Here is a 288,358-nt window from a genome sequence, read left to right as displayed (position 1 = left end):
TGTGTGTGCCATTAACTGGAGGTTGAAGAGATGAAGGTAAGACACATATCTAAAAATACATTCACATAAACATTTTGGGTAGGGCTGACGTCTTTTCCGGTTGGATGTATCTGGGCAGAGGGGGAGACAAAGAAAAACAGGTGAAAGAAACAGGCCATGAAATTCATTTGCAATCCTTATCATAACGCTGTCTCTATGGATGGATCATAAATTAAATCTGCTGCTTTAACAGCGCCCACACTCCTTAGACTCATCAAATTTGTGCCGTGCTTGCGCCGCGTTAGAATTTGAACACACCTAAATATCAAACCAATAATTATGATGACTCCCAGGATACAAAGGAGAAACTTCCCCACACTCATAATGACATTTTGAGCCCACTCTCCTAAACCTGAGAACCATTTGCGTGGGTTCAACCATGAGACCCAGCCGGTCAGTTCATTACTCACAGTCGTTAAGGTAAGGTTGTGCTTCCTCCTGAACTCCCACTTCAACTGCAAGATCTCATCCATCTGCTGATTAATGATCTCCGTGGGATCATCAGTGCTGTTTGTAATATATGTACAGCACTTCACACCATATTGAGTTGCCAGAGTAACACAGTACCCACCTGTCACGGCTGTGACATAATTAAGGACCATCCTGTGCTGGATCAGTTCCTTCTTGTAGGCTCCCTTCCCGTATACCTGAAGGTGTCATCATACATCTCAGTGATATTATCTTATCAAGTTCGCTAGCACATGGATATACTTATAATTTATAGTTCCTCTGGCAGTACGGGTGATGTCTAATGCGAGAAGGAACTGAATCCCGGTGGATTCGTGGATCAAATCAGAGGCTGCGTGCTCTGCCCTATCTATGAGGTGTCTCTTGATGATGTGTTCATAGTGAGTATGAGTATAAGGAGCCTGAGCACTGCGGTGAACATCTTTCATTTTATCATGGGTTATGGTCATGACCTCCGGTAGTACTCTCCCAATATAACACAATCCCTCTGAGCTCGGGGCAAGCCACTTGTACGCTTTCCTCCCACATATGAAATAGGCATCATCTGGGAGAACATAGGGGACAAAATATAACATCACCATATTAAAAATTTTCCAAGTAAAGAAACCAATCCCTAGTTCTCCCATCTGCTCGGTACAAGTATCGGGCTGGATGATATGAGCACAATACCCTGATGATACTCTTCCAACCCACATGGTCTTGCTTCCACGGGTATACCTATACCGAAAATACCTCCCACTGTTTGCTATTTGGCGTACACGTTCAGAGTCTATGGGTATCCTATCAGCTCTGTGTGAAAAGGTCATTGTCTGGTTATTCCACGTCACTTCACAATTTCCCGGTTTTCGGTAATTGGAAATATTAAAACACAATAAGGACCTGTCTACATGATACTGGTGGAGCTTCAAACTAGGGGTCCTAGAGATATTGAATTTCTTGTCCACCGGTCTCCCACCCCGCAGTTCGAGTACCTCATCTGTTGCTAAAGGGTATGGTACTAATCCTGACTTACTCTGACCTTGAGGTACTTGTGAGCACACCCAGCATTCCGTCTGGTTTAAGACCTTACCCACTATTGAGTGGTAATCACTCAACGGATGGCGGTCCATGTCGATATTAAGGTTGGACTGACATCTCTGGATGCACCCATCCTCTACTATATTCTCACAATTCCTACAAATACAATATTCATCAGACAATAACCCTTCACAGTGCCTCTGAGCTCCATGACTACCAGAGCGCTTACTGATGCCAGCCTTTACTCGAGTGATATGCTGCTCCTGAGATCCTACAAATTCGTACTCGCCATCAGAACCCATTCCAGATTCCTGCTCGACCTCTCTGGGACCCTCACCAAAACAAATTGTCCTGATCAAAAACAGAATTACTAGTAGAACCCGAAACGCAGTCTCTTGTGATAGATCCATTTTGTTAGGGGAAAGAAGGAGAATAAGAAGGAGAAAAGAAAGGAAAATGCAGGGGGAGGTGAAAAAAGAAAATGGTGCGACAACCGTCCTAGATCTTGTTGCTCTCCGTGCTCAGGTGTCCTTCAACAGTCCTGCCTCTCAACTTTCCCGGCACAAACACTCCAGTGATACGAGATTCTCTACACTCTGCTCTTTGTCACGAGTTCTCTACGGGTCAGCGACCTTCTTGCAGTGGGACGAGTGGACCCAAGTCTCTCTTTCGGCGACCTTTAATGCTGTCGTGCTGGTTAACAAGACTTGATATGGTCCTTCCCACCTGTCTATGAGGCAACCTGAGCGTTAGAAATTCGAATCATCACATAATCCCCAGGCTCAATGTCATGACAATTACTGTTCGGTAGGTCAGGAATCCCCAGCATTAGATTTCTTTGTTGATTTCTCAGCTGCTGGCTCATCCCAACCGAATATTTCACAGTCACTTCATTATTACATTTCAAATCATCTTGGGGGTCTATCATTACATGAGGTTGTTGACCAAAAATAATTTCAAAGGGTGATAAGTTAAGTGGAGACCTGGGAGTGGTTCTGATGCTGTACAACACCAGTGTCAAAGCTTCTGGCCACAACAATCCAGTTTCAGCCATTAATTTGCTCAGCTTGTTCTTAATAGTGCTGTTCACTCTCTCTACCTTTGCACTCGCCTGTGGACGGTACGGAGTATGCAGCTTGCTATTAATCTCCATCAGTTTGCACATGACCTGAAAGACTTCACCTGTAAAATGGGTACCCCTGTCACTTTCAATCATTCTAGGGATACCATATCTACACACAAATTCCTGCACAATTTTCTTTGCAGTGAACGTAGCAGTATTTGTGGCAGCAGGGAACGCTTCTACCCAATTGGAAAATACATCAATACAAACTAACACATATTTCAAAGTCCTACAGGGTGGTAACTGTATGAAGTCGATTTGTATTACCTGAAAAAGGTCCGTCTGTCGGAGGGATATGGGATGGCTCTGTTGGTATTGTCTTACCAATATTCTTCCTCAAGCAAGTAAAACATGTCTCTCTTACCTGCATGAGAAGAGAATCCTGGTGCACACCAGTAGGCTCTTTCCAGCTTGCACATACCCTCTTTGCCTAGATGAGTCAGACTGTGTGCCACCTCAGCTAAACTTGGAAGATATGCTCTGGGGGCTACTGGCTTACCGTGTCCACCTGTCCAAAGTCCTGAGGACTCCTGGCCATACCCCTTTGCCCTCCAGACTGCCTTTTCCTGTAGGGAACACAAATTTTGCATTTTAATTTACTATTGTGTGTTATCAGTTGTGTGTAGTAAGCCGTCTCTGGATGAGAGAAGAGAGGGGAAAAATAGTAAAATAAAAAAGAAAATGTCAGGTTTGGCATTCACCAACAGGCTGTCACACCATCATGCATATCAGTGTCTGTACACAGTCTCCCTTCACCAGTATTCTCATTCTCCACCCTTTGTGCCTGAACAGGCACACTGCATAAATACTGGTGTCCTTGTGCTGGTGAGATATACTGGATTTGGGCTGAACTCTGAAGGACCGAGTAGGCATGTGACGTTTGAACTGTAATCGGGTCCATGTATTGTACCCTCCTGTCGGTGAACGTAAGAGATGAGGAGGAAACTTTGAAGAAAAATCACATAGAGGTTAGTAACAGATAAGTTTGTAGAGGCAAAGAGGATTTTATAAAATTTGACAACTGGATTGGGCACTATGGGGAAGTGATTCTCTACTGTCTATACCCCTAAAAAAAATTCTACGTGTCATATCTCTACTGGGACTATCCCAGCCATCAATCCAGTGTCCTGTCCATCCTAAGTTCGTAAGGAACCCGGTATCTGTGAGATAATTTCCTCTACCTATGATGGACATGAATCTAGAACCGTGAAATGCAACATTAGTCTTCGTGGGTATCCAACATACTTTGTGCTTCCTGGGCGGGAGCACGCTATATGTATACCATCTCTAACAAAACTCCTGTTAAGTTAATCAGGGGCCATTTCTGCTAGAGAAAGAAGCAAAAGTTTAGAGGCCTCATCTTAACCCCAGCAAGTTTTGTCAAAAGGGTAAAGTTGCATTTATTCCGTTCTTCCCATTAACCGAATCTGTGTTTTCTATATGGCTCGTGATTCCTTACTTTATGTCCCTTGATCCCGTCTGTGTGTTTAATTATGTGGCTTGTTTTTCTCTGTCTAGAGGTCTATATTGACTGTGTTCTACTATACCTACAATCTCTGGCAAAATGCCCTTTTATTTCTACAAATTTATAATGCTGATTTATATACAGGAATGAAAAGCTATACCTTAAACACACTTTAAATACACTTTACCATGGAGCCGCTGTGGCCGCTATACTTAATACACACTCTACGTATTTTTTACGCTATTAGCGTACAGAGTCCCGTACCGTGTACGGAACTTTGCGTACAAACGCCGCGCTGATGGTACAAAGTACACACAGGGTGTACACACCCAGAGATACACCGCAAACCCTTAACAGCTATGCATGCGATAGTATTACACTCTAAACCTTAGCAGGGAAAGGAAAACACGACACCGGTTTGCTATTTAAAATGCTGGGTTCCGACACCACAGCGTATTATTACTGAAAGGGGGTTACAATATATATATAATATAATACAATACAATATAACAGAATAATGGCTACAGTCAATGGTACATACGTGATTGGATTCGCCACGCTACCCAGTCTGGTCCTCAGTCATCTGATAGATAACTTTGTGAGTCTTGTGTCTGACCAGGCCTGCAGCAGGCTCTCTTTATACAATTCTTCCAAAACCTAACACAATGGATACTGTAATCTCTTTGTCCATTGGACACAGGGATAGTCATTTACAGTACAGGAGAGGTCATAGGTCGGTTTGAATAGGTGGGCGATGTCTGTTCCAACTGCTCTTGCGCGTGGTCTCCTCTGGATTCCCGCCACATACATAATGTACAGTAAATACAGTTTATATCTATATTCTGCTCCTGCACATAACTATCTGCAGGAACATGCGATCTGCTGCAGACCAACATCGGAATGTTACCCTTAAAATACCCTACAGCTGGATACCAAACACCACCTTATAACCTTAGTCTGTCCCCTCCTATCCTGTAAAGGTGAATCCCTTTGTTCTGAAACCATTTAAACTGCTGTAACTTGCTGCTGTGGTGCAGGGAGGCTATGTGTAAAATGTGCACTATTTGGATTAAAATATGTAATGTGTTTTGATGGCTTTTCCATGCGTTCACAAACTCTACCGTAAATACTCATACCACGCGCTAATACGCAGGTCCGCGGGAGCGACCATACGCAAATTGCGAATATGCGCAAGCACGGCAGAGCAAGTACGCGCACGGAGGCCATCTGTGTGTAGTTTGTACGTAATGTGTGTACTGCAATATTTTTCGACTTTGACAAAATGTAACATATTCTTGTTCGTGATGTACCACCAGGGGTCTGGGGTTTTGGCTGAAGAGGCTTTGCTGCAAGAGCCTGTAGACTTATTGTCATCAGCTTCTCCTCCTGTTGTTTTCTGCGCCTAGCAATATTCTTTTGGTGTTCAATTGCGCACTCTCTAAGACAAGCTACTGTGACCCCTCTCCAATTAGGCAAAGATGTTTGTACCCTGTCCCTTACTGTCTTATTGAGTCCGTCCATTAGCACAGAGACAGCCACCTCCCTGTAATTCGCATCGTTCCCTGTATCTGATATCCCAATGTATCTCTCCATTATTTGCAGAGCCCGATGGAAATATTCAGATGCCATTTCATTTTCCCTCTGTTTTATGGAGAAAATTCTTCTCCACTTGACAGTAGTGGGGAAATACAACTTTAGTTGCCTGTTAATTCGTTCCACATTCTCCTGATTGTTTCCGTCAGTCATAGGACTATCCGACTCTAATCTACAATCAGTGATACATTTTTGGGTGTCAATATTAGGGGGTAGGCATGCTTTCAAAAATATCCGCCAATCTTTGTTAGCTGGTTCAAGAGCATTACCCAGATCTCTGATAAACTTTTGACATCTGGCTAAATGCTTCCGGGGATCCGGGAATTCTGAAATGATTGACCACAGCTCAGCTCTGGACCACGGCCAATACATTGCATTATTCCTGGTTAGGATTACTCCCTGACTATCGGTTCCCCCATTGGGAGTTACTATTTCCAAGACAGGATGTAATCCCACCATTCCGTTCCTAATCTGTTTGCTGTAAGGTGTTGTTGTCTCTGTGCAATGACCCATCTCACACTTAGCGGTAGCTATGACCTCACCAGTTCTTTCAGTGGGGAATACTGTTACTGCTCTAACTGGATGGATAGGCCCCACCTGAGTTTCCTGCAAGGCGACTGCCTGAATAAGAGCTGCGATTTTGCTGGGTCCTTCATCTTCCTGTGACCTATAACCTTGAAAAGACTTCAAAACAGGATACATCTTGCAAAAATTAGGGTTAATACATTTCTCTTGCATTATACTATCATTCATAGATATACCATTGACTGTAGCCATCTCTTCCCTCTCGACCTGTGTCGATAATGGTGTGTTTGTGTCCTCATTCCTGCTAGGTTTGGAACCTGCTTTGCGAGTTTGTTCCCTTTGCATCTCCCCCTCTTGTTGCCATAATTTTAAACAATCGTTATGTCTAATCCTTTGTTTTCTGGATTTAAGCAGACATATTTTACTGCCTACATTTGCAGTACCTCTGGTTCAAAGCTGCCCATCCTAGGGAATGATACCCTATCGTTGTCAGTCATACGTGCCCACTCATTGCATAAAACTTCCGTGTGTGAACCATATTTTTCACACATGATAAACCTTGCTGACCCTTTAGGTCTTTCTTCTTCAGCCTGAACCCTGCACAAACGTCTCTCACTTGAGCAACTGGCTCCCATATTTGTGGGTCTTTTTAATAACTAAAAAATATTCCCACAAACACCAAAATACTCAATGCAAGTAGACGGTGGAAGTATCTCTGAGCGCCTTCCACTCGCTCTTGCCCACGCTGGCCAGTACTACGATACACTGTTGATAGCGGATCGCAATGTACCCAACTTAGGGCTCCTTTCAGACCTTACAGCACCGTAATTTCTTTCGGTGGAGGTTCTGTTGGAATATTTTCCTGAGAGAGGCAGCGAAAAATTCCTTTTCGGTATCTTCCTACTGGAATTTTTGAAGGGTGAAAAACAGAGAAATTAGATAACTATTCTTCACCCTTTCCAGTGGAAGCCCACCAGGGAGAGTTCCTGACGTTATCAAAGAAAAACCCCTTTGTCTATACAATCACATCTGCGTATGCTTTTTCACAGCGCATATGACATAATGGTATCACGTTGTGCTGTGTAGAACAAACGGACATGCGATGCAATCGCACAGCCTATAGATACTAGTTATCTATATGCCCTAGGATTGCTGTAGACCACCTGACCTAGACCACTTCAGATCACCTAGTTGTATGGGACACCTAGACCACTTCAGATTACCTAGACCACCTAGTTCTAATCATGCAAGGTAGCAAACCCTACGCCACCGGGCCTCTACTAACCCAGTGTTACCACTCCAGAATATCACCTAGACCACCTAGTTCCCGGGTTCAGCTCCACTCACTCCGCTTTCACTCACTCAAATACACCTTGTTTTTCTGTACAGAAAATTTTTCACTCGTTCTGATCGGCAACTTTACCCCCAGAGGCAATACAGTTTAAACAAAAGTTTTATACTAATCTGATTTTGAAACCGGATAGTTATGTGCTATTGTAGCATGGCTACTGTCCCACCTTTTAACTGAACAAACTATTGTGTAATTTGCACTTATCGTCCGCACTCTTACGCACTTTACATAAACACGCGACCGTGCGTGTCTTTTATGCTGCGTGCGCAGTCCTGTACTTTGTCCAAGACACGTGTACAAAACCGTGCGTCCGCAATAAAACAAATCCCACAACTCTATAAATGTGAGCAATACTAACTATAATCGCTCACAAGCACAACCGCTTGTTCTGTGTAACCTTTTACGACAGGGCCAGACCTGCGTGTTGTGCTTTATATTTACTTCCTTAAACACTATTATTTCAGTTTTAACTATATAGCAACAAATTTATCCGATTTCACACAGATCTAAATGAATCTAGCAATATAAATCTTGCTGCAACAATGTGAGAGGGTATGCAAAGTATCGGTGCCCTTTGTGTACGCTTTTGGTGCCAAAAAAATTTCACAGATTTTTTAAATAGCTTTTTCCCTGTTTTACGGGTTGTATCAGCACCTCTGCAGACCAGACAGAGCAGACGCAATCTAACAGCACACAAATAGGGTTTTCAGTACATCCACCGACCAGCAAAAGGTTACGTAGGATAACTTTCCACCCTTTGCTGATAGATTGTCTGCTATGACCTGTTAGGCTGTGAGCATGAGAAAACCGGACGATGCCCCCAATTGTAAACGCTGGTTTACTTACAGGACTAAAAAGCATATACCTTAAACACACTAGAGATGAGCGGGTTCGGTTCCTCGGAATCCGAACCCGCCCGAACTTCATGTTTTTTTTCACGGGTCCGAGCGACTCGGATCTTCCCGCCTTGCTCGGTTAACCCGAGCGCGCCCGAACGTCATCATGACGCTGTCGGATTCTCGCGAGGCTCGGATTCTATCGCGAGACTCGGATTCTATATAAGGAGCCGCGCGTCGCCGCCATTTTCACACGTGCATTGAGATTGATAGGGAGAGGACGTGGCTGGCGTCCTCTCCATTTAGATTAGAAGAGAGAGAGTGAGATTGATTTGAGACAGAGACACTTGATTTACTGGAGCTTAGGAGTACTGTAGAGAGTGCAGAGTTTAGTAGTGACTGACCACAGTGACCACCAGACAGTGCAGTTTTATTTAATATAATCCGTTCTCTGCCTGAAAAAAACGATACACAGTGACTCAGTCACATACCATATCTGTGTGCACTGCTCAGCCCAGTGTGCTGCATCATCTATGTATATATCTGACTGTGCTCACACAGCTTATAATTGTGGGGGAGACTGGGGAGCAGTGCCAGTTATAGGTTATAGCAGGAGCCAGGAGTACATATTATTAAAATTAAACAGTGCACACTTTTGCTGCAGGAGTGCCACTGCCAGTGTGACTGACCAGTGACCTGACCACACTGACCACCAGTATAGTTAGTAGTATACTATATTGTGATTGCCTGAAAAAGTTAAACACTCGTCGTGTGACTTGTGTGGTGTTTTTTTTTTATTCTATAAAAAACTCATTCTGCTGACAGACAGTGTCCAGCAGGTCCGTCATTATATAATATATACCTGTCCGGCTGCAGTAGTGATATATATATATTTTTTATATCATTATTTATCATCCAGTCGCAGCAGACACAGTACGGTAGTTCACGGCTGTAGCTACCTCTGTGTCGGCACTCGGCAGTCCATCCATAATTGTATACCACCTACCCGTGGTTTTTTTTTCTTTCTTCTTTATACATACATACTACATCTCTTTATCAACCAGTCTATATTAGCAGCAGACACAGTACAGTAGTCCACGGCTGTAGCTACCTCTGTGTCGGCACTCGGCAGTCCATCCATAATTGTATACCACCTACCCGTGGTTTTTTTTTCTTTCTTCTTTATACATACATACTACATCTCTTTATCAACCAGTCTATATTAGCAGCAGACACAGTACAGTACGGTAGTCCACGGCTGTAGCTACCTCTGTGTCGGCACTCGGCAGTCCGTCCATAATTGTATACCACCTACCCGTGGTTTTTTTTTCTTTCTTCTTTATACATACATACTACATCTCTTTATCAACCAGTCTATATTAGCAGCAGACACAGTACAGTAGTCCACGGCTGTAGCTACCTCTGTGTCGGCACTCGGCAGTCCATCCATAATTGTATACCACCTACCCGTGGTTTTTTTTTCTTTCTTCTTTATACATACATACTACATCTCTTTATCAACCAGTCTATATTAGCAGCAGACACAGTACAGTACGGTAGTCCACGGCTGTAGCTACCTCTGTGTCGGCACTCGGCAGTCCGTCCATAATTGTATACCACCTACCCGTGGTTTTTTTTTCTTTCTTCTTTATACATACATACTACATCTCTTTATCAACCAGTCTATATTAGCAGCAGACACAGTACAGTAGTCCACGGCTGTAGCTACCTCTGTGTCGGCACTCGGCAGTCCATCCATAATTGTATACCACCTACCCGTGGATTTTTTTTTTCTTTCTTCTTTATACATACTACATCTCATTATCAACCAGTCTATATTAGCAGCAGACACAGTACGGTAGTCCACGGCTGTAGCTACCTCTGTGTCGGCACTCGGCAGTCCGTCCATAATTGTATACCACCTACCCGTGGTTTTTTTTTCTTTCTTCTTTATACATACTACATCTCATTATCAACCAGTCTATATTAGCAGCAGACACAGTACGGTAGTCCACGGCTGTAGCTACCTCTGTGTCGGCACTCGGCAGTCCATCCATAATTGTATACCACCTACCCGTGTTTTTTTTTTCTTTCTTCTTTATACATACTACATCTCATTATCATCCAGTCTATATTAGCAGCAGACACAGTACAGTACGGTAGTCCACGGCTGTAGCTACCTCTGTGTCGGCACTCGGCAGTCCATCCATAATTGTATACTAGTATCCATCCATCTCCATTGTTTACCTGAGGTGCCTTTTAGTTGTGCCTATTAAAATATGGAGAACAAAAATGTTGAGGTTCCAAAATTAGGGAAAGATCAAGATCCACTTCCACCTCGTGCTGAAGCTGCTGCCACTAGTCATGGCCGAGACGATGAAATGCCAGCAACGTCGTCTGCCAAGACCGATGCCCAATGTCATAGTACAGAGCATGTCAAATCCAAAACACCAAATATCAGTAAAAAAAGGACTCCAAAACCTAAAATAAAATTGTCGGAGGAGAAGCGTAAACTTGCCAATATGCCATTTACCACACGGAGTGGCAAGGAACGGCTGAGGCCCTGGCCTATGTTCATGGCTAGTGGTTCAGCTTCACATGAGGATGGAAGCACTCAGCCTCTCGCTAGAAAACTGAAAAGACTCAAGCTGGCAAAAGCACCGCAAAGAACTGTGCGTTCTTCGAAATCCCAAATCCACAAGGAGAGTCCAATTGTGTCGGTTGCGATGCCTGACCTTCCCAACACTGGACGTGAAGAGCATGCGCCTTCCACCATTTGCACGCCCCCTGCAAGTGCTGGAAGGAGCACCCGCAGTCCAGTTCCTGATAGTCAGATTGAAGATGTCAGTGTTGAAGTACACCAGGATGAGGAGGATATGGGTGTTGCTGGCGCTGGGGAGGAAATTGACCAGGAGGATTCTGATGGTGAGGTGGTTTGTTTAAGTCAGGCACCCGGGGAGACACCTGTTGTCCGTGGGAGGAATATGGCCGTTGACATGCCTGGTGAAAATACTAAAAAAATCAGCTCTTCGGTGTGGAAGTATTTCACCAGAAATGCGGACAACATTTGTCAAGCCGTGTGTTCCCTTTGTCAAGCTGTAATAAGTAGGGGTAAGGACGTTAACCACCTCGGAACATCCTCCCTTATACGTCACCTGCAGCGCATTCATAATAAGTCAGTGACAAGTTCAAAAACTTTGGGCGACAGCGGAAGCAGTCCACTGACCAGTAAATCCCTTCCTCTTGTAACCAAGCTCACGCAAACCACCCCACCAACTCCCTCAGTGTCAATTTCCTCCTTCCCCAGGAATGCCAATAGTCCTGCAGGCCATGTCACTGGCAATTCTGACGAGTCCTCTCCTGCCTGGGATTCCTCCGATGCATCCTTGCGTGTAACGCCTACTGCTGCTGGCGCTGCTGTTGTTGCTGCTGGGAGTCGATGGTCATCCCAGAGGGGAAGTCGGAAGACCACTTGTACTACTTCCAGTAAGCAATTGACTGTCCAACAGTCCTTTGCGAGGAAGATGAAATATCACAGCAGTCATCCTGCTGCAAAGCGGATAACTGAGGCCTTGGCATCCTGGGTGGTGAGAAACGTGGTTCCAGTATCCATCATTACTGCAGAGCCAACTAGAGACTTGTTGGAGGTACTGTGTCCCCGGTACCAAATACCATCTAGGTTCCATTTCTCTAGGCAGGCGATACCGAAAATGTACACAGACCTCAGAAAAAGAGTCACCAGTGTCCTAAAAAATGCAGCTGTACCCAATGTCCACTTAACCACGGACATGTGGACAAATGGAGCAGGGCAGGGTCAGGACTATATGACTGTGACAGCCCACTGGGTAGATGTATGGACTCCCGCCGCAAGAACAGCAGCGGCGGCACCAGTAGCAGCATCTCGCAAACGACAACTCTTTCCTAGGCAGGCTACGCTTTGTATCACCGGTTTCCAGAATACGCACACAGCTGAAAACCTCTTACGGCAACTGAGGAAGATCATCGCGGAATGGCTTACCCCAATTGGACTCTCCTGTGGATTTGTGGCATCGGACAACGCCAGCAATATTGTGTGTGCATTAAATATGGGCAAATTCCAGCACGTCCCATGTTTTGCACATACCTTGAATTTGGTGGTGCAGAATTTTTTAAAAAACGACAGGGGCGTGCAAGAGATGCTGTCGGTGGCCAGAAGAATTGCGGGACACTTTCGGCGTACAGGCACCACGTACAGAAGACTGGAGCACCACCAAAAACTACTGAACCTGCCCTGCCATCATCTGAAGCAAGAAGTGGTAACGAGGTGGAATTCAACCCTCTATATGCTTCAGAGGTTGGAGGAGCAGCAAAAGGCCATTCAAGCCTATACAATTGAGCACGATATAGGAGGTGGAATGCACCTGTCTCAAGTGCAGTGGAGAATGATTTCAACGTTGTGCAAGGTTCTGATGCCCTTTGAACTTGCCACACGTGAAGTCAGTTCAGACACTGCCAGCCTGAGTCAGGTCATTCCCCTCATCAGGCTTTTGCAGAAGAAGCTGGAGGCATTGAAGAAGGAGCTAAAAGGGAGCGATTCCGCTAGGCATGTGGGACTTGTGGATGGAGCCCTTAATTCGCTTAACAAGGATTCACGGGTGGTCAATCTGTTGAAATCAGAGCACTACATTTTGGCCACCGTGCTCGATCCTAGATTTAAAACCTACCTTGGATCTCTCTTTCCGGCAGACACAAGTCTGCTGGGGTGCAAAGACCTGCTGGTGACAAAATTGTCAAGTCAAGCGGAACGCGACCTGTCAACATCTCCTCCTTCACATTCTCCCGCAACTGGGGGTGCGAGGAAAAGGCTCAGAATTCCGAGCCCACCCGCTGGCGGTGATGCAGGGCAGTCTGGAGCGACTGCTGATGCTGACATCTGGTCCGGACTGAAGGACCTGACAACGATTACGGACATGTCGTCTACTGTCACTGCATATGATTCTCTCAACATTGAAAGAATGGTGGAGGATTATATGAGTGACCGCATCCAAGTAGGCACGTCACACAGTCCGTACTTATACTGGCAGGAAAAAGAGGCAATTTGGAGGCCCTTGCACAAACTGGCTTTATTCTACCTAAGTTGCCCTCCCACAAGTGTGTACTCCGAAAGAGTGTTTAGTGCCGCCGCTCACCTTGTCAGCAATCGGCGTACGAGGTTACATCCAGAAAATGTGGAGAAGATGATGTTCATTAAAATGAATTATAATCAATTCCTCCGCGGAGACATTGACCAGCAGCAATTGCCTCCACAAAGTACACAGGGAGCTGAGATGGTGGATTCCAGTGGGGACGAATTGATAATCTGTGAGGAGGGGGATGTACACGGTGATATATCGGAGGATGATGATGAGGTGGACATCTTGCCTCTGTAGAGCCAGTTTGTGCAAGGAGAGATTAATTGCTTCTTTTTTGGGGGGGGTCCAAACCAACCCGTCATATCAGTCACAGTCGTGTGGCAGACCCTGTCACTGAAATGATGGGTTGGTTAAAGTGTGCATGTCCTGTTTATACAACATAAGGGTGGGTGGGAGGGCCCAAGGACAATTCCATCTTGCACCTCTTTTTTCTTTTATTTTTCTTTGCGTCATGTGCTGTTTGGGGAGGGTTTTTTGGAAGGGCCATCCTGCGTGACACTGCAGTGCCACTCCTAGATGGGCCCGGTGTTTGTGTCGGCCACTAGGGTCGCTTATCTTACTCACACAGTCAGCTACCTCATTGCGCCTCTTTTTTTCTTTGCGTCATGTGCTGTTTGGGGAGGGTTTTTTGGAAGGGCCATCCTGCGTGACACTGCAGTGCCACTCCTAGATGGGCCCGGTGTTTGTGTCGGCCACTAGGGTCGCTTATCTTACTCACACAGTCAGCTACCTCATTGCGCCTCTTTTTTTCTTTGCGTCATGTGCTGTTTGGGGAGGGTTTTTTGGAAGGGCCATCCTGCGTGACACTGCAGTGCCACTCCTAGATGGGCCCGGTGTTTGTGTCGGCCACTAGGGTCGCTTATCTTACTCACACAGTCAGCTACCTCATTGCGCCTCTTTTTTTCTTTGCGTCATGTGCTGTTTGGGGAGGGTTTTTTGGAAGGGCCATCCTGCGTGACACTGCAGTGCCACTCCTAGATGGGCCCGGTGTTTGTGTCGGCCACTAGGGTCGCTTATCTTACTCACACAGTCAGCTACCTCATTGCGCCTCTTTTTTTCTTTGCGTCATGTGCTGTTTGGGGAGGGTTTTTTGGAAGGGACATCCTGCGTGACACTGCAGTGCCACTCCTAGATGGGCCCGGTGTTTGTGTCGGCCACTAGGGTCGCTTATCTTACTCACACAGCTACCTCATTGCGCCTCTTTTTTTCTTTGCGTCATGTGCTGTTTGGGGAGGGTTTTTTGGAAGGGACATCCTGCGTGACACTGCAGTGCCACTCCTAGATGGGCCCGGTGTTTGTGTCGGCCACTAGGGTCGCTTATCTTACTCACACAGCGACCTCGGTGCAAATTTTAGGACTAAAAATAATATTGTGAGGTGTGAGGTATTCAGAATAGACTGAAAATGAGTGTAAATTATGGTTTTTGAGGTTAATAATACTTTGGGATCAAAATGACCCCCAAATTCTATGATTTAAGCTGTTTTTTAGGGTTTTTTGAAAAAAACACCCGAATCCAAAACACACCCGAATCCGACAAAAAAAATTCGGTGAGGTTTTGCCAAAACGCGGTCGAACCCAAAACACGGCCGCGGAACCGAACCCAAAACCAAAACACAAAACCCGAAAAATTTCCGGCGCTCATCTCTAAAACACACTTGATACACTTTAATATTGAGCCGCTGCGGCTGCAGTAATTAACCTTTCACCTTTATATTATTCACAAACCTTACGTACACAAGGTCGCACAGTGTACGCACTCTGCGTATGTTCGCCGAAAGGGCGTAGTGACTACACAGTTTGTGTACACAGGCCTATACGCTGTTAGCACAATGCAGCAGCCTGAGTGGCTGTAAATACACTTTAAACCTTAGCAAGAAAATGGAACACGACACCAATTGTAATTCAAAACTAGGTTGGGGTCTAACCCACCAAACGGTTCTTTACTTGCAGGGGGTAACGATATAAACAATACAATACAATAGAATAATGGCTACAGTCAATGGTACATACTTGTTTTGTTTCGCCTGTGCTTCCCAGTCTGGTCCTCAGTCATCAGGGTAGATGACCTTCAGAGTCTGTGATAGTGACCTGGCATGCAGCTAGCTATTTATACAGTGGATCAAAACATAATACAATAGACACTGTGTGCTCTTCTTCCATTGGTTCGGGGGTGGAACATATCCTGTGCACCGGGGATCATTGGTCAGTTCAAGATGTGGGCGATGGCTAAGACTTGAGATGTGATTTCTGTTGTTTGCATCTGAGTTCCCGCCCCATGACCAGTTAAACCCATCACATTAATCTGGTATTATTAATAACTTAATGTTGTAATATATGATAATATTCTTATTCCCACCAGATTAATATTTACATGACTCTGAACAATATGATCCCACACATGATATGATTATCTATTTCCATCCTCAAGATACACATATATCCACATATATCCATATACACACACACATATATATATATATATATATATATACACACACATACATACACACACACATACTCCTGCTATTACAATTTGTTAGGAATCATATATATATCTATATATATATCTATATATATATATATATATATACAAATATATATATCTCCAAGAGTTTAGACTATGAATGTTATTACCTCAGATTTCTAAATGTCTGGTTTGTAATTTTGTTAGCTATTGCTAATTGAGTTTCTCCTCAGCCAAGCTAGGTTCCTGGATATTGTCTTTCTTGTTTACCCCGTCCTTAGATAAGACAATGGCAATCCAGTATTTTATTGTCTTCGACAGAAACTGGCCTACCCTAGAACAATAGGATTAAACAAAGGTGTTTGCCTTCTTCATAGAATTTCAAAGCTTTGTATAAATAAGGCCATTGTATTTGAGTCTCTGGGAGTATAATTTATGGGTGACCCATCTTCATGCTATTTAGAAGCGAAAGCAGACAGTGGGTGATATATGCAATATATGGATTAGATATATGATATGTCTTTGTGGCTTTTCCATGCGAGTACAAATTCCACTGTAATTACTCATACCATGCTCTAATACGCAGGACCACGGGAGCGACCATACGCAAATTGCAAATATGTGCACGCACGGCCAAATAAGTACGCACACGGAGGCCATCTATGTGGTGTTTGTACGTAATGTGTGTACTGTAATATTTTCTGACTTCGACAACCATATAAAGTAATATTATTCCAGAGTGACATATTATTTGTTGCTTTACTGGAAACTTACAAATGTGTGCTATAAGATTTATATAGAAATGTATCTACATCCAGGGCCATAAGGAGGGTGGTGCTGCCAGGGCTGCAACATTGGAAGTATGGGAGGCGTTCCACTTAGGGATACCTTGTAATACTGGAAGCACAGGAGGTGTCCCTCTGAGTTATACACTGTAACGCTGGTAACGCAGAGAATGTCCCACTGAGTGATACACTGTAACGCTGGTAGCACAGGGAATGTCCCACTGAAAGATACTCTGTAACGCTGGTAGCACAGGGAATGTCCCACTGAAAGATACTCTGCAACGCTGGAACACGAGACGTTCAGCTTGAGAACACGCTGAACGCTGCTAGCACTGGTGATCATTGGAAAAGACAATAATCAGGCGCCGGGGCTCTGTACGGCGTCTGCCTTTGAACTTCCCGCCCTCTTCCGATTGGCGGAAGGGGCTGATGATGTCACACGCTCACCACGCTCTCGTGGATGCCGGGCGCAATGGCGGCGCCTACACCCCGGGAACCCGCTGGAGGCAGCGCCAGCAAGACGCAACGACCCGGAGCCCACCGGGGGCGACGACCGCCGGGAGACCCAGCGCACCAGGAGCGGTAAGCGCGGCAGCCACAGCGCCGCAAGTGTGACAGTACCCCCTCCTCTAGGAGTGGCCCCTGGACACTTTCCTGGTTTCGTTGGATGTTTAGAATGAAAGATCCGGACTAATCGGGGAGCAGTGACTTCAGAAGCTTTGACCCAGCTCCTCTCCTCAGGACCATAACCTTTCCATTCTACCAGATACTGTAAATTCTTGTGGAGATAACGAGAGTCAAGAATAGTTTTGATTTCAAATTCTGTTCCAGCTTCAGTCTCTACCGAGTTTGGGCTAGGAGATTCCGATTGAAACAGATTTAAAATGAGGGGACGAAGGAGAGAAACATGGAAAGAATTTGGTACCCGAAAGTGGGAAGGCAATCCCAATTTGCAGACAACAGGGTTCAGGACTTGTAAAACGGGGTAAGGACCGATGAACCTCGGAGCAAACCTCATAGCGGGTACTCTTAAACGAAGATTGCGGGTAGAGAGCCATACCCTGTCACCAACTTTGTATTAAGGAGCTGCTCGCCGTTTTCTATCCGCAAAGAATTTGTAGCGGCCAGAGATTTTCTTGAGATTAGCATGAACCCTACTTCAGATTTGACTGAAGTGCCGGAGAGTGGAAGCTGCAGCAGGAACAGCTTTTCTGGGACTCGTGGATAGAATCCATAATTAATAAGGAATGGGGACTCACCAGTGGAAGAGTGGTACAGATCATTATGGGTAAACTCGGCCCAGGGTAACAGTTCCACCCAATCATCCTGTGAAGGAGAGAGATAAACGCGGAGAAAAGTCTCTAAATCTTGATTGACACGTTCAGTTTGCCCATTGGTTTGTGGATGGTAAGCAGATGAGAACTTGAGTTTTATTTGTAAGGCTGAGCAGAGAGCCCTCCAAAATCTTGCAGTGAACTGCACCCCTCGATCAGAGACTATCTCCCGAGGTAACCGGTGCAGGCGGAAATGTTCACGAATAAATAGTAAAGCCAACTTGGGAGCCGTTGGTAAACCGGTCAACGGAACAAAATGTGCCATTTTTGAAAAGCGGTCAATAATCACCCAGATGGTATTGTAACCCTTGGAGAGGGGTAATTCGGTAATAAAGTCCATAGAAATATGGGTCCAGTGTTTCTTAGGAATGGACAGTGGACGAAGCAACCCCGCAGGAGGCAGATGAAGAGTTTTGTGCTGAGCACATTGAGGACATGAATTGACATAATCTTGTATATTCTTCTTCATGGTGTCCCACCAATATGACCTTCGTAGAAATTCGCACATTTTTTGAACTCCAGGATGACTGGAAAACTTGGAGATATGAGCCCACTGCAGTAACTTTGGGCGAAATTCAACTGGTACAGACATTCTCCCAGGAGGAGGACCCAGAGAGGTGGGAGCTGCTGAAATAGAGACTGGACTGAGAATTAAACTCTTTTCAAAGGAATTCTCCTCATCCGAGGCCGTTAAAGAACGAGACAGAGCAACAGCCTTAGCGTTAAGAGTCCCGGCCCGGTACTTAATAATGAACGAGAACCGAGTGAAGAAGAGCGCCCATCTAGCTTGACGGAGATTCAAGCACTGGGCCGTCTTGATATACAACAAGTTCTTGTGATCGGTGTAAATAGTAATTAGGTGTTTAGCACCTTCCAATAAGTACCTCCATTCTTCTAGGGCAGATTTTATTGCTAAAAGTTCCTGATCTCCAATGGTGTAGTTTCGTTCAGCAGGAGAGAACTTACGAGAATGAAAACCACATGGATGTAACTTCCCATCAGAAGAGTACTGTGAAAGGACGGCACCGATACCTACTGAGGAAGCATCGACTTCCAAGAAGAATGGTTTTGAGAAATTCGGTTGTTGGAGTACCGGAGCAGACATAAAGGCTGATTTCAACCGGGCAAACGCTACTACAGCTTCGGAAGACCAGAGACTTGGGTCAGACCCCTTTTTGGTTAGGGCAGTAATCGGTGCAACGATGGTAGAAAATCCCTTAATGAATTTCCGGTAGTAATTTGCAAAGCCCAGGAATCTTTGTACCGCTTTCAAGGAGAGAGGCTGAGTCCAGTCCCGAATGGCAGTGAGTTTTTCCGGATCCATGCGAAGCTCCGTACCCGAGATGACATAGCCGAGGAACGGAATTGAAGGGACCTCAAAGATACATTTGGAAATCTTGCCGTAGAGACGATTCCTTCGTAAGCGAAGAAGTACTTCTTTGACCTGTACTCTGTGCTCTGCAAGATTCTTAGAAAATATCAGAATGTCATCCAAGTACACCACTACGCTTTGGTATAACATCTCGGAAGATTTCATTTACAAATCCCTGAAAAACGGCAGGGGCATTGCTGAGGCCAAACGGCATTACCAGATATTCGTAATGCCCGTCCCTGGTATTGAAGGCCGTCTTCCATTCGTCCCCCTGTCGGATACGTATCAGATTATAGGCTCCTCTTAAATAAAGCTTAGCGAAGACGTGGGCTCCACGAACCCTATCAAATAGCTCTGTGATTACCGGCAAAGGGTATTTGTTCTTAACAGTGATATCGTTTAAGCCACGATAATCAATACATGGTCTTAACCCCAAGTCCTTCTTCTTCACGAAAAAGAAACCTGCTCCAGCCGGGGAGGTAGAGGGGCGAATGAATCCTTTCAGTAGATTAGATTTGATATAGTCCGACATAGCTTGGGTCTCGGGTAATGACTAGAGATGAGCGGGTTCGGTTTCTCTGAATCCGAACCCGCCAGAACTTCATGTTTTTTTTCACGGGTCCGAGCGACTCGGATCTTCCCGCCTTGCTCGGTTAACCCGAGCGCGCCCGAACGTCATCATGACGCTGTCGGATTCTCGCGAGGCTCGGATTCTATCGCGAGACTCGGATTCTATATAAGGAGCCGCGCGTCGCCGCCATTTTCACACGTGCATTGAGATTGATAGGGAGAGGACGTGGCTGGCGTCCTCTCCGTTTAGACACTTGATTTACTAATTTTGGGGAGCATTAGGAGTACTCAGTAGTGTACAGTGCAGAGTTTTGCTGATAGTGACCAGTGACTGACCACCACTTTTATTTATAATCCGTTCTCTGCCTGAAAAAAGCGATACACAGCACACAGTGACTCAGTCACATACCATATCTGTGTGCACTGCTCAGGCTCAGGCCAGTGTGCTGCATCATCTATATATATTATATATCTGTCTGACTGCTCAGCTCACACAGCTTATAATTGTGGGGGAGACTGGGGAGCACTACTGCAGTGCCAGTTATAGGTTATAGCAGGAGCCAGGAGTACATAATATTATATTAAAATTAAACAGTGCACACTTTTGCTGCAGGAGTGCCACTGCCAGTGTGACTAGTGACCAGTGACCTGACCACCAGTATATAATATTAGTAGTATACTATCTCTTTATCAACCAGTCTATATTAGCAGCAGACACAGTACAGTGCGGTAGTTCACGGCTGTGGCTACCTCTGTGTCGGCACTCGGCAGCCCGTCCATAATTGTATATACCACCTAACCGTGGTTTTTTTTTCTTTCTTTATACATACATACTAGTTACGAGTATACTATCTCTTTATCAACCAGTCTATATATTAGCAGCAGACACAGTACAGTGCGGTAGTTCACGGCTGTGGCTACCTCTGTGTCGGCACTCGGCAGCCCGTCCATAATTGTATATACCACCTAACCGTGGTTTTTTTTTCTTTCTTTATACATACATACTAGTTACGAGTATACTATCTCTTTATCAACCAGTCTATATATTAGCAGCAGACACAGTACAGTGCGGTAGTTCACGGCTGTGGCTACCTCTGTGTCGGCACTCGGCAGCCCGTCCATAATTGTATATACCACCTAACCGTGGGTTTTTTTTCTTTCTTTATACATACATACTAGTTACGAGTATACTATCTCTTTATCAACCAGTCTATATATTAGCAGCAGACACAGTACAGTGCGGTAGTTCACGGCTGTGGCTACCTCTGTGTCGGCACTCGGCAGCCCGTCCATAATTGTATATACCACCTAACCGTGGTTTTTTTTTCTTTCTTTATACATACATACTAGTTACGAGTATACTATCTCTTTATCAACCAGTCTATATATTAGCAGCGGACACAGTACAGTGCGGTAGTTCACGGCTGTGGCTACCTCTGTGTCGGCACTCGGCAGCCCGTCCATAATTGTATATACCACCTAACCGTGGTTTTTTTTTCTTTCTTTATACATACATACTAGTTACGAGTATACTATCTCTTTATCAACCAGTCTATATATTAGCAGCAGACACAGTACAGTGCGGTAGTTCACGGCTGTGGCTACCTCTGTGTCGGCACTCGGCAGCCCGTCCATAATTGTATATACCACCTAACCGTGGTTTTTTTTTCTTTCTTTATACATACATATTAGTTACGAGTATACTATCTCTTTATCAACCAGTCTATATATTAGCAGCAGACACAGTACAGTGCGGTAGTTCACGGCTGTGGCTACCTCTGTGTCGGCACTCGGCAGCCCGTCCATAATTGTATACTAGTATCCAATCCATCCATCTCCATTGTTTACCTGAGGTGCCTTTTAGTTGTGCCTATTAAAATATGGAGAACAAAAATGTTGAGGTTCCAAAATTAGGGAAAGATCAAGATCCACTTCCACCTCGTGCTGAAGCTGCTGCCACTAGTCATGGCCGAGACGATGAAATGCCAGCAACGTCGTCTGCCAAGGCCGATGCCCAATGGCATAGTACAGAGCATGTCAAAACCAAAACACCAAATATCAGTAAAAAAAGGACTCCAAAACCTAAAATAAAATTGTCGGAGGAGAAGCGTAAACTTGCCAATATGCCATTTACCACACGGAGTGGCAAGGAACGGCTGAGGCCCTGGCCTATGTTCATGGCTAGTGGTTCAGCTTCACATGAGGATGGAAGCACTCAGCCTCTCGCTAGAAAACTGAAAAGACTCAAGCTGGCAAAAGCACCGCAAAGAACTGTGCGTTCTTTGAAATCCCAAATCCACAAGGAGAGTCCAATTGTGTCGGTTGCGATGCCTGACCTTCCCAACACTGGACGTGAAGAGCATGCGCCTTCCACGATTTGCACGCCCCCTGCAAGTGCTGGAAGGAGCACCCGCAGTCCAGTTCCTGATAGTCAGATTGAAGATGTCAGTGTTGAAGTACACCAGGATGAGGAGGATATGGGTGTTGCTGGCGCTGGGGAGGAAATTGACCAGGAGGATTCTGATGGTGAGGTGGTTTGTTTAAGTCAGGCACCCGGGGAGACACCTGTTGTCCGTGGGAGGAATATGGCCGTTGACATGCCAGGTGAAAATACCAAAAAAATCAGCTCTTCGGTGTGGAGGTATTTCACCAGAAATGCGGACAACAGGTGTCAAGCCGTGTGTTCCCTTTGTCAAGCTGTAATAAGTAGGGGTAAGGACGTTAACCACCTCGGAACATCCTCCCTTATACGTCACCTGCAGCGCATTCATAATAAGTCAGTGACAAGTTCAAAAACTTTGGGTGACAGCGGAAGCAGTCCACTGACCAGTAAATCCCTTCCTCTTGTAACCAAGCTCACGCAAACCACCCCACCAACTCCCTCAGTGTCAATTTCCTCCTTCCCCAGGAATGCCAATAGTCCTGCAGGCCATGTCACTGGCAATTCTGACGAGTCCTCTCCTGCCTGGGATTCCTCCGATGCATCCTTGCGTGTAACGCCTACTGCTGCTGGCGCTGCTGTTGTTGCCGCTGGGAGTCGATGGTCATCCCAGAGGGGAAGTCGTAAGCCCACTTGTACTACTTCCAGTAAGCAATTGACTGTTCAACAGTCCTTTGCGAGGAAGATGAAATATCACAGCAGTCATCCTACTGCAAAGCGGATAACTGAGGCCTTGGCATCCTGGGTGGTGAGAAACGTGGTTCCGGTATCCATCATTACTGCAGAGCCAACTAGAGACTTGTTGGAGGTACTGTGTCCCCGGTACCAAATACCATCTAGGTTCCATTTCTCTAGGCAGGCGATACCGAAAATGTACACAGACCTCAGAAAAAGAGTCACCAGTGTCCTAAAAAATGCAGCTGTACCCAATGTCCACTTAACCACGGACATGTGGACAAGTGGAGCAGGGCAGGGTCAGGACTATATGACTGTGACAGCCCACTGGGTAGATGTATGGACTCCCGCCGCAAGAACAGCAGCGGCGGCACCAGTAGCAGCATCTCGCAAACGCCAACTCTTTCCTAGGCAGGCTACGCTTTGTATCACCGCTTTCCAGAATACGCACACAGCTGAAAACCTCTTACGGCAACTGAGGAAGATCATCGCGGAATGGCTTACCCCAATTGGACTCTCCTGTGGATTTGTGGCATCAGACAACGCCAGCAATATTGTGTGTGCATTAAATCTGGGCCAATTCCAGCACGTCCCATGTTTTGCACATACCTTGAATTTGGTGGTGCAGAATTTTTTAAAAAACGACAGGGGCGTGCAAGAGATGCTGTCGGTGGCCAGAAGAATTGCGGGACACTTTCGGCGTACAGGCACCACGTACAGAAAACTGGAGCACCACCAAAAACTACTGAACCTGCCCTGCCATCATCTGAAGCAAGAAGTGGTAACGAGGTGGAATTCAACCCTCTATATGCTTCAGAGGTTGGAGGAGCAGCAAAAGGCCATTCAAGCCTATACAATTGAGCACGATATAGTAGGTGGAATGCACCTGTCTCAAGTGCAGTGGAGAATGATTTCAACGTTGTGCAAGGTTCTGATGCCCTTTGAACTTGCCACACGTGAAGTCAGTTCAGACACTGCCAGCCTGAGTCAGGTCATTCCCCTCATCAGGCTTTTGCAGAAGAAGCTGGAGGCATTGAAGGAGGAGCTAACACGGAGCGATTCCGCTAGGCATGTGGGACTTGTGGATGCAGCCCTTAATTCGCTTAACAAGGATTCACGGGTGGTCAATCTGTTGAAATCAGAGCACTACATTTTGGCCACCGTGCTCGATCCTAGATTTAAAGCCTACCTTGGATCTCTCTTTCCGGCAGACACAGGTCTGCTGGGGTTGAAAGACCTGCTGGTGACAAAATTGTCAAGTCAAGCGGAACGCGACCTGTCAACATCTCCTCCTTCACATTCTCCCGCAACTGGGGGTGCGAGGAAAAGGCTCAGAATTCCGAGCCCACCCGCTGGCGGTGATGCAGGGCAGTCTGGAGCGACTGCTGATGCTGACATCTGGTCCGGACTGAAGGACCTGACAACGATTACGGACATGTCGTCTACTGTCACTGCATATGATTCTCTCAACATTGATAGAATGGTGGAGGATTATATGAGTGACCGCATCCAAGTAGGCACGTCACACAGTCCGTACTTATACTGGCAGGAAAAAGAGGCAATTTGGAGGCCCTTGCACAAACTGGCTTTATTCTACCTAAGTTGCCCTCCCACAAGTGTGTACTCCGAAAGAGTGTTTAGTGCCGCCGCTCACCTTGTCAGCAATCGGCGTACGAGGTTACATCCAGAAAATGTGGAGAAGATGATGTTCATTAAAATGAATTATAATCAATTCCTCCGCGGAGACATTGACCAGCAGCAATTGCCTCCACAAAGTACACAGGGAGCTGAGATGGTGGATTCCAGTGGGGACGAATTGATAATCTGTGAGGAGGGGGATGTACACGGTGATATATCGGAGGGTGAAGATGAGGTGGACATCTTGCCTCTGTAGAGCCAGTTTGTGCAAGGAGAGATTAATTGCTTCTTTTTTGGGGGGGGTCCAAACCAACCCGTCATATCAGTCACAGTCGTGTGGCAGACCCTGTCACTGAAATGATGGGTTGGTTAAAGTGTGCATGTCCTGTTTTGTTTATACAACATAAGGGTGGGTGGGAGGGCCCAAGGACAATTCCATCTTGCACCTCTTTTTTCTTTTCTTTTTCTTTGCATCATGTGCTGATTGGGGAGGGTTTTTTGGAAGGGACATCCTGCGTGACACTGCAGTGCCACTCCTAGATGGGCCCGGTGTTTGTGTCGGCCACTAGGGTCGCTAATCTTACTCACACAGTCAGCTACCTCATTGCGCCTCTTTTTTTCTTTGCGTCATGTGCTGTTTGGGGAGGGTTTTTTGGAAGGGACATCCTGCGTGACACTGCAGTGCCACTCCTAGATGGGCCCGGTGTTTGTGTCGGCCACTAGGGTCGCTAATCTTACTCACACAGCTACCTCATTGCGCCTCTTTTTTTCTTTGCGTCATGTGCTGTTTGGGGAGGGTTTTTTGGAAGGGACATCCTGCGTGACACTGCAGTGCCACTCCTAGATGGGCCCGGTGTTTGTGTCGGCCACTAGGGTCGCTAATCTTACTCACACAGTCAGCTACCTCATTGCGCCTCTTTTTTTCTTTGCGTCATGTGCTGTTTGGGGAGGGTTTTTTGGAAGGGACATCCTGCGTGACACTGCAGTGCCACTCCTAGATGGGCCCGGTGTTTGGGTCGGCCACTAGGGTCGCTAATCTTACTCACACAGCTACCTCATTGCGCCTCTTTTTTTCTTTGCGTCATGTGCTGTTTGGGGAGGGTTTTTTGGAAGGGACATCCTGCGTGACACTGCAGTGCCACTCCTAGATGGGCCCGGTGTTTGTGTCGGCCACTAGGGTCGCTAATCTTACTCACACAGTCAGCTACCTCATTGCGCCTCTTTTTTTCTTTGCGTCATGTGCTGTTTGGGGAGGGTTTTTTGGAAGGGCCATCCTGCGTGACACTGCAGTGCCACTCCTAGATGGGCCCGGTGTTTGTGTCGGCCACTAGGGTCGCTAATCTTACTCACACAGCTACCTCATTGCGCCTCTTTTTTTCTTTGCGTCATGTGCTGTTTGGGGAGGGTTTTTTGGAAGGGCCATCCTGCGTGACACTGCAGTGCCACTCCTAGATGGGCCCGGTGTTTGGGTCGGCCACTAGGGTCGCTAATCTTACTCACACAGCTACCTCATTGCGCCTCTTTTTTCTTTGCGTCATGTGCTGTTTGGGGAGGGTTTTTTGGAAGGGACATCCTGCGTGACACTGCAGTGCCACTCCTAGATGGGCCCGGTGTTTGTGTCGGCCACTAGGGTCGCTTATCTTACTCACACAGCGACCTCGGTGCAAATTTTAGGACTAAAAATAATATTGTGAGGTGTGAGGTATTCAGAATAGACTGAAAATGAGTGGAAATTATGGTTTTTGAGGTTAATAATACTTTGGGATCAAAATGACCCCCAAATTCTATGATTTAAGCTGTTTTTTAGTGTTTTTGGAAAAAAAACACCCGAATCCAAAACACACCCGAATCCGACAAAAAAAATTCGGTGAGGTTTTGCCAAAACGCGGTCGAACCCAAAACACGGCCGCGGAACCGAACCCAAAACCAAAACACAAAACCCGAAAAATTTCAGGCGCTCATCTCTAGTAATGACAAGGGATATGTGCGTCCCCGGGGTGGCATTTTCCCTGGGATAAGCTCAATGGGACAGTCCCAGGGTCTATGGGGTGGTAACTGATCGGCCACCTGTTCCGAGAACACATCTGTGAACTCCCGATAGGCCTCCGGAATGAGCGCCTCATCCGACTTGGAAGATACACGGAGCGGGTAAACAGGAGTGAGACAACTAGAGTGACAAAACGAACTCCGGGACAATATTTGTGACGACTTCCAGTCGACGTGAGGGTTGTGAATTTTAAGCCAAGGTAGACCAAGAACAAGATCGTGAGGCATCTCCGGAATTACTAGAAACTCCAAATGTTCTTGATGCAGAGCTTCGACCTGCAGCTTGATTGGCTCTGTGCGACTTGTAATAAGACCATTAGATATTTTGGTACCATTGATGGTAGTCAACGTAATAGGTCGTTTGACAGACTGTAACTGTAAACCCAGACTCTGAACACAAGAAAGAGAAACAAAATTCCCTGCAGCCCCAGAGTCCAGCAGGGCCTTAACAAGTTTGGCTATAGACTCCGAAAACAGAGACACGGGGGTATATTTACTAAGGTCCCGATTTTGACCGAGATGCCATTTTTTCATCAAAGTGTCATCTCGGTAATTTACTAAGCAATAATCACGGCAGTGATGAGGGCATTCGTAATTTTTTGGAAGTCCAAGAAAAAAATTACGAATGAATACACCATCGGTCAAAACGCGGCTGTTTAAGTATGAATCTCGGTCATTTACTAAGAAGTGCAAAGCAAAAAAAAAACAAACACTGCCGTGAAAAATTACAACTCGTAAAAAAGTGCTAAAAAAAACAGACCTGCTTTTTTAATCCGTGATTGTATAGGCATGCAGGGATCCATGAGATCCGTGCATGTATATCAGTGGGAAGGGGTGGGAAAGTGGTTATTTTCTTAAAAAAAATTGCGTGGGGTCCCCCCTCCTAAGCATAACCAGCCTCGGGCTCTTTGAGCCGATCCTGGTTGCAGAAATATGGGGAAAAAATTGACAGGGGTTCCCCCATATTTAAGCAACCAGCTTTCTCCCATCCCTTACCAACCCTCCCCATCCCTCGCACCTACTCTGACAACTTTCTCCCATGCATCTGGCTAGGAAGTCATGGCCCTCATTCGTTCCTGTCCCCTCACCACCTCCCCACTTGACCCTATCCCCTCCCACCTCCTCCGCTACCTCTCTCCTTCTGCTTGTTCCCATCTTTCCCACCTTCTCAATCGATCCCTCTCATCAGGCACTGTCCCCTCTGCCTTCAAGCATGCACTCATCTCTCCTATTCTTAAAAAACCTACACTTGATCCAAACACTCTCTCCAACTACCGACCCATCTCTCTCCTCCCTTTTGCCTCCAAACTCCTTGAGCGTATTGTCTACAACCGCCTTACTTCCTTTCTTTCCTCACACTCACTGCTTGACCCATTCCAGTCTGGCTTCCGTCCTCTCCACTCCACTGAAACTGCCCTTACAAAAGTATGCAATGACCTCCATGCTGCTAAATCTAAGGGACACTACTCTATACTTATTCTACTTGATCTCTCTGCTGCTTTTGACACTGTGGACCATCCTCTCCTACTGCAAATTCTTCACTCCATTGGTCTGCGTGACACTGCCCTCTCTTGGCTGTCCTCCTACCTTTCTGACCGTTCTTTCTCTGTCTCCTCTCATGACTCCACCTCCCCCTCACTTCCACTAACTGTAGGGGTACCCCAAGGTTCTGTCCTTGGTCCTCTTCTCTTCTCTCTCTATACGTCCTCACTAGGTAAGCTCATTAGTTCTTTTGGTTTCCAATATCATCTCTATGCTGATGACACCCAAATCTATCTTTCCTCTCCAGACCTCTCCCCTGCTCTCCTCACTCGTATCTCCAACTGTCTCTCTGCTACCTCTTCCTGGATGTCCCAGCGCTTTCTTAAACTTAACATGTCTAAGACCGAGCTGATCATCCTCCCTCCCTCCCGCATAACCTCACCTCCTACAATCTCATTATCTATTGATGGCACTACTATCTCCTCTAGACCCCATGTGCGCTGTCTTGGAGTAATCCTTGACTCTTCCCTCTCCTTCAAACCACACGTTCAGCACCTCTCACAAACCTGCCATTTTCATCTAAAAAATATTTCCAGGATCAGACCCTTTCTGACCCAGGATGCTACTAAGACTCTTATCCACTCACTGGTCATCTCCAGACTGGACTACTGTAATCTGCTCCTGACTGGCATTCCTGACAAATACCTCTCTCCACTCCAATCTATCCTCAATGCTGCTGCCCGGCTCATCTTCCTCACGAAACGTACTACGTCCACCTCTCCTCTCTTACTAGACCTTCACTGGCTCCCCTTCCCTTTCAGAATCCATTTCAAGCTTCTCACACTCGCTTACAAAGCCCTCACCCACTCCTCTCCCATCTACATCTCTGACCTTATCTCCCTTTACATTCCCACTCGTCCTCTTCGCTCTGCTAATGCACGCCGACTCTCCTGCCTACGGATTACTTCCTCCCACTCCTACCTCCAAGATTTTTCACGTGCTGCACCACTTCTTTGGAATTCCCTACCTCTCCCCCTCAGACTCTCCACCTCTCTACAAAACTTCAAACAGGCTCTCAAGACCCACTTCTTCACCAAACCCAGCCAAATCTCATCCTAACCCTCTGTTCTACGCTCTCTATGTACCCATCTGTGTCACCCCTGTCTGTCTACCCCTCCCCTTTAGAATGTAAGCTCTCACTAGCAGGGCCCTCTTCCCTCATGTGCTTATCTTTTCTTACTTTAATAATCTTCAACTGCACCAAATCCATCAGTCTTCTGCCACCTGATACTTATTCCAGTGTCATCTGCTGATGTAACTATGTTTATTTACCCTGTACTTGTCCTATACTGTCATCAACTGTAAGTTGCTGTTTTCCTGTTTGATTATTTGTTTATGTACGGTGTAATTGGGCGCTGCGGAACCCTTGTGGCGCCATATAAATAAAGTATAATAATAAATAATAATAATAATAAACAATCCACTGTCGGAGAAGATTTAGATGTAACCCCTACCTTGACTCCTCTGGAACAAGCTAGGCCTGCCCGTTTACCGGACGGGACTTGCAGAACTTGATAAAGTGATCCGCGGCTCCACAGTAGAGGCAGAGTTTACCCTCATGACGGCGCTGTCATTCCTCCGGGGACAGCCGGCATCGGTTGATTTGCATGGGTTCGTCCGGACTCGGGGTAACTGTTTGCTTAGGCGAGAGAAGCCGGAATCTGGATCGATCCGACAGACTACGTTCGCCACCTCATTCCTGCATGCGAAGATCCACCTTGACACAGAGTGAGATCAACTCTTCTAAAAGATCCGGCACATCCCTAGTGACCAGCTCGTCCTTCAGACGGTCAGAGAGCCCGTTCCAGAAAGCGGCCCTGAGAGCATCATTATTCCAGCGTAGTTCTGAGGCAATGGTCTGGAAGTGAACCACATACTGTCCCACAGAACGGGAGCCTTGACGGACTCGGAGCAGGTCCGAGGAAGCAGCGGTCGTTCTGCCGGGCTCATCAAAAATCCTTCGGAATGACGCAATGAAATTAGTGTAACTGGAAACCAATGGGTCAGATCGTTCCCACAACGGAGACACCCAATCCAACGCTGAACCTTCAAGCAAGGAAATAATGTATGCCTCTTTGGACCGATCCGTGGGGAAATTGTGTGAGAGAAGTTCAAAATGCACCTCGCATTGGTTGAGAAAACCACGGCAATTCTTTGGATTCCCATTATAGCGAGAGGGAGTGGGAAGCTGAAGGCGTGACCTGGTTCCAGACGAGGATTGAACATTACTGGAGATGACTACTGGAGCGGGTACTGGAGCAGGAGCCGGAACTACTGAAGCCAGGGAGGCCTGAATTTGATCCAGCCGGCCGGATAATTCCTGGAGATACTGCATCACCTGGCTCTGTGCCGCCTCCTGACTCTGAACTCGGGAAGCCAAGTTTTGGATGGCACTTGACTCTGGGTTTCCGATCCCCCGGGTCCATGTGGCCTGAGTATACTATCACTGACCTGGGTTGGGAGTGTTGAGAACTCGGGGGTTCTTCCGATGATCGGGAAGAGGAACCACAGCTGGGCCGGAGCAGGGATGGCCTCATGCAGAACTTAGCCGTTGTAACCGACGTGTAATGCTAAAGAATTAGTTGTGGCCAAGGCTTGGGGGCGATGCTGAAGTACACAGAAGAATGAAAAACTTGTGAGCGATGTTGAAGAAATTAATGAAGATTTGAGAACGATGTTGAAGCACACAGAAGAATGAAGAACTTGTGAGCGATGCTGAAGAAATAAATGAAGACTTGAGAACGATGTTGAAGCACACAGAAGAATGAAGAACTTGTGAGCGATGTTGAAGAAATGAATGAGGATTTGAGAACGATGTTGAAGCACACAGAAGAATGAAGAACTTGTGAGCGATACTGAAGAAATAAATGAGGATTTGAGATTCAGTGTAACTTTGGAAGTATGGGAGGCGTTCCACTTAGGGATACCCTGTAATACTGGAAGCACAGGAGGTGTCCCTCTGAGAGATACACTGTAACGCTGGTAACGCAGAGAATGTCCCACTGAGTGATACACTGTAACACTGGTAGCACAGGGAATGTTCCACTGAGTGATACACTGTAACGCTGGTAGCACAGGGAATGTCCCACTGAAAGATACTCTGTAACGCTGGTAGCACAGGGAATGTCCCACTGAAAGATACTCTGCAACGCTGGAACACAGGAGACGTTCAGCTTGAGAACACGCGGAACGCTGCTAGCACTGGTGATCATTGGAAAAGACGATAATCAGGCACTGGGGCTCTGTACGGCGTCTGCCTTTGAACTTCCCGCCCTCTCCCGATTGGCGGAAGGGGCCGATGACGTCACCCGCTCACCACGCTCTCGTGGATGCTGGGCGCAATGGCGACGCCCACACCCAGGGAACCCGCCTGGAGGCAGCGCCAGCAAGACGCGACGACCCGGAGCCCACCGGGGGCGACGACCGCCGGGAGACCCAGCGCACCCGGAGCGGTAAGCGCGGCAGCCGCAGCGCCGCGAGTGTGACACTCCCCACACTACTTCACTTCACTATATCACTACTACACTACATCTCCACACTATGGGGCATATTTATCACAATCCACACCTGAGATGCAGATGTGATTCATTTGACCAAAATCACATTGCGATAATTGAATACATTGTAGGGATGTATTAATTATCGCAAACAGGGACGGAGCTTGCGAGAAAGCTCTGTCCCTGCGAATCCTGTTACCACAATTCTCATGGTATTTTTGGTAAAAATACCCTGAGACACAAGTGGTGAGAGGGGGAACGGACACAGGTGGGAAGGGAGGCAGAGATACACATAGAGAGAGAGGCAGAGGCACAAGTGTGAAAGGGGCAATGACACAAGTGGGGAATGAGGCATAGGTAGACACACAGGGAGTGAAGGTGGCAGAGACACAAGTGAAGAGGGAGGTGGAAGCACAAGTAGAGAGAAGGCAGAGACACATGTTGGAGAAGGGAGGAAGCACAGGTGGTGAAGGGGCAGACACAGACGGAGAAGCTGGGAGAAGCAGGTGGAGTGGGGGCATAGATATAGGTGGAGAGGGGTCAGAGACACAGGTGAGGAGGGCGTAGAGACGCAGGTGGGGAGGGGGAAGAGATGCAGGTGGGGTGGGGGAAGAGATGCAGGTGGGAAGGGGGCAGAGACACAGGTGGGGAGAGGACAGAGACACAGGTGGGGAGGGCGCAGATGGGGTGGGGAGAATTGCAGATGGGGTGGGGAGCAGAGACGCAGGTGGGGAGGGCGCAGAGACGCAGGTGGGGAGGGCGCAGAATTGCAGGTAGGGTGGGGAGCAGAGACGCAGATGGCAAGGGGGCAGAGACGCAGGAGCTGAGACAGGTGGGGAGAGGGTAGAGACGCAGGTGGGGAGGTGGTAAAGATACAGGTTGGGAGGCTGGGAGAAGCAGGTGTAGTGGGGGGCATAGATACAAGTGGAGAGGGGGCAGAGACACAGGTGAGGAGAGCGCAGGGACGCAGGTGGGGAGGGGCAGAGGCGTGGGGGCAGAGACGCAGGTGGGGAGGGGGCAGAGGCGTGGGTGAGGTGGGGGCAGAGGCGCAGGTGGGGAGGTCGTAAAGATACAGGTTGAGAGGCTGGGAGAAGCAAGTGGAGTGGGGGGCATAGATACAGCTGTAGAGTGCACAGTGACGCTGGTGGGGAGGGGGCAGAGACGCGGGTGGGGAGGCGGCAGAGACGCAGGAGAGGGGAGGGGGCAGAGAAGCAGAAGCTGACACACAGGTGGGGAGGGGACAGAGACGCAGGTGGGGAGGTGGTAAAGATACAGGTTGAGAGGCTGGGAGAAGCAGGTGGAGTGGGGGGCATAGATACAGGTGTAGAGGGCACAGAGACACGTGGGGAGGGGGCAGAGACGTGGGTTGGGGAGGGGTCAGGGGTGCTGGTGGGTCAGAGGCGTGGTTGTGGAGGGAGCTGAGACACAGGTGGGGAGGGAGCTGAGACGCAGGTGGAGAGGAGGCAGAGACGCAGGTGGGGGCAGAGACACGGGTGTGGAGGGATCGAAGACGCAGGTGGAGTGGGAGGCAGAGACGCAGGTGGGGAGGGGGCAGAGACGCAGGAGGGGAGGTGGTAGAGACGCTGGCGCTGAGATGTGGTTGGGGAGGGGGCAGAGACGCAGGTGTGGTAAGGGCAGAGAAGCAGGTGGGGAACGGGGCAGAGATGCAGGTGGGGAGGGGGCAGAGACTAAGATGGGGAGAGGGCAGAGATGCAGGTGTGGTGGGGGCAGAGACGCAGGAGGGGAAGGGGGCATACTGTAGGCTGATGCAGCCACATCTGATGTCCCAAGCCATTCAGGGAAAACTTAACCGGATGGTACATAATCCCCACCGCCCTTCTGCTTCTCTGTATGAGAGCATCGGTCGGGGAGAAGAGCACCAGAGGACAGGGGGAAGAAGAGAAATGGGGTCTGCTGGCGAATGGGAAAATCTGTGACTCCTGTGGTAACTGCTGCACACTGTCGATTATTAATGTCCCAGCCCCTCCCCGACGTCCCCACTGGCCACCAGCACTAAGCCTCTGCTGCCAGTACAGCTGCTTTGAAAGTAGCACTTCAAAAGTACTCTTGGCATGCGGGCTGAGCCTGAGCTTCGAATGGCTCCAGGAGGCGGAGCTTCGTACGAGTCCGGGAGGCGGGCTTCGGATCGGTCCTGGAGGTGGGGCTTCGGATCGGTCCGGGAGTCAGGGCTTCTGGCAGAACGGGTTGGAGCATCTTACAGGTAATTGGGGTTGTTCTTCAGTGGGGTCCAGGGGCGGTGCTTCTGCGCAGGAGGGGATTCTGTTGGCCGGCTGGGGTTATGACATGTTATTTCCAGTGACTACTGGGCGAATGAGCTGCGCTAATAGTGACAGGAAATTTGTTTTTTTGTCAACACTGGCTGCGCTACAGGGGAGCCTGTGGGCCTACTTTCAATGGGGGGCCTGGAGCTGCAGCTCCATCCAGGCTTGGACTGGCAAACAGGGGTACAGGGGAAACCACCGGTGGGCCCCGCTGCCTGGGGGGCCCACCTCCTGATCTAAGGATCAGGTTCCAGACTGTGCACTTAAATTATACATTATACATATGTTACCTTATACTGGACTATGGTGTATTTTCTACATTGCATTGCTGTTATTAATCTGTTATTAATCTGGTACACTATCATGCATGCAGCAGCTGAATTTACTGTATATATTTATGAAGGAGCCCACACCTTGCACTCTCTAATGGTTAGTCAAACCAATGAGGTGGCAGGCCACATCCCCTCTGCAGACTAGCCACACCCCTAACATGGGCCCCTACCACTGCATTCCCCCGGTGGGCCCTACATGCCCCAGTCCGACACTGGCTCCATCCGCCCCATTGTTAATCCGGCCCTGGCTTCACCAGACCCCTGGATGGCGCTACGCCATCATTATTCATAAACCCAGGGGAAGGGAGGGTGGGTTCATTACCTGCTGCTCAGATCACCTTACAGATGCTCCGGCACATAGTGTTCCACAGCTCCCATGGCACAAAGCGTCTCTTCCCACACAGTGCAGGAGCCGGAGGAGGGGTCGAGCTGCAGCCGAGGGCAGGTACGGCTGTTACCACCCCCAGGCTCTCCGACCCAGTGCTGCGCATTGTCTGCTCACCCCTTCTTATGGCCCTCATTTTGTCCCTCCTGGAATGGGTCATGTTGGGAGGTATGCATTGTTCCAAAGTCTACCGCGCATTTGCAGGTCTCCAGGAACATGGCACACGTGCTGCGTTCCCGGAGACATCTCTACAGCGCATGCGCAAATCACTGCAAACTAGCCGCAACAGCCATTTTCCGAGTGATATTTGGCCTCTGCGCCAGTACCGGGTTTATGGAGAGGTGAGTATAATCAAATGGGTGCTGGGTGCGCGGCGTGTGGGTCCCCCATGTTTTTTACAGTACACCTTCCACCCATTATAGATACGCCAGTGCATAAAGCTTAGCTTACCGCTGTTTGCTAAATAGTGAGCGGATCATCACCCCATTTTGCGACATAAATAACCGGTAAAGAGCTTATGACTCGTTCTTGAATGGAGCCCAAAATACTGTGAAATAACTTATCTACATCAGTATTTACAAAGATAAGCACAAAACAGAAACATTCTCACACACACTGTTTTATTTTTATTTTAGTGGAAGAGATTTTTATTAGATAATAAGAGAAATAAAAGTATAACATATATATATATATATATATATATATATATATATACACTGTATTTCCAGAAACAAAGACAGTCATATCAGGAAAAGGAACATCAGAAAGCGCAAATACACTGAAACATATAGCAATCATTGTAGATAACAAGGTGAGATAATCAATGAATCCACCGAAACACTTAGAAACCTGCATATCAATAGGAAGAGTAGAAAAGAAAACCAGCAAAACAAAAGGGGGAGAAGGAAAAGAGGAAAAGAAGAAGGAAAAGAGGGGGTGATGGTGAAGGAATAAGAGCGTTTTCTTTCTTACTAAAAGAATATTGTGAAGAATACATCTTGTGAATGAGCCCTTACAGTGTTCCTATCTCTTACATAAGTAAACGCTGCTTCACAAGTCATGACGGATTCCTTTGTTGCCTGGTACCTGTAGCTCACCCCTATAAATCATTCAGTGGCATGTTCCCATTTTTATTCCCTCAGCGGATCTCCTTGTTCCTTTTTCTAAGCTTACCTGACATTTAAATACCAAGCAGCTTAGTGTGGATTGTACATGTTTGGTCTATGTCTGAAAACCTGTGGCGCTCCACTAGAATCTGGCTGTGCTGGGATGCCACCTGCCTTAGGAGCTGAATAAGCCAAGGATACATGGCCCCAAGTAGCTTCCAAGTCATACAGTATTTGCCAACTCTCCCAGAATGTCTGAGTGACTCTGGAAGTTTGCGACTGGAACAATCGTCCAGATTGTACCCTTTCCGCAGTGAAGTGGACGGTACAGGGGCTGGGTGAGGTTGCTCTTGCTGAAGCACGTCTTTAAGCCCCCCAGTCATAATGACGTGAATCGCTTTACCACGTATCGCCCGAATGTCTCACATAGAACTCCCTTCAATAATGTCCTGAAGGGGAGGAACACTGGGGTAGATGTATTAACCTGGAGAAGGCATAAGGAAGTGATATGTGCAAGGTGATAAAGGCACCAACCAATCAGATCCTAACTGTTAATTTACATATTGGAGCTGATTGGCTGGTGCGTTTATCACCTTGCACATATCACTGGTTTATCACTTCCTTATACCTTCTCCAGGTTAATACATCTGCCCCAATGTTAGCAAGTATGTAATAAGCTCTGTGATAAAACACCGGTCATGATGTTTACATTATTCCCACTGTACACACTGCGGCGAAGGCAGTGTGGCTTACTGTGGCACCCACAAAGGTCGTGGCTTAGTGCACCATACAGGAAGACTGTAGTTTAGCAGGTGGCAGGGCCTAGTGAATAGTGTGTTATTACACTGCATACTGGAGAGTGGGAGTAAGTGAGAATATAAGCAAGAAAGTGGGTAGGGCGGTGACAGGTGTACTGGGGAGTGTGTGTTGCGGGGTTTGGCAAAGGCCTCGGGTATGGAGGCGGACCTGGGTCCTGGAGGATCAACCCCCGGCCAGCACAGTTAAAGTTGGCATCAGTGAAGATGCCAGAAATCCTGTGTGTTTGGGGTGGGTTTGTGGCTGCCATTACAAAAGATCGTGAAGCATGTAGAGGCCCACTGGCTGAACCAGACTTTGTTCAACTGGAGACCGCAGGACTGGTAAGCAGTGCCGTAACTAGGGCAGTGTGGCCAGTGCCGTCACACATAGCACATGATTCCTTGGGGAGGAAACGGCTGCCCCAGTAATTTCTATTTGCCGGGCATTCTCTGAGATGTATATTGCTAGCCGTGAGCCCGGCCACAGGAGGTAAGGCAGTGCAGCAGCACCGAGGGAAGAGCGGGTGGCAGTGACAGTCTCTCCTCACCACTACTGTGTGGCATTGCTTTATGTGGCATAATGTATAAAGGGCACTACTCTGTAGTGAAACGTGAATAAGGGGCACTACTGTGTGGCATGATGTGAATAAGGTTGCACTACTGTGTGGCCACGCCCCTTCCTGAGACCATGCCCCTTTTTGTGCGCATCTCCAGCAAGCTGTTCCTATTTCAAATATTAGGGGGGGTTGGGGGCGCAATGCTCTTTACTCAACAGGGCACTAAAATGTCTAGTTATGGCTTTGCTGGTTAAGTCCACCTATCATGTCTTTATATCCACCCTATGCCAAAAGGGTGTCGGGCACATGGCTAATGGGACAAGTGGGCACTAGACCCTGGCACCATAGGGCTGGGGCTACAATAGGATTGCACTAGGACGAATGTCAAGAAATGGCCCTGGACCCTATACTAGTTATGTAAAAGGCCCCAATGATCAGGCGGGAACTAGGCCTGAGGTGCTGTGGGCATTAGGCCCTATATTGGTTGTAAGAGGCCTTGTAGCATTGGCTCTTGTTAGATGGCACTAGGCCCAAGCACTGAGGGCACCAAGCCCTGTAGTATTATTGCACAAGACCACTGTGTGCAGATGGATGGGTGTGTTTGTAAAGCGTCACTAGGGTATTGCCCTGTCACCACATCATTGTGTCTCCAGAAGTTAGGCCCCCATTAGAGGCAGACTATTGGTAAATTACCTGCTTGTGTTACTGCATTGCTTTGTAAATGTATTGTTGGAGAATATATACTGAAGCCAATGGTCATGATGTTCACCTGATATGCGATCGCATCGCAAATGCAGGGTTGGGGGGGGGGGGGGGAATGCAGGGAGGAGGCGGTATGCTGCAAATCCACAGCTGCTGCGAGCAACTTTGCATTTGCAATCCTTAATGAATCAGCCCCAGAGATACAATTTTTGCTGCAGTAATAAAAATGGCAATTTGTAAACATGTAAATTCGTGAATATCACCCGCTACTATGTACGATATACGTGTCAAGAGCTGATTAAAGATTGACAATTGTAAATGTTCCTATTCTCCTGCCTTGCAGGTTCAACAGCTTAAACCAGCGAAGACGAATAACCTAAAAATAAAAATTTATTATCTCTCACAATGCACCTGATGGGTAAGATCTAGAGGCCTTTGTGGGAAATCAGAAGCGATAGCAAGATGCTGAGCAGAAAGTATATATTCCGTTCTCTTCCCACCACACTCACAGGGAACATTCAGCATACAGCAGCCATTACCCCTGGCACCTCTGCATAGGAAGCACGTGTAACAGGTATGTCACCACTGCAATACTTATTCAGGATGGTGAGAAGACGTCAAAATCTAAAAATATGTATTTTCTATTTTTAATTATTTCCCCCCCCCAGTTTCCATATGTTTCCAAGCTGTTTCACGCACTGGCACATTTGCTGTTAACTCTTACTGCTCCAGGCCAGTATCACAGACGCAGAGTGTTGCTCAGCCCCCAATGTAATAATTGTGAGGTAATCTATACTTATAATAAAGGTGTAACAGCCCCTACACATTTGACGATTTGACGCCAAGGTGCCAGACGGCCGAAACGGCCTACGGACGATACAGTGGCAGGGAAAGGGGGAGGGTGTGACTGGGGCCACCCGGTGTCACCCGGCCCCATAGCCCTGCATGCTAATATGGACGATATTGTCCACATTGGCTTGCAGGCATTAACGACTCGGCACCAACGATGAACGACCGTGGGGCCGCTAATCGTTGGTGCCTACACACTGAGCGATATGAACAATTTATTGTTAATTACTGAACGAGATTGTTCATATCGGCCGCACACATCAGCAAGTGTGTAGGGCCCATTAGGGTTGTGTCTGTACATAGAAATATTTTGGGAGAAATGTGCTCCTTGGGACTGTGTATGAACTATGGAGACAATTTTTTCCCCCTGAATTTTTGTTTGCCTGTTCGTTCCAGCATCACGCTAAAACTACTGGATGAACGTGGATGGCGTGTCTACTGTTGGATAGCTAAGTGACTAATGGGCCCATTGATCAAATAATATTTGCAGCTATGTTCCTGAAAATGGGGTTTTCCCTCCCCGTTGCCGCCATCTTCACACCGGCCCCCCCACTTGCTAGGGGGGTCGGTGTCTCACTCACCACTCTTCAGCTCTGTAAGGGGTTGGCGGCATGCTGCTGGGGCGAGCGGTCCCCTGTGGCGGAGACCGATCCAACCCCTCTGGAGCTCAGTGTCCAGTTAGTGGAGTCAGTGGCTCAGAGACCGCAGGGCGGACACTGCTCCCCCCTCAGTCCCTCGCTGCAGGGAGGCTGTTGCCAACAGCCTCCTGTAAAAAAAATAAACTCTAAAAACAACTTTTACTAGAAAAGCTCAGGAGAGCTCCCCTAGCTGTGACCGTCTCCCCCGGGCACATTTTCTAAACTGAGTCTGGTAGGAGGGGCATAGAGGGAGGTGCCAGCCCACACTCTCAAACTCTTAAAGTGCCAATGGCTCCTGGTGGACCCGTCTATACCCCTATGGTACTAATGTGGACCCCAGCATCCTCTTGGATATACGATAAATTAGTATTCCTGGAATGTATAAAGGAGGGATCGCAGCAGGTATCTCCGATCCCTCCATTTCCGCCCTCTGCCGCATCCCCCATAGGTTTCGATGCAGCCCGATGGATCAATATTGGGAGTGCAAAGCATTCCCCATATTGTTCCCCGCAGCTACTGCAATATTTTGATTGTGATAGCCCATTGCAGCCTATGGGCTACAGATCGCGGAATGAAGTTCTGGCTGGGAACTCAATGGCCTCAGTGCATCGCAATCCGGTATGACCGCGCGTGTGCAGAGCACATTGCAGGGACGGGTTCTTTTCGGAGCTCCTGTCCCTGTGGGTGCCGGGTGATACATTCACCCGATAGGATCACATATTGCAATATGATCCTGGGCGGTAAGATCCCGCCTAGATCGTATTCAATATGCAATCCATGATAAATGGGCCCCCTAGAAAGAAACTGAGGTATGTACTATCTTGATGTGACATAAGGGAGATGTGATGTGCAGCGGCCGTATTGCAGCTGTGCAGGCTTACACATTGCAGTCACATTCTTGATGGATATAACCGCAATGTGATTGACACATTGCGGGGTGGCGGTATTGGGGGGCGGGACAGTGCGAATGGGGGTGGGGCGGGACCGTTTTCGGGGCGGCTGAGTGACATCACAGGCAACCGTTCCCAAAAAAAGAAGCGACAGTACTCATGAGCGCTGCCAGGGGTCAACCCTAGATCCAATTAGATTGCAGACGCATCGGGAGGCGGCCTCACACATGCTGGGCGGCCTTGTGCTGTGCTGGGCGGCACTCAGCATGTGCAGAGATGAACGCAGATCTGGCTGCACATGCAGCGTTCATCTCTGAATAACCTCCTACATGTATATAAATTAGAGATGTGTGCTGGACTGTTTTTGCTGGATTTGGATTTGGCTCTGATTCGTCGTCCGGCTTTGGATTTGCCAACCTGCAGTGACTGCTTTTAGATTTTTTTATTTTCCAAATAAAAAAAAAGCTAAATTCACACAATTTGGGACTTTTTTGTCCCACATTAATTTTCAGTAATTTCCAGTATATTTTTTTTACCAACAATAGATATATATACAGTATATATAAATTCTGGTTTTGAACTTGCAGCTCAGTTCAAGCTGCGTGGATCACAGGGCTATATTATAGATGCATGTGAACAAAGCTAGGATAAAGTGCATGAAACAGTACAGCAGAGTGCAGCACAGCATACAGCAGTGTGCCATTATAAACAGTCACTATAGAGCACAGGCACAGCCACTTGTGGACACAGCACATTTAACACAGCAGAGTGCACTGTGCCCCCTATACGCAATCACTATAGAGCACAGGCACAGCCACTTGTGGACACAGCACATTTAACACAGCAGAGTGCACTGTGCCCCCTATACGCAATCACTACAGAGCACAGGCACAGCCACTTGTGGACACAGCACATCTAATGCAGAAGAGTATAGCACAGCATATGACACAGTGCACTGTGCAGGGCTGGTGCTAGGGTGTTCGGCGCCCCCCTGTAAACTATAAATTTGCGCCCTCCCATACTTTACAAAGGGACAGCGCGTGCCTTAGGCGCATGTCGAAAAAGGGGTGTGGTCTCACAAGAAAGGGGCGTGGCCACACAATAGTACCCCCCATTTCAAATTACGCCACACAGTAGCACAATCGTATTCACGTTATATTGCACATACTAATGCCACTTATACACATAATGTCCCAGGTGGTAGTGCCGCTCAGGGGCTTGCAGTCAGGTAAATGGCTCAGGAGGCACTGGCGAGTACCAGAGCCATATTTACACACAAAATACAGTATGAACCAGAGGGTTCATGCAGGAATTATACACAGATGCAGCAGTGTATACATCTGGGCTTAATACACAGGTGCAGTATTATATACATCTGGGTATTATACACAGGTGCAGCAGTATATATATGTGGGCATTATACACAGGTGCAGCAGTATATACATCTGGGCATTATACACAGGTGCAGCAGTATATACATGTGGACATTATACACAGGTGCAGCAGTATGTAAATGTGGGCATTATACACAGGTGCAGCAGTATATACATGTGAGCATTATACACAGGTGGAGAAGTATATACATGTGGGCATTATACACAGGTGCAGCAGTCTATACATGTAGGCATTATACACAGGTGCAGCAGTATATACTGCTGGAAATTTGGTGAATTTTGATCAGAGATGTGCGGCAGGGGAGGCAGACTTTTTACTCCAAAGTTTTGATTATAAAAATGGTTAGACTAATACAAAGATGATATTTCTAATATATTTTTTGTATTTTTCATATACTTTATATAGTCAAACCTCTGTCATATACGGTTCTGCCTCACCCCACTGCACGTCACTGGTGCCGCTTATACACACAATGCCCCCAGAAGTAGTGCCGCATATACACATAATGCTCTCAGTAGTAGTGCCGCTTATACACATAATGCCCCTCAGTAGTAGTACCACTTATACACATAACGCCCATAGTAGGAGTGCCGCTTATACACATAATGCCCCCAGCAGGCATGCTGCTTATACACATATTGCCCCCAGTAGTAGTGTGGCTTATACACAATGCCCCCCAGTAGTAATGCCACTTACACACATAATGCCCCCAGTAGTAGTGCCGCTTATACACTGCCCCCTAGTAGTAGTGCCACTTATACACATAATGCCCATAGTAGGAGTGCCGCTTATACACATAATGCCCCCAGTAGTAGTGCTGCTTATCCACATAATGCCCCCAGTAGTAACACCACATATACATATAATGCCCAAAGTAGTAGTGCCACTTATACACATAATGCCCACAGAAGTAGCATTGCTTATACACATAATGCCCACAGTAGTAGTAGTAGTAGTAGTAGTAGTAGCGCTTATACACATAATGACCTAGTTGTAGCACCCCTTATACACTTAATGCCCCCAGTAGAAGTGCTGCTTATACACATAATGCCCAAAGTAGTAGCGCCACATATACACATAATGCCCATAGTAGTATTGCCGCTTATGCACATAATGTCTACAGAAGTAGTGTTGCTTATACACATAGGGAGTCATTCCGAGTTGATCGCTCGCTGACGTTTTTCGCAGTGCAGCAAACAGGTTACTACTGCGCATGCGTATGCACTGCAATGCGCGCCGTACAGGTACAAAGCGAATCGTTGCTGGGTGATGGATTTAACGACGAATCCATTCGCACAGCCAATTGCAAGGAGATTGAGAGGAAGAGGGCGTTTATGGGTGTCAACTGACCATTTTCAGGGAGTGTTTGGAAAAATGCAGTCGTGTCCAGATGTTTGCAGGGCAGGTGTCTGACGTCAATTCCGGGACCAAAAAGACTGAAGTGATCGCAAGGGCTGAGTAAGTCCAGAGCTACTCAGAAACTGCAAAAAACTTTTTTGTCCTGCTCGGCTGCACACATGTTCGCATACTTGCAAAGCGAAAATACACTCCCCCGTGGGCGGCGACTATGCATCTGCACGGCTGCTATAAGTAGCTAGCGAGCGATCAACTCGGAATGACCCCCCATAATGCCCACAGTAATAGTGCTTGTTAGACACATAATGCCCACAGTAGTAGTGCCACTTATACACATAAATGCCCATAATAGTAATGCCACTTACACATAATGCCCTGAGTAGTAGCAGTGTTTATACATAATGCCCCAGTAGTGGCGCTGCTTATACATAATGCCCTAGTAGTGATGCTGCTTATACACATAATGCCTCCAGTAGGAGCGCTGTTTATACATAATGCCCCCAGTAGTGGTGCCGCTTATACATAATGCCCCCAGTAGTGATGACGCTTATACACATAATGGCCCCAGTAGCAGCGCTGCTTATACATAATGCCCCAGTAGTGGTGCACTTATACATAATGCCCCCAGTAGTGGCACCACTTATACACATAATGCCCTCAGTAATGGTTCCGCTAATACATAATGTCCCCAGTAGTGGCACTGCTTATACATAATGCCCCCAGTAATGGTGCTGCTTATACATAATGCCCCCAGTAGTGGTGCTGCTTATACATAATGCCCCCAGTAGTGGCACCACTTATACACATAATGCCCTGAGTAGTGGCACCTCTTATACATAAAGCCCACAGTAGTGCACTGCTTATACACATAAAGTGCAGTTTCTTTCGCCTAGGCAGAAAAAAAAAATGGATCTAATTGAATACCCCTATGGGCCTAATACAGACCTGATTGCTGCTGTGCGTCTTTGCACAGCAGCCGATCAGGTCTTAACTGTGCATGCACCAGCGCCGCAGTGCGCCGGCGCATGCCAGACAGTCGATGGCCATCTCAGCCCAGCGATCGCCTCTGTCTGATTGACATGCAGAGGCAGTCACTGGGCGGCCCGCCGTTTTGAGGGTGCGGTCCGGGCAATACAGGCAGCCGCTGCGGCCTGGACAGCGACGGGTAGCTCCCTGCCAGCGCGCAGGAGCTGCGCTGGTAGGGAGCTACTCGTCAGGTACAAAAGCATCGCCACTCTGTGATGATTTTGTACTTGTGCAGGAGGATGGGGGGTAGGGCCAAGACATGTGGGGCGGACTAGCCCTGTACTGGGCGCCCCCCCGCATATCTGAGTAACTGATCGTAGCCTTGCTAAATTTTGCCTGAATTAGGCCCTATGCCTCTTATAATTTGTCATCCACCTTGAGTTGTGCAATGTATTATTATATTAGTTAGCTCTCTTCTTGCCTCTGTATGCAATCTATTTCATGTCTATTTCATGTCTATGTAACTTGCATTGATGCATGTGCTTCAATGAAAGGATGTTAGAAAAAAACCTTAATATATTGCCTAAAATAATCTTTTTTTATTATGATTTTTTTTTTTTATATTTATGAAAAATAAATTGTGTTCACATACGTGGGGGAAAAAATAGTTTGCAAAGATATTTTGAGATCAATGTGTACAATATAAAATGTGCATCACAATATTAGATGGCACTACTGTCTTTGTAAAATTAGTTCTGAGCGAAGCCGCAGGTAAACGCTAGTTGTGTAATAATGCTGAGTTGTAGTATATTCTTCATTCAGGCATATACATTTATTATGCTTTAGTGTATGTTCGTGACGTATAAACATATCTTTTTGTACTAGACCTGAGCTGTGGTGTTATTTCCAGGGGTGCCAAGAAGGGGTGGGAGTGGTTACTACTCAGGCCCTAGACTGTTGGAGGGGCCCAGATCAGCTGCTAAGGGGAACAATTGTCCACCTTTGCAGCACATGGCACCTATTCCCAATGCAGCACATATTATTTTCAATTTTTTCCTCTGGGGAGACGTGATCACACCTCACATATTTGGCCACGTCCCACTCAGGCCATGTTACCCTCAGGCTCCTAGCCCCATGGCTGTCTCAGCGGCCCTGGTTGCCCCGTCTGTATTATAGACGCTTTAACAGCAAATGTGATTGTTGCAAATAAAATAAATGGTTAAAAACATTAGCGCACATGGGACGTAAGTGTCTGTGACGTTTCCCTGCTGTACACCAGGCACATACAGTATGCTACTGATGCCACATTGTACATATTTTAAAGACAGTTGCAACTGGCAATCGGTCATTATTGTGATTTTATTTTTTTTATGATCACAAATTGGGCCTACAGTGGGTGACACAAATGCTGTTATATGACACATTGCTATTGTCCTTGGCAACTACAAAATGCACTATTATTTTCTGCTAGTTACCAGTCCATCAAATTGACAGAAAAGCATAACAGTAATGTCAACGCCAATAATTGAATTGCTCTTTCAGGCACCATCGGGAGGCTGCCAACGTGCAAAACACTTGAAATCCCCCCATACAGGTGAGAAGCAGCAGTAGCCTTTAAAAAAAAAAAAAAATATATATATATATATATATATATGTATATATATATGTGTATATATATATATATATAGGATTCATTTTCAAGTACCATTTCTCAGCTGGATTAAGAATTGTGAGCCATGGCCACTTTTGTGGCAGTCCATACTTGTGGCTGGCTCGGACATCCCATACAGAATATGGAGCGTCTTTTATTTAAATAAACAGCTCTGGGCACTCTCTGCATAATAATGTAATAGTGATATATAAGGTGATGCCCAGTCACATCTATGTTTGTTTCTATGTACAGTACCGACCACCACTAAATTGGTATTCTGTATAGAAAACCTCTTTTTTTATGAACTATTTTAAGATCACCAAACATGAGAATTGTTCCTGCAATGACGCCTGCTCTGCTGCCTTCCTGTGACCAACAGATAAGAGCTAAGACTCCAATCCATCCCTCGGCTGGATGAGCCCAGCAACCTGCCTTAGCGCACCACTAGACACCCAGCATCCCTGATCCTAAGTCATAATTATCCACAGTAGCCAGCAAAGAGGAGCTGCAGCAGTTGTATACACAGGATGCAGTTACGTGGTCAGTCAGCATACTGGCGCCAGGATCCCGAAGACGGACACAATACCGGCTAACAGGGACTATTCCCAATGGAATGGAACCTGTGGTGAGTGCAGCTCGCCCACACACACACCCCGTCGGCATTCTGTTGCCGTGATCCCGGTGTCGGTATGCTGACTGCTGGGATCCCGTGTGCCAGCCACGTAACCCCAACCTGTATACACTACCCAGATGCTTTATCTGATCCTATTGATATAGTGTAAGAGCCTGGTGGTAGAAGTGATACTCTCTCACATCTGTGGGCACCATGTTGGTGCACAGTTGACCCTTGCAGTCCGTGAACGACTGTCGGTCAAGTGGTACCAGTGAACAGGTTGACTGACAGCAAAGTCCCATAATGTTGGTAACCCTATGTGGTGGTGGCGGAATAAACTGTTTGTGATGGAACATCTTTTTTGGCACTCAGCAGTTCTCAATAACATTGGTGAGTCCACCGAATATTACACATCAGAATTAGATGTCTGCACAACGCACATTGGGGCGCCTGCTCATCTCCTGCCTCTAGATTAGTGGCTATAACACTGGATACCAGAGAGGACGGGTCTGTCACCAGACTAGGATATAGGCCAGAGGTTCCCAAACGCGGTCCTGAAGGCACCCCAACGGTCCTGGTTTTAAATGTATCCATGCTTGGCCACAGGTGACTTAATTAGCACCTTATTCAATTTGATTTAATCATCTGTGCTGAGCCATGGACATACCTAAAACCTGGACTGCTGAGGTGCCTTGAGGACTGCGTTTGGGAACCTCTGATATAGGCTCAAAGCTAGACACCAGATGGCAGGACCTGCTCTACACTAGCATCCAGATAGGAGGGTTCACTCAACACTCAAGGACAGGTGAAGGGTCCCCAGCGTGGAATCGCCTACCTACAACATAAGGGTGGGCCCTGATGGGGAGACCCAGAGCACAAGGCCGAGGCAGCACATTCTTAGCTTCCGCAGGTGACAGCTATGGCCGACACTAGGCAACATGTTGTGCACATTGGCGTCATTGTACTCAGCATAACACAAGGCATCTTGATTCTTTCCAAGTTGCATCTTGTAAGGCATTGACATTATGGGCCTAATTCAGACCTGATCGTTCTGGTCTGCGATCAGATAGTCTCTGTCCATAGTGAAAACACGCCCCGTGCAAGTGTGTGAATGCATGCGTACACCGTGCAAAAACTTTGCCAGACATTCCATAATCTCCCGTCATGCGAAATCGCACAGCAGCGATCAGATCTGAATTAGTCCCTATATAATGTGCATACTAATTGCCATATTATTATGTAGCAGAAGTTTTGCCTGCCCCTTGTACAGCTCCTTTTCAAAATCTGATACTTATACAGGACTATGCCTTTGTGAATGAGTAAGTCTGATAGGGATGCATTTAGCATCCGAGCAGTCGGGATGCCGTTGGTCATGTGACCTACGCCGGAATCCCAACACCACTTGGAATCCTGGTACCAGAACGTCGACTGCTGACATCCCGAAGGTAAGTGACGGGGTCACTGTTAGGGTTAGGGCCCAGGAGGAAGGGGGAGTTTAGGGTTAGGCACCAGAGGGGGGTGGGGGGTCTTAGCCCTAGCTGCCACTCCCGGTGTCTTAGCCCTAGCCACCTCCCTTGGTCTCTAAGCCCTAGCCACCACCCTCGGTGTCTTAGCCCTAGCCACCACCCTCTGTGTCTTAGCCCTAGCCACCGCCCTCTGTGTCTTAGCCCTATCCACCGCCCTCTGTGTCTTAGCCCTAGCCACCGCCCTCTGTGTCTTAGCCCTAGCCACCGCCCTCTGTGTCTTAGCCCTAGCCACCGCCCTCTGTGTCTTAGCCCTAGCCACCGCCCTCTGTGTCTTAGCCCTAGCTACCGCCCTCTGTGTCTTAGCCCTAGCCACCGCCCTCTGTGTCTTAGCCCTAGCCACCGCCCTCTGTGTCTTAGCCCTAGCCACCGCCCTCTGTGTCTTAGCCCTAGCCACCGCCCTCTGTGTCTTAGCCCTAGCCACCACCCTCTGTGTCTTAGCCCTAGCCACCGCCCTCTGTGTCTTAGCCCTAGCCACCGCCCTCTGTGTCTTAGCCCTAGCCACCGCCCTCTGTGTCTTAGCCCTAGCCACCGCCCTCTGTGTCTTAGCCCTAGCCACCACCCACTGTGTCTTAGCCCTAGCCACCGCCCTCTGTGTTTTAGCACTAGCCACCACCTTCGGTGTCTTAGCCCTAGCCACCACCTTTGTTGTCTTAGCCCTAGCCACAACCTTCGGTGTCTTAGCCCTAGCCATCATCCTCTGTGTCTTAGCCCTAGCCACCACCCTCTGTGTCTTAGCCCTAGCCACCGCCCTCTGTGTCTTAGCCCTAGCCACCACCCACTGTGTCTTAGCCCTAGCCACCGCCCTCTGTGTCTTAGCCCTAGCCACCGCCCTCTGTGTCTTAGCCCTAGCCACCACCCACTGTGTCTTAGCCCTAGCCACCGCCCTCTGTGTCTTAGCCCTAGCCACCGCCCTCTGTGTCTTAGCCCTAGCCACCACCCACTGTGTCTTAGCCCTAGCCACCGCCCTCTGTGTTTTAGCACTAGCCACCACCTTCGGTGTCTTAGCCCTAGCCACAACCTTCGGTGTCTTAGCCCTAGCCACCACCCTCTGTGTCTTAGCCCTAGCCACCACCCCAGACGGGTTAGGGTAGGGAACAGAGGAGGGGTTAAGTAATTACACCGTCCACTGTTGGCATTCTGCATGGTGGCAGGAATACCATACCCAACTTGTCTTATATTATCCCACGTCTGTGTCTCCCACTTCCCGTATCTTTTACAGAAGAGGTTACATCAGACTACACACAGTACTACTCTTTCTACGAAGAATTCAGGTACAAATAGCAAAACATCCGTGGGGATGATGTAATCTTGCAATTAATGAAGCCAAAAAAACAAATCTTTTTGTCGCTAGGTCTCATTATCTTGAAATGGACGGGAATTCATCAGGGCTTCTCTTGCATGGTAAGTACCAGTGCAGCTGCAATATGTATGTATCACTGCAATCATTTTTAATAAATGGACCCCATAGTTTTAGAAGAAAAAAAGACTCTACTTACGCACTCGGAAAATGTATGTTGTCCTAAAAAAAATGGGGAAAAATAAACTTGGGAAATCACTTAGTCCTCATAATCTTCTGTATCTGCCAATTGCTGGTTTATATCAGAGGGAGATCGGTATGCGATCCCGGCGGACGGGATGCCGGGGGTCACAGTACCGATGCCAGCATCCCAATGGTCACGATCCCGTCCCTCTACCCCACTAACCCTCCCTTACCGCAGCCTAACCCTAACCTCCCCCCTTAGTGCCTAACCCTAAAGCCCCCCCCCCATAGTGCCTAACACTAGACTCCCCCCATAGGGCCTAACCCTAACCTCCCCCCATAGTGCCTAAACCTGAGCCCCGCATTCTGCAGCATAACTCTTGCCCCCCTTCCAGTGCATAAACCAAACCCCCCGCACCCTAACCCTAATCCTCCCCCCCAGGTGGTGCTGAAACCTAAACACCCCCCACCCACAGCCAAATCCTGACCCTTCCTGCTATACTTGCTTTCGGAATCCTGGCTGCCGGTATTCCGGCATCGGGATGCTGACCTGGTCGGGATTCTGGCGTCTGTGTTTTGACAGTTGTCGGTGTTCCGGCGTCGGTATTTCGTCAGAGAAATACTTTACTTTTTTTTTTTTTTTAACATCTGTTTATTGTTTTATAACACACAGCAATTAAAACAGGACAATGGGGGTCATTCCGAGTTGATCGTAGCCCCACCTCCTCCTTTAGGGATCAGGTTCCAGACTATGCATTTGAATGATACATTATACATATTATCTACAGTGTGTTACGGTTATTAATCTGGTACATTATCATGCATGCACTAGCAGTACTTACTATATATATTTATCGGGATCCGGTCTGAAGATCGACAGTGTCTAGGTCACATTTTTTTTCTTTTTTTGATCTTTTTCATACTTAACGATCCACGTGGACTACGATTGGAACGGTAATCTGTGCCGAGCGAAGCGTTAGCGGAGCGAGGCACCTTGCCCGAAGGCGAGCCATGCGAGGGGACACGGTGCACTAATTGGGGTTTCCAGTCACTCTACGAAGAAAACGACACCTAAAAAACCTGTCGACCTAGAAACCCTGTCGACCTTCAGACCCTGTCGACCTAGTGACTGTCGACCTGTAGTGGTCGACCTAAACATTGTCAACCTAGACACTGTCGATCTAATGATCCACACCCATATTTATCAAGGGGCCCAGACCATGCACTCTCTAATGGTTTGCCAAGCCTCTGTGGCAGCTGAAGCCTGACCACATGCTTAAGCGTGGGCCCTTAGCTCTGCATTCCCCAAGTGGGCCCTTCATGCCTCAGTCCAAATCTGGCTGTGATTATAAGCACTGATAGGTGGCAGGACTCCTCTACCAGTCCGGCCAACACAAGGTCAGCCCTGCCTCCCTAAGGTAAGGGGCAGCTCCCTCAGGCATTGGGGACCACCCTGCTCTCTGCACTGGGCCATTCACCCAACATTGGGGGTCATTCCGAGTTGTTCGCTCGTTATTTTTTTCTCGCAACTGAGCGATTAGTCGCTAATGCGCATGCGCAATGTCCGCAGTGCGACTGCGCCAAGTAAATTTGCTATGCAGTTAGGTATTTTACTCATGGCATTACGAGGTTTTTTCTTCGTTCTGGTGATCGGAGTGTGATTGACAGGAAGTGGGTGTTTCTGGACGGAAACTGGCCGTTTTATGGGTGTGTGCGAAAAAACGCTACCGTTTCTGGGAAAAACGCGGGAGTGGTTGGAGAAACGGAGGAGTGTCTGGGCGAACGCTGGGTGTGTTTGTGACGTCAAACCAGGAACGACAAGCACTGAACTGATCACACTGGCAGAGTAAGTATCGAGCTACTCAGAAACTGCACAGAGAAGTCTTTTTGCAATATTGCGAATCTTTCGTTCGCAATTTTGATAAGCTAAGATTCACTCCCAGGAGGCGGCGGCTTAGCGTGTGCAAAGCTGCTAAAAGCAGCTTGCGAGCGAACAACTCGGAATGACCCCCATTGCTCAAAATGGTCTGCTGGTCTGGGCAGCAGTAGGCCCTTTAGTCATCAGGGGCTCCGATGCAATTCAGTTGCTGCACAAATTGTAGTTCCGACTCTGGAAAGAGGTCCTGCCGTTATTTATAAAGAGAACATAGAAATGAGATATTGTAAAACCTTCCTACAAAATGTATGTATTTGCCACACGGAATACTTTACCTTTAAAAAAATAAAATAAACCAGTGCTGTTTGCACTAGTACAATAGGACAAACATATCACTTAGGGGAATATCCAATTAGTCCCGGTAGTTTACCGGAGCTAATTGTCCCTCGAGGGCTATCCTATTAGCCCCGATAAGCCGGCACGAGCGGAGGCTTATCGGGGGTTACCTGTTTCTGCACCGGGTGCCGGTTCCTGACAGCTCCCGATGCAATGCTCCACCTCCGGCTCCCCCTGGTCACATGACCGCTGCGGTGGAAGAGGGGGGTTGCAAGTCATGGCGCTGTCCCGGGCTCTCCGCCGGGGGTCACAGCATCAAGTCTCAGCTGGCTCCCGGGCCGCGGCGTCATCCCTGCAGTCCCAGCCTTCTGCTGTGGGCAAGGGACACTGTAGGTCGTAGCGGAAGGCAATATCAAATCAAATCATGCAAAAACGGGGCTGTTTCTACCGGAAACACACAGGTTTCACTGCACCTGTGTTTTTTTTCAGGAGATAATATATTTTTTTTACAGGTGATCTAATAGGATATCCTGTAAAAAAATATAGTTAAGAAAAAAGTGCAAAAAAAGTCTGTTTTTCGCACCCGATGTTGTTTCACCTCTAATTAGATACCCCCCTTATGCTGCATTCAGATCGCAAATGCCGGATCATACCCGGTAAGAGAAACGTGTACTTACCGGGTGGGATCCGGCATTTGCGCTCCGTTGCTGGCTTTCCAACCCGGCAATATACCGGGTCGGTTGCCATAGCAGCGGAGGGCGCAGCAGCAGCAGGGGCGGGGGTGGAGGCGGCGCCGGGAGATGAGCTCATCTCCTGCGCCGCCTCGGCCTATGCTGTGAATGGGAGCCGTGTCGCATCGGAACGGCTCCCATTCACACTGCGCCTGACCCGGTAATCAACCCGGTAATAACCCTTCTTTTTTACCGGGTTGAATTACCGGGTCAGGCGACCCGCTAATTCACCAAAGGACCTTTCACATCGCACACGGACCCGTTTCGACACGGCAATATGCCGTGTCGATACCGGGTTTTTAGTGCGATGTGAAAGGGGTATAAGTCCAGTGGTTCTCAAACTCGGTCCTCAGGAACCCAAACAGTTCAAGGTTTCCAGGTCATCTAGAGGGTGCACAGGTGTATTCATTACTCACCGACCCATTTTAAAAGATCCACAGGGGAGCTCATTATTTCACTAGCGATTCTGGGAGGAGACCTGGAAAACATGCACTGTGTGAGGTCCCGTGGACCGAGTTTGAAAACCTGTGACTTACAGTAATCCATTATATATTTTTAAAAATAATTTTCATGGCTGTTTCCCCTCACAGTCATATTTGTCTTGAAATATAACACAATGTCCATTTTTTTACCTGAATTCTTTGTGTCTTATTTTAGCTTGTTATCACTTTTATTATAAATGTCTGCTTCCAATCCAGAGTATCCGTTCCTCATGGCTGTCGGTGTCACCTAAAGCTTGTCTACAGTGACATCGCTTTTTTTCTAGAGGTTATTAGTGTTAGCCACTAGTGGGCCTATCACTAAAAAAAGGGAGCTTAGTGTGTGGCGCACTCTTTTGAAATGATTGTTCTATATATAAAACATAATAACTTTTATTTATATAATTAAAAATAGTCACCCTAAACAGGCATAGTGTTTAATCTGATAGCCTGAAAGTGCAAGAATTAATCAAAATAGAATTGCCTATAAGATAAGAACCACAAAAATGGTATCAGCATCCAGTAATTATTATGTTACTGGGCCAACAATGTATATTCATTAATTGTTATACTAGGCAAGAGAAATATAATCAATTAAACAAGCCTAAGTGAAATATTATTAAAATTAGTCAATATTATCTAACTACAGATGAGCACCCTTAAATAGTACTTTCTATAATATTATAGTCCAGATAATCTTCTAAAAGAAGTATTCATATATTTGTAGAGATCATACCTTACCAAGTGATTCCTGTGTTAATTCCAGGAAGTGAAAGGAAAGAAACCCAATAGATAAATTTAATATTTAGGGTTTTGTAACATTAATTCACCATTTGCACCAGTCTACTGTTCAAGACTGTTGTAACAGTGTCTATGTAATTTGATACAGTTTGCATCCACCATTCTGCAACAATGTGTGGCTGACAAGACAGTGCATATAGGAGACCAGATATTAAATGAACTGTCTCAAATATTCATGTCTGAAAAGCACCTATCTATGTCACAGAGGGAAAAAAATGCAAAAAAGAATATATAAACACACATATGAATCTATATAATGAATTTCTACCAATTTGTCAATACGGCCCACATGTATTTAGTGTCAGAATAGTGCATATAGGAGACCTGATATTAAATAGATTGTCTCAAATATTCTCATTCACGGAGCACCTATCTGTGAGAATATTGTAGCAGTTCTGTACTCTGACAAAGTTAAGACCTGACAAAAATGGAAATGATCCTTTCCTTTAGAACCAAAATACCATAATAATTCCTTCCTATGTATGGTAAGGATTGTATGGCTGATATTGATATTATGCAGAACTATAGGAATTACTCTCCTTGGAAATTAATCTCTTTGGCACAAGGAGTATCTGTGACAGAAAGTCAGCATTTGCAATAATTCTCTGGCTCATTTATATGAATTAAATGCCAGCACATCAAAATTAGCTCAATTGTTACTTGAGTAATAACTCCAGCTTTATATAGGCACATTGGCTGTAGAGTTGAATTTGAACCTGTTATACTCCATCCTTGCCAAACCACTGTAGTAATAAATCACATACATGACCATATAATACTTCCCGCAAGATTAAAAACTGAAGTTCATGCGGAGCTGTAAGAGTTAATCTCTTTAGAAATTAATGTCTTTGGTATAAGAGATATCTGTGACAATTAATCCACAGTATCAGTTATTCTCTGGCACTTAGAAACTAATGTCTTTGGTATAAGAAGTATCTATGATAATCAATCAACAGTTGCAATTATTTTCTGACTCACTTGTTTGAGTTAAAAGTCAATACGTCTAATCCAACCCAAATAGTTCTTGAGAAATAACTCCAGTTTTATATAGGCACATTGGCTATCGAGTTGAATTCAAACGTATAATGCTCTATCCTTATCAGACCACTGTAACAATAAATCAATCTATGACCATATAATGCTTTCGAAAAGATTTTGAGCTAAAGTGTAAGAGAGTCCCAGGTGTATGGAAACGGATTCCCTTTCTACTTTCGTCCCATGTGCCACTATGGGCAGTGAATGGGAACGATGAGAGCGGGGAAGGACCGTCCACCTGGGACTGGAAGGAAAGAGCAGTGCGGGCTGCTTCTGCTGTCCACGCCTAACACCCTCCTCCCCTGTTGCATAGGTGCATAGCAGGGGGGCCTCCAGGTGTTATACAGTGGATGAGAGAGCGCCCTGAATACCTGATTTATGCCATTAGATGTGCCTTTTAAGAGATGAATTCTTCTGGTGGTCTGGACAAGGAGAGATTCCAGGGGACGTCAGGTGATAGAATTCCTGTTCCTCTGTATGTAACTCGATCCAAGAGGGAGCCGATATTGGTATTCACAGGGAACGGGAGCCAGACGCCGGGTCGGGTGTAATCCCCTTACCATGCTCAAGTCCCATTAATTGGTGAGTGGTCCCCTCCGTGTGCTAATTGTGCCCCGATCCAAGCTGGAGTCAAATCTGTGTGTGCTGGCAGGGAGCTGCTGCAGACGCCAGACGCCGGGTCGGGTAGGATTCCCGTACCCCTGTTTTAGTTGCGCGTCTTCGTCCCGCTCGCAGGGAGCTGCTGTAGAAGTCGGACGCCGGGTCGGGTAGGATTCCCGTACCTCTGTTTTAGTTGCGCGTCCTCGTCCCGCTCGTAGACGGGTGATGAATGATGACGTACGTTTCGCAATCGGCTTGTTCACATCAGTGACGTGAGAGGGGCGAGCGTCTCATTTAAAGCCGGAATTGTGTATGTCATAATTGACTAGTAATTAGGAAAATTGATCAAACTAACAAATAAAAAGTCTTAAGACAAACAATGGATTTCCTATCACTTATACATAGTGAATTATGTGGAAAGGATGAAAAGATATTAAGTTTATATATCTTGAGAGCTGATTCGTTTTGTAAATATATTGTTAAATATTTAATTAGTAATATAGTATATAGTTTGCCAACAATTGGTTAGTATATAGTCCAAAGATAATAAAATATGAGAGAACCATCACTACGATGCTAGCACAGATAAGCGTACAGCTTGTTAGGTATTAATTATAATAATTAATAAGTCCCAATTGGTTTAATTATACCCTTTAGCCATAGAATAGAAATAAAATTTATACCTCTGTGTCTATTCAATAATGGAAAAAAATGTAATATGAAGAACAAACAATTCGCTTATTATAAAAGTAAAAATAAGCGTGGAAAAGGGTCATTTTAAAATTGGGTCAGGCTAATTAAATTTAGTGATCCCATATCCTCCGGAGTACAACATTTAAAAAAAGGGGGGTGATATGTTTCTTAATCATATATATCTATAGTAATTAGGTCAATACCAAATGTATGAAGATGTTGTAACGTTCTGGACAGGCCTAATACTAAGACCTCCCTCTGATAAACGGTGTAGTATGAATGTGTCTGAAAAAGTGACATACAAACATTACATATATAAATGTAATTTTGTGTAGTGTTTGTGCTGAGTGAATGGAAAAAATTGACCATACATTGCTATAGATAAGTGCACTTATTTGGAAAATTGTGATAGTATAACTATGATACGACCAAAAGAGTGGGGATATAAATAATATATCCCTGTTAGTGATGACATAGAAGTGCTGTCTGTGTGGTTAGTTGTCCATTAGAGACAGATAACCAAGTGAGGAGTGAAACATGTGATAATTAAGTTAATAATAAAGGGACAGGAGGGGTAAGGACTAATATATTCTTAATGTTTATCAATTAATTGGACTTAGTATTAGTTTCACTAAAGGTACTGACATTCAGCCACAGAATATATATTGTGGTCTAACTAGTTAATCAATGTGTCAGACTAGATGTTAATTGTACCAATTGGTATTTACACTCAGCTGAAGGATGTATCATTAAACAGCTATCTGATATAGCATCAATATATAATTTAAATAATAGACGTAACAAGTATGCTCTAAGACATACTTGAACTGATAAGTAGTTTGGGCAGAATTGCAGCATACATTAATATAGAGATCAGTTACTGCATGAGATATAAGCATAGCCCAATTACGTTGTTAATGAATTAAATCAGGTTAAAAATAAATAGGACTATATACAGTACTCATAATTGGATACACTTTAGATATATTTATTTAAAGTCTTAGCTATTCCCATGATGGGGACTGGAAGAAGACACGATATAATGAGACAGAGCAGAAGAGGAGATATTATTAGTAGCTATAATAGATACATATGATATAATAGACAGAAAAAGAGAGATGGAGGTGAGAGAGTGAGGAGGAAGGCTATAGGGGATTTTAACGGATTTAAAGGAACAAGGGCCAGAGAAATGTGTATCTGGTTAATAAGTTCCTAAGGACAGAGGAGACATGGAATTCAAGTTGGAAGGAAGACCCCATAATTGATGTTTTCGTTTAGGCCCTTAGGTGCCATTGTATTCAATTTAAAGATCCACTTGCTTTCCAATTTTTGCAATTCTCTGGGGATGTTTCCACCTCTGATGCCCATACGCAATCTCTCAAGACAAAAGAATCTCAATTCTTGAGGAGACTTGGAGTGTTTACGTTGAAAATGTTTTGCAACAGGGGTAATTCTCCTAAATCTCATTGAGTCTGCTTCCACGTTCCTAATATTGCCCATATGTTCCATTATACGTATTTTGACCATTCTGGTGGTCATACCTACGTACAACATCTTGCATGGGCATTTGATGCAGTAAATTACATTAGTTGTTTGACAATTAGAGAACTCCTTCATTTGTAACTCCTCTCCATCTCTGTCCTTGACTACGGGCCTTGTTTCCACATGTGCACATACTGCACATGATCCACATGGATATGTGCCTTTGATTTTATCCTCTCGTTTCGGAAGACGACAAAAATGACTTCTAACCAATTTGTCCCCAATATTAGGTGACTTTTTCCAGCTCATCGCTACTGTTGGACCAAGGTTACTTGCCAGATCTGAGTCGTTGAGCAGTAGGGGCCAATGTTTGTTGATGACCCCTCTAATTTCTTTCCATTCTTGGCAGAAGTCACCTACAAACCGTATTTCAGGTTTGATCGAAGAGTCTTTCAATTGTTTTGATCTTTTGCTCTCTTGGAAGATGATAGATTGCCTATCAGTATTAAGGAGGTGTCTGCTGGCTTTTTTAATACACCTCATGCTGTATCCTCGCTCTCTTAATCTTACAGTCAATTCCTTACTTTTGATTTTATATGTATCATTATCTGAGCAATTTCGTCTCAATCTAAGGAACTCCCCTCTAGGGATGTTCTGAACAGTAGCTGGTAAGTGTGAGCTGGTACTAAGTAATAGACTGTTGGTAGCGGTCTTTTTCCTATAGAGTTCAGTCGCCAGCATTTCATTTTTGTCCCTATAAATTCTAAGGTCCAGAAATGGAATAGAATCTCTACTAATTTCATATGTGAGTTTGAGATTCAAATCGTTGTTATTCAACCGCTGAATGAATTCTTTCAGTGTCTTGTCGTCACCCTCCCAGATAATGAAAATGTCGTCTATATAACGCATCCAAGTTATTATTTTACTGGTAAAAGGTTCATTAATCTCATTGAACACAACCTCCTTCTCCCACCAGCCCAGATACAGGTTGGCATAAGTGGGTGCGTATGCTGCACCCATGGCTGTTCCACGTATCTGGGTGAAAAAAGCGTCAGCAAATGTAAAAATGTTCTTATGAAGAACAAAGTGCAGTAATTGCAACAGGAAGGAATTAAAGTCACTAGATCCCTCCATTTGAAGAAAATATTCCACTGCAGCGAGACCTTTTACGTGGTCAATACTGCTATAGAGCGACTCCACGTCAAGACCAACCAAAAGATAGTTATCCTCTAATTTTACATCATGTAATTTTGCAATTACATCACCTGTGTCACGCGTGTAGGAGGGCAGAGCAGTTACATGTTTCCGCAAGTGAGTATCAATGAAGATACTGGCCTTCTCTGATACACCTCCTATGCCAGACACTATTGGTCTTCCTGGGGGGTTACTTAGGTCTTTGTGCACCTTAGGCAGGAGATAAAATGTCGGAGTCCTAGGATGGTCTACCCGTAGGAAATCGTATTCCTGTTGTGTGATCACTTGGTTTTTCATAGCTCTCTCAATGATTCGATTTAGAGTTATCCTACAGTTGTCAGTGGGATTAAATAGTGTCTTTATATAACATCGAGAATCACTGAGTTGCTTCATTGCTTCCCGGATGTACATTTCCTTCGGCCATATGACGATATTGCCCCCTTTGTCGGAGGGTTTTATGACCACATCCTCCCATTTAGTGATCTCATTAAGAGCTCTTCGCTCTCCTTTAGTAAGGTTATCCTTGTATCTAGATCTCCTTTTACGTATCCCATCCAGATCTCTGCTGACCATATCCATAAAGATCTTAACCTCTGGACATATCTGGTCTTGTGGGAAGAAGGTTGGTTTCATTAATATTTCTTAATTGGTTTTCTATGCCTGTGCAGTGTCTTTTGGACTTTATGTCCTCTCCATAAGAATACCTGCAGTGACATCGTACAGAAGCTCTGGCAGGTAAGTAACTATAGTAGACCGACACTATACAGAACAATAATTATTTAAAAGAAAAGCAAAACTAAAATATAAGTTGTCTTATGTACAAAAAATAAAATGGCTGCTTGTAACATTCACAAGTAGTTTTTTTTTAATCTATGTATTTTTATTTATTTATAAATCACCATGGCAGGCTATAAGAAGGAGCTTGGCCTTGGATATTTTTCCTTGGTTTGTTGTTGAGGCTGCTATTAATGATTTAGAATTCTGCACAATTTCCACAGTGTTATGTGGCTACCATGGCGACCACAGTTGAATGGCATGTGATGTAGTTGCAGACATACTTCGGAGTGCCCCTCGGAGCTCTAGCTGCATTGTAATGATTCCCCTACTTCTCCCCAATCAGCTTTCACATGACACACTGAAAGCTGTGAGTCTATGCACATTGCTAGCAACCATATTTGTCTGCCCTCCAGAGAGATTTTGAAAAGGAGACAAAAAATTGTAGAAGGCCATGCAAGACAAAGGAAAAAATATGAATGCTAAAAGGCTTTTTTTTGCTAAAGAAAGACAACCTTTCTGTGTGGGATTGCTGTTTATACTGCAGATATATGAGAAATGGCATAAGAATATAACAGTATGTATACCTACTGCCTAAATGATACACAAGCCAAAACCTTGAAGCCTTACATTTGTGATAACAGAGGATGCACCCTCCTTTGTAAGAGAACACATGCAACAATATATATACAGCTGTCTAGTTATCTGCCAACCTCTCTCTAATTGAATGATTAATTTCATTAGCTTCACTCCTGAGCAAGTGTAAAATTTAATTACCATGTAACACATTAGATTCCTATTCTTGATGTTTATCTACGCTGCCTGAGATATGCTTCAACGTTATTTGTAGTCATTTTTCATTTAAATTTGCCACAATGCGACCCTCAATGATCTATCCCAGAGGCGTCATAAGGAGAAGTGCGGTTGTGGCGGGGCGCACCCCGTGTCAGCCTCCCAGGTCATGACACCAAAATGCCGGCTCCTCCGCAGTGACTGGTGCCAGGCGCTGCAGTGTTGCATAATCCTGCGCCACTCGGCTCCTATCACTGAGAAGGAGCTGGCACGGCAGGCCGAGTCTCCGGGGACAGCCCAGCATCCCTTCCGGGTGATGTCAGCGGGGAACATCTATGAGGCCACGCCCTACCCATGAAGCCACAACCCCTTTTCGGAAGTGTGCACCTTCCTAAACTATTGCTCCCAAACTTTGGGGTAAATTTACTAAAGTGGGAGTTTTTTTTTAGAACTGGTGATGTTGCCCATAGCTACCACTCAGATTCTACTTAACATTTATCTAGCTGCGTCTAGAAGATAATAGATAGAATCAGATTGGTTGCTATGGGCAACATCACCAGTTTAAAAAAAAACTCCCATCTGAGTAAATTTTCACCATTGATTCCTAAAGGTTTTAGAAATGCACAGCCTTGACAAAAAGACAATTGGAAACCCACTAGTAGGGTCCTAGCACAACATGCCTATATGGTCAGACCTGGTGCATAGTCAGAATTTTGTGGGCCCCATAGCAACATTTTGAAGGGGCCCCCGTCCCAATGCTTCTAGAGAGAAACTTCTCTGCAGCCGTTGTTCATTTTATGCCCTATAATAGTGCCCTAGTTCATTTTCAGAACCATAGTAGAGCCTTATTTAATGTTATGTCCATAGTAGTGCCCTAGTTTCTTTTATGAATCATATTCTTGCTTAAGTTCACCCTATGTCACATTTCAGAGCTGCCAGTACACATTATGCCGCACAGTACCCCCAATTCACATTATGATATATAGTGCTCCCCGTTCATATTGTGCCTCATTAAAGTGCCCCGGTTCATATTATATAACAATAAAATGTCCTCCAGTTAATTTTATACCGCACTACAATGAGCAGGTCCAGGGACATATCTAGATATATTGCAGGCCACAAGTAAAAAGTTTGAAAGGACCCCTACGTACCACTCAATGGCGAAAAAAATAAGAATTTACTTACCGATAATTCTATTTCTCGTAGTCCGTAGTGCATGCATGTCAAACTCGTGGCCCTCCAGCTGTTGTGAAACTACAAGTCCCAGCATGCTTTGCCAGCATACCTTCCACTGATCAGCTGGTAAAGCATGCTGGGACTTGTAGTTTCACAACAACTGGTTGACCATGAGTTTGACATGCCTGCCGTAGTGGATGCTGGGGACTCCGTCAGGACCATGGGGAATAGCGGCTCCGCAGGAGACAGGGCACAAAAGTAAAAGCTTTAGGATCAGGTGGTGTGCACTGGCTCCTCCCCCCATGACCCTCCTCCAAGCCTCAGTTAGGATACTGTGCCCGGACGAGCGTACACAATAAGGAAGGATTTTGAATCCCGGGTAAGACTCATACCAGCCACACCAATCACACTGTACAACCTGTGATCTGAACCCAGTTAACAGCATGATAACAGCGGAGCCTCTGAAAAGATGGCTCACAACAATAATAACCCGATTTTTGTAACAATAACTATGTACAAGTATTGCAGACAATCCGCACTTGGGATGGGCGCCCAGCATCCACTACGGACTACGAGAAATAGAATTATCGGTAAGTAAATTCTTATTTTCTCTGACGTCCTAAGTGGATGCTGGGGACTCCGTCAGGACCATGGGGATTATACCAAAGCTCCCAAACGGGCGGGAGAGTGCGGATGACTCTGCAGCACCGAATGAGAGAACTCCAGGTCCTCCTCAGCCAGGGTGTGCCCCTGACCAAGTAGCAGCTCGGCAAAGTTGTAAAGCCGAGACCCCTCGGGCAGCCGCCCAAGATGAGCCCACCTTCCTTGTGGAATGGGCATTTATATATTTTGGCTGTGGCAGGCCTGCCACAGAATGTGCAAGCTGAATTGTACTACACATCCAACTAGCAATCGTCTGCTTAGAAGCAAGAGCACCCAGATTTTTTGGGTGCCTACAGGATAACAGCAAGTCAGTTTTCCTGACTCCAGCCGTCCTGGAAACCTATATTTTCAGGGCCCTGACAACATCTAGCAACTTGGAGTCCTCCAAGTCCCTAGTAGCCGCAGGTACCACAATAAGCTGGTGCAGGTGAAACGCTGACACCACCTTAGGGAGAAACTGGGGACGAGTCCGCAGCTCTGCCCTGTCCGAATGGACAATCAGATATGGGCTTTGTGAGACAAAGCCGCCAATTCTGACACTTGCCTGGCCGAGGCCAGGGCCAACAGCATGGTCACTTTTCATGTGAGATATTTCAAATCCACAGATTTGAGCGGTTTAAACCACTGTGATTTGAGGAATCCCAGAACTACGTTGAGATCCCACAGTGCCACTGGAGGCACAAAAGGGGGTTGTATATGCAGTACTCCCTTGACAAACTTCTGAACTTCAGGAACTGAAGCCAATTCTTTCTGGAAGAAAATTGACAGGGCCGAAATTTGAACCTTAATGGACCCCAATTTGAGGCCCATAGACACTCCTGTTTGCAGGAAATGCAGGAATCGACCGAGTTGAAATTTCTTCGTGGGGCCTTCCTGGCCTTACACCACGCAACATATTTTCGCCACATGTGGTGATAATGTTGTGCGGTCACCTCCTTCCTGGCTTTGACCAGGGTAGGAATGACCTCTTCCGGAATGCCTTTTTCCCTTAGGATCCGGCGTTCCACCGCCATGCCGTCAAACGCAGCCGCGGTAAGTCTTGGAACAGACATGGTACTTGCTGAAGCAAGTCCCTTCTTAGCGGCAGAGGCCATAAGTCCTCTGTGAGCATTTCTTGAAGTTCCGGGTACCAAGTCCTTCTTGGCCAATCCGGAGCCACGAGTATAGTTCTTACTCCTCTCCGTCTTATAATTCTCAGTACCTTGGGCATGAGAAGCAGAGGAGGGAACACATACACCGACTGGTACACCCACGGTGTTACCAGAACGTCCACAGCTATTGCCTGAGGGTCTCTTGACCTGGCGCAATACCTGTCCAGTTTTTTGTTCAGGCGGGACGCCATCTTTACGTGGGCGACTGCCGTGATGTTGTCCCACTGGATCAATACCGGCTGACCTTGAAGCAGAGGTCTTGCTAAGCTTAGAGCATTGTAAATTGCCCTTAGCTCCAGTATATTTATGTGGAGAGAAGTCTCCAGACTTGATCACACTCCCTGGAAATTTTTTCCCTGTGTGACTGTTCCCCAGCCTCTCAGGCTGGCATCCGTGGTCACCAGGACCCAGTCCTGAATGCCGAATCTGCGGCCCTTTAGTAGATGAGCACTCTGCAGCCACCGCAGAAGAAACACCCTTGTCCTTGGAGACAGGGTTATCCGCTGATGCATCTGAAGATGCGATCCGGACCATTTTTCCAGCAGATCCCACTGAAAAGTTCTTGCGTGAAATCTGCCGAATGGAATCGCTTCGTAAGAAGCCACCAATTTTCCCAGGACCCTTGTGCAATGATGCACTGACACTTTTCCTGGTTTTAGGAGGTTCCTGACTAGCTCGGATAACTCCCTGGCTTTCTTCTCCGGGAGAAACACCCTTTTCTGGACTGTGTCCAGAATCATCCCTAGGAACAGCAGACGTGTCGTCGGAAACAGCTGCGATCTTGGAATATTTAGAATCCACCCGTGCTGTCGTAGAACTACTTGAGATAGTGCTACTCCGACCTCCAACTGTTCTCTGGACCTTGCCCTTATCAGGAGATCGTCCATTTTCTTTGAAGAAGAATCATCATTTCGGCCATTACCTTGGTAAAGACCCGGGGTGCCGTGGACAATCCAAACGGCAGCGTCTGAAACTGATAGTGACAGTTCTGTACCACGAACCTGAGGTACCCTTGGTGAGAAGGGCAAATTTGGACATGGAGGTTCGGAGGGAGACGTTGGTAAAGCAGACTTCAGGAACCTGCGAGGGGGAGACGTCTCGAATTTCCAATCTGTACCCCTGGGATACTACATGTAGGATCCAGGGGTCCACTTGCGAGTGAGCCCACTGCGTGGCAGAAGCGGTGAAGGGCTTCTGTTCCTGGGAATGGGCTGCCTGCTGCAGTCTTCTTCCCTTTTCTCTATCCCTGGGCAGATATGACTGGCCTTTTGCCCGCTTGCCCTTATGGGGACGAAAGGACTGAGGCTGAAAAGACGGTGTCTTTTTCTGCTGAGATGTGACTTGGGGTAAAAAAGGTGGATTTTCCAGCTGTTGCCGTGGCCACCAGGTCCGATGGACCGACCCCAAATAACTCCTCCCCTTTATACGGCAATATTTCCATGTGCCGTTTGGAATCTGCATCACCTGACCACTGTCGTGTCCATAACCTCTTCTGGCAGATATGGACATCGCACTTACTCTTGATGCCAGAGTGCAAATATCCCTCTGTGCATCTCGCTTATATAGAAATGCATCCTTTAAATGCTCTATAGTCAATAAAATACTGTCCCTGTCAAGGGTATCAATATTTTCAGTCAGGGAATCCGACCAAGCCACCCCAGCGCTGCACATCCAGGCTGAGGCGATCGCTGGTCGCAGTATAACACCAGTATGTGTGTATATACTTTTTTGGATATTTTCCAGCCTCCTATCAGCTGGCTCCTTGAGGGCGGCCGTATCTGGAGACGGTAACGCCACTTGTTTTGATAAGCGTGTGAGCGCCTTATCCACCCTAAGGGGTGTTTCCCAACGCGCCCTAACTTCTGGCGGGAAAGGGTATACCGCCAATAATTTTCTATCGGGGGAAACCCACGCATCATCACACACTTCATTTAATTTATCTGATTCAGGAAAAACTACAGGTAGTTTTTTTTTTTCACACCCCACATAATACCCTTTTTTGTGGTACTTGTAGTATCAGAAATATGTAACACCTCCTTCATTGCCCTTAACATGTAACGTGTGGCCCTAAAGGAAAATACGTTTGTTTCTTCACCGTCGACACTGGAGTCAGTGTCCGTGTCTGTGTCGACCGACTGAGGTAAATGGGCGTTTTAAAGCCCCTGACGGTGTTTGAGACGCCTGGACAGGTACTAATTTGTTTGCCGGCCGTCTCATGTCGTCAACCGACCTTGCAGCGTGTTGACATTATCACGTAATTCCCTAAATAAGCCATCCATTCCGGTGTCGACTCCCTAGAGAGTGACATCACCATTACAGGCAATTGCTCCGCCTCCTCACCAACATCGTCCTCATACATGTCGACACACACGTACCGACACACAGCACACACACAGGGAATGCTCTGATAGAGGACAGGACCCCACAAGCCCTTTGGGGAGACAGAGGGAGAGTTTGCCAGCACACACCAAAACGCTATAATTATACAGGGACAACCTTTATATAAGTGTTTTCCCTTATAGCATCTTAATATATAATCATATCGCCAAATAAGTGCCCCCCCTCTCTGTTTTAACCCTGTTTCTGTAGTGCAGTGCAGGGGAGAGCCTGGGAGCCTTCCCACCAGCAGTTCTGTGAGGGAAAATGGCGCTGTGTGCTGAGGAGAATAGGCCCCGCCCCCTTTTCGGCGGGCTTCTTCTCCCGTTTTTCTGACAATCTGGCAGGGGTTAAATACATCCATATAGCCCCAGAGGCTATATGTGATGTATTTTTAGCCAGTATAGGTATGTACATTGCTGCCCAGGGCGCCCCCCCCAGCGCCCTGCACCCTCAGTGACCGTTGGTGTGAAGTGTGCTGAGAGCAATGGCGCACAGCTGCAGTGCTGTGCGCTACCTCATGAAGACTGAGAAGTCTTCAGCCGCCGATTTCTGGACCTCTTCTCTCTTCAGCATCTGCAAGGGGGTCGGCGGCGCGGCTCCGGTGACCCATCCAGGCTATACCTGTGATCGTCCCTCTGGAGCTAGTGTCCAGTAGCCTAAGAAGCCAATCCATCCTGCACGCAGGTGAGTTCACTTCTTCTCCCCTAAGTCCCTCGTTGCAGTGAGCCTGTTGCCAGCAGGACTCACTGAAAATAAAAAACCTAATAAAACTTTTACTCTAAGCAGCTCTTTAGGAGAGCCACCTAGATTGCACCCTTCTCGGCCGGGCACAAAAACCTAACTGAGGCTTGGAGGAGGGTCATGGGGGGAGGAGCCAGTGCACACCACCTGATCCTAAAGCTTTTACTTTTGTGCCCTGTCTCCTGCGGAGCCGCTATTCCCCATGGTCCTGACGGAGTCCCCAGCATCCACTTAGGACGTCAGAGAAAATGTATATAATACATGTAACTTTGACAGGGAAGGTGGGCCCTTCTCAGCTCTGGGCCCCATAGCGGCTGCACTGGCTGCACTTATGGTAGCTACGCCCTTGTGCCAGACAGGAGCGAAGATTTCAGACCTGACCGTAGCTCTGCCCTTGAGCCAGACTGGCCTATATATTAAACTATGTTGTGTGCCTTGTTGTGTGTATTGTTATTTATTGGGATTTCTCATACGTCATAGAGGATGCTGGGGACTCCAAAAGGACCATGGGGTATAGACGGATCCACAGGAGCTTGGGCACACTATAAAGACTTAAACTGGGTGTGAACTGGCTCCTCCCTCTATGCCCCTTCTCCAGACCTCAGTTAGACTTTGTGCCCAGGAGTGATGGATCACACACTAGGGGAGCTCTCCTGAGTTTCTCTGAAAGACTTTATTGTTAGGTTTTTTATTTTCAGGAAGACCTGCTGGCTACAGGCTCCCTGCATCGTGGGACTGAGGGGAGAGAAGTCAGACCTACTTCTGTGAGTTTCAAGGCTCTGCTTCTCGGCTACTGGACACCATTAGCTCCAGAGGGTTCGATCACTTGGTGCGCCTAGCTGCTTGTTCCCGGAGCCACGCCGTCAATCCCCTCACAGAAGCCAGAAGAAAGAAGCCGGGTGAGTATGTGAAGAACAGAAGACTTCAGTGACGGCAGAAGACTTCAGTAACGGAGGTAACAGATCGTGCTACACTCCATGCTCCCACACACCAACGCACTCTCAGGGTGCAGGGCGCTGGGGGGGAGCGCCCTGGGCAGCAGGTTACTGGGTTTTCCTTAGGGACTGACATAAAAGTGGATCGGTGCCTGGACACTGTAGATCCTAACCCCGTCAGCATATAGCACATTCCCCCCCCCCCGCAGCCAGCTTCCCCGGGGGCAGGGCGCGGGGGGGGGGGGGGGGGGGGCGCCCTGGCCAGCTTATTACTGTGGCCATTTTATCTTATAACTGGTGCTGCCGGGGCTCCGGGTCCCGGTCCCCCGGCAGCTCATCGTGGCGCATTGCGCGCCGTTTCCTTCCCGCCGCCGGCTCTCCCGGGTGCAGGGCGCTGGGGAGGGGAGCGCCCTGGGCAACTTATTTTACAGTAAAACGTCCGGCGGGGCCGAGGCGCTGTGCCCCGGACCCCGCCAGCATGTTCCCGCGCGCTACGCGCCAATTTCCTCCGACGCCGGCTCCAGGGGTGCAGGGCGCCGAGACGGAGGGGAGCGCCCTGGGCTGCAGACTAGTCCCCGGCGCCGCACACGATACCGCTGGGCATAAAGGGGGTCGTGCGCCGTACCTGTGCTCCCACACACCAACGGTTTACTTGGGTGCAGGGTGCAAGGGAGCACCCTGAGCGTGCATGTTTAAGGATAGATATATATATATATATATATATATATATATATGTATAATTATAGTGAATGTACACTATATAAAGACCCAGTATATGATAGTTTCACTTATGGGGTGAAAAAACGCTGGGAGGAGGTGGAGCTTAGTCCTCGGAACGAGTCAGCGCCATTTGCCTCACATTCCCCCCAGAACTTGCTGTATAGTAAGATGGGGGGGGGGGGGCACAGTGGTTATACTGCTATATGGTTGTCATATAGCATGATGTTGGATATGGGTTCCATAATCCTGGTTGTACGACATACATTCACTGTCCCTGTTAGTCTTCCCACTATTGGTTAGTCGATATATATGTCGACGGTGTGGGGGTTTAGCTGCGAGCGGTTGTGAAAAAATCTGGTGGCTGCGCCGACACACGGTGGTGCTTGATTCGGTGAATTAAGTGTTACCAAGTTGGTTTTTTGTGTGCTTAAAACAGTGAACACAGGAGGGAAGTCAGAATGTTTTGTGATGCCCTGTCGGCATCAACGGTATTTCCTGGGTGAAAGAATTAGCAGGCTGTTATTGCCTTGTACCTATATATATATATATGAATATATGTATTCGGGTGTTTGGGGGGGGGGAGTCTTATCAAAATTGTATTTGTATGATTCCCTCAGACCTCTCGGGGTTCCCAGTTATTATTATTATTATTAATTTTTGCCCGCTTACTATCCCTTGCTGTCGACATTTACTAAGTTTCTGTCGACCATAACGTTACAGGTAATTCCACATCGGGTATATGTCAGTACATGGTCATACACATTCCCAACACATTACTGTCTCTAGGGACCTGGCTGGTCGGGACAATCCACTTGCATATAGGTTACGTCTATATGTTTATATAGGTAGATATGGGTTTATATATGCATGTTTTGGATATATGTGTTATATCGTGTGTGGCAGGATGTTTATCAATGAATGCTGAAATAATGGTATTCTTATCCTGTCCTGACCGCTCTGTTGATTAAGCTCTAGATTGGCCGTGACGAGTTGGTTTCGATCCTCTCGAGGAGTCCGAATATTATTCTCTTCACAACACGGAGAGAAAATTATGACAGTCAACTCCTGGTCGACGCAGAGCCCGGTCGCAAAAGATCATACACAGGCAGCTAAGTGAAATTTTATTTGTATTATTTGTCCTTATTTGCACTGTATACTTTTGAGAAAGTGTGGTATTTGGGTAGGCATCCGACAGTATTACCCTACCCAGAGTTGGTAATCCTTGCCTATGTTTGTTCTAAATTATAACATTACAGCAGGCTGCCACGTGACAACAGGAGGTGTGACTGGTAAATTGCGGAGGATGTACCAGGGAAAGCTGGAGGGAGGTGTATAGCTGTGGGTGTGGCCTCTGTTCGGTAATTCTCGGCAGATTCCTCTGGTAAGCCTAATTTCGTGAATTAGCCTACTTCACGACGGTTGGTGATGCATTCTTTTATGCGGTGCAGTCATTGGTAACCGGTTCGATACCATTCTTGTTTTTCCTTTTCTGTGCAGACAGTGAAAGGCGAAAAGGTAAGTGTTCTGCAGCCTTGTTAGGTTCGCAGAAGTGGAGGTTGTTTTCCTTTTTTTTTCTACTAATTCAACCACTGGTCGCTGAGTCGATCTGGCGGGTTCCCACTCCGGTGACCACTTGTCTGATGAGTTTCAGTTGGTCCAGAATTAGACTAGGACCTGTGAGTTAGTCATAGAATATAAAGGAGGACATTCTGGGTTCCAGTTGTTTTTCCTTACTGTTTTTCTAATAGTTTTGCCGCTCCCCTCTGGGAGGGGAGGTAATACGCGACGCCATGCAATACGCAACGCCAGTCTCTGGCTGTCCCTGTATTAAGGTGCAAATCATTGGGTCTCTCTGACTGTTTTGTACACAGGGATTGGCTGTTGTTCCCAATGACGCAGATGTTGAAACTGGGGTCCAGAGTAGGTGCTGACCGGTTTTGGTTCAGTGTTTTTTCCTGTGGAAAGAGGTCTGAGGATCCAGAGTCGGATCGGTTTTGGGGTGACACCTCATCAATTTCTTCCGTAATAAAGCAGATGGCTGCGGCCTAAGAGGTTTTTTCCGGTGAGCAGATCTATTACCAGATGGGTTTTTAGGGGACCAGTTGGGAACATGGTCTGGAGTTTACCTGCGAATGCTCAGGAATATAATCCTAACCGCCAGGTCATCGCTCCTGTGGTGTCTGGCCGGTTCTCTTCTTCTAAAGGAATGAAGGTTCGGGATCCAGCTTTAGACCCTGGTAGCCGTGCATGCAGCTCCCCGATGCTGGGGAGCAGTCCTTTGCAAGGGACGAATTTTTAGAGCTAATAGTCAAGTTAAAAAGCTGGTCTGCTGTAAGCTTTCTGGAATTGAGAGCTATTTTTCGACAAACGTTTTCTTCTAGGGCTGCCCGTGTTAGTTCTGCCGGACGACTTGTTAGCAGCGGCGTAGGTAGGCCGCTAGGGCGGAACATGGGGCAAGCGGTATTGGCAGAAGTTGCACAGTTTGCGGTTGAAGGGGAGGTCTGGAAAACGCTATATTAGCAGCCTTCGTTCCGGAGGTAATGACAGGGAAACAGAGTTCCTCTGCCGACGTGATATCCAGCCGGTGAAGATTCGGTCATCATCGAGAAGCATTCCCAGACGTGTCGAGTCTTTGAGGAGTATTGCAATTGGATATGTTGGCGATTCGCTTCAACGAGAGGCCTCAAGGAGATTTTTCCAGGTCAAGGGACGCTCAAGATATAGTAGTGGACATCCTCATAACACCGTGGGTGTCTTTAGTCGGTCTATGTGGTTTCTCCGCTTTCACTTTTCTCGTGGTGGTGTGCGGAAGATGTTGGAAGGTTCCGGTGATCCTCTTGAATCCGGTCTAGAAATGAGGGTTGGCTATCCAGTTTCATGATTTACTCATAGAAGTTTACGGCCCTCTTCCTCTACGTGAGGTAATGTTACAACAAGATCAGGGAGTGTAGCATGACTTACCGCGGCTGTGTCTGACGGCGAGGCGGTTGAATGCCATGTCCTAAGCCGAACGAGTATTCATGGTGTAGTCGTTTCCTCAATTCTTCAGGCTACGAAAGAACTAACGACAAAGGGTTACCAACGTAGTTGGAGTACCTAGATGTCTCGGTGTCTTCCACAAAGACTTTTATGGAAGTTTTTCAGCTTTGTCTGGCTTATCCATACTTTACAAGCCGGTGTGGAGGCAAGCATAATAACTTTCTTCACAAAATTTCTCTTTCGGAAGGTGGTCATGCTATTGACTTTAACATCCGCAAGGCAGTGTCGAAAGTGGTGTTTTTTTGTCTCACAAAAGCCTGGTTTGATTTTTCAGGTGGATAGAGAGGAATTGGGTACGAGGTTGGTAGTTCTACCTAGAGTGGTTTCTGGATTTGACAGAAATCCATCTTTTTTGTTGCTGGTAATTTTTAGGTATTAGCCATTTCAAATTTCCTTGATCTAGCTGGGGATTTGAGTATGTGGGTCGCCAATTGGGCTCAGTGTGGAGTAACAGGAGCTCTGTTCTATGGCATGTTTCCCAGCGTGGTTTAGAAGACTGTGTTATGCAGTCTGTTACAGGCTGAATCTGTGATGCGGTTTGGCGTGTTTATTATACGGCTGGATTGCCGTCATCGAAGTAGGTGGAGGTCTATCCTTCTGGGAAGGTGGGCTTACTCTCGGGCGGATGCCCGGGGAGTCTCGGCAGGTCAATTTTGCCGAGAGGATTCTTGGTCGGGTTCAAACGCTTTTGCTTTGCTCTACAAGTTTGATTTCCTGATTGTTGGGGACCGTTTTGTTGGCTCATGCGGTGCTGCAGAGTCATCCGCACTCTCCCGCCCGGTTTGGAGCTTTGGTATAATCCCCATGGTCCTTTTGGAGTCCCCAGCATCCTCTAGGACGTATGAGAAAATAGGATTTTGGTACTTACCGGTAAATCCTTTTCTCTTAGTCCGTAGAGGATGCTGGGCGCCCGTCCCAGTGCGTACTGTGTCTGCAGTTATTGATTTGGATTACACCCTGGTGATGTGTTTTTCTCTGTCAGGCGTTTGATACCGTTGTTCATGCCATGGCATGCGGGGTGTTATTGTTGCTTATGTGGACACACGGTTGGTGTTACGTATTTTCTCAGCATGTGGCTGTGTTTTTGTGCATACCGTTGGCTGGTATTCTACTGAATGCCACGTTCTACGGTGGATTTGAGGTGTGAGCTGGTATGACACTCACTGTGTTATAACAATAAATTCTTTCCTCAAAATGTCCATCTCTCCTGGGCACAGTTTTTTAACTGAGGTCTGGAGGAGGGGCATAGAGGGAGGAGCCAGTTCACACCCAGTTTAAGTCTTTATAGTGTGCCCAAGCTCCTGCGGATCCGTCTATACCCCATGGTCCTTTTGGAGTCCCCAGCATCCTCTACGGACTAAGAGAAAAGGATTTACCGGTAAGTACCAAAATCCTATTTTATTGCTCTGCATGTGAAACTCCGCTGTAGTGGGCACACATGCCTATGTGGGTGTCTTTTTATCACCCCTCTGTGGCCCTTTCTTGTCTTTTGAAATGTTTGGAGGCGTGTCAGGGGAGACCCAGCAAATGGTTGTATATGAATCAGGAAGTGGATTGTATAATGAACCCAGCTGTACTAAGTGGCCATAGCGCCCCCTGAGGATCTTATATATAATCCTACTACAGTCTGTCCCTGACATGCTCAGTAGCTGCCGGGCCTCTCAAGTAACAACATCACCGCTGGGGGAACTCAGGGGTCAGACCAACCGCCAGTAAGTGTACTGTGGCTGTTATGTAGTAAATGTGGGTTTTTGGTTACTAATCTTATTAGCACCAATCTAGAGACAGTGTTAAGATGGAGACATTTTTCATTGTTAAACCTTATGGCCACCTAATGACACACATAGCCACAGAGCGGAAAGTAATCGCTCCTTACACCCAGTGCTTTACCACACCAAGGGGGACATTTACTAAGCAGTGATAAGAGCGGAGAAGTTGCCCCATCAACCAATCAGTAGCTCTGTATCATTTTATAGTATGCAAATTAAAGATGTTACTTCAGTGCTGATTGGTTGTCATGGGCAACTTCTCCACTGGCTCACTTCACTGCTCTTATCACTGCTTAGTAAATGTTCCCCCAAGAGAAATAACTGAATTTCAACATTGTTGTCACTTCTTCATCCTATGATCCGAGTTAGGATTGGCATGCCTTGAGATGGAAATTCACCCCTCCCCCTCTTCTGACGGTCAACTTTTCTCATGGTTGCAATATAGATGGGACAAACCATTAGAGGAGAACCCTGTACCAGCATGTGTACGTATTAAAGCGGGCAGGACAGGATGGGGGCAGAATCTGGATCCCAGGGGGGTAGATTACCTTCCAAGCAGATACCTGCAGATATTAAATACAAGTTTAAAAGTACAGTTAGGGTTATGTTTTATTACCCCCCCCCCCCTCCCCCTCTATTTGTGGTCTGTGCTGCAGCCCCCACTGAGCAACCGCCACTGATCAACAGTGATCAGACCACCAGGAGGGGAAAGGAGGGCTGTTGCACCAACAATGGGGTAAGTAAAGCGAGGAGGGGACGGGGCCTCGGGGTCCTCATTGTTAGTAATGTAATAATAGTAGTATACCATATATAACCCTAGGGTGTGCTACTTTTGAAGTTTTCCATATATAAATTTCAAAAACACAGCTGTGAGTTCTTTATGTGGTATACTAGAGACCTGAATCCTGTTTGTTTGTTTTTTTTAATTCAAGTATCAATTAAAACAAAACTGTAATGTAAGGATCATCGGGCAAAAAACTGTTTATAACCAGGATATGAAAAGGTGATAATACAATTAAAAAATGTTGCGCTTTACCCACTAGTCCGATGGGTCTAGGCTTGCCCCATCTTATCCACTGGAGGAAGAACAGAAATACACAGCAAAACAAACAATGTTTTCACACTATAGCTGCATACCATGATCAGAGCAGGAAGTCCCCAGGACCAGGGCCGTATTAAGCCTTGGGGGTGCCCGGGGCACTTAAGACAGGGGGGAGGAATAGATTGTGTATATTAAATTTAAACCAATGGTGTATATTCGTTTTAACTAATACTTTAATAATGCCTGGGTACTGTTTATAGCTCCACCTAATTGAAAGACAACTATTTTATAAACTTTTCTTGTAGTGGAACAAAGACAACTTAACCTTAAAATACACATAGAAAAATAAAATAATTTATCTTGTCACATGCAAGAATAGCAGCAGTCTCAGTACTACTTACACACTGGAACAGGACTCAGGAGGACTCTCTGTGTCTCTATCTCTAGACCCAAATGGTTTAGTTGCATAACAATTTACACAGGACTCAGACACCCAGGCGGGGAGGAGGAGAAGCTGGGATCCCTGTGTCACTTACAGCTCTCTCCACCCTCCAATCTCTCCTCTGGTTAGAAAGCTCCGTCTGTAGCTCATGAAACATGATACTCCTGTGTCTCTGCCTGCACTGCATACTGTCCTGCTTGCATTCTGGCTCCTGATTCTGCTGCTGCTTTAGAGGGAAAGCTAGTGATGTCAGTGTGCTCTGGCCGGGGGTGCCCCTGACAAAGGGGGGCCCGTGGTACAGTATGCCCTGCATCCCCCCCTTACTCTGGCTATGCCCAGGACACCTATTGTCTCCAGCCAATCACAAGTGGTTTCCTGCTGATTCTGCTATACAATTGGCTGGCAGTCAATCATATAGACTACTCTTCGCAGAAATTACAGAGAGGCTCAATCCCGCCGCAGGGTCCCAAAGAAGAAAAAAGGTTTTAAATCTTTATTTATCACATCAAAACTCCCTTAAAATTCTGTACCAATTATTAGTTTTACAATTTAGAATCCGTCATATGATTATTTCTACTCCAGGATACTATTATTGGGTTATTTGTCATTTTACAATAAGTCTTTTATAGGAGTTGTGAGATCTCCAGGGCACCATATATTGTTACATAAATAAAAACCACAATAATATCTACAAAACCCACTGTGTTTGAACATCGGTAAAAAACATCCGATGTTCAGTAGTTCTATACTCTTTATGCTACACTTTGTAATTGTTACAAATTAGATGCCTCTGAGTCAGCGCCAGAGATGCCGTCTTCTAATGATTGTCAGAGGTACTTTTTTTTTGTTACACTAGTTGCCTTATCCTTATTTATAACTAGCTGAATACTCGTGCTGCGCTACGGAATTTCAAGTATAATCACAAAGATGTTATTGCAAGAGAACCTGTAGTCTGTCTTATTTTCACAACGGGCTATACCTAAAGTTAACTGGTTAGTTTATCACAGAAGATCAGCAATTAGACTTAAACAGGACATGCTCCGCCTGCCGCTGCCAATCTGTCAAAAGGCTGGCACAGAGGATAATAATCCGCCTCCTTCTCTGCCCCGTCCCACCTCTGATGCTGCCCTACTCAGTGCTGTAAATGCTGGGACGACAGGCCAAGCTCCGCCCACTGTATATTAAATATGTCAGGTCTCCTTGCTTAGCTTCTTGCTGTCCTTATGGCTCCTCCTTTGAGGTAAAAAGGTAAAAGATTTTTGCACAACACTTAAGGTCACTGGGACATTTTATTTTTCACCCCCAATGCTGATCGGGGCTGAAGTTTGACTGAAACGGCATCGGGAGTGTCACTATTCATCTCAGTGACCCCAAAAACTATGGATTTTTACATGTCACCACTTTCCCACCCCCACCCCTAGGGGTGCTATGGGTGTCTTACCCCCACAGTATTTTTTTCCAGATTGTAAGTCATATGTGTACCAAGTTTGGTGTAAATTGCGCCAGGCATTCCAGAGTTATGCTGGAACATACATACATTCATTTTTACTTCCCACCCCCACCCCTAGGTGTCAGGATTATGTAACTTTGTCCCCGGAGGGGGCACTAGTGGGTCAGTGTAGGAGTGATAGAGGAAACGGGGAGACTGATGAAAAGTTCTGCGCATGGGCGCTTGATATTTATTATCACACAGGGATAACGGATGACAGGAACAATGAATAATAACTTAATCCGATAAATAAATTTTTCAAAAGTCACTGGTAACAAATGAGCAATGAAGATGAACTTGTAACTTGATATAAATGATAAGGCAATAATGAAATCAGATGCAGCAAACGAAACTCCGATATATAACAAATAGCAATCAAAGCACACAGTCTCTATAGAAGCACACGTCTTTAAGCCAAGCAAGGCCCTAGCAGGAGACAGTTCTAACACAGCAAGTTGTTAAGTGCTGAATGCAATGCACAAGGGCCCTCATTCCGAGTTGTTTGCTCGCTGCTAATTTTAGCAGAATTGCTAATAGTCTAAAATCCGGCAGTTCTGCGCATGCGTATGCATCTCAGGGCGCACGCGCTAAGCAAACTTACACAAAACTATGCTATTTTACTCACAGGCAAACAAAGCTTTTCAATCGCTCTGCTGATTGACAGAAAGTGGGAGTTTCTGGGCGGAAACTGGCCGTTTTCAGGGAGTGTGCTAAAAAACGCAGTGGTGCCAGGTAAAAACGCAGGAGTCACAAACAAACAGTAGCAGCGCTGATTTGAATTATTAACACATAAGGATTGAGTGATAAAACTTTCTATTTAATATAATGGCAATCTTTAGCCTGATTAAAACAAACATACACAGCTCATAAATAAAATGATTAAAATGGGTCTCAGCTTTAAATTGCCTCTAATAAGCAGTCCGTTCCTATTTGATGAACTGGATAAGCAGATGAACAACTTTAGAAAAGAGACTGACTGCGCAGTCTAAACATCCAACTTTACCAATGCCGCTAGAGGTGAAGTCCCTTGGTAATTTCTGTTGTTTATGAACGTCCAAGCGGGTTCCTCAATATTTTGCGGTGTCCTTTTCCTTAAGGCTATATGTTGTTGGATGTTGGAGAATTCTTTCCTTATTTTATCTGCAACGATAAACGTCCAGTTCTGGTCCGGATATAGGCAATGTAGAGTGGCAAATGATGACCCAAGAGGTTAGTTCCTGACGCGTTTCGCTGTAATTCTCCAACATCCAACAACATATAGCCTTAAGGAAAAGGACACCGCAAAATATTGAGGAACCCGCTTGGACGTTCATAAACAACAGAAATTACCAAGGGACTTCACCTCTAGCGGCATTGGTAAAGTTGGATGTTTAGACTGCGCAGTCAGTCTCTTTTCTAAAGTTGTTCATCTGCTTATCCAGTTCATCAAATAGGAACGGACTGCTTATTAGAGGCAATTTAAAGCTGAGACCCATTTTAATCATTTTATTTATGAGCTGTGTATGTTTGTTTTAATCAGGCTAAAGATTGCCATTATATTAAATAGAAAGTTTTATCACTCAATCCTTATGTGTTAATAATTCAAATCAGCGCTGCTACTGTTTGTTTGTGTTTTGCCGTAATTTTGGGTGTGACTACCCCATTATAATTAGCAGCAGCATTAGAGGTGCGGCAACCTTCAGCGCCCGATCTATTACCTATTGGTATATACAAAAACGCAGGAGTGTCTGGAGAAACGGAGGAGTGGCTGTTCGGACGCTGGGAGTGTTTGTGACGTCAAACCAGGAGCTAAACGGACTGAGGTGATCGCAATCTAGGAGTAGGTCTGGAGCTACTCAGAAACTGCAAGAAAATTGCTTTCGTTAGCAATTCTGCTAATATTAGCAGAATTGCTAATCTTACGTTAGCAATTCTGCTATGCTAAAATACACTCCCAGAGTGCGGTGGCTTTGTGTTTGCATTTCTGCTAAAAGTAGCTAGCGAGCGAACAACTCGGAATGAGGGCCAATGCTAGATGCTGGTAATCAGGTGCACAGGCTGAGTAATGGAAGAACACCTGAAGAAAGTCTCTTACTGCAAGTTGTTGTGGCAAACTGTGGCTGGAGTTCATAGCAAACTGAAGAATGACAACAAGGAAACCACTGGAAACAGGAACACAGGAACCAGGAGAACTTGTACACCGAATGTGACTCGTAGGAAAGCTGGAATGGATGCTGGTACTTGTAGTTCCACAGGAACACTGGAACAGGGAAACAACTTGGAAATGCCAGAAATAGGAGATCTCTGGAACCAGGATTGCAGACTGGAACTGGAAACGGAACTGGAATGGAACTGCTGGAACCTGTAGTTCCACAGGTCCAATACACTGGGGAATCTCTGCAGACAGAGGACTGAAGACAGGAGACGCCTGTTCAAAGGATGTGACGCATTGTCCAAGGCGATGAGACTGAGCCAGGAACTGGAGTTTATACCCCTTGGTCTGTGATGATTGGATGTTGCATCTCTGTGAGAACACACCCCGCTGGATTGGGTGTTCAGATCAGCTGTGAGTTAGCTGAAGCATTGCAGTGTGTACTCAAGGCTGCAGTAGACTGGAACTGAACTGAACTGCTGGAACCTGTAGTTCCACAGTAAGTGATGCGATGGAGAATGCAGATTCCTGACACTAGGGGTGTCATACCCCCACAGTATTGTTTTCCAGATTGTAAGTCATATGTGTACCAACTTTGGTGTAAATTTCTCCAGGCATTCCAAAGTTATGCTGGAACATACATACACACATACTTACACACATAGATTCATTTTTATATAAATATAGATAAAGTGACATGTTTTATATAATAATCAAATGCTGCTTTATTTAATATTGCAAATAATATTGAATTATATTTTCTATTTTTGCCTCTGAGGTTTTCAGTACCAAGAACAGCAGCCTAAAATGCTAGGCTATGCCATCTCCCCCTTCCAGTAATAGGTCAGGCTTGTTTTTAGGCTTCCCGGTAGTAGGCTGGGCTACAGTATGTTTTGTAATGAACAGTTGCTTATTTCCATTTCAGAGTTGGCAGTGCAGCTGTAAGGATACAGATAACCTAAGCCTGAACATCAGTGCAATCACATTTCTGCAGTGCAATGTACTCCATGGCTTCTGTCTGGGAGGTAGACCAGCACTCTGCTCCCAGGCTACCACATTTATCCCCGGGATCTTCACAAGATGGAGCTGAGGATGAAAAGGAGAGCAATCCAGCCAAAGTGCTACACAGGAAAAGTGACGGGCAGGTGGAAGTGTGTGATGAGTCCTTGCCATCTAGACAAACAAAAACTGGAGACAGGATGGGCTCTTCTGGAAAATTGTACGCAAAGACAGTTGGTGGCCACTCAAAAGACACCAACACATCCTTCATCCGACTTCCACCAGTTTCCCTAATTGACCAGTACAGGCGGCATTCAGACCCAGTGGCCAGGTATCAAGCATATAAGGATACCTGGCACGCCTTACAGGGAGCTCTTGAGCAGAGTGAAAAAGAGGTACGCCAAGAAATCCGAGAGAGGATGAGGTCTGCACCTCCACAACCTTTGCCCCGACCCCTCCCAACTGCAAATCCCTATGTGAGCCCTACAGAGAACAAGCGGTATGGCTTACGTTGGTCTATCAGACAAGACCTAGCCAATGGGAAGATACCAAGGGGGAGCCATTCTTAGAGATGTCTATCGAATCTGGTTGTTCCCTGCTTTGTACCCTTTCCCCCTCTATCTGTTATCTGTACCCCATACTTCGCTGTTTTAAAAACCTTAATAAAAATGTTAAATCACAAACCAAAATGGGGATTGTGAAAACCTGCCCCAGTCCTGGCGCTAAAATAATAAATAAAAATGAAGAAAACAGTGATTTTCACTTGGTGCGAGTTATTGAGACCAAGAAGCTACTTGGTCTAAGGACTAGAAGTATACAAGGACAACAATAAAATCACTGCATCAGTGAGTATTGGAATTAGAGGATATATTTGTGTTTTAAAAACAACTGTTTACAAACATGAATCGCACAATTGGCTTCAGTTTAAACAAAAAACATTTATTACAAAGAGCATAACATATAAAACTATATTCAGATAAATAATAATGGAGCTGTAATTTTTGCCATATTGCGAGTAGTTAAAAACACAACTATTGACTTGGATAAAATTATCCCAGGTAAAATCCCACTGGATAAATAGCAAGTATATATATATATATGTATATATGTGTGTGTGTGTACACACACAAACAATTAATGAATATATATATGGGTATACGGTTGATCCGGTATCAAGTAAATATGTCCTCAAGTGTATAAGGCAGAGATCGTAGTTTTAAGTCTGGATATAGATGAGTTTAATATGAATACAGTCAACCACATTTTTTCCAGGGCAGAATAGTAAATGTTATCGTTATATATACAGAGCCGGAAGGCAATCAAGTTGCCAGCTGCCAGGATCCCGACGGTCAGGATACCAATGCCGGAATCCCGACACCTGGTGAAATACCGGCGGTCGTAATCCCGATCACTGCCTGGAATCTCTACTTGGGTGGTGGTCCATCGAAGGGCGCCAGCAGGCGGGAATCACGGGGACATGCTGCACTCGCTGCCGGTACTTCGGCTGTTGTGATCCTGGCGTTGGTCTCATAACAGCTAGGATGTCATACTGAATCCACCGAGACCGTATTGTGGCTTTTCTTGTAACTCACCAATTACGGATGTAGTTTCTTGTATCCAGGGATCATAGCATAGCGAGGGTGAGACTGGACAATAGGCCTCATTCAGCACGGATTGCAAATGAACGCACACTGCTTGCGATCGCTGATATGCAAAGACCTCTAGCCAAACCCACAATCGCATCTGTGTATTCCACAACCCCATCGCAAATACAGTGCCCTCCCATTGCACGCATAGCTACAAACGCAAAATAGTGTACATTCACTCAAAATGACGAGAATAAACGCATCTCTTATACATAGGTTTCTTTTATATGGTGAAGTGTAATAGGCGTTCATCTTTTACTGTATTGTTAATGTAATGTAGGTTTTTACTTGTTTTTTTTGTGTTTTTTGTTATGTGTTTCTGGGATTTGTGGTTTATCAGAAATTAATTCCTTGTATATTTTTTGTATACTTGGCCAATAAAACTGATTCTGATTCCCATACTATCCGTTTAAACTGAAACGCTCATGGATTACACAGGTTCGGTGGCTGATTAGAACCAGGTGAAATGCAGGCTAGAAGTCAGCCAGCCACAGAACCTGTGTAATTTATGAGTGTCCCAGTTTAAAGGGATAGTATGGTAAGCCCATTTATACATCGATATCAGCAGTTTGTCCTAAGCAAGTCACTGCATGTGCTACTCACTAACTTCACACCTAGCGATTGCTACTAGATCTATATATATATATATATATATATATATATATATATATATATAGTCCCAAAGAGATAGAAACCAGCACCTCCAAATTACTGCATAATAAAGTCTTTATCAAGATATAAAAATCTTAAAACACCAGAGGCAAGAAACATTGAAATTAGCACAGGGGGTGTCAAAAAACTGCATAATATCATATCGCCATATCCAAAGTGGTAAATAATGCAAGCCTCCAGCGACAGACAGGTAGTAGGTCAACAGCTGTTTCGGTGCTCACAAAAGCACCTTCCTCATGGACAGTCAACCTGATGTAAAAGTGTGTCTCTTATACCTGCCAGAAATGAGTAAAACATGCTCACCTGATTGAGAATGAAGCACACCTGTGTCTGTCCAGCATCACCGCCGCGTCCGTCAGCGGAAGTGACGCCCGTCAACATCCGGCCGGATCCAGCAGCAGTGCGACACGCTGGAAAACCAGCAACACCGCCGCGTCCGCAACCGGAAGTGACGCTTGTCAACATCCGGCCGGGTCCAGCAGCAGTGTGACGCGGCCAGAGAGCCGATCATGTGACCTAAACACCACCACTCCTCTGAGCTGGCAATGCAGGCTCCATGACTCCGCCCCCATTTTCGGCCATGTCACAGCCCAGACAACATGATGTGTTACCATGACAACAAAAGCACGGTATATAATAACGGGCAATATTTGAATAAATAGTTAATGCCCCAAACAACTAAGTTGCAATTCTCTATATACTGGCAGATATAGTAGACACACCCAAACATAATAAACAAACAAGTGATAGTTAAATAGAACCGGAAAACCTGAATAGGACCAAAGTAATTCAATCAGGCTATGGAGAGTCTCTAATGAAACATTCACCCTACAGAAAGCAACCAAATCTCTGACTTTCATTGAGTCCGTTGGGTGCAACTGAATTAAGTCGGGCTATCCAATGGGCTTCACGCTGGAGTAGAATACGTCCACGGTCACCCCCTCGTCTAAGTGGGGGGGGGACAATCTTTTTTTTTTTTTATACATATGTTTATTTGGGTTTTTTCAGCTTTTCAAACATGTAACATCAGACAAACACAATGGACATACGAAAGGACATTGTAGACCATGGAAAATTTGATAATCATCTATGCGATAATGTTAGACATTGGTAAAGTAGGATCTTGTACTTCGGAGCAATAAGGATGGACATCAACATTATAAGGTTGTAAAGAACATATACTTGTACATTCCATATCCGAAGTGTCAAAGACTAATCATTCTAGGCGTATCCAAGGGAGGCAGGTTACAACTTTAACATTAGAAATTTGAACAGTTTCGCCTTAGACCTACCTAGATAAAAGACTAACTAGAGTATGCAAGGTCTCCTATGAAATGCTATGTCGTTCCAAAAAGACACAGTTACTTGTCCTTTCAAACCAATTTCTTATAATAGGTCTATCAAGGGGAGGACACAAGACACAATACAAAACAGTGAGAGTAAGGGAAGGTGGGAGAGGAGAGCGATAGATCAGGGAAAGGAGGGGTGAAGCAGTTGGAGGGTGTAGGAGGGAGCAGGGATGGATATCGGAGCCAGGCCGTACAACGCCTAGAGCGATCTGAAAATATAGTATAGTATAGTAGGGCAAAATTGGATAGCTATCGATCAAAGAGTGCGCTGATCAAATATCTTCAATATCTGGGAGCGTTCTTCCATTGTGCGGGTATTAATATATGGGTTCCATTTTTTCGTAAAGCATTTAGCCCTCAATTGGACATTGGGATATAAAGAGTATCTGTCATAATACATCATTTTATTTAGTAAGGAATGTACTTCTGCCATTGAGGGGGCTGATCTAGAGATCCAGGAGTTTAAGATCACTTTTTTAGCAATAGTTACCAATATTGTGAGAAAGGGGATAAGGTGTTTGTCCCAAACCGCTAGGGTCCATGAGTCAAAATTGGCAAACAACATTGGAATTGGGTCAAAGGGTATATTTATAGAAAAAGAGGAGTTTATAAAGTTCCTCAATTTGTGCCAAAATCTTTTTACATGACCGCAGTCCCAGAAGTTGTGGAACAAAGAGGCTGAGGAAGAGTGGCATTTAGGACAAGACCCATCTTCCTCTCGAACAAAGTGACTACGCTGTTGTTGAGATATATATGCCCTATATAGTGATTTCACGTGTATTTCTTGTAGGGATGCTGTATGTAGAATTTTCAATGTTTTGTGGTAGTATTTGAATAATAAAGATTCTGGTAAACACATAGACAGGTCTCTTCCCCACACCCGTGCCACCGACTCCCACACCGCCTGTTTAGCAGGGGATATCAATTTTTGATATATTAATCTCGTTTTATATTTGTCTTTCAAGAACAGAGTTGCCACTTGGGTGATAAGATCCGGGGTCCCCGACCGTAGCATGATAGGGGGAAGAGACCCGATGTAGTGTTGGAGTTGGAGATATGGAAAATAGTAGATATCTGTAACCCCATATGTTTCTTTCATGAAAGAGAAAGAGATAAATTTCCCACCTGGATCAAAAACTTGAGATGTGCTACGTAGTCCCTTCAATTTAAGTCTGTAAAAAAGTGTATCTTGTATCCCCGGTAGAAACAAAGGATTGCCCCACAGAGGTATCCATTTTGAGTTTTGAGGGGATTTTCCTAATTTTTTGTTGATAGCCCACCAAGCATTGTACGTGTCTCTGAATAGTATATTCGTATAAATCGCTGCGGGTAAGTTTGCTTTATTAGTGTGTAAGAGTGCCCCTGGGGCATACGGGAAAAACAAAGCACAATCTAGGTCATAAGAAGTGTATTTGCTTGTTTCAAGTAACCAGTCATATATATAGCGGAACATTAGGGCCCGGGAATATTGAAGAATGTCAGGGAAGCCCCAACCTCCCTCTGGTTTAGATAATTGAAGTTTTTGTCTAGAAATGCGTGGTTTTTTATGTCTACAAATAAAAGATTGGAAAATCGAATACAACTCTCCAATGTCATGTAAAGTGAGTCTAATAGGCAACATTTGCATAGAGTATGTGAGTTTTGGCAACAAGATTGTTTTTACTACTTCTAGTCTGCCGAGTAGTGATAAAGGAAGATTGCACCAATTCTCTAAAGTCTTAGCGAAATGTGTGATGGTTGGGGAGTAATTGAGTTTATAGAGGAGCGTTAAATCCTTTGGGATTAAGATGCCTAAATATTTGATGTGGGATTGCATGATTTTAATAGAGGATAAGGAAGTGTTATTAGCGAAAGAGGGGGAGGGGCCTTTAAGCATAAGAAGTTCAGATTTGTCTATATTAATTTTGTATCCCGAGAAAGAGCTGAATTTTTGAATAATTTTAAAGACCTGGGGGATAGAGGTTTCAGGGTCAGAAAGAAAAAGAAGCATGTCGTCTGCAAAAAGAGATAAACGTAAGTCCAGGGAGCCGATAGAAATACCGGAGAACAAAGGAGATTGTCTCAAGGCTATCGCCAGTGGCTCCAGCGCCAAAACAAATAATAGAGGGGATAGGGGGCATCCCTGTCTGGTGCCCCTCTTGATCGGAAAGTGAGATGATAAATTTCCATTACAGATCAGCTGGGAGGAAGAATCAGAGTATAAAGTTTGCAGAATTTTTATAAACTGATGTGGGAAACCAAAGCGATTTAGGGAGTCATAGAGATGGTCCCAGTGCACCATGTCAAAAGCCTTTTCGGCATCTAGCGATAATATGGCTTTTGATATCTTAGACCTGGGGCACTGGGAGTCGCTCACCACCGCCAGAACCCGTCGAATATTTGTTACCGGGTTTCGAGCACATACAAATCCTGTCTAGTCAGAGTGTATCACACTGGGTAAAATCACTTTAAGTCTGTTAGCTAGAATTTTGGTCAGTATCTTGTAGTCGATATTGAGAAGGGAAATTGGCCTGTAAGAGCCAGGGTTAGAGAGATCCCGCCCAGGTTTTGGGAGAAGTCTCAGAACTGCTGAGTTGAAGTACTTCGGAAGCGAGCCCGACTCCATGATAGTGTTGAAGACAGAGGCTAGAGTTGGGGCTATTAGTGGGCTAAGGAGTTTGTAATAATCAGGAGTGAGGCCATCTGGACCTGGAGCTTTACCTGAGGTCAGTCCCGCTATAGCTTCAACTACCTCAATCTCAGATATTGGTGTTATCAAGGAAGCCCCCTGGGACCCCTCAATTTGTGGGACGGGGAGCGCCTCCCAAAAGGAGGAAGCATCAGCCTGGAGAGGAGTTGGGGATGAGTACAGGGATGTGTAAAAGTTTTGCAGTACTTGTGTGGTCTGGTCATTGTTGGTTGACAATGATCCGTCTAACTTTTTCAGAGGGTATATAGAGGATGAGGGACGCTGACCCTTAAGGAGGTTTGACAGTGTCTTACTAGGTTTATTCCCAAACTTGTAGAACCGATAACCCGACTTAAAAGAGTAATTTGTTTCTAATTTAGTGAGGAGGGCATCAAATATAGTTTTTGCTGATGAGTATTTCAATTTTGTAGTCGGGGAGGGGAGTGATTTAAAGTTATTGAAGGCGTTTGTTAAGGCAAGTTGTGCAGAAACATAGTCCTTTAGCAGAGCTTTCCTCGATGAGGATGAAAGAGCAATCATAGTGCCTCTTACCACTGCTTTTGATGCCTGCCAAAACAAAGGCGGATTAGTGGATTGCATTTCAACATTATGTACCCCATATTCAATCCAACTATCCCTGACTTTTTGTCTAAAATCAGATGAAGTAGCAAGAGCAGGGGGGCAACGCCAAGAGATAAAGTTTCTCTGGAAGGGTTTCAGTTGTAGTTCCACCCATATCACCGCATGGTCTGAAAGGGATATAGGTTCAATTTCAGATCGGACTACTTTAGATAGTAGAAATTCTGACATTAAGATATAATCTATACGCGACATAGTGCCTCTCGCAGCTGACAGGCAGGTGAAGTCACGGTCAGTCGGATGCATAACCCTCCAAATATCCAGCAGTTGGAGTTTTTTGGCTAGGGAAGGTATACCAAATTTGGGTGGGTTGCCGCCATGCTCTTTCGGGAATTGTTTATCTAGAAATTTTGAGGAAATAACATTCCAGTCCCCACAAAGCATAATAGGGGAGTCCGCAAAAGGAGTCAGTTTAGTCATTATTAATTGAAAGAAATGTTTGTTGTATACATTAGGGGCATAGATATTACAGAGGGTATAAGGTTGGTCATTGTATTTGATGTGGCATATCACCCATCTGCCCTCCACATCCGCGGAGAGGGAAACAACTTCGGCAGAGTTGTTTCTTTTGGCTAGAATCACCACCCCTCTAGATTTTTTGGAATATGAAGCGGCTGCTAGTACCCTCCATCCCAACATATTTAGTCTCTGGACATCTGGGGGGAGAAGATGAGATTCTTGTAAAAACACAATATCTAGGTGCAACTTTTGCAGATATAACAGAACTTTTTTCCGTTTTTGTGGGGAGTTCATGCCTCCCACATTCCAGCTTCCCACTTTAAGGGATGACATTAGCCCAAAGATGGATAAGCAGATATAATGGCCATTGAGTGAGCATGGCCCCGACACCCATCAGGAGGGGGGGAAGAAGAAAGAACGAGGACAAGACAATAGGACAGACATAGAAAACCACATACAACAAAAAACAAGCATATTTCGCAAACTGACATTCCGGATAGGGAATCCCAATAAAGGCTAAGTGCATTATTAACAAGGAGAGCAACCGGTAACCACCCAATAGAGACAGGACATAGCAGCTTGATCGCCGCTGGATCCCACCCCCGGGAATAACTAAAGTCTAATATCTCTCTCAAGAGAGCGTTGAGTAGACAAAGGGATATAAATTTGGATGTAGGGGTATATAGTGTAGCATAGAAGCAAGGACAGGAAGGTATGTTAGAGGAATGATTAATGGAGGATAATAGATGGAAATCTGGAACAATCCCCATCTATTTGGCTTAATGGTAGAACTCCAGAAGAGCTGTATCTCTGGTGTTAGTATACAGGGGTTCAGAGAGAAATAATGAGGGAGAGGAGAACAGGGAAGAAAAGAAGAGTACGGAGATCCTCAACAGCTCGTGTGCTATTATATTGTATATATGGCAGCATGATAGAACATGTTAGAATATTGTGCGTAATAAGAAACCTACTATATTCTATATATGGCATCATGGGAGAACAAGTTAGAGAGTTATGCCCCTATATCTGTGGTAGCGTAATAAGAAACCTAAAAAGAAACACTTTTAAAATTAAGTAATCAGTAGCATGAGACAGTGGACCGCTCCACAGGGATACAGCAAAACATAGCTGCAGGGATTAATGAAAAAGGTGATTGTAGAGCAGGCCGCAGCCACGCGTTCTAGGACAAGAAAGCAATCTTTCGTTTCCTGGTGGGGTCAGTCACATCGAACTGGATCTTCAGATTGTAGTTGAAGATAGGCTTCAGCGTCGCGTACAGACAGAAAGTCTTTAAAGGAATCATCTTTGTAGATGCGCAGCCGCGCCGGGTATAACAGTGCAAATTTCTGATTGATCTGAATCAGTTTAGAGCATAAAAACTCTTTCCTGGCTTTAGTGAGTTCTGCAGAATAGTCCTGAAAAATTAGTAAGGAATGGCCTTCCCAGGATAAGTTGCGATGTTTGCGGGATGCATGCCATAAGATTTCTTTGTGTAAAAAGTTCAGTACTTTAAAAATCACAGCTCGGGGTCTACCGCCATCTTGTGGTCGATACGGGCCAAGGCGGTGAGCCCTCTCAATAACTATGTCTGAACATTCAGATTTAACTTGTAAGAGTGCCGGTAAAGTGTCCCGCACAAACAGCAGTAGATCGGACCCTTTCACTGTCTCCGGCAGGCCTATAATTCTTAGATTCTGCCTTCTGGCCCTGTTCTCCAGTTCATCTGTTTTATTATGAAGGTTGTAGCAAGCTTTCGTATTCAGACTAACTGCTTTTTTCAGATTGGCTATATCTGCAAAGCATTCCCCTAATCGATGCTCAGTTACTGAGAGTCTTTGAGAGAATTGAGCCAACTGCTTGTTAATGTCTGCTGTTTGCTCTTTCAGCAGGGGGCCGACAGTCTCTTTAATTGCTTGTACAATGTCAGGGTATGTGACTGCGGCCGCTGGGGCCTGTATTCCCGCCATTATGTGCGGGGGACTGACACTCTCTGAAGGATCTTGAGAGGGAGGGGGAGAGGGAGTCTTGCTCCAGGCAGCCTGTGGTGGAGAGCTTGGGGGAGCCAGGAGTGGATGCTGGGACTGCAAGGTAGGAGACGACTCACCTCCCGACCTGGCCGCCGCCGCCATTTTAGGTGCTGTGCGGTTCTGCTCCTTGTCCTTGCGGGCCTTGCTGCGCGACATCAGAGGTCGGAAATATCGTTCCATACACCGGGGGAGCCGTTCCGGGTGTGTGGGGGACCAGCGGACCGGCTGCGGGAGGCTCAAGAGCCGTTACGAGGGCTCTAATTAGCGGGTGGCAGCGGAGCTCTGAATTCAGCTGCTGCTCATGCGGCCGCCGGAACCGGACGGGGGGACACAATCTATTGGCATACAGTGGAAATCTTTAATAGTATGTGCACTCGTCACAAAATGTTTAGCCACAGGTGGTGTATTTAAATCCAGTGTAACATAGGCTTTTTTTATGGAAGAACGGTGCATTGAGATTCTCTCCTTCAATGTCCTTATCGTTTTCCCAACGTAGAACAGATCGCAAGGGCAGGATATGAGATATACAACATAGCGACTATTGCAGTCCAGATCATGCTTTATTTTGAATCTCTTGCCATTCTGGTGATCAAAAAAGGAATCTCCTAACGTCAGAAAGCTGCAGTTTGCACACCCATGGCATTTGAAAACACCCAGCTTGGGTTGTAACCAGCATTTGGATCTGATAGGACCAATGTTCGATGGTGCTATGATATCTTTAATGTTCTTGCTCCTCTTATAGCAAAAAAGTGGAACATTCTTGCACAATGTTCCTATGGTTGCATCAGCCTGAATGATGTGCCAATGTTTAAGTATGACATCACGAATATGTCTTGAGGCTATAGAGTAAGTAGAGGAGAAAATCATTCGTTCAGTTATAGCATCTCCTCTACTTACTCTATAGCCTCAAGACATATTCGTGATGTCATACTAGGATATCATAGGAGCAAGAACATTAAAGATATCATAGCACCATCGGACATTGGTCCTATCAGATCCAAATGCTGGTTACAACCCAAGCTGGGTGTTTTCAAATGCCATGGGTGTGCAAACTGCAGCTTTCTGACGTTAGGAGATTCTTTTTTTGATCACCAGAATGGCAAGAGATTCAAAATAAAGCATGATCTGGACTGCAATAGTCGCTATGTTGTATATCTCATATCCTGCCCTTGCCATCTGTTCTACGTTGGGAAAACGATAAGGACATTGAAGGAGAGAATCTCAATGCACCGTTCTTCCATAAAAAAAGCCTATGTTACACTGGATTTAAATACACCACCTGTGGCTAAACATTTTGTGACGAGTGCACATACTATTAAAGATTTCCACTGTATGCCAATAGATTGTGTCCCCCCACTTAGACGAGGGGGTGACCGTGGACGTATTCTACTCCAGCGTGAAGCCCATTGGATAGCCCGACTTAATTCAGTTGCACCCAACGGACTCAATGAAAGTCAGGGGTTTGGTTGCTTTCTGTAGGGTGAATGTTTCATTAGAGACTCTCCATAGCCTGATTGAATTACTTTGGTCCTATTCAGGTTTTCCGGTTCTATTTAACTATCACTTGTTTGTTTATTATTTTTGGGTGTGTCTACTATATCTGCCAGTATATAGAGAATTGCAACTTAGTTGTTTGGGGCATTAACTATTTATTCAAATATTGCCCGTTATTATATACCGTGCTTATGTTGTCATGGTAACACATCATGTTGTCTGGGCTGTGACATGGCCGAAAATGGGGGTGGAGTCATGGAGCCTGCATTGCCAGCTCAGAGGAGTGGCGGTGTTTAGGTCACATGATCGGCTCTCTGCCCGCGTCACACTGCTGCTGGACCCGGCCGGATGTTGACAAGCGTCACTTCCGGTTGCGGACGCGGCGGTGTTGCTGGTTTTCCAGAGTGTCGCACTGCTGCTGGATCCGGCCGGATGTTGACGGGCGTCACTTCCGGTGACGGACGCGGCGGTGATGCTGGACAGACACAGGTGTGCTTCATTCTCAATCAGGTGTGCATGTTTTACTCATTTCTGGCAGGTATAAGAGACACACTTTTACATCAGGTTGACTGTCCATGAGGAAGGTGCCTTTGTGAGCACCGAAACAGCTGTTGACCTACTACCTGTCTGTCGCTGGAGGCTTGCATTATTTACCACTTTGGATATGGTGATATGATATTATGCAGTTTTTTTGACACCCCATGTGCTTTATTCAATGTTTCTTGCCTCTGGTGTTTTAAGATTTTTATATCTTGATAAAGACTTTATTATGCAGTAATTTGGAGGAGCTGGTTTCTATCTCTTTGGGACTATTGCAACATATTATGTACCCAGCACTCCTAGTATGGACGATACTGTGTGCGGCAGGCTATACAACCAGTATATATATATATATATGTAAATAAATAAATGTGAAAGCCCTCACTCACTGACTGACTGATCACTAATTCTCTTACTTCCCGATATGTTAGGAAGCTGATATGTAACATAGGTATTGTTCAGGTGGGAAATTGGAAAACTACATAATCAGAATTTTAATAAACCTCCCTTAAGGGGATGAAAAGGGTGTTGACATAATGACATCATTATCGATGCGTGGCTTGCCTTGCGTGAACGATAACACCCAAACGGACAATTGGATCAAAATTTGGATTGCACCTCCAGTGTGTAAAATGTAATAAACTACAAAAATGGTCCTGTCACTTTTTACCGTATCTGCTACGGGTGCTCCTCGGGTAACGCCAAGAACCACGGATTAATATTTACTTACATTAAGACATCTCAAATTAACATCTCTATAGATTTACCAAATTTTAACACTCAGTTATATGTACCACCGTGAAAATCAGAAACTCCCGTGTGAAGAACGGGTAGAACAGCTGGTTACTGATAAAACCATTACTAACACGGAGAACTGTGTAGTCGGGAGGCAGTCAATTTGCCGGTTGTCGGGATCCCAATTGTCAGGAGACCGATGCCGGAATCACGACACCCGGTGAAATACCGACCGCTGGCCAAAATCCCCACTTGGGTGGTGGTCCACGCCACCACCCGAGGGGCATATAACATATAACCCTGTGGCGACCAAAGGTCACCCCCAGGCCCGAAGTGTGGCGAGTGCAGCGATCCCGACAGCCGGGATCTCATACTGATCCCGTTTAGGCAAAGAATTTGCAAAGCCAGCAAAGAAACATGGGGACAAAAATACTGCATCAGCAATCTCTTGTTGTCCCCATATTCCTGTTGCTTAGAATATTAATAACTAATAAGTTATGCACAACACTGTGCTCAAATGAACATACACATGACAACGAGTGTGGTATGCAAGGTCGACAGGGTCTCTAGGTCGACATGGTCTAGGTCGACAGGTCAAAATGTCGACATGAGTTTCTTATGGGTTTTTTGGTGTTGTTTTCTCCGTACAGTGACCGGGAACCCCAATTAGTGCACCGTGTCCCTTCGCTGCATTCGCTTAGCTCGCCATGCTTCGGGCAAGGTGCCTCGCTGCGCTCGGCACAGGTTACTATTCCCAATCGTAGTCCGCATGGATCATTGAGTGTGAAAAAGTTCAAAAAAAGGAAAAAAAGTGGAAAACTCACGTCGACCTAGAACATGTCGACCTAGAGACCCTGTCGACACAGTTACGGTCGACCTAGAGACCGGATCCCATGACAACATACATACCTAAAGAAAAGTGTTATTTTGTCAATTGTAAAAAGCTAATTTATGTAATTAGGCATGCAGCACACTGACAGCATTCCCTGCATCACTGTGAACACCAGCAGCTGCCTGTAATTTTGCAATTATTAGCGTGACCGTCAGAACTTCTGCTGCTGCCGTCAGTACTTCCACAGCCTGCGTAGCTCTCTAACTATCCAGCCTATGTTGTTGATGCGTTTGCAATTCCTGCAATATGTTTTGCATATATTGAAACTGCAACGGCCACTACACGCCCACTACACGCCCCGCATCGCAGAAATTGCGTACCTATCCCACTGACATGCCTCCTCCACTCCTTTTCATCGTTGCTAAATGCGATCGCTACTGTGTTCGCAGATACCTATATGCGATCACGGAAACCAGGCTTGGCGCGTGCGCACTCTCTTGTGTTTGGTTATGTATGCATGCACTGATAATCGCTAATTGTGCGATAATTAGCATTTGCAACTGATGCTGAATGAGGTCCTATATCTAATAACGGACATATTGAGCCACCGAGTCCTCTGGATGTGCAGCGTTGGCAAGCTGCCCCTGTGTTTGCGTCTAGCGGGTAGCTAGCAAACTACCAATGGTCATGTGCCAGTAATTCGTATCTGTCAGTGCTGGGCTGGTGGTATACACTTCAATTGCCGGGTCGTCTGAGCGAGAGCTGTACGTAGGATATATTGATTGGGATAAAGGCTGACTCCAGCGTAGTAAGTCTTGGAATGGTGCGGCGCTGTCTGCCTGCACCTGATAGTTGACACACCCTATAGACCTCAATGAGGCAAATAGAGGTGCATATTTCTGTGTATTTTCCACAGTTACTGCAACAGTCTTGATGTTGGTTCAGTAAAGGGGTTTGATAATTCCCTGTTGGTAAGTTCAATACTGGTAATAGCTAATCGTAACAAAATAAAAATTAAGTATCAACGCGTTCCATCTTTATCAATGATTCTGCCACCATTAGCTATTACTGGTATTCAAGTTACCACCAGAATCAGAGACTCCTTCAGCTGGGATTAGCACCTCTCCCACCAGTCCTGGGTGTTTTTAGTTAGCATGGAACTCTGGGGGTAATTCTGAGTTGATCGCAGCAGCAAGTTTGTTAGCAATTGGGCAAAACCATGTGCACTACAGGTGGGGCAGATATAACGTGCAGAGAGTTAGATTTGGGTGGGTTATATTGTTTATGTGCAGGGTAAATACTGGCTGCTTTATTTTTATGCTGCAATTTAGATTTCAGTTTGAATACACCCCACCCAAATCTAACTCTCTCTGCACATGTTATATCTGCCCCACCTGCAGTGCACATGGTTTTGCCCAATTGCTAACAAATTTGCTGCTGCAATCAACTCAGAATTAGGCCCTCTGGCATTTATAGACTGCATATAGGGAAAGGCACTATGATGGTAAGTCCTGAATAAATGTATACAATTTGTCAGTTTTAGGGATGAGTTTTGGGCACGAGGACCCCTGGGTTGGTGTGGCCTGGCCGCTTTGGGGCATCACATTGTAATATTCAATCTTGCACTTTTTTTTAGCACCTAATTATTTTTCTACCAATATAACACCTTTAACATTGTAATAATTTCTCTCATCTATGTCACACACTTAACACATAGCTTTTACATTTTACTTATTTAACACCTACACTTTAACTTCTCACTAGTGTGATGCCTTGGGGCTGTTGGTCTGTGCTGGCTTTGGGGTCCCGTGCCCTGGTCTTGAACCTTAGTGTTAGGGACCCACCAGATGAGGTCACCCGGTCGCAGTTGGTGGGCCTGTATTTTAAAACAATGCAAAACACCTCAATTTGGCTCTATGTTAGATATTATTATTATTATTATTATTATTAATAGTGCTTAGTACTACAGAGTGTGCATCTGCTTTTTCTGTGTGGATCTACAAGTCTCAGCATGATAGAACCCCTTACTGTGATTGAAATTAGAGTATGCAGTCCAAGCCCCCCACCCCCCATATATTCTGTATTGTGATGTGGGAACAACCTGATACTAAGATATCACAAGAGCTATTGTATAGAACAGTGTAGCACACATGGCATGGAGTGTCATCCAAGGTCGGATTTAGGGGTCATGCCTCTCCAAGGCACAATATTATTAGGTGATTGCTCCCCCCAGAATTCTAAAAAGAGGTGATACCTTGCTGAGACTTGTAGTGCCACACAGAAAAAAAGAAAATGTAGGCGCACACTCTAAGCACTAAGAACACTGGTAATCAGAACAATTATAATAAACTCTACAATTTAACAGTGTACTTGAGGTTCTTAGCACAATTTTCGGTTGAAAAATGTGGGGCCACTTATGAAATTCAGCTGACCTCATCAGGTGGGTCCCTACCATCCCTAATACTTACTTCTTATATATAAAATTCATTGATCTGTTTGTTTGTCTGGTTATGCATTTGGACACCCCTACACTGATAGTGATGAAACGAACGCGAGGTAGTCCAGTTGGATCCTGGCAGGTATTAGGGAAATTGGGGTCCCTAATGTTCAAGGTTCCTGGACAGCACATGCACCCACTCCAGAGACTCTCCCTAATGCATCATGGGGAATGTAGTCTTTGTTCTGTGTCCAAGTACCAGCCACTGGAAACCTCTGTGTATTGGGTCACTGGAAACCTCTGTGGTGCCACTAGCTCGTGGAGTCCGTAGGCATGTGCCCTACATTCATTATTCATCACTAGTTCATTATTTAATTTCCTGCTACTAAGCAGGGCCGTATCTGGGGGTTAACCAGGGTAGCACTTGCCAGGGGTGCTAGCTGAGGAAGGGGAGGAGGAAAGGCAATACCACCTGGCTCAGCATGCCAACCCTGTCTGCTACCCAGAAGACCCATTCTAAACCTTTATTATTCATCATATTAAGCTTTATTTGCTTTGTTCAGTAGTATCAAAATCAAAGTGAGGGAAAGGAGCTGCCAATGTCTAGTGCCAGGCCACAGCCTCTGTATCTTAGTGGGCAGGTCTGGTGACTATACTCAGCATATTGCAGGCAGGTCGGTCTCGGTCAGTGATGATGGAAGTGACATGGACACTGAAGATTTAGTAGTGAAGAGCCCGCAGCTTGCTACCTGGGACCATGTCACCGCTAGAACTGGACAGTGGACACCAGGAAATCCATCCTTTTACCACAGTGAGGATGAGCTTCCTTACCCACCTTATTGCACTGGTATTGTTATTACAGAGAAAGCTCATATCATTCAGGGGGAGTATAAAATGGCATAATATCATGTTTTCCTAGGTGGAGGGGGCATGACCAAACCATGAAGGGATGTGACTAATGTTTTAGAAGATCCCATCTCCCTTCAAAGCAATACTGTAAATAGGAATGCTTGATGTGGCATTGCCTATGGTGATTGGAGCTGATGCGACTCCGTAAGATAATGCCCCTTCTTCATTGATTGTGCTTCAGGTCATGCCCCCCTCTCTACACTCTAACTCAGGTCATGCCCCATGTTTGCCTCAGATCTTGACCCTCAGTCCCCCCCTCCCTCTTCTTCCACTAATCTACTGCACCTTTCCTGTCCCCCCATCATGCCCATCCTTCCTGCCCAATACCCCTATCCTCCTGCCACTGTGTGTTACTGCAGTTTCATCCTCCTCAGTTTCCCCTAAGGACCACTAAATCCATTGTCCCACCACCCCCTAATGTATCTTACCCCTACTTCTACATTTTAATTGTCTAAGGGCAGAATCTTCCATAATACTTGCTATACAGCGCAAATGTCCTAGTGATAAGCAGAAATGATTATCTGGATGATTTGGATGTGGGCTGTCATGTCCTTAATTATGCCAGGGGTGCCTGGAACCCTAACTATGGGTCTTCTACTAGGTATGTGCTGGAGGTGCTTAATAGGAGTGAACTTCATAAAAATAAGATTTTACACTTACCGGTAAATCTATTTCTCGTAGTCCGTAGAGGATGCTGGGACTCCGTAAGGACCATGGGGAATAGACGGGCTCCGCAGGAGGCATGGGCACTTTAAGAAAGACTTTGGACTCTGGGTGTGCACTGGCTCCTCCTTCTATGCCCCTCCTCCAGACCCCAGTTAGAGAAACTGTGCCCAGAGGAGATGGACAGTACGAGGAAAGGATTTTTGGGAATCCCAGGGCAAGATTCATACCAGCCACACCAATCACACCGTATAACTTGTGATAACTAACCAGTTAATAATATGAACAAACAACATAGTCTCGGTCTAAACCGATGAAACTATAACATAACCCTTATGTAAGCAAAAACTATATACAAGTCTTGCAGAAAAAGTCCGCACTTGGGATGGGCGCCCAGCATCCTCTACGGACTACGAGAAATAGATTTACCGGTAAGTGTAAAATCTTATTTTCTCTAACGTCCTAGAGGATGCTGGGACTCCGTAATGACCATGGGGATTATACCAAAGCTCCCAAACGGGCGGGAGAGTGCGGATGACTGCAGCACCGATTGAGCAAACAGGAGGTCCTCCTCAGCCAGGGTATCAAATTTATAGAACTTTGCAAAGGTGTTTGACCCCGACCAAGTAGCTGCTCGGCACAACTGTAATGCCGAGACCCCTCGGGCAGCCGCCCAAGACGAGCCCACCTTCCTAATGGAATGGGCCTTAACCGATTTAGGCAATGGCAATCCTGCCGTAGAATGCGCCTGCTGAATCGTGTTACAGATCCAGCGAGCAATAGTCTGCTTTGAAGCAGGCGCGCCAACTTTGTTGGCTGCATACAGAACAAACAGCGGTTCAGTTTTCCTAAACCCCGCTGTTCTGGCCACATAAATCTTCAAAGCCCTGATCACATCAAGGGACTCGGAATCTTCCAAGTCCCGTGTAGCCACAGGCACGACAATAGGTTGATTCATACGAAAAGAAGAGACCACTTTAGGCAGAAATTGAGGACGAGTCCTCAATTCTGCCCTATCCACGTGGAAAACCAGATAGGGGCTTTTATGTGACAAAGCCGCTAATTCCGAAACACGCCTCGCAGAAGCCAAAGCCAACAACATGACCACTTTCCAAGTGAGATATTTCAACTCCACTGTTGTGAGTGGTTCAAACCAAGGTGACTTGAGGAAACTTAATACCACATTAAGATCCCACGGCACCAACGGAGGTACAAAAGGAGGCTGAATATGCAGCACCCCCTTCACGAATGTCTGTACTTCAGGAAGAGAAGCCAATTCCTTTTGAAAGAATATGGATAAGGCCGAAATTTGGACCTTTATGGACCCTAATTTTAGGCCCAAAGTCACTCCTGTTTGCAGGAAGTGAAGCAGACGACCCAAATGGAACTCCTCCGTAGGAGCAGTCCTGGCCTCACACCAAGAAACATATTTTCGCCATATACGGTGATAATGTTTCAATGTCACGTCCTTCCTAGCCTTGATCAGGGTAGGAATGACCTCCTCCGGAATACCTTTTTTCGCTAGGATCCGGCGTTCAACCGCCATGCCGTCAAACGCAGCCGCGGTAAGTCTTGGTACAGACAGGGCCCCTGCTGCAGCAGGTCCTGTCTTAGAGGAAGAGGCCACGGATCTTCTGTGAGCAACTCTTGCAGATCCGGATACCAAGTCCTTGGCCAATCTGGAACAATGAGGATTGTTCTTACTCTTCTTAGTCTTATTATTATCAACACCTTGGGTATGAGAGGTAGAGGAGGGAACACATAGACCGATCTGAACATCCACGGTGTCACTAGAGCATCCACCGCTACCGCCTGAGGGTCTCTTGACCTGGCGCAATACCGCTTTAGCTTTTTGTTGAGACGGGACGCCATCATGTCTATCTGAGGCAATCCCCACCGACCCACGATCTGTGCGAAGACTTCTTGATGAAGTCCCCACTCTCCCAGATGCAGGTCGTGCCTGCTGAGGAAGTCCGCTTCCCAGTTGTCCACCCCCGGGATGAATACAGCTGATAGGGCACATACATGGCCTTCCGCCCAGCGAAGAATCCTGGTCGCTTCTGCCATGGCCGCTCTGCTCCTTGTGCCGCCTTGGCGGTTTACATGAGCCACTGCTGTGACATTGTCTGACTGAATCAGAACCGGTTTGTCCCGAAGCAATGCCTCCGCCTGACGTAGGGCGTTGTATATGGCCCTCAACTCCAGGACGTTGATGTGGAGACAAGTCTCTAGATTCGACCAGAGACCTTGGAAATTTCTTCCCAGTGTGACTGCTCCCCAACCTCGGAGGCTTGCGTCCGTAGTCACCAGGATCCAGTCCTGAATTCCGAACTTGCGGCCTTCTAGGAGGTAAGCACTGTGCAGCCACCACAGGAGAGATACCCTGGCTCTGGGAGACAGGGTGATCCTCTGATGCATTTGTAAATGGGACCCGGACCATTTGTCCAGTAGATCCCATTGAAAGGTCCTCGCATGGAACCTTCCGAAGGGGATGGCCTCGTACGATGCCACCATCTTCCCCAGGACACGCGTGCAGTGATGCACTGAAACCTTTTTTAGCTTTAATAGGTTCCTGACCAGGGCTATGAGCTCCTGAGCCTTTTCCATTGGAAGAAAAACCTTTTTCTGGTCTGTGTCTAGAATCAGACCCAGAAAGGTCTTCGGTATATTGAGAATCCAGCCGTGCCCCTGCAAATCCTCACCGACAGCGACACGCTGTCCAGCAACTTCTCCCGAGATCTCGCCTTTATGAGGAGATCGTCCAAGTATGGGATAATTGTGACACCCTGCTTGCGCAGGAGCACCATCATTTCCGCCATTACCTTGGTGAAAATTCTCGGGGCTGTGGAAAGCCCAAACGGCAACGTCTGAAATTGGTAATGACAGTCCTGTACTGCAAATCTCAGGAACGCCTGGTGAGGAGGGAAAATCGGAACATGAAGGTATGCATCCTTTATGTCCAGGGACACTATCCAACCCCCCCCCTCCAGGCTGGCGATGACCGCTCTGAGCGATTCCATCTTGAATTTGAACTTTTTCAAGTACAAGTTCAGGGATTTTAGATTCAAAATGGGCCTGACCGAACCGTCCAGTTTCGGGACCACAAACAGGGTTGAGTAATACCCCTTTCCTTGCTGGAGAAGAGGAACTTTGACTATCACCTGTTGAAGATACAATTTTTGAATTGCCGTCAACACTAACTCCCTCTATGACGGGGAAGCTGGCAGAGCCGATTTGAAAAACCGGCGAGGAGGCACGTCTTTGAATTCCAGCCTGTATCCCTGAGAAACAATCTCTATAGCCCAGGGATCCACCTGTGAGTGAACCCAGACCTGGCTGAAAAATCGAAGACGTGCCCCCACTTGAGCTGACTCCCCCCGGGAAGCCCCAGCGTCATGCGGTGGACTTTGCAGATGTAGGGGAGGACTTCTGCTCCTGGGAACTAGCTGCATGCAGCTTTTTTCCCTTGCCTTTTCCTCTGGCAAGGAAGGACGATCCCCGTACCTTCTTGCTTTTATTGGAACGAAAGGACTGCATTTGATAATGAGGTGCCTTTTTAGTATGCTGCGGGGGGACATAAGGTAAGAAATTCGATTTACCGGCCGTAGCAGTAGAGACAAGGTCCGAGAGGCCTTCTCCAAACAACTCCTCCCCCTTGTAAGGCAACGACTCCATATGCCGCTCTGAGTAGGCATCCCCCGTCCACTGTCGGGTCCACAGGAGTCGCCTAGCAGAAATAGACATAGCATGTATTCTGGAGCTTAGTAAACAAATGTCTCTTTGAGCATCCCTCATATATAAAGCAGCATCTTTGATATGCTCTAGGGTCATTAGAATGGTATCCTTATCTAGGGTGTCAAGTTACGTAGATAAGGAATCTGTCCATGCTGCGACAGCACTACACACCCAGGCCGATGCCATAGCCGGTCTAACGATAGTACCGGAATGTGTGTAAATGTGCTTCATGGTAACCTCCTGCTTACGATCAGCAGGATCCTTGAGGGAAGCTGTATCCTGAGAAGGCAGTGCCATCTTCTTGGATAAGCGTGTCAGCGCCTTGTCTACCTTCGGCGAAGATTCCCATCGTATCCTGTCCTTTTGTGGAAAGGGATACGCCATAAAAATCCTTTTGGGAACTTGTAGTCTCCTATCTGGAGATTCCCAAGCCTTTTCGCACAAGTCGCTTAGTTCAAATGAGGACGGAAAAGTGACCTCAGGCTTTTTCCCTTTATACATGTGTACCCTCGTGTCAGGGACAGGGGGTTCCTCAGTGATATGCAAAACCTCTTTAATGGCAATAATCATGTAACGAATACCTTTCGCCACCTTTGGCTGTAATTTTGCATCCTCATAGTCGACACTAGAGTCAGTATCTGTGTCGGTATCTGTGTCAGTGATCTGGGATATGGTGCGTTTTTGAGACCCCGAAGGTCCTGGTGCCACAGGGACAGGCATGGTCTGACTACCTGACTGATCCCTAGCTTCAGCCTTGTCTAATAGTTTATGCAGTAAATTTACATTTGCATTCAAGACATTCCACATATCCACCCAGTCCGGTGTCGGCGTTGCCGACGGCGACCTGACCATCATGCACTCCCCCTCCTCCTTAGGTGAGCCTTCCTCGTCAAACATGTCGACACACACGTACCGACACACTTCACACACACAGGGAATCTCTTTTCTGAAGACAGGTTCCCCCTGAGGCCCCTTGGAGAGACAGAGAGAGAGTATGCCAGCACACACCCCAGCATTATATAACCCTGGAGAAAAACACAGATTGTTTACCCAGTAGCGCTGCTTAATGTATAAACGCCAATAATGTGCCCCCCCCCCCCTACTTTAAAACCCCCTTTCACCGTGTGTCAAGCAGGGGAGAGTCCGGGGAGCTTCCTCTCCGCGGTGCTGTGGAGAGAAAACGGCGCTGGTGAGTGCTGAGGGAGAAGCCCCGCCCCCTCGGCGGCGGGCTTCTGTCCCGCTCAAACTTACTAAAAAATGGCGGGGGCGCTTTTATATACATGTACAGTGCCCACCTGTACATGTATATAGACTTTTGCCATAGTAGAGGTGTTTTATTGCTGCCCAGGGCTCCCCCCCTGCGCCCTGCACCCTTACAGTGACCGGAGTGTGTGAGGTGTATGGGAGCAATGACGCACAGCTGCGGTGCTGTGCGTTACCTCAGTGAAGTACCGAAGGCTTCTGCCGCCTGAGACGTCTTCTGTCTTCGTTTCTTCTGGCTCTGTGAGGAGAACGGCGGTGCAGCTCTGGGGTGAACGCCCAGGACGAACCTGTGTTCACTCCCTCTGGAGCTAATGGTGTCCAGTAGCCGAGGAAGCAGAGCCTATCATTTAAGTAGGTCTGCTCCTCCTCTCCCTCGATGTAGGGAGCCTGTTGCCAGCAGTGCTCCCTGAAAAAGAGAAAACATCCTAACAAAAATGCTTTCTAAGCAGGAAACTCAGGAGAGCTCCCTGCAGTGCACCCATTCTCCTCTGGGCACAGTCTAAAACTGGGGTCTGGAGGAGGGGCATAGAGGGAGGAGCCAGTGCACACCCAGAGTCCAAAGTCTTTCTTAAACTGCCCATGCCTCCTGCAGAGCCCGTCCATTCCCCATGGTCCTTACATAGTCCCAGCATCCTCTAGGACGTTAGAGAAAATATGAAATGGCACCTATGCATTATTCCAGTTATGATGTGAAATGGATTGTTACACCTGCGGTGCCCGGTCACCTGGCTTTCAAACTACAGTAGTAGTATGTGAACCCTCATTTCCACACTAGAACTCCAAGAGCCCAGGGATGTAAAGTGCTTATGTGACAATCACCCACATTACGTATACCCGAGGAAAGAGGCCACACAAGCAATGTTGTTCTAGAGATAGATATTACAAAGAATAATTAGAAGTAAGCGTGTGGACTATTAATAATAGCACATGGAGCTATCACTCTACCTATCACTCAGAGAGCAGCTGCGTGTCATTGCTGTGTACTGACCGCACTAATCCAGGTCAGTATCCTGTCATCCAGATAATCAGGGATAAGCCACGGCTTGTTAATTAGAGCTACTCAAGGACACATGGAGGAAGGAAAGTGTTAGTGACATGTTTATGTGGAAGACATTGCCTGTGATGGGTGTGGATCACTGGATCGACAGTGTGTAGGTCGACAATGTTTGGGTTGACATCTATAGGTCGGCAGGGTTTCTAGGTCGACAAGTCAAAAGGTTTTTCATGTTTTTTTGGTGTCATTTTCACCGTACAGTGACCGGGAACCCCAATTAGTGCACCGTGTCCCCTTGCATGGCTCGCTTCGCTCGCCGTGCTTCGGGCAAAGTGCCTCGCTCTGCTACCGCTGCGCTCAGCACAGGTTACTATTCCCAATCGTAGTCCGCGTGGATTGTTAAGCATGAAAAAGTTAAAAAAAAAAATGTGAAAAACTCATGTCGACCTTTTGACCTGTCGACCTTAAACCCTGTCGACATTGAAAACATGTCAACCTAGTGACTGCCGACCAATAGTGGTCGACCCAAACATTGTCGACCTAGACATTGTTGATCTTCAGACGGCATCCCGTCCGTGATAGCACCATAACAGGACACACCATACCTCCCAGCTGTCCCATTTTTCGGGCATTATCCCGCTGTCCCATCTGCAGGTGGCACTGTACTGCAGTGGGGACGAAGCTGGGAGGTTCCTTGTCATCTTGCAGAGCAGCGATGGATAAATGCTGTGCATCTATTCACAGGAGACACGGGACAGCCACACAGGGGGTCACAGCTTGATTGGGAGCCTTTAACCCGAACAGGCGGGGATCGAACAGGTGTGTACACAGCTTAAGTAATGACCAGGAACATGAATGCCACACATAGCTGTAACATCAGTTTATACACTCAGGGTTTAAAAACAATCAAATCAATATTATGCAAATCCAGCCATAATTTAATATTAGTACAGGCTCAGTAATTAGCACAAAGGAGTGAAATGATTTCTCAGCAAGAGACGGGCAGTGCATTGGTCCTTCCCATGAACATTCACTTTATTTACAAATTTTAATTAGAAAAAAGTCAGACAGGCAGCAATATCTTTATAGGATAATTCAGTTTTCGGTGGAATAGTCTAAGTAAAACCAGGTCCCGGAATGTTACTTACCTGGGATTCAGCATTCACTGTAATTGGGGGGAAGGGGGGGGTCCCCAGCTATCTTTTGAGGGGATGCGGTTACATTGCCGGCAGTCGGGATCCTGGAGGTCAGGATACGGATACCGGAATCCGGACCACTGACAATGCCAACAGCCGGAATCCCGGCTGACAGGGGCAAGTCTCAATCATGGGCGTCCACGACACCCATAAAGTGGGAATAGAACCTGTGGCGAGCACAGCATGCCCGCAAGGGTCTTCGTTGTGCTCGCCCCCCCCCCCCTGCCTGCATTCTGGCGGCCGGGATCCTGGCATCGGTATAATGACAGCCTGGAATCCGGCCCCGCCATACCGTTGCATACCCCTTGTGAGCTCCACTCACTCCCATGGTGACTGATAACAGAACAGGCCAGCAGCAGTGAAGAGGAGAGGGTGGTGGGCAGACGGGACTCCCTCCTGCTACCAACATGGTCTTTGTTCAGAGGATGGGAGGGTCCATGTACTGCGGGGCACCCACCAGATAGCCTGAGTGCTGGGCCCCACGTAATTAGCCTACTGGCACCAAGTTTTCAGAATTTCATTTTTTGGTTGAATTATCCTTTAAATATCAATCAAAACTTTGAATACTTGAATAAGAAAGGAAGATGTGATATTTATGTACAGTTCCTCCCCTGTCAGCAGCTACTGGTTGCCCACTCATCGTGTCTCATGAAACTGTGGTAAATTTTCTATAATTAATCCAGCCCGGAGCAAAATAAAAAGAAAGTTCAGTCAGTTTAAAAGATAAATAACATGATTAGGAAATTGGACATCATGAGTTTATAAAGTGAGGCTCTGTGGTGGGAATAACCCTGGTGACATCAGACCCACCAGGAAGTTCCAGTGTGCTCTCCCCCGGGAACGGACGGGTGAGCAGTGGTCCCATTTGGAGGAGTAAAGTTCTCCAGGTTAGTGCTCAGTCCCCTAGGTTGGGGCTCTGTTGGATAGGTAGGCAATTAATGCTACCACAGCACCCACGTAGGTGCAAATGCCCAGGAAGATCGAGAGAACAGCCAGCAGGAAAGTCTGTCTGGAAGCCACGCTTGCACCATGGTAGTCACCTTGGGCTGAGGCCTTGTTGGTCTGTAGAGAAAGGAAAATCCCAGTTACCAGACTATACAATGACTCCTGCTCTATCACCTCACCCAGACCTTCTCCTCCGAGTCCTAACCCAGTGTCTCCTGTGTCATCATCTCCCCAGCTTTGCCTGCCACAGCTGGAAGTGTACGGGATGCTTAAACATATCTGATAATTATTAATGTGTGATCAGAGGGTCCATGCTTACAACCTATTATTGTCATCCAGTTTCTAATCTCTCTAAATGGCCTTTAAACCTCCCAGATTTCTCTTTGAAACCCATCTGCATCTAATACATCAATACTATGTTAGATTAAGTTGTTGGTTTCTCCACGCACAGGTTCTTGCGCAATTCAACAAGATCCATAATCTTTATGGCTAGTGGGAGGTGTAGAATATTTATAGCTAGGATGTTTGGAATGATATGGGGGCCCATTGCTGCTAACCTGTTTTTGGGGGTTAGCCACAAATATTAGGTATCATCTGGATGCACGATGGAGGGACCGCGGCAGGTATCAGAGATACCTGTGCAATCCCTCCATTCCTGCCGGCAGCCGTATCTCCCATAGGTTTTTATGGGGCTTGCAATGCTGTCCCATTTACCAATATTGGGAATGCAAAGCATTCCCAATACTAGCCCCCGCGGCTACCGCCATCTTCAGTTTAGCCTATGGGCTACAGATCGGGGATGTAGTTCTGTCAGGGTTCCCCAGGAACCCTCCACTGGAAATGGCCGATGTGCATGTCGGGCAGCGGGGACCGCTTAGCAGCCAGGCCACCACACTCGGTACCTCGCAGGGACGTCCCTGCCTGTGCCGGGTGATACGTTCACCCGATGTCATCACGCGCTAATATCATATGTGTGGGGTTAGTGGTATGGATGTGTCATCTATCATCTTAAACAATATTCACGGCATCCACAACTGGCTTGCGTAGTGTTCCAGCGAATGCGCGCGGGCATGTGCGTACGCACCCGCTTAATTTTGAATGCATGGTGAGCACGCATGCTGTGGCTAGTTGCAGCAGGGTGTGGGCACTCACTGCCACGGTGCGTACGCATGTGGCAAGCATTTTCATATAGGATAATGAAAAGCTAGACAAACATTAGGTAGACATCAAAACGTGGACTGACATTCCCGCTTTAAAATGTAGTTTTTACTACTTTTATTTTACAGTACGTTATGATGTGTTACTGTTATTCTGTAATGAGAAGAATTGATTAGAAAAAATAAAGAAATCTACATCAGTGGAGATCTGCAATCACCTATCTGTACTAGTTTCTGGACAATTTATTTCTGTCTTCCTCTCGCTCGGCCCCGTCATCATGTCACCTTATACCAGCAGCCCCTGGAACAGGCAGTGCTTGTGGGCCCTCTCCCCGCATCTCACCTTCTGTGACAGGAAGAAGGCAGCGATGCCCAGGGGCCAAAAGCAGCAGAGCATGGAGAACACAGCCAGCCCGAGGTAATCTTGGGGCAGGAGGAGAGAGAAGTGGCTCTCGCTGTCTGTGTCGCTGTCACTGGAAGAGTCATTCTGTGGGAGAGACAGAGATAGCTCTGATCAGCGGAGACAACAGGAGCAGAATGCAGGACACGTACAGTACATACACAAATTACACTCTGCGGTATACAGTAACATAAACACACACACACACACACACACACACACACACACACACACACACACACACACACACTGTGCTATACAGTAACATTACCTCCATACGTTAATGAATGAACAGCAACATTCTTTCTGTGCTTCCTCTCAACTCCTATGTATTCCATGGCACAGGACAATCTATGGTATCACAAAGCAGTAAGGTAACAAGAGGTATGTGAGCAGGAGCAAACAAGGGGTATGTGAGAGGGAGGCAACAAGGGGTATGTGAGCGGGTAGTAACAAGGGGTATGTGAGCAGGAGCAAACAAGGGGTATGTGAGCGGGAGGTAACAAGGGGTATGTGAGCGGGAGGTAACAAGGGGTATGTGAGCGGGAGGTAACAAGGGGTATGTGAGAGGGAGGCAACAAGGGCAATGTGAGAGGGAGGCAACAAGGGGTATGTGAGAGGGAGGCAACAAGGGCAATGTGAGAGGGAGGCGACAAGGGCAATGTGAGAGGGAGGCGACAAGGGGTATGTGAGCGGGAGGTGACAAGGGGTATGTGAGCGGGAGGTGACAAGGGGTATGTGAGCGGGAGGCGACAAGGGGTATGTGAGCGGGAGGCGACAAGGGGTATGTGAGCGGGAGGCAACAAGGGGTATGTGAGCGGGAGGCAGCAAGGGGTATGTGAGAGGGAGGCAGCAAGGGGTATGTGAGAGGGAGGCAGCAAGGGGTATGTGAGAGGGAGGCAACAAGGGGTACGTGAGCGGGAGGTAACAAGGGGTACGTGAGAGGGAGGTAACGAGGTATGTGATCGGGAGGTAACAAGGGGTATGTGAGAGGGAGGTAACAAGGGGTATGTGAGAGGGAGGTAACAAGGGGTATGTGAGAGGGAGGTAACAAGGGGAATGTGAGTGGGAGGTAACAAGGGGTATGTGAGAGGGAGGTAACAAGGGGTATGTTAGCGGGAGGTAACAAGGGGTATGTGAGCGGGAGGTAACAAGGGGTATGTTAGCGGGAGGTAACAAGGGGTATGTGAGCGGGAGGTAACAAGGAATATGTGAGAGGGAAGTAACAAGGGGTATGTGAGAGGGAGGTAACAAGGGGTATGTGAGAGGGAGGTAACAAGGGGAATGTGAGTGGGAGGTAACAAGGGGTATGTGAGAGGGAGGTAACAAGGGGTATGTTAGCGGGAGGTAACAAGGGGTATGTGAGCGGGAGGTAACAAGGGGTATGTTAGCGGGAGGTAACAAGGGGTATGTGAGCGGGAGGTAACAAGGGGTATGTGAGCGGGAGGTAACAAGAGGTATGTGAGCGGGAGGTAACAAGGGGTATGTGAGCGGGAGGAACAAGAGGTATGTGAGCGGGAGGAACAAGGGGTATGGAAGCGGGAGGTAACAAGGGGTATGTGAGAGGGAGGTAACAAGGAATATGTGAGAGGGAAGTAACAAGGGGTATGTGAGAGGGAGGTAACAAGGGGTATGTGAGAGGGAGGTAACGAGAGGTATGTGAGCGGGAGGAACAAGAGGTATGTGAGCGGGAGGTAACAAGGGGTATGTGAGAGGGAGGTAACAAGGAATATGTGAGAGGGAGGTAACAAGGAATATGTGAGAGAGGTAACAAGGGGTATGTGAGCGGGTAGTAACAAGGGGTATGTGAGCGGGAGGTAACAAGGGGTATGTGAGAGGGAGGTAACAAGGGGTATGTGAGAGGGAGGTAACAAGGGGTATGTGAGAGGGAGGTAACAAGGGGTATGTGAGAGGGAAGTAACAAGGGGTATGTGAGAGGGAAGTAACAAGGGGTATGTGAGCGGGAGGTAACAAGGGGTATGTTTGAGGGAGGTAACAAGGGGTATGTGAGAGGGAGGTAACAAGGGGTATGTGAGAGGGAGGTAACAAGGGGTATGTGAGCGGGAGGTAACAAGGGGTATGTGAGAGGGAAGTAACAAGGGGTATGTGATAGAGAAGTAACAAGGGGTATGTGAGAGGGAGTTAACAAGGGGTATAGGTAACAAGGGGTATGTGAGTGGGAGGCAACAACAGGTATGTGAGCGGGAGGTAACAAGGGGTATGTGAGAGGGAGTTAACAAGGGGTATGTGAGAGGGAGTTAACAAGGGGTATGTGAGCGGGAGGTAACAAGGGGTATGTGAGCGGGAGGTAACAAGGGGTATGTGAGCGGGAGGTAACAAGGGGTATGTGAGCGGGAGGTAACAAGGGGTATGTGAGCATGAGGTAACAAAGGGTATGTGAGCATGAGGTAACAAGGGGTATGTGAGAGGGAGGTAAAAAGGGGTATGTGAGAGGGAGGTAACAAGGGGTATGCGAGTGGGAGGTAACAAGGGGTATGTGAGTGGGAGGTAACAAGGGGTATGTGAGAGGGAGGCAACAACAGGTATGTGAGCGGGAGGTAACAAGGGGTATGTTAGCCGGGAGGAACAAGAGGTATGTGAGCGGGAGGTAACAAGGGGTATGTGAGAGGGAAGTAACAAGGGGTATGTGAGAGGGAGGTAACAAGGGGTATGTGAGAGGGAGGTAACAAGGGGTTAGTGAGTGGGAGGTAACAAGGGGTATGTGAGCGGGAGGTAACAAGGGGTATGTGAGCGGGAGGTAACAAGGGGTATGTGAGTGGGAGGTAACAAGGGGTATGTGAGTGGGAGGTAACAAGGGGTATGTGAGAGGGAGGCAACAACAGGTATATCAGCGGGAGGTAACAAGGGGTATGTGAGAGGGAGGTAACAAGGAATATGTGAGCTGGAGGTAACAAGGGGTATGTGAGCGGGAGGTAACAAGGGGTATGTGAGAGGGAGGTAACAAGGGGTATGTGAGAGGGAGGTAACAAGAGGTATGTAAGCGGGAGGTAACAAGAGGTATGTGAGCGGGAAGTAACGGGGTATGTGAGCGGGAGGAACAAGAGGTATGTGAGCGGGAGGTAACAAGGGGTATGTGAGAGGGAGGTAACAAGGAATATGTGAGAGGGAAGTAACAAGGGGTATGTGAGAGGGAGGTAACAAGGGGTATGTGAGAGGGAGGTAACAAGAGGTATGTGAGCGGTAGGAACAAGAGGTATGTGAGCAGGAGGTAACAAGGGGTATGTGAGAGGGAGGTAACAAGGTGTATGTGAGCGGGAGGTAACAAGAGGTATGTGAGTGGGAGGTAACAAGGGGTATGTGAGTGGGAGGTAACAAGGGGTATGTGAGAGGGAGGTAACAAGGGGTATGTGAGCGGGAGGAAAAAGAGGTATGTGAGCAGGAGGTAACAAGGGGTATGTGAGAGGGAGGTAACAAGGTGTATGTGAGCGGGAGGTAACAAGAGGTATGTGAGTGGGAGGTAACAAGGGGTATGTGAGTGGGAGGTAACAAGGGGTATGTGAGAGGGAGGAACAAGAGGTATGTGAGCAGGAGGTAACAAGGGGTATGTGAGAGGGAGGTAACAAGGTGTATGTGAGCGGGAGGTAACAAGGGGTATGTGAGAGGGAGGTAACAAGGGGTATGTGAGAGGGAGGTAACAAGTGGTATGTGAGTGGGAGGTAACAAGGGGTATGTGAGAGGGAGGTAACAAGGTGTATGTGAGCGGGAGGTAACAAGAGGTATGTGAGTGGGAGGTAACAAGGGGTATGTGAGAGGGAGGTAACAAGGGGTATGTGAGCGGGAGGAAAAAGAGGTATGTGAGCAGGAGGTAACAAGGGGTATGTGAGAGGGAGGTAACAAGAGGTATGTGAGTGGGAGGTAACAAAGGGTATGTGAGAGGGAGGTAACAAGGTGTATGTGAGCGGGAGGTAACAAGGGGTATGTGAGCGGGAGGTAACAAGGGGTATGTGAGAGGGAGGTAACAAGGGGTATGTGAGCGGGAGGTAACAAGGGGTATGTGAGAGGGAGGTAACAAGGAATATGTGAGAGGGAAGTAACAAGGGGTATGTGAGAGGGAGGTAACAAGGGGTATGTGAGAGGGAGGTAACAAGAGGTATGTGAGCGGTAGGAACAAGAGGTATGTGAGTGGGAGGTAACAAGGGGTATGTGAGCGGGAGGAACAAGAGGTATGTGAGCAGGAGGTAACAAGGGGTATGTGAGAGGGAGGTAACAAGGTGTATGTGAGCGGGAGGTAACAAGGGGTATGTGAGCGGGCGGTAACAAGGGGTATGTGAGAGGGAGGTAACAAGGGGTATGTGTGCGGGAGGTAACAAGGGGTATGTGAGAGGGAGGTAACAAGAGGTATGTGAGCGGGAGGAACAAGAGGTATGTGAGCGGGAGGTAACAAGGGGTATGTGAGAGGGAAGTAACAAGGGGTATGTGAGAGGGAGGTAACAAGGGGTATGTGAGAGGGAGGTAACAAGGGGTATGTGAGAGGGAGGTAACAAGGGGTATGTGAGCGGGAGGTAACAAGGGGTATTTGAGCGGGAGGTAACAAGGGGTATGTGAGCGGGAGGTAACAAGGGGTATGTGAGAGGGAGGTAACAAGGGGTATGTGAGAGGGAGGTAACAAGTGGTATGTGAGAGGGAGGTAACAAGGGGTATGTGAGAGGGAAGTAACAAGGGGTATGTGAGAGGGAGGTAACAAGGGGTATGTGAGAGGGAGGTAACAAGGGGTATGTGAGCGGGAGGTAACAAGGGGTATGTGAGCGGGAGGTAACAAGGGGTATGTGAGCAGGACGTAACAAGGGGTATGTGAGCGGGAGGCAACAACAGGTATGTGAGCGGGAGGTAACAAGGGGTATGTGAGAGGGAGGTAACAAGGAATATGTGAGAGGGAGGTAACAAGGGGTATGTGAGTGGGAGGTAACAAGGGGTATGTGAGTGGGAGGTAACAAGGGGTATGTGAGAGGGAGGCAAGAACAGGTATGTGAGCGGGAGGTAACAAGGGGTATGTGAGAGGGAGGTAACAAGGGGTATGTGAGAGGGAGGTAACAAGAGGTATGTGAGCGGGAGGTAACAAGGGGTGTGTGAGCGGGAGGAACAAGAGGTATGTGGGCGGGAGGAACAAGAGGTATATGAGCCGGAGGTAACAAGGGGTATGTGAGAGGGAGGTAACAAGGAATATGTGAGAGGGAAGAAACAAGGGGTATGTGAGAGGGAGGTAACAAGGGGTATGTGAGAGGGAGGTAACAAGAGGTATGTGAGCGGTAGGAACAAGAGGTATGTGAGTGGGAGGTAACAAGGGGTATGTGAGAGGGAGGAACAAGAGGTATGTGAGCAGGAGGTAACAAGGGCAATGTGAGAGGGAGGTAACAAGGGGTATGTGAGAGGGAAGTAACAAGGGGTATGTGAGAGGGAGGTAACAAGGGGTATGTGAGAGGAAGGTAACAAGGGGTATGTGAGCGGGAGGTAACAAGGGGTATGTGAGCGGAAGGTAACAAGGGGTATGTGAGAGGGAGGTAACAAGAGATATGTGAGAGGGAGGTAACAAGAGGTATGTGAGCGGGAAGAACAAGGGGTACAAGGGGTATGTAAAAAAAGAAGAGTAAAAGCTGTGCCTAAGGGGCACTTATCAAAGGGAGGTAACAAGGGGTATGTGAGCGGGAGGTAACAAGGGGTATGTGAGAGGGAGGTAACAAGGGGTATGTGAGAGGGAGGTAACAAGGGGTATGTGAGAGGGAGGTAACAAGGGGTATGTGAGAGGGAAGTAACAAGGGGTATGTGAGAGGGAGGTAACAAGGGGTATGTGAGAGGGAGGTAACAAGGGGTATGTGAGCGGGAGGTAACAAGGGGTATGTGAGCGGGAGGTAACAAGGGCTATGTGAGAGGGAGGTAACAAGGGGTATGTGAGCGGGACGTAACAAGGGGTATGTGAGCGGGAGGCAACAACAGCTATGTGAGCGGGAGGTAACAAGGGGTATGTGAGAGGGAGGTAACAAGGAATATGTGAGAGGGAGGTAACAAGGGGTATGTGAGTGGGAGGTAACAAGGGGTATGTGAGTGGGAGGTAACAAGGGGTATGTGAGAGGGAGGCAACAACAGGTATGTGAGCGGGAGGTAACAAGGGGTATGTGAGAGGGAGGTAACAAGGGGTATGTGAGAGGGAGGTAACAAGGGGTATGTGAGAGGGAGGTAACAAGAGGTATGTGAGCGGGAGGTAACAAGGGGTATGTGAGCGGGAGGAACAAGAGGTATGTGGGCGGGAGGAACAAGAGGTATATGAGCCGGAGGTAACAAGGGGTATGTGAGAGGGAGGTAACAAGGAATATGTGAGAGGGAAGTAACAAGGGGCATGTGAGAGGGAGGTAACAAGGGGTATGTGAGAGGGAGGTAACAAGAGGTATGTGAGCGGTAGGAACAAGAGGTATGTGAGTGGGAGGTAACAAGGGGTATGTGAGAGGGAGGAACAAGAGGTATGTGAGCAGGAGGTAACAAGGGGTATGTGAGTGGGAGGTAACAAGGGCAATGTGAGAGGGAGGTAACAAGGGGTATGTGAGAGGGAGGTAACAAGGGGTATGTGAGTGGGAGGTAACAAGTGGTATGTGAGTGGGAGGTAACAAGGGCAATGTGAGATGGAGGTAACAAGGGGTATGTGAGAGGGAAGTAACAAGGGGTATGTGAGAGGGAGGTAACAAGGGGTATGTGAGAGGGAGGTAACAAGGGGTATGTGAGCGGGAGGTAACAAGGGGTATGTGAGCGGGAGGTAACAAGGGGTATGTGAGCGGAAGGTAACAAGGGGTATGTGAGCGGGAGGTAACAAGAGATATGTGAGAGGGAGGTAACAAGAGGTATGTGAGCGGGAAGAACAAGGGGTACAAGGGGTATGTAAAAAAAGAAGAGTAAAAGCTGTGCCTAAGGGGCACTTATCAAAGGGTTAACACTGCGATCACTGATAACCCTGCCAGCAGTAAGATTTGCATTTGCAATGCAAAACTGCATGTAGAAGCCTGGATTACAAGTAACAAATCTGTACTAGGTGGGTTTTGGGGAGGAATTGTTATTATGTGGGGGGAAATCAGGGATGCAGCTTATTTGTGTCCCAACATTTTACAATGTTAGGAGGTGTGGACTCCTCATGGCGCAAAACTAACGGTATCATCATTGCAATATTCACTAGGAAGCTTGTGTACTATGGCGGTGACTCAGAGATGGACGCAGTCTGCATTGCTGCTGCATCTGTGGATATGCTAATGGAGGCATCTGAAGACAGAAGACGCCTCCTGCCAGCAGAGGCGTAACTAGGGTTTTCGGAGCCCAGGGCAAGATGGAAAATGACGCCCCCCCCCCCCCCCCAAAAAACAAAACAAAAAAAAAATACAAAAAGAAGCATGTGCGCGCGCGGCAAAAAATGGGTGTGGCCACACACCAGAAGGGGTGTGGCCACACTCCAGAAGGGGTGTGGTCACTGAAAATGGCCCACAGTGCCAGATACATTGCCCCACAGTGCCAGATACATTGCCCCACAGTGCCAGTTACATTGCCCCACGGTGCCGGATACATGCCCCACGGTGCCGGATACATGCCCCACGGTGACGGATACATTGCCCCACAGTGCCAGATACATGCCCCACTCAGTGCCAGTTACATTGCCCCACAGTGCCAGTTACATTGCCCCACAGTGCCAGTTACATTGCCCCACAGTGCCAGATACATTGCCCCACAGTGCCAGATACATTGCCCCACAGTGCCAGATACATGCCCCACTCAGTGCCAGTTACATTGCCCCACAGTGCCGGATATAATGCCCCACATTGCCGGATACATGCCCCACAGTGCCGGATACATTGCCCCACAGTGCCGGATACAATGCCCCACAGTGCCGGATACATTGCCCCACAGTGCCAGTTACATTGCCCCACAGTGCCAGATACATTGCCCCACAGTGCCAGATACATGCCCCACAGTGCCAGATACATGCCCCACAGTGCCAGTTACATGCCCCACAGTGCCAGTTACATTGCCCCACAGTGCCAGTTACATGCCCCACAGTGCCAGGTACATTGCCCCACAGTGCCAGGTACATTGCCCCACAGTGCCAGTTACATTGCCCCACAGTGCCAGATACATTGCCCCACAGTGCCGGATATAATGCACCACAGTGCCGGATACATGCCCCACAGTGCTGGATACATTGCCCCACAGTGCCAGTTACATTGCCCCACAGTGCCAGTTACATTGCCCCACAGTGCCAGTTACATTGCCCCACAGTGCCAGATACATTGCCCCACAGTGCCAGATACATGCCCCACAGTGCCAGTTACATGCCCCACAGTGCCAGATACATTGCCCCACAGTGCCAGATACATTGCCCCACAGTGCCAGATACATTGCCCCACAGTGCCAGTTACATTGCCCCACAGTGCCAGATACATTGTCCCACAGTGCCACAGTGCCAGTTACATGCCCCACAGTGCCAGTTACATGCCCCACAGTGCCAGATACATTGCCCCACAGTGCCAGTTACATTGCCCCACAGTGCCAGATACATTGCCCCACAGTGCCAGTTACATGCCCCACAGTGCCAGTTACATGCCCCACAGTGCCAGGCCCCACTTGGTGCCAGATACATGCCCCATTGTGCCGCCGGACCCCCCCCCCCCCCCCCCCCCCGGTCACTTACCGGCCGCTTGTTGATGTTGCTATGTGAGGAAAGGAGAGCGCAGCGCAGCGCCTCTCCTTCCCCTCACTGCTCCAGGTCTCCGGCGGCTGTCTGGCGACGGTTCGCTAGCCAATCAGAGCTCGCGGACCGGCAGCCAATCAGGAGCCGGTCCGCAAGCTCTGATTGGCTAACGCCGGAGACCGGACACAGCAGCGCTGCTGGCAGCGGCGGTGAGGGGAGGGAGAGACGCTGCGCTCTCCTCCCCTCACATTTAGGGTTGACGGGGGCGAGTGGGGCATGATGCCCTGGACGCCGGCGGCACCCCCCTCTCCTGGGCCTGCCAAGGCGCCCAGGGCACGTGCCCTACTCGCCCTACCCTAGATACGCCTCTGCCTGCCAGCACTGCAGATCCAAGTGCTGCATCCAAAGATGCAGACCATTGAATCAGAAAGTACTAGAAAGGTGACGGAAAAGGGATGAGTGTTCCTGGGCGGTGGCTAGTAGTGCATGCAAAGATGGACTATTTATTGGGTGTATTATGGGAGTGTTGGGGTTATGTCAGTGCAAGCGGCTTTCCCTGATGGAACAGCCGCAGGCATAGGTGGTCATAGTCAGACAGAGACACTGCACCTGAGTCACATGCAGAAAAGCACGCAGCAGTATCTACTGGTAATCGCCCATCTGCGACTTTATGCAAACGCCGCTGCAAACTCCTCCCCTTATGTACATCTGTGCAGCGAATGTGGAAGGACTGAGAGGGACGCTGTTACTGCCTGTGCATGCAGTTATACCGATTGTTGCATCCATTATATGTCACCATCAGCAATAACATCGGAACTTGCAGCAGCCCTATGGCAGATGCTGTATCTGACTCTGGCCTCCTACACCTGCATCCTCAAAAATACAGAAAAAGTCAATGCAGATTCTGGGCAGGTATTGAGCCACGCAGAATCTGCATTGACTTTTTCTATACTTTTTGCTTGGCTATCGGGTGTGGTTCATCAAATCGACAGTGTCTAGGTCGACAATGTTTAGGTCGACCACTATAGGTCGACAGTCACTAGGTCGACATGGATGGAAGGTCGACAGGGTTTCTAGGTCGACATGTGCTAGTTCGACAGGTCTAAAGGTCGACATGAGGATTTTTATTTATTTTTGGTGTCGTTTTCTTCGTAGAGTGACCGGGATCCCAAATTAGTGCACCGCGTCCCCTCGCATGGCTCGCTTCGCTCGCCATGCTTCGGGCATGGTGCCTTTGCTCCGCTACCGCTTCGCTCGGCACACTTTACCGTTCCAATCGTAGTCCACGTGGATCGTTAAGTATGAAAAAATTTAAAAAAAGAAAAAAAAATGTGAAAAACTCATGTCGACCTTTAGACCTGTCGACCTAGCACGTCGACCTAGAAACCCTGTCGACCTTCCATCCATGTCGACCTAGACACTGTCGATCTTCAGACCGGATCCCGTATGCACCGCCCAGGTACAGTCATTCTGAATTATAGGTTTATTCCATTGTTTAGCTTATTCATCATTATTATTTGCATCATTCAGGGTGACACCTCTTTTGTATATTTGATTTTTGCACTGTTTTTTTTGGTGTGCAGATTTGCATTTACTTTGCAAATGTTTGCAAATTTTCTTTTGCTAATACATTTGCGTTCAACCTTGAATTAAACCCATAGGGGGTCATTCCGACATGATCGCATGCTGCAGTTGTTCGCAGCGCTGCGATCGGGTCAGAACTGCGCAAGCGCCGGCGCCGCAGTGTGCCGGCGCATGCCAGGTGGCCTTAGGCCGTCGTTGCCTAGTGATCGCCTTTGCCTGATTGACAGGCAGAGGCGGTCGCTGGGCTGCACGGCAGCGTTTGGGAGCCGTTTTAGGGGCGCAGTCCGGCCAACGCAGGCGTGGCCAGACCGTGCGGGGGACGGGCCGCAGCGGCTGTGCGATGCTTTTGTACATGTGTGTGTGTGTGGGGGGGGGCGGGGCGGCGGCCTGACATGCGGGGCGTCCCCCGCATGTCTGTGTCAGTGATCGTAGCTGTGCTAAATTTAGCACAGCTACAATCAACTCAGAATGACCCCCAGAGTACGTTATATTCATACACACACATACAGTATATGTATATATCTTCACTTTCTCTCTTACTCTATATATACACATACATTCACACACATATATATATATATATATATATATATATATATTATGTTGGATAGGTCCTCTAATAATATCACATTGTTCAGGTGTCGATAGTTCTGCTGCAAGTTGTGTATTTTAACTAGAAAATCAAATGGAATAATGCACTGTCCTCCTATTGCAGTCCACACTGTTCATGGTAAGGAACACAAAGTTACCACCAAATAAAGGTCAGTCCTAGTGGGTAATCACCTCCCTAAAGGGTGGGATATAGGGGGTTATTCAGACCTGATCGCTAGGCAGCTAAATATGTTGTGCTGCGTTCAGATAGTCGCCGCCCAAGGAGAGTGTATATTCGCTGTGCAAGTGTGAGATCACATGTGTACGCCGAGCTGCAAGAGTCAGCGGACAGCTGTCAATCCGTTCACTCACCATTGAATGATTTTTCCTGTGTGTGCAGTGTGTGCACACCCCAGGACTTACTCCTACAGTGCGATCAGAACGGGCTGATCGGGTCCGGAGCGGACGTCACACACCCTCCCTGAAAACGCTTCCTAACGCCTGCGTTTTCCCTGACACTCCCAGAAAATGGACAGTTACCACCCACAAACATCCTCTTCCTGCCAATCATCTTGCGAACGCCAACGCAATTGAAATTTTCGCACCATCCTGTCGCTGACCGGCGATGCCTGTTTGCCTACGCGCATGCGCATTGCGGTGCATACACATGCGCAGTCTATCGCTGATCACCTGCTGTGCAGCGATCAGCTCTGAATCACCCCTATAGTTTCCAATGTAAGGAGTTACCTCCCTACTTGTGAGTAGGCCATACCCATCAGTATATAATGCCGGTCAGGTGTTCTAGAGATTTATGAAATAGTTGATTAGTGTGTCTCAATAAATCTTATAAATAAAATTCATTGGTCTGTTTGTTTGTCCGGACACCCCTGCATCAATTAGTATGAAACCAACGCTAGGTAGTCCAGATGGATCCTGGCCAGGTTTTAAGGGGGTTGAGGTCCCGGTCAGACTTTACGGTGGAATGCGCTGGCCAGAAATTTGACCCAGGGAGACTGTTCTGGGCCTTCCACTGGATGGATTTGGATGAAAACGTTACAGAGGGGTGGCAATTGGTCGGGATGCCTAATGGAGTGGTTGGGGTCCCGGCTGGACCTTAGAGCGAAATGCGCTGGAAAGAACTTTGACCCAGGGAGCCTTTTCTGGGCCTTCCACTGGATGGATTTCGATGAAAACTTTACAGAGGGATGGCAATTAGTCTGGGATGCCGAATGGAGTGGAAGGGGTCCTGGTGAGACCTCATGGCGGAATGCGCTGGAAGGAACTTTGATCCAGGGAGCCTGTTCTAAGCCCTCCACCGCATGGATTTGGTCATAAACTTCACAAAGTGATAACATTGGGTCCAAGACAGACCTAGGACACAGGGAGCCTGTTCTGGGCCTTCCACTGGATGGATTTGGATGAAAACTTTAATGAACTGTAAAAACTGACACAAATAACCATAATTTAATGACCTGAAATAACTGACTGACATAACCATAAATCAATGAACTAAAAGAACTGACAGGAATGGAGGTGGGAAGACATCAATGTTGCTATTCCAATGCTTTTGGGTAAACAACATTTTTAACAAAAGGAAAACGTTAAACTCATGTAAGATTCATTATAAAACTGAAGAGATTGAAAAGCTGGGGATCAGGGCTACTGGTGACACCCCAAAAAACAAAAACGACACTTGGCAGCCACCTTATGGGTGTGTTGGAAGAGCTGCTAAGCTGCTAATTATTTTTAAAATGTTGATAGTTACATCCAGCTCATTGATAACTTGAAGATTTAAACCTGGGCAATGCCGGGTACGTCAGCTAGTATATTATATAGAAAACAAATGTGACTAGTATTCACTATTCTCCCAACATGAAATACTGTGTATAAAACAATGCATGAATGGCCACATAGACTACTGTGATCATACTAAATATAGTGTATGTCAGCTAGCATAATTCAGATCAAAGCCAAATGTAAGAAATGGATCATACAATGTGTGATACCTGACTAGACTAAGGAGCCGATGAGCCATTAGGGTAACATGTTCCAAGTAGGACTGACTGTAAAGAGTGGTGAGGTTGGGGTGCTCTCTATGACCCTTAGCAACATTCTACCGATGTTTATCAGGCGAACATCGATGATCGTCGATTTCTCAAAGTAGCAGCTAAAATAGCATGTAAAAAAAATCCCCAAATCGCTGATCCTGATCATTTTTTGGTTCAACTCGAGAATTTACAACATGTTGAATTTCCCCCGATTCCCCAACCCAGGCTTCGGGAGAACAGAGAATTGCCCTGATATTTCCCTATGGGCTCAGTACTCTTGAAGATCTACTTAGCGTTTAACTGCAAATTTTTAGATTAAAACATATTTATTAACTTTTTTTTGTATAAAACATCTAATTAAATTATATTTCTATTAGTATTAGAGTCATGTTCCATTTTCCATTAATTATCTATTGTAAACTCAACAATATATCTCAGCGCTCCCCTGATGTATATTCCCATTCACTAGGTCTTGTATCATAGCCCAACCTGACACATACCACTTTTTCTCTTTTGGGGTCATAGGAATTTGGTGTTGGGAGGGGTTGGAGCGTAAGAGAGCCATATAATGGTGGGTTGCTCTGCTGCGCAGGTGGCCAACACGCTGCCATTAAAATGTACAATTCAAAATTAAGAGAAAGGTCCTTGTCACTCTAAGAACCCAGACAGTTCTCATCCTTTAAGTTGCTTCCAAAATCAAAATTGATAAATCAACCAGTACTGGACCCAATCATTGGAACAAAAATGAGCTGACATCTGGGTAAGATGGTAAAGTCCTGACATTTTGCTCTGGAACCCACCGGTTCCAGACGCTGTAATTCTCTATTAAGAAGGGATTAAAGATCACATCAACCTGTAACAGTTAAGCCGGGACTTCATATGCTGGAGAGAGGCTCAGAACCACATGGCCCCACATGTCTTAGGATGCCTGGACACACCCATATAGGTGAACAGAGAGGGCACCCCAACATATAGCCTAGCTATTCCATCCCAGAAGCCCAGCATGACAATCAAGCTGTAATATAAGGTTGATGTCTATTTTATTATTATTGTTTATATGGCGCCACAAGGGTTCCAAAGCACCTAACAAAGTACAAAAATAAATGAGCCAAGCAGGAAAACAATGACTTGCAGTACAAGATAATGTAGGACAAGTACAAGGTATATAAACATTTCTGTATCAGTAGAAAGGACACTGAAATAATTCTCATGGTGGTAAAAGACTGAGGGTTAGGTGCCATTGTATGGAGTAAAAAATGGTCTAAGAAAGGGAAAATCACACCAGTGGATAGGACCCTGCTCGTGAGAGCTTACATTAAAAAAGGGAGGGGCAGACAGACAGGGGTGCCACAGATGGGGTAGTGAGCAATGGAATAGAGGGTTAGGATAAGAGACAGCTGGTTTTCATGAAGAAATGGGTCTTGAAAGCCCATTTTAAGTTTTGTGGAGTGTCTGATAGGGAGAGGTAGAGAATTCCAGAGGCAGGGAGCAACACGGCCAAAATCTTGGGAGGCAGGAATGGGAGAAAGTATTCAGTTGGCAGGAGAGGTGGCATGTACTTGTGGAGCTAAGAGGGCGGCTGGAAGTATAAAGGAGAACTAAGGTCAGATACAGTATGTAAATGGGGGAGGAATGTGTGAGGGCTTTGTGAGTAAGTGTAAGGCGCCCTACACATTAGGCGATGTGCCGCCGAGGTGCCCGACGGCCGATACGGCCGACGGGCGACCCGGCGGCGGGGGGGCAGTGACGGCGGGGAGTGAAGTTTCTTCACTCCCCCCGTCACCCGGCTCCATAGACGTGCAGGCAAATATGGACGATCTCGTCCATATTGGCCTGCATGCACAGCCGACATGTCACCAGCGATGAACGAGCGCGGGGCCGCGCATCGTTCATCGCTGGTGACTCCACACTGCACGATATGAACGTTATCTCGTTCATTAATGAACGAGATCGTTCATATCGTGCAGTGATATCGGCATGTGTGTAGGGCCTATAAGAAGCTTGAATTGGATTCAGAAGGGAAGCCAATGTAGGGCTTGTTAGAGAGGGAAGGTGGATGTAGTATGTTTGGAGAGGAAGAAGAGTTTGGCAGCAGCATTGAGGACAGATTGGAGTGGAGAGAGGTGTTTGTCAGGGAAACCCGATAGGAAGAGATTACAGTAGTCTAATCTGGAGATGACCCGTGAGTGTGAGAAAGGGTCTGATCTTGTTAAAATTTTTGAGATGAAAACAGTAGGACTGCGAGAGGTGCTGAATGTGTGGTTTGAAGGAGAGGGAAGAACCAAGGATAACTCCAAGACAGGGCACCTGGGAGCTAGAGGAGATAGTTGTGCCATCAATAGATAATAAAATTGTGGGAATTGAGGTGGCCAATATTACAACGTATTTTAGGGTTGCAGAATAGAGGGTTGTTATCTATCAATGCCGTCATTGACACCTGCCATCAGTGACAAGCAACTGCCATGAGGAAGCATTTCATGTTTCAGAACAGCAATGGGAAGTTTACCAGCACTACAAGTACCACAAGTACATTGAGGGTGAGCAAGGCTGTGCTGTATAAAGTGTCCCTTTTTCTAGAGATAGGAAAAATCTGGCAGTGGGTCAGAAGCCTCAGAAGCAGTTCTCCCCCACTGCATTACTGCTGATGGTGGTGGCACAGTCTGCCTCAGACACATGTAATAACAGCAGCCACATAATGAAGAATCAGTTCCAGTGCCCAGTGTAGGAGGACAGTGTAGTAGAAAGAAAATGAAAAAGGACGATATGGATGGGATAATAAAACAAACCAAGAGCAGCCAGTTCACTTGGAGACCCTTTCTCCAGCGACTTCACATTCTCCTCTGCTCCCTGCATAACAGGATGGTAAGGTGTCTGCAACGCTGCAATGATTCTGCTCCTCTATGCTTAGAGACCAGCCAGGCTGCAGTACACACTGCATATACCTCCCGTACTGCAGACAGATATTTCAGATACGCAACCTCAGATTAACCCAAATCTTGCAAGGATGAAAAGGACAGACTCCCCTGTTACAACCTGCTTCCCTTAAAGATATACAGTAGGACCCTTGAAACTAAAGGATGAGTGCATTCCAGTTTTGGGGGTGCCTCCTCCTCCCTGAGGCTTAATGCAATCCCCTGCATAATCAAGAGTGGAGACTGGCAGCCCTCCGGGAGCACCGATCATAGATCCCCGGGTGTTGGTAAATATGATCAGGGTTGAGAGTGTGGGGTTTGCATCAGGGAGGGGGGTGTCGGCGGCGTTGGTAGCGTCAGCGATGTCAGACGGCAGCTTATGCGCAGCACATAATCAGGAAATTTTTTCTTGAAAAATATCCGGATTTGGCTGGGGAGTGGCATCGCAGGGACAGAGCTTTCTCACAAGCTCTGTCCCTGCATGTGATAATTGATATATCCATGCGATATTATAACAGCACATCCGCATCCTAAGACGCAGATGGCGATAAATCAGCCCCTTTTGTATTTTAAGTAACAACGTCATCTTTATCACCAGCCAGATGGCCTAACTACGAGACTTCATGGAACACTGAGACTTTGGCTAAGGCTATCAGCTCAGTCATCAAAGGTTGACCGTTACAGTGTCCCCATCATTAGCTGGAATTTGTAAACCTAAATAACTTCTATTGTCATGTAGGATCAACAAGGGACGGCAATAAATCTTGGAGAGCATTAAAGGGTTAAGCTTCCGATTTGTTGTTTTTTAACCTATAGAAACACTGGAATATTCCTCCCAAAAAACAAGAAGCGCAGTCACGTGGTCAGTGATACAAAGCATTACACTGTAGGCCTGATACAGAAATGGCTGCAACGTGGCTATGTGCGCAGTGGGGTGATGTTTTATCATTGCGCATACATATATATCACACAGCACATGTGCTGTGATGGTCTCGGGACGACGGTCGCACAGAGGATTTATCTGCACAGTGATTGCAGGGAGTGCAAGTCTCTTGAAAGGGTAGTCAAGTCGGCTGCTTAGGTAATTGGTTTGTACTTACCTAGTATGCAGGAGGTATATGAAAAGAGGCTTTTTATTAAAGTGCAAAGTATACTAGGAGACTTATCCCACCCAAACCATGACGTTTCGCTATGCTGCCATCAAATAAACAATATAAGTCGATTTTATGCCATACAAGTCAGCTAAAATGTCATTTTTTATGTATGGGGGCCTTTACTTTGTAGTCCCAGCTGGTGGCAAGAGTGTTAAAGTAGAATGTAAAATGTATGTCACACTATCATAGTCCTCAAAGCTTCTGGCAGCCGGCCATTCACTTTCAATGTATAGGAACAGTGTGCACAAGGTATTCATCTCTGTCATGTTATATTCTCTACCAATATAAGTATACAGAAGTTTAAACAACAGTTTTAAAGGGTGTAATTTTTTTAAAAATTTGTTCTAGGTGCCATTAACTTTAGTTGTGCCTTTGGCACCATCTCAGACTAGCTGAGTTCCGCCACCTCCCTAGTACCCTTTCAAGTCCATACCACTAGTAATAGGAAATAAACAAGATACACACACTTTAGTGAATATTCCCACTGGTAATAGAGAGCTAGCATGGACTAGAAAAACGAGATTTATGGTAAGAACTTACCTTTGTTAAATCTCTTTCTGCGAGGTACACTGGGCTCCACAAGGATAGACATTGGGGGTGTAGAGTAGGATCTTAATCCGAAGCACCAACAGGATCAAAAGCTTTCACCTTTTTCCCAAGATGCATAGCGCCGCCTCCTATATCACCCCGCCTCCGTGCACAGGAGCTCAGTTTTGTTAACCGGCCCAATGCAGTAGCAAGTAAAAGAGACGACAACTGCAAGTTGCCACAAACACCACACCTACCCGACAGGAGAAAGTGGCAGCGGCCATAGCCACACGAACCCAAAGAAGCTAAGTGCGTCAGGGTGGGAGCCTTGTGGAGCCCAGTGTACCTCGCAGAAAGAGATTTCACAAAGGTAAGGTCTTACCATAAATCTCGTTTTCTGCTGTGGGGTACACTGGGCTCCACAAGGATAGACATTGGGGATGTCCTAAAGCAGTTCCTTATGGGAGGGGACGCACTGTAGCGGGCACAAGAACCCGGCGTCCAAAGGAAGCATCCAAGGCAGCGGCAGTATCGAAGGCATAGAACCTTATAAACGTGTTCACGGAGGACCACGTAGCCGCCTTGCACAATTGTTCAAGAGTCGCACCACATTGAGCCGCCCAAGAAGGTCCAACAGACCAAGTAGAATGGGCCTTAATGTGATCAGGAGCAGACAGACCAGCCTTCACATAAGCATGTGCAATCACCATTCTAATCCATCTGGCTAGGGTTTGCTTGTGAGCAGGCCAGCCACGTTTGTGAAACCCAAACACAACAAAGAGAGAATCAGATTTCCTAATAGAAGCAGTTCTCTTCACATAGATACGGGGAGCCTGTACCACATCCAAAGACCGCTCTTTGGGAGACAGATCAGGAGAAACAAGTGCTGGAACCACAATCTCCTGATTAGGGTGGAACGAAGAAACCACCTTAGGCAAATAACCGGGACGAGACCTAAGAACCGCCCGGTCACGGTGAAATATCAGATATGGGGAACTACAAGACAAGGCGCCCAAATCCGTTCACTCTTCTAGCTGAGGCAATAGCCAGCAGAAACACCATCTTAAGGGAAAGCCACTTAAGATTAGCTGAACCAAGAGGTTCAAACGGAGACTCTTGTAATGCCTCCAAAACCACCGACAAGTCCCAAGGAGCCAGAGGCGGGACATAGGGAGGTTGGATACGCAACACACCCTGAGTAAAGGTATGAACATAAGGTAAGGTCGCAATTTTTCTCTGAAACCACACCGACAAGGCAGAAATATGAACCTTGAGGGAAGCCAGACGCAGGCCTAAATCCAGGCCCTGCTGCAGAAAAGCCAACAGTTTGGCTGTACTAAATTTGGAAGCGTCATAATTATTAGATGCGCACCAAACAAAGTAGGAATGCCAGACCCTATGGTAAATCCGGGCAGAAGCCGGTTTCCGGGCCCGCAACATAGTTTTAATGACCGCCTCAGAAAAACCCTTAGCCCTCAAGACGGAAGCTTCAAGAGCCACGCCGTCAAAAACAGCCGGGCTAGGTCCTGGTAGACACATGGGCCCTGAACGAGGAGGTCTGGGCGTTGTGGAAGTAGAATTGGACGCTCTGACGAGAGGCCCTGCAGGTCTGAGAAGCAGTGCCGTCTTGGCCACGCCGGAGCTATGATCAGCAGGAATCCTCCTTCTTGCTTGAACTTCCGAATTACCCTGGGCAGGAGTGACACCGGAGGGAACGCGTACGGTAGCCGAAACCTTCATGGCACCGCCAGCGCATCCACGAATGCCGCTTGAGGATCCCTTGTCCTTGCTCTGAAGACCGGAAACCTTGTGATTGTGTCGAGACGCCATCAGATCCACATCTGGAAGGCCCCACCTTTCCACTAAGAGTTGAAACACTTCGGGATGGAGGCCCCACTCTCCGGCGTGTACGTCCTGACGACTGAGAAAGTCTGCTTCCCAATTCAGAACCCCCGGAATGAATATTGCCGATATCGCCGGTAGATGGCGTTCTGCCCATCGAAGAATCCGTGAGGCTTCCTTCGTAGCCAGGCGACTTCGAGTGCCGCCCTGATGGTTTATGTAAGCCACTGTGTTGGCGTTGTCCGACTACACTTGAACAGGACGGTTCTGTATCAAATGCTGGGCCAGGTCCAATGCGTTGAAGACCGCCCGCAATTCCAGAATGTTGATCGGGAGGAGAGAGACTCCTCCCTGGTCCACCGACCCTGAAGGGAGTGTTGCTCCAACACTGCGCCCCAACCCCGTAGACTGACATCCGTTGTTAACAAGACCCAGTCGGGTATCCAGAAGGGACGACCCCTGCACAGTCGCTGATCCTGGAGCCACCAGTGTAGCGACAGACGAACCTCCGGAGTCAATGAGAGCATGTGAGACCTTATCCGGTGAGGTAGGCCGTCCCACTAGAATCAGCCTCTGGAGTGGGCGAGAGTGAAATTGAGCATACTCCACCATGTCGAATGCTGACACCATGAGGCCCAGCACCTGCATCGCCGAATGTATCGACACTTGCGGACGAGATAGGAAGCAACGAATCCTGTCCTGAAGTTTCAGGACCTTCTCCTGAGACAGGAACAACCGTTGGTTGTGAGTGTCCAATAACACTCCCAGGTGCACCATGCTCTGAGCAGGGACCAGGGAGGATTTCTTCCAGTTGATTAGCCACCTGTGGGCTTGCAGAAACCGGACCGTCAGATCTAGGTGACGTAGGAGAAGTTCTGGGGAATTTGCCAGGATCAACAAGTCGTCCAGATACGGTAAGATCCTGAAAGGTAACGCCCGAAACTGGTAGTGGAGGTTGCCCACCGCAAACCTCAGGTACTGCTGATGCGACACTGCTATAGGAACATGCAGGTAAGCATCCTGTATATCCAGGGAGACCATATAATCCCCAGGTTCCAAGGCCAGAACTATAGAGCGAAGGGTTTCCATACGGAACTTGGAAACTTTCACAAACCTGTTCAATGCCTTGAGATTGAGTATGGGCCGAGAGGACCCATTCGGTTTCGGGACTAGAAACAGCGGAAAATAGTACCCCCGGCCCCTCTGAGCAAGAGGCACCTGTACTATGACTCCTGTATCCAGGAGGGTCTGTACCACCGAATGTAGAGTGTTTGCCTTTGTCTGGTCCAACGGGACGTCTGTCAGGCAAAATCGATGAGGGGGACGGTTTTTGAAGGCAATGGCGTAACCTCGAGTGACGACTTCCCGTACCCAGGCATCTGAAGTGGTCTTCAACCATTCCTGGGTATACCCTAGAAGCTGGCCCCCCACCCTGGGATCCCCCAGGGGGAGGCCCGCCCCGTCATGCGGCAGGCTTATCCGTCTTGGAAGCTGGCTGACGGGCAGCCCAGGCTCTTTTGGGCTTCGGCTTACCAGGTTTGGAAGTGCGGGCCTGTTTGTGGTACGCCTGACCTTTTGCTTTACCTGAAGGACGAAAGGGGCGAAAGGAAGTACCTTTAGCCTTTGACACAGAAGGAGCGGTACTTGGCAGACAGGCAGTTTTGGCAGTAACCAAGTCAGCCACTATCTTATTTAAGTCCTCCCCAAACAGAATATCTCCCTTAAAAGGGAGTACCTCCAGGGTTTTTCTAGAGTCCAGATCCACAGACCAGGATATCAGCCACAATATCCGGCAAGCCAGGACTGATGTAGTAGAGGCCTTGGCTGCTAGAATACCGGCATCAGAAGCCGCCTCTTTAATATAGTGAGAAGCTGTGACAATATATGACAAGCATTGTCTAGCATGGTCAGAAGAGATTTCAGTTTCCAACTCAGGCCCATGCTTCAATAGCCTCTGCAGCCCATGTTGCTGCAATAGTGGGCCTTTGTGCAGCACCCGTGAGGGTGTAAATCGCTTTCAGACAACCCTCCACACGTTTATCCGTAGGCTCTTTTAGAGACGTGACGGTAGTGACAGGTAGAGCTGAGGAAACCACCATCCTAGCCACATGTGAGTCTACTGGAGGAGGCGTTTCCCAATTTTTAGACAGCTCTGGCGCGAGGGGATAGCGAGCCAGCATCTTCTTTTGAGGCACAAACTTCTTTCCCGGGTTTTCCCAGGGTTCCTGACGTATATCCCCTAGGTGGTCAAAGTGAGGTAAAACTTGTTTAACCACCTTCTGAGGCTTGAACCTATCTGGTTTCTTAGGAGGGACGGATGGCTCGGGATCATCCGTAATCTGTAGAATTAACTTAATAGCCTCCAAAAGATCAGGAACATCCACATGTGAACTACCCTCCCCATCAGCAGTATCTGTGTCAGAATCTGTGGGGTCAGTGTAAGCGCCATCTTCATCAGACGAGGTGTCAGTGACGGCAGTGGATTGTGAGGAGGTAAGAGCTCGCTTAGAGGACCCCTTGGTCTTAGGCGAGCGAGGGTCAGACTTTTTAGTAGTCGGGGACTGGTTCAACTTCTTCAGTTGAGCAGACAAGTTATCCGCCCACGGCGGGTTAGCTGCGGGGACCACATACGGTTGAACCGGCATAGGAGGTCCCATAGGGGGTGTTAGTTTAGTAACTAGCGTATTTAGAAGCGTGGAGAAAGTAGCCCACGGTGGGTCATTTTGGACCCCCGTTGCCACAGTCCCACTGGGGGGCAAGGAGCCCCCAGAACCAGACCCGCAGCTGCTATAGTCTGCTCATAGGGATCTGTGGCTTCAGCAACACCGGCAGTGTGTTCAGCCCCAGAACCGTTACCTTCAGAAGCAGACATGATATAACTTGCAATATCAGGTAACACAGTACAATTGTCAGCAGCACAAAACCTCTTGCCCAAACCCCTGCGCAGTGTAATCAGCACAAGCAGAGATACAGGAGAGATATGGTGACTAAAATCACAGAGAAAAATACGTATTAGAGTATATCTTGTGAATATCCTATATTATCATAAAACCTGACGCACCAAGCCCCCTCAGGTTATAGAATATAGGGATAGCAAGTGGAGTGAGAGACACGAAATGTAAATCACCCAACAAGCTAATGCACACATATATAGTCACACTTATACAATGCAGAGGTTATTACCAACAATAATACTGCACTGGACCAGCTTATATATATATATATATATATATAATTATATATATATATATATATATATCTTTGTAATCAATAGATATAACACTGCACAGTAAGAACTGGATGTTTATCACAGGGTACTTGTACCAGAGAACCCTGACTAAATGCACTCTTTCTTAACTAACACTGTCTAATTGACATGTAGAATACTTAAGTGTCATGTAAAGTCACAGCGCTGACAAGAAGGCGGCTTTACAAAGGAGGATTTGCCCAAGCAGTCCCAGGAACAGTGTAGCTGAGAGAAATGGCGCCCAAACACTGACAGGGAGTGAGGGAGAGACAGATATGCAGCTCCAGAGCGGGAACATTTGCTGGAAATGGCGCCCTGGGGCTGGGGGAGGGGCTCCAGGTCTAAGCCTTATCCCCTCTGCTGGCAAAACCACCTGGTACTGCGGGCTACACACAAAAAAGGTTTTAAGAGAAAACATGACCTGCACCCATGCCCTAGGGATCTAGTGGGATCGCCTGTACTGCCACAGTGTCCACCGCCAGCGCGCGCGGCCCGCCTCCCACCGGCCGCGCCGGATCGCGATAAAGTGTGGGTCCCACTTATCTCCTCCCGAAGTGCGGCCACGCGATCCCGCAGAGCCCCAGCCGCGTGTGACTAACTTGGAAGAAAACCGGAGCCTCCTGCTGTAGGTACCCGGCAACCAGGGCGCGGGAGTGTACAGCGCCGCTGGGGGAGAGATGGAGCTGCAGCAAGCAATGTCTACTGACATCCAGCACAATCTGTGCTTCTGCTGCAGCCCTTGTAGTCTTCTTTTTTCCTCAGAAAAAGCTTTTTCTAGAGCTGCTGTGAGCAGCTCTTCCTGTTACATGCTTGCACTGCAAGCACCAACTACAAAACTGAGCTCCTGTTCACGGAGGCGGGGTGATATAGGAGGCGGCGCTATGCATCTTGGGAAGAAGGTCAAAGCTTTTGAGCCTGTTGGTGCTTTGGATCAAGATCCTACTCTACACCCCCAATGTCTATCCTTGTGGAGCCCAGTGTACCCCGCAGCAGAAATATCAACTAATCCTAATCCTGCACAGGACCTCTTTCACGTAGCCCCAGTATAGACAGTAAAAGCCTTTTCCGTGTCTAGTGAGTGCAAAATAAGTGGCGTGGGGGCATCTAATAAATCACTCTTCGAGTATTAGCAGGGGTTTGTCTGCGAGAGAACTAATGCAACCTTGTACCAATATTGGGAGTAACTAATCAAGTACATATGCCGAGATGTATTCATGTGACCGGGGGTCAGGTGACAGACGATCACATGACCTCCCCCTATATCCCGCCCCCCTCACTATCCCGATGATCGGCATGCCGACCAACAGGGACTATTCCCACTCGTGGGTGTCCACGACACCCATAGAGTGGGAATAGAACCCGTGGTCACCGCAGGTCGCCACCGAGCCTGCAAGGGGCTTGCTGCACTTGTCCCCCCCCTGCCGGGATTCCGCTGTCGGGATCCCGGCGTCGGTATGCTGACCGCCGGTCTCCTGCCCGTCAGTCAGCCATACCACACCCATATATGCCACCATGCTTGCGTGTAACCGTATTTAACAAATGTAACTGGAAGGTCATTGTGGGCCAAGTAAGGATATTTCCCTAGTTTAGCAATGACTATTATTTATTTATTCATTTATTAACAGTTCTTATAGAGTGCAGCAAATTCCATTACTCTTTACAATTCGAATATATAATATTCCTTTGGGAACACACCTCAGAGGATTTATTATACACGTTTATTAAAGTAGGGATCATAAAGTGTTTGATATAGTCATCTGGGCCTTATCTCCGGGAAGGGATGCTATGGCTCAATATACCTCTTCTTCCATATGTGCAATGTTGAGAGCTTGGCTGGTAACCTGCTCTAACTCTGGGACACAAGGGCGTAGCTACCATAGGTGCAGGGAGTGCAGCTGCTATGGGCCCTAGAGCTGAGAGGGGCTCACCTTCCCTGTCACAGTTACATGTGTTATATACAGGGTGTAGCTACCATTGGTGCAGGGAGTGCAGCTGCTATGGGGCCTAGAGCTGAGAGGGGCTCACCTTCCCTGTCACAGTTACATGTGTTATATACAGGGTGTAGCTACCATTGGTGCAGGGAGTGCAGCTGCTATGGGGCCTAGAGCTGAGAGGGGCTCACCTTCCCTGTCACAGTTACATGTGTTATATATAGGGTGTAGCTACCATTGGTGCAGGGAGTACAGCTGCTATGGGGCCCAGAGCTGAGAGGGGCTCACCTTCCCTGTCACAGTTAAATATGTTATATAGAAGGGCATAGCTACCATAGGTGCAGGCAGTGCAGCTGCTATGGGGCCCAAAGCTGAGAGGGGGCACCTTCCCTGTCACAGATACATGTCTTTTATAGAAGGGCATAGCTACCATAAGTGCAGGAAGTACAGCTACTATGGGGCCCACAGCTGAAAGGGGCCCACCTTTCCTGTCACAGCTTCATGTGTTATATACAAGGGCATAGCTACCATAGGTGCAGGAAGTGCAGCTGCTATGGGGCCCACCATCCCTGTCAGTTACATGTGTTATATACAAGGGCATAGCTACCATAGGTGCAGGCAGTGCAGCTGTCACAGTTCATTAGTAGATACATAGGGGCCCTTACAAAATGTTGCCTTTGGACCTACAATACATCTAGTTATGCCCCTGGTTTTGTTCATTGTGATGTGGTATAAAATGAACTGGAGGGCATTATAATGTTACATAATATGAACTGTGGCACTGTAATGTGGCATAATATCAAGTGGAGGCACTGTAATGTGGCATAATATGAACTGGGGCACTATATGTCATACTAAGAATTGGGGTTTCTATGTTACATAATGTGTACTGGCAGCCCTACAATGGGACATAATGTGAACTAGGGCATTAATATGGTTCATAAAATAAACGAGTGCACTACTATGGAGCATAACATTAACTAAGGCACTACTTTGACTCAGAAAATCAACTAGGGCACTATTACCGTGTATACAATTTGCAACTGCTTGCGGAGAGGTATATCTCTAGAAGCATTAGGACAGTAGCCCCTTCAAAATATTGCTATAGAACCCACAAAATTCTGGCTACGACCCTGCTGGGACACATAAAAAGTTGGAAAAGGCATTGGCAATATCCATAGGATTGAATAGCCATATCCCTAACAACCGTCTTGAGCATACGCCAGTGCCGGGAGACTGATATCCTTGGATGTGTTAATCAATGGATGTACTTTGAGAGAATCCTAGATTGTTTGTCTAGATTCTAAAAGTGCCAGGAGGTAGTAATCTAGTCTCTACAGTCCACTTATCTGTTAATGTATAATCTATTGTAGAGTACGACCTGTGCACGTGGGAAGGAAGCATATTGATTTTTCTATGCAGTCACCCACCATCTTAGGCTGTGCACGTAGGGCGAGATTTTACCTCAGCTGCATGAGGGGTCCCCTGGTCACACCATAATAGGGGGCATGCCTAGCTTAGGAGGGGTACCATGAAGTAGCTCCATCAGAGCCTGAGGTTACTCACAGCAGTGAAGTGTATCTATAACCCGACATGGCGCGTCTGAACGTGAAAGGACTGGGACACCTACTTTGAGCGTCAATTGACACTGAAATATCACTTTGTGCGTATATACATAAAAAAATAAAATAATATATACATACATATATATAGATATAGGGGTCGATTCAATTCGGTGACAGTTGAATAGCGCCGGGAATAAGCTCCCGACGCTATTCAATACAGCGACAAGTGACCGGCAATTGTCAGGAATTCTTCTCTCAGCCCCGGGGGGTGAGAGAAGAAATCCGACAAAAGGGCTGCCGCGCGGCCGGCGCAAGGCTGATTCTGTCGGGAATCCGCATCGCCACGGGTAGTTAAGTCAGAGAATGCTCGTTCTCCCGACAAAACTACCTGTTAAGTCGGCGAGAACGGGCATTCACCGACTTAACTTTAGCTGAATTGAATTGCGTGGGAGCTAATTCCCGGCGCTAGTCAACTGTCGCCGAATTGAATCGACCCCATAGATATATATATATATATATATATATAGATAGATAGATAGATAGATAGATAGATAGATAGATAGATAGATAGATAGATAGATAGATAGACCACTCTTGGGTGTGCGGTCATGCTCTTCTGTATGCACGCCATGTTGCAACATTTCCTAAGCTGACCAACTGCACCAAAGTCTTCCCCATCTGCTCAGTCCCACTCAGATTTATGCAATTGCTATAACATTAGTCTTAAACATGAGACATGGGGGTAAAGTTACTAAGGTGGAAGTTTTTTAGAACTGGCGATGTTTCCCGTAGCAACCAATCAGATTTGATCTAAAGCTAGGTGATTCATCGCGCCCTACGGGCGCTCTTCACACCGTCATAAGGGGCTACACCCCCTTAACCCCTGCACGCCAATTGTGCGTGAAATCTTTGTATTTTATGCAACAGGCTAGGCCCCCTGAACCCCTGCACGCCCTTAGGCCATGCTATATTTGTATTATATGGAGTATTACATGCAAACATAATTGTGTGAGTGGTTAAATATTGCACGGCCAAAGGGCGTGCGATGATCAAGGGGACGTAGCTCCTTGCAACGGCGTGAATAGTGGGCGCAGGCCACGATGAATCACATAGTGTAGTACAGTCCCTGGCTTGTGATACAGAAGGGCAGTCCCTGCTACAGGCCCGGCCCGCGTTATAAAATTAGTTAGTAGTGTCTGCATGATAAAGTCCCAGATTAGTAGCAGTCCTGTGCAGTATAATGTATCACATGTATAGTTGCACAATGTAGAACCTGATCCATAGAGAACGGGCTGGCCTTTGGCAGTGGGACCCACCCGGGGTTGCCCAGTACCCTGTGGGCATGCATGCAGCAGGGTAGTGTTTGGTAGTGTTTATGTAATGCCTCATACACCTGGGCTGCCGGCTGGCGCAGTACTATGTGTGACACCCTGTTAACAACTGAGCCCCATTGGCTGCACCACAGCAGGACAAAGACTATGCAATAACATGTTTTCTATCTAATAGTACCTGAAGCAATGATATTGTTCCCACTACACCATAGCCACAGCAGCACCAGGCAGTCACCACACCGTGTGTACAGCAGCAGCCGGCGGAGCACACAGGAAACCCCGCCCCCTGTGACGTCACCGCTGCCCCCAGCAGCACCTGGCAGCCACCACACCGTGTGTACAGCAGCAGCCGGCGGAGCACACAGGAAACCCTGCCCCCTGTGACGTCACTGCTGCCCCCAGCAGCCACCACACTGTGTGTACAGCAGCAGCCGGCGGAGCACACAGGAAACCCTGCCCCCTGTGAAGTCACTGCTGCCCCCAGCAGCCACCACACTGTGTGTACAGCAGCAGCCGGCGGAGCACACAGGAAACCCCGCCCCCTGTGACGTCACCGCTGCCCCCAGCAGCACCTGGCAGCCACCACACTGTGTGTACAGCAGCAGCCGGCGGAGCACACTGGAAACCCTGCTCCCTGTGACGTCACTGCTGCCCCCAGCAGCCACCACACTGTGTGTACAGCAGCAGCCATCAGAGCACAGCAGAAGGCCTGACCCCGTGACGTCACCGGCCGCCGCTGTCAAGCCAATGGCTGCTGCTGTTGTCCATCCCTCGGGTCGCTGCTTCCGTGCTGTGTGTTGCACCAGTATCTGGGCCAAGTATCAGTGGCACGGTGCAATGCCGCTGCCGCCCTCCGCATGCTATACCCAGCAGCCGCCATCATCGTCCCCATGGACGGGATGGTGATCCGCGCTGTAACCCGCAGGTAAGGAGCTGTCAGCAGCGCGGCATATGGCTGCAGCCTGTGTATGTGGCCCAGTGGCTGCGTAACCTGTGGAAGGGGGGAAGGGAGGGGGAGCCGCACTGTAGCCCCCCGCTTATGGAGCTGTCACCACCGCGGTATATGGCTGCAGCCTGTGTATCTGGCCCAAGGCTAGTAATGACGTGGACCTGTAGAAGGGGGGCTCACAGTGATCTGTGATTCAGAAGGGCATACCCTGCTAGAGCCCCGCCCAGCGTTATACACTGAGTCACAGAATCACAGATCTGGCCAAATATATAGGAGACCTTCTAGAAGCAGCTAGATAAATGTTAAGTAGAGTCTGATCTGTTACTATGAGCAAAATCGCCGGTTCTAAATAAACTCCCAGCTTAGTAAATTTACCCTATGATTGCCAGTGTCCAGCTCACCTGGCCGCAGTCTATTAAAGGCATACTTGCCTACTCTCCCGGAATGGCCGGGAGGCTCCCGAAAATCGGGTGACCCTCCCGGCCCCCCGGAAGAGCAGGCATGTCTCCCGATTTCGGGGGTCCCCCCTGCCCAGCCGCCCACTTAGAGAGTAAAGTGGGCGGTCCGGGCAGGCGATGACGCGATTCTTGTTGAATCGCGTCATCATAGCCTCGCCCCCTGCTGGACAATACCTGTAATAGCGGTATTACACAGCGGGGGGCATGGCTTACATGACGCGTCCCACTGCCACGCCCCCATCCCGCCTCCGTCACGCCTCTGGCCCGCCCCCCTCTGCACTGCTCGTCGGAGCCCGCCCCCCTGCTGAGCCGACCTGGCTGCTCTCTCCCGGAGAGAGCAGCCAAAAAGTCGGCAAGTATGATTAAAGGTAATACCTCCACCACGCATATCAGCTTTAAAACACCTAGGAAAGCACCTGACACCAGCTGGAATGAATGCGCTAACGCTGGGGTGCATGAGAAGATGACATCACAAAAACATAATGAAATAAACGGCAATGAACCACTGCACTGGCCACTCCTATACCCGGGGTGTGTGTGGTATGTGACACATTGTTTTCTAACATACCACTGTACCAAAAGAAAGCTGAGCTTGCTCAGAAGACTCTTGGGGGGGAATTCAAATGTTTGAAAAGTCAGTTGGGTGACAGTTTTTCCCTATCTAATAGACAGGAAAAAACACCCAACCGAACTTTCAAACATTTGAATCCCCCCCTTGGTATATGGCATTGTGCAGGGGACACAACGTAATAAGAAATAATTATAATTCAAGGCTGATTGAAAAAAGGTCAAATGTGAGCTGGTTACAGGGGGAAAAAAACTCCCACCACAAAGGTGGTACATGCAGTCAGATATTCTACAATACTCTAAACAGCAGCTAGCTCCAGGTATTTATTTGCAAATGGCGATGAATATGTTTAAGATACTGGAAAGGCCCGAGCACCCCCCTCCGTCTGTGTCTCCTCTGTCCTCAGCTTCTGTAAACCAGATGACAACTGTAGAGCAGTCAAGCGTGCAAATACAGTCTGTCAGACAATGCCACAACATACAGCACAGTCAGTGTCGGACTGGGACATGGAGGGCCTACCGGGGGAATGCAGTGTTAGGGGCCCATCCATAGGGGTGTGGCCAGTCACCACATTGGTTTACATAACCATTAGAGACTGCATGGGCTTGGGCCCTTGATATATATACTGTACAGCATACTTACCTACTTTGTATTTCTCCTCTCCGGGAGAAGCCCGGAGAGGAGACGCTGCAGGTTTCTTCGGGGAAGGGGTGGGGGGTGGGGGGGTGGGGGGGGTGGGGGGGCTGTGACATCACTAGGCCCCGCCCACGCATCGGGAAATGCCGCGATTTGCGGGTCCACTGGAAGGGGGCGGGGCTAAAATTGCGCAATTTGCATCATTTTAACCCCTTCTCCACCCGACGGAGAGGTTATCTCTCCATCCTGCCCGCATCACTAGGGTGCGAGCAGGATGCGGGAGACCTGCCCACTCTTCCGGGGGTGCGGGGGGCTACCCCAAAAAACGGGAGCCTCCCGCAGCTTCCGGGAGAGTAGGTAAGTATGCTGTACAGTCAATATTGCTAGTGCATGAATGCATGATAATGTAGCAGATTTATAACAGCAATGCATGATAGAAAATACACCCTAGTCCTGTGCATTATAATGGAACATATGCATAATGTGTAATTCAAATGCACAGTCTGGATCCTCTTCCCTAGAGGAGGTGGTGGGACATCCAGGAAGTAGGGCCCACTGGTGGTTTGCCCTGTACCCCTGTGGGCCAGTCCGACCCTGAGCACAGAACATGGCATTATTGGGCGTTACACACCACTAGCACACAGATAAGACACATGAAACTAGACAACAGATAAATATCTCAATTATGTTTTTCCACTTATTACACACCCTTGAGGGAGAACTGGATTGAACCACGTAGGGAAGGACGAGGAGTAAGGAGGTGATGCTAAGTATACACTTGTGTGATACTATTCCTATATTAAATACATGTACAGCTAAGCCGCTAAAGCTATATCCTGCTGCTCTCTATATTCTTGTTCTAAAAATAAGATTTTACTCACCGGTAAATCTATTTCTCGTAGTCCGTAGTGGATGCTGGGAACTCCGTAAGGACCATGGGGAATAGACGGGCTCCGCAGGAGACTGGGCACTCTAAAAGAAAGATTAGGTACTATCTGGTGTGCACTGGCTCCTCCCTCTATGCCCCTCCTCCAGACCTCAGTTAGGATACTGTGCCCGGAAGAGCTGACACAATAAGGAAGGATTTTGAATCCCGGGTAAGACTCATACCAGCCACACCAATCACACCGTATAACTCGTGATACTATACCCAGTTAACAGTATGAAATATAACTGAGCCTCTCAACAGATGGCTCAACAATAACCCTTTAGTTAGGCAATAACTATATACAAGTATTGCAGACAATCCGCACTTGGGATGGGCGCCCAGCATCCACTACGGACTACGAGAAATAGATTTACCGGTGAGTAAAATCTTATTTTCTCTGACGTCCTAGTGGATGCTGGGAACTCCGTAAGGACCATGGGGATTATACCAAAGCTCCCAAACGGGCGGGAGAGTGCGGATGACTCTGCAGCACCGAATGAGAGAACTCAAGGTCCTCCTCAGCCAGGGTATCAAATTTGTAGAATTTAGCAAACGTGTTTGCCCCTGACCAAGTTGCAGCTCGGCAAAGTTGTAAAGCCGAGACCCCTCGGGCAGCCGCCCAAGATGAGCCCACTTTCCTCGTGGAATGGGATGTTACTGATTTAGGATGCGGCAATCCAGCCGCAGAATGCTCCAGCTGAATTGTGCTACAAATTCAGCGAGCAATAGTCTGCTTAGAAGCAGGAGCACCTATTTTGTTGGGTGCCTACAGGATAAAAAACGAGTCCGTTTTCCTGACTCCAGCCGTCCTGGAAATATAAATTTTTAAGGCCCTGACTACGTCCAGTAACTTGGAATCTTCCAAGTCCCTAGTAGCCGCAGGCACTACAATAGGTTGGTTCAAGTGAAAAGCTGATACCACCTTAGGGAGAAACTGGGGACGCGTCCTCAATTCTGCCCTATCCATATGGAAAATCAGATAAGGGCTTTTACATGACAAAGCCGCCAATTCTGACACACGCCTGGCCGAAGCCAAGGCCAATAACATGACCACTTTCCACGTGAGATATTTCAAATCCACAGTTTTAAGTGGCTCAAACCAATGTGATTTTAAGAAACTCAACACCACGTTGAGATCCCAAGGTGCCACAGAAGGCACAAAAAAGGGGCTGAATATGTAGCACTCCCTTTACAAATGTCTGAACTCCAGGCAGTGAAGCCAGTTCTTTCTGGAAGAAAATCGACAGAGCCGAAATCTGGACCTTAATGGAACCCAATTTTAGGCCCATAGTCACTCCTGACTGTAGGAAATGCAGAAAACGACCCAGCTGAAATTCCTCTGTTGGGGCCTTCCTGGCCTCACACCACGCAACATATTTTCGCCAAATACGGTGATAATGGTTTGCGGTTACTTCTTTCCTGGCTTTTATCAGCGTAGGAATGACTTCCTCCGGAATGCCCTTTTGCTTTAGGATCCGGAATTCAACCGCCATGCCGTCCAACGCAGCCGCGGTAAGTCTTGGAACAGACAGTGCCCCTGCTGTAGCAGATCCTGTCTGAGCGGTAGAGGCCATGGGTCCTCTGATATTATTTCTTGAAGTTCTGGGTACCAAGCTCTTCTTGGCCCATCCGGAACCACGAGTATCGTTCTTACTCCTCGTATTCTTATTATTCTCAGTACCTTTGGTATGAGAGGCAGAGGAGGGAATACATAAACCGACTGGTACACCCACAGTGTCACTAGAGCGTCCACAGCTATTGCCTGAGGGTCCCTTGACCTGGCGCAATATCTAGTTTTTTGTTTAGGCGGGACGCCATCATGTCCACCTGTGGCCTTTCCCAACGGTTTACCAACAGTTGGAAGACTTCTGGATGAAGTCCCCACTCTCCCGGGTGTCGGTCGTGTCTGCTGAGGAAGTCTGCTTCCCAGTTGTCCACTCCCGGAATGAACACTGCTGACAGTGCTAAGACGTGATTTTCCGCCCATCGGAGAATCCTTGTGGCTTCTGCCATCGCCATCCTGCTTCTTGTGCCGCCCTGTCGGTTTACATGGGCGACTGCCGTGATGTTGTCTGATTGGATCAGTACCGGCTGGTTTTGAAGCAGAGGCCTTGCCAGACTTAGGGCATTGTAAATGGCCCTCAGTTCCAGAATATTTATGTGTAGGGACGACTCCTGACTTGACCAAAGTCCTTGGAAATTTCTTCCCTGTGTGACTGCCCCCCAGCCTCGAAGGCTGGCATCCGTGGTTACCAGGACCCAGTCCTGTATGCCGAATCTGCGGCCCTCTTGAAGATGAGCACTCTGCAGCCACCACAGTACAGATACCCTGGTCCTTGGAGACAGGGTTATCAGCCGATGCATCTGAAGATGCGATTCCGACCACTTGTTCAAGAGGTCCCACTGAAAGGTTCTTGCATGGAATCTGCCGAATGGAATTTTGCTTCGTAAGAAGCTACCATTTTTCCCAGGACTCGTGTGCAGTGATGCACCGATACCTGTTTTGGTTTCAGGAGGTCTCTGACTAGAGATGACAGCTCCTTGGCTTTCTCCTGCGGGAGAAACACTTTTTTTCTGTTCTGTGTCCAGAACCATCCCCAGGAACAGCAGGCGTGTGGTAGGAACCAGCTGTGACTTTGGAATGTATAGAATCCATCCGTGCTGTTGAAGCACTTCCCGAGATAGTGCTACTCCGACCAACAACTGCTCCATGGACCTCGCCTTTATAAGGAGATCGTCTAAGTACGGGATAATTAAAAACTCCCTTTTTTCGAAGGAGTATCATCATTTCTGCCATTACCTTGGTAAAGACCCTCGGTGCCGTGGACAGTCCAAACGGCAGTGTTTGGAATTGGTAATGGCAATCCTGTACCACAATTCTGAGGTACTCCTGGTGAGGATGGTAAATGGGGACATGTAGGTAAGCATCCTTGATGTCCAGGGATACCATGTAATCCCCCTCCTCCAGGCTTGCAATAACCGCCCTGAGCGATTCCATCTTGAACTTGAATTTTTTTATGTATGTGTTCAAGGACTTCAAATTTAAAATGGGTCTCACCGAACCGTCCGGTTTCGGTACCACAAACAGTGTGGAATAGTAACCCCGTCCTTGTTGAAGTAGGGGCACCTTGACTATCACCTGCTGGGAATACAGCTTGTGAATTGCCTCTAGCACAGCCTCCCTGCCTTAGGGAGTTGTCGGCAAGGCAGATTTGAGGAAACGGCGGGGGGGAGACGCCTCGAATTCCAGCCTGTACCCCTGAGATACTACTTGAAGGATCCAGGGATCCACCTGTGAGCGAGCCCACTGATCGCTGAAATTTTTGCGGCGGCCCCCCACCGTACCTGGCTACGCCTGTGGAGCCCCCGCGTCATGCGGTGGACTCAGAGGAAACGGGGGAAGAATTTTGATTCTGGGAACTGGCTGACTGGTGCAGCTTTTTCCCTCTTCCCTCATCTCTGTGCAGAAAGGAAGCGCCTTTGACCCGCTTGCTTTTCTGAAGCCGAAAGGACTGTACCTGATAATACAGTGCTTTCTTAGGCTGTGAGGAAACCTGAGGTAAAAAAATTTCTTCCCAGCTGTTGCTGTGGATACGAGGTCCCAGAGACCATCCCCAAACAATTCCTCACCCTTATAAGGCTTTATGTGCCTTTTAAAGTCAGCACCACCTGTCCAGTGTCGGGTCTCTAATACCCTCCAGACAGAATGGCCATTGCATTAATTCTGGATGCCAGCCGGCAAAATATCCCTCTGTGCATCCCTCATATATAAGACGACGACTTATGTTCGCAAAATAGTATCCCTGTTTGACAGGGTTACAGACCACACTGCAGCAGCACTATCTGCAGGTCTCAGTCTAGTACCTGAGTGTGTAAATACAGACTTCAGGATAGCCTCCTGCTTTTTATCAGCAGGTACCTTCAAAGTGGCCGTATCCTAAGACGGCAGTGCCACCTTTTTTGACAAACGTGTGAGCGCCTTATCCACCCTAGGGGATATCTCCCAGCGTAACTTATCCTCTGGCGGGAAAAGGTACGCCATCAGTAACTTTTTAGAAATTACCAGTTTCTTATCGGGGGAACCCACGCTTTTTCACACTTCATTCACTCATTTGATGGGGGAACAAAACACTGCCTGCTTTTTCTCCCAAAACGTAAAACCCTTTTTTAGTGGTACTTGGGTTAATGTCAGAAATGTGTAACACATTTTTTATTGCCGGGATCATGTAACGGATGTTCCTAGTGGATTGTGTATATGTCTCAACCTCGTCGACACTGGAGTCAGACTCCGTGTCGACATCTGTGTCTGCCATCTGAGGGAGCGGGCGTTTTTGAGCCCCTGATGGCCTTTGAGACACCTGGGCAGGCGCGGGCTGAGAAGCCGGCTGTCCCATAGCTGTTACGTCATCCAGCCTTTTATGTAAGGAGTTGACACTGTCGGTTAATACCTTTCACCTATCCATCCACTCTGGTGTCGGCCCCCAGGGGGCGACATCCCATTTATCGGCATCTGCTCCGCCTCCACATAAGCTTCCTCATCAAACATGTCGACACAGCCGTACCGACACACCGCACACACACAGGGAATGCTCTGACTGAGGACAGGACCCCACACAGCCCTTTAGGGAGACAGAGAGAGAGTATGCCAGCACACACCAGAGCGCTATATAATGTAGGGATAAACACTATCACTGAGTGAATTTTCCCCAATAGCTGCTTGTATAAACAATATTGCGCCTAAATTTAGTGCCCCCCCTCTCTTTTTAACCCTTTGAGCCTGAAAACTACAGGGGAGAGCCTGGGGAGCTGTCTTCCAGCTACACTGTGAAGAGAAAATGGCGCCAGTGTGCCGAGGGAGATAGCTCCGCCCCTTTTTCGCGGACTTTTCTCCCGCTTTTTTATGGATTCTGGCAGGGGTAATTATCACATATATAGCCTCTGGGGCTATATATTGTGATTATTTTGCCAGCCAAGGTGTTTTTATTGCTGCTCAGGGCGCCCCCCCCCCAGCGCCCTGCACCCTCAGTGACCGGAGTGTGAAGTGTGTATGAGGAGCAATGGCGCACAGCTGCAGTGCTGTGCGCTACCTTGGTGAAGACTGAAGTCTTCTGCCGCCGATTTTCCGGACCATCTTCATGCTTCTGGCTCTGTAAGGGGGACGGCGGCGCGGCTCCGGGAACGAACACCAAGGACGGGTCCTGCGGTCGATCCCTCTGGAGCTAATGGTGTCCAGTAGCCTAAGAAGCCCAAGCTAGCTGCAAGCAGGTAGGTTCGCTTCTTCTCCCCTTAGTCCCTCGTTGCAGTGAGCCTGTTGCCAGCAGGTCTCACTGTAAAATAAAAAAACCTAACATATACTTTCTTTTTAGGAGCTCAGGAGAGCCCCTAGTGTGCATCCAGCTCGGCCGGGCACAGAAATCTAACTGAGGTCTGGAGGAGGGGCATAGAGGGAGGAGCCAGTGCACACCAGATAGTACCTAATCTTTCTTTTAGAGTGCCCAGTCTCCTGCGGAGCCCGTCTATTCCCCATGGTCCTTACGGAGTTCCCAGCATCCACTAGGACGTCAGAGAAATATACATACCTATGCTACAACACCTCTAGCCTTACTTCTCCATTTCCTATACTGACCACACACACAGCACTAGAACAAGTCAAAGTCTGCCCTACTGCTCACTCTCCTATACTGACCACACACCCCTGTCCCTATACCTCCAGCCTGCCCTACTGCTCACTCTCCTATACTGACCACATACACCCCTGTCACTACACCTCCAGCCTGCCCTACTGCTCACTCTCCTATACTGACCACACACCCGTCACTACACCTCCAGCCTGCCCTGCTGCTCACTCTCCTATACTGACCACACACCCCTGTCACTACACCTCCAGCCTGCCCTACTGCTCACTCTCCTATACTGACCACACACCCGTCACTACACCTCCAGCCTGCCCTGCTGCTCACTCTCCTATACTGACCACACACCCGTCACTACACCTCCAGCCTGCCCTACTGCTCACTCGCCTATACTGACCACACACCCCTGTCACTACACCTCCAGCCTGCCCTACTGCTCACTCTCCTATACTGACCACACAGCTGTCACTATACCTCCAGCCTGCCCTACTGCTCTCTCTACTATACTGACCACATACACAGCTGTCACTACACCTCCAGCCTGCCCTACTGCTCACTCTACTATACTGACCACACACCCCTGTCACTACACCTCCAGCCTGCCCTACTGCTCACTCTCCTATACTGACCACATACACAGCTGTCACTACACCTCCAGCCTGCCCTACTGCTCACTCTCCTATACTGACCACATACACAGCTGTCACTACACCTCCAGCCTGCCCTACTGCTCACTCTCCTATACTGACCACACACCCCTGTCACTACACCTCCAGCCTGCCCTACTGCTCACTCTCCTATACTGACCACACACCCCTGTCACTATACCTCCAGCCTGCCCTACTGCTCACTCTCCTATAGTGATGACATACACCCCGTCACTACACCTCCAACCTGCCCTACTGCTCACTCTCCTATTCTGACCACATACACCCCTGTCACTACACCTCCAGCCTGCCCTACTGCTCACTCTCCTATACTGACCACATACCCCCCTGTCACTATACCTCCATCCTCCCCTACTGCTCACATCCCTATACTGAACACATACACAGTTGTCACTACACCTCCAGCCTGCCGTAAGGCTCACTCTCCTATACTGACCACACACCCCTGTCACTACACCTCCAGCCTGCCCTACTGCTCACTCTCCTATACTGACCACACACCCCTGTCACTACACCTCCAGCCTGCCCTACTGCTCACTCTCCTATACTGATCACACACCCCTGTCACTATACCTCCAGCCTGCCCTACTGCTCACTCTCCTATACTGACAGAGCTGGCCCTAACCAATATGATGCCCTAGGCAAGATTTTGGCTGGTGCTCCCTAGCACCACCGCTGGTTCCGGCTCTGACCCTGCACCCCTTTCCCAGCACCATCACCCCTCACCCATAGCAGTTCTTATTTTGGTGTTTGTACCCACCATATTTTACATAGGAACAGTTTGCACATTTGGCGCACAGCCCAAAAAGGGGTGTGTTTTTGCTGTCAAGGGGCATGGCTACACAGTAGTACCCCCAATTCCAATTACGCCACACAGTACTGCAACTTTATTCACATTTGATCATGCGATAGTGTCCATAATTCATATTACATCCCACAGTAGTATCACTTTACCTTATAAATGTTACTCCTCACAGTAGAGCCCCTTATTCACTTTACATCACACTGAATTGCTCCTTATTCACATTACACCACACCCTATTGCTCTTTATTCACATTAGACGACACAGTAGTGCCTTTTCTATATGCAACGCCACATAGTAGAGCACCTTATACACATAATGCCACACATTAATAATGCATTTATACACATAATTCCACACAGTAGTGCCCCTTACACATATGAGACACATTATTAATGTCCTTATAAACATAATGCGCCTTACACATTATACCAACCTTTATTAATGCCCTTTTACACATAATGTCCCTTACACATATGCCGCAAATTATTAATGCCCTTATACACATAATGACACACATAGTGCCACCTACACATTTGCTGCACATTATTAGTGCCCCTATACACATAATGACACACATACAGTAGTACCCTTTTAAATATATGCCGCACATTATTAATGCCCTTATACACATAATGACACGCAGAGTGCCCCTTACACATATTCCGAACACTACTGCACAACCAACCCACTCACACACAGCACTCACACTGCCACTAACACTGTGACCTCTGCCTCTGCTTGGATACAGATGTGTCCTCATAAATCTTGCCTCAATGCTAAAGTCTGGCACATTTTTTTTTTATAAAAATGCATCTTATTTGCATTGCTATGTGGCTAGGATGCACAAGCAGCTTCTACTAATTAAAATTATATGCAGCATGCCTATATACTGTGTGAGACTGTGGCTGTATCTATATATGAAATGCTACACACAGAATATAGGCATGCCGCATATCTTTTTAATAAAAATGCATCTTATGTGCATTGCTATGTGGCTAGGATGCACAAGCAGCTTCTACTGATTAAAATGATATGCGGCATGCCTATATACTGTGTGAGACTGTGGCTGTATCTGTATATGAAATGCTACACACAGAATATAGGCATGCCGCATATCATTTTAATCAGCAGAAGCTGCTGATGCCCCTTGGCATATCAAATGCCCTAGGCAATTGCCTAGTTTGCCTATACCTATGGCCGGCTCTGTATACTGATCACACACCCCTGTCACTACACCTCCAGCCTGCCCTACTGCTCACTCTCCTATAGTGATGACATACACCCCTGTCACTACACCTCCAGCCTGCCCTACTGCTCACTCTCCTTTACTGACCACACACCCCTGTCACTACACCTCCAGCCTGCCCTACTGCTCACTCTCCTATACTGACCACACACCCCTGTCACTACACCTCCAGCCTGCCCTACTGCTCACTCTCCTATACTGACCACACACCCCTGTCACTATACCTCCAGCCTGCCCTACTGCTCACTCTCCTATAGTGATGACATACACCCCGTCACTACACCTCCAGCCTGCCCTACTGCTCACTCTCCTATACTGACCACATACACCCCTGTCACTACACCTCCAGCCTGCCCTACTGCTCACTCTCCTATACTGACCACATACCCCCCTGTCACTACACCTCCAGCCTGCCGTAAGGCTCACTCTCCTATACTGACCACACACCCCTGTCACTACACCTCCAGCCTTCCCTAAGGCTCACTCTCCTATACTGACCACACACCCCTGTCACTACACCTCCAGCCTGCCCTACTGCTCACTCTACTATACTGACCACACACCCTTGTCACTACACCTCCAGCCTGCCCTACTGCTCACTCTCCTATACTGACCACACACACAGCTGTCACTACACCTCCAGCCTGCCCTACTGCTCACTCTCCTATACTGACCACATACACAGCTGTCACTACACCTCCAGCCTGCCCTACTGCTCACTCTCCTATACTGACCACACACCCCTGTCACTACACCTCCAGCCTGCCCTACTGCTCACTCTCCTATACTGACCACATACACAGCTGTCACTACACCTCCAGCCTGCCCTACTGCTCACTCTCCTATACTGACCACATACACAGCTGTCACTACACCTCCAGCCTGCCCTACTGCTCACTCTCCTATACTGACCACACACCCCTGTCACCAGGGACGTGCAGTCAGGGGAGGCAGTGCCTCCCCTGTGATTAATTAGTAAAAATAAGATTTTACTCACCGGTAAATCTATTTCTCGTAGTCCGTAGTGGATGCTGGGGACTCCGTAAGGACCATGGGGAATAGCGGCTCCGCAGGAGACTGGGCACAGCTAAGAAAGATTTAGGACTACCTGGTGTGCACTGGCTCCTCCCACTATGACCCCTTTCCAGACCTCAGTTAGGATACTGTGCCCGGAAGAGCTGACACAATAAGGAAGGATTTTGAATCCCGGGTAAGACTCATACCAGCCACACCAATCACACCGTATAACTCGTGATATGATACCCAGTTAACAGTATGAACATAACAGACCCTTTCAACAGATGGCTGAACAATAACCCTTTTAGTTAATGATAACTATATACAAGTATTGCAGACAGTCCGCACTTGGGACGGGCGCCCAGCATCCACTACGGATTACGAGAAATAGATTTACCGGTGAGTAAAATCTTATTTTCTCTGACGTCCTAGTGGATGCTGGGGACTCCGTAAGGACCATGGGGATTATACCAAAGCTCCCAAACGGGCGGGAGAGTGCGGATGACTCTGCAGCACCGAATGAGAGAACTCAAGGTCCTCCTCAGCCAGGGTATCAAATTTGTAGAATTTTGCAAACGTGTTTGCCCCTGACCAAGTAGCAGCTCGGCAAAGTTGTAAAGCCGAGACCCCTCGGGCAGCCGCCCAAGAAGAGCCCACTTTCCTCGTGGAATGGGCTTTTACAGATTTAGGGTGCGGCAGTCCAGCCGCAGAATGTGCAAGTTGAATCGTGCTACAGATCCAGCGAGCAATCGTCTGCTTAGAAGCAGGAGCACCCAGCTTGTTGGGTGCATACAGGATAAATAGCGAGTCAGTCTTCCTGACTCCAGCTGTCCTGGAAACATGTACTTTTCAGGGCCCTGACTACGTCCAGCAACTTGGAATCCTCCAAGTCCCAAGTAGCCGCAGGCACCACAATAGGTTGGTTCACATGAAAAACTGATACCACCTTAGGAAGGAATTGGGAACGAGTCCTCAATTTCGCCTTTCCCATAAAAAATACAGATAGGGGCTTTTGTCAATTCTGATACACGCCTGGCCGACGCCAAGGCCCAAAGAATGACCACTTTCCACGTGAGGTATTATAGCTCCACGGATTTAAGTGGCTCAACCCAATGCGACTTCAGGAAATCCAACACCACGTTGAGATCCCACGGTGCCACTGGAGGCACAAACGGGGGCTGACTATGCAGCCCTCCCTTAACAAAAGTCTGAACTTCAGGCAGTGAAGCCAGTTCCATTTTGGAAGAAAATCGATAGAGCCGAAATCTGGACCTTGATGGAACCCAATTGTAGGCCCATAGTCACCTCTGACTGTAGGAAGTGCAGAAATCGACCTAGCTGAAATTTCTCCTTTGGGGCCTTCCTGGCCTCACAGTACGCAACATATTTCCGCCATATGCGGTGATAATGGTTAGCGTTCACTTCTTTCCTAGCTTTAAAAAGCGTAGGGATAACTTCCTCCGGAATTCCCTTTTCCTTCAGGATCCGGCGTTCAACCGCCATGCCGTCCAACGCAGCCGCGGTACGTCTTGGAACAGACAGGCCCCCTGCTGCAGCAGGTCCTGTCTGAGCGGCAGAGGCCATGGGTCCTCTGAGATCAATTCTTGGAGTTCTGGTTACCAAGCTCTTCTTGGCCCACCCGGAACAATGAGTATAGTTCTTACTCCTCTCCTTCTTATTATTCTCATTACCCTGGGTAAGAGAGGCAGAGAAGGGAACACATACACCGACTGGTACACCCACGGTGTTACCAGAGCGTCCACAGCTATCGCCTGAGGGTCCTTGACCTGGCGCAATATCTTTGTAACTTTTAGTTGAGGCGGGACGCCATCATGTCCACCTGTGGCCTTTCCCAACGGTGTACAATCATTTGGAAGACTTCTGGATGAAGTCCCCACTCTCCCGGGTGGAGGTCGTGTCTTCTGAGAAAGTCTGCTTCTCAGTTGTCCACTCCGGGAATGAACACTGATGACAGTGCTAACACATGATTTTCCGCCCATCGGAGAATCCTTGTGGCTTCTGCCATCGCCATCCTGCTTCTTGTGCCGCCCTGTCGTTTACATGAGCGACTGCCGTGATGTTGTCTGACTGGATCAGCACCGGCCGGTGTTGAAGCAGGGGTCTAGCCTGATATAGGGCATTGTAAATGGCCCTTAGTTCCAGAATATTTATGTGTAGGGAAGTCTCCTGACTTTTCCATAGCCTTGGAAGTTTCTTCCCTGTGTGACTGCCCCCCAGCCTCGAAGGCTGGCATCCGTGGTCACCAGGACCCAGTCCTGTATGCCGAATCTGCGGCCCCCTAGAAGATGAGCACTATGCAGCCACCACAACAGCGACACCCTGGCCCTTGGAGACAGGGTTATCCGCCGATGCATCTGAAGATGCGACCCGGACCACATGTCCAACAGATCCCACTGGAAAATACTTGTATGGGACCTGGCGAATGGAATTTCTTTGTAAGAAGCTACCATCCTTCCCAGGGCTCGCGTGCATCGATGCACCGACACCTGTATAAGTATTAGGAGGTCTCTGTCTCGAGACGACAACTCCTTGGACTTCTCCTCCGGGAGAAACCCTTTTTATCCTGTTCTGTGTCCAGAACCATACTCAGGAACAGTAGACGCGTCGTAGGAACCAGCTGCGACTTTGGATATTCAGAATCCAGCCGTGCTGTTGTAGCACTTCCCGAGATAGTGCTACTCCGCCGAACAACTGCTCCCTGGACCTCGCCTTTATAAGGAGATCGTCCAAGTACGGGATAATTATTTCGGCCATTACCTTGGTAAATACCTCGGTGCCGGGGACAGACCAACGGCAACGTCTGGAATTGGTAATGACAATCCTGTACCACAATTTTGAGGTACTCCTGGTGAAGAGGGTAAATAGGGACATGCAGGTAAGCATCCTTGATGTCCAGTGATACCATGAAATTCTCCAGACTTGCAATAATCGCCCTGAGCGATTCCATTTCGAACTTGAACCTTCGTATATAAGTGTTCAAGGCTTTCAATTTTAGAATGGGTCTCACCGAACCGTCTGGTTTCGGTACCACAACATTTTGAAATAGTAACCCCGGCCTTGTTGAAGGAGGGGTACCTTGATTTCACCTGCTGGAAGTGCAGCTTGTGAATTGCCGCCAGTACTACCTTTCTCCGAGGGCAGCAGGCAAGGCTGAGGTGAGGTAACGGCGAGGGGGAGTCGCCTCGAACTCCAGCCTGTATCCCTGTGATACTATTTGCAGAACCTAGGGATCCACCTGTGGGCAAACCCACTGGTCCCTGAAGTTCCCGAGACGCGCCCCTACCGCACCTGTCTCCACCTGTGGAGCCCCAACGTCAAGCGGTGGACTCAGAGGAAGCGGGGGAAGATTTTTGATCCTGGGAACTGGCTGCTGGTGCAGCTTTTTCCTTCTTCCCTTGTCTCTGTGCAGAAAGGAAGCGCCTTTGACCCGCTAGCTTTTCTGAAGCCGAAAGGACTGTACCTGAAAATACGGTGCTTTCTTAGGCTGTGAGGAAACCTGAGGTAAAAAAAAATTCTTCCCAGCTGTTGCTGTGGATACGAGGTCCCAGAGACCATCCCCAAACAATTCCTCACCCTTATAAGGCAGAATCTCCATGTGCCTTTTATAGGCAGCATTGCATCACCTGTCCACTGCCGGGTTTCTAATACCCTCCTGGCAGAATGGACATTGCATTTATTCTGGATGCCAGACGGCAAATATCCCTCTGTGCATCCTTTATATATAAGACGACGTCTTTAATATGCTCTATGTTAGCAAACTATTATCCCTGTCTTAGAGTATTAATATTATCTGACAGGGTATCAGACCACGCTGCAGCAGCACTATTTATGCTGAGGCAATTGCAGGTCTCAGTATATAACCTGAGTGTGTATATACAGACTTCAGGATAGTCTCCTGTTTTTTATCAGCAGGCTCCTTCAAGGTGGCCGTATCCTAAGACGGCAGTGACACCTTTTTTGACAAACGTGTGAGCGCCTTATCCACCCTAAGGGATATCTCCCAACGTGACCTATCCTCTGGCGGGAAAGGGTACGCCCTCAGTAACTTTTTAGAAATTACCAGTTTCTTATTGGGGGAACCCACGCTACTTTACACACTTCATTCATTCATCTGATGGGGGAACAAAACACTGGCTGCTTTTTCTCCCCAAAAATAAAACCCCTTTTATGTGGCACTTGGGTTCATGTCAGAAATGCGTAACACATTTTTCATTGCCGAGATCATGTAATGGATGTTCCTAGTGGATAGTGTATATGTCTCAACCTCGTCGACACTGGAGTCAGACTCCGTGTCGACATCTGTGTCTGCCATCTGAGGTAACGGGCGTTTTTTTGAGCCCCTGATGGCCTTTGAGACGCCTGGGCAGGCGCGGGCTGAGAAGCCGGCTGTCCCACAGCTGTTTTACGTCATCCAGCCTTGTAAGGAGTTGACATTGTCGGTTAATACCTTCCACCTATCCATCCACTCTGGTGTCGGCCCCACAGGGGACGACATCCCATTTATCGGCCTCTGCTCCACCTCCACGTAACCTTCCTCATCCCACATGTCGACACAGCCGTACCGACACACAGCACACACACAGGGAATGCTCTGACTGAGGACAGGACCCTTCCACAAAGTCCTTTAGGGAGACAGAGAGAGAGTATGCCAGCACACACCAGAGCGCTATATAATGCAGGGATTAACACTATAACTGAGTGATTTTTCCCCCAATAGCTGCTTGTATAAACAATATTGCGCCTAAATTTAGTGCCCCCCCTCTCTTTTTAACCCTTTGAGCCTGAAAACTACAGGGGAGAGCCTGGGGAGCTGTCTTCCAGCTGCACTGTGAAGAGAAAATGGCGCCAGTGTGCTGAGGGAGATAGCTCCGCCCCTTTTTCGCTGACTTCCCCCCCGCTTTTTTATGGATTCTGGCAGGGGTATTTATCACATATATAGCCTCTGGGGCTATATATTGTGATATATTTGCCAGCCAAGGTGTTTTTTTTGCTGCTCAGGGCGCCCCCCCAGCGCCCTGCACCCTCAGTGACCGGAGTGTGAAGTGTGTATGAGGAGCAATGGCGCACAGCTGCAGTGCTGTGCGCTACCTTGGTGAAGACTGATGTCTTCTGCCGCCGATTTTCCGGACTCTTCTTGCTTCTGGCTCTGTAAGGGGGCCGGCGGCGCGGCTCTGGGACCGAACATCAATGGCCGGTTCCATGCGGTCGATCCCTCTGGAGCTAATGGTGTCCAGTAGCCTAAGAAGCCCAAACTACCACCAGTTAGGTAGGTTCGCTTCTTCTCCCCTTAGTCCCTCGCTGCAGTGAGTCTGTTGCCAGCAGATCTCACTGTAAAATAAAAAACCTAAAATATACTTTCTTTCTAGGAGCTCAGGAGAGCCCCTAGTGTGCATCCAGCTCAGCCGGGCACAGGATTCTAACTGAGGTCTGGAGGAGGGTCATAGTGGGAGGAGCCAGTGCACACCAGGTAGTCCTAAATCTTTCTTAGCTGTGCCCAGTCTCCTGCGGAGCCGCTATTCCCCATGGTCCTTACGGAGTCCCCAGCATCCACTAGGACGTCAGAGAAAGAATACATAAAAGATACTTATGACACATATTCTATGTCATAACTATCTTCCTTATGTAATGCCATATATATTTTTTTTTGTAAAATTACTTTGGGAGGCACTGTTAGCAGTGCCTCCCATACAGAATAGGAACGGGGAGAGAGCGGGGGGCGGAGCCTAGCACTGGGCTGTAAAAGCCCATTGAAAAACAGTTGCAAAGCGGCACTGAAAAAAGTGCCTCGCTGACAGGGACACCACCCCCATGTCAGCGAGGCAGCTGTGATTGGACTGCGGATCCAGCACTGGATCCGCTGTCCAATCACCAAGACGCGGCGGGAGGCAGAAGTTGGGACGGGAGCAGCAGCAGCGGTGGGTCTGCAGTGACTGCTGCTCTCCCCTGTCATGCTCCGCCGGCTCCGTCCCCTCCTCCCGCACACAAGCACCAGACGTCTCACCTGCCAGAGTCCGGCGGCTCCGTCCTCCCCTCCCGCTGACAGCCACTTGTACTCTGTGCGGCTCTCTCCGGCTGCCGCTGCTCCGTCCGCATACAGGCAGGTTTTTTGTTTTGTTTTTTGGTCTCTCTCTCTCTCTCCCTCCCTCTCCCCCCCCCCCCCCCCCTCTCTCTCTCTCTCTCCCTCCCCCCCCTCTCTCTCCTCTCCCCCCCTCCTGTGGATTGAAGCATTTATGTGTAACTTACTTATTTTCCAGGTATTGGATTCTACTGGACAAGTGGACGTGACCGGCGTGGGATGTGGGTTAGTAATCTCTCTCATTTTTACAGGTCCCCCTATTGGATTCTACTGGACAAGTGGACGTGACCGGCGTGGGATTTAGGTAAGTATGTGTGAGTGTGTAAGTGTGTTATAATAAAATTTTACTTTCACGGTGTGTGTGTGTTGTGTTTTTATTTGGGTATTTTTTTTGTTGTAGAACTACAGGTACCAGCGGACCCATTATTTCCCCGCATGCTGGTACTTGAGGTTCTCCAAGTACCAGCAAGCGGGGGAGGCTTGCTGGCCCTTGTAGTTCCACAACAAAAAAACAATATTCTTTTTTTTACACACATGGCTATCAGCCCGGCACCCACCGCCCAGGGGTGTTGGGGACAGCCTCGGGCTTCACCCCTGGCCCTTGGGTGTCTGGAGGGGGGGGGACACCTTGATTTAAGGGGTCCCCATTCCTCCAGGGAACCCCGGCTAGGAGTGACTAGTTGGGGGGGGGGGGTAATGGCACGGCCGCAGGGACCTACATAAATGTGTCCCCCGGCTGTGGCATTATGTCCCTGGCTAGTGGAGCCCGGTGCTGGTTTTAAAAATACAGGGGACCCCTACATCTTTTGTCCCCCATATTTTTGGAACCAGGACCGGACTAAGAGCCTGGTGCTGGTTGTCTAAATACAGGGAACCCCTGTCCAATTTTCCCCCCAGTATTTAAACAACCAGGACTGGCTCAAAGAGCCCGAGGCTGGTTATACTTAGGAGGGGGGACCTCACGCATTTTTTTTTTTACATCAAGTTACTGGAAGCCCTGGACAACAAAATTGCATTCATGTCCTCCTCCCACTCCCTTCCCAGTCCCAAACACTAATTTTTATTTTTTTATGATCAGCAGGCAGGCAGCGGGCATTGGCGGCATCGGACTGTGATGCAAATTAGTGGTGGAGGGCTGGGTCAGTTGATGGTGGCCGAGTTTGTAAGCCATTGGCGGTGGCAGCGGCTCAGAGGCAGTAGCGGGCATTGGCTCGGCAGCGGTAGGGGTCATCGCCAGGATTCGGCGGACATTATGGTAGTGCCTCACCAGCCACTGACCTCACCGCACGCCACTGCCTGTCACTACACCTCTAGCCTGCCCTACTGCTCACTCTCCTATACTGACCACATACACAGCTGTCACTATACCTCCAGCCTGCCCTACTGCTCTCTCTACTATACTGACCAAACACCCGTCACTACACCTCCAGCCTGCCCTACTGCTCACTCTCCTATAGCGACCACACAGCCCTGTCACTGCACCTCCAGCCTGCCGTACTGCTCACTCTCCTATATTGACCACATATCCAGCTGTCACTACACCTCCAGCCTGCCCTACTGCTCACTCTCCTATACTGACCACACACCCGTCACCACACCTCCAGCCTGCCCTACTGCTCACTCTCCTATATTTACCACACACCCCTGTCCCTACACCTCCAGCCTGCCCTACTGCTCACTCTCCTATACGACCAAATACACCCCTGTCACTACACCTCCAGCCTGCCCTACTGTTCACTCTCCTATACTGATCACACACACACCCCTGTCACTACACCTCCAGCCTGCCCTACTGCTCACTCTCCTATACTGACCACACACACCCCTGTCACTACACCTCCAGCCTGCCCTACTGCTCACTCTCCTATACTGACCACACACACCCCTGTCACTACACCTCCAGCCTGCCCTACTGCCTTACTGCTCATTCTCCTATACTGACCACATGCACAGCTGTCACTACACCTCCAGCCTGCCCTACTGCTCACTCTCCTATACTGACCACACACACCCCTGTCACTACACCTCCAGCCTGCCCTACTGCTCACTCTCCTATACTAACCACATACACCCGTCACTACACCTTCAGCCTGTCCTACTGCTCACTCTGCTATACTGACCACATACACCCCTGTCACTACACCTCCAGCCTGCCCTACTGCTCTCTCTCCTATACTGACCACACACCCGTCACTACACCTCCAGCCTGCCCTACTGCTCACTCTCCTATACTGACCACATACACAGCTGTCACTACACCTCCAGCCTGCCATACTGCTCTCTCTCCTATACTGACCACACACCCGTCACTACACCTCCAGCCTGCCCTACTGCTCACTCTCCTATACTGACCACACACCCCTGTCCCTACACCTCCAGCCTGCCCTACTGCTCACTCTCCTATACGACCACAAACACCCCTGTCACTACACCTCCAGCCTGCCCTACTGTTCACTCTCCTATACTGATCACACACACACCCCTGTCACTACACCTCCAGCCTGCCCTACTGCTCACTCTCCTATACTGACCACACACACCCCTGTCACTACACCTCCAGCCTGCCCTACTGCTCACTCTCCTATACTGACCACACACACCCCTGTCACTATACCTCCAGCCTGCCCTACTGTTCACTCTCCTATACTGATCACACACCCCTGTCACTACACCTCCAGCCTGCCCTACTGCCTTACTGCTCATTCTCCTATACTGACCACATGCACAGCTGTCACTACACCTCCAGCCTGCCCTACTGCTCACTCTCCTATACTGACCACACACACCCGTCACTACACCTCCAGCCTGCCCTACTGCTCACTCTCCTATACTGACCACATACACCCGTCACTACACCTTCAGCCTGCCCTACTGCTCACTCTGCTATACTGACCACATACACCCCTGTCACTACACCTCCAGCCTGCCCTACTGCTCACTCTCCTATACTGACCACACACCCGTCACTACACCTCCAGCCTGCCCTACTGCTCACTCTCCTATACTGACCACATACACAGCTGTCACTACACCTCCAGCCTGCCATACTGCTCTCTCTCCTATACTGACCACACACCCGTCACTACACCTCCAGCCTGCCCTACTGCTCACTCTCCTATACTGACCACATACACAGCTGTCACTACACCTCCAGCCTGCCATACTGCTCTCTCTCCTATACTGACCACACACCCGTCACTACACCTCCAGCCTGCCCTACTGCTCACATCCCTATACTGACCACATACACAGCTGTCACTACACCTCCAGCCTGCCCTACTGCTCACTCTCCTATACTGACCACACACCCGTCACTACACCTCCAGCCTGCCCTACTGCTCACTCTCCTATACTGACCACACACAGCTGTCATTACACCTCCAGCCTGCCCTACTGCTCACTCTCCTATACTGACCACATACACCCCTGTCACTACACCTCTAGCCTGCCCTACTGCTCACTCTCCTATACTGACCACATACACCCCTGTCACTATACCTCCAGCCTGCCCTACTGCTCACTCTCCTATACTGACCACACACACATCTGTCACTACATCTCCAGCCTGCCCTACTGCTCACTCTCCTATACTGATCACACACCCCTGTCACTACACCTCCAGCCTGCCCTACTGCTCACTCTCCTATACTGACCACAGACCCCTGTCCCTACACCTCCAGCCTGCCCTACTGCTCACTCTCCTATACTGACCACACACACAGCTGTCACCACACCTCCAGCCTGCCCTACTGCTCACTCTCCTATACTGACCAAACACCCGTCACTACACCTCCAGCCTGCCCTACTGCTCACTCTCCTATACTGACCACACACACAGCTGTCACTACACCTCCAGCCTGCCCTACTGCTCACTCTCCTATACTGAACACACACCCCTGTCACTATACCTCCAGCCTGCCTTACTGCTCACTCTCCTATACTGACCACATACACCCGTCACTACACCTTCAGCCTGCCCTACTGCTCACTCTGCTATACTGACCACATACACCCTGTCACTACACCTTCAGCCTGCCCTACTGCTCACTCTACTATACTGATCACATACCCGTCACTACACCTCCAGCCTGCCCAACTGCTCACTCTCCTATACTGACCACACACACAGCTGTCACTACACCTCCAGCCTGCCCTACTGCTCACTCTGCTATACTGACCACACACACAGCTGTCACTACACCTCCAGCCTGCCCTACTGCTCACTCTCCTATACTGACCACACACACCCGTCACTACACCTCCAGCCTGCCCTACTGCTCACTCTCCTATACTGACCACACACACATCTGTCACTACATCTCCAGCCTGCCCTACTGCTCACTCTCCTATACTGACCACACACCCCTGTCACTACACCTCCAGCCTGCCCTACTGCTCACTCTCCTATACTGACCACACACCCCTGTCACTATACCTCCAGCCTGCCCTACTGCTCACTCTCCTATACTGATCACACACCCCTGTCACTATACCTCCAGCCTGCCCTACTGCTCACTCTCCTATACTGACCACACACCCGTCACTACACCTCCAGCCTGCCCTACTGCTCACTCTCCTATACTGACCACACACACACCCCTGTCACTACACCTCCAGCCTGCCCTACTGCTCACTCTCCTATACTGACCACATACACCCCTGTCACTACACCTCCAGCCTGCCCTACTGCTCACTCTCCTATACTGGCCACACACACAGCTGTCACTACACCTCCAGCCTGCCCTACTGCTCACTCTCCTATACTGATCACACACCCCTGTCACTACACCTCCAGCCTGCCCTACTGCTCACTCTCCTATACTGATCACATACACAGCTGTCACTACACCTCCAGCCTGCCCTACTGCTCACTCTCCTATACTGACCACACACACCCGTCACTACACCTCCAGCCTGCCCTACTGCTCACTCTCCTATACTGATCACATACACCCGTCACTACACCTCCAGCCTGCCCTACTGCTCACTCTGCTATACTGACCACACACACAGCTGTCACTACACCTCCAACCTGCCCTACTGCTCACTCTCCTATACTGACCACACACACCCGTCACTACACCTCCAGCCTGCCCTACTGCTCACTCTCCTATACTGACCACACACACATCTGTCACTACATCTCCAGCCTGCCCTACTGCTCACTCTCCTATACTGACCACACACCCCTGTCACTACACCTCCAGCCTGCCCTACTGCTCACTCTCCTATACTGACCACACACCCGTCACTACACCTCCAGCCTGCCCTGCTGCTCACTCTCCTATACTGACCACACACCCCTGTCACTACACCTCCAGCCTGCCCTACTGCTCACTCTCCTATACTGACCACAGACCCCTGTCCCTACACCTCCAGCCTGCCCTACTGCTCACTCTCCTATACTGACCACACACACAGCTGTCACCACACCTCCAGCCTGCCCTGCACTACTGCTCACTCTCCTATACTGACCACATACACAGCTGTCACTACACCTCCAGCCTGCCCTACTGCTCACTCTCCTATACTGACCATAGACCCCTGTCCCTACACCTCCAGCCTGCCCTACTGCTCACTCTCCTATACTGACCCCACACACAGCTGTCACTACACCTCCAGCCTGCCCTACTGCTCACTCTCCTATACTGACCACACACCCCTGTCACTACACCTCCAGTCTGCCCTACTGCTCACTCTCCTATACTGACCACATACACAGCTGTCACTACACCTCCAGCCTGCCCTACTGCTCACTCTCCTATACTGACCCCACACACAGCTGTCACTACACCTCCAGCCTGCCCTACTGCTCACTCTACTATACTGACCACACACCCCTGTCACTACACCTCCAGCCTGCCCTACTGCTCACTCTCCTATACTGACCACATACACAGCTGTCACTACACCTCCAGCCTGCCCTACTGCTCACTCTCCTATACTGACCACACACCCATGTCACTACACCTCCAGCCTGCCCTACTGCTCACTCTCCTATACTGACCACATACACAGCTGTCACTACACCTCCAGCCTGCCCTACTGCTCACTCTCCTATACTGACCACATACACAGCTGTCACTACACCTCCAGCCTGCCCTACTGCTCACTCTCCTATACTGATCACACACCCCTGTCACTACACCTCCAGCCTGCCCTACTGCTCACTCTCCTATACTGATCACATACACCCGTCACTACACCTCCAGCCTTCCCTAGTGCTCACTCTCCTATACTGACCACACACAGCTGTCACTACACCTCCAGCCTGCCCTACTGCTCACTCTCCTATACTGACCACATACACTACTGTCACTATACCTCCAGCCTGCCCTACTGCTCACTCTCCTATACTGACCACATACACTACTGTCACTACACCTCCAGCCTGCCCTACTGCTCACTCTCCTATACTGGCCACATACACAGCTGTCACTACACTTCCAGCCTGCCCTACTGCTCACTCTCCTATACTGACCACATACACAGCTGTCACTACACTTCCAGCCTGCCCTACTGCTCACTCTCCTATACTGGCCACATACACAGCTGTCACTACACTTCCAGCCTGCCCTACTGCTCACTCTCCTATACTGGCCACATACACAGCTGTCACTACACTTCCAGCCTGCCCTGCTGTTCACTCTCCTATACTGGCCACACACCCGTCACTACACCTCCAGCCTGCCCTACTGCTCACTCTCCTATACTGACCACATACACAGCTGTCACTTCACCTCCAGCCTGCCCTACTGCTCACTCTCCTATACTGGCCACACACACAGCTGTCACTACACCTCCAGCCTGCCCTACTGCTCACTCTCCTATACTGACCACATACACAGCTGTCACTACGGCATGTAGTCATGTGACCGATCCCGGAATCCCGAGCATTGGACAGCCTGACAGTCGGCATGGCGACTAACAGGAACTATTCCCACTCGTGGGTGTCCACGACACCCACAGAGTGGGAATAGGACCTGTGGCAAGCACCGGCAATCTGGAGATCGGGGTCCTGGCGTTGGTATGGTGACTGCCGGGATCCAAAACGACGGTCATCCCAACTACACCTCCAGCCTGCCCTACTGCTCACATCCCTATACTGAAATGTCACTAAATTATGACACCTGTCACTAAACTATGACAATCCCCTTAGTGTACCTCTGGATCCAAAATGTCCCCGTCCACCAATCACTCAGCCACGCACAAGGAATTTTCACTATGATGATCCCCTTACCTCCAGATCCAGAACGTCCTCTTCCTTTACATCACAAGAGACTGTATGAATGTCCTTTTCTGGAGAGTACAACAACTTCTTGCACATGTCTGGGCTCCCCTGAGCATCCACAAAAGTTGTCTCTGAATAGACTTTTCCCCTCCAAACCCGGGGATCTGCAGACCTCCAGAAAGAGACATCCGCAACCCTTCCAACCCCAGAATCCACAGTTCTACGCAGGCTTCCCGGATCCAGAAACTGCTGGGTCAGTTCTGCTCCCTGCTGGGATCGGTGTGGAAGACATTTCCAAATAAATCCTCCTCCCCCACTGTCTTTAGAGAGGAGAGGGGTAAGCATGCCTGTTCCCATAGACCTCTCCAGGAGGGGATGCTGTAATTCATGAAGACACTCCATCACTTATCTTTATTACTGAGATCTCCAGGGGATTCTGGTGGAAGCCATTATCCTCTAAGTAAAGCTATTTGTCATTGCTTCGTCCTTGGCATGCACTCAGCGCGTATATTCCGTCTTTGTGACTTCTCTCTATTTCTCTGTATCGTTCTTTAATAATGTGCAATCTCCCGCTGACAAACTCTTCATGGCTTCTGGTTATTATGGGATTTTGAGGGGTCAGATAAGCAGAGATGCCCTGAAGGTGGCCGGAGGATTACGGTGGAACAGTACATTATTTCGTAGAGTAATTAATAATTTATCACTTGTTTACTGTGGGAAAAAAGGAAAACAGTGTTAATAATTCATTCTGGATCATGATAAAACAAAAGCCTTTTTTTGCAAACTGGAAAAGATGGATAGGGTTGGCCATCAAACATTGATGGTTTGGTTAGCAACCATTGATGGTCTGATGAAGACGTTGCTTCATTTAATCAGCGATGGGTGGCCACTGATGGTGAAAATCAGCGGCTGACCCCCGATTGTGAGTGCCAGCCCCACTATGCGAATAATCGGGCATAGTCTAAGCATGAGCGTAGACAACGGCTCAATCATCAGTAGGAATCATCAGTAGTTTCTTACCCAAGGGGAAAAACCATTGCACATCAATGACATGACTATAAGCGGAGGTGTAGAGCGCTTTTCTCTTGTGAAGCCGTCACCATACACCTACTATTATGCATTTACACGTGTTTAAAGGAATATGCTCAGGGGTTAATGTGGTAAGAAGGCACTGACTGAGAAGGGAGCGTGCATTTGTTTCTTTTCACGGGAGAGAAGGAACACGCATAGATCTGGGTTTTCTATGGAGAAGTAGCGCAGTGCTAGCACTGAATTTCACTCTGTACAGGGAACATAACATGGTGGTGCAATTTTGCAGGACAAGATTATATAACGAACATCAGGGGGTGGACAGTGCACACTTTTGGAGGCAGCATTTTTAGCATAGCAGGGCTGCACAAGCGATCGCAGCCCTGCTATGCTAAAATACACTCCCCCATAGGCGGTGTCTAGTTGATCGCACCAGCAGCAAAAAGTTGCTACGTGCTATCAACTCGGAATGACCCCCAAAGGGCCTAATTCAGACCTGATCGTAGCAGCAACTTTGTTAGCAGATGGGCTAAACCATGTGCACTGCAGGTGGGGCAGATGTAACATGTGCAGAGAGAGTTAGATTTGGGTGGGGTGTGTTCAAACTGAAATCTAAATTGCAGTGTAAAAATAAAGCAACCAGTATTTACCCTGCACAGAAACAATATAACCCACCCAAATCTAACTCTCTCTCTGCACGTTATATCTGCCCCCCCCCCCCCCCCCTGCAGTGCACATGGGCCCTCATTCCGAGTTGTTCGCTCGGTATTTTTCATCGCATCGCAGTGAAAATCCGCTTAGTACGCATGCGCAATGTTCGCACTGCGACTGCGCCAAGTAACTTTACTATGAAGATAGTATTTTTACTCACGGCTTTTTCTTCGCTCCGGCGATCGTAATGTGATTGACAGGAAATGGGTGTTACTGGGCGGAAACACGGCGTTTCAGGGGCGTGTGGCTGAAAACGCTACCGTTTCCGGAAAAAACGCAGGAGTGGCCGGGGAAACGGTGGGAGTGCCTGGGCGAACGCTGGGTGTGTTTGTGACGTCAACCAGGAACGACAAGCACTGAACTGATCGCACAGGCAGAGTAAGTCTGGAGCTACTCTGAAACTGCTAAGTAGTTAGTAATCGCAATATTGCGAATACATCGGTCGCAATTTTAAGAAGCTAAGATTCACTCCCAGTAGGCGGCGGCTTAGCGTGTGTAACTCTGCTAAATTCGCCTTGCGACCGATCAACTCGGAATGAGGGCCATGGTTTTGCCCAACTGCTAACAAATTTGCTGCTACGATCAGGTCTGAATTAGGCCCCAAGTCCCTTACTATCATGAGTTATTTGAGCAGCATGGATGGTAATACTAATAATTTAACACAGTAATGAAGTTTCAGCACCAGAATAGAACTATGCAACCACTAAAATCAGATGCTGGGGGCCACCCAGCACAGGGCAAAGCTGGCCAGCATGAGTGGTGCCACCCCGCGATGCGATCGTAATTCAATTGCGAATGCATCGCAAAAAATAAGATTTTACTCACCGGTAAATCTATTTCTCGTAGTCCGTAGTGGATGCTGGGACTCCGTAAGGACCATGGGGAATAGCGGCTCCGCAGGAGACTGGGCACAACTAAGAAAGCTTTAGGACTAACTGGTGTGCACTGGCTCCTCCCACTATGACCCTCCTCCAGACCTCAGTTAGGATACTGTGCCCGGAAGAGCTGACACAATAAGGAAGGATTTTGAATCCCGGGTAAGACTCATACCAGCCACACCAATCACACCGTATAACTCGTGATATTATACCCAGTTAACAGTATGAACATAACAGAGCCTCTCAACAGATGGCTCAACAATAACCCTTTAGTTAACAATAACTATATACAAGTATTGCAGACAGTCCGCACTTGGGACGGGCGCCCAGCATCCACTACGGACTACGAGAAATAGATTTACCGGTGAGTAAAATCTTATTTTCTCTGACGTCCTAAGTGGATGCTGGGACTCCGTAAGGACCATGGGGATTATACCAAAGCTCCCAAACGGGCGGGAGAGTGCGGATGACTCTGCAGCACCGAATGAGAGAACTCAAGGTCCTCCTCAGCCAGGGTATCAAATTTGTAGAATTTTGCAAACGTGTTTGCCCCTGACCAAGTAGCAGCTCGGCAAAGTTGTAAAGCCGAGACACCTCGGGCAGCCGCCCAAGAAGAGCCCACTTTCCTCGTGGAATGGGCTTTTACAGATTTAGGCTGCGGCAGGCTAGCCGCAGAATGCGCAAGCTGAATTGTGCTACAAATCCAGCGAGCAATAGTCTGCTTCGAAGCAGGAGCACCCAGTTTGTTGGGTGCATACAGGATAAATAGCGAGTCAGTCTTCCTGACTCCAGCCGTCCTGGAAACATAAATTTTCAAGGCCCTGACTACGTCCAGTAACTTGGAGTCCTCCAAGTCCCTAGTAGCCGCAGGCACAACAATAGGTTGGTTCAAGTGAAAAGCTGATACCACCTTAGGGAGAAACTGGGGACGAGTCCTCAATTCTGCCCTATCCATATGGAAAATCAAATAGGGGCTTTTACATGACAAAGCCGCCAATTCTGACACTCGCCTAGCCGAAGCCAAGGCCAAAAGCATGACCACTTTCCACGTGAGATATTTTAAATCCACGGTTTTAAGTGGCTCAAACCAATGTGACTTCAGGAAACCCAACACCACGTTGAGGTCCCACGGTGCCACTGGAGGCACAAAAGGAGGCTGAATATGCAGCACTCCCTTAACAAATGTCTGAACTTCAGGCAGTGAAGCCAGTTCTTTTTGGAAAAAAATCGACAGAGCCGAAATCTGGACCTTAATGGAACCCAGTTTTAGGCCCATAGTCACCCCTGACTGTAGGAAGTGCAGAAATCGACCCAGCTGAAATTCCTCCGTTGGGGCCTTCCTGGCCTCACACCACGCAACATATTTTCGCCATATGCGGTGATAATGTTGTACGGTTACATCTTTTCTAGCTTTAATGAGCGTAGGAATGACTTCCTCCGGAATACCTTTTTCTTTTAGGATCCGGTGTTCAACCGCCATGCCTTCAAACGCAGCCGCGGTAAGTCTTGGAACAGACACGGCCTGTCTGAGCAGCAGAGGCCATGGGTCCTCTGAGATCAATTCTTGAAGTTCCGGGTACCAAGCTCTTCTTGGCCAATCCGGAACAATGAGTATAGTTCTTACTCCTCTTTTCCTTATTATCCTCAGTACCTTGGGTATGAGAGGAAGAGGGGGGAACACATAAACCGACCGGTACACCCACGGTGTCACTAAAGCGTCTACCGCTATCGCCTGAGGGTCCCTTGACCTGGCGCAATATTTTTCTAGATTTTTGTTTAGGCGGGACGCCATCATGTCCACCTGTGGCCTTTCCCAACGGTTTACAATCAGTTGGAAGACTTCTGGATGAAGTCCTCACTCTCCCGGGTGGAGGTCGTGCCTGCTGAGGAAGTTTGCTTCCCAGTTGTCCACTCCCGGAATGAACACTGCTGACAGTGCTAACACGTGACTTTCGCCCATCGGAGAATCCTTGTGGCTTCTGCCATCGCCGTCCTGCTTCTTGTGCTGCCCTGTCGGTTTACATGGGCGACTGCCGTGATGTTGTCTGACTGGATCAGAACTGGCTGGTTTTGAAGCAGGGGTTTTGCCTGACTTAGGGCATTGTAAATGGCCCTCAGTTCCAGAACATTTATGTGTAGGGAAGTCTCCTGACTTGACCAAAGTCCTTGGAAGTTTCTTCCCTGTGTGACTGCCCCCCAGCCTCGAAGGCTGGCATCCGTGGTCACCAGGACCCAGTCCTGTATGCCGAATCTGCGGCCCTCTTGAAGATGAGCACTTTGCAGCCACCACAGCAGAGATACCCTGGTCCTTGGAGACAGGGTTATCAACCGATGCATCTGAAGATGCGATCCGGACCACTTGTCCAACAGGTCCCACTGAAAAGTTCTGGCATGGAACCTGCCGAATGGAATTGCTTCGTAGGAAGCTACCATCTTTCCCAGGACTCGCGTGCAGTGATGCACCGACACCTGTTTTGGTTTCAGGAGGCCTCTGACTAGAGATGACAGCTCCTTGGCTTTCTCCTCTGGGAGAAACACTTTTTTCTGGACCGTGTCCAGAATCATCCCCAGGAACAGTAGACGTGTCGCAGGAACCAGCTGTGACTTTGGAATATTTAGAATCCAACCGTGCTGGTGTAGCACCTCCTGAGATAGTGCTACGCCGACAAACAACTGCTCCCTGGACCTCGCCTTTATCAGGAGATCGTCCAAGTATGGGATAATTAAAACTCCCTTTTTTCGAAGGAGTATCATCATTTCGGCCATTACCTTGGTAAATACCCTCGGTGCCGTGGACAGGCCGAATGGCAACGTCTGGAATTGGTAATGACAATCCTGTACCACAAATCTGAGGTACTCCTGGTGAGGATGGTAAATGGGGACATGCAGGTAAGCATCCTTGATGTCCAGTGATACCATGTAATCCCCCTCTTCCAGGCTTGCAATAACCGCCCTGAGCGATTCCATCTTGAACTTGAATTTTTTTATATATGTGTTCAAGGATTTCAAATTTAAAATGGGTCTCACCGAACCGTCCGGTTTCGGTACCACAAACATTGTGGAATAGTAACCCCGTCATTGTTGAAGTAGGGGCACCTTGACTATTACCTGCTGGGAATACAGCTTGTGAATTGCCTCTATCACAGCCTCCCTGCCTGAGGGAGTTGTTGGCAAGGCAGATTTGAGGAAACGGCGGGGGGGAAATGTCTCGAATTCCAGCCTGTACCCCTGAGATACCACTTGAAGGATCCAGGGATCTACTTGTGAGCGAGCCCACTGATTGCTGAAGTTTTTGAGACGGGCCCCCACCGTACCTGGCTCCGCCTGTTGAGACCCAGCGTCATGCGGCGGACTTAGAAGAAGAAGCGGGGGAGGACTTTTGTTCCTGGGAACTGGCTGTATGCTGCAGCTTTTTTCCCCTACCTCTGCCTCTGGGCAGAAAGGACGCGCCTCTACCCCGCTTGCTCTTTTGGGGACGAAAGGACTGTACCTGATAATACGGTGCTTTCTTTGGTTGTGAGGGGACATGTGGTAAAAATGCTGACTTCCCAGCCGTTGCTGTGGACACTAGGTCTGAAAGACCATCCCCGAACAACTCCTCACCCTTATAAGGCAAAACTTCCATGTGCCTTTTAGAATCTGCATCACCTGTCCACTGCCGAGTCCATAACCCTCTCCTGGCAGAAATGGACAGTGCACTTATTTTTGATGCCAGCCGGCAAATATCCCTCTGTGCATCTCTCATGTATAAGACAGCGTCTTTAATATGCTCTATGTTTAGCAATATAGTGTCCCTGTCTAGGGTGTCAATGTTTTCTGACAGGGAATCTGACCACGCAGCTGCAGCACTGCACATCCATGCTGAAGCAATAGCTGGTCTCAGTATAATACCAGTGTGTGTATATATAGCCTTCAGGAGAGCCTCCTGCTTTCTATCAGCAGGTTCCTTTAGGGCGGCCGTATCCGGAGACGGTAGTGCCACCTTTTTTGATAAGCGTGTAAGCGCTTTATCCACCCTAGGGGGTGTTTCCCAACGTGACCTATCCTCTGGCGGGAAAGGGTACGCCATTAGTAACTTTTTAGAAATTACCAATTTTTTTTCTGGGCAAGCCCACGCTACTTCACACACTTCATTTAATTCTTCAGAAGGGGGAAAAACTACTGGTAGTTTTTTTCTCCCCAAACATAATACCCTTTTTTGTGGTACCTGGGGTCACATCAGAAATGTGTAAAACATTTTTCATTGCCTCAATCATGTAACGAGTGGCCCTATTGGACATTACATTAGTCTCTTCGTCGTCGACACTGGTATCAGTATCCGTGTCGACATCTGTGTCTGCCATCTGAGGTAGCGGGCGTTTTAGAGCCCCTGATGGCCTTTGAGACGTCTGGGCAGGCACGAGCTGAGAAGCCGGCTGTCCCGCATTTGGCATGTCATCAAATTTTTTATGTAAGGAGTCGACACTTTCACGTAATTCCTTCCACAAGTCCATCCACTCAGGTGTCTGCCCCGCAGGGGGTGACAACACATTTATAGGCATCTGCTCCGCCTCCACATAAGCCACCTCATCAAACATTTCGACACAGCCGTACCGACACACCGCACACACACAGGGAATGCTCTGACAGGAGACAGGACCCCACAAAGCCCTTTTGGGAAGACAGAGAGAGAGTATGCCAGCACACACCAGAGCGCTATATAATACAGGGATTAACTAAATTATATCCCCTTATAGCTGCTATATATGTATATTGCGCCTAAATTTAGTGCCCCCCTCTCTTTTTTACCCTTCTGTAGTGTAGACTGCAGGGGAGAGCCAGGGAGCTTCCTTCCAGCGGAGCTGTGAGGGAGAAATGGCGGCAGTGTGCTGAGGGAGATAGCTCCGCCCCTTTTTCGCGGACTTCTCCCGCTTTTTTCAGGAATTCTGGCAGGGGTAATTTATCACATATATAGCCTCTGGGGCTATATATTGTGATGATTTTGCCATGCAAGGTGTTTATATTGCTGCTCAGTGCGCCCCCCCCCCCCCAGCGCCCTGCACCCATCAGTGACCGCAGTGTGAAGTGTGTATGAGGAGCAATGGCGCACAGCTGCAGTGCTGTGCGCTACCTTGTTGAAGACAGGAGTCTTCTGCCGCCGATTTTCCGGATCACTTCTTGCTTCTGGCTCTGTAAGGGGGGCGGCGGCGCGGCTCCGGGACCGAACATCAAGGCCGGTTCCATGCGGTCGATCCCTCTGGAGCTAATGGTGTCCAGTAGCCTAAGAAGCCCAAGCTACCACCAGTTAGGTAGGTTCGCTTCTTCTCCCCTTAGTCCCTCGCTGCAGTGAGTCTGTTGCCAGCAGATCTCACTGTAAAATAAAAAACCTAAAATATACTTTCTCTCTAGGAGCTCAGGAGAGCCCCTAGTGTGCATCCAGCTCAGCCGGGCACAAGATTCTAACTGAGGTCTGGAGGAGGGTCATAGTGGGAGGAGCCAGTGCACACCAGTTAGTCCTAAAGCTTTCTTAGTTGTGCCCAGTCTCCTGCGGAGCCGCTATTCCCCATGGTCCTTACGGAGTCCCAGCATCCACTTAGGACGTCAGAGAAACCTGAAATAGAGAATGCAGTTCCCACAACAGCTTTCCTAACGCAGGCGACGTCATCAGGCCGCCCCTAAAATGGCCATGACACGCCTGAGTTTCCTGCTCCCGAATGCCCGTTGCCTGTTAATCACTATGCAATTGCATCCTTTCGGGATTCGATCGCATAGTGAAGGGCCGCGCACACGCACTGTAGCCGCTGCGCATGCGCACACATTTGGGATGCTGCCCTGCGTGCCCTCTCAACACCAGTACCTGTCACCGCCCAGGAACGCCCAATACATTTTCCAAACATTTCTTAGACAGTGCCTCTCCTGTGAGTCTCAGTCACAACTCAGGTGCATGCGCAGAAGAGAAAAACGGCGACATCGCCACTGCGTCTGACTCAGAATCAGGACCATTATGAGACCTATTTATGATCGCTTGCAGTTCACTGGTCCTGCCCATTAAGTATCATCTTTAATTGCTGCCATTTGCATTGTTAACAGATGAATTAATGGATAAATTTATTAAACTCAATCCTGGACAGTGGCTCCAATATAGAGGCTGTCCCGGGAAAGAGGCTGTAGCAGAGTTTCCCAACTCCAGTCCTCGGGGGCCCCTAAAGCTGGGTACACGCTGGTAGATATATCTGTAGATCAATGGATCTGCTGATATATCTATAGCTGGATGCACATTGCCCGTTCCATCGTGACTGACGTCACGAACTGGGCGGGCATTTACATGCACCCACCCAGTTCAGCTGTCAATCACCGCCGGCTGCTGCAGCATGTGTACCGGTGGTCAGCTGACCGCACGTACACACACAACGATGCACCAATCTGTAGATATTTTGGTCATCATGTGTGCTGCAGGGTTGACGCGATATTTCTGTGAACGACGACGTTCACAGACATATCGTTGATACTCACTGGCTGACGGGCCAGCGATATATCGTTCAATAGACTGCCCGATATATTGGCCAGTATGTACCAAGCATAACAGTGCATGCTTTACACATCTCTGAAGTATCACAAGTGAAAATCTTTTAAAGTGTGTCAGCCAGTAATGACTACTCTTGTGCACCAACTAGCACAGGCGTTCCCAACCTCGGCCCTCAAGGCACACTCAGTGCAGGTTTTAGTGATATCCAGGCTTCAGCACAGATGGGTAAATTAAAATAACTGAGGTACTAATTAACTGACCTGCGCTCAAGCCTGGATATCACTAAAACCTGGATTGTTAGTGTGCCTTGAGGACAGAGGTTGGAAAGGCCTGAACTAGGAGATCTGGAAAACATGCACTGTTAGGGGTCCCTGTAGACTTAAGTTGGGAATCACTGATCTATACAGAAGTCATAACTTTCAATTATTCTTCCATGTTCTGCCCCAGTCAACCTACAGCGCATGTACGCCAGAGTAGGCTATACATGTGCGAATATCAATGACACCTAGGAGAGAGTGGAGGAATGTGCAGCCTTCCGGGGAGGGATCATATGCTCCGGTGGGGTTCGGTATTTAATCCTGGCGGTCGGGTTGCTGGCGGTCTTTCTGGGGTGGTGGCTATGGCTTATCACCCCCATAGTGCCTAACCCAACCGCCCCCCCCCCCCCACCCCCCTCCTTCCCCTCCCATTGCCTAACCGAAACCCTCCCCGGGCTCTAACCCTAATTCCAATACTCACCTTCGGGATGTCACCTGCTGGTGTTCCTGCGCCGGTCTCCTGAGTGGTGTCGAGATTTTGGCGTAGGTCACATCACCGCCGGCATCCCGATGGCTAGGATGTCGAATGCATCCCCTCTGGCGGTGTTTTGCCCATAGTTAAGACCTGCTGTTATCATCTTCAGGTGGCATTAGCTACTGTACCCCAGAGTTTCCCAAACTCCTTTCTTAAGGTGTGTACACACGGTGAGATAAGTACTATATAGTCAAAATCGCAAGGAAAGTTAGTGCAGATTGCAAGGTAAAAGTCACCTTGCGATCCCGTTGTGATACCGATGCGCGGTGCCGCGAGGTCGGTAGCGAAAGCCTAGATAGACTGTGCAGGCAAGTCAATTTTGACTATCTAGTATAAAAGTATAGTCAAAACTGACAGTTAGTCAAAATCGCACATAGCCAATATCGCAAGCACAGTCATCTATGCTTGTGATACCGACCACAGTCCCTATCGCATAGTGAGAATCTCACCGTGTGTACACTCCTTCCAGGTTTGAAGGCTATCCATGTATGAGGAGTCCAGGGCCAGTATTTACTAAAAATCCGAGTTTGGCCGATTTGTGGTTTTTTTTCTAAGTCCCAATCCGGGAATTTACTAAGCACCAATCTCGGCAGTGTCTGGTCTATTTGTAATGATTTGAATGACAGCCTTCCGAAATACGAATGAATAGACCATCGGTCAAACGCGGCTGTTATTTCATAGAATACGGCCATTCACTATTCATTCGTATTTGGGTGTTAGTTTCTGAGTGCTCAAGTGCGGGTCTGTTTTTTTCCGATTCGTTAAAAAAAGCAGCAAAAAAATAGACCTGCTTTTTCCAGTCGAGTTTGGATAACCATGCACGGATCAGTGAGATCTGTGCATGGTTATCTATGGGAAAGGGTCTGTTTAGTGTAAAATCAGAAAAAAAATTGCGTCGGGTCCCCCCTCCTAAGCACAACCAGCCTCGGGCTCTTTGAGCCGGTCCTGGTTTAAAAAATATGGGGTAAAAAATGACAGGGGTTCCCCCATATTTAATCAACCAGCACCGGGCTCTGCGCCTGGTCCTGGTTCCAAAAATACGGGGGACAAAAAGCGTAGGGGTCCCCCGTATTTTTGAAACCAGCACCGGGCTCCACTAGCCAGGTACATAATGCCACAGCCGGGGGACACTTTTATCCTGGTCCCTGCGGCCCTGGCATTACATACCCAACTAGTCACCCCTGGCCGGGGTACCCTGGAGGAGTGGGAACCCCTTAAATCAAGGGGTCCCCCCCTCCAGCCACCCAAGGGCCAAGGGTGAAGCCCGAGGCTGCCCCCCCATCCAAGGGCGGCGGATGGGGGGCTGATAGCCTTTTTGTTAAAATGTGAATATTGTTTTTAGTAGCAGTACTACAAGTCCCAGCAAGCCTCCCCCGCAAGCTGGTACTTGGAGAACCACAAGTACCAGCATGCGGTGGAAAACCGGGCCCGCTGGTACCTGTAGTACTACTACTAAAAAAATACCCCAATAAAAACAGGAGACACACACCTTGAAAGTATAAGTTTATTCCATACATGCACACCTCCAAACATACATACTTACCTATGTTCACACGAGGGTCGGTCCTCTTCTCCATGTAGAATCCATGGGGTACCTGTGGGAAAAATTATACTCACATAATCCAGTGTAGATCGGTCCTCTTCTGTTTTTTTTGTAATCCACGTACTTTGCAAAATAAAAAACGGACACCCGACCACGCACTGAAAGAGGCCCCATGTTTTCACATGGAACCCCTTTCCCTGACTGCCAGGAACCCCCCCTGACTTCTGTCTAAGAGGGTTCCTTCAGCCAATCAGGGAGCGCCACGTCGTGGCACCCTCCTGATTGGCTGTGTGCTCCTGTAGTGTCTGTCAGGTAGCACACGCCAGTGATAAAATGTAGCGCCTATGCGCTCCATTGTAACCAATGGTGGGAACTTTGTGGTCAGCGGTTGACCGAAAGTAACCTCACCGCTGACCACAAAGTTCCCACCATTGGTTACAATGGAGCGCATAGGCGCTACATTGTATCGCTGGTGTGTGCTACCTGACAGACACTACAGGAGCACACAGCCAATCAGGAGGGTGCCACGATGTGGCGCTCCCTGATTGGCTGAAGGAACCCTCTTAGACAGAAGTCAGGGGGGGTTCCTGGCAGTCGGGGAAAGGGGTCCCATGTGAAAACATGGGGCCCCTTTCAGTGCGTGGTCGGGTGTCCGTTTTTTTATTTTGCAAAGTACGTGGATTACAAAAAAAACAGAAGAGGACCGATCTACACTGGATTATGTGAGTATAATTTTTCCCACAGGTACCCCATGGTTTCAACATGGAGAAGAGGACCGACCCTCGTGTGAACATAGGTAAGTATGTATGTTTGGAGGTGTGCATGTATGGAATAAACTTATACTTTCAAGGTGTGTGTCTCCTGTTTTTATTGGGGTATTTTTTTAGTAGTACTACAGGTACCAGCGGGCCCGGTTTTCCACCGCATGCTGGTACTTGTGGTTCTCCAAGTACCAGCTTGCGGGGGAGGCTTGCTGGGACTTGTAGTACTACTACAAAAAAACAATATTCACATTTTAACAAAAAGGCTATCAGCCCCCCATCCGCCGACCTTGGATGGGGGGACAGCCTTGGGCTTCACCCCTGGCCCTTGGGTGGCTGGAGGGGGGGGACCGCTTGATTTAAGGGGTTCCCACTCCTCCAGGGTACCCCGGCCAGGGGTGACTAGTTGGGTATGTAATGCCAGGGCCGCAGGGACCAGGATAAAAGTGTCCCCCGGCTGTGGCATTATGTACCTGGCTAGTGGAGCCCGGTGCTGGTTTCAAAAATACGGGGGACCCCTACGCTTTTTGTCCCCCGTATTTTTGGAACCAGGACCAGGCGCAGAGCCCGGTGCTGGTTGATTAAATATGGGGGAACCCCTGTCATTTTTTACCCCATATTTTTTCAACCAGGACCGGCTAAAAGAGCCCGAGGCTGGTTGTGCTTAGGAGGGGGGACCCGACGCAATTTTTTCCAGAATTTTAAAGACTTTAATGAACTTTTTAAGGTACACAATGAAGCCCTGCACGGATCTCACAGATCCGGCCGGGTTTCCTTGTGTTTTTTCAGACAGCGTTTTACTCATCACTCCCGTAAAACACTGCCTGATATTACGAATCACATCGACATCGGGAAAAACGATTGTGCAAAACTCTGCAGCTTAGTGAATGACCGTATCAGGATTAAAAAAGTTGCAGTAAAATGCACCCGATACCATTCGAGTTCAAACACCCTTCAAAACGGTCAAAACACGAATATTAGTAAATAAACCCCCAGATGGTTAAATCAAATTGACTGAGGTACTAATTAAGTCACCTGTGCTGTGGATGGCTAAGCTTTTTGCAATTAGTTACATTGTCCCATTTTGCTATCCCCGACATGTGGTGGGGTGAGGCAGACCCTTTCCTGTCATACTCCAGTATAAGCCAGAATTTTTACTATATGAAGTATATGAAAATACAAAGAATATATTATAAATATCTTCTTTGTATTATTCTAATCATTTTTATAGCCAAAACTCTGGATTGAAAAGTCTATGGCAGGTCAGGTAGTGCCTCCCCTCCTCACCTTTTCTGCACATCTCTGATTCCAACTAACCAAATTTCCATGAGTATATTCTGCTGCACCTGTGTATAATGCCCACGTGTATATACTGCTGCACCAGTGTATAATGCCCACGTGTATATACTGCTGCACCTGTGTATAATGCCCACATGTATATACTGCTGCACCTGTGTATAATGTCCACATGTATATACTGCTGCACCTGTGTATAATGCCCACATGTATATACTGCTGCATCTGTGTATACTGTCCACATGTATATACTGCTGCACCTGTGTATAATGTCCACGTGTATATACTGCTGCACCTGTGTATAATGCCCACATGTATATACTGCTGCATCTGTGTATAATGCTCACATGTATATACTGCTGCACCTGTGTATAATGCCCACATATATATACTGCTGCACCTGTGTATAATGCCCACATATATATACTGCTGCACCTGTGTATAATGCCCACATGCATATACTGCTACACCTGTGTATAATGTCCACATGTATATACTGCTGTACCTGTGTATAATGCCCACATGCACCCCTGGGCTCATATATTGTGTGTAACTCTGGCTCTGGTACTAGCCAGTGCCTCCTCAGCCATTTACCTCACCGCACGTCCCTGCATACCCATACATAACTATGGTTCTCATAGTTCTCTATGGGGATGGCAAAATGAGGCAATGCTCTAGTGATCGATTTTCTACTGATGCCAATATCTCCTGTGTTACAGTATTAATATGTCTGTGGTAATAATCACCAGTTTCGTAGGATTTAGAGACTTTTAGTGGTTTTGATAAACAGGCCCCTAAGACCGCCCCTCCCTCTGCAGGGTAACACAGACGGAAACAAGCAATGTTTTCCCTCCAATAAAGAGTATCACAGTGTGTTTTGTTCTGTCGGTACCGTACCCCTGGCTGTTTTATTATATAGCCAGGAAGGAGGATGCTATATTTAGCACACAGTGCGATGGAAATCGCCTTCATACATATGTTATGTGACGTCTGTCCCTTCTCCCTGCAGGGTGATAGAAACAGTGGAGGAATACAGTACGTGTGAGGTTATTATTTCCATTTAAACCGCAATGTTCTCTCCCTAATTATTATTCCCGCTACTAGGGTGCTTCCGTATCGTTACATGAAATATTCACTGTATATATATATTTATCTATGTATCTATAGCACACTGTAGAAACCAAGTATGGTGTGGGGAAAACATATACAATAAAAATATAATACAAACTTTCCCAAGGGGGTTCTAACAAAGGCCAGGGATGAATGATGTTCTAGAGCAGGACAATGACCTACACAGGAAGGTTGGCGGTCCCTGGGGCAGCCCCTGTTAGGGGATGGAACATACATGATAATGTGTCAGTCACAGGCAGAGCAGGGGAGCATAAAAAGAAAGCAAACCATGTAATAAAATATTAATAGGCTTTTAAGGCGGCTGTCTGAGTGATGGAAGCCTCGGCTGCCTCGCTCCCTCAGTGCGTGGAACTGCAAGTGGGCATATAACATCTATCTCACTGCAAGAACATGACAGAGGCACGCAGGAGGGGGGATGCCGGCTGCCAGTGCCCTCCGTCTCTAATGCATGTGATAATTCCGCATTCACAGCCTCACTATATATTCTTTTTGTAGTGTCACTAACAATTATTACACCTCATACATCTCAGCTTAGACTGCACAGGATTTAAACCATCTACATCTTTCTTCTCTGCATGGGCACAAAATCTCACAGGTTCCCCAGTGTGTTACTCAGGGAGGGTCCTGGGTGCCCCTACGCTGTTCCTGCCTGGGAGGCGAGCAGCTATAGTCAATAAGGGGTGACATTATCCATGAATCAAATCAATGCGCCAGCAGATTCGGGGTTAATTAATACTAGTTTGGGCTGGTGATGGTGATGGGGGTCACAGTGTGGTGGACAGACATAGATGGTTCTCTATTAAAGAAAAAGTGACACAGTGGGATGTAATTAATGGCATGGGGGGGGGAGGGGTGTCTGCGATAATGAAAGTAATTATTATAGGCAAATCTCTCAGCTGAAGCTGGACCACAGAGTTACATTAGCGCACAGAGACAAATGAGAGGGATGGTAAATTGCATCACCCAGGGATCTGGCAGCAAACACAATATAAAACTATAGGGGCAGGGGTGCATACTGCTCTGTGATACCATATGCTGCCTGTGATTTCATATACCCCTCTTCTTGGCGCATACATGACTGCTCCATAGAGTATTGCAGGGAAGTTACAGTATGAGGTCAGAGAGAGAGAGGTAGACATAACATAGGCAAAACTGTATTTATATAAGCGGGGGTGTCACACAAAGCTAGCACTCTAAAGGCACCGTAATGGGCACACATTTTATATCCACATGTTTTCTTAAATGATTTTGTTCCAGATGAGCTGCCAAGGTGAAGGGTAAAACATAAATACCAGTGAAGCGGGTAAGTCCATGCAGACAGCAGCCAGAAGCCCTGGGGGATCCCATTAATACAGATAACCTGTCGATACAGTTCTGTGCGTCGCTGGTGCCGAGATATAGGTCACTGTCTACACGCTGCACAGGAATCATTTACCATGTCACCTGCTATGAAATATTCATGCACAGGACTGTACGCGCTCCATCCACCACCTGCTCCACACTGAATATTACCCTCTTACTGTATGTACACCTCAAAAACATCTCCTGTACCAGCCAACAGCTCCATATTCTTATATATCATCCCCTCTACACAACTGCACCCCATAAACCACCTGCTCAATGCTGCATATTACCCTCTTATGTACACCTCAATAACATCTCCTGCACCAGCCAACAGCTCCATATTCTTATATATCATCCCCTCTACACAACTGCACCCCATACACCACCTGCTCCACACTGAATATTACCCTCTTACTGTATGTACACCTCAATCACATCTCCTGTACCGGCCAACAGCTCCCAATTCTTATATATCATCCCCTCTACACAACTGCACCCCATAAACCACCTGCTCAATGCTGCATATTACCCTCTTATGTACACCTCAATAACATCTCCTGCACCAGCCAACAGCTCCATATTCTTATATATCATCCCCTCTACACAACTGCACCCCATACACCACCTGCTCCATGCTGCATATTACCCTCTTACTGTATGTACACCTCAATAACATCTCCTGCACCAGCTAACAGCTCCATATTCTTATATATCATCCCCTCTACACAACTGCACCCCATACACCACCTGCTCCATGCTGCATATTACCCTCTTACTGTATGCACACCTCAATAACATCTCCTGCACCGGCCAACAGCTCCATATTCTTATATATCATCCCCTATACACAACTGCACCCCATACACCACCTGCTCCACACTGCATATTACCCTCTTATGTACACCTCAATAACATCTCCTGCACCGGCCAACAGCTCCATATTCTTATATATATCATCCCCTCTACACAACTGCACCCCATACACCACCTGCTCTATGCTGCATATTACCCTCTTACTGTATGTACACCTCAATAACATCTCCTACACCAGCCAACAGCTCCATATTCTTATATATCATCCCCTCTACACAACTGCACCCCATACACCACCTTCTCCACACTGCATATTACTCTCTTATGTACACCTCAATAACATCTCCTGCACCAGCCAACAGCTCCATATTCTTATATATCATCCCCTCTACACAACTGCGCTCCATACACCACCTGCTCCACACTGCATATTACCCTCTTATGTACACCTCAATAACATCTCCTGCACCAGCCAACAGCTCCATATTCTTATATATCATCCCCTCTACACAACTGCACTCCATACACCACCTGCTCCACACTGCATATTACCCTCTTATGTACACCTCAATAACATCTCCTGCACCAGCCAACAGCTCCATATTCTTATATATCATCCCCTCTACACAACTGCACCCCATACACCACCTGCTCCACACTGCATATTACCCTCTTATGTACACCTCAATAACATCTCCGGCACCAGCCAACAGCTCCATATTCTTATATATCATCCCCTCTACACAACTGCACTCCATACACCACCTGCTCCATGCTGCATATTACCCTCTTATGTACACCTCAATAACATCTCCTGCACCAGCCAACAACTCCATATTCTTATATATCATCCCCTCTACACAACTGCGCTCCGTACACCACCTGCTCCACACTGCATATTACCCTCTTATGTACACCTCAATAACATCTCCTGCACCAGCCAACAGCTCCATATTCTTATATATCATCCCCTCTACACAACTGCACTCCATACACCACCTGCTCCACACTGCATGTTACCCTCTTATGTACACCTCAATAACATCTCCTGCACCAGCCAACAGCTCCATATTCTTATATATCATCCCCTCTACACAACTGCGCTCCATACACCACCTGCTCCATGCTGCATATTACCCTAATTGTACACCTCAATAACATTTCCTGCACCAGCCAACAGCTCCATATTCTTATATATCATCCCCTCTACACAACTGCACCCCATACACCACCTGCTCCACACTGCATATTACCCTCTTATGTACACCTCAATAACATCTCCTGCACAAGCCAACAGCTCCATATTCTTATATATCATCCCCTCTACACAACTGCACCCCATACACCACCTGCTCCACACTGCATATTACCCTCTTATGTACACCTCAATAACATCTCCTGCACCAGCCAACAGCTCCATATTCTTATATATCATCCCCTCTACACAACTGCGCTCCATACACCACCTGCTCCATGCATATATTACCCTCTTATGTACACCTCAATAACATCTCCTGCACCAGCCAATAGCTCCATATTCTTATATATCATCCCCTCTACACAACTGCACTCCATACACCACCTGCTCCATGCATATATTACCTTCTTATGTACACCTCAATAACATCTCCTGCACCAGCCAACAGCTCCATATTCTTACATATCATCCCCTCTACACAACTGCACCCCATACACCACCTGCTCCATGCTGCATATTACCCTCTTATGTACACCTCAATAACATCTCCTGCACCGGCCAACAGCTCCCTATTCTTATATATCATCCCCTATACACAACTGCACCCCATACACCACCTGCTCCATGCTGCATATTACCCTCTTATGTACACCTCAATAACATCTCCTGCACCAGCCAACAGCTCCATATTCTTATATATCATCCCATCTACACAACTGCACTCCATACACCACCTGCTCCATGCATATATTACCCTCTTATGTACACCTCAATAACATCTCCTGCACCAGCCAACAGCTCCATATTCTTATATATCATCCCCTCTACACAACTGCACTCCATACACCACCTGCTCCATGCATATATTACCCTCTTATGTACACCTCAATAACATCTCCTGCACCAGCCAACAGCTCCATATTCTTACATATCATCCCCTCTACACAACTGCACCCCATACACCACCTGCTCCATGCTGCATATTACCCTCTTATGTACACCTCAATAACATCTCCTGCACCAGCCAACAGCTCCATATTCTTATATATCATTCCCTCTACACAACTGCACCCCATACACCACCTGCTACATGCTGCATTTTACCCTCTTATGTACACCTCAATAACATCTTGTGCACCGGCCAACAGCTCCATATTCTTATATATCATTCCCTCTACACAACTGCACTCCATACACCACCTGCTCCATGCTGCATATTACCCTCTTATGTACACCTCAATAACATCTCCTGCACCAACCAACAGCTCCATATTCTTATATATCATCCCCTCTACACAACTGCACTCCATACACCACCTGCTCTACACTGCATATTACCCTCTTATGTACACCTCAATAACATCTCCTGCACCAGCCAACAGCTCCATATTCTTATATATCATCCCCTCTACACAACTGCACCCATACACCACCTGCTCCATGCTGCATATTACCCTCTTATGTACACCTCAATAACATCTGCTCCTGCACCAGCCAACAGCTCCCTGTTCTTATATATCATCCCCTCTACACAACTGCACCCATACACCACCTGCTCCATGCTGCATATTACCCTCTTATGTACACCTCAATAACATCTCCTGCACCAGCCAACAACTCCATATTCTTATATATCATCCCCTCTACACAACTGCGCTCCGTACACCACCTGCTCCACACTGCATATTACCCTCTTATGTACACCTCAATAACATCTCCTGCACCAGCCAACAGCTCCATATTCTTATATATCATCCCCTCTACACAACTGCACTCCATACACCACCTGCTCCACACTGCATGTTACCCTCTTATGTACACCTCAATAACATCTCCTGCACCAGCCAACAGCTCCATATTCTTATATATCATCCCCTCTACACAACTGCGCTCCATACACCACCTGCTCCATGCTGCATATTACCCTAATTGTACACCTCAATAACATTTCCTGCACCAGCCAACAGCTCCATATTCTTATATATCATCCCCTCTACACAACTGCACCCCATACACCACCTGCTCCACACTGCATATTACCCTCTTATGTACACCTCAATAACATCTCCTGCACAAGCCAACAGCTCCATATTCTTATATATCATCCCCTCTACACAACTGCACCCCATACACCACCTGCTCCACACTGCATATTACCCTCTTATGTACACCTCAATAACATCTCCTGCACCAGCCAACAGCTCCATATTCTTATATATCATCCCCTCTACACAACTGCGCTCCATACACCACCTGCTCCATGCATATATTACCCTCTTATGTACACCTCAATAACATCTCCTGCACCAGCCAATAGCTCCATATTCTTATATATCATCCCCTCTACACAACTGCACTCCATACACCACCTGCTCCATGCATATATTACCTTCTTATGTACACCTCAATAACATCTCCTGCACCAGCCAACAGCTCCATATTCTTACATATCATCCCCTCTACACAACTGCACCCCATACACCACCTGCTCCATGCTGCATATTACCCTCTTATGTACACCTCAATAACATCTCCTGCACCGGCCAACAGCTCCCTATTCTTATATATCATCCCCTATACACAACTGCACCCCATACACCACCTGCTCCATGCTGCATATTACCCTCTTATGTACACCTCAATAACATCTCCTGCACCAGCCAACAGCTCCATATTCTTATATATCATCCCATCTACACAACTGCACTCCATACACCACCTGCTCCATGCATATATTACCCTCTTATGTACACCTCAATAACATCTCCTGCACCAGCCAACAGCTCCATATTCTTATATATCATCCCCTCTACACAACTGCACTCCATACACCACCTGCTCCATGCATATATTACCCTCTTATGTACACCTCAATAACATCTCCTGCACCAGCCAACAGCTCCATATTCTTACATATCATCCCCTCTACACAACTGCACCCCATACACCACCTGCTCCATGCTGCATATTACCCTCTTATGTACACCTCAATAACATCTCCTGCACCAGCCAACAGCTCCATATTCTTATATATCATTCCCTCTACACAACTGCACCCCATACACCACCTGCTACATGCTGCATTTTACCCTCTTATGTACACCTCAATAACATCTTGTGCACCGGCCAACAGCTCCATATTCTTATATATCATTCCCTCTACACAACTGCACTCCATACACCACCTGCTCCATGCTGCATATTACCCTCTTATGTACACCTCAATAACATCTCCTGCACCAACCAACAGCTCCATATTCTTATATATCATCCCGTCTACACAACTGCACTCCATACACCACCTGCTCTACACTGCATATTACCCTCTTATGTACACCTCAATAACATCTCCTGCACCAGCCAACAGCTCCATATTCTGATATATCATCCCCTCTACACAACTGCACCCATACACCACCTGCTCCATGCTGCATATTACCCTCTTATGTACACCTCAATAACATCTGCTCCTGCACCAGCCAACAGCTCCCTGTTCTTATATATCATCCCCTCTACACAACTGCACTCCATACACCACCTGCTCTACACTGCATATTACTTTCTTATGTACACCTCAATAACATCTCCTGCACCAGCCAACAGCTCCATATTCTTATATATATCATCCCCTCTACACAACTGCACCCCATACACCACCTGCTCCATGCGGCATATTACCCTCTTATGTACACCTCAATAACATCTCCTACACCAGCCAACAGCTCCATATTCTTATATATCATCCCCTCTACACAACTGCACCCCATACACCACATGCTCCACACTGCATATTACCCTCTTATGTACACCTCAATAACGTCTCCTACACCAGCCAACAGCCCCATATTCTTATATATCATCCCCTCTACACAACTGCACTCCATACACCACCTGCTCCATGCATATATTACCCTCTTATGTACACCTCAATTAAATCTCCTGCACCAGCCAACAGCTCCATATTCTTATATATCATCCCCTCTACACAACTGCACCCCATACACCACCTGCTCCATGCTGCATTTTACCCTCTTATGTACACCTCAATAACATCTTGTGCACCGGCCAACAGCTCCGTATTCTTATATATGATTCCCTCTACACAACTGCACCCCATACACCACCTGCTCCATGCTGCATATTACCCTCTTATGTACACCTCGATAACATCTCCTGCACTAGCCAACAGCTCCATATTCTTATATATCATCCCCTCTACATAACTGCACTCCATACACCACCTGCTCCATGCTGCATATTACCCTCTTATGTACACCTCAATAACATCTTGTGCACCGGCCAACAGCTCCATATTCTTATATATCATTCCCTCTACACAACTGCACCCCATACACCACCTGCTCCATGCTGCATATTACCCTCTTATGTACACCTCAATAACATCTCCTGCACCAGCCAACAGCTCCATATTCTTATATATCATCCCCTCTACACAACTGCACTCCATACACCACCTGCTCCACGCTGCATATTACCCTCTTACTGTATGTACACCTCAATAACATCTCCTGCACCGGCCAACAGCTCCATATTCTTATATATCATCCCCTCTACACAACTGCACTCCATACACCACCTGCTCCACGCTGCATATTACCCTCTTATGTACACCTCAATAACATCTCCTACACCAGCCAACAGCTCCATATTCTTATATATCATCCCCTCTACACAACTCTACCCCATACACCACCTGCTCTACACTGCATATTACCCTCTTATGTACATCTCAATAACATCTCCTGCACCAGCCAACAGCTCCATATTCTTATATATCATCCCCTATACACAACTGCACCCCATACACCACCTGCTCCACACTGCATATTACCCTCTTATGTACACCTCAATAACATCTGCTGCACCAGCCAACAGCTCCATATTCTTATATATCATCCCCTCTACACAACTGCACCCCATACACCACCTGCTCCAACATCTCAAGGATGATCAGTAGAAACAGGATGCACTTGAGGTCAATTTTGAGCTTCATGGCAAAGGCTGTGAATACTTATGTACATGTGATTTCTTACTTTATTATTTTAATAAAAATCACAGAAAAACTTTTTCACGTTGTCATTATGGGCTATTTTGTGTAGAATTTTGAGGGGAAAAATTAATTTATTCCAGTTTGGAATAGGGCTGTAACGTAACAAAATGTGGAAAAAGTGAAGCGCTGTGAATACTTTCCGGATGCACTGTATCTCCATAGATTCCCCTTGTGCTTGCTATCTGCCCATATGTATTGTCTTAGTATGCCCTCTTACACATTCACCTGTTTTATATATACTATTGCCCCCATATGCTTCAATAGATTGCACTCCAACAGACGCCACTATTCCTACACGTTTACTATATTTTGTATTCCTTTTAAGTCCTATATAAACATCACAGGCCCTATGTACTTGGATGGGATACCCCCTCCTTCATATACCATGGTCTCATTTCTCGCTTCAGTGGATTCCAGTTTCACCATTAACATTGAGTAATATAACCTAATGGGATAAGCTCAGTTCCACTGTATTGACTAGAAGGAAATCAATCTGATGTGATCACTGTAATTCTCAGAGTATATAATAGCAGCTTGCGGCATGCATATATATATATATATATATATATATATATATATATATATAAAAGCACATGTGGGCCGTCTCTCTTGGTACAGCGTTACTTGGCCAGGTGCCCGAAATATATCTATATACATATAGATATATGGAAAAAAAAAATGTATTCAAGTATGGCGCAAGATCCATAAATAGGATATAGCAGTGGTTCTGAAACTGTGTCCTGTGGCACACTTGCAGGGGTGCCCTGAATTTGTGGTCCGGGACCAATTCAAATTATTTCTGGTCAATGTAATAGGCAGAACCAGTGTTGGTGGCTGCCAGTCATAAACTATGCGGACAAGCAGAAGCAAATCCTGTCCCTCACCACACAACTGAACCTAAAGATGACATATAAACACAATTTAATTCATTTAAAATGTCTTTTTCTAAATTTCTTGATAAGAAACTTAAGGCTAGGGGTTCATGAAAAAAGTTCTGATACTCTAGGGCGCCATGATTCATAAAAAAGGTTTGGGTTATAGTCTTTGCCTGTCCCTTGTAGCAGGAAGGAAGGATCAACATTTATTAAAAAAATGTGTTTAAATTTAAAATGTATTTAATCCAAGTACATAGAAGAAGGGCTTGCTGCTTCTTTGCAGAGAAAGAGAGACAGGGGGTCATTCTGACCCGATTGCATGCTGCAGTTTATCGCAGCGGTGTGATCGGGTCAGAACTGCGCGCCGGTGCATGCCAGGCAGCCAAAGGCCGTCGCTGCGCTATGATCGCCTCTGCCTGACTGACTGGGGGGGGGTGGCGGCATTTGGCCGCCGTTTCGTTCGCACAGTCCGGCCAACGCAGGTGTGGCCGGACCGTACGGGGGGCGGGCCGCAGCGGCTGCATTGTGATGTCACACGCAGCCGCTGCGGGCCAGGGAGCAACGAGTAGCTCCCGGCCAAGCACGCTAAAGCTGCGCTGGCCGGAAGCTACTCCTAAAGTGCAAAAGCATCGCCAATGTGCAATGCTTTTGCACTTCTGCGGGGGGGAACGTCACTGACATGCGGGGCGGGATAGCCCTGTGCTGGGCGTCCCCCGCATGTCTATGGTCATGATCGTAGCCCTGCAAAATTTTGCAGGGCTATGATCAACTCGGAATCACCCCCACAGAGAGAGAGAGCGAGAGAGAGAGAGAGAGAGAGAGAGAGAGGGGGACAGATACTCTGTGTTAATGGTCATTATGTCAGAGCTTTAGGTGAACATGAAGTTACAAATCCTATAGCGTCCTTGGATAATAAGCCTCATTTTATGTTATATTACTTCACTGGCTGCAGCTGCTCCTTGTAGCAAAAAAAAAATAATCCAATTTATTGTTACTATTCTTAACTGTGCATCTGCGGGAGATGTGTGAGCGAGGCAGGCGGGGAGGCGCGGAGGATGTATAGAAAGCTGACCTCTCTGCTTTCTGCTTCATTACAGATAATCCATTAGTGCAGTTTCTGTGCGCGGAAATACAGATGTGAGCAGGGACGCAGTGCTTCACGTCTACATTTCTGCTATGTCTCATTATTGCGCTCCCAGCGCTGGGCGATCAATAACAATCCCATTACATTGCAAACCCTATTATTATTGCGTGTAATAACCTAACTCCTAAGTGCCTTCTGTGGATAGGAATGAAAAGCCAGGTCCTGAGAACCTTATTGTACTATTGCTGATTATTAAATGAGGCTCTCAATGCTCTAGGGGGATCATTCAGGCCCGTTCGCACGCAGCGGTACGAATGGGTCGGAAATGCGCATGTGCGGTGAACGCATTGCGTACGCACGTCGTTGCCTGGTAAAGATCGTCGCCGGGAAACGACGCCGCCAGCGAGAAATATGATCGCAGCTGCAATCACAAGAAGACGGACAGGCGTTCCGGGGCGGATACTCACCGTTTTCTATGCGTGGTGAGTCCAACGCAGGCGTGTCGAGGCGTTTGGAGGGCGGATGTCTGACGTCAGGACCGGGACCTTCCTCTCTGGATCCGTCGCACTGGGTGAGTAACTGCAGCCCTGGTCTTGTTTTACATGAAACTTTTTTAGCATATGAGGGCTGCACAAGCGATCGCAGCCCTGCTATGCTATAATACACTCCTCCATAGGCGGCGTCAGGTTGATCGCACGAGCAGCAAAAAGTTGCTACTCTACAGTGGGTGCAGGGTAATTGGTGCAAAACGGGCTACAAACGGATCCAGGGGGACCCACACTGCACACCCTGCCCCCATATAATTATAGTTACCCCTCCAGAGTTCCATTTCACCTGGCGCTGCACAGAAATCACTGAGAAAATGTTGCGATGGCCATTTTCCCAGAGGTATGCGCATACAGTAGTAATATTATTTCAATAATTTTAACCATGTCAGCATTATAACGTAAACATGATTATTCACCATCATGTTAAAGTTATACTGTCATCGCCCTCATAAGTGTATTTATAAGGAGTGCCCAGTGCTCATGGACCAACATCTCAGAGAGTGCTGGGCACTCCCCCACAGTGACACCAACAGGGGGGCCACCATTGCCCCGCCCCCTTTCACCCGAGGATCTACACCCTTTTTGTCCGTGCAGTGTCCCAAATGTCCTGCCATCAAAGTTAGGAGATATGCCAGGAGCGTTTTATGAGCGAGGGGGGCCTGTGCGCAGTGTCTGACCGGCTCCACCACCTTGTGCGGGTGGTCTTAAGTTTGCCAGCTGTCGGGATCCCGGCGCGCAGTATACCGGCGCCGGAATCCCGACAGCCGGCATACCGACACTTTTTCTCCCTCTTGGGGGTCCACGACCCCCCTGGAGGGAGACACCATGCCTCAGCGTGGCGAGTGCAGCGAGCCCGCAAGGGGCTCATTTGCGCTCACCACACTGTCGGTATGCCGGCAGTCGGGATCCCGGCGCCGGTATGCTGGTCGCCGGAAGCCCAGCTGCCGGCATACAATACTACACCCCATTGTGCCACTGCATGCGAATGACATATTCAATAGAGAAATGGGCGCTAAAAAAATTAAAATAAAATGATTGTATAATATATTAATAAACGGCAGCTCACACAATGAGGATCTGGATATCCTCAAATTATAGGACACAAGGTCCAAAGAATTTATATATCAAGTGTGAGCGCACTAATACAGTTATGAACATATAATTTGATCAAGGCTGCTGGTTTAATAAAAATACCTTTATTTATCTCCTAAAAACAATGAATTTATATAAACATTTGTCAAAACATCTCAATGCAATAACAATCAAGACTGAGAGGAAATGAATGCAATATAAAATATATATAAGCTCTAGCCAATTGGACTTTTTTATCAATAGGGCATGCATACCGGTATATTAGTTAGTTAGAATAAACACAGCACAGTTCTTTTCATACAGTCCTGCTGATTAGTATGACTGTTTTCTTCTTTCCCTCCAGGGGACTTATCGGTATCAACGTTGGAAAGCTGTTAAATAACCATGATTTATATTGTGATATTGAGTCACAGTCCCGTACTGTTTACTGCTAGAATATTTATTGACTTTAGCAGTTTCAGGCAATGATACTAGCAGCAGTTGGATAATTTCATGATATGATGCTGGTAATTAATTGTTCCCCGGCATGACACTCCTGTGGGCAATGCTTACCCCTCCACACTGCGGCGGTGCTGATGTCTTTCTGCCTGGCTTAGGGGTACCGGCTTAGTGCGGCTGTCTCCGGCTGAGCATAAGACGCTGTAGCGTGTGGCAGGGAGCGCTTGGTCGCGGACCGCGACTTCCGGGTTTTTCGGAGCTTCCGGCACGTTCCACATGACGTTTTTTGATCACCTCATGATCAAAAAACGTCAGGTGGAACGCAGGTAAAAAGAGTTGGTTTTTTTAGATCTAAAAATCTATATAGAGGGGAATTCCATCTGTACACAAACCCACCGTAAACCAACGGACTCAAATGCCTATATTAATATAGACAGCGAGCACCATCATAAGTGGCTGGAAAATATTCCAGTCGGCCAATACAAGCGCCTTAAAAGGAACTGTACAGATCCTAAAATATTGGAAGTCCAACTAAAAGAAATGGGAAACCGCTTCCGGGAAAAGGGGTATCCGGAGTCCATTTTAGGAAAGGCAGAAGAACAAGTGACACGCACAGATAGAAAGGTACTGTTACTGGAAAAGGCTCCTATGGCAGTGAGCGGGAATCCATATGAATGGGCCTTTGTCACCAAATATGGGGCACATCATAAGAGAATTGAGCGGATTTTCAAACAGAATTGGAGAATTCTGCAAGATGACCCCGTTATCTGAAAAATTATTCACAATAAACCCACGTTCATTTACAAGAAAGCAAAGTCCCTGAAGGATCGTTTGGTTAAGAGCAGTTTACCAGATAATACCCTGGTTAGGACATGCAATCAAGGTTTTCATAGGTGTGGGGCCTGCTTAATGTGTCGGACAACTTACAAAAAAGATCTCCCACGAAAAACTACAGATTTTACAGTTAATGGGAAAAAATATAAGATCAGGGACTTCATCACCTGTCACTCAAGAAATATCATATATCTTCTTGAGTGCAGGTGTGGGCAAATATATGTGGGAAAAACATCCAGGCCCTTAAAAACCAGAATGGCGGAACACGTGTATAACATCCGCAAGGGCCTGGACAGTCATCCGTTCTCTGAGCACTTTAATAAGGTGCACAAGAAATGTGAGGGGCATATTATTAGATATTTGGGAATCCTAAACATCCTAGTGATATTTGGTGGACCCCCTTCTTCTAAAGTAAAGCATTCATTACCCTCAATACCAGAAATAAAGACACGGAGACTTGAATTTTGGCAGAAAAATTGCTAGCTATTTATTTGACCCTAACCAGTAGCAAACCTGTAATAGAAAATGTTATTAAGATGCCGATCCAGTCGGCATATGGTGGCAGCAAAAAGAACGGCTCTATTAACCTAAATTAACCTTAAATTACTAAAAATTCGAAACCATCGTAATTTTACTACAACTATCACAAACCGGTAATAGGTGACAACTCAACCCCCACAGTGACTACCCACCGCTCCTGGGTGCCCTGCCGCTGCCTTCCCGGACGGGTGGTCAAGCGGCCAATAAGTCGATGGAGGTGAGTGCACCTAAACCACACCAAACTGTAAAACACTACAGCTTATCATACAAATACAAAACTGCCGTTCTTTTCCGCCAACAGCGAAAGACTCATCCCCAAAGTCTTCGCACCGCCACCATAACCTACCCTAACTCCTGCAAAACGAAACCCAGATCCTCCAGGAAAAACATCATCCCCTCATTGGATAGATGTACCCCATCAGGCCGATAAAGGTGACTGTCTCTGAACCGAATCCTAGGGTGGCGAACTATCTTGCCCTCGTGGGACAGCACCCACTTCGCCACCGCCATCCGCCACACCCCTCCAACTCAACCTCGGCACCATCAATGAAAAAACCAACACACAATTGGTCCATGCCGCGGCCACACTTGCCAGATCTTGTATCATGGCCCACCGCAGATCCAAGGATGTCCTCTTCCCCAGGTCGTTGCCACCTAGATGGACAACCAAGACCCTAGGGACTCCATGCTTGCTGGCCTGACTCACTAACCTACTCTTCAGCTCGCTCCACATCATCCCTCGCCAGCCAAGCCATCTAACACCCTGTGCTCCAGGCAACGCCTGAGCCCCCTCCGAGGCCACAAACTTGGCTGCCCAGTATACATAAGAGTGGCCGACCACTCAAATAGCCAAATTGTCTTCAAACCCACCTGAAGGGGAAAAGAGGGGTAAAATTGATTACTAAAAAGCTTCATTAATTGCTTTCACCTGAAGGATCTGCCAAAAAGAAAAAACTTTAGATCTCGCTATTGCAGCAGTCACGGCCTAGCCGATCTGCACCATGCTTCTAGCCAATTGAAGCGAACAAAGACACACAAAGGGGAAGTTCAAAATAAAATCAAACGAAATTAAAAAAGGGGGGGGGGGGGTATAAAATGGGAAACACATGTAATAACTCAGCTGGAGGTGAAAGCGTAAAGACCTGCTGAGGGACTCTGATTAGAACAAATTAGCCGAATTGTAGATTATAATTCAGTCCGTCAAGTCAGGCAAAAAATTGCAAAATAACTCCAGACCCCCGCTGCCGACTCATGCCAGCAACGACGAGTAGCTAATCCCTGAGTAGGATAAAAAAGGGGGACACCAACAAACGCACAATACCATAACTCACAGAACTGTAACAACATAATACAAATGCAAATAAACAAAGCACCATGCGCCATCCGACCTCTCATGCAACGGGGCGAATATATCGTCTGTAACTTGACGACTTCCATCGCCCCACCGCCTGGATTTCAGTTCTGGACAAACCCGCCGCCGCAGCCGACGTCGCAGCGCCTATTCGAAAGGAATGGGTACCGAACGCAGCGGGTGGGAGGCCCAAGCTCGCCAAACAACGACTCAGCATCCAACGAAACTGGTATTTCGTCACCGGCAGCCCGTCATAATGCAATAGCCATGACCCCCTCCTAACGGGTCGCATCGCCACATATTGCACCGCCAGACCTACTGGGCAAACGCTCTCCTCTTGCGCCGGAACCAAAGTGACCCAGCGACCTCTCCCCACTTGGTCCGTCTTAGAGCGCCGCAATCTGCACAGCAAGGACCTCTCACCCACTACCACGTCTCCGACCAGCATGCGCGAATCTGCTCTCTTGGAAGGCGCTACCAACTCCGAAACCCTAAAGGCCCCGTGGTAAGCCATTGAGAACGCCAAACTGAACAAAAGCGTCTCAAACCTGGACGACGCGACTCGCCCCACCGCCGCGATGACGGCCGGCAACAAAGCCGCATCGATGGGCCGCCTCCTATCCGGTGGCGTCGGAGCTACTCGCGCCCACCCTTTCATTGCCTTCCGCAGAACATCGCTTTTTGTCACATCGGGGACGCCCCGCAGCTTGCAGAAAAACGAGACTCTTACCTTGTTGCTGATGACCTTGGACAAACTCCTCCCACTCGCTCCAAGCTTGTCCGTAAGTCTTGAGCGTGGCTGGCGCGACTGACCGCAACGCTAGACCCTCCAGTCCGGCCCGATCACCTGCCACACATAACCGGGACAATGAAAACCTTGTTCTTCGGCCTCGGGTGCCAACAACCAAAACCTCTCCCACTGCCCTCGCGACAAAGCGTCGGCAATTCCATTTTCCAAACCGGGCACATGCTGCCGCGGAACCACAGGTTCCTACGCAAGCATGTCAAAAGCAATTGTCCTAGCACCCGCAGAACCACCAACGACTTTGCCCTCTGGTTATTAATCGCATGCACGACGCCCAGATTATCGCATCTAAACAATATGCTGCGATTAGCCAGCCGATCGCCCCAGACCTCCAACGCCACCATGATGGGAAAAAGCTCCAGAAGCACCAGATCTTTTGTTAGACCTTCGCTATGCCATTTCGCCGGCCAGGATGCCGCGCACCAAGATCCCTCCAGAAAGCAACCGAATCCAGAGGCACCCGCTGCGTCGGTGAACAGCTGCAACCGCTCGCTGTCCACCGCTGGCGCCTGCCATATACACACCCCGTTGAAATCCTCCAGGAACGAGGCCCATATGGCCAAATCCCTTTTTATTTCGGAGGACAAACGCACAAAATGATGTGACCTGGCACACCCCGCCGTCGCCCTTTCAAGCTTCCGGCAGAAAACCCTGCCCATCGGTATTACCCGACAAGCAAAGTTCAACATGCCCAGCAAGGACTGCGCCTGCCGCAGCGTGACTTTACGCAACCCTTCGAACCGGCAAATGGCGTCGCGGAGCTTCAAAACCTTGTCCCGGGGCAGCCGACACTCTCCCGCCACCGTGTCAATTTCTATCCCCAAAAATGACAAGCAGGAGGCCGGACCCTCTGTTTTGTCCACTGCCACGGGAACACCGAAGTGGTAAAACAGAGCTCGGATGCTAAAAAGCAAGTCGCCGCACCGTGTAGAATTAGCCGGACCCGCACACAGAAAGTCATCGAGGTAATGGGCAACCCCGTGACCCCCTGACGAAGACTCCACGCACCAATGAAGAAACGTGCTAAAACGCTCGAAAAATTAGCATGAAACGGAACATCCCATCGGCAAACATTTGTCGATGAAATACTCCGCCCCAATCCGGAAACCCATAAAACGGAATGAGTCCGGATGCAACGGCAATAACCTAAAAGCAGATTCAACATCAATCTTAGCCATGAGGGCCCCGGTCCCGTAGCTGCGGACCATCTCTAGCGCCTCGTCGAATGACTGATACACCACCGAGCAATGAGCCGGCAGTATTGCGTCATTGACCGACGCCCCTAACGGGTAAGAAAGATGCTGGATGAGCCGGAAAGCGCCTGGAGTCTTCTTAGGAACCACCCCGACCGGAGAGATGACCAAGTCATCCACCGGGGGTGACAGAAACGGTCCCTCCATCCTGCCCAACCTGACCTCCTTATCCACTTTCTCCCGTAGCACTCCCGGCAGGGCTCGGGCAGATTGGAGGTTCCTCTGTGCCCGCACGGACACCTCACTCGCAACAGGCAAGCGGAAGCCAAACTTAAAACCGTCAAACAAAAAATTTGCATCCTCTCTATTCGGATACAATTCTAACCACCGGCCCATAGTCCCCAACTTAATTGGTGTTGGAGCCCTGCAGAGCGGTCCCGCTCGCGGCCTGTCTGGGGTACGCTTGCTTACCCCGCGCCCCTTGTCTCCCGCCTTTGAAACAGGAGGAGGCTGGGTGGGATCCGCCACACTGCTGGCAGGAGTGTCGAAAACAACACTGCTTGCCAAAGGAACATGTTCCGCTATTAAACGCGAAACACTTTCCTCTTGCGGCGGAACGCCCTCCTGCACGGACGGCCGATCCACCTGTCTTGGCAAATCCGCCGTCCGCGCCGGACCCCTGGGCTGACGACCCTGCGCGTCGCCCGTCCGCCCCCGGTTTCCGGGGTTCCTCCTCCCGCTGCGAGGCCCGGGTTACTTTGAGCCAGACCTCCACATCCTTGAATCCGAAATCCATGACCCGCAAACCGTCCTGCTTCTCCCGAAACTCCTGATCATACCGACGCCACTCCGAGCCCGAGGATGTGCGCTGCATGTCGTGTACGAGATGCAGACACCGGATTACATTCATGTGCTCTTCCGGCCTGTCCTCCAAGTAGCACGCCGCAAATACCCAGAAACCGGCCAGCCAATTATCGAAGGACTGGAAAGCCTCAGCCCCGATGCCCTTCTTTGCGGCCGCCGCCTTATAATCCTTCTTTATGGCCTTTGTTAATACGAACACGTCCACGAAGTCACCTCTACGAATTTTCTTGCGGCAGCTATCCCGCAGCCCCCGCATTACTGCGGTATAGTCGCAGCGAACGACACCGGGCAAATCGCGGCGCTTCTTGGCCCTACGAGCTTCCTCGCTAACCCGCTTGCACCGCTTACGCCTCTTCTGCTGCTTTGCTGCCCGCTTGGAAAATTTCGCCGCCCTCTTCCTCGCCCTAGTAGTGCTACTTACTTCGGACGCCTGCGACGACAGAGAAGACGAAGAGGAGGAAGAAGAAGAGCTGCGAGAACTCGAGCTCGTGGGAGAAACCGATACCGACTGCACCACCTCACCTGAAGCCGTCGACCGCTCCGACCTGGAATCCTCATACGCGTCAGCCCATACGTCGTCCTCCACGGAGTCTGCCGTCCCTACTTCCTCGTGGTCCCCTGTAAAAAACAAAGCAGAGGAGGACCCGGCCCGCGCTTGCGGCGCATGCCGGGCCCCACGCGTGGGGGGCGCTGTGGCCGCGCGCCCTTGCCCATCCTGCTCCGGACCTAGCTCCAACTCCGCAGCGGCCGCTCCAAGCTCCCGGCGGGCTCGTGCCACCCGCTGCGCCGCTGAGGCCCTCCGCCTGCCAGACCCGCCTGCCCCCGCAGACGGGCCAGAATTCGCCGCCGCCCTCGGGGAGGCTACTGCGGCTAGCGGCCCCAACGCCTCCACCACCGTGTCCAGGGCCGACGCCAGCGCCCCGGAAGTGTCCCGACCGCCGTGTGACCTGGCCATGGACCCCGAAGGACCTCTGGCCAGCGCCTGGGCGCGATCCCGCGCCCGTCGGCCGCGTCTCGGGCACCCGGCGCCCGCCGCCCCAGCGGGAAAGCGGGGTTACCCCCACCGTAGCCCCCACTTTCCCCTTCTGCATCCTCTTCCTCCCCTTGAATATCAGAACCATTCCCCGATCCCGGGGAGGACCCGCCGCCATGCCGCGCAGCACGTGCCGCGGCCCTGCGGCCACTAACCCATTCCCTGTCCCCCCTCCTACCCCGAAAGCCGCTGCGTCCCGGCTCCGGAGGAGTGTTTAGGGGAGACAGGGAAAACCGCGGTGCAGCTGCGCCCGGTCGCGCGCACACTGCACCGTCTGCGATGAGCACGCGCGCAACCCGTGCGCGCGCCCCATCACTGCTCCCCGCCGTGTCCTCCATCTCTTGCTGTGCACTGCCCTGCCCATGGCCCCCTCGAGCCCTACTAGGCTGCTCCCCCCTGCTCCTCACCCTCCCCTGGCTCCTGCCGCACTCCGGCAGCCGGGGAGATGCATCAGGGGACAGAGACCTTGGCGGCGCCGCTGCGCGCACTCGTGCGCGGCTGGCGCCGCCTGTGGCGAGCGTGGGCGCGCGCGCACCTCGTGCGCGCGTCCCACCGCTTCCCGCCACAGAGCTCCCGGCCGCAGCATCTGTCACCGCCGCCGCGCGAGGCACAGAGCCAGGCCCCGCGCGGCGACAACACGTACCCCGTCCAGCTCTCCTCCCCCGCCCGGCACTTCCACTCGGCCGAGGCGAGGAGGTAAAGGCCGGGCCCGACTGCACCGCCCGGCGCCCTCCGCGGCCGCGGGCGCCCAACGATGCCTCTGCATCCGCTGTTCCAGGAGGCGAGGGCCGTTGCCCGACGACCTCTGGGCGGCCTGCGAGTACCTCCGGCCCGGCCCGAAGTGGCGAGGCCGACCTGGTCCGCCGCGCATTGCTCCTGCCCGCACTCGTGGAGGCCCCAGGGGACGGAGCCCCATCCCCCAGGCCACCCACCCCTTCCCCTGGCCCAGCTCCACCGCCAGAAACGCGGTACCGAGCTGGAGGCCCGGCGGAACGTTGAGGGCGAGCAGACATAATTCTAATGCAGAGTATATATCAGGCAAAAAAAAGGGGGGGGGGGGGGGGGCACAGTGGCTGTGTAACACACTTGTACAATTAATGTGCAAGAAACAATTTCTGCAATGCAGCACTCACCACACAAGGCAATTCAAGGCAAATCACCACAAGAGAGAGCTAAAATGGCCTCACCTTCCCTATATATATCAAACCCTCCCCTTCAAAAAAGGCTGTACTTTCCTCACAGCTAGGTCCACCCCTCACCAGATGTTTAACTCTTTCCTTTCCTATACAGTCAATTCTCTCTCCAACAAGTCAAATCCAATTGGAAAAATAGGGATCTTGAGAAACGTCTGGCGCAAAATGAGATGCGCTGGATATTTGATCTAAATTCTTTAAAACCCAATGGGCATAATGCCGACTTTGAATTAAAGTGGTTTTTAGATTAATATTTTTTATTCAGTATATGTGTCTTAATCATGTTTCTCTTTCTCTTTTATATATCTGGGAACCCATATGTTGATATTTATCCTCCATTGAAATTCTGCCCAATGTACACCGGAAGAGGAGTGATCCCACTCGGGTAATAGGGAAGGACTAGTGGGAATACTAAGTACCACTAAGGTTGGTCAGAGTGGATCCTCCTCTGGAAAAGTTACATGAGAATAAGAAGGGATCTTGGCAGAATTTACAACAACTACATTGAGATTATGGAAAAAGGTGGCTTTTCCCTTAATAAAGATGGCGGACGAGGATTCGTTATGATGATCCGCCGACATGTGATATGATGGACTATATTAAATCGTTTGATTTTCTGAGTAAGATAATGTAGTGTACATTTTTTTGTTTGACACGTCACATGTGAGGATTATATAAAAGATACAGTACATTGAAGAACATCGCGGCTGGAATAGCGCTTCCAGTAAAGCAATGGAACGCATGCGGCGGAACTTCCTGCCGGTGCTGGAACGCAAAGCGCGTCACTTCCGGCAATACGAGCCGGGAAAGTTTGCTACGCCTCTATAGACACAGGTGAAAGCGATGTCAATCTGGTATATGGGTAAAATAGTCATTTAGGCTCAGTACCTCCATCCAAAACTTGAAAAAGGTCGGAGTTTATCGACCAAAACACGTTGTCATTTGGATAGAGGATTGATTGGACCGTGGAGCGGTGATATCTCTGGAACAACTAACTTGCTGATTTAAGCCCTGTGCGGTGGTGCCGGGCTATTTCAGCTCTGGACCCTAAACTGCTTATTTTAAGCTAGCCCACCGCAGGGCCACCAGATGGTGAGAGATTGCTTGTTTATTCATTGCATAGTCACTTTAAACCAGACACTGCCTCCAGGTTCATCACCATTTTTTTAATTTGTAATTTTAAATCTGTTTTTTTCCATTGTATGTATATGTTTATCAGTCTGTCCATGTAATAAATGCACTTTATTCGGCAAAAACCCATGGTTCAGTTTATCCCTCATTAATTCAAGGGATTCATCTTATGGTATGAGCGCCAATGCACGCTGCACTTTTTCTCCTACATTTTGAATTTTCCGGGACTTATGTGTTTGTCCCTCTTGGTGGAGTAGCAAGGCTGCTCAGTCTGTTTTACTGTGCATACACTGTTGGTGTGCACCCTTTCTCTTGTGTCAAATGTTTCTATAAATTCATTGTTTTTAGGAGATAAATAAAGGTATTTTTATTAAACCTGCAGCCTTGATCAAATTATATGTTCATAACTGTATTAGTGCGCTCACACTTGATATATGAATGGCATATTCTGTCACATGTACATGCCTCTTTTAGTACGGCAGCTTGTCCGAAACAGAGAGGACTCGGTGCGCAGATAAAAAAAAACCCAATCTTTTAAAATGGCACCTGTGATCCTGGTGATCTCGCAATTGTGCATGGGCATATCTCTGAGAAATAGCCCTGGCACCATTTTCCTGGAGGTTTCTTCTGAAACAACCACATAGACTAAGTGTATTGAATGGGTGCATGGGGTGCTGTATGGGGCTCCTGGACAAACCTTGCACCGTTTAAAGATACGCCACTGATTAGATCCCACTAGTAGCGGCTCTCTAATCACTGCCTAGTCCATCTGCTCCCCACCTATAAGCAACGAGTGAGGAGCGCTAAGCCGGTAGTCAAGTCTGTGAGGAGGTGGTCCAGCGAGGCTGAACTAAAACTACAAGCATGCTTCGAATGCACTGACTGGAACGTCTTTGAGGCTGCCGCGGAGGACCTTAACGATCTTGCAAACTCGGTTACATCATACGTCAATTTTTGTTAGGACTTATGTGTGCCGTCAAAAACTGTCTGCATCTATGCAAACAACAAGCCCTGGTTCACTGCGAACTTGAAGCAGCTACGCCTTGTCAAGGAGGAGGCAAACAGAAGCGGAGACAAAATCAGATACAGACAGGCCAGGAATACCCTATCAAGGGAGATCAAGGCAGCAAAAACAGTTATGCCGACAAGCTTGTGTCCAACTTCTCTGCGAACGACCCACAGTCAGTATGGAAGGGTCTGAAGGCTGCCACCAACTACAAGTGCCCCACATCCTGCCTTGACTCCAGTCAGCAACTGGCGGAGGACCTAAATCGTTTCTACTGAAGGTTCGAGAGGCGACACTTCACCTCATTCTGTCGATGCGCTGGCTGTTACGACGGAAATGCCCCCCCCCCCAGGGCGCTACGTCTACTCTCCAGGCGGAAGTAGCGGAGATAACTAAGCTATTTAGGAAGCTGAAGCCCAAGAAAGCACCAGGGCCAGTTGGCGTATCCCCATCCACCCTAAAAACATGTGACACTCAACTGGCACCAGTTTTCACGGACGTTTTCAACAAGACGCTCGGTACTGGTGTGGTCCCAGCTTGTTTCAAGCTCTCACTTATTATCCCAGTGCCGAATAAACCTTCCTCTTCCGGTAACCTGAACAATTACAGACCAGTAGCACTAAAATCGGTGGGAATGAAGACAATGGAGCGTCTGGTATTGACTCACTTAAAAGTCCAAGGTAGGCTCCCTCCTAGCCCCTCTGCAGTTCGCCTACAGGGCAAATAGATCGCCTGAGGATGCAGTAAATCTGGGCCTGCACTACATTTGGATTCACCAGGAGGCTATGCGAGGGTCCTGTTCGTGGACTTCAGCTCCACATTCAACACTATCATCCCTGTTCTGCTGCAACTGAAAATGCGCAGTTTAGGAGAACTAGAAAAGCTATGCTTCTGGGTGGTAAACTTCCTGACGGATAGGGAGCAGCGAGTCAGGACAGGGAAATTCATCTCCGGCGTCAGGACAACTAGCACGGGTGCTCCCCAGGGATGTGTTCTTTCTCCCTTCCTCTTCTCTCTCTACACCAACGACAGCACTTCTACAGACTCCTCCGTGAAACTCCTTAAATTTGCGGACGACACTACGCTGATTGGACTTATTGCGGACGGAGAGGAGTCCGCTTATAGAAGGGAGGTCGAGCCGCTAACTAGGATTTTGATTTTAGGAAGCTATCCCCTACACTTTCCCCACTCACAATTGCGGACAGCACAGTAGCTGTGGTAGAATCCTTCAGATTTTTAGGCTCCACGATCGCCAAGGATCTGAGGTGGAAGACTAACATAGAGCAGCATTGCGGGAAAAGCCCAGCAAAGACTGTACTTCTTGCGGCAACTGAGGAAGCTCAATCTGCCGCAGGAACTTCTGATCCTCTTCTACTCGGCAATCATTCAATCTGTTCTCTGCGCCTCAATAATAGTGTGGTTTGGCTCGGCCTCAACTCACGACAGGAATAGACTACAACAAATATTAAGGGCAGCGGAAAAAATCAAAGGGACAAATCTCCCGGCAATCGAGGATATCTACCGGGCTAGGGTTAGGAAACGGGCGGAAAGGATCATCGATGACCACTCCCACCCTGCTCATGATCTGTTCCGGCGGCTGCCATCTGGAAGACGGTACAGCCTGCGGCTCGTGAGAATGGCTAGACACAGGAACAGTTTCTTTCCCCAAGCGACTATCTTGGTCAACTCGACACTTGCTTAGTCTATTAATTTTCGAACTCAAACCATGTATTCAAGCATCCACTATGTTCCCTTCTCTATGTTTATGTCACGTTGTTGTTTTCTTTTTTCTTCTTATTCTCTTTTCTTTTTTCTGTCTGAAAGATGTGGTTATCGGAAACAATTTCCTTGTGTATTATGTACTGATATTTATTCTCCCTCCAGGGGGGTTGTGGACCCCCAACAGGGAGAATATGTGTCGGCATGCCGGTGGTCGGGATCCCGGCACCGGTATGCTGGTCGCCGGGATCCCGGCCGGCGGTATACTGAAGACCACCCCTCAAAAGGGCAATTAAAAGTGCTTTTTAGTTTTTGTTTCTAGTGTTAGCACAACCACTGGAATAGTCACTTGCATTGCGTTTCATTGCTTAGCATTTCTTCAGGATGCTTTTTGTTTGTTTGCTAAGTTAAAACAATTAGCATCATTTTAGCCCCATTTCCTCCCAACGGACTCGCAAATCCCAATATTATCACCCCATCCTGCCCACCTCACTAGGAAATAGGTAGCATGCGGGCGTTTCGCCCACTCTTCCAGGGGTTCGAGGGACTTCTTTAAAAATTAGGAGTCTCCCACACCCTCTGTAGGAAAGGTACAGACAAAGTTATGTATTTGCCAGTAGAAATAAGGCCCAAGGGGCCAGTGCAGAGTTGTACGTGAGTCTTGGTAACTACTCCCGCATTGCGTGCACATCACTGAACGTGTATATTCTCGTGTTCAAAGTTGCACAGGCATCATCATCAGTGTGCAATCTGCATAGCCTTCAATGCCCTCTATGAACGCTGCTTATGTGATAATGCACTATTTCTACTACGTTTCTGACCTTTCAGCCCCAAATACTGAGATGCATACACTGTACTCCCTGTTCTTGCTTATACCCCTTTCACATCGCAAAAATAACCCGGTATCAACCCGGCATATTGCCAGGTCGACACAGGTCACTGTGCGGTGTGAACGGGCCCCATGAGAATTCCCTGGTCGCCTAATAATAAGAAGAGTTATTCCCGGGTTGAATACCGAGGCAGTGGCAGTGTGAACGGGTTCCCGGATCAATGCGACCCGGGACCCGTTCACTGTATAGGGAGAGGCGTCGTGGAGATAATCTCATCTCCCAGCGCCGCCTCCACCCCCACTGCCGGCTCCGCCCCCCGCCGCTAAGGCAACCGACCGGGTCGGGAAGCCTGCTATTAGGGTCCAATGTCGGATCCCACCCGGGTAGGACCTGTTTCGAATTCGCGGGTGGGATCCGGCATTGGAGATGTGAAAGGGGCTTTATGCTCAATTCCAGAGAACGCTCAGTGAGAAAACACATAATATACTGTACATCCACTAAACTGACATAAGCCCCTTAATATTTAAAGAATACTCACTAGCAAACATTTTTTACTTTACTCTAAAACGTAGAATTGAGCTAGGCCACACCCTTACCTACTTTGATTATCTCCTCTTCGCCAGAAGCCCAGAGCGGTGCTGCAGGTGGCCAATGATGGGGGTGGGGCTGGAATTCAATTGATTATTACTCCTGATATTCCGTCTAAAAATGATGGGGGAACGCTGGGTCGATATTCAATTGAGTCCTGTTATCGCGCTGATCGTGCCCATAGAGGTCGGGTTTAGCTGCATAAATCAGCTAAACCCGACCAAAGTACTGGAAGCGATTGTAAAAAGTGCCGTTTGAGCGCCCAAATGGGTCACTTTTTATACCTTTCAGCTCACCACCCCCGGGGGGGTGTGAGCTGAAATGCTGACGCCGGCAGCCATCGCGCTACAACGCAGCTACAATTGAACAGCTTCTTTTGAGTGCCATCTACTGGCTGCCAGCGGAACAATGCTTGAATTCCGCCCTTTGTGCCATTTGTGTCATTGGGCCCCACATGAAAAGGAGACCAGGCCAAATGACGCGATTATCATGAACTTTCGTCAAATTGCACACCCCGCCCCACAGAGCACAATTCCCAACATTAGTCTCCCCATCCTATCCCCATCCTATCCACTTCACTAGGAAGTGAGCCAGATGCAGGAGAAACACCCACTCTCCCGAGAGCCCGGGGGGAAATGTGGGGGTCTTCCGTAGGTTCTGGTAGAGTAGGTAAGTACTGTATGCCCTTTTCCCAACTATAAATCTCTCTTCACATAATAATCTGCCCCACTTGCAATCAGGGTCACAGAAAATGTTGAGGGGCATGCACTAAAGTACCCAGGCCCAGGCTTGTCTTGACATGAAATACCTACTTGGAGTAATTCTACAAGAATATTTTTTTTTTATTTTTTTTTTACAGAAAATAAAAAATCAAACAAAAAAGTAATTGTGTATTTTACTAAAGGAAAATCCACATTTCAAACCATATGATATCCAAGCACCTGTTCTGAGACTGTCATCGTCATTGTTATAGAAAAAATACAAATTGCGTAATGTATGTAAAGTTTAGACGTGGTTCTTCTAGCAGATGAGACTGCTCAAACCAAATGTTGGCACTGTTGTCCCAGCAGATCAAACACAACATTCATTAGGAAGTAAACACTGACTTGTTATTCATGTGGGTAATCATTATTTCCTAAGGAGCCAATATTAATGTATCATTTCATTAAGGAGCCAAAACTGAGTAATAAGTTTCCTAAGGAGGTAATATTCATATATTGCCTGATTACTGGGACAGTATCATGAGCAGTAATAAGAATTTCTTTGTGATGAAGGCACCATTTATAGTACACACGTGTGGCACTACTCGTGCGTGCATGCACCTGGGCTTAAGCACATACTGGCACTGTAAATGGTGCACCCCATTATAAATAAATTCTTCTGCTTATAAATATGTCTTCTACTACTCATTTGCATATTATAACAGTGACGTTAGGTAGGTAGTGTTCATTCTAGCACCTACACCTTTCAAATCTTGTGCAGTTCCTCTTTCCTGCCTGGGGTGTCACTCTCTGCTCTGATGCTTCTCAGCACACACAGGTCTGTATCACAGCACTGAGTAACAGATCAGAGTCTGCAGAGAAGCATCACAGCAAAGAGCGACACCCCAGGCAGGAAAGAGTAACTGCACGGATTTTGAAAGGTGCAGGGTGCTAGAATGAACACTAGGCAGGGTATCCAGAAGTATAAACCCAGAGGGTTCTAATAAAATGACAAAACAAATAGGGCCAATGCTACCATTGGGGGACCCCTCAGTATGTAAGTTCTTGTGGGCATTGCCCTCTTTCCTCTCATTCTCCCCCTTGCACTATTCATGCCTCCTGTGCTCCCTGTCCTTTTTTTTGCTCGTTACCCCCTCAGAGACTCAGATGCTGGGCGTACGCCCATACGCTAAGTACATGCTTATTGCCACTTGCCTCTGCAAGTTACAGAGTTGCGCTACTCCTGCTCCCTGTTACTTAGTGGCGTGTCTATCATGGGTGAAGGCAGGGTAAGCAGCGCACACTGGACCATGGGTCCAGAGGGGCCCTGCACCACACATCCCTAACCCAGGACCAGCAACTGTGCGTGCTCTTTATGCCTGTCCCGTGCTGCCATCGTTGTACCTTGTACCTCCTGTACCTTGTTAAATCCCTTGATATATTTGATTTTTCTATCATGTCCCCCCTTTCCTTTCTCTGCTCCAAACTATACATATTAAGATCTTTCAGTCTCTCCTGGTAAGATGGCACCGCATCGAACCAGTCTCTGACACAGTGGCAGTCTGTGTACTATTCAGGCCATGCGCCATCTTTCCAAAATTGACACTGAAAAGATTGCAGTGCGGATTAAGAATAGGCACATCGTAACAGGTATGGGGGGGGGGTTACATCATGGAAGTGGCTCCCAAGCCCTTACTGTGCCCCTGTGCTTAGTCTACCCCATCTGTGATTTTACTGTCTATATTTTGATACGTTCTACGGTTTTGTGGATACTTTAGGGGTCGATTCAATTCAGCGACAGTTGAATAGCGCCGGGAGTTAGCTCCCGGCGCTATTCAATACAGCGACAAGTGACACCAATTGTCGGGAATTCTTCTCTCACCCCCGGGGGATGAGAGAGGAAATCCGACAAAAGTGCTGCCGCGTGGCCGGCGCGAGGCTGATTCTGTTGGGAATCAGCATTGCAGCGGGGAGTTAAGTCAGAGAATGCCCGTTCTCCCAACAAATCAACCTGTTAAGTCCGCGAGAACGGGCCTTCGCCGACTTAACTTGAGCTGAATTAAATAGCGATGGGAGCTAACTCCCGGCGCTATTCAACTGTCGCTGAATTGAATCGACCCCTTTGTGGGGCCCTAGAAATAAAATATGGTAACAGTCACTAGGCACTGCCCTAGGGTACCATTAATCAGGGGACGCCTAAAACATTGAAGGAGTGACATAATCTAACTGATTTTAATGCCCTTGCAGCTCTCCCACGCAGAGCGCCGGCCGCTGACCTGAAGAAGGAGCCCCCAGCAGCTTCTTACATACATGTATCTCGAGACACTGTTACGCCGGGACTGTGGCGCTAAGCTGCAATGTCACAACTAAGTGCAATGCACAGTCCCAGGAAAAGAGGATGCTGCCCCCATCTTCCACTTGTAAAACTAAGAAGCGAGGGTGGGGGTAGGCAGCGTGAGAGGGGGGCTCGTCCTTTGATAGGAGGGAGAGGTGCCCCATAGGCTGCTCTTAGGGCTAGCGCCAACTCTGACTCCAACACATAACTAAGCATTGCAGGGTGACTGGAGAAATGTTTCCTGCAATGGAGCACAAAGCGGCTGTAAGGTCGTTCAAGCACAAAAGCAGAATCTTTGCTATTCCAAAATGACGGATAACCACAAAACATCTATATATTCAAGCCACAATTACAGCAACCATCTCGATACAGTACTTGGCTGTGGAACTGCAGGCTGATATCCATCTAAACTGTATTTTTCTTAATTCAGATTCCTAAATCAATAAAGAGATAATTTGCCAAACATTGCAACTAATAAAAGCGTCTTCTTTCTAATGGATGAAATACAGCATTTAAAGATCTCAGCTTCCCTGCAGCACCAAGCATTTACTTCTGCTCCAGAGTGAAGTGTTACAAGATCTAAATAGCTGCTTTGTAATCTCATTTAATAAAGCTTGGCTGGACTCTCCTGCAGACAAAGAGATGTGCAAGAACAAAATTCATTTCACAAAAAGCTTGCAAGAAAAAAAAAAAATTGCAAATGACTTATGGTGTGTACACACAGGGAGATATTTTCTTATGATTTTGACTATATAAAGTTAGTGCAGATCGCAAGGTGAAAGTCACCTTGGGATCCCGATTCGATGCCGATGTGCTGTCCCGCGCGGTCGGCATCGCAAGCCTAGACTATCTCGTAGAAAAGATAGTCAAAACTGACACTTAACCTGTGCCGATCGCAGCGGTAGCGGAGCGAGGCAACTTGGCCAACACGGTGCACTATTTGGGGTACACGGGTCACTTTACGAAGAAAACAACACCCAAAAAATATAAAAAACTCATGTTGACCTTTTTCCATGTCGACCTAATGACCGTGTCGGCCTATTTCAGGTGTCGACCTAGTCACTGTTGACCAATAGTGGTCGATCTAATGACTGTCGACCTAGCTACTGACGACCCAACGATCCACACCCGGATGGACATTTATTAAAAATGTGTAAAGGGTTTATGTGACTATAACTTTACTAACGAGAAACCAAATGACGATCAATATCGCAATGCGATGACGGAGGCCCCCGCGATACCTGTGAGGTGGTCTGCGGGGGGGTCTCCGTCACCTCCTCGGGATCTTCACACTGGCCCCGGCGCCTCCTCCTCCCCCCTGCAGCCGGAAGGACCTCCGGCTGCGTTGCTAGGGGGAGGAGGAGATTACCTTCCGGTACCAGGGCTGCCTGGAGGAAGGTATGCCGGGGGGAGGGGGGGGAGGCGTCTGCAGCGGGGGTGGCGGGTTGCGGCGGTTGGCAATAAGAAGCCCATAGGCTTCTATAGGGTATCGCCATCCAGAGATGGTGATACCCTGGACGGAAAAAACGCGGCGGTAGGGTCTTAGTACATTTGAAAATGTGGTAAAACGGGGGTTTTACCACATTTTTTCCGCATTTTTCCGTTAGTACATCCCGCCCCTGGTGGGAGAAGGGGTTATGGAGTGATGATCCGAGAGTGTGAGTGGCAGGGGGTGGTGGTGGAAAATGCAAGAATAATGGGGCGCAATTAAGGGGGAGGGTATCGGTGCTTACAAAATTATATTTGTAGAAGACAGAGAGAGAGAAGTATGGAGACAGGAGAATGTGACAACTGCCGTCCTGTAATAAGACAATTGGAGCCTTTGTTCCTCAGTGCGATGTCACACCTGAGTGAAGGGTGACAGGTGCTATAGATCGGGGACAGATGTATCGGCAGATGGCAGTTTTGTGTTACCAGGATATGTCTTGTCTGATAGCAGGTGTGTGATGTGTTTCCCCAGCGTGGAAAAAGTCATCTTACAGACTGCTAGCTCTGCAGTATATAACTGGAGGTTGCAAAGTCTCAAATCAGAAATACATTTTGACATTTTGGATAAGTTGAGTTCTCAATTGCTGACAAAGGTGGTCGTTCCGAGTTGTTCGCTCGTTGCCGTTTTTCACAACGCAGTGATTAGGTGGAAAATACGCATGCGCATGGTACGCAGCGCGCATGCGCTAAGTATTTTAACATCAAACGAAGCAATTTTACACAGGTCTGAGCGACGCTTTTCAGTCGCTGTGCTGATCGGTGAGTGATTGACAGGAAAGGGGCGTTTCTGGGAGGTAACTGGCCGTTTCCAGGAAGTGTGCTAAAAAACGCAGGCGTGCCAGGGAAAAACGCAGGAGTGGCTGGAGAAACGGGGGAGTGGCTGGCCGAACGCAGGGCGTGTTTGTGACGTCAAACTAGGAACTAAACAGACTGAGGTGATCGCAATCTAGGAGTAGGTCTACTCAGAAACTGCAACAAATTATTTAGTAGCAGTTCTGCTAATCTTTCGTTCGCTATTCTGCTATGCTAAGATACACTCCCAGAGGGCGGCGGCTTTTGCATCGCCCTATACAAGAAATGTTTACCATGGTACAATTCGGCAACTGTAGTACTACTCACATACTGTACACACATATACAACAATCGGAAAAGCATTAACTTCCTCCACTGTAGTGAGGACAAGTATCCTCCAGCAGCCCAGTATCACTTATCTTATTACAAACATGTGTGCGTATTAAACATCTTATTCCAAAACCCTTTTATATGGACATGTCCCCCCTTCATTGCTGGTATAACAGCCCCCCCCCCCTGTTTTCTAGGAAGGATTTACACTAGATTTTCCAACATGGCTGCTGAGATTATCATGCATTCTGTCACAATAGCAGTAGCAGTTGATAGACTGGGGCCCCTAATCAGCCCCTGTATTGTTTGTAAGTGTGCGCGCTGGAAAAGGGGTGTGGCCATGTCTCACAGAGGCGTGTCTGTAGTCCGGCAGCGATGTTGGGAGGTAGACTCTGGCTCACAGTCAACATCCCAATCCATTCACAGGTGTTAGATGAAGTGGAGGGCTTGACCTCTGTGCAGGTCTGTCAGGGTCTTCCACACCAAACTATGCAAACCATTTTTTGACGCCATTCCCCAAATTCGTGCCGCAATGGAAGCACACATTTCTCTAGAATGTCATGATAGCATTAAGATTTCCCTTCACTGGAGCTAAAGAGCCCAGGCCAAACCAGAAGAACAATCCCCAGAACATTATTCCTTCTCCACCAAACTATGCAATAGATGCAGATGTAATGGCCAAACATGCTAATTATGTATATTACATACTAATCAGAAGACGTGTCCATATACTTTTGGCCGTTTAATGTATGAGGAGACTATGCAACTCGATCTGCGATTCTGTATGAACAAATTTGTCACACGTTTGCTGTGACTTATGCGCATGCACAGAAGAAAAACATTGCCAGTTTGCGTGAATATCGGTATAGCGTGCGCCCCTGGGCCTATCTATGTGCCTCACCATACATACACTTGAGTCCTTGCACACTCAGATGCACGGATGTATGCCAGGGAAGGGCTTTCTAGCTGCAATTTCATAGAGACACAGACACGACTACGGCAAAAGATGATGCCGCGCTTGCGTCCAACTCCATATAACAAGGTTAGGATATAGGGAACACTTAATGAGGGAAGACGAGAGGACACAGTAAAGAGGGTAAGGCGATGAGGTGACACAATAAGCAAAGGGTGACAAGGAGAGGGTTCTGTGCAGTTCTACCCAATATGAGTGCCGCTATATAAATAACCATTAAAAATAATAAGACACTAAGTAAGGGGAACAACAGATAAGCACAGACGATATACAGGTGAAATATAAGAGAGTCGTAATATAACACTGTTCAGTCTATACATGTGTATAACCCAGATGGATATGGGAGAGTAGTGTTTAAGAATATTTGACTAAAACTCTAGAAATATACATCTCACACTAGAGAGCTTTATTATATAGGATTTTACAGAATGCAAATTATTTTTCTATGGCCTCAAGGTATTAAATAGTAATATAAAACACTTCAGTGGTTGAGAACCCTGCTGTACCACAGTGGCTGTGACAGTCCTAGCTGAGGAGCACAATTCATATTTTACTGCCTGTTTCTTGTGACCTTGGACAAAACAATTATTTCCTATTTTATCCTGGGTGACAGAAATTAGTGTAAGCTCTGTGGAGCCGACACACTGAGTCCCCTCCGATACGGTATGAGAGTGGGTGATATTGTGGCATACTATGGAATTTATACGTTAAGCATTGGATAGATAAGTGAATATTACAGGCATCCTGTGTACAAGTATAGGGCATACTGTAGCTGCCTGTTATAGGGGTGTAGGAGACAGGGTTTAGGTATGTAAGTGCTGGATATAGCAATCGGATATAGATGTATATGATATAATAGCTGGGGTAATAAGGAGGATTTAGAGTTATGTAATTATAAACTTTTGGGTTTGGTAGCAGTTTAAGAATGATTGCTTATAGGAGAAAGGTTAAGTATTGGAATTAGAAGTCAGCCATAGAGGCGTAAGACAAAGGAGTAAAGTTGGGATTCCAATGTTTTGTAGCGTTTGACAAGTACCTGTTTCCAGTTAAATGGTACGTTTGTAAAATATAGGATGTATCAATATGATTAAGAAATCAGTGTTACATGGGTTACAAATGTACGATGTATGAGAGGGATTAAGAAATGAAAATTACGGAGGTTCAGCATAAAAGTAAGATATGAGTGGGTTTAAGAAGTGATTATTATTATTACTGTAGGGCTCCAGTATAAAAGTGTAGGATGTACGAGTAGAAATAAGAGATGAATAAGATAGGGGGCACGTATACTGTATAAGAGGTTGGTGTACAAGTGGGAGTTACAGGTGAATATATTAACAGACATTTATATAGGCATATAATGCACGAGCATAAGTAAGAGGGGAATATTATAGCGGTCAGGTATATGAGCATATGATGCATGAGTAGAAGTAAGAGGGGTAAGAGGGGAATACTATAGCGGTCAGGTATATTAGTCTAGCATGTACAAGTGGGAGTAACAGGTGAATATTATAGCGGTCAGGTATATAAGCGTAGGATGTACGAATCACACTGAAAAAATATACTAGTAGGATAAATGGCTTCCAACAAAATTAACCCTAGTGTGAATGTGTGTGGTGTACATGTGGTAGGGAATATAGATTGTCAGCACCACTGGGGCAGGGAATGATGTGAATGGGCAAATGTTCTCTGTAAGGCGCTGCGGAATATGTGTGCGCTATATAAATAACTGGTAATAAATAAATAAATTATCGTAGAAATCCCGACTCACCAATTCAGATATTTTTTAAGTTGGAATGTGAAAATCATCGGCAGAATTTTACTGTGTAAAGAAGTGTAGGATATCGGAGTGGGATATAGCCTATAGGGTCAGGTGTAGAAGTGTTTCGGATATAGGAGTAGGATAAAAGCATGGGTGGATATAGGGTCAGGTATAGAAGTGTAGGATATAGGAGTAGGATAAAAGCATGGGATATAGGGTCAGGTATAGAAGTGTAGGATATAGGAGTGGGATATAGGGTCAGGTATAGAAGTGTAGGATATAGGAGTGGGATATAGGGTCAGGTATATAAGTGTAGGATATAGGAGTGGGATAAAAGCATGGGATATAGGTGTCAGGTACAGTATATAAGTGTATGATATAGGAGTGGGATAAAAGCATGGGATATAGGGTCAGGTATATAAGTGTAGGATATAGGAGTGGGATAAAAGCATGGGATATAGGTGTCAGGTACAGTATATAAGTGTAGGATATAGGAGTGGGATAAAAGCATGGGATATAGGGTCAGGTATATAAGTGTAGGATATAGGAGTGGGATAAAAGCATGGGATATAGGTGTCAGGTACAGTATATAAGTGTAGGATATAGGAGTGGGATAAAAGTGTGGGCTATAGGGTCAGGTATAGAAGTGTGTAGGATATGAGAGTTGCAATCTGAAGTCTTAGTTATAGGAGTCAAGTCAAAAAGTGTAGGAGAGAAAGGGTGTTTCAGGCTGCACAATGAAGAACACACAGCTAGCGCCCTGTAGTGAGGTAAGAGCGCTATACAGACCCACAGACCCCATCACATACCTGGATGCTCGGAGTGTCTGTGCTCCGTGTCCTCTTCTGCTCACTGCCTCGGAGTCTCTGCTAGGAGAGGAGGGAGGGAGCAGAGGATGCTGTGCTGCTGTAACCCCTTCTACACCGCACTACACTGCTGCTGCGGGGCCCTGCATGGAGGTGAGGGGACCCTCTGTGCCATTCTGTAACATAGTTATTACTGCTCTATAAGGGGACGAAGGGAACCTTGACTGACATCCTGCGGGGCCCAGCATGGAGGAGAGGGGGCCCCTGTGGCCTTCTGTAACAAACTTACTACAGCTCTATGAGGGGTCACGGGGACACTAACAGGCACCCTACAGGGACCAGCATGGAGGAGAGGGCCCCCCCTGTGGCCTACTGTAACATACTTACGACAGCTCTATGAGGGGTCACAGGGACACTAACAGGCACCCTACAGGGACCAGCATGGAGGAGAGGGGACCCCATGTGCCCTTATGTAACATACTTATTAAACCCCTGTACTTTAACAGTAACATACTTATTACTGCTTTATGAGGGAGCACAGGGGCCCTGACAGACAGCCTACAGGGCCCAGCATGGAGGAGAGCCCCCCACCCCCAATGTACTTTTGTACGTTTCTGTAACATATTTATTACTGCTCTATGAGGGGGCACAGGGACCCTGACAGATGCAGATAACCCTGACAAACACCCTGCGGGGCCCTGCATAGAGGTTAGGGGTCCTTCTGTGCTCTTCTGTAACATACTTATTACTGCTCTATGAGGGAACTTTGACAGACATCCTGTGTGGCCCATCATGGAGGTTAGGGGCCCTTGTGGCCTTCTGTAACATACTTATTACTGCTCTATGAGGGGGCACAGGGACCCTGATAGACACCCTGCGGGGCCCTGCATAGAGGTTAGGGGTCCCCCTGTGCTCTACTGTAACATACTTATTACTGCTCTGTGAGGAGACACAGGGACCCTGATAGACACCCTGCGGGGCCCAGCATGGAGGAGAGGGGCCCACCTGTACTTTTCTGTAACATACTTATTACTGCTCTATCAGAGGATGCAGGGAACCCTTACAGATGCAGATAACCCTGACAAACACCCTGCGGGGCCCTGCATAGAGGTTAGGGGTCTCCCTGTGCTCTTCTGTAAAATACTTATTACTGCTCTATGAGGGGACGCAGGGAACTTGACAGACATCCTGTGCGGCCCAGCATGGAGGTTAGGGGCCCCCTGTGGCCTTCTGTAACATACTTATTACAGCTCTATGAGGGGGCACAGGGACACTAACAGACACCCTATGGGGCCCTGCATATAGGTGAGGGACCCCTGTGCCCTTCTGTAACATACTTATTACTGCTCTATGAGGGGACGCAGGGAACTTGACAGACACCCTACAGGGCCCTGCATATAGGTGAGGGACCCCTGTGCCCTTCTGTAACATACTTATTACTGCTCTATGAGGGGACGCAGGGAACTTGACAGACACCCTACAGGGCCCTGCATATAGGTGAGGGGACTCCCTGTGCTCTTCTGTGACATACTTATTACTGCTGTATGAGGAGGGCACAGGGGCTGTGCATACATCAGTGCCAGCAGCCCAGGCACATCAATTAGCTTACAGAAACTCTCTCAGACACTAGAGGGTTAATTTGCACATAGAAATCCCCTCTATTTAATCCCTTGTAATCCACATGTCATGCATCGTATTCCCCTCTGGACAGATGTGCAACATTTACTAAGTGTCCTAGCTTAACATCATTTAGTGGTAATGCACATTGCTCCACATTACGTGTGCGGAAGTCACAGTGTGATGCAATGCAGGCTATTACCACACAGCAATTGTTATTCCTCTGCCGGATAACGTTTTATTTACAAATCAACACAGAAAAGAAACACAACTAGAGCATTGTCTACTGAAGCTGCAACCCGATATGTAGGAGTAAATACAGTTCTAAAGGGGCATACACACTAGACGATGTAAGTGGACGATATGCACAATAATGTTAAACTCGTGCATATCGTCAAGTGCGTATGCACTATAACAGTGCTTGCTCCAGTGGGTCGTTATCGTTTATCTGTATCAACTGAACATGCACTCCAATTTTGGCTAAATCTTTCATGATCATATGTTCATGGAGGGGTGACGTTACTGACCGATATTGGGGCAGATGTATTAACCTGGAGAAGGGATAAATAAGTGATAAAGCAGTGATAAGCACAAGGTGATAACGCACCAGCCAGTCATTACAAATTTGAAAAATGACAGTTAGGAGCTGATTGGCTGGTGTGTTATCACCTTGCGCTCATCACTGCTTTATCCCTTCTCCAGGTTAATACATTTCCCCATTGTTCTCTGTATCGCTCAGTGTGTATGCTCTATAGCGTTCATTTTGCAGCTGGGGGAATTTCAAAGGAAATCTTTATCTTTATTGGTTGAGAATTGTCTAGTGTGTGCCTGCCTTTACACATGTGGACCTGATTTTAACGATTTTAGAAGTATCCTATGACCTATGGCTGTATAGGGTGTAATAGAACTGAATTATGATCCCGTCCAGTGGTCAGGTCATGTTTGGGGTGTAGTCAGTAGCGGATCTTGCCACGGGCAAGCAGGACTTTTGCCCGGGGCGCCGCCTTCCGGAGGGCGCCGCACCAGGGCAAGATCCGCTGCTGCTGTGCCCCCCGCTGCCCGTTGCCCCCCGCTGCCACTGTGAAGAGAAACTAGACGCGTACACGTCTAGTTTCCCTTCATGGAGAGGTCCTTTACTGTGCGGTGCGCGATGACGTCATCGCGCACCGCACAGCAAAGGTCCTCTCCACGAAGGGAACTAGATGCAACGTGTCTAGTTTCCCTTCGTGGAGAGGACCTTTGCTGTGCGGTGCGCGATGACGTCATCGCGCACCGCACATCATTTCAGTCTGTACAGGGGGCGTAAATGACCACGCCCCCTGTACGTAGCCACGCCCCCTATTGTCGCCCGGGGCGCACAGCGCCTAAGAACCGGCCCTGGGTGTAGTGTCATATGTCTGTATAGAGCAGAGATTTTCAACCTTTTACAACTCGCGGCACACTGAACAAAACTTAACTATTGCCAAAGCACACTCAAATATACTGGTGATGCATGGTGCAGTTGCGTGTCCTAGGATGTCATGTCACAGCTTCTCCATAGGTAACTCCTGAGCCACATCTCAGATAGCCAGAAGTGCCCAACACTGCCCAGGCCCAAAATTAGAACTGGCTCTGCAACCACTAAACCCACCAGTATTGATCGTTCCAGGTCCACAGTAGCGGCAAAACACTGATGGGCCTGGCTCTGCTTCTCTAGCGGCACATCTGGAGACTGCTCAGGGCACACTAGTGTGCCACGGTACAGTGGTTGAAAAACACTGGTACAGAGGGTAATAGATGTATTATGGTCATGTCTAGTGGTCAGGTCATGTTTGGGGTGTAGTGTCCTATGTCTGTATAGAGGGTAATAGATGTATTATGGTCATGTCTAGTGGTCAGGTCATGTTGGGGGTGTAGTGTCCTATGTCTGTATAGAGGGTAATAGATGTTTCTGCTGCGGGGTACACTGGGCTCCACAAGGATTGGACAATGTGGGTGTAGAGTAGGATCTTGATCCGAGGCACCAACAGGCTCAAAGCTTTGACTGGTCCCAGAATGCACAGCGCCGCCTCCTCTATAACCCCGCCTCCTCTGCACAGGAGCTCAGTTTTGTAAGTTGGTGCTGCAGTAAAACCAAACAAAACTGCTAAAAAAGCGCCTTAACATCAAATTACATGTGAAAAATATAACAAAATGTGATATACTTGTGGAGGTCACAATTCCTGAAATGCTGCGCTTGCCGGAATACTATGTGTGGTATTGAGGTAGAGACAAGAGAAAAACAAACGGCTGCGCTGAATGTCAGGAAGATATGTATAAATGTAAAGAGAGCCAACGTAAATAAATGCAATATTTATTAATAATAAAAATAGGTTTAAGACATATATACCGGTATGAGAATAATATTAAAAAGAGTCATATTATAATTTACTCGTAATGTCTGATAATAGCTCGTGGTTGATACTGAGATGGCGGACGTATCCTTGATGGTGAAAGTCCGTATTCCACTTAATATAGTTGATTTCTATTAAACAGACAGAAAAACAAGGTGCACGGATACTTTCCCAATTGGGAATATGTCCCTCGGTTAAGACAAATCACAATACCTCTCCGGTGGGCTGGTCAAAGCCGAGCGTCCTCGGCATAAATGTCCTGCAATACCCACATGAGCTGTACAGCGGAGGGGAGATAGCCGTCTATTCACAAGCTGACTGTAGCGGCGTGCGTGTTAAAGCCGCTGGCGACGGGAGATGTAGACGGAGGGTCCAGTGTAGATAGAGATCGATGTGCACCTTGTAGTTACACCTGAGCAAGGTGTGTGTGAGGGCGGGTCCTATTTTTATTATTAATAAATATTGCATTTATTTACGTTGGCTCTCTTCACATTTATACATATCTTCCTGACATTCAGCGCAGCCGTTTGTTTTTCTCTTGTCTCTGGTGCTGCAGTAAGCAGGCACTTAACAGGGGGGCTGCTCCAGGCAGCCCTAAAAGGAGCTTTTTTGTGAAGAAAAAGTGAAGACTTCCAGGGCAGCAGCGGTGGTAAATGTCTTGTGACATTCACTGCTGCAGCTCCAGCTCTCCCCAGCGGCGCTGTACACTCCCGAGCCCTGGTTGCCGGGTACCTACAGCGGAGGCTCCGGTTTTCTTCACGTTAGACACACACGGCTGGGGCTCTCCAGGATCACGTGGCCGCAGTTCGGGAGGTGGTAAGTGGGTCCCGCTTGCGGGACCAGGTCTTTATCGCGATCCGACGTGGTCAGTGGGAGGCGGGCCACGCGCGCTGGCGGTGGACACTGTGGCAGTACAGGCGATCCCACTAGATCACCAGGGCATGGGTGCAGGTCAGGTTTTCTCTCTAAACCGATTATTATATCGCCCACAGTACCCGGTGGTTTTGCCAGCAGGGGGATAAGGCTTAGACCTGAAGCCCCTCCCCCAGCCCCAGGGCGCCATTTCTAGCAAGTGTTCCCGCCCTGGAGCTGCATATCTGTCTTTTCCTCACTCCCTGTCAGTGTCTGCGGTGCCATTATCCCTCAGCTCACTGTTCCTGGGACTGCTTGGGCAAATCCTCCTATGTAAAGCCGCCTGGTTGTCAGCGCTGTGCCTTTACATGACACTTAAGTATTCTACCTGCCTTTTTATACAGTGATAGTTAAGAAAGAGTGCATTTAGTCAGGGTTTTATAGTACAATTATCCTGTGATATACATCCAGTTCTGACTGTGTACTGTTATATCTATTGTTATATAGCTGTGTAAGCTAGTCCAGTGCAGTATTATTGTTAGTAATAACCTCTGCATTGTACAGGCTGTGACTATTTGTGTGTGCATTTGATAGCTGAGTGGTGTCCATTTCGTGTCTTTCACTCAACCTGCTATCCCTATATTCTATAACCTGAGGGGGCTTGGAGCGTCAGGTTTTATCTAAATATAGGATTTTCACAAAGATATACTGTATTACGTATTTTTCTCTGTGATTTAGTCACCATATCTCTCCTTTATCTCTGCTAGTGCTGACTACACTGCGCAGGGGTTTGGGTTTAGAGGTATAGTGCTGCTGATAATTGTACTGTGTTACCTCATACTGCAAGTTATATCATGTCTGCTTCTGAGGGTAACGGTTCTGGGGCTGAACACACTGTCGGTGTTGCTGAAGCCACAGACCCATATGAGGAGAATATAGCAGCTGTGGGATCTGGTTCTGGGGGCTCCTTGCCCCCTAGTGGGACTGTGGCAACGGAGGCGCATACTGACCCACCGTGGGCCGCTTTTTCCACACTTCTGTATACGCTAGTTCATAAACTAACATCCCCTATGGGACCTCCAATGCCGGTACAACCGTATGTGGTCCCTGCAGCTTACCTGCCGTGGGCGGACGATTTATCTGCTCAGTGAAAGAAGTTGAACCAGTCCCTGACTACTAAAAAGTCTGACCATCGCTCGCCTAAGTCCAAGGGGTCCTCTAAGCCAGCGCTTGTCTCCTCACAATCTACTGCTGTCACTGACACCTCGTCTGATGAAGACGGCACGTATACTGACCCCACAGGTTCTGACTCAGATACGGCTGATGGGGAGGGTAGTTCACATGTGGATGTTCCTGATCTTTTGGAGGCTATTAAGTTAATTCTACAGATTACGGATGCTCCCGAGCCATCCGTCCCTCCTAAGAAACCAGATAGGTTCAAGCGTCAGAAGGTGGTTAAACAAGTTTTACCTCACTCTGAACACCTAGTGGATATACGTCAGGAACCCTGGGAAAACCCGGGTACGAAGTTTGTGCCTCACAAGAAGATGCTGGCTCGCTATCCCCTCGCGCCAGAGCTGTCTAAGAATTGGGAAACACCTCCTCCAGTGGACTCACATGTGGCTAGGATGGTGGTTTCCTCAGCTCTACCTGTCACTACCGTCACGTCTCTAAAAGAGTCTACGGATAAGCGTGTGGAGGGTTGTCTGAAAGCGATTTACACCCTCACGGGTGCTGCGCACCACTATTGCAGCTACATGGGCTGCCGAGGCTATTAAAGCGTGGGCCTTGGAGTTAGATGCTGAAATCTCCTCTGATCATGCTAGACAATGCTTGTCATATATTGTCACAGCTTCTCGCTATATTAAAGAGGCGGCTTCGGATGCCGGTATCCTAGCAGCCAAGGCCTCTACTACATCAGTCCTGGCTCACCGGATATTGTGGCTGAGATCCTGGTCTGTGGATCTAGAAAAACCCTGGAGGTACTCCCTTTCAAGGGAGATATTCTGTTTGGGGAGGACTTAAATAATATAGTGGCTGACTTGGCTACTGCCAAAACTGCCTGTCTACCAAATACCGCTCTTTCTGCGTCGAAGGCTAAAAGTACGTCCTTTCACCCCTTTCGCCCTTCAGGTAAAGCAAAAGGTCAGGCGTACCACAAGCAGGCCCGCACTTCCACACCTGGTGAGCCGAAGCCCAAAAGAGCCTGGGCTGCCCGTCAGCCAGCTTCCAAGACCGATAAGCCTGCCGCATGACAGGGATCCCAGGGTGGAGGGCCGGCTTCTAGGGTATACCCAGGAATGGTTGAAGACCACTTCAGATGCCTGAGTATGGGAAGTCGTCAATCGAGGTTGCGCCATAGCCTTCAAAAACCGTCCCCCTCTTCGATTTTGCCAGACAGATGTCCCGTCGGACCAGGCAAAGGCAAACACTCTGCATTCGGTGGTACAGACCCTCCTGGATACAGGAGTTGTAGTACAGGTGCCTCTTGCTCAGAGGGGCCGGGGGTACTATTCTCCGCTGTTTCTAGTTCCGAAATTGAATGGGTCCTCCCGGCCCATTCTCAACCTCAAGGCATTGAACAGGTTTGTGAAGGTTTCCAAGTTCCGTATGGAAACCCTTCGGTCTATAGAAACATAGAAACATAGAATTTGACGGCAGATAAGAACCACTTGGCCCATCTAGTCTGCCCCTTAAATATAGTTCTGGCCTTGGAACCTGGGGACTACATGGTCTCCTTGGACATACAGGATGCTTACCTGCATATTCCTATAGCAGCGTCACATCAGCAATACCTGAGGTTCGCTATTGGCAACCTTCATTACCAGTTTTGGGTGTTACCTTTTGGTTTATCAACGGCTCCGCGAGTCTTCACCAAAGTAATGGCGGTGATGACGGTGGTACTCCGCCGTCAAGGGGTCAGGATACTGCCGTACCTGGACGACTTGTTAATCCTGGCAAATTCTTCAGAACTTCTTCTGTGTCATCTGTATATGACCGTCCGGTTTCTACAAGCCCACGGGTGGCTCATTAACAGGAAGAAATCCTCCCTGGTCCCTGCTCAGAGCATGGTGCACCTGGGAGCGCTATTGGACACTCACAACCAGCGGTTGTTCTTGTCTCAGGAGAAAGTCCTGAAGCTTCAGGACAGGATTCGTTGCTTCCTTTCTCGTCCGCAAGTATCGGCAATGCAGGTGCTGGGCCTCATGGTCTCAGCATTCGACATGGTGAAGTATGCTCAATTACATTCTCGCCCCCTCCAGAGGCTGATTCTAGCCAAGTGGGATGGCCTGCCTCACCGGATCAGGTCTCATATGATCTCATTGACTCCGGAGGTCCGTCTGTCGCTACTTTGGTGGCTCCGGGACCAACAGTTGTGCAGGGGCCGTCCCTTCTGGATATCCAACTGGGTCCTGTTGACGACAGATACCAGTCTAAGAGGTTGGGGCGTGGTGCTGGAGCAACACTCCCTTCAGGGTCGGTGGACCAAGGAGGAATCTCTCCTCTCGATCAACATTCTGGAACTGCGGGCGGTCTTCAATGCGTTGAACCTGGCCCAGCATTTAATTCAGAACCGTCCTGTTCAAATACAGTTGGACAACGCCACCACAGTGGCTTACATAAATCACCAAGGCGGCACTCGAAGCCGTTTGGCAATGAAGGAAGTCTCACGGACTCTACGTTGGGCGGAACGCCATCTACCGCTCATATCGGCAATATTCATTCCAGGAGTCCTGAATTGGGAAGCTGACTTTCTCAGTCGTCAGGACGTGCATGACGGCAAGTGGAGCCTCCATCCAGAAGTGTTTCAACTCCTAGTGGAAAAGTGGGGTCTTCCAGATGTAGATCTGATGGCGTCTCGACACAATCACAAGGTTCCGGTCTTCGGAACAAGGACAAGGGATCCTCAAGCAGCATTCGTGGATGCGCTGGCGGTGCCGTGGAGGTTTCGGCTGCCGTACGTGTTCCCTCCGGTGTCACTCCTGCCCAGGGTAATTCAGAAGTTCAAGCAAGAAAAAGGAAATCTGCTTCTCATAGCTCCAGCGTGGCCCAGACGGCACTGGTTCTCAGACCAGCAAGGCCTATCATCAGAGCGTCCACTTATACTTCCACAACGCCCAGACCTCCTCATTCAGGGCCCCTGTGTCTACCAGGACCTAGCTGTCTTTGACGGCGTGGCTCTTGAAGCTTCCGTCTTCAGGGCTAAGGGTTTTTCTGAAGAGGTCATTAAAACTATGTTGCGGGCCCGGAAACCGGCTTCTGCTCGGATTTACCATAGGGTCTGGCATTCCTACTTTGTTTGGTGCGCATCTAATAATTATGACGCTTCCAAGTTTAGTACAGCCAAACTTTTGGCTTTTCTGCAGCAGGGCCTAGATTTAGGCCTGCGTCTGGCCTCCCTCAAGGTTCATATTTCTGCCTTGTCGGTGTGGTTTCAGAGAAAAATTGCGACTTTACCTGATGTTCATACTTTCACTCAGGGTGTGTTGCGTATCCAACCTCCCTATGTCCCGCCTGTGGCTCCTTGGGACTTGTCAGTGGTTTTGGAGACATTGCAGGAGCCTCCGTTTGAACCCCTGGGTTCAGCTGACCTTAAGTAGCTTTCCCTTAAGGTGGTGTTCTTGCTGGCTATTGCCTCTGCTAGAAGAGTGTCGGATCTGGGAGCCTTGTCTTGTAGTTCCCCATATCTGATTTTTCACCGTGATCAGGCGGTTCTTCGGACTCGTCCTGGATATTTGCCTAAGGTGGTTTCTTCGTTTCACCTTAATCAGGAGATTGTGGTTCCGGCCTTTGTCTCTCCTGATTTGTCTACCAAAGAGCGGTCTTTGGATGTGGTACGGGCTCTCCGTATCTATGTGAAGAGAACTGCTTCCATTCAAAAAATCTGATTCTCTGTTTTGTTTGAATTTCACAAACATGGCTGGCCTGCTCACAAGCAGACCCTGGCCAGATGGATTAGAATGGTGATTGCACATGCTTATGTGAAGGCTGGTCTGTCAGCTCCTGCTCACATTATGGCCCATTCTACTTGGTCTGTTGGACCTTCTTGGGCGGCCCAACGTGGTGCGACCCTTGACCAATTGTGCAAGGCGGCTACGTGGTCCTACGGGAACACATTCATAAGGTTCTATGCCTTCGATACTGCCGCTTCCCAGTATGCTTCCTTTGGACGCCGGTTCTTGTGCCCGCTACAGTGCGTCCCCTCCCATAAGGAACTGCTTTAGGACATCCCCATTGTCCAATCCTTGTGGAGCCCAGTGTACCCCGCAGCAGAAAACGAGATTTATGGTAAGAACTTACCTTTGTTAAATCTCTTTCTGCGAGGTACACTGGGCTCGACAAGGTGCCCACCCTGATGCACTTAGCTTCTTTGGGTTGGTATGGCATTAGCCACTGACACTTCTCTTGTCGTGAGAGTGTGGTGTATGTGGCTACTAACCATTGTCGTCTCTTTTCCAGCTACTGCATTGGGCTGGTTAACTAAAAACTGAGCTCCTGTGCAGGGAGGCGGGGTTATAGTGTTGAAATATGGACAACAGACTATGGTTTCGTTTATATGCATGTAGTTACCGTACAGGGGCAGCAGATGGCGCTGTATAGTTACAGAGATGTAGTGTTTGTCTGTTGCATATGTTATGTACTTGTTTGTTTTACCTCACATGTGGTTATTCTAGAAGAGTCTCTGAGGGAGAAGGACATAAGCTGATGATACTGAAACCTGTTGTATTGATCCTGCTATTTCAGTACTATATAAACAAGATATACATCTCAAGTCTCGTTCTGTCTGTATACAAGGTAACTCCTGAGGTAATACTTTATCTAAGGCTCCCCACTGCACACCTATGGTATCGATCCATCGCACTATACCAACAGGTTATGGGCCCAGACTGGAGTCTGTATAAGATAAAGTTTTCAGGAGTGCATCCCAAGCAGCATCCAGATCACGAGTCGCACTGCAAGTCCCAGCAGGCGCAGACAGCAGACTGTGTAACGCACAAGAAACAACCCAGGAGAACCTTGGAAAGAAAACTGTGAGTAAAACAAGTTTAATACCACAGAAGAATAGAGAGATCTATACAAGGAAGGGTTATGGCAAATTACACAGATCTCAGACTAGCTGCAAGCAAGCTTTCTAATGAGAACTATCAAACATGGAAGTTTAAAGTAGAAATGCTATTAACCAGAGATGATTTATGGGATGTTATAAATGCAGACAGACCTGAAGGAGAGGATCAGCAGTGGATTAAGAAGGACAGACAGGCAAGAGCCACTATAAGTTTACTAGTGGAAGATGAACAGCTTATACACATCAGACAAGAGAGTACAGCTAAAGGCATGTGGTGTGCTTTGCAGAGAGTGCATGAAGGAGCAAGTTTGAACAGCAAACTATTCCTATTAAGAAAATTATATCAAATGAGATTTAATAAAGGCAAGACAATGCAAGAACACATCAGTGCACTACTAGAGATAACCATACAGCTCAGGTCAATGGGTGAAGAAATCAAAAGCAACCACATAGTAGCCATCCTCCTTTGCAGTTTACCAGATACATACAGTGCACTAATAAACGCACTAGAAATGAGACCTGAAGCAGAAATCACACCAGACTTTGTGAAGAACAGGCTCATAGAGGAGTATCAACGCAGAAAGGAGCTTACAGAGTGCAATACTGAAAGTGACACAGAGAAAGCACTTAAAATGGCGGATACTAAGCCACACACCAGGGAAACAAGAGCATGTTTCAGATGCAAGAAAGTGGGTCACCTGAAAAGTGATTGCACCATATGGAAGACAGAGCAGCACAAACCACCAGAAAGATTATACAAACAAAGAGTCAAAGCCACACTTACAGATACAGGAGCACACAAGTGGAATGGAACATTTAAAGCGACAGTAACCCAATTATCAGAAAAGTGGTATGTAGACTCAGGAGCGACTAGTCACATGACAAATAACAAGGACTTCTTTACTGAACTTGATTTGAACCATAAAGAAACAATCTACCTAGCAGATGGAACAAATATCATTGCAGAAGGGAAAGGGAATGGTCAATTCCTATGCTCCAAGGGTAATGGCAGCTATACAGAAATACCCGTAACAGATGTGCTATATGTTCCCAAGCTTGAGGGAGCACTGCTATCAGTAAAGAATCTAGTAGAAAAAGGACTTACTGTAAAGTTTCAGAATAATAAGTGTTTTATCCAAAACGGAAGAGAAACACTAGCTACAGCCAGAATAAAAGAACATTTATACTGTCTGGATATCGCAGCACAGCAGGCAAAGCTGAGTACACAGAAACACGCTGACTGTATTCACAAGTGGCATAGAAGATTAGGACACAGACACCCAGATTGCATAAAGGAAATGCAGAAGAGAGACCTAGCCAGGGATCTCAAAGTGTCAGACTGTTCAGAAATGATGAAGTGTCAATGTTGCATAAAAGCAAAAGCAACGAGGATTACAATTCCTAAGAAAAGTGAAAACAGAGCTTCCAGACCACTAGACCTGGTACATAGTGATGTATGCGGACCTATGAAAACGCGAACCGTAGGAGACAAAAGGTATATGCTGACATTCATTGATGACTACTCCAGGTTCACAGTCACTTATCTAATAAAAAGTAAAGATGAAGTCTTTGAAAAGCTGCAAGACTATGTGAACATGACCAGAAACAGATTCAAGAGGAATATGCTAACTCTTCGCAGCGACAATGGAGGTGAGTTCACAGGACAGAAAATAGAACGGTACTTAAGAGGACTCGGTATTGAGCATCAGAAGACAGTACCATATACACCAGAGCAAAATGGCGTATCTGAGAGGAAAAACAGATCACTAACAGAAATGATAAGGTGCATGCTTACAGATTCAGGACTACCTGATAAATATTGGGGTGAAGCAGCAGCAACAGCCACCTATCTTCAAAACAGACTACTTTCCAAAGCAGTAAGGAAGACACCATATGAGCTGTGGCACGGTAAGAAACCCAGCTTAAAGCACATTAGAGTTTTTGGATGCAGAGCCTTCGTTTACATTCCTGCTGAAAGACGAAGCAAGTTGCAGAACCGAGCAGAAGAGGGAGTTCTAGTCGGTTATAGTGAACATTCAAAAGGCTACAGAATCTTAAATCCAAGAACTGGAAAAGTAGTTATAAGCAACAGTGTGACATTCATAGAAGAAACACGAGATGATGTCATAACTCCAGTAGACTCTACTGAAGAAGAAGAAAGCACCAAATCCAAAGAAACAGATGAAGTAGAGATCACTCAAGAAGTTGAAGTACAACACAAGACAAATACCAGCGACACTCATGAGAGTGCATCCGAGGGTGTGAGACGCTCTTCAAGAGAAAATAAGGGAAAAGCACCTACACGTTTATCTTACAAAGCAAAAGCCATTAACATACAAGAACCTGCAACATGGGAAGAAATTGCTAATTTTTCTGAAAGAGAAGCACAGAAATGGCTAGGAGCCGCAAAAGAAGAAATGGAATCAATGGAAGACAATCAGACATGGACATTGACCAGACTACCATTAGACAAAAAGGCCATAGGATGTAAATGGACTTTTAAGGTCAAGTATGATTCTGAAGGAAAAATAGAAAGATACAAGGCAAGACTTGTTGCTAAAGGATATTCACAGAAATTTGGAGAAGATTATGATGAAACGTTTGCTCCAGTTGTGAAGCACACTACCATTAGAACCTTACTCCTAACAGCAGCCATAAAGGGTATGCAAGTGAAACATTTCGATGTAAAGACGGCTTTCCTACACGGTGAACTAAAGGAAGATATATACATGGAACAACCACCAGGCTTCGTGAATTCTCAGAACCCAGATCACGTATGTAAACTGAACAAGAGTATATATGGTCTTAAACAAGCAGCAAGAGCATGGAATACAAAGATAAATGGAGTTCTGACAGAAAAGGGATTCATCAGAAGCAAAGCAGACCCATGTCTCTATACAAAGTTGATAGGGGGAAGATGGTTCTATGTATTAATTTACGTGGACGATTTGCTAGTTTGTTTCGAACAAGAAGGGGACGAAGTTGAATTGTTACAAGAACTAAACCGTCGGTTTGAAACAAAAGACCTCGGCCACATAACGCATTACTTGGGAATGCAAATTTCAAGAGAAAGTGATGGAACATTCACACTAAGTCAGAAATACAAAATTCAGGAAACCATTGAGGAATTTGGTATGCAAGATGCAAAGACAGCAAGCACTCCTATGGAGACAAGCTATGAAAAGGAACCAAATGATCAGAGCAACCTGTTAGAGGACAACCATCTATACAGAAAAGCTATAGGAAAATTGCTATACATTGCAACCGTCACCAGACCAGATATCTCCACAGCAGTCGGGATTTTAAGCAGAAAAGTCTCTAAACCAACAAAGATGGATTGGAACGCAGTTAAGAGAGTAATTCGTTACTTAAAGGGAACGATTAACAAGAAGCTTAAGCTCTCAGCAAACACAAGTCACAAGTTAACAGGATACGTTGACGCAGATTGGGCTGGAGACACAAGTGACAGAAAATCCACAAGTGGATATCTATTCTCTATTGGAGAAGGATTAATCAGCTGGACAAGCAAGAAGCAGTCTACCGTAGCACTATCTTCTACAGAAGCTGAATATATTGCAGCAGCTCACGCCAGTCAAGAAGTGGTATGGTTAATGCAACTACTATCAGACCTAGGAATGCCTCAAGAAGAACCTATCAAGATATATGAGGATAATCAAGGATGCCTTGCATTAGCGCAAACAGAAAGAGTGAACCCAAGAACCAAGCACATTGATGTCAAGCATCACTTCCTGAGGGATCTACAGGAACAAGGTCTTATAGAGTTGAACTATTGCCCAACAGAAGATATGACAGCTGATATCATGACTAAGCCTCTTACCAGAGAGAGACATTGGAGACTTACGTCAAAGATGGGTCTAACTGAAGAAACCCAGTCTGTTGAGAAGGGGTGTTGAAATATGGACAACAGACTATGGTTTCGTTTATATGCATGTAGTTACCGTACAGGGGCAGCAGATGGCGCTGTATAGTTACAGAGATGTAGTGTTTTTCTGTTGCATATGTTATGTACTTGTTTGTTTTACCTCACATGTGGTTATTCTAGAAGAGTCTCTGAGGGAGAAGGACATAAGCTGATGATACTGAAACCTGTTGTATTGATCCTGCTATTTCAGTACTATATAAACAAGATATACATCTCAAGTCTCGTTCTGTCTGTATACAAGGTAACTCCTGAGGTAATACTTTATCTAAGGCTCCCCACTGCACACCTATGGTATCGATCCATCGCACTATACCAACATATAGAGGAGGCGGCGCTGTGCATTCTGGGAAAAGTCAAAGCTTTGAGCCTGTTGGTGCCTCGGATCAAGATCCTACTCTATACCCCCATTGTCCAATCCTTGTGGAGCCCAGTGTACCTCGCAGAAAGAGATGTAACAAAGGTAAGTTCTTACCATAAATCTCGTTATTATGGTCATGTCTAGTGATCGGGTCATGTTGGGGGTGTAGTGTCCTGTGTCTGTATAGAGGGTAATAGATGTATTATGGTCATGTCTAGTGGTCAGGTCATGTTGGGGGTGTAGTGTCCTATGTCTGTATAGAGGGTAATAGATGTATTATGGTCATGTCTAGTGGTCAGGTCATGTTGGGGGTGTAGTGTCCTATGTCTGTATAGAGGGTAATAGATGTATTATGGTCATGTCTAGTGGTCAAGTCATGTTGGGGGTGTAGTGTCCTATGTTTGTATAGAAGGTAATAGAGGGTAATAGATGTATTATGGTCATGTCTAGTGCTCAGGTCATGTTGGGGGTGTAGTGTCCTATGCCTGTATAGAGGGTAATAGAGGGTAATAGATGTATTATGGTCATGTCTAGTGGTCAGGTCATGTTGGGGGTGTAGTGTGCTATGTCTGTATAGAAGGTAATAGAGGGTAATAGATGTATTATGGTCATGTCTAGTGGTCAGGTCATGTTGGGAGTGTAGTGTCCTATGTCTGTATAGAAGGTAATAGAATTGTATTATGATCATGACCATTATTAAAGTAATGTTGGGGGCGTAGCGTCCTATACTTGTATGGGTTCGGTATGTGTGACCGATGGACGGGATGCAGGCGGCCACAATACCAACACCAGCATCCCGATCTTTAAAATCCCGACAGGGGCGAGTTAAGTATGCAGTCTCCTTTCCCCTACCACCTAAACCTATCAATCCCTACCCATGGCCTAACCCTAACCCTTCCCTTTTAGTGCCTAAACCTAACCTTCCCCCGGTGGTGCCTAACCCTCCCTGACCCACAGCCTAACCCCTAACACCCCTTGGTGGCGCCTAAACCCCCCACCACCACCCGGCTTTAACCCACCCTCTATACTTATGGCCGGGATGCCGTCTGTCGAGATTCCGGCGTTAGGCTCCTGACCATGTCGGGATTCCGGTGTCGGCATTCTGACGAGTGTCGGGATTCCAGGTTCAAGATTCCGACTGCCGGTATCTTAACCACATCCCCTCTGTATAGGGTTTAATAGATATGTATTATGATCATGGCCAGTGGTCAGGTCATGTTGGGCGTCTATAGAGCAAACTAAATAACTATATCATAGTCTGGTGTTGTATATTTAGTCGATATTCACAATGTTGACGTGAGAATGTTGACATGGTCATGTTGACATATTCATAATATCGTCATTTAGTATGTCAGCACTGATGTTATGTTGACATTGATGAAATGTTGTCTTTCTCTTTTTGTTGTTATTCTGTCCCTAATGCTAACAGTAACTCTAAGCCTACTGGAAATGTCTACATTCTGTCATTGCCGACATTTACAGGTGTTATTGTAATAATGTCAACATTTTAACCATGTTGACATTGTCTGCTATCGACAGTGTGAATGCCGGCATTTTAAACTGAGACATTGTGACTGCATACCTTACGGTCATGTCCAGGAGTCAGGTCAGAAGATACATCAATGAGTGAAATTTAAAAACAATTAGTAAATCCTTGCGCCACATAAATAAATATAGATGTAGCCAAAACTATATATATATAGGATTACTTACCCAGTGATTATTTTTCCAGTGATGGATCCTCTATGTCTTTACAAAGCTCATATTATGTTGTGTGTAATATCCCATAGCACAAACAAACGTACGTGTTTCATTCCAATACAGATTGAATATTGTGATGTGATTGTAAGTACCAGGACTCCCACTTCATCGGGAAGCACTGAGCTTTGTCTCATCACAGGAATCAGGAGCGTCAGCAAACATCCGGAAGAGCTAGTCCAGAATTTAGCAAAATATATCACTTTGATAAATCTTCATTGAAAACAGCTGGAATAGCAGACAAACCAACTTACAGTACAGTTTTATGGCTGGAAAGCCCTAAATCATTGGTATGAATCGCTTGTATTAAATCCAAATTTCCATACTAGGGTTAGACTGGGGGTGGGGGTAGTGTTAGACACTAGGGGGAGGGATAGGGGAGATCTACTTACCGGAACGCTGCTTCTCAGACATATGCACTGGATCTGATCCTCTCATGACCACCAGGATCTAGAAGAAGATGCTGAAGGCACCCCTAGACCATCAGGAAATGCTTGTCGTCATATTATCCATGTAGACATGATGGGGGCAATTCAAATGTTTGAAAAGTCAGTTGGGTGTCTGTTTTTTCCTGTCTATTAGATAGGAAAAAATAGACACCCAACTGACTTTTCAAACAATTGAATACCCCCCAATGAATGTCGACATGGGGGAAATATCGATATTCAAAGCTTGGAAAGATATAAAGTGAAGAGAGATAAAGTACAAACCAATCCACTCCTGTCAGTTTTCAAACACAGCCTGTATGTAACATGGCAGTTAGGAGCGGATTGTTTGGTACTTTCACTCTCCACCATATCTCACTGCAAGCTCAGTTAAATCTCCACCATGGTCACTGTCGACATACTGAATATGCCGACATGCTGCATGTTGGCAGCTCAATCATTTTTACATTTTCTTGTCAAAATGTTAACTGTCGACAGTTTTGTTCCCAATTGTAAATTGCAACAGAATATGCTGAAACTATATAAATACATTTGAATAAAATGTTAATAATAAATAATGCATATATTATTCTGATGATATCATTCTAAATTTGAAGTCGGCAAAGGCTGTCTCTCCAGATGAGGTGGAACAACAAGTCTCAGCATGCCCTGGTAGTTTATTGAATGCCAGGTACTCCCTGGATATGTGCCTCGGAGACCTGGGTAGTCACCATTACCCCTCCAGCTGGCAGGTCCAGATGCCTTATCTCCTGCAACCATACAATGCTGAGAGGCTTGTGAACACTACAGATAACGCACACAATACGCAGCTGGCTCCCCTAGAGATGCAACTATTCTCTGCACGCTGCTGTGTTCGTGTTCTCTTCACTTTCCACCCAGTGTGCAGGATGCTGCATATAACATACAGAGGGGTGTAAAAGCAGCATGGGGGATCTAGTTATGTTGTCTTCCTCCAGCCATCTGCACTCAGCAGTCGTGATGAGTCTTTTGGGCAATGAGGCACCCAGGAGTTATGCTGCGAAGCGTTCAGCCTGTTATATCACAGTGTGATAATGTTTTGCTGTAAACTGTAATTACTATTTAATGGCGCGTAGGAACTTGTTTTCATCTGCAAAGGTTACCTTGTTAATTACACCCCTCCCAATTACAGGCATTGTCTTGTAGGTTGAGTGTGATGCAGAATTCAAGTGGAGAGAGAGAGTGGGAACATGGGGAGATAGAAGCTGGTATACAGTGTACATGTAATTATGTTTCATCAAGTCTATGAATAATACAAATGCATTCATCTTCAATTCCCCTCATTCCAGAACATCTCTCTCTCTCTCTTCTGATTCCTCAGCAGCCTTTTCCCCTCTGTTCCAAGGATGAGTCTGTTCCTCGCATCAAATTGCCTCCGTGGGTGTCTTTCTAATAGCCCCATCTGTCTTCCAAATCTCAGCTCTCCACCTCTCCTTCTGCCTACCTGCACCCCACCCCCCAGTCCCGTGCCCTGTCTCTTTCTCATTTATGTGAGAGCTGCAGGGTCACATTAGGATTCCTCTGTTCCGCAAATATGTGACATTATGGGTAAAAGGGACATAGGCGACAGATAAAAGGAAACCGATGGTGACTTCGGAGAGGCATTGTGTTGTCATGGCAGCCAAAGTTCAAGGACATTTACAAAGGGCATTGCGAAACCTTCAATTTGTGGTTATTTGTAAGAAAGGAGGAGGCAGCTGAAATGTAGTAAGATAATGATGAGATTGGGGAGAAGACAAGCAGGGAAGGATATGTGCTTTGCAGAGGATGCGGAGAGAGAAGAGAGAGGGATAGGAAACAGACTGTATGAATGACAGAGAAGGGGAATTATAGGGGTGTAGTAGTGTATGCCGGCGGCCGGGCTCCCGGCCGCCAGTATACCGGCGCAGGAATCCCAACCACCGGCATACCGACAGGTGGGCGAGCGCAAATGAGCCCCCTGCGGGCGCGGTGGCGCGCCACGCGCACCACGCTATCTATTCTCCCTACAGGGGGGTCGAGGACCCCCAAGAGGGAGAAAAGATGTCGGTACGCCGGCGGTCGGGATTCCGGCGCCGGGATGCTGGACGTCGGGAGCCCGGCCGGCGGCATACAGAAGACCACCCAATTATAGACAAGAGACACGGAGAAGGGGCAGTCATAAGACAAGGGTCTTGGGAAAAGATGTGGATGTTAAGACGGGTAGTATTAGGGCCTAATTCAGACCTGATCGCTGTTGTGCGAAATCGCAAGGCGTCCGATTATCAAATGACTGCGCAGGTGTATGGGATGTAATGCCCAGGCGCGAGGCCAAACTGCAAAAAAATCCTGCGTTTTATGTGATTGCTAGGCGAATGCAGGCTGATCGACAGGAAGTGGACGTTTGGGGGTGGTAACTGTCCATTTTCTGGGAGTGTCAGGGAAAACGCAGGCGTTCTTAAGTGTTCTCAGGGAGGGTGTGTGACGTCAGCTCCGGCCCCGATCAGCCTGATTCTTTCGCACTGTAGGAGTAAGTTCTGGCTGGCTGCGCACAGATTGGAAAAAACATTAGATGGTGAGTGAGTTGCAGCTGACCGCCGTTTGCAAGGCTTTTCGCACGGCATGCGCAGACTTGCACGGGGCGGTTTTTCACTCTGTCTGGGCGGCAACTATCCGATCGCAATACTCTGCAAATTCACAGAGGAGCGATCAGGTCTGAATTAGGCCCTAAGTTCCTGATTCCCAATCAGAATCCAATTTAGCCACACGCACCCGGTCAGATAGAAGCTGGTTACTATGGGCAACGGGTCCTATTTAGAAGGTTTGATACATCACCCCAAAGATGATATCTGAAATACAATCTCAACTTTAAAGTATCAATTTCTTCCTATAAAATATACAGTCAACTAATAACACTTATGTATTGAGTAAAATACAGGTAACTTCTTCCAAGGTTAAAAGGTTGTGATATAGGATCCCAGAGGTCGGGATGTAGGCGGTCACGTGACCGGCATCCTGACAATTAGAATGCCTGTCTCCTCCCCTAACCAGCCTGGGGCTGCAGCTAGGGCTCTAGGGCTAAGATTGTGGGGGTGGCAGCTAGGGCTAATAGCATCCCGATTTTCACGGGACTGTCCCGTTTTTTGTCCCACCCGCGGGCAGCAGTGTCCCACGGTGTGTGTGGGGGAGGAGGGGGAGGGCAGTTGGGAGGATCCTGTACTCGCTGCCCTGCTTAGCGAAGCAGCGTTGAACAGACACCATGCGCACAGCGTCTATTCACAGGAGTTAGAGGGACTGGGGGCATATGCCAGCAGCTCAATGAGCGCTGGCCATGCCACCATAGTGACGAGAAACAGGGGCCGTGACTCGCGATCGCGGCATTATCACACAGCCACGGCCCTTTCTCTGAAGCCACACCCCCTTTCTCCTGGCAGTCCCTCTTTGTCAGACGGTGAAGAAGTTGTGAGGTATCCAATACACCGGGGGTGTCGTCTAGGGCTAAGACTCGGGGGGAAGGGGGGGGGGGCTAGGGATAAGACACCGGAGTTGTCGGCTAGGTCAAAGCTATGACCAATCCCCAATCTCTAATGCCTACTAACCTCCCCCCCTCCCCCTCCCCCCCCTCCCAGGTTCTAACCCTGACAGTGGCCCCGATACTTAACTTCATGGGGGTACCTTCGCTGGTGTCGGGATTCCGGCGTCGATCACATGACTACCGGCATCCCGACTGTCAGGATGTGGGGATGCTAACCACATCCCAGTTAAAGTGCTTATCACAGAGAGCAATATTTAGCAGTAAGATCAACAATAAGGTAACATATAATAATTATCAGTTATTTATAAAGTGCACACATATTCCGCAGCCCTTTTATTATTATTATTATTATTATTATTATTATCCTTTATTTATATGGCGCCACAAGGGTTCTGCAGCGCCCAATTACAGAGTACATAATTTACAATTATTACAGAGTTTATTATTTATATAGAGTACATACTTTTCAGAGAATATTTGACCATTCACATCAGTCCCTGCCCCAGTGGAGCTTACACTCTATATTCCCCACCACATGTACACACACTATGGCTAATTTATGTCATGAGCCATTTAACCTATCAGCATATTTTAGGATTGTGGAAAAATTGAGTACCCAGAGGAAACCCATGCAAGCACAGGGAGAACATACAAACTTCACCCACTAGGGAATCGAATCCAAGACCTCAATACTATGAGGTTAAAGTAATGTGAACCATTACACCATCTGTGCTACCCAATATCAAATATCTTTTTTTTTTGCCATAAATCAGTGGTTTCCAAACGTTTTTGAATCACGGCGCCCTAGAATATCAGAATTTTTTTCACGACACCCCTAGGCCAAAAATTTCTTATTGAGAAATTTAGAAAGAAATATTACATTAAGTAGATCGCGTTTATATGTCATCCTTAGGGTCAGTTGTGTGGTGAGGGACAAGATTTGCTTCTGTTTGGCCACATATTTTATGACTGGCAGCCACCAGCACTGGTTTTGCCTATTATATTGACCATTAATAATTTGAATTGGTCCTGGACCACCAACCCAGGGCACCCCTGCAAGTGTCCCGAGGCACCCCAGGGAGCCACGGCACACAGTTTTGCAACCTCTGCCATAAATGATTGTATTGAAACATAGTTACAGCATTGTGTGTAAATGTTCTGCTTTTACTTAGAAGAAACAGAAAATGCAGCCTGACAGTGCAATAAATCTATGAATCATTATGTTTACAACAGATTCCTATGTATGGGCATAAAGTAACAATGTAGATACACACAAAGGATGATTGTAATTTTCATTCATTATTAAAAGATGATGTAACGATTCAAATGAAGAAGAAAGAAAAGAAGGAGAAACAGAGATAGAGCGTAAGAGGGAGAAATGATAAAAGAGGTAGGTAAAATAGAAGAGGGGGTGAGTTATGTGTCCCGGCTCAGTGCCATAATTACTGTTTAAGGGTAGGTAATTGAGGGGTCGTTCAGAAAAATTCCGGCTACATACCATATTGTGGTTTTTAATAGAGATGAGCGGGTTCGGTTTCTCTGAAACCGAACCCGCACGAACTTCATGTTTTTTTCACGGGTCCGAGCAGACTCGGATCCTCCCGCCTTGCTCGGTTAACCCGAGCGCGCCCGAACGTCATCATGACGCTGTCGGATTCTCGCGAGACTCGGATTCTATATAAGGAGCCGCGCGTCGCCGCCATTTTCACACGTGCATTGAGATTGATAGGGAGAGGACGTGGCTGGCGTCCTCTCCATTAGAAATTAGATTAGAAGAGAGAGAGAGATTGTGCAGAGTCAGACAGAGTTTACCACAGTGACCAGTGCAGTTGTTGTTAGTTAACTTTTATTTATTTTAATATAATATATCCGTTCTCTGCTATATCCGTTCTCTGCCTGAAAAAAAACGATACACAGCAGCAGCCAGTCACACAGTGTGACTCAGTCTGTGTGCACTCAGCTCAGCCCAGTGTGCTGCACATCAATGTATAAAAGGCAAAGCTTATAATAATTGTGGGGGAGACTGGGGAGCACTGCAGGTTGTTATAGCAGGAGCCCCCAGGAGTACATAATATTATATTAATTTAAAATTAAACAGTGCACACTTTTGCTGCAGGAGTGCCACTGCCAGTGTGACTAGTGGTGACCAGTGCCTGACCACCAGTATAGTAGTATATTGTTGTATGTATTGTATACTATCTCTTTATCAACCAGTCTATATTAGCAGCAGACACAGTACAGTGCGGTAGTTCACGGCTGTGGCTACCTCTGTGTCGGCAGTCGGAACTCGGCAGGCAGTCCGTCCATCCATAATTGTATTACAATATATTATATACCACCTAACCGTGGTATTTTTTTTTCTTTCTTTATACCGTCGTCATAGTGTCATACTAGTTGTTACGAGTATACTACTATCTCTTTATCAACCAGTGTACAGTGCGGTAGTTCACGGCTGTGGCTACCTCTGTGTCGGCAGTCGGCAGGCAGTCCGTCCATCCATAATTGTATTATTATTATTATAATATATACCACCTAACCGTGGTTTTTTTTTCATTCTTTATACCGTCATAGTGTCATACTAGTTGTTACGAGTATACTACTATCTCTTTATCAACCAGTGTACAGTGCGGTAGTTCACGGCTGTGGCTACCTCTGTGTCGGCAGTCGGCAGGCAGTCCGTCCATCCATAATTGTATTATTATTATAATATATACCACCTAACCGTGGTTTTTTTTTCATTCTTTATACCGTCGTCATAGTGTCATACTAGTTGTTACGAGTATACTACTATCTCTTTATCAACCAGTGTACAGTGCGGTAGTTCACGGCTGTGGCTACCTCTGTGTCGGCAGTCGGCAGGCAGTCCGTCCATCCATAATTGTATTATTATTATAATATATACCACCTAACCGTGGTTTTTTTTTCATTCTTTATACCGTCGTCATAGTGTCATACTAGTTGTTACGAGTATACTACTATCTCTTTATCAACCAGTGTACAGTGCGGTAGTTCACGGCTGTGGCTACCTCTGTGTCGGCAGTCGGCAGGCAGTCCGTCCATCCATAATTGTATTATTATTATAATATATACCACCTAACCGTGGTTTTTTTTTCATTCTTTATACCGTCGTCATAGTGTCATACTAGTTGTTACGAGTATACTACTATCTCTTTATCAACCAGTGTACAGTGCGGTAGTTCACGGCTGTGGCTACCTCTGTGTCGGCAGTCGGCAGGCAGTCCGTCCATCCATCCATAATTGTATTATTATTATAATATATACCACCTAACCGTGTTTTTTTTTTCATTCTTTATACCGTCGTCATAGTGTCATACTAGTTGTTACGAGTATACTACTATCTCTTTATCAACCAGTGTACAGTGCGGTAGTTCACGGCTGTGGCTACCTCTGTGTCGGCAGTCGGCAGGCAGTCCGTCCATCCATAATTGTATTATTATTATAATATATACCACCTAACCGTGGTTTTTTTTTCATTCTTTATACCGTCGTCATAGTGTCATACTAGTTGTTACGAGTATACTACTATCTCTTTATCAACCAGTGTACAGTGCGGTAGTTCACGGCTGTGGCTACCTCTGTGTCGGCAGTCGGCAGGCAGTCCGTCCATCCATAATTGTATTATTATTATAATATATACCACCTAACCGTGGTTTTTTTTTCATTCTTTATACCGTCGTCATAGTGTCATACTAGTTGTTACGAGTATACTACTATCTCTTTATCAACCAGTGTACAGTGCGGTAGTTCACGGCTGTGGCTACCTCTGTGTCGGCAGTCGGCAGGCAGTCCGTCCATCCATAATTGTATTATTATTATAATATATACCACCTAACCGTGGTTTTTTTTTCATTCTTTATACCGTCGTCATAGTGTCATACTAGTTGTTACGAGTATACTACTATCTCTTTATCAACCAGTGTACAGTGCGGTAGTTCACGGCTGTGGCTACCTCTGTGTCGGCAGTCGGCAGGCAGTCCGTCCATCCATAATTGTATTATTATTATAATATATACCACCTAACTGTGGTATTTTTTTTTCTTTCTTTATACCGTCGTCATAGTGTCATACTAGTTGTTACGAGTATACTACTATCTCTTTATCAACCAGTGTACAGTGCGGTAGTTCACGGCTGTGGCTACCTCTGTGTCGGCAGTCGGCAGGCAGTCCGTCCATCCATAATTGTATTATTATTATAATATATACCACCTAACCGTGGTTTTTTTTTCATTCTTTATACCGTCGTCATAGTGTCATACTAGTTGTTACGAGTATACTACTATCTCTTTATCAACCAGTGTACAGTGCGGTAGTTCACGGCTGTGGCTACCTCTGTGTCGGCAGTCGGCAGGCAGTCCGTCCATCCATAATTGTATTATTATTATAATATATACCACCTAACTGTGGTATTTTTTTTTCTTTCTTTATACCGTCGTCATAGTGTCATACTAGTTGTTACGAGTATACTACTATCTCTTTATCAACCAGTGTACAGTGCGGTAGTTCACGGCTGTGGCTACCTCTGTGTCGGCAGTCGGCAGGCAGTCCGTCCATCCATAATTGTATTATTATTATAATATATACCACCTAACCGTGGTTTTTTTTTCATTCTTTATACCGTCGTCATAGTGTCATACTAGTTGTTACGAGTATACTACTATCTCTTTATCAACCAGTGTACAGTGCGGTAGTTCACGGCTGTGGCTACCTCTGTGTCGGCAGTCGGCAGGCAGTCCGTCCATCCATAATTGTATTATTATTATAATATATACCACCTAACCGTGGTTTTTTTTTCATTCTTTATACCGTCGTCATAGTGTCATACTAGTTGTTACGAGTATACTACTATCTCTTTATCAACCAGTGTACAGTGCGGTAGTTCACGGCTGTGGCTACCTCTGTGTCGGCAGTCGGCAGGCAGTCCGTCCATCCATAATTGTATTATTATTATAATATATACCACCTAACCGTGGTTTTTTTATACCACCTAACCGTGGCAGTCCGTCCATAATTGTATACTAGTATCCAATCCATCCATCTCCATTGTTTACCTGAGGTGCCTTTTAGTTCTGCCTATAAAATATGGAGAACAAAAAAGTTGAGGTTCCAAAATTAGGGAAAGATCAAGATCCACTTCCACCTCGTGCTGAAGCTGCTGCCACTAGTCATGGCCGAGACGATGAAATGCCAGCAACGTCGTCTGCCAAGGCCGATGCCCAATGTCATAGTACAGAGCATGTCAAATCCAAAACACCAAATATCAGAAAAAAAAGGACTCCAAAACCTAAAATAAAATTGTCGGAGGAGAAGCGTAAACTTGCCAATATGCCATTTACCACACGGAGTGGCAAGGAACGGCTGAGGCCCTGGCCTATGTTCATGGCTAGTGGTTCAGCTTCACATGAGGATGGAAGCACTCAGCCTCTCGCTAGAAAACTGAAAAGACTCAAGCTGGCAAAAGCACCGCAAAGAACTGTGCGTTCTTTGAAATCCCAAATCCACAAGGAGAGTCCAATTGTGTTGTTTGCGATGCCTGACCTTCCCAACACTGGACGTGAAGAGCATGCGCCTTCCACTATTTGCATGCCCCCTGCAAGTGCTGGAAGGAGCACCCGCAGTCCAGTTCCTGATAGTCAGATTGAAGATGTCAGTGTTGAAGTACACCAGGATGAGGAGGATATGGGTGTTGCTGGCGCTGGGGAGGAAATTGACCAGGAGGATTCTGATGGTGAGGTGGTTTGTTTAAGTCAGGCACCCGGGGAGACACCTGTTGTCCGTGGGAGGAATATGGCCGTTGACATGCCAGGTGAAAATACCAAAAAAATCAGCTCTTCGGTGTGGAGGTATTTCACCAGAAATGCGGACAACAGGTGTCAAGCCGTGTGTTCCCTTTGTCAAGCTGTAATAAGTAGGGGTAAGGACGTTAACCACCTCGGAACATCCTCCCTTATACGTCACCTGCAGCGCATTCATAATAAGTCAGTGACAAGTTCAAAAACTTTGGGTGACAGCGGAAGCAGTCCACTGACCAGTAAATCCCTTCCTCTTGTAACCAAGCTCACGCAAACCACCCCACCAACTCCCTCAGTGTCAATTTCCTCCTTCCCCAGGAATGCCAATAGTCCTGCAGGCCATGTCACTGGCAAGTCTGACGAGTCCTCTCCTGCCTGGGATTCCTCCGATGCATCCTTGCGTGTAACGCCTACTGCTGCTGGCGCTGCTGTTGTTGCCGCTGGGAGTCGATGGTCATCCCAGAGGGGAAGTCGTAAGCCCACTTGTACTACTTCCAGTAAGCAATTGACTGTTCAACAGTCCTTTGCGAGGAAGATGAAATATCACAGCAGTCATCCTACTGCAAAGCGGATAACTGAGTCCTTGACAACTATGTTGGTGTTAGACGTGCGTCCGGTATCCGCCGTTAGTTCACAGGGAACTAGACAATTTATTGAGGCAGTGTGCCCCCGTTACCAAATACCATCTAGGTTCCACTTCTCTAGGCAGGCGATACCGAGAATGTACACGGACGTCAGAAAAAGACTCACCAGTGTCCTAAAAAATGCAGTTGTACCCAATGTCCACTTAACCACGGACATGTGGACAAGTGGAGCAGGGCAGGGTCAGGACTATATGACTGTGACAGCCCACTGGGTAGATGTATGGACTCCCGCCGCAAGAACAGCAGCGGCGGCACCAGTAGCAGCATCTCGCAAACGCCAACTCTTTCCTAGGCAGGCTACGCTTTGTATCACCGCTTTCCAGAATACGCACACAGCTGAAAACCTCTTACGGCAACTGAGGAAGATCATCGCGGAATGGCTTACCCCAATTGGACTCTCCTGTGGATTTGTGGCATCGGACAACGCCAGCAATATTGTGTGTGCATTAAATATGGGCAAATTCCAGCACGTCCCATGTTTTGCACATACCTTGAATTTGGTGGTGCAGAATTTTTAAAAAAACGACAGGGGCGTGCAAGAGATGCTGTCGGTGGCCAGAAAAATTGCGGGACACTTTCGGCGTACAGGCACCACGTACAGAAGACTGGAGCACCACCAAAAACTACTGAACCTGCCCTGCCATCATCTGAAGCAAGAAGTGGTAACGAGGTGGAATTCAACCCTCTATATGCTTCAGAGGTTGGAGGAGCAGCAAAAGGCCATTCAAGCCTATACAATTGAGCACGATATAGGAGATGGAATGCACCTGTCTCAAGTGCAGTGGAGAATGATTTCAACGTTGTGCAAGGTTCTGATGCCCTTTGAACTTGCCACACGTGAAGTCAGTTCAGACACTGCCAGCCTGAGTCAGGTCATTCCCCTCATCAGGCTTTTGCAGAAGAAGCTGGAGGCATTGAAGAAGGAGCTAACACGGAGCGATTCCGCTAGGCATGTGGGACTTGTGGATGCAGCCCTTAATTCGCTTAACAAGGATTCACGGGTGGTCAATCTGTTGAAATCAGAGCACTACATTTTGGCCACCGTGCTCGATCCTAGATTTAAAGCCTACCTTGGATCTCTCTTTCCGGCAGACACAGGTCTGCTGGGGTTGAAAGACCTGCTGGTGACAAAATTGTCAAGTCAAGCGGAACGCGACCTGTCAACATCTCCTCCTTCACATTCTCCCGCAACTGGGGGTGCGAGGAAAAGGCTCAGAATTCCGAGCCCACCCGCTGGCGGTGATGCAGGGCAGTCTGGAGCGACTGCTGATGCTGACATCTGGTCCGGACTGAAGGACCTGACAACGATTACGGACATGTCGTCTACTGTCACTGCATATGATTCTCTCAACATTGATAGAATGGTGGAGGATTATATGAGTGACCGCATCCAAGTAGGCACGTCACACAGTCCGTACTTATACTGGCAGGAAAAAGAGGCAATTTGGAGGCCCTTGCACAAACTGGCTTTATTCTACCTAAGTTGCCCTCCCACAAGTGTGTACTCCGAAAGAGTGTTTAGTGCCGCCGCTCACCTTGTCAGCAATCGGCGTACGAGGTTACATCCAGAAAATGTGGAGAAGATGATGTTCATTAAAATGAATTATAATCAATTCCTCCGCGGAGACATTGACCAGCAGCAATTGCCTCCACAAAGTACACAGGGAGCTGAGATGGTGGATTCCAGTGGGGACGAATTGATAATCTGTGAGGAGGGGGATGTACACGGTGATATATCGGAGGGTGAAGATGAGGTGGACATCTTGCCTCTGTAGAGCCAGTTTGTGCAAGGAGAGATTAATTGCTTCTTTTTTGGGGGGGGTCCAAACCAACCCGTCATATCAGTCACAGTCGTGTGGCAGACCCTGTCACTGAAATGATGGGTTGGTTAAAGTGTGCATGTCCTGTTTTGTTTATACAACATAAGGGTGGGTGGGAGGGCCCAAGGATAATTCCATCTTGCACCTCTTTTTTCTTTTCTTTTTCTTTGCATCATGTGCTGATTGGGGAGGGTTTTTTGGAAGGGACATCCTGCGTGACACTGCAGTGCCACTCCTAGATGGGCCCGGTGTTTGTGTCGGCCACTAGGGTCGCTAATCTTACTCACACAGCTACCTCATTGCGCCTCTTTTTTTCTTTGCGTCATGTGCTGTTTGGGGAGGGTTTTTTGGAAGGGACATCCTGCGTGACACTGCAGTGCCACTCCTAGATGGGCCCGGTGTTTGTGTCGGCCACTAGGGTCGCTTATCTTTCTCACACAGCTACCTCATTGCGCCTCTTTTTTTCTTTGCGTCATGTGCTGTTTGGGGAGGGTTTTTTGGAAGGGACATCCTGCGTGACACTGCAGTGCCACTCCTAGATGGGCCCGGTGTTTGTGTCGGCCACTAGGGTCGCTTATCTTTCTCACACAGTCAGCTACCTCATTGCGCCTCTTTTTTTCTTTGCGTCATGTGCTGTTTGGGGAGGGTTTTTTGGAAGGGACATCCTGCGTGACACTGCAGTGCCACTCCTAGATGGGCCCGGTGTTTGTGTCGGCCACTAGGGTCGCTTATCTTTCTCACACAGTCAGCTACCTCATTGCACCTCTTTTTTTCTTTGCGTCATGTGCTGTTTGGGGAGGGTTTTTTGGAAGGGACATCCTGCGTGACACTGCAGTGCCACTCCTAGATGGGCCCGGTGTTTGTGTCGGCCACTAGGGTCGCTTATCTTTCTCACACAGTCAGCTACCTCATTGCGCCTCTTTTTTTCTTTGCGTCATGTGCTGTTTGGGGAGGGTTTTTTGGAAGGGACATCCTGCGTGACACTGCAGTGCCACTCCTAGATGGGCCCGGTGTTTGTGTCGGCCACTAGGGTCGCTAATCTTACTCACACAGCTACCTCATTGCGCCTCTTTTTTTCTTTGCGTCATGTGCTGTTTGGGGAGGGTTTTTTGGAAGGGACATCCTGCGTGACACTGCAGTGCCACTCCTAGATGGGCCCGGTGTTTGTGTCGGCCACTAGGGTCGCTTACCTTACTCACACAGCGACCTCGGTGCAAATTTTAGGACTAAAAATAATATTGTGAGGTGTGATGTGTTCAGAATAGGCTGAAAATGAGTGTAAATTATGTTTTTTGAGGTTAATAATACTTTGGGATCAAAATTACCCCCAAATTCTATGATTTAAGCTGTTTTTTAGGGTTTTTTGAAAAAAACACCCGAATCCAAAACACACCCGAATCCGACAAAAAAAATTCGGTGAGGTTTTGCCAAAACGCGGTCGAACCCAAAACACGGCCGCGGAACCGAACCCAAAACCAAAACACAAAACCCGAAAAATTTCCGGCGCTCATCTCTAGTTTTTAAATAATGTTGTATTTGTAGTTTGAGAAAAATTAGTAAAGTGTCAATAAAACTTTCCCAAATGGAAGATAATTGTTCAGTTTTTTGGTTCTTTGTGAAGAGAGAATTCCACCCCATTTTGAAGACATATAGGGGGGTCATTCCGAGTTGTTCGCTAGCTGCATTCGTTCGCTGTGCAGCGATGAGGCAAAAAACCCGGCACTTCTGTGCATGCGTATGCGGCGCAGTGTGCACGCGCGACGTACTATTACAACGGCCGATGTAGTTTCACACAAGGTCTATCGAAACTTTTCAGTCGCACTGCAGACCCGCAGAGTGATTGACATGAAGCGGGCATTTCTGGGTGTCAACTGACCGTTTTCAGGGAGTGTTCTAAAAACGCAGGCTTGCCAGGGAAAACGCAGGCGTGGCTGGGCGAACGCAGGGCGTGTTTGTGACATCAAAACGGGAACTGAACAGTCTGAAGTCATCTCAAGCGCTGAGTAGGTTTTGAGCTACGCTAAAACTGCACAAAAAACTTTTTAGCCGCTCTGCGATCATTTCGTTCGCATTTCTGCTAAGCTAAAATACACTCCCAGTGGGCGACGGCATAGCGTTTGCACGGCTGCTAAAAACTGCTAGCGAGCAATCAACTCGGGATGACCACCATAGACATTTTTTTCAGGAAGCATAGAGGGAGGGTTAGATTGAATACATTGTTGAAGTATGCTTTTTATAGCAACGGCCAAAATAATTAGGAATAGTTTTTTTACATCCTGGAGCAGGGGCGTATCTAGAGAGGAGGAGGCCTGTGTGCAGGCTCCATCTGGGCCCCCTCCTCTCTAGCCCTGACACTGTCCAAGAGCCTAGGGTGCCTGCGCAGATCTCCGGGAAAAAGGCGCATCTTCCATTTTCCAAGTGATTTCTGAAGCACTGCTTCTGTGCCACGGGACTCCAGAGGGTAAAAATAATGGGTGCAACGTGTGTAGTGTGGGCCTGTGACCCTGGGGGCCTGTGTGCACTGCACACACTGCACCCATTGTAAATCACCAGTGTCCTGGAGATATTCTACCAGTCACTGGGAAATGTACCAGTATTGCTCATTCTCTGCTTCGGGAGGCGACCTGGGGTGTAGGAGGCTCAGGAGGTTGGGACGAAGGTGTAGCACAGTAAATTGCATTATTGTGGCACTAACCCACTATGATTTAATACTGCCATCTGTAACATTAACACACAGTGGGTGGGGCCTTGATGATGTAATTCACTGCGCAATGTGTCAGCGCTCCCACCGAGGATACCGGAGAAGTGTGCGGAATGCAGGAAGATTGTCTTCTCTCCTGGGAGCCGAGGGAACTTCCCATAATTCAGGAGTCTCCTGGAAATTCCATAGAATGCCTCAGTTACTCATATAAATGTAGGGAAACTACTACAGAGATATTTTGAATGTCTTTTCATATTGGCTAATGGTGTGTTAGGTTTCGTGGTCCGTTACAAGTTCTGCAGGATGCGTATGATATATATTTTATAAGAGAGAGAAATTGAAGATAGTCATCTACATAGGGGGAAAGTGAGATATCAGTGAGAGTTAATATAAAAATATTTAAGCAATTCTCGTAAGGACATAGAGGAAAGAGACAGATAACAGATAACTGCAGAAGAACAGAACTTGGAAAGACAACAGAGAGAGAGATTAAATCTGTTTTCTCGATGTGCTTTATTAAAGTTTAGTACAGTGTGTCCCTGGCAGTGTGGAGCCTGATGAATAGCTAGAACTCTACAAATTGAGATTAAACAGTACAAATTACACAATTGGACAAATTTATCCGATTGGATCCCTCTCAGGGACATTGTGAAAAATGGTTTTCTAAATGTGGGAGAAGGGTCCAATCATTCCATAGCTTGGTACATACAGGGCCGGCAACAGAAATCTTGGGGCCCCATACAGTGATATCTATGGGGCCCCTTCAGATTCTAAAAGTGCCACGGAATTTGCAGTGCTATATAAGGAACTGTTAATAAAAATGTATTTATTTATACATATATATCAATGTGTATATCTCTCCCTCCTCACCCACACACACCACAGTCTATGTCTCCCTCTCTCCTTTCTCCTATACACCCACAGTCTGTCTCTCCCCAATGACTCCCCCACATCATCCCAAAGCCCTGTATCCCCCTCACCAAGCCACCCTTACCCTGGGAACAGACTCACCTGCGCTGCACTCATCAGAATCCAGACCCAAACACCACACAGCAGGTACCATGTGGCCCTCACACACCACCAGAAGAGGCTGGCACATGGCACAGAAATCCTAGCCAGCGGAGCTGCTGCCATGTCCTGTAACTGCCTGTAACAGAGCTGGACCCAGAAGAGCGGTTGCATACTCCCGCTGCACAGTCACTGTGTGTGAGAGGCTCCAATCACTCTGAGACTGCGCTCACACCGCCTAAAACTTGCTGCCCTATTTGGACATCCCTGCTGGGCACTAAGTGGCATATCTTTGGGGCCCCTCTGATCCTTGGGGCCCGGTACAGGTGTCCCCTTTGACCCCCCCTGTCGCCGGCCCTGGGTACATACGGGAATGCGGCCAAAACTAAGAAAACTGGATTTTGGGAGTTTCGGCCACATTTTTGGCTTTAGTACATTCTGCCTTCCAAGGCTTAGTACATTGGGGGTCATTCAGACCTGATCGCACACTAGTATTTTTCGCTGCGCTGCGTTCAGGTCATACCTGCACATGCGTATGCACCGCAATGCGCAGGCGCGTCGTATGGCTACAAAGCGGATAATTGCTGGGTGATGGATTGTACGAAGAATCAAATTCGCACAGCCGATCGCAAGGTGATTGACAGGAAGAAGGCGTTTGTGGGGAGTGGTAGGAAAAACGCAGGCGTGTTGAGGCGTTTGCAGGGCGGGTGTCTGACGTCAATTCCGGGCAAGAACAGGCTGAAGTGATCGCAGCAGCTGAGTAAGTTCTGAGCTACTCGGAAACTGCACAAAACTTTTTTGTAGTGCTCGGCTGAACATGCGATCGCACACTTGCAAGGCTAAAATACACTCCCCTATAGGTGGCGACTATCTGATCGCAGCGCTGCAAAAAATAGCTAGCGAGCGATTAGGTCTGAATGACCCCCATAGACCCCTTGGTTGCTTAAAATACGGATGTGAATGTAAAGCTTTAGCTATATTACTAAGCAGCACAGACCTTTATGCTAGATAGAAATATCACATCCTTTCTCTAACGTCCTAGTGGATGCTGGGGACTCCGTCAGGACCATGGGGGATAGCGGCTCCGCAGGAGACAGGGCACAAAAGCAAGCTTTTAGGATCACATGGTGTGTACTGGCTCCTCCCCCTATGACCCTCCTCCAAGCCTCAGTTAGGTTTTTGTGCCCGTCCGAGAAGGGTGCAATCTAGGTGGCTCTCTTAAAGAGTTGCTTAGAAAAAGTTTTTAGGTTCTTTATTTTCAGTGAGTCCTGCTGGCAACAGGCTCACTGCATCGAGGGACTTAGGGGAGAGAATTTCAACTCACCTGCGTGCAGGATGGATTGGATTCTTAGGCTACTGGACACCATTAGCTTCAGAGGGAGTCGGAACACAGGTCTCGCCCTGGGGTTCGTCCCGGAGCCGCGCCGCCGACCCCCTTGCAGATGCTGAAGATTGAAGAGGTCCGGAACCAGGCGGCAGAAGACTTTTCAGTCTTCCTCAGGTAGCGCACAGCACTGCAGCTGTGCGCCATTGTCTGTCAGCACACTTCCCACAGCGATCACGGAGGGTGCAGGGCGCGGGGGGGGGGCGCCCTGGCAGCAATGTAGAATACCTGTATGGCGAAAAATACATCACATATAGCCCTTGAGGCTATATGGATGTATTTAACCCCTGCCAGACTTCACAATCTCCGGAGAAGAAGCCCGCCGAAAAGGGGGCGGGGCCTATTCTCCTCAGCACACAGCGCCATTTTCCCTCACAGAAAGGCTGAGGGGAAGGCTCCCAGGCTCTCCCCTGCACTGCACTACAGAAACAGGGTTAAAACAGAGAGGGGGGGCACTGATTTGGCGATATACATATATATTAAATGCTATATGGGAGGAACACTTATATAAGGGTTGTCCCTGTATAATTATAGCATTTTGGTGTGTGCTGGCAAACTCTCCCTCTGTCTCCCCAAAGGGCTAGTGGGTCCTGTCCTCTATCAGAGCATTCCCTATGTGTGTGCTGTATGTCGGTACGTGTGTGTCGACATGTATGAGGAAAATGTTGGTGAGGAGGCGGAGCAAATTGCCTGTAATGGTGATGTCACTCTCTAGGGAGTCGACACCGGAATGGATGGCTTACTTATGGAATTACGTGATAATGTCAACACGCTGCAAGTGGGTTGACGACATGAGACGGCCGGCGAACAAATTAGTACCGGTCCAGGCGTCTCAGACACCGTCAGGGGCTTGTAAAAACGCCCATTTACCTCAGTCGGTCGACATAGACCCAGACACGGACACTGATTTCAGTGTCGACGGTGAAGAAACAAACGTATTTTCCTTTAGGGCCACACGTTAAGGGCAATGAAGGAGGTGTTACATATTTCTGATACTCCAAGTACCACAAAGAAGGGTATTATGTGTGAGGTGAAAAAACTACCTGTAGTTTTTCCTGAATCAGATAAATTAAATGAAGTGTGTGATGATGCGTGGGTTTCCCCCGATAGAAAATTATTGGCGGTATACCCTTTCCCGCCAGAAGTTAAGGCGCATTGGGAAACACCCCTCAGGGTGGATAAGGCGCTCACATGCTTATCAGAAAAATATCCTAAAAAGTATACACACACATGCTGGTGTTATACTGTGACCAGCGATCGCCTCAGCCTGGATGTGCAGAGCTGAGGTGGCTTGGTCGGATTCCCTGACTAAAAATATTGATACCCTTGACAGGGACAGTATTTTATTGACTATAGAGCATTTAAAGGATGCATTTCTATATATACGAGATGCGCAGAGGGATATTTGCACTCTGGCATCAAGAGTAAATGCGATGTCCATATCTGCAAGAAGATGTTTATGGACACGACAGTGGTCAGGGGATGCAGATTCCAAACGGCACAAAGATGTATTGCCGTATAAAAGGGGAGGAGTTATTTGGGGTCGGTCCATGGGACCTGGTGGCCACGGCAACTGCTGGAAGATCCACCGTTTTTTACCCTAAGTCACATCTCTGCAGAAAAAGACACCGTCTTTTCAGCCTCAGTCTTTTCGTCCCTATAAGAGATCTGCCCAGGGATAGAGGAAAGGGAAGAAGACTGCAGCAGGCAGCCCATTCCCAGTAACAGAAGCCTTCCACCGCTTCTACTAAGTTCTCAGCATGACGCTGGGACCGTACAGGACCCCTGGATCCTACAAGTAGTATCAAAGGGGCACAGATTGGAATGTCGAGGCGTTTCCCCCCTCGCAGGTTCCTGTAGTCTGCTGTACCAATGTCCCCCTCCGACAGGGAGGCAGTATTGAAAACAATTCACAAGCTGTATTCCCAGCAGGTGATAATAAAATTACCCCTCCTACAACAAGGAAAGGGGTATTGTTCCACACTATAGGGTGGTACTGAAGCCAGAAGGCTAGGTGAGACCGATTCTAAATCTGAAAAATTTGAACACTTACAAGGGTTCAAATCCAGATGGAGTCACTCAGAGCAGTGATAGCGAACTGGGAACAAGGGGACTATATGGTGTCCCGGGACATCAGGGATGCTTACCTCCATGTCCCAAAATTTGCTTTTCTCACCAAGGGTACCTCAGGTTCGTGGTACAGAACTGTCACTATCAGTTTCAGACGATGCCGTTGGAGTGTCCAAGGCACCCCGGGTCTTTACCAAGGTAATGACCGAAATGAGGATTCGTCTTCAAAGAAAATGGACGACCTCCTGATAAGAACAAGGTCCAGAGAACGGTTGGAGGTCGGAGTAGCACTATCTCAAGTAGTTCTACGACAGCACGGGTGGATTCTAAATATTCCAAAACCGCAGTTGTTCCGACGACACGTCTGCTGGTCCTAGGGATGATTCTGGACACAGTCCAGGAAAAGGGTGTTTCTTCCAGAGGAGAAAGCCAGGGAGTTATCCGAGCTAATCGGGATCCTCCTAAAACCAGGAAAAGTGTCAGTGCATCATTGCACAAGAGTCCTGGTAAAAAATGGTGGCTTATTACGAAGCGCTTCCATTCGGCAGATTTCACGCAAGAACTCTTCAGTGGGATCTGCTGGACAAATGGTCCGGATCGCATCTTCAGATGCATCAGCGGATAACCCTATATCCAAGGACAAGGGTGTCTCTCCTGTGGTGATTACAGAGTGCTCATCTTCTAGAGGGCCGCAGATTCGGCATTCAGGATTGGATGCTGGTATCCACGGAGGCCAGCCTGAGAGGCTGGGGAGCAGTCACACAGGGAAAAAATTTCCAGGGAGTGTGATCAAGTCTGGAGAATTCTCTCCACATAAATATACTGGAGCTAAGAGCAAATTTGTAATGCTATAAGCTTAGCAAGGCCTCTGCTTCAAGGTCAGCCGGTATTGATCCAGTGGGATAACATCACGGCAGTCGCCCACGTAAACAGATAGGGCGGCACAAGAAGCAGGAGGGCAGTGGTCAAAACTGCAAGGATTTTTCGCTAGACGGAAAATCATGTGATAGCACTGTCAGCAGTGTTCATTCCGGGAGTGGACGACTGGGAAGCAGACTTCCTCAGCAGGCACGACCTCCACCCGGGAGAGTGGGAACTTCATCGGGAAGTTTTCCGCATGATTGTGAACCGTTGGGAAAGACCAAAGGTGGAAATGATGGCGTCCCGCCCGAACAAAAAACGGGACAGGTATTGCGCCAGGTCACGAGACCTTCAGGCGATAGCTGTGGACGTCCTGGTAACACCGTGGGTGTAACAGTCGGTGTATGTGTTCCCTCTTCTGCTTCTCATAACCAAGGTATTGAGAATTATAAGACGTAGAGGAGTAAGAACTATACTCGTGGCTCCGGATTGGCCAAGAGGGACTTGGTACCCGGAACTTCAAGAAATGCTCACAGAGGACTAATGGCCTCGGGAGCTAAGATGGGATTTGCTTTCAGCAAGAACCATGTCTGTTCCAAGAGGAACCGTGGCATCTGCCTCTAAGAAAGGACCTGCTCCAGCAGGGACCTTGTCTGTTCCAAGACTTACCGCGACTGCGTTTGACGGCATGGCGGTTGAACGCCGGATCCTAAGGGAAAAGGCATTCCGGAAGAGGTCATTCCTACCCTGGTCAAAGCCAGGAAGGAGGTGACCGCACAACGTTATCACCACATGTGGTGAAAATATGTTGCGTGGGTGAGGCCAGGAAGGCCCCACGAAAAAATTTCAACTAGGTCGATTTCTGCACTTCCTGAAAACAGGAGTGTCTATGAGCCTCAAATTGGGGTCCATTAAGGTTCAAGTTTCGGCCCTGTAGATTTTCTTCCAGAAAAAATTGGCTTCAATTCCTGAAGTCCAGACGTTTGTCAAGGGAGTATTGCATATACAGCCCCTTGTGTGCCTCCAGTGGCACCGTGGGATCTCAACGTAGTGTTGGGATTCCTCAAATCATATTGGTTTGAACCGATCAAATCTGTGGATTTGAAATATCTCACATGGAAAGGGACCATGTTGTGGCCCTGGCCTCGGCCAGGCGATTGTCAGAATTGGGGGCTTTGTCTTAAAAAAAGCTCATATTTGTTTTTCCATTCGGACAGGGCAGAACTGCGGACTCGTCCCCAGTTTCTTCCTAAGGTGGTGTCAGCGTTTCGCCTGAAACAACATATTGTGGTGCCTGCGGCTACTAGGGACTTGGAGGACTCCAAGTTGCTAGACGTTGTCGGGGCCCTAAAAATAGATATATATATATATATATATATATATTTCCAGGACGGCTGGAGTCAGAAAGTCTGACTTGCTGTTTATATTGTATGCACCCCAAAAGATGGGTGCTCCTGCTTCTAAGCAGACTATTGCTCGTTGGATTTGTAGTACAATTCAGCTTGCACAGTCTGTGGCAGGCCTGCCACAGCCAAAATCTGTCAATGCCCATTCCACAAGGAAGGTGGGCTCATCTTGGGCGGATGCCCGAGGGGGTCTCGGCTTTAAAATTTTGCCGAGCAGCTACGTGGTCAGGGGGGAACACGTTTGTAAAATTCTACAAATTTGATACCCTGGCTGAGGAGGACCTGGAGTTCTCTCATTCGGTGCTGCAGAGTCACCCGCACTCTCCCGCCCGTTTGGGAGCTTTGGTATAATCCCCATGGTCCTGACGGAGTCCCCAGCATCCACTAGGACGTTAGAGAAAATAAGATTTTACTTACCGATAAATCTATTTCTCGTAGTCCGTAGTGGATGCTGGGCGCCCATCCCAAGTGCGGATTGTCTGCATTACTTGTACATGGTTATTGTTACAAAAATCGGGTTATTATTGTTGTGAGCCATCTTTTTTAGAGGCTACTTCATTGTTATCATACTGTTAACTGGGTTCAGATCACAAGTTGTACGGTGTGATTGGTGTGGCTGGTTTGGGTCTTACCCGGGATTCAAGATCCTTCCTTATTGTGTACGCTCGTCCGGGCACAGTACCTAACTGAGGCTTGGAGGAGGGTCATAGGGGGAGGAGCCAGTACACACCATGTGATCCTAAAAGCTTGCTTTTGTGCCCTGTCTCCTGCGGAGCCGCTATCCCCCATGGTCCTGACGGAGTCCCCAGCATCCACTACGGACTACGAGAAATAGATTTATCGGTAAGTAAAATCTTATTTTCACTTGCACTTATCAGGGGTGGATATAGTAGCTACTGAACCTCCTCATGTTTGCTAGTAAAATAGGAAGTTGGTAAATACTATGGCCGGGTATACTTCCGACCAACTGCCAATCTTGCTGATGGTTGGGGCAAATTCCCTTCGCCCCAGACCATGCAAGATTGCCGATACACAATGGGGGTAATTCAGAGTTGATCGCAGCAGCAAATTTGTTAACAGTTGGGCAAAACCATGTACACTGCAGGTGTGGCAGATATAACATTTGCAGAGAGAGTTAGATTTGGGTGGGTTATATTGTTTCTGTGCAGGGTAAATACTTGCTGCTTTATTTTTACACTGCAATTTAGATTTCAAATTGAACACATCCCACCCAAATCTAACTCTCTCTGCACATGTTACATCTGCCCCCTCCCCCTTCAGTGCACATGGTTTTGCCCAACTGCTAACAAATTTACTGCTGTGATCAACTCTGAATTATCCCCATTGTGTATCGGCAATCTTGCATGGTCATCGCTCCCCGGCCCGCAGCGGCTGCGTGTGACGTCACGCAGCCGCTGCGGCCCGCCCCCCGTTCGGTCCGGCCACGCCTGCATTGGCCGGACCGAGCCCACGAAACGGCGGACAAACGCCGTCAATCAGGCAGAGGCGTTCATAGCGGCCCGACGGCCTTTGGCATGTGCAGTTCTGACCCGATCGCACCGCTGCGATAAACTGCAGCGTGCGATCGGGTTTGAATGACCCCCCATGTCCGATGTAATGAACAATGTAATGGCTTCTCGTTATTTCCTTCATTACAATGCACCGGGTCGCACACAATATCTTCTGGTTGGCCATGCACCATGACTGAGAAGAAAACGTGGCATTTACGATCTGTGGGAGCGCACAATTGGGCATACACACTAGGCGATAAATGATTTGTGGTTCCGATGTGGTAAATCGTGCTGACATCACTCTGATGTGTACCCGGCCTAAGCAGAAAAATAAATACCTGAAAAAAAGAACAAAAATGTTTTTAATGTTGCCCCATTTTTAGAGGTGCCCTGTTCACATGCCTTATAGCCTAGTCTCATGATTGCTGTATTAGACAAAGATTGGTCTGCAGTGTAGGCCACATGTTGAGCCCCAAGTCAAGTACAATAAGGACCAGTAGTAATAATGATCCTACACAAGGCCATTACAATCATCATGGGGAGACGAGGACACCAATTTGGCCACCAGTACCAACAGTAAAGGGCCCTACACACTTAGCAACTTTGACGGGCGATATGAACGATATCATTCAGAAATAAACGATATATCGTTCATATCATTTAGTGCGGGTGCACCGACAATGAACGATACGCGTCCCCGCGGTCGTTCATCGTTGGTTTTCCGTCATTTTTCAATGCAGGTCAGATTAGGCAATAATGATCATCATTCAGATCGATCTTCGTCCAAATCGCTGACATCGCCAAGTGTGTAGGGCCCATAACAAATGGAGATTACACATGGAGAAACCCTTTTATACACTGAAAGGTAACCTAACATTTACTGCTGGAATCCTCTTTATGTGGGAAACAAGTGTTTGCTTAAAACTACATTATGGAAATAACACATACATTTTGTTATACTCATTATTGGTGTTTAGTCCTTTTTTACACAGCAAATAAATCTACCAGCCATTCTGTATAATCTGTTTGTATGGGATCAATGTTGTGTGCGTCAGCTCTTTGTGGGTTTTTACTCTGCTATGTGAAATGAAAGTTTACAGATGAAATGCTAAAAGCCACTTTGAACGCAACATAAAATAAGCACAATTACGACTTACAGAAAATACAAATGTTTCAGGGGAAAACTGTAACTCATACATGGATAATTGTATTCCGGTACAGTGATCAGACTGTAGAGAGGCCGCTGTACTGATTCTGTTCACATCCTGCTGAACACCTAATAGATTCACCCAAGATATAGGAGCAGAAGTCCAACATGTTACTAAAGAGGAGCAGGCTGGAAAGGCGTAACAAATGTATATATTCAATAACACTTTTTTTAAGCTCTTTTTGCGGAAATTCCTCAGAAAACGACCACATTAATTTCCCCCCAAATGTATTAGGAGTGTAATGCAGGAAAATCTGCTGCAGTCCCTATATCTCCAATCACAAATGGGTGTGGATCATTGGGTCAGCAGTAACTAGGTCGACAGTCATTAGATCAACCACTATTGGTCGACACGGTCATTAGGTCGACATGGAAAAAGGTCAACATGGAAAAAGGTCAACAAGAATTTTTTTTTTTTTTGTGTCGTTTTCTTCATAAAGTGATCGGGAACCCCATGGTGAGCAAAGGGTTACTATTCTCAATCGTAGTCCACCTGGATCGTAAAGTATGAAAAAGTTCAAAAAAAATTATATATATTTTTTTTAAACTCATGTCGACCTTTTCATATGTCGACCTTGGCCAAGTCAACCTAGTGACCATGTCGACCTAAGTGATGTCGACCTAAAGACCGGATACCATCACAAATGCAGTCCCGGTAGAAGCGATAAGAAATTAGACTTTTTTGCAGAGATTGTTAAATAAGGGTGATATTTACCATAGTTTGGAGAAATACAAAGTTGAGAGAGATAAAGTACCAACCAATCAGCTCTTAACTGCCATGTTACAGGCTGTGTTGGAAAAATGTCAAGAGCTGATTGGGTAATACAGTACTGTGTCACTCTCCAGGTTATCTCTCTCCAAGCTTTGGCAAATATCCCTCTAAAGGTGCATACACACGGAGCGATATAACTGAGCGATTTTGACTATATAGTCAAAATCGCTCAGAAAGTTAGTGCAGATCGCTCCGTGTGTACACAGGCAGCGATAGCGATACGCGTCCCCGCCAGGTCGCTATCGCTGGGAAAAATAGTCAGTGCAGGCAAGTCAATTTTGGCTATGCCGCTGGTAAAGTTAGTTAAAATCGCTAGAGGCCAGCGATTTTTCCCAGCGATAGCGATGTTGCGGGCGGCGGCGGGTGGTGGCGGCGGTGCGGGCGGCGGCGGGTTGCGGTGGCGGTGTGGGCGGCGGCGGGTTGTGGCGGCGGTGCGGGCGGCGGCGGGTTGCGGTGGCGGTGTGGGCGGCGGCGGCGGAAATTTACCTTTATCTTGCAGAGTTTGGCAGCGGAGCGGTACCAGTTTCAAAAATGGCGCCTCAGCGTCATTTTTGAAATTCAAGATGGCCGCCGCGAGCCAATCACGGCTCGCCGCGTCATCGCCCCGCCCCCTCCCGCTGACTTATATAAGTCAGCGCGAGGCAGCGGCTTTCAGTCCGACGGCGGAGGAGGAGCGGAGAAGAGCTCCTGAAGACTGAAGACGCCGTGGAAGTCCTGGATGGGCGGCGGCTATGCAAAAGAGCTTAGCAGCCGCCGCCCACCAGGTGAAGATGCTGGAAGTCCTGGAAAGGCGGCGGCCATGCAAAAGAGCTTAAAGGCCGCCGCCTCCCAGGTGAAGACGTCGTGGAAGTCCTGGATGGGCGGCGGCTATGCGAAAGAGCTTAGCAGCCGCCGCCCACCAGGTGAAGACGCCGGAGCAAGACCCCAGAAGCCCTGGGGAGGTGGCGCCCCCCCAGGTGAAGACGCCGGAAGCCCTGGGAAGGCGGCGGCCATGCAAAAGAGCTTAAAGGCCGCCGCCTCCCAGGTGAAGACCCAGTTTAATAAAGGATTTTTCTCTAACGTCCTAAGTGGATGCTGGGGACTCCGTAAGGACCATGGGGAATAGCGGCTCCACAGGAGACTGGGCACATCTAAAGAAAGCTTTAGGACTATCTGGTGTGCACTGGCTCCTCCCCCTATGACCCTCCTCCAAGCCTCAGTTAGATCTCTGTGCCCGAACGAGAAGGGTGCACACTAGGGGCTCTCCTGAGCTTCTTAGTGAAAGTTTTAGATTAGGTTTTTTATTTTCAGTGAGACCTGCTGGCAACAGGCTCACTGCATCGAGGGACTAAGAGGAGAAGAAGCGAACTCACCTGCGTGCAGAGTGGATTGGGCTTCTTAGGCTACTGGACATTAGCTCCAGAGGGACGATCACAGGCCCAGCTTGGATGGGTCCCAGAGCCGCGCCGCCGGCCCCCTTACAGAGCCAGAAGGCAGAAGAGGTCCGGAAAATCGGCGGCAGAAGACGTCCTGTCTTCAACAAGGTAGCGCACAGCACTGCAGCTGTGCGCCATTGCTCTCAGCACACTTCACACTTCGGTCACTGAGGGTGCAGGGCGCTGGGGGGGGGCGCCCTGAGACGCAATAAAAACACCTTGGATGGCAAAAAAATGCATCACATATAGCTCCTGGGCTATATGGATGCATTTAACCCCTGCCAGAATCCATAAAAAAGCAGGAGAAAAGTCCGCGAAAAAGGGGCGGAGCCTATCTCCTCAGCACACTGGCGCCATTTTCCCTCACAGCTCCGTTGGAGGGAAGCTCCCTGTCTCTCCCCTGCAGTCACTACACTACAGAAAGGGTTAAAAAAAAGAGAGGGGGGCACTAATTAGGCGCAGTATTAACTATACAGCAGCTATAAGGGGAAAAACACTTATATAAGGTTATCCCTGTATATATATAGCGCTCTGGTGTGTGCTGGCAAACTCTCCCTCTGTCTCCCCAAAGGGCTAGTGGGGTCCTGTCCTCTATCAGAGCATTCCCTGTGTGTGTGCTGTATGTCGGTGCTTTTGTGTCGACATGTATGAGGAGAAAAATGATGTGGAGATGGAGCAGATTGCCTGTAATAGTGATGTCACCCCCTAGGGGGTCGACACCTGAGTGGATGAACTGTTGGAAGGAATTACGTGACAGTGTCAGCTCTGTATAAAAGACAGTGGTTGACATGAGACAGCCGGCTACTCAGCTTGTGCCTGTCCAGACGTCTCATAGGCCGTCAGGGGCTCTAAAGCGCCCGTTACCTCAGATGGCAGATATAGACGCCGACACGGATACTGACTCCAGTGTCGACGGTGAAGAGACGAATGTGACTTCCAGTAGGGCCACACGTTACATGATTGAGGCAATGAAAAATGTTTTACACATTTCTGATTATACGAGTACCACCAAAAAAGGGGTATTATGTTCGGTGAGGAAAAACTACCTGTAGTTTTCCTGAATCTGAGAAATTAAATGAGGTGTGTGATGATGCGTGGGTTTCCCCCGATAACGGATAATTTCTAAAATGTTATTGGCATTATAAGCGCTCACACGCTTGTAAGGGCTCTACCTTCGCCTGAGATGGCCGCCCTTAAGGATCCTGCTGATAGAAAGCAGGAGGGTATCCTAAAAGGTATTTACACACATACTGGTGTTATACTGCGACCAGCAATCGCCTCAGCCTGGATGTGCAGTGTTGGGTTGGCGTGGTCGGATTCCCTGACTGAAAATATTGATACCCTAGATAGGGACAGTATATTTTTGCCTATAGAGCATTTAAAAGATGCATTTTTATATATGCGTGATGCACAGCGGAATATTTGCCGACTGGCATCAAGTCTAAGCGCGTTGTCCATTTCTACCAGTAGAGGGTTATGGACACGTCAGTGGTCAGGTGATGCGTATTCCAAACGGCATTTAGAAGTATTGCTTTATTAAGGGAGGAGTTATTTGGGGTCGGTCTTTCAGACCTGGTGGCCACGGCAACAGCTGGGAATTCCACGTTTGTACCCCAGGTCGCCTCTCAACATGAGAAGACGCCGTATTATCAGGCGCAGTCTTTTCGTGGACAAGCGGGCAAAAGGTTCCTCATTTCTGCCCCGTGACAGAGGGAGAGGAAAAAGGCTGCAGAAATCAGCCAGTTCCCAGGAACAGAAACCCTCTCCCGCCTCTGCCAAGCCCTCAGTATACGCTGGGGCTTTACAAGCAGAATCAGGCATGGTGGAGGACCCGTCTCAATGAATTTCAGCGCGCAGTGGGCTCACTCGCAAGTAGACCCCTGGATCCTTCAGGTGATATCTCAGGGGTACAAATTAGAATTCGAGACGTCTCCCCCTCGCCGTTTCCTAAAGTCTGCTTTACCGATGTCTCCTTCTGACAGGGAGACAGTTTTGGAAGCCATTCACAAGCTGTATTCCCAGCAGGTGATAATCAAGATACCCCTCCTGCAACAGGGAACGGGGTATTATTCCACACTGTTGTGGTACCGAAGCCGAACGGCTCGGTGAGACCGATTCTAAATCTAAAATCTTTGAACACTTACGTACAGAGGTTCAAATTCAAGATTGAGTCACTCAGAGCAGTGATTGCGAACCTGGAAGAAGGGGACTACATGATGTCTCGGGACATCAAGGATGCTTACCTTCATGTCAAAATTTACCCTTCTCACCAAGGGTACCTCAGGTTTATGGTACAGAACTGTCACTATCAGTTCAGACGCTGCCGTATGGATGGTACACGGCACCCCGGGTCTTTACCAAGGTAATGGCCGAAATGATGATATTCCTTCGAAGGAAGTGAATTTTAGTTATTCCTTCCGTGGACAATTCCCTGATAAGGGTAAGACCCAGGGAACAGTTGGAGGTCGGTGTAGCACTATCTCAGGTAGTGTTGCGGCAGCACGATTGGATTCTCAATATTCCAAAATCGCACCTGGTTCCGACGACGTGTCTTCTGTTCCTAGGGATGATCCTGGACACAGTCCAGAAAAAGGTGTTTCTCCCGGAGGAGAAAGCCAGGGAGTTATCCGAGCTAGTCAGGAACCTCCTAAAACCGAGCCAAGTCTCAGTGCATCAATGCACAAGGGTTCTGGGTAAAATGGTGGCTTCCTACGAAGCAATCCCATTCGGCAGATTCCACGCAAGAACTTTCCAGTGGGACCTGCTGGACAAATGGTCCGGATCGCATCTTCAGATGCATCAGCGGATAACCCTGTCACCAAGGACAAGGGTGTCCCTCCTGTGGTGGTTGCAGAGTGCTCATCTTCTAGAGGGCCGCAGATTAGGCATTCAGGACTGGGTCCTGGTGACCACGGATGCCAGCCTGCGAGGCTGGGGAGCAGTCACACAGGGAAGGAATATCCAGGGCTTATGGTCAAGCCTGGAGACATCACTTCACATAAATATCCTGAAGCTAAGGGACATTTACAATGCTCTAAGCTTAGCAAGACCTCTGCTTCAAGGTCAGCCGGTGTTGATCCAGTCGGACAACATCACGGCAGTCACCCACGTTAACAGACAGGGTGGCACAAGAAGCAGGAGGGCAATGGCAGAAGCTGCAAGGATTCTTCGCTGGGCGGAAAATCATGTGATAGCACTGTCAGCAGTATTCATTCCGGGAGTGGACAACTGGGAAGCAGACTTCCTCAGCACGACCTCCACCCGGGAGAGTGGGGACTTCACCCAGAAGTCTTCCACATGATTAAAAACTCGACAGGTATTGCGCCAGGTCCAGGGACCCTCAGGCAATAAGCTGTAGACGCTCTGGTAACACCGTGGGTGTACCAGTCAGGGTATGTGTTCCCTCCTCTGCCTCTCATACCCAAGGTACTGAGATTGATAAGATGGAGAGGAGTAAGCACTATATTCGTGGTTCCGGATTGGCCAAGAAGGACTTGGTAACCGGAACTTCAGGAGATGCTCACGGAGGATCCGTGGCCTCTACCTCTAAGAAGGGACCTGCTCCAGCAAGGACCCTGTCTGTTCCAAGACTTACCGCGGCTGCGTTTGACGGCATGGCGGTTGAACGCCGGATCCTGAAGGAAAAAAGGCATTCCGGATGAAGTCATCCCTATCCTGATCAAAGCCAGGAAGGATGTAACCGCAAAAACATTATCACCGCAATTGGCGAAAATATGTTGCGTGGTGCGAGGCCAGTAAGGCCCGACGGAGGAAATTCAACTGGGTCGATTCCTACATTTCCTGCAAATAGGAGTGTCTATGGGCCTGAAATTGGGGTCCATTAAGGTTCAAATTTCGGCCCTGTCAATTTTCTTCCAAAAAGAACTAGCTTCAGTCCCTGAAGTTCAGACGTTGTAAAAGGGGTACTGCATATACAGCCTCCTTTTGTGCCTCCAGTGGCACTTTGGGATCTCAATGTAGTTTTGGGTTCCAAAAGTCACATTGGTTTGAACTACTTAAATCTGTGGAGTTAAAATATCTCACATGGAAAGTGGTCATGCTGTTGGCCCTGGCCTGGGCCAGGCGCGTGTCAGAATTGGCGGCTTTATCCTGAAAAAGCCCTTATCTGATTTTCCATTCGGACAGGGCGGAATTGAGGACTCGTCCTCAGTTTCTCCCCAAGGTGGTTTCAGCGGCTCACCTGAACCAACCTATTGGTGGTGCCTGCGGCTACTAGGGACTTGGAGGCCTCCAAGTTGCTAGACGTTGTCAGTGCCCTGAAAATATATGTTTCCAGGACGGCTGGAGTCAGGAAATCTGACTCGCTGTTTATCCTGTGTGCACCCAACAAGCTGGGTGCTCCTGCTTCTAAGCAGACTATTGCTCGTTGGATTTGTAGTACAATTCAGCTTGCACATTCTGTGGCAGGCCTGCCACAGCCAAAAATCTGTAAATGCCCACTCCACAAGGAAGGTGGGCTCATCTTGGGCGGCTGCCCGAGGGGTCTCGGCTTTACAACTTTGCCGAGCAGCTACTTGGTCAGGAGCAAATACGTTTGTAAAATTCTACAAAATTGATATCCTGGCTGAGGAGGACCTGGAGTTCTCTCATTTGGTGCTGCAGAGTCATCCGCACTCTCCCGCCCGTTTGGGAGCTTTGGTATAATCCCCATGGTCCTTACGGAGTCCCCAGCATCCACTTAGGACGTTAGAGAAAATAAGAATTTACTTACCGATAATTCTATTTCTCATAGACCGTAGTGGATGCTGGGCGCCCATCCCAAGTGCGGATTGTCTGCAATACTTGTACATAGTTATTGTTACAAAAATCGGGTTATTATTGTTGTGAGCCATCTTTCAGAGGCTCCTCTGTTATCATGCTGTTAACTGGGTTCAGATCACAGGTTATACGGTGTGATTGGCGTGGCTGGTATGGGTCTTACCCGGGATTCAAAATCCTTCCTTATTGTGTACGCTCGTCCGGGCACAGTATCCTAACTGAGGCTTGGAGGAGGGTCATAGGGGGAGGAGCCAGTGCACACCAGATAGTCCTAAAGCTTTCTTTAGATGTGCCCAGTCTCCTGCGGAGCCGCTATTCCCCATGGTCCTTACGGAGTCCCCAGCATCCACTACGGACTATGAGAAATAGAATTATCGGTAAGTAAATTCTTATTTTTAAAGAACGTGTCGTGGTTTTTTTCCAATATTTTCTTTACAGGTGGAGTACAGGTGCCAGTGGGCCCTTTATATCCGGGCATGCTGGAACTTGTGGTTCTCCAAGTGCCAGCATGCTGGGGCAGGCTTGCTGGGACCTGTAGGCCACCTGTAAAGAACAATATTACTATTGAAAGGCTATCAGCCTCCCATCCACCGCCCACGGATGGGGGGGACAGCCTCGGGCTTCACCCCTGGCCCTTGGGTGGCTGGAGGGGGGGACCCCTTGATTTAAGGGGTCCTCACTCCTCCAGTGTACCCCGGCCAGGGGTGACTAGTTGGGGGGGTAATGGCACGGCCGCAGGGACCAATATAAAAGTGTCCCCCGGCTGTGGCATTATCTCCCTGGCTAGTGGAGCCCGGTGCTGGTTTTAAAAATACGGGGGACCCCTATGTCTTTTGTCCCCCGTATTTTTTTAAACCAGGACCGGAAGCAGAGCCCGGTGCTGGTTGTCTAAATATGGGGGAACCCTACTCATTTTTTCCTCTGTATTTTAACAACCAGGACTGGCTCAAAGAGCCCGAGGCTGGTTTTACATAGGAGGGGGGACCCCACGCAAATTATTTTTTTAACTTTTAGCTATTTAAATACCAGCCACCCTGTAAAATCGTCCTATATATGACACTCATCCCCTTATTTAAATGAGATAGTCAAAATCTCCCATAGCCAAAATCTCTTGCATAGTTAGACAAAATCTCTGGTAAAGTTAGTCAAAATCTCCTACTGCCAGTTCAAGGGAAAAGTTAGTCAAAATCTCTCTAAAGGTGCATACACACGGAGCGATATAACTGAGCGATTTTGACTATATAGTCAAAATCGCTCAGAAAGTTAGTGCAGATCGCTCCGTGTGTACACAGCCAGCGATAGCGATGCGCGTCCCCGCTAGGTCGCTATCGCTGGGAAAAATAGTCAGTGCAGGCAAGTCAATTTTGGCTATGTCGCTGCAAAAGTTAGTCAAAATCGCTAACACTTTAAGAGGCCAGCGATTTTTCCCAGCGATAGCGATGTGCAGGCGGCGGTGGTGCGGGCGGCGGCGGGTTGTGGCGGCGGTGCGGGCGGCGGCGGGTTGCGGTGGCGGTGTGGGCGACGGCGGGTTGCGGCGGCGGTGTGGGCGGCGGTGGGTTGCGGTGGCGGTGTGGGCGGCGGCTGGTTGCGGCAGCGGTGCGGGCGGGGGAAATTTACCTTTCTATTGCAGAGTTTGGCAGCGGAGCGTTACCAGTTTCAAAAATGGCGCCTCAGCGTCATTTTTGAAATTCAAGATGGCCGCCGCGAGCCAATCACGGCTCGCCGCGTCATCGCCCCGCCCCCTCCCGCTGACTTATATAAGTCAGCGCGAAGCAGCGGCTGTCAGTCCGACGGCGGAGGAGGAGCGGAGAAGAGCTCCTGAAGACGCCGTGGAAGTCCTGGATGGGCGGCGGCTATGCAAAAGAGCTTAGCAGCCGCCGCCCACCAGGTGAAGATGCTGGAAGTCCTGGGAAGGCGGCGGCCATGCAAAAGAGCTTAAAGGCCGCCGCCTCCCAGGTGAAGACGTCGTGGAAGTCCTGGATGGGCGGCGGCTATGCAAAAGAGCTTAGCAGCCACCGCCCACCAGGTGAAGACGCCGGAGCAAGACCCCAGAAGCCCTGGGGAGGTGGCGCCCCCCCAGGTGAAGACGCCGGAAGCCCTGGGAAGGCGGCGGCCATGCAAAAGAGCTTAAAGGCCGCCGCCCCCAGGTGAAGACCCAGTTTAATAAAGGATTTTTAAAAGAATGTGTTGTGTGTTTTTTTTAATATTTTCTTTACAGGTGGACTACAGGTGCCAGCGGGCCCTTTATGTCCGGGCATGCTGGCACTTGTGGTTCTCCAAGTGCCAACATGCTGGGGCAGGCTTGCTGGGACCTGTAGGCCTCCTGTAAAGAACAATATTACTATTGAAAGGCTATCAGCCTCCCATCCACCGGGCCACGGATGGGGGGGGACAGCCTCGGACTTCACCCCTGGCCCTTGGGTGGCTGGAGGGGGGGACTCCTTGATTTAAGGGGTCCTCACTCCTCCAGTGTACCCCGGCCAGGGGTGACTAGTTGGGGGGGTAATGGCACGGCCGCAGGGACCAATATAAAAGTGTCCCCCGGCTGTGGCATTATCTCCCTGGCTAGTGGAGCCCGGTGCTGGTTTGAAAAATACGGGGGACCCCTATGTCTTTTGTCCCCCGTATTTTTTAAACCAGGACCGGACGCAGAGCCCGGTGCTGGTTGTCTAAATATGGGGGAACCCTACTCATTTTTTCCTCTGTATTTTAACAACCAGGACTGGCTCAAAGAGCCCGAGGCTGGTTTTACATAGGAGGGGGGACCCCACGCAAATTTTTTTTTTAACTTTCAGCTATTTAAATACCAGCCACCCTGTAAAATCGTCCTATATATGACACTCATCCCCTTATTTAAATGAGATAGTCAAAATCTCCCATAGCCAAAATCTCCCATAGCCAAAATCTCTTGCATAGTTAGACAAAATCTCTGGTAAAGTTAGTCAAAATCTCCTACTGCCAGTTCAAGGGAAAAGTTAGTCAAAATCTCTCATAGCCAAAATCTCTCCGTGTGTATGCACCTATAGTCAAAATCTCTCCGTGTGTATGCACCTTAAGCCCCTAAAGTAACTGCACTGTAGCACTGTAGAACACCCACTTGCCAGTAATACTTCTTCCAGCGGTTCTGTGGCAAATGTTTTTCTTTCTTCATGAATAACCCTCCCTTTTCCCCTATGTTCTCACTTTCCTTTTATCTTCATTTTGATGGGTTTTATATATGTGAACGAATAAGGGCCCTCATTCCGAGTTGGTCGCTCGGTAAAAATCTTCACATCGCAGCTATTTTCCGCTTAATGCGCATGCGCAATGTCCGCACTGCGACTGCGCCAAGTAAATTTGCTATGTAGTTAGGAATTTTACTCACGGCTTTTTCATCGTTCTGGCGATCGTAATGTGATTGACAGGAAATGGGTGTTACTGGGCGGAAACAGGCCGTTTTATGGGCGTGTGGGAAAAAACGCTACCGTTTCCGGAAAAAACGCAGGAGTGGCCGGAGGAACGGAGGAGTGTCTGGGCGAACGCTGGGTGTGTTTGTGACGTCAAACCAGGAACGACATGCACTGAACTGATCGCAGATGCCGAGTAAGTCTGGAGCTACTCAGAAACTGCTACGAGGTGTGTAATCGCAATATTGCGAATACATCGTTCGCAATTTTAAGATGCTAAGATTCACTCCCAGTAGGCGGCGGCTTAGCACGAGCAAATCTGCTAAAATCTGCTTGCGAGCGACCAACTCGGAATGAGGGCCAAGGTACAATGCAGGGTTGAGAGTAAGTCACTTCACAGTCATATCTTCCCTGTATGCACACCGCGATCTAATAGGTGCAGAACTGCCACAGGACATTTATAATAATAAGGAATAGTCTAATAGTACACGCCAAACAATTATTGCAGGTTACATTGAGAACAGGCTTTTTATTATTACACAGTAATATCTACAAGCAGTGTTTCAGTATTCTAATTGGATAACGCAACATTTCACTTAAAGAATGTAGACTCAGAATAAATTTCTAAAGGAAGTGGGTCTATATGACCCACTTATACCCCTTTCACATCGCACAAATAACCCGGTATCGACCCAGTATATTGCCGGGTCGACACAGGTCAGTGTGCGATGTGAAAGGGCCATGTCCGAATTCCCAGGTCACCTGACCCGGTAATTCAACCCAGGAAGGGTTATTCCTGGGTTTGAATACCGGGTCAGGCGCAGTGTGAACGGGTTGCCAGGTCGATGCGACCCGCTACCCATTCACAGCATAGGGAGAGGCGGCACGGAGATGAGCTCATCTCCCAGCGCCACCTCCACCTTTGCCCCCACTGCCGCCTCCGCCCCTGCCGCTATGGCAACCGACCCAGCAATTTGCCGGGTCGGGTAGCCAGCACATAGTCTCCAATGCCGGATCCCACCCTGGAAGGACCGGTTTCCAATTCCCGGGTGGGTTCCGGCATTGGAGATGTGAAAGCGGTATAAGTGATATACCACAAATAGCACACTGCTTTACTAAAACACACAACCTATTATTACCAAATATACATAAAAAGGAGGACATACATTATAGGATATAAAGGTGTCCTGCACCAGTGGCGTCACTAGGAGGGGTGGGAGCTGCACCCATGTGTTAACCCTCCAAGGGGTGATACCAAAATGCAGACTCCTCCTCAGTGACATAATATGCAGCACTTCACTCCTGTCACAGTGTAGGCAGGGCCGTCAACAGCAACGTCAAGACCCCGGTACAAGAACAGTGCGTGACCAAGCCCCCTCCTCCGACACACATGTTTGACAAAAGTTTTTTCATGAACATTTTTTCAGCTTTTCTATCATTTACCATTCACATGGACTAAGATTGGGAATGGTAATCTTGCCCAAAGCGTGGCGAGCGAAACATGCCAGCGAGGGTACACATTTACACTAATGTGGCTTGTATGTGTTTAAACATACAAAATGACACACAAAAAACTTTTTTTGTCGACCTTTTGATTGTGTCGACCTATTTACCCTGTCGGCCTTTTGACGTAGTTGACCTTTTTCACGTCGACCATATGGGTTGACCCATTGACTGCCGACCTACTTCTGGTGGACCCATTGTGCCAAGTCATAAGCAACGCAGTTGTATCCCCAGTGCAGCAGAAACAGTGTAACTGGATAGTAACGGGGGAATTTTTGGGCCTCCAAATGTGCTACGTAGATTGAATTTCGGACACCTCAGCCACAGAGTATCACACAGGAGAGTATCACACAGCAGACAGATGCTGAGAGACACAATGTGGCATTTTATCTTGCTTGGTCAGAGACCAGAGAACCTGACAGTGTTGCTAGGGACAGTAAGGTTTATTTCTCATGGATAAAGGGAAGATGAAGAAGGAGAGAGACTGGAAAAGACAGATTGGGGAACATTAGTTCCCGAGCATGAGATCTCTCTGCTCAGCAGTGTGTGGCTCATCATGTAGATAAGTGACACATTTATCCTATAAGGACAGGATCAGACTGCAGGAGGATTGATTAATAACCTGATAGGTTCTGAGGCTGGTAATCATGGCCATCAACAGCCATGAGCAGCTGGGAGAGCTCTTATCATAATTCATAAATCATAGTGTTCTGGAGTGTAGGAAGTGCGAGGGTTAGAGAGACATCTGGGAAATGAGAGAGATGTCAGGGTATTGAAAGAGACATCTGATAACTGAGACAAATATCTGTAGTGCAGAATATAGACCTGGTTAGCTGTGCATGAGAGATGTTTTTAGAGTGAGCACTAGGAGATATTTGTAGTTTGGTGAGTTGGAGAGCCATATAAGTAGTTGACAGTGAGAAAGTAATTGTCATAAAGTAAATCAAACTTTCAAACCTGTTTCATGTATTAAGTAATTAATTACTAACCTGTCCCACTGGTCCAGTTTTCTATTTGTACTAGTATTATGGAGCTAAAGCATGGGCGCCGCCATGTTGGCACTTGTCAGCTGACCTCATCTCCTCCAGTGAGAATACTTCCTTACCTCAGCTGACTCTGGCAGACAATCTGTAACCTGCAGCTCCTATTTAAACCATTCCTGTTCATCAGCACACTGCCAGATCAACAATTCACATTGTTGAAATCCTGGTACCTGTTTAACAGTATGCAGCTCCTAGTGAGATTACAGTGTTGCATTGCTGAACTTTCCAAGCTACAGAATATTCCTGTGCATCTACTCAGCTAAGCTTCAGAGTTCCTAGCTACAGTTATTACCTATGTCTCAAGCTTCGTACTGCCTCCAGCTGCACTTCACTGATTATAAGACTCTTCTGTGTTCTCAAGTTCTCAGCTTTGCTGAATCTGTTCCTGGATTCTACAGACTTGTTTATATGTCTGTATCTTAGTGTTGCTGTGACTTTGTCTCCCAATTGTGCTTTCACCTGTGAGCTTTACCTAATCAATCACCAGTGTGCTCCTGCCTGCTGTTTTCAAGTGCTGCAGAGCTCTGTTCATATCTGTTATTAACCAGTTGCATTCTACTCTCTGGAAGAGATACCCCCATTCATTTTCCCGCAGACCTCCTGGATTACCGTGTGCAGTTAACCTCTGATATTCCTGCAAGCAAGTCATCTATCTGCTTCATGTGCAAGTTCTAGCCTACTACTGAATGCTCATTCAACTGGACAATATCCCCTCTGTTCTGTGCTGCTAACACCTTGTTCTCCTGATATCTCCAGCATTCTCTTGCAACAAGCACATATTATAGTGTGTTCATTTCTTCATCTTCCTACCACAGTATAAACACTATGGGGTTCGCTATGGGATCCCAGCTGTCGGGATGATGGCATTCATGCCGACAGGGGATGGAGTAATTATTTTACCCTCCCCTGACCCCTACCCTAAACTGCCTGGGGTGGCAGCTAGGGCTAAGACTCTTGGGGTGGTGGCTAGGGCTAGGACTCTAGGGGTAGAGGCTAGGGCTCAGATTTGGGGGTGGCGGCTGCAGCTATTCCCCCCTAATTCTTCCGAGGGCGTGTCACCCAGTTTTGAAGGTGTGACGTGTCCAGGGTCATCAAGTGCAGACTTCCTGGACCTGGGTGTCTGGATCTTACGCAGGCTGGCCAGTGCCTGAAACCATGGCAAATCACGACCGATGGTCGTGATGGTGATCCAAGGTAGCGTAGTCAGATGCAGCTCTTAGATCCTCGCTCATGCAAACAGGAGGCGTCTGTCTACTACAGATGCCTCCTGGTGCATTTTGATGATATGGAATTTCACAGCTGCTTCCTTGTGGCGCAACAGTGTATATTCACAAACACAGTCTACAAGTGTCCTGAGGCTCTACTATCTTTATTGGTCCCTGCAATACTGGTCCTAGTCTACCAGTTGCAGTCTGGTCTCCCGGGTCCACAGGCCTCCAGTGTCCTCTCGTGTCAGGCTGGTGTTCTGTCCAGGTACCACTGGTTCTAAGCCAGTGTCCAGTATCAAGTCAACCCAGTGTTCAGTCTCCATTGCACCAGTGTCAGCCTGGGAGTTGAAGAGTCCTGAGGAACCAGATAGGAATGGTGTGTAGAAAGAGAAGTGACTTACTACTATGTATATCAAGTTAGAATGCTCTGTATTGTGTATCAGTCACCAGAATGCATTCTGTATTGTATAAAAGTAACCAGAATGCTGTCTGTATTGCATATTAGTCACCAAAATGTTCTCTGTATTGTATTTAGTCACCAAAATGCTGTGTTGTATATGTCACCAGTATGCTCTCTGTATTATATATTAGTCACCAAAATACTTTCTGTATTGTATAAAAGTCACCAGAATGCTTTCTGTGTTGTATATTAGTCATCAAAATGCTCTCTGTATTGTATATAAGCCACCAAAATGCTCTCTCTATTGTATATAAGCCACCAAAATGCTCTCTGTATTGTATAAGTTGCCAGAATGCTCTCTGTATTGTATATAAGTCACCAGAATGCTCTCTGTATTGTATATTAGCCACCAAAATACTCTCTGTATTGTATAAAAGTTGCCAGAATGCTCTCTGTATTGTATATAAGTAACCAGAATGCTCTCTGTATTGTATATTGGCCACCAAAATGCTCTCTGTATTGTATATCTGTCACCAGACAGTTCTCTGTATTGTATAAAAGTCACCAGAGTTATCTCTGCATTGTATATGTTTTGGTCCACTGTGCGGTGCATATCAGACGCAGGTCCTGGTCATTGCCAGGCGAATGGAATGCTGCAACTCTTCTGGCCACAAAGGCTGTTGGGTCCCGCCCGGCACCTAGTAACCCTGATGCGGTGGCCACACTGCCCGCTGGGAACTACCAGGTGCTTAGCAACTGGGACAGCATTCTCAGTTGCTAGACAACCTCCTGTTGTCGGCGGTGACACTCTGCTGTAATGTGCAGCAGTGCAGCTGCATGTCTTTAAGTAATCACTGCACCCTCTCTCTGTCTGGTAACAGATTGGTGCAGCTACCCTATATATCCCCTCTTTGCCACTCCCTCAGTGTTAGTTTTAGTTTATGCCTGCAGTATAAACCACTGGCCCCTGACACTTTGTCTGCCTTCCAAGTGTTCTAGCTCTCAGCCTGCATAGCATCTACACAGTGCTGCACCAGCCCTGGGGAAACTCTGATCCCGCTTTGACCTTAGTGCACGTCCAGCACTAAGGGAACAGCAGGGGGGTTGTTATTGGTGAAAACCGCTCTAAGGGTCTCACACCTACAGGTCTGGAGTTCTTAACATTATTCAGCAAGTCCAAGATTTCAACACTCATCCAGTCCAAGAAGCACCACATTCATCAAGTCCAAGTTTTGCAATACTCAGCAAGTGCAAGAATCACAATAATAAGAAAGTCAAAGAATCCTAACAGTTTATCCATCACCAGAATGCTCTCTGTATTGTATAAAAGTCACCAGAATGCTCTCTGTATTGTATTTTAGTCACCAGAATGCTCTCTTTCTTGTATATTAGTCACCAGAATGCTCTCTTTCTTGTATATTAGTCAACAGAATGCTCTCTGGATTGCATATGTCACCAGAAAGCTCTCTGTATTGTATATTAGTCACCAAATGCTCTCTGTATTGTATATTACTCATCAGAATGCTTGCTGAATAGTATATAAGTCACCAGAATGTGTCACTGACCTGGATTGGGAGTGTTGTGAACTCGGGGGCTCCTCCGATGGTCGGGAAGAGGCACCACAGCTGGGTCGGAGCAGAGAAGGCCGGATATAGGTTTTCCTCATACAGGACTCTGACAATTGTGTTTGATGAAGAAATGCTGAAGAACTTTATTTAGGGAAGGGAGCAATACAGCAACACATGGAAGAAAGAGGACTGGTGGGCAATGTCAAAGGCTACTGAAGAATTTGTGAGCGATGTTTAAAGATACATGAATAAAGAACTTGTGAGCGATGGTGAAAGACACTAAAGAATTTGTGAGCGATGTTTAAAGTCACTGGTGAATGAAGAGCTAGTGAGCGATGTTAAAAGACACTGAAGAATTTGTGAACGATGTTTTAGACACTGATGATTGAAGAACTTGTGAGCGATGTTTAAAGACACTGATGAATGAAGAATTTGTGAGCGATGATAAAGACACTGATGAATGAAGAACTTGTGAGCGATGATAAAGACACTGATTAATGAAGAACTTGTGAGCGATGATAAAGACACTGGTAAATGAAGAACTTGTGAGCGATGATAAAGACACTGGTGAATGAAGAACTTGTGAGCGATGATAAAGACACTGGTGAATGAAGAACTTGTGAGCGATGATAAAGACACTGATGAATGAAGAACTTGTGAGCGATGATAAAGACACTGATTAATGAAGAACTTGTGAGCGATGATAAAGACACTGGTGAATGAAGAACTTGTGAGCGATGATAAAGACACTGGTGAATGAAGAACTTGTGAGCGATGATAAAGACACTGGTGAATGAAGAACTTGTGAGCGATGATAAAGACACTGGTGAATGAAGAACTTGTGAGCGATGATAAAGACACTGGTGAATGAAGAACTTGTGAGCGATGATGAAAGACACTGGAGACTAGGTGAGCGAGCAGCACGATATGCTGGGAAAGTTGACTGGATGCTGGAAACTCTAGGAGGTAGCACAGCGGTCACAGGAGCACTGGAGATCACCTCTGGAAAAGCGACGATACTCAGGCGCCGGAGCTCTGCCCGGCGTCTGGTTTTAAATCTCCCGCCCTAACAGGGTTGGTGGAGCGGTTCTGTGATGCCACCCACTCCCGCCCACGTGACGCCGGGTGCAATGGCGGCGCCCACACTCCGGGGAACCGCCGGGAGCAGCGCCAGCCAGACGCCGGGACCCGACGACCGCCGGAGGCGGGGGCCGCCAGACGGACCAGCAGACACGCAGGGGTAAGCGCGGCGGCCGCTGCCTCTGGTGTGTGACAGTACCCCCTCCTCCATGAGTGGCCCCCGGACACTTCCCGGGCTTTGTTGGATGTCTGGAATGGAAGATCCGCACTAGTCGGGGAGCCGTGACTTCAGCAGCTTTGACCCAGCTCCTCTCCTCAGGACCATAACCTTTCCATTCCACCAGATACTGTAGATTCTTGTGAAGATAACGAGAGTCAAGAATAGCTTTAATTCCGTTCCATCTTCAGTCTCTACAGAGGTTGGCCTAGGAGATTCTGAATGGAACCGATTCAAAACAAGAGGACGAAGGAGAGAGACATGGAAAGAATTTGGTACCCGAAAGTGGGAAGGCAATCCCAATTTGCAGACAACCGGGTTCAGGACTTGCAACACGGGGTAAGGACAAATGAACCTTGGAGCAAACTTCATAGCAGGCACTCTTAAACGGAGATTGCGGGTAGAGAGCCATACCCTGTCACCCACTTTGTATTGGGGAGCTGCCCGTCGCTTCCTATCCGCAAAGAATTTGTAGCGGCCAGAGATTTTCTTGAGGTTAGCATGAACCCTACTCCAGATTTGACTGAAGTGCCGGAGAGTAGAGGCTGCAGCAGGAACATCTTCCGGAGGACAGATGGGTAATTCTGGAACTTGAGAATGGAATCCATATTTAACAAAGAATGGAGACTCACCAGTGGAGGAGTGGCACAGATGATTATGGGCAAACTCGGCCCAGGGTAACAGCTCCACCCAATTGTCTTGCGAAGGAGAGAGATAAACGCGGAGAAAAGTCTCTAAATCTTGATTGACGCGTTCAGTTTGCCCATTGGTTTGAGGATGGTAAGCAGATGAGAACTTGAGCTTTATTTGTAAGACAGAACAGAGGGCCCTCCAGAACCTTGCCGTGAACTGCACCCCCCGATCAGAGACTATCTCCTGAGGTAACCCGTGCAGGCGGAAGTGTTCACGAATGAATAAAGAAGCCAACTTGGGAGCTGATGGTAACCCGGTCAATGGAATAAAATGTGCCATTTTAGAAAAGCGGTCAATAATCACCCAGATGGTATTATGACCCTTGGAGAAGGGTAATTCGGTAACAAAGTCCATCAAAATATGGGTCCAAGGTCTCTTAGGAATGGACAGTGGATGAAGCAACCCCGCAGGAGGCAGGTGAAGAGTTTTGTGCTGAGCACATTGAGGACATGAGTTGACAAAATCCTGTATATCCTTCTTCATAGTATCCCACCAGTATGACCTTCGTAGAAATTCCCACATTTTTTGAACTCCAGGATGACCGGAAAACTTGGAGATATGAGCCCACTGCAACAATTTCGGTCGAAATTTAGCTGGTACAACATTCTTCCAGGAGGAGGACCCAGAGTGGTAGGAGCTGCTGAAATAGAGACGACTGAGAATCAAAGCCTTTTCAACTGAATTTTCTTCATCCGAGGCCGTTAAGGAACGAGATAGAGCATCAGCCTTAGTGTTAAAAGTCCCGGCCCGTTACTTAATGATGAACGAGAAACGAGTGAAGAAGAGCGCCCATCTAGCTTGACGGGGATTCAAGCACTGGGCCGTCTTGAGATACAGCACGTTCTTGTGATCGGTGTAAATCGTAATTAGATGTTTAGCACCTTCCAATAAGTACCTCCATTCTTCTAGGGCAGATTTTATCGCCAGAAGTTCCTGGTCTCCAATGGTGTAGTTTCGTTCAGCGGGAGAGAACTTGCGAGAATGGAAACCACATGGATGTAACTTCCCATCAAAGGAGTACTGGGAAAGTACGGCACCGATGCCTACCGAGGAAGCATCGACCTCCAAGAAGAATGGTTTTGAAAAATTTGGTTGCTGGAGTACCGGAGCGGACATAAAGGCTGCTTTCAACCGGGCGAATGCTGCTACCGCTTCAGAAGACCAGTGACTTGGGTCAGACCCCTTTTTGGTTAGGGCAGTAATAGGTGCCACAATGGTAGAGAATCCCTTTATGAATTTCCGGTAGTAATTTGCAAAACCCAGAAATCTTTGTACCGCTTTCAAGGAGAGAGGCTGAGTCCAGTCCCGAATGGCAGTGAGTTTTTCCGGATCCATGCGGAGCTCCGTACCTGAGATGACATAGCCAAGAAATGGAATTGAAGGGACCTCAAAGGTGCATTTGGAAATCTTGCCGTAGAGATGATTCCTTCGTAGGCGAAGTAGTACTGCCTTGACCTGTACTCTGTGAGAGTCTTAGAAAATATCAGAATGTCATCCAAATATACCACTACGCTTAGGTATAACATGTCCCGGAATATCTCATTCACAAATCCCTGGAAAACAGCAGGGGCATTGCTGAGGCCAAACGGCATTACCAAATATTCATAATGCCCGTCCCTGGTATTGAAGGCCGTCTTCCATTCGTCCCCGTCGGATGCGTATCAAATTATAGGCTCCCCTTAAATCGAGCTTAGTGAAGACGTGGGCTCCGCGAACCCTATCAAATAGCTCCGTGATGAGCGGCAAAGGGTATTTGTTCTTAACTGTGATATCGTTTAAGCCCCGATAGTCAATACATGGTCTTAACCCTCCGTCCTTCTTCTTCACAACAAAAGAAACCTGCTCCCGCCGGGGAGGTAGAGGGGCGAATGAATCCTTTCAGCAAATTAGACTTGATGTAGTCCGACATAGCTTGGGTCTCGGGTAAAGACAAGGGGTAAGTACGTCCCCGGGGTGGCATTTTCCCTGGGATGAGCTCAATGGGACAGTCCCAGGGTCTATGGGGTGGTAACTGATCGGCCGCCTGCTCCGAAAAGACATCTGTGAACTCCCGATAGACCTCCGGAATGAGCTCTTCATCCGACTTGGAAGATACCCGGAGCAGGTAGACAGGAGTGAGACAATTAGAATTACAAAAAGAACTCCAGGACAGTATTTGTGATGACTTCCAGTCGACGTGAGGGTTGTGAATTTTAAGCCAAGGAAGACCTAGAACCAGATCGTGGGGCATCTCCCGAATCACTAGGAACTCCAGATGTTCTTGATGCAGAGCTCCCACCTGCAGCCTGATTGGCACTGTGCGACTGGTAATAAGACCATTAGAAATTTGGGTACCATTGATGGCGGTCAACGTAATAGGCCGTTTGACAGACTGTAACTGTAAACCTAAGTTCTGGACACAAGAAAGGGAAACAAAATTCCCTGCAGCCCCAGAGTCCAGCAAAGCTTTAACAGGTTTGGCTATTGACTCAGGAAACAGAGACACGGAGAGTAAACAGTCCACTGTTGGAGAAGGTTTAGATGTAATTCCTAACTCGACTCCTCCGGAAAAAGCTAGGACTGCCCGTTTCCCGGACGGGACTTGCAGAACTTGAGAAAATGATCCGCGGCTCCACAGTAGAGGCAGAGTCTACCCTCACGACGTCGCTGTCGTTCTTCCGTGACAGCCGAGATCGATTGATTTGCATGGGTTCGTCTGGACCTGGAGTAACCGTTTGCTTAGATGGGAGAAACCGGAATATGGATCGATCTGACCGACTACGTTCGCCACCCCGTTCCTGCATGCAAAGATCCACCTTTACACAGAGTGAGATCAACTGCTCTAAGGAATCTGGCAGATCCCTAGTGATCAGTTCGTCCTTTAGGCGGTCGGAGAGCCCGTTCCAAAAGGCAGCCCGGAGAGCGTCATTATTCCAGCGTAGTTCTGAAGCTATGGTCTGGAAGTGAATCACATACTGCCCCATTGAACGGGAGCCTTGTCGGACTCGGAGCAAGTCTGAAGAAGCAGCGGTCGTTCTGCCGGGCTCATCAAAGATCCTTCGAAATGACGCAATGAAATTGGTGTAACTAGAAACCAAAGGATCAGATCGCTAACACAATGGTGACACCCAATCCAACGCTGAACCTTCCAGTAAGGAAATAATGTACGCCACCTTGGACCAATCCGTGGGGAAGTTGTGCGAAAGAAGTTCAAAATGCACCTCGCATTAGTTGAGAAAACCACGGCAATTCTTTGGATTCCCATTATAGCGAGAGGGAGTGGGAAGCTGAAGGCGTGACCTAGTTCCAGACAAGGATTGAACATTACTAGGGACAACCACTGGAGCGGGCACTGGAGCTGGAGCCGGAACTACTGAAGCCAGAGAAGCCTGAATTTGATCCAGCCGGCCGGATAATTCCTGGAGATACTGCATCACCTGGCTCTGTGCAGCCTCCTGACTCTGAACTCGGGAAACCAAGTCCTGGATGGCACTTGCCTATGGGTTCCGATCCCCCGGGTCCATGTGGCCTGAGTATACTGTCACTGACCTGGATTGGGAGTGTTGTAAACTCGGGGCCTCCTCCGATGGTCGGGAAGAGGCACCACAGCTGGGTCGGAGCAGAGAAGGCCGGATATAGGTTTTCCTCATACAGGACTCTGACAATTGTGTTTGATGAAGAAATGCTGAAGAACTTTATTTAGGGAAGGGAGCAATACAGCAACACATGGAAGAAAGAGGACTGGTGGGCAATGTCAAAGGCTACTGAAGAATTTGTGAGCGATGTTTAAAGATACATGAATAAAGAACTTGTGAGCGATGGTGAAAGACACTAAGGCAGTGGTTTCCAAACTTTTTTGACTCACGGCGCCCTAGAATAACAGAATTTTTTTCAAGGCACCCCTAGGCCAAAAATTTCTTATTGAGAAATTTAGAAATAAATATTACATTAAGTAGATCGTGTTTATATGTCATCCTTAGGGTCAGTTGTGTGGTGAGGGACAAGATTTGCTTCTGTTTGGCCACATATTTTATGACTGGCAGCCACAAGCACTGGTTTTGCCTATTATATTGACCATGAATAATTTGAATTGGTCCTGGACCACCAACCCAGGGCACCCCTGCATGTGTCCCGAGGCACCCCAGGGAGCCACGGCACACAGTTTGGGAACCTCTGCACTAAGGAATTCGTGAGCGATGTTTATAGTCACTGGTGAATGAAGAGCTAGTGAGCGATGTTAAAAGACACTGAAGAATTTGTGAACGATGTTTTAGACACTGATGATTGAAGAACTTGTGAGCGATGTTTAGAGACACTGATGAATGAAGAATTTGTGAGCGATGATAAAGACACTGGTGAATGAAGAACTTGTGAGCGATGATAAAGACACTGGTGAATGAAGAACTGTTATGCACACCAGTGCCTGCAGGAAAGTACTAGTGTCAGAACTGTTATGCACTCCAGTGTCTGCAGGAATGTACTGGTGTTTGAACTGTTATGCAAAACAAATGGACTCACAGACAAACTGGGGAATATGACATAACGTACACAGAAGGTGATAGGGTAACAAAATACACACACAGTGAACAGAGAAGCCCAGAGGCTAAGGAACTGGGTATCTCCCTTGTATTAGAACTGCTCAGATGTAAAAAGCAAGATGTTGTGTTTTAATACGTAGAGAACCCGAAATGCTGTTGCTAAGGGCAACAGCAAAACCCTAAAGGGTTACCAACGGGTGTGGCAGTAAACTCCTTGGTCAGAGATGGAATGATAGACACAAGGAGAGCCTCCACAATCCTGATTCTCACTTGCAGTGCACAGGTTTAAGCTTACTGCCACTAAACTGACCCCTAACACCTAGCACAGTGAGACAGGATTAGACAGGCAAGTGTTAGAATACAGCCGCAAACTTGCTAAGTTCACAGAGTAATAACAGAACCCCAGCAAGCTAAACGACTGACTCCAGTCTTACTGCTAGGTCTGGATTGGCAGAGTGTAATACCAAATCCCCAGGCCTATTTGCAGTAAGCAACAAACAAATACAAAGCTACACAGTACTGGCTAACTTTCATGAACTGACTAACCAACAGAGATTCAGCAGCATCTGCTTACCCTGAAAAGAGGCCTTATAAAGCAGGTGCTGTCCACGCCCCACTCAGACCTCACAGACTGTGAGCACAAAAACCAGCACCGGATCCCCTGCCGTGCACAGAGCCTATAACCACTGCACAGCAAAAGACCCGAACCGGAGTATCAGCTGCGCTCAGGTTACTCCACTAGCACTTGTCTCCCGGTTGCCATGACGACGTGGCAGCACAGGGCAGGAGACCCTAACAGTACCCCCCCTCTGACGAGGGGTCAAAGAACCCCTACCACCGGGTTTATCGGGGAACTGCGAGAAGAAAGAGCGTATCAGTCTGGGGGCATGAAGATCACAACTGCGCACCCACGACCGCTCCTCCGGGCCATACCCCTTCCAGTGCACCAAAAATGACAGCCGACCCCGAACCACCTTGGAGTCAAGAATCCTTTCAACAACAAACTCCCTCTGGCCACGTATCAGAAGAGGGGAAGGTCTTCCACTGGAAGAAGGATTACTAATCGCCCGTTTTAAAAGGGAACAATGAAATGTTTTATTGATACCCAAAGAACGGGGCAGATCTAACTGAAATGCCACCGGATTGATAACCCTGGTGATCTTATAAGGGCCGATGAACCGGGGCCCTAACTTATGAGATGGCTGTCTCAACTTCAAATTCTTGGTAGACAACCAGACGAAGTCTCCTAATTTGAAGCTGCAGGGTCTTTTCCGCTTATCAAAAACCCTTTTGGTCACTAATGACACAGACACAAGGGCTTTCTTCACTTTCCGCCAAATACCTCTAAGGACCGAAACCACAGAGGAACCACCAGGCGTGGAGTCCAGGGGGTCAAAAGAATTGGCCTTAGGATGATGCCCATACACACAAAGGAAGGGAGAGATCCCTGTAGCAGAGTGAGCCGCGTTGTTATAGGCAAACTCCGCCATGGACAGATGAGCAACCCAGTCAGTCTGACACTTGGAGACATAACACCTGAGGAACTGCTCCAAGGACTGGTTCACCCTTTCAGTCTGCCCATTAGACTGCGGATGGTAGCCTGACGACAAGCTGACAGAAATCTGGAGATCGGAACAAAATGCCCTCCAGAATTTTGCCACAAACTGGGATCCGCGGTCAGAGACCACATCAAGTGGCAACCCGTGGAGACGCACAACATGCAGCATAAATAATTCAGACAGGCGTCTGGCTGATGGCAGCCCAACCAGTGGAACGAAGTGCGCCATCTTCGAAAACCTGTCAACGACAACCCAGATGGCTGTCATCCCCGAGGATTTGGGCAAGTCCACCACAAAATCCATTGAAATGTGGGTCCATGGCTTAGATGGGATAGAGAGTGGATGTAATGGGCCAACAGGAACCCCTCTAGGAGTCTTATTTCGGGCACAGATGTCACATGCCCGAACCCACTGATCCACATCCTTAGCCACCGAGGGCCACCACACCGCCCTAGATAGCAACTCCCGAGTTCTGGCAATACCCGGGTGACCTGCCGACTTCTTGGCATGGAATTCCAGGAACACTCGCTGTCTTAACCTAGGAGGCACAAACAAAAGACCTACCGGAAGGTCTGGAGGAGCCTGCTCCTGTGCTCTAAGGACTAATGATAAGAGGTCCTGGGTAATGCCCACTTTAATACATGATGGGGAAACAATGGGCAACGGCTCCTCGGTGGTCTCCTGGATTGGAGCAAAACTCCGCGAGAGCGCATCAGCCTTGATGTTTTTTGACCCAGGGCGATATGTTATCAAAAAATTAAAGCGAGCAAAAAACAAAGCCCATCCTGCCTGCCTGGCATTGAGACGCTTCGCTGACTCTAAATATGCCAGATTCTTATGGTCAGTGAGAATTGAGACCACAAACTTAGCCCCCTCAAGCCAGTGTCTCCACTCCTCGAGTGCATCCTTAATAGCCAACAATTCCCGGTTACCCACGTCATAATTCATCTCGGCAGGCGAAAATTTACGGGAAAAGTAAGCACAGGGATGAAGGCGATTATCAGACACTCCCATCTGAGAAAGCACTGCCCCAATACCCATCTCAGAGGCATCCACCTCCACCACAAAAGGACGCTCTGGATCTGGGTGTCGCAGCACCTTGGCCGAAACAAATGCCCTTTTGAGACGGGCAAAAGCCGCTTTAGCCTCACAAGACCAGTGAGCAACATCCGCCCCTTTCTTAGTGAGTGCCACCAAGGGCGCCACTATAGACGAAAATCCAGCGATAAATCGTCTATAAAAATTCGCAAAGCCCAGGAAACGCTGAAGCGCCTTCAAACTAGTGGGCTGCACCCAATCCAGGACTGCCTGTACCTTGGAACCCTCCATTTGGAAACCTTCTGGGGAGATAATATATCCTAGAAATGCGATTTGCTGAACTTCAAATTCGCACTTCTCCAGCTTCGCCCCAAGCCGGTGGTCTCTGAGTTTCTGGAGGACTAAGCGTACATGCTTCCGATGTTCCTCCAGGGAATGGGAGAAGATTAGGATGTCATCTAAGTATACAACTAAGAATCTATCCAAATATTCCCTGAGCACATCATTCATGAAATCCTGGAAGACTGCCGGGGCATTACAGAGCCCAAAAGGCATCACCAAATATTCATAATGCCCTGAGTGGGTATTAAAGGCAGTCTTCCATTTATCCCCCTCTCTTATTCGGATTAGATTGTACGCACCGCGTAGGTCAATCTTAGAAAAAATGGTGGCAGTACGAAGCTGGTCAAACAAGACCGAAATGAGAGGCAGTGGGTATGAGTTTTTAATCGTGATACGGTTCAATTCCCTGAAGTCGATGCAGGGTCGCAACGAACCGTCCTTTTTACCCACGAAGAAGAACCCCGACCCAACTGGAGACTGTGAAGGTCTGATAAATCCCTTAGCCAAGTTCTCCTGAATGTACTCTGCCATAGCCTGAGTCTCAGGACGTGACAGGGAGTACAACCTGCTCTTGGGAAGCTTAGCATTTGGCAACAAATCAATGGCACAGTCATAGGGGCGATGGGGAGGTAGTACCTCTGCAACTTTTTTGGAGAACACGTCCGCAAAATCTGCATAACACCCTGGCAATCCTGGCAAACTTAGCTGCGAGAGCCTGACTGGAAGGCTCAAGCAACTCCTGAAACAATCAGTACCCCAACTAAGAATCTCCCCAGAGACCCAGTCAAATTGAGGATTGTGGGCCCTTAACCAGGGTAACCCCAACACCAATGGGGCAAAAGTACAGACAGTCACATAAAAGGACAATTTTTCAGAGTGTGTGGCTCCAATAAACAAAGAAATCTGGCTAGTGCAAGAGGTAATTTTACCTTGGGATAATGGTTCCCCGTTTAACCCACAAATCTCAATTTCCGATGCCAAGGGTACTAAGGGAACAGAGTGTTTTAGGGCGAGTTGGCGGTCCATAAAAACCCCGTCGGCCCCACTGTCCACAAAGGCCTCAGTCTTGACAGTTTGACCGAGGATCTTCAAGGTCACCGGAATGATAAAAGTCTTCTTGGGAAATTCTGACTTCTGGCCTGACAGGATATTTCCCATCACCCTCAGGCCCTGAAGTTTTCCGGCTTTTCTGGGCATGATACTACCACATGACCTTTATTCCCACAGTACAAACACAACCCCTGCTGTCTCCTCCGCGTCTTCTCACGCGAGGAGAGGCGGGTAGCCCCAATCTGCATAGGCTCCTCAGAAAATTCCTCAGAGTCTGAGGTTCCCTTGGGAAGGAAGGAAATCTCAGTCTCCCTTTCAAGCCTACGCTCTCTCAGCCGTCTATCCACCCGGATGGATAACTGCATGAGCTGATCCAAGCTATCAGGCAAGGGATATTGTACCAGTTGGTCCTTTATCTGGTTAGAAAGACCTCTTCGGTACTGGTGTCTCAGGGCTGGGTCATTCCACTGGGTATCATGGGCCAACCTCCGAAACTCCGTACAGTAAACCTCAACTGGCCTTCGCCCTTGCTTAAGGATCGAAATCTGAGCCTCGGCTGAGGCCGTCTTGTCAGGGTCATCATACAACATGCCCAGTGCCGTAAAAAAAGCATCAACACTTTTAAGCGACGGACAGTCAGGCTGCAACCCATATGCCCAGACCTGTGGGTCTCCTTGTAGCAAGGAAATCACTATGCCCACCCGCTGAATCTCCGACCCAGAAGACTGAGGCCTAAGCCGGAAGTATAGCTTGCAGCTCTCCTTGAAACAAAAGAACTGCGAGCGATCTCCAGAAAAACGATCCGTGAGATTTACTTTCGGCTCCTTAACCCCTGCAGGTGCTGCTGCTGCGGGAGCTCCGCCAGCAGCCTGGGAGGTGTGCATTTTAATGGACAAATCATTAAATTGTCGAGTCAGGACCTGCACCTGATCGACCACCTGTTGCAACGTATTTTGAGGGGTATGCTCCATATTCCCACAAAATTTCAACAGGAGTATTAGGCTGCTGAATATGTTATGCACACCAGTGCCTGCAGGAAAGTACTAGTGTCAGAACTGTTATGCACTCCAGTGTCTGCAGGAATGTACTGGTGTTTGAACTGTTATGCAAAACAAATGGACTCACAGACAAACTGGGGAATATGACATAACGTACACAGAAGGTGATAGGGTAACAAAATACACACACAGTGAACAGAGAAGCCCAGAGGCTAAGGAACTGGGTATCTCCCTTGTATTAGAACTGCTCAGATGTAAAAAGCAAGATGTTGTGTTTTAATACGTAGAGAACCCGAAATGCTGTTGCTAAGGGCAACAGCAAAACCCTAAAGGGTTACCAACGGGTGTGGCAGTAAACTCCTTGGTCAGAGATGGAATGATAGACACAAGGAGAGCCTCCACAATCCTGATTCTCACTTGCAGTGCACAGGTTTAAGCTTACTGCCACTAAACTGACCCCTGACACCTAGCACAGTGAGACAGGATTAGACAGGCAAGTGTTAGAATACAGCCGCAAACTTGCTAAGTTCACAGAGTAATAACAGAACCCCAGCAAGCTAAACGACTGACTCCAGTCTTACTGCTAGGTCTGGATTGGCAGAGTGTAATACCAAATCCCCAGGCCTATTTGCAGTAAGCAACAAACAAATACAAAGCTACACAGTACTGGCTAACTTTCATGAACTGACTAACCAACAGAGATTCAGCAGCATCTGCTTACCCTGAAAAGAGGCCTTATAAAGCAGGTGCTGTCCACGCCCCACTCAGACCTCACAGACTGTGAGCACAAAAACCAGCACCGGATCCCCTGCCGTGCACAGAGCCTATAACCACTGCACAGCAAAAGACCCGAACCGGAGTATAAGCTGCGCTCAGGTTACTCCACTAGCACTTGTCTCCCGGTTGCCATGACGACGTGGCAGCACAGGGCAGGAGACCCTAACAAGAACTTGTGAGCGATGATAAAGACACTGGTGAATGAAGAACTTGTGAGCGATGATAAAGACACTGATGAATGAAGAACTTGTGAGCGATGATAAAGACACTGATGAATGAAGAATTTGTGAGCGATGATAAAGACACTGATGAATGAAGAACTTGTGAGCGATGATAAAGACAATGATTAATGAAGAACTTGTGAGCGATGATAAAGACACTGGTGAATGAAGAACTTGTGAGCGATGATAAAGACACTGATTAATGAAGAACTTGTGAGCGATGATAAAGACACTGATGAATGAAGAACTTGTGAGCGATGATAAAGACACTGATTAATGAAGAACTTGTGAGCGATGATAAAGACACTGGTGAATGAAGAACTTGTGAGCGATGATAAAGACACTGATGAATGAAGAACTTGTGAGCGATGATAAAGACACTGATTAATGAAGAACTTGTGAGCGATGATAAAGACACTGGTGAATGAAGAACTTGTGAGCGATGATAAAGACACTGATGAATGAGGAACTTGTGAGCGATGATAAAGACACTGATGAATGTAGAACTTGTGAGCGATGATAAAGACACTGATGAATGTAGAACTTGTGAGCGATGATAAAGACACTGATGAATGTAGAACTTGTGAGCGATGATAAAGACACTGATGAATGAAGAACTTGTGAGCGATGATAAAGACACTGACGAATGAGGAACTTGTGAGCGATGATAAAGACACTGATGAATGAAGAACTTGTGAGCGATGATAAAGACACTGATGAATGAAGAACTTGTGAGCGATGATAAAGACACTGGTGAATGAAGAACTTGTGAGCGATGATAAAGACTGGTGAATGAAGAACTTGTGAGCGATGTTTAAAGACACTGATGAATGAGGAACTTGTGAGCGATGATAAAGACACTGATGAATGAAGAACTTGTGAGCAATGATAAAGACACTGATGAATGTAGAACTTGTGAGCGATGATAAAGACACTGGTGAATGAAGAACTTGTGAGCGATGATAAAGACACTGGTGAATGAAGAACTTGTGAGCGATGTTTAAAGACACTGATGAATGAGGAATTTGTGAGCGATGATAAAGACACTGATGAATGTAGAACTTGTGAGCGATGATAAAGACACTGGTGAATGAAGAACTTGTGAGCGATGATAAAGACACTGGTGAATGAAGAACTTGTGAGCGATGATAAAGACACTGATGAATGAGGAACTTGTGAGCGATGATAAAGACACTGGTGAATGAAGAACTTGTGAGCGATGTTTAAAGACACTGATGAATGAGGAACTTGTGAGCGATGATAAAGACACTGATGAATGAAGAACTTGTGAGCGATGATAAAGACACTGATAAATGTAGAACTTGTGAGCGATGATAAAGACACTGATGAATGTAGAACTTGTGAGCGATGATAAAGACACTGATGAATGTAGAACTTGTGAGCGATGATAAAGACACTGATGAATGTAGAACTTGTGAGCGATGATAAAGACACTGATGAATGAAGAACTTGTGAGCGATGATAAAGACACTGGTGAATGAAGAACTTGTGAGCGATGATAAAGACACTTATGAATGAGGAACTTGTGAGCGATGATAAAGACACTGGTGAATGAAGAACTTGTGAGCGATGTTTAAAGACACTGACGAATGAGGAACTTGTGAGCGATGATAAAGACACTGATGAATGAAGAACTTGTGTGCGATGATAAAGACACTGATGAATGTAGAACTTGTGAGCGATGATAAAGACACTGGTGAATGAAGAACTTGTGAGCGATGATAAAGACACTGGTGAATGAAGAACTTGTGAGCGATGATAAAGACACTGGTGAATGAAGAACTTGTGAGCGATGTTTAAAGACACTGATGAATGAGGAACTTGTGAGCGATGATAAAGACACTGATGAATGTAGAACTTGTGAGCGATGATAAAGACACTGGTGAATGAAGAACTTGTGAGCGATGATAAAGACACTGGTGAATGAAGAACTTGTGAGCGATGATAAAGACACTGATGAATGAGGAACTTGTGAGCGATGATAAAGACACTGGTGAATGTAGAACTTGTGAGCGATGATAAAGACACTGGTGAATGAAGAACTTGTGAGCGATGATAAAGACACTGGTGAATGAAGAACTTGTGAGCGATGATAAAGACACTGATGAATGAGGAACTTGTGAGCGATGATAAAGACACTGGTGAATGTAGAACTTGTGAGCGATGATAAAGACACTGGTGAATGAAGAACTTGTGAGCGATGATAAAGACACTGGTGAATGAAGAACTTGTGAGCGATGTTTAAAGACACTGATGAATGAGGAATTTGTGAGCGATGATAAAGACACTGATGAATGTAGAACTTGTGTGCGATGATAAAGACACTGGTGAATGAAGAACTTGTGAGCGATGATAAAGACACTGGTGAATGAAGAACTTGTGAGCGATGATAAAGACACTGATGAATGAGGAACTTGTGAGCGATGATAAAGACACTGGTGAATGTAGAACTTGTGAGCGATGATAAAGACACTGGTGAATGAAGAACTTGTGAGCGATGATAAAGACACTGGTGAATGAAGAACTTGTGAGCGATGATAAAGACACTGATGAATGAGGAACCTGTGAGCGATGATAAAGACACTGGTGAATGTAGAACTTGTGAGCGATGATAAAGACACTGGTGAATGAAGAACTTGTGAGCGATGATAAAGACACTGGTGAATGAAGAACTTGTGAGCGATGATAAAGACACTGATGAATGAGGAACTTGTGAGCGATGATAAAGACACTGATGAATGAGGAACTTGTGAGCGATGATAAAGACACTGATGAATGTAGCGATGATAAAGACACTGATGAATGTAGAACTTGTGAGCGATGATAAAGACACTGATGAATGTAGAACTTGTGAGCGATGATAAAGACACTGATGAATGAGGAACTTGTGAGCGATGATAAAGACACTGATGAATGTAGCGATGATAAAGACACTGATGAATGTAGAACTTGTGAGCGATGATAAAGACACTGATGAATGAGGAACTTGTGAGCGATGATAAAGACACTGATGAATGAGGAACTTGTGAGCGATGATAAAGACACTGATGAATGTAGCGATGAAAAAGACACTGATGAATGTAGAACTTGTGAGCGATGGTAAAGACACTGATGAATGAGGAATTTGTGAGCGATGATAAAGACACTGATGAATGTAGAACTTGTGAGCGATGATAAAGACACTGGTGAATGAAGAACTTGTGAGCGATGATAAAGACACTGGTGAATGAAGAACTTGTGAGCGATGATAAAGACACTGATGAATGAGGAACTTGTGAGCGATGATAAAGACACTGGTGAATGTAGAACTTGTGAGCGATGATAAAGACACTGGTGAATGAAGAACTTGTGAGCGATGATAAAGACACTGATGAATGAGGAACTTGTGAGCGATGTTTAAAGACACTGACGAATGAGGAACTTGTGAGCGATGATAAAGACACTGATGAATGAAGAACTTGTGAGCGATGATAAAGACACTGATGAATGTAGAACTTGTGAGCGATGATAATGACACTGGTGAATGAAGAACTTGTGAGCGATGATAAAGACACTGGTGAATGAAGAACTTGTGAGCGATGATAAAGACACTGGTGAATGAAGAACTTGTGAGCGATGTTTAAAGACACTGACGAATGAGGAACTTGTGAGCGATGATAAAGACACTGATGAATGAAGAACTTGTGAGCGATGATAAAGACACTGATGAATGTAGAACTTGTGAGCGATGATAATGACACTGGTGAATGAAGAACTTGTGAGCGATGATAAAGACACTGGTGAATGAAGAACTTGTGAGCGATGATAAAGACACTGGTGAATGAAGAACTTGTGAGCGATGTTTAAAGACACTGATGAATGAGGAACTTGTGAGCGATGATAAAGACACTGATGAATGAAGAACTTGTGAGCGATGATAAAGACACTGGTGAATGAAGAACTTGTGAGCGATGATAAAGACACTGGTGAATGAAGAACTTGTGAGCGATGTTTAAAGACACTGATGAATGAGGAACTTGTGAGCGATGATAAAGACACTGATGAATGAAGAACTTGTGAGCAATGATAAAGACACTGATGAATGTAGAACTTGTGAGCGATGATAAAGACACTGGTGAATGAAGAACTTGTGAGCGATGATAAAGACACTGGTGAATGAAGAACTTGTGAGCGATGATAAAGACACTGATGAATGAGGAACTTGTGAGCGATGATAAAGACACTGGTGAATGTAGAACTTGTGAGCGATGATAAAGACACTGGTGAATGAAGAACTTGTGAGCGATGATAAAGACACTGGTGAATGAAGAACTTGTGAGCGATGATAAAGACACTGATGAATGAGGAACTTGTGAGCGATGATAAAGACACTGATGAATGAGGAACTTGTGAGCGATGATAAAGACACTGATGAATGTAGCGATGATAAAGACACTGATGAATGAGGAACTTGTGAGCGATGATAAAGACACTGATGAATGAGGAACTTGTGAGCGATGATAAAGACACTGATGAATGTAGCGATGATAAAGACACTGATGAATGAGGAACTTGTGAGCGATGATAAAGACACTGATGAATGAGGAACTTGTGAGCGATGATAAAGACACTGATGAATGTAGCGATGATAAAGACACTGATGAATGAGGAACTTGTGAGCGATGATAAAGACACTGATGAATGAGGAACTTGTGAGCGATGATAAAGACACTGATGAATGTAGCGATGATAAAGACACTGATGAATGTAGAACTTGTGAGCGATGATAAAGACACTGATGAATGTAGAACTTGTGAGCGATGATAAAGACACTGATGATTGAAGAACTTGTGAGCGCTGTTTAAGACACTGGAAACTAGGTGAGCGAGCAGCACGATATGCTGGGAAAGCTGACTGGATGCTGGAAACTCTAGGAGGTAGCACAGCAGTCACAGGAGCACTGGAGATCACCTCTGGAAAAGCGACGATACTCAGGTGCCGGAGCTCTGCCCGGCGTCTGGTTTTGAATCTCCCGCCCTAACAGGATTGGTGGAGCGGTTCTGTGACGTCACCCACTTCCGCCCACGTGACGCCGGGTGCAATGGCGGCGCCCACACTCCGGGGAACCGCCGGGAGCAGCGCCAGCCAGACGCCGGGACCCGACGACCGTCGGAGGCGGGGGCCGCCAGATGGACCAGCAGACACGCAGGGGTAAGCGCGGCGGCCACTGCCTCTGGTGTGTGACAGAATGTTTATCAGATCTCAATTTCCACACCGCAAAATGCTATAGTTTAGCATTGGTGCGGAGCTGGATTAAGGCTTCGGGGGACCTGGGGTACTTAAGACAGGGGGGCCCTAAGATTTAAAATTAAAATCATAACGTCTAGTGGATGTTAAAAAGGTAAGGGGGCGCTGTAATGTGGCATAATATGAACTGGGGACACTATATGTCATAATATGAACTGGGGGTACTGTGTGGCATAATGTGTACTGGCAGCCCTACAATAAGACATAATATAAACTAAGGCACTACTACGGTTCATAAAACAAACCATGGGGCATAAAATTAACTGAGGCACTACTATGCAATTATAGGGTATAACATTACCAACTGCTGAGGAGAGGTGTCTCTCTAGAGCATTTGAACAGAGGCCTTTTCAAAATGTTGCTATGGGGCGCACAATGGCCCTCATTCCGAGTTGTTCGCTCGGTATTTTTCATCGCATCGCAGTGAAAATCCGCTTAGTACGCATGCGCAATGTTCGCACTGCGACTGCGCCAAGTAACTTTACTATGATGAAAGTATTTTTACTCACGGCTTTTTCTTCGCTCCGGCGATCGTAATGTGATTGACAGGAAATGGGTGTTACTGGGCGGAAACACGGCGTTTCAGGGGCGTGTGGCTGAAAACGCTACCGTTTCCGGAAAAAACGCAGGAGTGGCCGGTGAAACGGCGGGAGTGCCTGGGCGAACGCTGGGTGTGTTTGTGACGTCAACCAGGAACGACAAGCACTGAAATGATCGCACAGGCAGAGTAAGTCTGGAGCTACTCTGAAACTGCTAAGTAGTTAGTAATCGCAATATTGCGAATACATCGGTCGCAATTTTAAGAAGCTAAGATTCACTCCCAGTAAGCGGCGGCTTAGCGTGTGTAACTCTGCTAAATTCGCCTTGCGACCGATCAACTCGGAATGAGGGCCAATGTTCTGGCTACGTCCCTGCATACGAGTACTGCTGTATATACACGTACACATGATAACATTGATTTATAAGACTAATAAATACTAATTATTATACTTGCATATAGATTATAGCATAAATATGTCTATACACGATAGATAGATAGATAGATAGATAGATAGATAGATAGATAGATAGATAGATAGATAGATAGACAGACACTCCGGGATTCGAAAAAGTGAAAAAACTTGTGGTTTATTTCAACGTTTCGGGGGCGTGGCCCTGATGACGGGGTATCATCCCCCAAATCACTTTTTTTTTCACTTTTTTCAAATCCCGGAGTGCCGCCCTATCTATCTATGCATACAGAAGTGTAAGCAAATGCAAGACGTGAAAGCACCCAGGTAAAGTAAGTTGAATGGTACCATTTGTCCAGGGAGTGCCAGATATCTAAAGAAATATATAGAGAGAGAGAGAGAAGTGAAGCCCGGCACTCCCCGTGGGTACAACGGATTACCTGCTGCGGTGCCTTCTGTAGAACACCAGTGTGGTCTCGTATTAGGTAGCAAAAATCAGCGGCACTCCACAGACTGTAGCACTGAAAAAAAGTTTACTTTAATGGGTCCTACACCCATGCTGAGACTTATAGTACTTCCTTTTTGCCTCAGGATGTAATAATGATTCACCAGTCAGGTGTGTTGTAGTCTAGATTATAAATAAATGTGTATAAACCATAATAAAATCTATAGTTTGACTAAGCATTAGCATACAATGTATATCTATTAATTAATAAATTGCAACTGATTGGTGATGATATGGCAGCCCGTTTTATACTATTATTGATTGTTATGTATTTTGATGACATGCAATATGTATATAATACGATTGTTTTAATTCTGTATATGTATATTTGCTATATTGTTAATTTGCTGTCCTTTGCGCTGCACAAATGATAAAGTATTAAGATACGATTGTCGGCAATTGAATATGTAAATGAATTCAGGGAACATAAATATGGAATGATGACATCATGTAGCCACACCCCCTGACGAAGTTCGTGTGACGAAACGCGTTGGCGTGGTAGCGAGACACTGGACGTATCCACGTCATCCTTGCTGACCTGACTGTGTGTGGTCCCGAGCTGGGATCAGTTGATGAGCGTCAGCTAGCGGCTTCTTCCATGGTGCTATCCGGAGGTGCTAATGTCGATCCACTAAGCTGCATGACTTAAACTGAGATATATGTATACATATGCTTTTATTAAACAAGTGCTTACAAGCTTATATTTATACCTTGCGCCTCATCTGTTTACATATATATATATATATATATATATATATTATTATCCTTTATTTATATGGCGCCACAAGGGTTCTGCAGTGCCCAATTACAGAGTGCATAAACAAATAATCAAAACAGGAAAACAGCAACTTACAGTTGATGACAGTATAGGACAAGTACAGGGTAAATAAACATAGCTACATCAGCAGATGACACTGGAATAAGTATCAGGTGGCAGAAGACTGCTGGATTTGGTGCAGATGAAGATGATTAAAGTAAGAAAAAGGATAAGCACATGAGGGAAGAGGACCCTACTAGTGAGAGCTTACATTCTAAAGGGGAGGGGTAGACAGACAGGGGTGACACAGACGGGATACATAGAGAGCATGAAACAGAGGGTTAGGATGAGATTTGGCTGTATTTGGTGAAGAAGTGGGTCTTGAGAGCTCACTTGAAGTTTTGTAGAGAGGTGGCGAGTCTGAGGGGGAGAGGTAGGGAATTCCAGAGAAATGGAGCAGCACGTGAAAAATCTTGGAGGTAGGAGTGGGAGGAAGTAATCAGTAGGCAGGAGAGTCGGCGTGCATTAGCAGTGCGAAGAGGACGGGTGGGAGAGTAAAGGGAGATAAGGTCAGAGATGTAGATGAGAGAGGAGTGGGTGAGGGCTTTGTGAGTGTGAGAAGCTTGAAATGGATTCTGAAAGGGAAGGGGAGCCAGTGAAGGTCTTGTAAGAGAGGAGAGGTGGACGTAGTGCGTTTGGTGAGGAAAATGAGCCGGGCAGCAGCATTGAGGATAGATTGGAGTGAAGTATTTGTCAGGAATGCCAGTCAGGAGAAGATTACAGTAGTCCAGTCTGGAGATGACCAGTGAGTGGATAAGAGTCTTAGTAGCATCCTGGGTCAGAAAGGGTCTGATCCTGGAAATAATTTTAGATGAAAACTACAGGTTTGCGAGAGGTGTTAAATGTGTGGTTTGAAGGAGAGGGAGGAGTCAAGGATTACTCCAAGACAGCGCACTTGTGGGCTAGAGGAGATAGTAGTGCCATCAATAGATAATGAGATTGTAGGAGGTGAGGTTATGCGGGAGGGAGGGAAGATGATCAGCCCGGTCTTAGACATGTTAAGTTTAAGAAAGCGCTGGGACATCCAAACAGAGATAGCAGAGAGACAGAGATACGAGCAGGGTAGAGGTCTGGAGTGGAAAGATAGATTTGAGTGTCATCAGCATAGAGATGATATTGGAAACCAAAAGAAGTAATGAGCTTACCTAGTGAGGACGTATAGAGAGAGAGAAGAGAAGAGGACCAAGGACAGAACCTTGGGGTACCCCTACAGTTAGTGGAAGTGAGGGGGAGATGGAGTCATGAGAGGAGACAGAGAATGAACGGTCAGGTAGGAAGACAGCCAAGAGAGGGCAGTGTCACGCAGACCAATGGAGTGAAGTATTTGCAGTAGGAGAGGGTGGTCCACAGTGTCAAAAGCAGCAGAGAGATCAAGAAGAATAAGTAGAGAGTAGTGGCCCTTAGATTTAGCAGCATGGAGGTCATTGCATACTTTTGTAAGGGCAGTTTCAGTGGAGTGGAGAGGACGGAAGCCAGACTGGAATGGGTCAGGCAGTGAGTGTGAGGAAAGAAAGAAAGTAAGGTGGTTGTAGACAATACGCTCAAGGAGTTTGGAGGCAAAAAGGAGGAGAGAGATGGGTCAGTAGTTGGAGAGAGTGTTGGGATCAAGGGTAGGTTTTTTAATAATAGGAGAGATGAGTGCATGCTTGAAGGCAGACGGGACAGTGCCTGATGAGAGGGAGGGATTGAGAAGGTAGGAAAGATGGGAACAGGCAGAAGGAGAGAGGTAGCGGAGGAGGCAGGAGGGGATAGGGTCAAGTGGGGAGGTGGTGAGAGGACAGGAACGAATGAGGGCAATGACTTCCTCACCAGATGCATGGGAGAAAGATGTCAGAGTTGGTGAGAGGGATGGGGAGGTGTGGTAAGGGATGGGAGGAGGCTGGTTGCTGATGGTCTGGTGTGATGTGAAGTCCTGACGTATGGAGTCAATTTTGGATGTGAAGTAAGTGGCAAAGCCAAGAGCAGAAAGTGAGGAAGGGAGACAAGGTGGAGGTGGGCAGAGGAGTGAGTTGAGAGTTGCAAATATGCGCCGGGGGTTGTAAGACTGGGAAGAGATGAGAGTCTTGAAGTATAACTGTTTAGCAAGAGAAAGGGCAGCACTGAAGGATGAGAGCAGTTTGAAATGGAGGAAG

At 47.6% G+C, this 288,358-nt stretch overlaps 1 protein-coding gene across 3 annotated transcripts; it reads right to left on the bottom strand.

The window, feature by feature from the left end:
- Positions 1 to 102,872: 102,872 nt before the first annotated feature.
- Positions 102,873 to 225,819, bottom strand: TMEM91 (transmembrane protein 91). 3 transcript variants are annotated; one of them, XM_063937836.1, is made up of 4 exons: positions 225,658 to 225,819; positions 159,365 to 160,066; positions 105,649 to 105,792; positions 102,873 to 104,265 (listed from the first exon to the last, which is right to left on the bottom strand). In XM_063937836.1, the coding sequence occupies exons 2-4, from the start codon at positions 159,755 to 159,757 to the stop codon at positions 104,107 to 104,109; spliced, it is 696 nt and encodes a 231-aa protein (XP_063793906.1). In that variant the 5' UTR covers positions 159,758 to 160,066; positions 225,658 to 225,819; the 3' UTR covers positions 102,873 to 104,106. The 3 variants fall into 3 exon arrangements, 2 of the variants coding, with proteins under 2 accessions (XP_063793906.1, XP_063793905.1); XM_063937835.1 differs by lacking the exon at positions 225,658 to 225,819 and adding an exon at positions 208,739 to 208,875; XR_010183142.1 differs by lacking the exon at positions 225,658 to 225,819 and adding an exon at positions 208,739 to 208,885 and having other exon boundaries at positions 104,178 to 104,265; positions 105,524 to 105,792.
- Positions 225,820 to 288,358: the final 62,539 nt, after the last annotated feature.

This window comes from Pseudophryne corroboree, chromosome 8 (genome assembly GCF_028390025.1).
Source record: "Pseudophryne corroboree isolate aPseCor3 chromosome 8, aPseCor3.hap2, whole genome shotgun sequence".
Lineage (NCBI taxonomy): Eukaryota > Metazoa > Chordata > Amphibia > Anura > Myobatrachidae > Pseudophryne > Pseudophryne corroboree.
Note: the sequence above shows the minus strand (reverse complement) of the source record. Positions and strands in the feature narration are given on the sequence as shown.

Coding starts and splice junctions, on each gene's coding strand:
- TMEM91 (XM_063937836.1), bottom strand. CDS start 159,757: ATGGAGTGTCTTCATGAATTACAGCATCCCCTCCTGGAGAGGTCTATG. Junction 105,793..159,364: donor AGGACGTTCTGGATCTGGAG/GTAAGGGGATCA, acceptor TCTCTCCCACAG/AATGACTCTTCCAGTGACAG. Junction 104,266..105,648: donor CCTTCTTCCTGTCACAGAAG/GTGAGATGCGGG, acceptor CTTTCTCTACAG/ACCAACAAGGCCTCAGCCCA.